Source organism: Ochotona curzoniae, unplaced genomic scaffold (assembly GCF_017591425.1).
Source record: "Ochotona curzoniae isolate NIBS_2020 unplaced genomic scaffold, NIBS_Ocur_1.0 contig_908, whole genome shotgun sequence".
Taxonomy (NCBI): domain Eukaryota; kingdom Metazoa; phylum Chordata; class Mammalia; order Lagomorpha; family Ochotonidae; genus Ochotona; species Ochotona curzoniae.
The window spans coordinates 5,804,951-6,020,502 of record NW_024466607.1 but is presented as its reverse complement, the minus strand read 5'-3'; the positions used below and the strand labels follow the sequence as shown (position 1 = coordinate 6,020,502).

Below are 215,552 nucleotides of genomic sequence, written 5' to 3'. Positions count from 1 at the left end.
TGGGACATAAGCAGCAGACAGCCCGAGTCTTTGGGTCCCTGCACCCGTGTGGGAGACCAGGATGGAGTTTCGGGCTCCTGGCTTTAGCCTGGTCCAGTGCCAGCCACTGGGTCACCTGGAGGGGGTGAGCCAGCAGATGAAAGCTCTCTGACTCTCAGAAACTCTGCCTTCCAACAGATGAACATGCAAATCTTGAAGGGAAAACAACCAACCAACCCCACAGCACACAGGAGTATGTGCCTAAGTGACCTGCAAACACCACCCCACATTACAGAGCGGCCTGAGCACCCAGCGTTCTCCACCCTGGGGCTCCCGGCAGCAGTCCCCCCAGGGGTGCACTGTAGTCCCAGCAGGTGCGAAGGGGTCCCTGCCACAAGGCATTCCCACTCGCCGTCCAGCCCAGGTTCTGCTGTCACTCATGGCCAGGTGACAGCGGGGACAAGGCTCGGGCTCCACATACACAAGGGGCCATTAGTCGGTGACACCTTCAAACTGAACCCAAGAGCGATTTGTCGGGCTGTTCCCCCATTAGCAGGGGCTGTCCCAGGACCCAGCCGTTCCTCTCCCCAGCAAAGACACCTGTTCCTAGTCAAAGTCCTACCCTGCAAGGGGCAGCATTATCCATGATGGCCGCAAACCTGGCCATGACTGGGCGACAGAACCCAGGCCGCGGGTGCGATGGGCCCTCCCTCACCACGCAAAGACACGCTGCTCTGACACTCGGCAGAGAAGACCCCGCACCCACAGGTGGGGACGAGGTGCCGGGACAGGGCATGCAAGGTGGACTGGCCAGAACGAGGCACCGCGCAGCAGTCGGGGCGTCTGGGGTCGTCTGAAGCTCATGACTCATTTATTTATTTGAAAAGCTGAGAGATGAGAGCGAGCTCCTCCATCCACCAGTTCAAGTCCCAGGGCCCAAGTCGAGGGAGCCTGCAACTCCATCCCGGTACCCCACAGGGGTCGCACGTTCCCCCAGGCACCCCGCCCACCTTCTGCTGCCTGCCCAAGGCCTTCAGCTGGAGGCTGGCCCTGGCGAGGGGAGGCCGGGACCTGTTCCGATCCTCCAGCATGCATGGAGCTCGGCCTGGTCACCGCGCCGAAGGCGCACGGACCCCGGGCAGCCCGGCTCCGGCGCCCGCGGCCTTCCCCGGCCGGCCTGTGGCGACATTCCCCCGGTTCTAGCCGCTCTGGGGCCCCGCCGACCCTCGGTCCCTCGCGCGCTCCATCCCGCCGGCCTCCGTGCTTACCTGCGGCCGCACGCGCGCGCCGTCACCTCGGCAACGAGGTCGGGACGCGAACACCGCTGCCGTGAAGCAGGGTTGTCGTAAAGCTAGCCGAGTACGCAGCCGCAGAGCTCGCCCCCGCGCCCGGTGCCGGCGGAGTGCGCCTGCGCAGGCCGGTGGGCGGAGCTGCTGTGCACCTGCCTGTCCTGTCCGCGTGGTTTGCAATCCGGACCGCGTCATTCTTTCCCTCACCGCGAGGTTGCGCCGATGGCTGCTCCCCCAAGATGCTGCGGAGGAAATGCGCAGGCGCCTGTCCAAGATCGCCCAGTAAGGGCCGGGATCCCGAGACTCGTTGCCCCTCGGAGGGGACAGACCCCTTAAGGCCACCAGACCTGTGGAAGCGGGTCGGCCGAGGCCCCAGATGTGGCCTTTGCCTTCCCAGGGTGAGGTGGGATCCAGGTGCACCTGCCTGAATAACCACGTAGGGAAACCGGTATAGGGCGCGCAGGGCGAGGACGGCAGGTCGGTGTGGGGTCCCTCCAGGCCCAGGATGGGCTCGCCCTGCGGCGGCAGAAGGCTCGGATTTTGGAGCGTTTGGGGTTATCAGTTTACAAAGGTTGCCCCCAACAAGGGTTGCCCCCAACGCCTCCCGGACACCCCACGGGCGGGTCTTGCCCCAAGGGCTTCACTCTGTGAGCCCTCCGTTTCCTGCAGGCAAGGTGGGTTTTCGGAATCCTGAGAGGAGCAACCAGAGAGGGACGGTGTGTGTGGCGCGGAGTCATGGGAACCCTCCCAGTGTGAACTGCGTGCTCAATTCGCTCAATTCCGGACCTTCCCCAGCGTCGTGTGGCCTCCTGGCTCCGCAGACGCTGCTGCCCCGACTAGGATCTCTGAACCGCGAGCTCTCAGTGGGCCCACATGCCGTGGGTGCCACTCCCTAGCCTTAGGTGCCAGCTTGGGAGCTCACAGGCTGTGCTTCTTGGTTAGTGCCACACACACACACACACACACTCAGCAAGCCCCCAGAACAGTGGGCTAACGATGGCCTGAGCAGGGAGGACCCCAGACCTCGCCGGCTGAGCCCTCCGTGTCTGGGGCTTGTTTAGGTCCCGTGCGTGTGTGTGTGTGTGTGTGTGTGTGTGTGTGTGTGTGGAGCCCGGGCATTTCCGGTACAGCAGCCCCTCCCCCGAGGTGGAGTGTGGGACTTTGGCCTTTGGTGGCGGAGCTCAGAAAGCCTGGAACCTGGAGCGCTCTGAATGTTCAGGTTGTCTTGTCTTTGGATTGAGAGGGATCTGGGGAGGGACGGGCCAGAGCATATGCAGCTGAGGACAGTGCCTGGGGAAGCAGAGTAGGGGGCGACAGAGGGCAGCCTGGGGCTCCCCGCTCCTGGGCGTTTGCACCGAGGGGCTTGGATCCCTGACTGGGGGTCTTAGGTGGCACCATCCGAAGTCCCGAGAGGTCACAGCGAGCTCCCCAGTAAGAGACCCTGTCCTCCTCAATGTAACTTCAACTTTTAAACTTTAAGGAGAAACTTAATTGGGAGGTGGAGTGATGAAGAACGTTCACCCACTGCTCGCGCGCCCAGCCCACCACGCCAGGCCTGGGCTTGAGGCCAGGGTCCGGGATTCCACCTAGGCTTCCGGCTGTGGGGCGGGACCTCAGCCACCTCCCATGAGGCAGGAAGCAGATGGATGGGCCTCCATCCCTGACACTCCGCCACATGCATCCTCAATGACGCTTCCCCATTTCTCAGGTTCCCCCAAAACAGAACTGTGATGAAAGCTTCCAAAGACCTAGCACCTGCAACTTTGTGTTTAACACCTGGTCTGCAGGCACCTGTGGCCCCTGCTGGCCTGTGTCCTATAACCTTCAGCGATGAGTCAGTCTGGACTTTATGACACATACATGAAGTCACATGTGCAAGAGCCATACACACAAGGCCGTACATGAAACAGCCATACACAGTGTCTACATGGAACAGCCACACAAAATACACATGTAATGTCACACATGGAATAGCTGTGTGCATAAAGTCGTATACACATGGAGCCATCATTGATTGTCACGCCTTGGACAGCCCCAGTCACGGCCAACAGCAAGCCAGGTGCTGAGCAGGTGCTCCGGGCAAGCTGCCAAGCCGGGTTCCTGGGCACCTGCCGTCATCCGTGCCAACTGACCGGTGCGGAACCTGGTTTTACGTGTGTTGCTGTTCAAAGGATCCTTCGTGTTACCCACAGTTGATTCCTCAGCTTTGGCCTTGTGGCCCACGGGGCTGCTCTGACTCCACCCGGATCACGCGCTTCCTCTGACGAGGCCATTCTCCCTGCAGAGCAGACCACAGCGCTGCAAGCAGACGCAGCAGCCACACGGAGCCCACGTGTGTTAGCACTGCAGCAGAAGACGGAGTGTGGCCATCAAACACTGACTGGGAAAGGGGCAGCTGTGTGTGTGTGTGTGTGTGTGTGTGTGTGTGTGTGTGTGTGTGTGTGGGCACGCATGCGCAGAACCTCAACCACTGCACTGGGAATGTGTGCTTTGGGCCATGCTGACATTGACAGCTGTGCCCCCTGGGAGGGGCTCATACGGACATCACAGCTGAACTTGAGCAGGAGGGTGACTTTGCAAAACACGGACCCTGAGATCGACTTCAACACAGTCCCACAGCAACACTGCATGGCAGCCGCCTGTGAGATCACACACACACACACACACACACACCCCATGGCAGCTGCTTGTGAAATCACACACACACACACACACCCCCCATGGCAGCTGCCTGTGAAATCACACACACACACACACACATCCCACCGCAGCCGCCTGTGAAATCACACACACACACACATCCCACTGCAGCCGCCTGTGAAATCACACACCCCCCCCATGGCAGCTGCCTGTGAAATCACACACACACACACACACACACACCCCATGGCAGCTGCTTGTGAAATCACACACACACACACACACACCCCATGGCAGCTGCCTGTGAAATCACACACACACACACACACACACACACACACACACACATCCCACCGCAGCCGCCTGTGAAATCACAAACACACACACACGTCCCTGGCTCAGGATGCTGATCTGAGCTTCAGGCTCACCTGGCTGTCTCGGTTTTTGGGCATTTGCTCTGGGTGAGTTACTCAGCATCCATGGTCCCATTTCATTCTCATGAGCCGCTGAGATTGGTCTCTGTGCCTCACCTGCTCATGGGCCGAGCTACGACAGGGTGGAGATCAGGTGAGGTCTCTGGGGACGATGGGGCTTGAATTCCGGGGAGTCCACCAGGTGTGGCACAGGAGGGCAGTGAGTAGACAGCACCTGGCACGCAACACTGAAAGACAAAATGATCCATGGCAGGTGTGCTGGTGGGAGGTCAGGAGAGACCAGGATGGATGAAGTCCCAGGAGGCTTCCTGGAAGAGGTGTCCTAGGAGAGGCAGCATGGGAGAGAGGGGAAGGGAATATGGCAGTCATTGCACAGGGCAGGCCCACGTGGGAGGCTGGAACGGGCTTTGGGGTTCTGGAGTCAGGGAGGAGCTGGGCTGTCCGGGGCGAGGCCAAAGCCGTGATAAGGCCCGATAGGTAGGGCAGGGCCTGATTGTGGAGGTGCTGGAGTTCCAGCATTGGCTTCTGGACTTTGCCCTGCAGACAATGGGGAGCCACTGACATTTCTGAGCAGGGCTGGGCAGCCAGCCCTGTCGCCCCATTGTTTTTTTTTTTTTCCCCAGTCAGGCCAAGCCCTGCAGTAGCCCAGCTGTCCACCAGATGGCACCGTCTCAGCAGGTTTGAGCCGCCTAGCTTTGCATACCTGAAAACCTCCAGGGTACAAAGTCACCCTGCCTGGAAGGGGAGGCGGAAGGTGGCATGGTGACATCGGCTCCAGGTGTCTGCAGGGAGCTGCTGCAACCCCATTTCACATGACAGGAAACAGAGGTTCTTTTTTTTTTTTCAGAGTTATTTATTTATTTGATAAGGCAGAGTTAGGGGAGAAGGAGGGAGAGAGATCAGTATCTGCTGGTTCACTCCCCTGAATAGCTTTAATGGCCATGGCTGGGCCAGCCTGAAGCCAGGAGCCTGGAGCTTCATCTGGTCTCCTATGTGGGTTCAGGGACCCAAATATTTGGCCCTCTTCCTTGGATTTCCTAGGCATCTGAGCAGGGAGCTGGACTGTAAGTGGAGTCGGAAAATGGCATTGTGGCACAGCTGATAAAGTTGCTGTCTGTAATGCCAGCATCCTATATGGGCACCTGCTCAGGGCCCCCCGGGGAGACGGGACCCCAGGTTAGCGTGTTTCTGTCTGTGCCTTCCCCCTAACAATTGCGGGAAACGTGTTTTATCTAAACACTGTGCACTGATACTAAACGTGTTTGAAGTGCCCTGGTATTCTGATTTTGGGTCAATTTCCTAAGGAGATTCAGGCATATTTACCCAAGAAACCGCAAAGGTTTTATCCAAGCCTGGTGGTTTGTAATGCAGAAGAAGGACCACAGAGCATGTGGCAAAGAGCGGCCATCCAGGGGACACTGCGGCCCAACAACATAGTATGCTAATATAGAAATTACATACACATACATGTCAACATTGCTAGACTTCAAAAGCACTTCTGGTGACAAAGGCACAACGCAGAAAGAAAAACACAAACTGAACAGTAGAATACCATGTTTGCATATTAAAGTATAATATGAAGTACGCAACACACAGAGAGGTGTGTTAAAAGGCACACGGAGATCGTGCCCCAAATTAGCTAACGGTGCAGCTAAGATAGTAAATAAATAAGGTGGCTTTAGCTTCATCTCCAGTGTTTTCTTTCTGACATTGTGGTGTGGCAAGTTAGGCTGCTGCCTGTGATGCCAGCATCCGCATGGGTGCCAGCTCAGGTCCCGGCTGCTCCACTTCTGATCCAGCTCCCTGTTTAATGCACTTCAAAGGCAGCAGAAGACAACCCAACTGTGGGTCTCAGGAACTTGACCCATCCTCTGTGCTTTCCTAGAAGCAGTATCAAGAAGCTAGAGCAGCTGGGACTCCAACGTCACCCACGTGGGATGCCCAGGCCAAAGGCAGAGGCTTAGGCCACTATGCCGTAGATCTGGCCCCTAAGTAAAATAAATAAATATTTAAAATATGTGATTAGAAGCAAATGTAGGTGGTGTGACAATAGGTGGTTTTTAAATTGTTTGGGGTACTGATCTCTATACTTTAGTCGTTTCACAAAAGGATGCTCAGACAACTAAAGGCAAACAGAGGTAGGGCACAGCCGAGTGCTCTGTCCGCCTGGGATGAACTGTGGGGCCGGTGGCCTCCGGGCGTGGCTGGGCCTCAACACACTGGGAGAAGGGGCTGGGACGCGTGGGCAGAGCGCAGCAGGGCACGCGGGGTCCCCGTGGCCACCCCATGGCCAGCATTTGTTTCTCTGTGTGTGTGCCCTGTTCGTGTGCTGTGTTTCTGTTGGTTTGTATGCATGGTTTGTGTATTTCTCTGTGTGTTTATGTCTGTGTTTTATGAACATGCTTCTCTGTGTGCACCTGAGTATGTGTTCATGTGTGTCTGTGTGTTATGCTGGTATGTGTGGGTGTTTGTGTGTGAGTGTGTGCAGGGCCGGCAAAGATGCGGCTTCCTTCAGGCGGCAGGTGGAAAGCCTGGCTTCTCTCCCTCCTTCTCTTCCTTCTGCTCACTTCTCAGCCCTCGTGTCCCACAGGCCAGTGCCTGAAGTGCCCCGATGGTCACTTCCACTGCAGAGGCGTGACAACACGGACAAGGCTTGTTGTCAGGGAGGAGTGAGGTGGGAGTGCTGGCATGCCAGCTCATGGCTCTGTCAGCCAGCATCAGGCTCATCTCTGGGTGCCCAAGGTTGCGGGCGTGCAGACCTTGCCCCGAGCCTGCCTGCTGCCTCCACTGGTTCCTCACTCCCCACGCCTCATCACACCTTCCTTACTGAACGCATGTGCTTCCGCTTTGAAAGATGGGGAGGCCTCTGGCAGAGCAGCGACGGTCACCTGGCTGAGACGTGGTGGAGGTGGCATTGCCACCTGGGCCCTCCCCAGGCGTCAAGGCCATGTCGATGCCATAGGGCTCTCTCTTCGCACATGGTTGTTACAAATTGCTTCCGTCTATGTTTGACCCGTCCAAGCTCAGCATCCGGGTCACCTCAGGAGGCTGAGGCGTGCAGAGGTCGGGTGTGGTGTGCCCTGGGGCACGTGCCCCTGTGCCCCCACAGCAGCCCGGGAACAGTGCCCCAGTCATCACATCTAAAACCTTGATTCAGCAAAGCCGTGCCTTTGCCGCCAGGGAGCAAATAGCCTTTTCTTGTTCTTTCTCGGCTTTTTTTTTTTTAACCCAAACAAAACATCCTCTTATGAAATATGTCCAATTTGCAATATTTACTTTCCCTTTATTTAATAACAGGAAGGGGTTTGCTGGACTTTTGTTGATTTTTGCATTTCTTATTTAAAAATTCTTAAGGGAGTTTTGGGGGAACTTAATCAGCAAAAAATCGGAGGCGGGAGTGATGGCTGCACATTCCACAGGGCTTCTTACGGGGGGCTGCCTGCCCGTCCAGGAGGTGTGCTGACCGCTGACCCCGGGCCAGGCTGGAGGGAAGCTCAGGTCACTGCACCATGAACGGTCCTGGGGGAGCAACTGAGGCAAGCAGGAGGGGTGGAGCCCCTTGTCCAGGGCTTTCCTGATAGCTGACAAACCTTGGGACAGAAAGAAAGGGACTCAGGGCCCCACGTCCAAGTCTCACAGTCCGGAGAGGCCCAGTGACCTCAGCAAGCTCCCCACCTGGAGGACCTCAGACCTGGGACCCGAGCTGGCCCTGTCACGGTCAGGCTGAGGTCCCTGTAGCACATAGACCCTGGGGGACAAAGGGGCGCAGGCTCCATTGCTGCCAGAAGCACTCTCAGGACCTTTTTCTTTTTCCTTTAAGAAATGCGAATCTTCTAAAAATTTATTTGTTTGTTTGTTTGTTTGTTTATTTGTGGGCCAGTGCCATGGCCTAGTAGGCTAAGCCTCCACCTGCGGTACTGGTGTCCCATATGGGCATTGATTCCTGTCCTGGCTGCTCCACTTTCTATCCTAGCTGCTCCACTTCCCAGCTAACTCCACATCCAGCTAACTCCTTGCTTGTGGGTTGGGAAAGCAGTAGAAGATGGTCCAAAGCATTGGGACCCTGCACTTGCATGGGAGACCCAGAAGAGGCTCCTGGCTTTGGATTGGCTCAGCTCTGGCTGTTGCAGCTGCTTAGGGAGTGAACCAGCTGATCTTTATGTGTGTCTCTCCTTCTCTCTGTTACTCTGCCTTTAAAATTTAAAAAATAAAATGTATTTGAGGCTCTCTACAGCACGGCGAGTGGTTCCTGCTCTGTCGTACACTTGGGTGGGCAGCAGGCCCCAGGCATTGACGCCTGGCAGCAGGAGGCTGGGACTGGCAATGGAGCCCAGGGCTTGGGAAGGGGTAGCCTGCGGGCCAGGGGAGGAGGCGGATGCTGCATTGTGCAGGGGAGAGAGCCCCAGGTCTCCAGACTCACCCATCACCACCTGGCAGCCCCCACAAATGCAGTCTCCCCAGCCCCACCCTCGGGTTCCTGGCTTTCTTCCCAGGGAGCAGCTAGGGGAGGATGGGCTCCTCCTGGCGCAGGGGAACGCAGGCACCCCCAATGCTCTGTGCCCACCCAGGGCGCCAGCCACACCTGGACCCTGGCTGAGCCCTCAGCAGTGGGTGGGCGAGCACGGCCTTGCACAGGGTGCACCATCCGGGGCCCCGTGCGGACTGTGGGACACGCGTGTCCGGCGCTCTTGGCACCTGTGAGTTTTGCTGTAAATTAGTAAATTAGGAACAGACATTTTACAGGACAGGCAGCACCCAGGCCCAAGCAGCAAGTGAGACAAGCCCATCCTTCCTGGGATTCAGAGAAATGTCAACTCAAACCAAAACCGAGAGAGTTTCGACTCACTAGATCACAAAGCATGCCTACTGTGACCTGCGGGGGGGTGTGGGGCAGGAGGTGCCCGCCTGTGTCCGCCTGTGCAGCCGGCAGGGACCTGTGACCTGTGGGGGAGTGTTGGGCAGGAGGTGCCTGCCCGTGTCTGCCTGTGCAGCCGGCAGGGACCTGCTGGGCGAAGGGCTGGGGGAGGGTGGGCCTGGGTCCTCCCGTGCAGGTTTTGGGAATTTCTACCACAGCTTTGGGAGTCCACACAAAGTTCCATCCTGAAGGCTGAGTGGTCCCGGGAGAGTTTGCAGGAAGCTCCTTCGGGGGAGAAGGCCAGGGGAGAGGAGGGGACCAGGGTCCTGCGGCTGCTTCCCCCCACCCCCGTGCCCCACCTTGAGGCTCCGGGGTTCCTTACTGGGCCTACCCACTCCCCAGTGACAGACATAACTGGCTTAGGATGGGCCTGGCCCCACATCCCAGCCTGGGCAGGAAACCGCTGAGAACATGGGAAGTGAGCTGTGCAGTGCAGGGTCCAGCTGATGGTGCCGGGGAAGCCTCTGGCCCAAGGGCTGCCTCAGCCAGTGCTCGCCTGAGTCCTGCTTGCCAAGACGCTTCTCCTAATTAAACCCGAGCATTCCCTCTCCCCACCCCCTGCAAAGGATATTTTTAAAAGCGATGCGATAGTTCTTAGCTGATGGATCATGACTGAGGGTACCAGGGGTCCAGCATCATGTTTCAGCACTTGCAACATTTCTGAAAGCTATGATGGGGCCAGCCCAGCACCTCCCATGGCCAGGGCCTCTGCAGCATCTGGCTGCAGCTCCGGAAGCCTCGCTCCAGCTGACCGTGCTGTCAGGAAGCTGTGTGAGATGCCAGCACCAGGGCAAGGGTGCAGGACAGACCGGGGCCAGGCAACATCAGAAGGTATCTACAGCTGCCGCTCCCAAGAAGACCAGAGTGGGAGCGCAGGCTCAGGGGCCCCTCAGCAGACCTGCGCTACCGGATCCCCCAACTGACCTGCTGCATGACCTCGGGCCAGTGACCTCGGCAGCTTCCTTGCTCCCTACCCCAGCTGGCCTCATTGGGGACTTGGGGGGTTGTCCTGGTGACCCTGTGTATATGGTCCGTGTGACACACAGCATGTGTGACAGCTCTGGCTGACTGCAGCCAGGGACAGGCCTTCCTACAATACAAGCCTGATTCCGCAGGCCTTTCACTGCCCGCCCCCAACTTCCCCACACACTGGGGGCTGGGGGGGTGTTGTCCAGGGCCAGAGCTGATTCTGTTTCTTAGAGGTGCGTCGGGCCACTGCCAGGGGAGTGGGCAGAACCAAGCTGACTCCTCTCCTCACACCGAGAAGCGAAGCAAGGCTCCTGGGAGTTGCTAGAGGAAGTGTCTGGTGGCACATGCTGTGGTCTACCCGCTGGCCAGGTGCTGGGCAAGGCTCCTCTCGGGGGCCTCAGCGGGGGCAGAGCGCCTGGGCTCCCTCCTTGGGCCTGTCAGACGTAGAGGGAGGCCTCCCTGGGGACTCCTGCTCACAGGTGGCCGGGGGAGGGGAGGCAGGGGGAATGAGCGGGGTGAGGCTGAGCCCTGGTGGGGTGACTCATCTGTGTCAGCAGGCTGGTGACAGAGAACCCCCAGGACAGGCATGCTGTGTGTGACAGCAGGAGCTCTTAGAGGAGGGGACGCAGGGCTCGGCTCTGATGGGAGCTGGCGTTAGCTGCGTGAGTGCGGGCAGCCCACAGCGTTCCCACCAGCTGGGACTCTTCCTCTGCAGATTTGCCAGGCTTGCTGTGTTCATTCGGTCGGTTGGATCCAGGATGTCAGACCCTGGGGGCAGAGCCGGCCCGTCCCGGTGCAGTCTCAGTCCCCTGCCACGTCTTGCTCTGGGATGACACAGCCGGCACCGACTGCATCTGCAGCGTGACGCCGGCCACAGTCACGCGTGGCAGCTGCCCGTTCCTGCTATGTCTCCAAGCCCTGTGGCCTGCTCCCCAAGACAGACACACACCCCGAGAGCCACGTGCACAGCTCTCATGAGCCGAGGCCTGGCGTCTGCAGGCAGGGCGCTTCGTCCGGGCTGGCTCTAGGGTCATCCCTGGTGGGCAGTGGCATGGGGGCTTGTCCTCCCCCTCCCCCATCAGAACAGAACACCGCTGGCAACAACTGGGTTCAGGGAGAAGTCAATTTGTAGGTGTACTTAAAAAATTTCTTTTGATTGGCACAGTTTAATGTGAAATTCTTACTGGACAGAGTTTCCTGTTTGTTTTGTTCCTCAGCCGCGATAGGGATGGAATGGATGACAGCTTTCCACGGAACCCACAGGGTGATCAAGGGCCCCAGAGTGTTTGTTCCTGAGCCAGGCCCGAGAGGCTGGCCCGGCTGCGGGGAGCCTTGTCATCAACCAGCAGCAGGCAAGTGTCGCTGAAGGCGGGAGTGGCTGTAGGTGCGCCGTGGATGGGTAGAAGCAGAGTTAAGCAGCTGGGGACTCCGGCAGGGCAGGAGTGTGGGGGGCTGCATGTCCAGCTGCTTCAGTGTCTTCACCAGGAAGACTCAGGAACTTCCAGCAGCCAACAAAACCATTGGCCAACCGTGGTGGTGTGGTGGCACAGCACACTAATCCTCTGAGTGGTGGCGCTGGCATCTAACATGGGTGCCGGTTGCAGTTCCGGCTGTTTCCCTTCCCATTCAACTCCCTGCTAATGGCCTGGGAAAGCAGAAGATGACCCGAGTCCTTGGGCCTTTGCATCTATGAGGCAAACCCTGAAGAAGCTACCGCATACTGGCTTCCAACTAGCCCAGTTCTGGTTGTTGAGATGATCTGGGGGGTGAATCAGTGGATGGAAGACCTCTCTGTCTCTCCCCTTCTCTCTCTGTAACTCCAAGATTGATTTATTGATTTGAAGGGCGGAGCTTCAGAGAGAGAATAGGTATGAGAGAGAGATAAAGAAAGAGTCTGACCTTCCATTTGCTGGTTCGCCTTCCGAATGGCTGCAATGGGGAGGGCTAGGCTGATCTGGAACCAGGGGCCCGGAGCTTCCTCTGGGTCTCCCACGTGGGTGCAAGGGCCCAAGCACTTGGACCATTATCTGCTGCTTTCCCAGGAGCAAGTAGGGAGCTGGATTAGAAGTAGAACAGCTGGGACACAAGCTGGCCCTCATATGGGGTGCCACGCATAGGCAATCGCTCTGCCAGCTGCACCAGCATGCTGGCCCCACAGTGCTTCATTTTCTTACTATAAAGGCTGTACTGACACATACTTCATGTACAATTCACCTTACGTGTGCCACTGGTGGCTTCAGAGTTTAACAAGCAGCATGCTCACTTAGCATAACGCTTCTGAGGCTCATCACAGCGTAGCAGGGATTCTAACCTCACTCCTTTTTCTGGCTGAATAATATTCCTCCACAGGGCCACACAGTACTTTGCTGGTTTGTTGCTCAGTGGTGGGACACGGGGGCCATTCCCCCTTCAGGATCCTGGGAAAGGCTGCTCTGTGGAATCTGTGTTTCCCCTTTGCTACTTCTGCTTCTTTTTTGATTTATTTATGTTTATTGGAAAGGCTGATCAGATTTGCAGAGAGGAGACAGAGAGAAAGATCTTCCATCTATCGGCCACACAGCTGGAGCCGGATCAAACCAAAGCTAGGATCCAGAAACTTCTTCTGGCTCTTTCATGTGGGTGCAGGGTCCTAAGGCTTTTGGCCATTACCCATCACTTTTCTAGGCCACAAACAGGGAGATGGATGGTAGAGCAGCTGGGACAAGAACTGGTGCCCATATGGAATGCTGGCACTTGCAGGTGGAGGCTCATCCAGTTGAGCCATTGCACCAGCCCCTTCCCTTGGCTTCTGACTGCAATATGGGAAGGGATGGTGGGGGTTCAACAGAACAAACTGTCTGAGTGTGTTGCCAAGCAGTTGTGCCATTTTGCACCCTGCGAGCGATACTCCCGGCGGCCAGCAGAGGGGAGGTCCCTGAGCTGGTGTCTTGGCAGGGGAGGCAGGCAGAGGAAGGCGTCGGTGTTGGGGCTATCTCTGCGGTGGCGGAGGGGCCTCAGGGGCGCGGAAAGCCAGCGGAGGAAGGCCTCGGTGTTGGGGGGGTCGCAGGGGTGCGGGAAGCCGGCGGAGCGCTTCCTGGGCAGTGGCTGGCGGCCTTTGTTATTTCAGGGCTGTAATCTGCCCGCTGCTACTTGATTTCCTTTCATGAGACAGGCCCACAGAAGACGAGGGGTCAAGCTCCCTAGGAAGCGTTCCAGACGGACCTCGGGCTGCCAGACAGCCATCCAAGGGGTCCCAGGGCCCGCTCCCCACGTCGGGGGCAGGGGACTCGGCCTTTGCTCTCCCCAGCATGGGGGGCTGATGGAATGGCGATGCAGTGTGGCTGCCCTGCGAGTGAGGACAGGGTCCACACGCAGCTCTGCGGCCTGGAGAATCCCTCCCAGGAGGGAGAAGCATCGGGGCGGGCAGCTCTTTTCAAACGCTGGCATGGAGTGGTGGCTGCTGGTCTTGGGGTGCTGGCTGAAGCCCCTTTCCGCTTGCACTCCGGTAGAAAGCCGAGTTCCTGGGGTCTGAGGACAGCTGGCGTCTGGACAATTGGGCACCATCAGGGAGGCCTCTGCAGCCCCCCACACTCTGCCACTATCCTGGAGGTGAGGGAGTGGTGTCGGCCTGGGTCCCACCAACCCTCAAGAGAGGACAGACAAAGGCGCTGGGATGCGAGGCCTCACCGACCCTGCAGGTGAGCCCCTCGCGCCCTGCACGGACCAGGACCCAGGGGCTCAGGCAGCCCTGGCAACGGGGGTAGCAGGAGGTACACCTGCCCGCAGCTGCTTCCCCAGCTCCCAGTACCTGACCTGGGCTTGGAAGGGAATTCTGGTCATGGACACAATGAAGTCTGATTCTAAACAAAGTTCTAGAGCAAGGACTGGGAAGCCTGGGTCCCTGCCACAGCCCGTGGGGAAGGCTGGCTCCCACCAGGTCCCTCGAACTGACACGTCCTGGGATGAGCACCAGATTTCCGACCTCTTGAGCTCGTGGCCAGGGCAGGGGACAGCCAAAATAAGACGGGGCGACTGGCAGTAAGAGAGAGGTGTGCACCAGGTGCATGTGTGTCCTTGGCTGAGTTGCGAGCATGACATGGGCAAGAAGAATATTAAGGGGAGAATGGGCCCGTGCTGCTGGACTTCAGAGAGCCTTGAGGTCTGGACCACGGACAGCTTTGGAACAGATTAGTGACACAGCCTGTCTGTCCCTAGGAGAGGCCCCAGTCTCCATTTAGTGGAATGCGCAGGGAAGGAAGACTGGACAGGATGCCATGGGGGCGCCAGCCAGTGCCAGGGGTGGCCTCTGGTGTGTGATGTGTCAGCACTGTGCCAGGTCACTGCCCTGGTGCCCTCTCTGGCTGGTACAGGATTCTGGGCCTCACTGCCTCACTCTCAGTGTAGGACAGGAGGGCGGTCATGGCCACCCAGATGCAAAGCCCTCATGTCCCAGGCTCCTAGGGCAGGTCCCCAATTACTTCCTGTGACAGAGCACGTGGGACAAGGCAAGGAGACCACACTGCTCTGGGGCTTTTCTGTGATGAACAATATGCTTCAGTTCACGGTGACAGATAATTCAGCTCCTGGGCCGGCCTTGAAACAGCTGAAGGCCCCTCCCTCGAGCACCCATTTCCGGTGCACCCTGGAGCCGGAGGGGCCTGGCTGCTGCTGGCGCCCAGGGTGGCCCCAGGTACTGGGGTCTGTTTCATGGATGGGTCTGCCGTGAGTCAATATGATAATATTTCCTGTGAGAACCTTATTTCCCTGCATTGTTTACAGTGTGTGTGGCTCAGCACGTACTCCTTGTCACTGCTGGGCCTGCAGGACACCCCTGGGGTGGGGGAGGGGCGGACAGCAGGGGCCCCCGGGCCACCAGCTGCAGGTGTCCCTGTCCCGTCTGGTGGCAGGGAGATGGACGATGGATGGGGTGACTCGCAAGCATGGTCCTGGCTTCCTCTGTCTGGTAAGCCAGTTGATTCCTCCTCGGAAGGACTCGCTGAGGACTGTGGCCACCCCACCTAGGCCTCCTGGGGCCACCGTGGCTGCTCTGTTCCACTCCTGTCAGTTCTTATGATGTGTAAATGGGTAAACCCATCACACCGGGGCAGCAGGAGGCGGGCATGAGGTGTGGTCAGAAGGCAACCCGAGTTCCAATCCTGATTCTGCCACTTGTCATGGGGCAAGTGTCTGTGTTGGCCTTCCTTTGCTGCAGCGGCCAGAGGCGTGGACAACGCCCCCTTCATGGGCCGGCCATGAGCATCTGGCACTCGTAGAGGATTCATTCTGTGTCCCCCCACCCCCGCTTCCTCTCCAATAGGAATCCAAGCCAGGGCTGGCAGGCCAAGGCTACATCCGTTAGCTCAATCAGTCCTCCATTAGCTCAAAGCCACTGGGCTCCGGAAGGTTCCAGAACAGGGAGGAAATCAGCCTGGTGCTGGAGAGATGACCGTCAGCATCTGTCATGAGATTTCCAATCACAAAAGCCCAGAGAGCCAACCCTGCTTCCTGTGCTTGGTAGTTCTGTGCTGTGGCCCTGTGCTCGGTGGCCCTGTGCTGTGGTCCTGTGCTCAGTGCCCTGTGCTGTGGCCCTGTGCTGTGGCCCTGTGCTGTGGTCCTGTGCTGTGGCCCTGTGCTGTGGCCCTGTGCTCGGTGGCCCTGTGCTGTGGCTCTGTGCTGTGGCCCTGTGCTTTGGCCCTGTGCTCGGTGGCCCTGTGCTGTGGTCCTGTGCTGTGGCCCTGTGCTGTGGTCCTGTGCTCGGTGGCCCTGTGCTCGGTGGCCCTGTGCTTTGGCCCTGTGCTCGGTGGCCCTGTGCTGTGGCCCTGTGCTCGGTGGCCCTGTGCTGTGGCTGCAGAGCCCCCTGGCTTGACTGCTGCCAGGGCACTTGGCACACTTCGGGGTCTTGGCACTTCCATCAGCACATCCCAAACCACACGGCTCATCTTGAAGGACGGATAGAGCCCTCCCACCTACTCACATTCATGCACTGTCCCAGGACTGTGCTGGAAGCCGGGAGGGGCTCAGCAGTGAGGCCACCATGCCAGCCTGATTCTCATGCACTCCTGGCTGTCACTCAGTAACTTCCCGTGAGCACCTGCTTGGCTCCAGGGACCATGCAGGGCTGTGCTGACTCTAACCCGTAATCTTCAGCGCTTGGCACGGGTCAGGTGTGCAGAATGGACTCAACATCCCAGGAGCTCACCTGGCCCACTGCTTCTTCAACAACCCTCTGGAGTCCCTGGCCTCGAATGCTGATGTTCATAACACATTATCCTAACACAATTTCATGGAGGTGTCATTTCCACACCATAAAATTCCCCCTGTCCTAAGGAAATCCACCGATGGGGACAGCCATTGCCACTCTCCAGGTTCACCACGCTAGAAGTATTCTGAAAGCTACACATGCGTCCAGCCTCTGAGGATGGGGAGGTGACAGCAGGAGCCGCTGGCCTGGGCACACGGAGGTCAGGGATAGCAGCGAGGCCCCATCGAGTGTAGAGTCCTGTACTCCTGCACCATGCATTCAAATTGTGGTTCCACTGTTTGCATACTGTGCCACCACAACAGGCTGCCTAAACTCTCTGGGCCTCTCTGGGCGTCCCTCACCGACATCGCAGGGCCCCGCAAGCTCCAGCACATGGCTGGTGTTGCTTTGCCAAGGCCACACACGACCCAGGGCGGGGTGTGAAGGGAGCTGCCTCAAAGCCCATTTCACCCTGTCGCCCGCCATCTCCTGATCCAACCTCAGATGCGTGTAAGTGGCAAAGACAGTGATTAAACCAAACCCAGCCCTAGATGGGCGTGCGCGACTTTCTAAGAACGTGGTGCAATCAGTACCCTGGGGTATCGTCACCCTGCTGGGCGGATGGAGCAACTGCCGAGCGCTTGCTCCAGGAGCCTTTGACTGTTCCCTGCCCCTGGTCCCTGTGTTGCCCAACAGGCCTGCAATAGTCTCATTTCATCAGTGTCCAGGGGACCCTGGCTCCCTGCCCGCCCCACCCAGGGGCCCCGCTGAGGAGGCTGCTGTGGGGACTCTGGACAATTGGGAGACGAAGCCCTCCCCGCTCTCCTGCAAGAGGAAGTGTGCTGTACCCAGAAGGAGGCAGGCAGGTGGTCCCCAGCCTCCTGTGCCTTGCCCCTGCCGCCCGCATGGTCTGCGAAGAGCCCTACTTGCCAATGGGGAAAGTGGCCTTTGGCACAGGCAGTTGGAGCAGGAGATCGTTGGTGGGGACAGGTATAAGGAGCAGAACTCAAGTGAAACAGAATGACTTTTCACAGTCACACACACACTCACACCCACCTGCCCAGTTACACACTTTGACACACACACACACACACACACTGTCCAGTCACATACATGATCACACATACACGTGTGTTCCCATGCATACTGCTTCTCACACACACCGCTACTCACATATGCTCACACACATACACTCAGACACACAAACACCCAACCTCACACACACTCTCTCTCTCACACACATACACCCTACATGCTTGAGACACACAGAAAAATGTTTTTCCCCTGAATCTGAGCAGACGGGACTTGGGCAAGCTCTGTGGCCTGAGACTTCCTGTGGGGAAAATGCTGTCTGGTTTGCCGGGGTGCTGGAACAACTGGAGGCCCAGCTCCTCCTGACCAAGAGCAGGGAGACCCAGACCGGGAGCAGCACAGAGGACAGAACCCTGCAGGCCAGGTCTGACGCTGACAAGGAGGGAGGCAGAGAGGGCTAGCCAGGAAGAATGAGCTTACAGCCTGGGAAAGCCCTGTGGTTCCGCAGAGCTGGAACTCAGCTGGAGAAGGGGTGGGGTCTGGCCAGGGTCTGAGTCGCTGGGGTACTGTGCACCTCCCTACAGGTTCCAGGAAGTCACTGACGGTGCCTGAGCGACTGAGTGACGTGACCAGATAGAGCCTCTTCCTTAGGTCCCACGAGCATGACAAGAGCAAGCGTGGCCTGAGTGTCCACGATGTGCTGTGCTAGGCACCTGCTGAATTCTGAGCTGATGAAATCATCCAAAGCCGCCAGGGAGCAGGTGACGATCCAGGGAGAAGATAGTATGGGAGAGCCATGCTGAAGCCCACCATGGAGAGAGGCAAAGACAGAGGCAAGGGACCCCTATGACATGCGTCAGGGATGCTGAGCAGGCAGCGGTCAGGACAGCAGGCTCTTAGAGGCCGCCATGAAAATGCTGGCAGTTGGATGCTTCATGGGCCCATGTGGGGGCGACACATCTTGTGTTCTGCTGATGTGGACACATGTGCATGAGCACAGAACAAGGGACAGGTCAGTCCCTTCCTCTGTGTGCTCCCTTTGGGGCAGCTCAAATGATGCTTCTGTGAGGTAAAAGGAGCACTGAGAAGGTCGCTCACGTGTCCTTGGGGCTGCCATGCGTGCTGGGTCTCATGCCACTGGTCACACACAGCGTGTGTCTCCCATGTTCTTGCCTCATTCCACCAGGACACCTGCACCTGCACAGGAGTGATGGTTTAGGTCCTAGCTCTCTGCCTCCGATCTGGCTTCCTGCTATTTCCCCGGGGTCCCAAGTGCTCGAGTCCCTGCACTCATATGGGAAACCTGGAATGAGTTTCAGGTTCCTGAATTCAGGCTGGCCCAGCCCTGGCCATTGCAGGCACTGGGGAATGGGGTGGGGTGGAGGGTGAACCAGCAGTTGGAAAATCTCTTCCATCTCTTTTTCTCTGCCTTTCAAATAAAAGTGAAAATAATTTTTTTTTTCTTAAGAGAGACAGGGAATGGAAAAAGCATTATTGTTGTTTATCTCAGCAGCATAATAATTTATTTTTGTACTTTAAAAGCTTATTTATTTGAGATGCAGAATCACAAAGAGAGTGGAAGACAGAAAAACAGATGTGCTATTAGATGGTTGACTGTCCAAACAATGTCAATGGCTGGGGTTGGGCCAGGCTCAAGCCTTGAATGCTGTTCAGACGTCCCATGTGGATGGTATAGGACCACCTTCCACTGTTGCCCCCGGCGCCCCAGTAGGGAGCTGGACTGGAAGCAGAGCAGCTGGGGGTGTTAAAGGCCCTGTCTCTCCTTTACATCCTGTAATTGAAATGTAAAGACAAAGAAATGAAATATTTTTACAAGGGCAAGGCAGGGAGCCACTCCCTGCTCCACCAGCTCCTCCTGGACAAACAAGAAGAAAAAGTGGGGGCTAGTAGTGGGGTGGAGTCTAGGCAGACAGCGCCCCGACAATGAACTCAGGGCAGGCTGGGTGGGTGCCCCTGCTCTGGGCCACACACATGCTCGGGTGGAGATGGCCACAGATTCCAGAGGCTATGCATGAAATCATCAACTGCCCCAGCATCATGTCCCCAACCTGTCTCATGCATCCAGCAGAGCCCTCCATCTGCCCTGCAGTGTTCACAGCCCAAGACCTCACAGCTGGACAATTGCACTGAGCCTTCATTTAACAGGCATTTCATGGGCCCCTGCCTGCTGGGCTGTGACTTACAGAGATGAGCCCAATGGGAGTCTCTTCAGACAGACACAGACCCATCTCTTTACGACTATATAGCCTTGAGCAACACATTGAACTTCTAGGCTGCCACTGCAGGTGGTAGAACTGGCAAAACTGCTTCACTTCCTATCCAGCTCCCCGCTAACGGGCCTGGGAAAGTAGTGGAGGATGGTCCAAGTGCTAGGGCCTCTGTACCCACATGGGAGACCCAGAAGAAGCTCCTGGCTGCAGACCAGCAAGATCCTCAGTGATTAGCACCTGTCAGGGTTGGGACAGAGACCCTGCCCTGGGTCCTGCCTTGGCCTTCTGCAGCTTCCCGGAGGGAAGAGGCAGACAGAGGTAAGAGATGTGACCATGGCAACACCACTGCTCAGCAGGCATTCAGGAGGGTCTCTCCCTGTGGTTCTGAGCCTGGACAGCACAGCATGGCAAGCGTGAGAGGAAGGGCCACCCCTGTCTTAAAGGATATGGAGGTCAGAGAGGCCAAGCAACCTGTCCCAGGTCACGCACAGAGAAAGCAGCACGGCATGGGACTCGGCTCTTGACCTGTCTTACCCCTGGCTGCGATGCCATGTTTTTCTGCAGGGTGCACAGAGGTCCACCCGTGTGTTGGGGGTTTGCTGAAATGGAAGCACAGTGTCAAGGGCTGGCAGGACGAAGGGCAGCTTCTCAGAGGTGCTGGTGTTCGAGTGCCAATTCCTGCAAAAAATCCTGGCAGCTCTGCTTCCCATCCAGCTCTCTGCTGATGTGCCTAGAAGGCAATGAACGATAGCTCAGATACCTGGGCCCCTGCCACCTATGTGGGAGACTTGGAAGTTCTTGGCTCCTAGCTTTGGCCTGGCCCAGTCCTAACCATTGTGGCCATTTGAGGAGCGAACCAGCAGAAGAAAGCTCTCTCTGTCTCTCTCCCTTTCTCTCTTGCTTCCTCTTGTTCCTCTCTGTTACTCAATTAAATAAAATAAATATATAATTTTTAAAAATCCCACGCATTTACTTGTTGAGCAGCTCAATTCAGCCATTCCCACAAGGTAACTTTATTTCAAACGTATCTATTTACAACGACAAAAATGCAAGAGAAATGAGTCCCATAGGCTAACAGGTATTTACCACCTGCTTCCTAGGAGCCCCAAGAGGTGTCACACAGCCAGGGCACAGCTCCCAGCTCTGGGTGACAGAGGTATGAGCAAACAGAGCCTCACGCAGCCAGGGGACTCGCCCCAAGCCACAGTCTGCAGGAGGCAGATCAGGACTTGAAGGCAGGTTTGACAGCCCCCTGGGTGCCTCACTCTTAACCTCTGCAAGCCTGGACAGTCATTGCAATAGGGACCCTGTGGCCAAAGCAGAGACATGGCCTCTTCACGCCAAGTATCTGAGCACACGCAGGTGGTTCAAGTCCCAGGAGCAGAAGGACTTGTTGTGACAGAGGATTTGGCTTCCACGCAGGCTCTGCACAGCTCTGTGACCACCGAGGGTCTCAGACCCTCCATGAGAGGGGGTGGTGAGGTGAAGAGCGGAGGCACTGGGCATCAGTACCATCCCAGACTGCCCCTTCATGCTGCCCCATACTGCTTGTTATGCCTGTCTCTAAGCACCGGGCCTTGTTTACCAGAGCCTTCGACTGGCAAACCCTTGACCCAAACCGTTTCACAACGTAGGTCTTGATCATATGAGCCTTTGCGCCAGAGCTCAGGGCCCTTGGGCCCCGGTGGCTTCACCCGATTGCCTCACATGGTGGCCCTGCATCTTGCAACGGGGTACAGAGGCAGCCAAAAGCTCGGCAGTGTCACCTCTGTGGGCTGCATCCCAGAGCAGGCCCGCTCTGTCTGGGGATTGCTAAATGTGGCATGTGTCCCTGGCACCGTGCAGGGAGCCCAGGCCAGGACTGGAGAGGCCCCCAGAGCATCTCTCCAAGTCTTTCCCAGAGAGCCCTGTGTCCACATCCAGGCCCACTGCCTCTCAGCCCTGTGACCCTGGACAGCTCGTGGGCTTTATGAGCCCCAATTTCCTTATCTGAAAAATGAGTACCATTCCCACAGTTCAAAGGGCCTAGAGGTGAGGGGTCAGCCCAAAACGGGTGCTAAAGATGTACTAGTTGCCCCATGACCTTGGGTCACTCCTTGTCTCTTCAGATTTTGGTTTCTTCACAATGAAGAAGGCCCGATGGTCTCTTGGGGCCCTTCCCCCATCAGAGCTTGCAGGCCAGTTCTCATTGGTGGGTGTTGGCCACCGGCAGCATCAGCTCAGTGTCCCTCAGGCACTCAGTTGGTGGCATCAGGCATGGCAGAGAGATGCTGGGATTTCCCATCCTAACTTCCAAGCAGCAAGAAGCTTTGCCTCACAAGGTCAGACCAGGGCCCTGCTTGCTCTCACCGCCATGACCGCATCCAGCCCCTCCTGGGACCACCTGTAGCCACTGCAACTCTTTCTTTTCTGAATTCAGCTTAATTTCTTTAAAGATCTATTTGTTTGAAAGGCAGTCACACTGAGAGAGAGAGATATTGCCCATCTACTGATTCACTCCCCAAACGGTTGTAATAAGCGGGGTTGGGCCAGCCTGAAGCCAGGTGCCTGGAACCCCATTATGGAATTAGCAGTGCCCAAGCACTTGGGGCATCTTCTGCAGCCACCCCATGTGCATTAGTAGGGAGCTAGGTTGGAAGTGAAGCATCTGGGACTTGAACTTGAATACATAAGGAATGCCTGTATTGTATGCAGCAGCTTAACTCACTGGGACACAAGACCAGCTCCTTTTTCTTTTATTAAATATGAATTTCACATTTGGACTTTCTTTTTAGAGACTTATTTACTTACTTATTTGAAAGAAAGAGTGACAAGAAGAGAGGGGGACGACCTTTTCCGTTCACTGGTCACAATAGCCATCGTTGGGCCGAGCTAAAGGCAGGGGTCAAGAACTCCACCCAGGTTTTCCACATGGGTGGTGGGAACCCAGGCGCTCAACCCTCATCTGCTGCTCTCCAGGTACAATTGCAGGGAGCTGGATGGGAAATGGATTAGCCGGGACTCAAACTAGGACTCTAATGTGGATGTAGGAATCCCAAGTGGCTGCTTAACCTGCCAATGCCTGCTCCCTGCTTCAAATGCTTGCGATGTGCAGTTTTCCTGAGCATTAGCTTGTACTGGTCGCTTTTTATCCAATATCTATCTTAACTTCCCAAAAATATGAGTCATACAAGCCCCTGGGGGTTGCGCTGGGGCGTAGTCCTCACTCACCAAGTGCTAACTGAGGAGCTGTCTTTGCCAGCCCTGTGCAGGCGCTGGGGACGGGGAGGGGCATGCCAGGCTCCAGGGTAGCACCCAAGGACTGCAGTTCCTTGGTGTTCACCCTCATGTGTGGACTCTACAGTGAAAGGGATCTGTGTGGTGGGGGGAGGAGCAGGGATGACAGGATCTGACTTCCAAGTTGTAAACATCCCCATGGATTCCACTGTGCTCACTCTGGGGTGCCACGCTGAGAGCCTGCTCCAGCAGGGTGGTCCCTGCTGCCTGGAACCAATTCTCCCAGCAACAGCCGTGGCTATTGGTCTGCTCAAGTCTGCCGCCGAGTGGCTTGGAGGATCTTAGTTGATTTTCATGGTTCCAAGGGCTGAAAGTCCAGGATCAAAGTTCGGGCTATGCTGGCTTCCCGTGCACACTTGCCCCTTGGCTTGTAGATGGCATGCTCTCTGTGTTGCTTCCCCTTTTTGACAAGGACACTGGTCCTACTGCATCATGATCATCTATATGACTTCACGCCATTTTAATGACCCATTGAGAGTTCTGTCTTCTCCTTGGAGAATTGAGGCCCTCTTCCGCCATGAGCTTGGAGGGACCCATGAAAGGCATAACACGTGCAAGTTCCCACAGCCCCAGTCGAACCTTCCCAACAGTGACAGCCGACATCTGGAGACCAAATTCCTGTCTCCCTCAAGCAGCCTACAAAGCACTGACGGGGTGAGGCATGGCTCCCCCTGCAGGAACCTTCTCAGCCCACAAGTGGACACCAGCAGCATGCCCTGGGGCAATCCTCGACTTCTTCCCTTTCCTGGCCCTAGTCTCTCTGACCCAGGCCCTCTGCTTCCAGCTCCTCCTTAGTCAGCACCGGCACCCAAGGGCCCTGGCCCAGGCGGCGCTTCCTGGGAACCAGGCTCTGTGAGTAGGACACTGTAGTAGAGACGGCAGCTGCAGGTCTCCCAGCTTGTGCTCTGGGGTCCAGCTTCCTGCTGTGGCTGGGTCATCTGACTCTCCCGGTGTCTTCCATGGCCTCTGGCCTTCTGTACTCCTTGCTACTTGGTGTCCTGGTTGGTTGACCTGTGACATGTGCATCGGTAGGCATTCTGGCCTCTGGTTACTGCCTGGCTTCACTTAGTGGGAGGCACGTAGCAGGTAAAAGGAGGGAGGGAGAGGGATGTGGGCCCTGTGCCTCTGGTTCCTCATCTGTGGGGTCCCTGTGCGCTGATGACTTCCTGGGACCAGCGGCAGGCTGCTGCCAGTGGCATTTCCCCCATGCCTGATCCCCTGCTTGGGTTCTAGCGACTCCTGGTCACGTGATGAGCCCTGAGTCTGTACCATTCGTCCCCATGACTTCCTGGCACCTGCCCACAGCCTGTAGTCAACACTGAGCATGCCTGCTGTTTCCTGGTGGAATCCCCTCATGCGTGTGTGAGTGCTGCCCACCCGAACACCAGCTGCCTAAATCCTGCAGTCCTCACAGCTGACGGCAGTAGCTGGCAAGCAGAAGCTCCTCCCCAAACCATTTCCTTTTCCTTTGGCAACGGTCCTAGGTTTTGTGTGGAGATGTCCTGACCTACCCTGTGAGGTGGAGGTGTCGCTTGAACCAGTGCCTCAGGGGTGGCCAGGTGGCAGGGTTAGCCACGGGTGTCTGCATCTCACTTCTGGTGCCTGGTTAGGTGGTGCGCTGTGTGACCTCGGCTGCTGCAATCAGATTGGCGCTCCAGCCACTGGCAGGTGCTAGCCACAGAACCTTGGGATTTCTTGGGGTCTGGAAGCTTCAGCCTGAGCTGAGGCATGCTGGGGAATATGGTCCTCTCTCTTCTCTGTCACCCTGGGTGGACCCCTAGGTGCCTCCTAGCTCCTTCTCCCAAGGGGGCGCAGCAATGTGAGGGGAACTTGCTGGAATCAGGTGGGATTTTGTGAGATAATGCACTAGCAGAGCTTGGCAAGGCTGTCATTATGGCAAGTCTTCTGGGCTTTATCCCAGAGCCTTCTCGTGTCCGGACTCAGACAGCAGCCAGAGGAGCAGGACAAGGGTTAGATGTAGTGGCACCATGGCACTGTGTTTGGAGTTATGTCCCACCTGGATTGAAGGCTTGGGCCCAGACTGAGTTTTCCCCACTTAGAGGCTTGTCTGTGGCTCACAGGGCTTGGCTTTGGCTGCTGCCTTCTACCTCAGCAGCTGTGTCCAGGCACGTGGGGGCCTCCTTCCCCCACGGCCACACAACTGGCCCTGCACACCTGACGGACCCTGATTCCCCAGAGGCCAGGGAGCTCTGAACAGGACCTGGAGTCTGCTGTCTGCTTCCTCCGCCCACGGCCTGCTGCCCACGGCCAGGCCTTGGACACGCAAGAGCCATGCCTACTCTGGCGCCTGACATACAACGGCAACAAGAGCCTTGTTTTGTTCCAAGTTAAACCTTGCTCTGGGGCTGGTGTCATGGCACAGTGAGTTAAGGTGCTGCCTGCAGCAATTCGTATCACAGTGTAGGTTCGAGTCCTGGCTTCTCCATTTCCAATCCTGCTAACAACATGCCTGGGCAAGAAGCAGAGGGTAGCTGAAGTCCTTGGGTTCCTGCCAGCCTTGAGGGAGACCCAGATGGAGCTCCAGGATTCTGGCTTCGGCCTGGCCCAGGGTCAACCACAGTGGCCATTTTTGGGGAATGATCCATACTTCTCTCTCCTTCTCTCTCTGTTACTATGCCTTTCAAATAAATACACACATAAAAAACTTCATCTTTAACACCAACCACAGTGTGCCCACATGCCAGGCCCCTGTTGCTCTGCCTGCCTCACAGTGGATGCTACCCAGGAATCTTGCTTTGGGCTTCTCGCATGCGATTTCGAGGTTTCTTGGGGGAGGCAACAAGAACACGTGGAACAAGGGAAGCGTGGAAGGCAGCGACCCAGTTCAGGTAGCACAGTCGGAGGGTGGATCTGACTCCACTGCAAGTCAGGGGAGCCTTGCATCCTGCCCAGAACGTGGGGAAGCAGTGCTGGGAGGCAGCCTGCCTCTGCGGAGCACCCAGACCCCAGGTCCCTGGCCGGCTGCGTGGGAGGACAAAGCTGACTCACTCCTGTGGCTAGAGAAAGGCCTCAGGCAAAGGCAGGTGCCAGCGAGGCCAGGAGGGAGGGTGAGGCACCCTGGCACCCTGTGGTAGTAGCTTCCTTTGGTTTCCCTCCACCCAACTTGCTGCAGCCCCCCCCTCCCCGCCCCCACATCCTCCCTGCCTGCCTAGAGAAGGGGACTGACCAGGCTGGAAGGGCGGGAGGAGAGAAGGAATGGTGACGAACGATGGAACACGCTAGCAAGCCAGTCAGTCAGCAAACTTCTTATGAGGGGTGGGGAGACCCCAGGGGACCCCGTGCGGGGAGGCTGCTCAGGCACGGCAGGCGCGGCGGAGGGCTGCCTTGCAGCATGGAGGCCGCGTGGCGGCCCAGGGAGGCTCCAGGCGGGCTGGGCCCTGGCGCTGAGGGAACAAGTTTCCGCCCTGAGTCTGTGGGGATTGCGTGACTCCCGGAACGCTGGGCGCAGGGCGTGGAAGCGAGCAAACGCCATTACCCGTATCAGCGATCGCCGGGTGCAGATATGGAAGTTTGAGGAGGCCCGGGCGGTTCTGCCCAACTGTAAAGAGACGCGATTGAGGCGGGTCACGGGGAGGTGGCGGTGATTAAGGGGGGCCGCGGCCCGCGGACTTCCTGCCCGCCGGACGCAGGAGTCGGGAGGGGAGGTTAGTCACAGGGTCAGGCTCTCCGAGCTCGTAAAACCCGGGCCAGGAACTCCGGCGGGCCAGCCACGCACGCGGCCCGGGGCCCTGGCCTTCTCCCGCAGGCCGAGCCTTGCGGGGCCGGGCGCTTCCTCCCCGGGCGCCGGGGCTCCTCCTGGGACCCCTCTCCCGCCCGGCGCCTCCAGGACCAGGCCCCGCGTCCCGGGCCTGACGGCGAAGGAAGGAAGCCCGCAGCGGGGCCTCACCTGGGGCCCGCACCACAGCCGCTCTAGGTTTGTCTCTGGCTGAGGTCCAGCGGCCCGGGTGAGGCGGGGGAGTTTCCTGGGCTGGGAGCCGGGCCGAGCCTATAGGGAGAAGCTGCCCAAGAGTGAAAGGACTCTGCCCTTTGGGGCCCCGTCATCTGTCTGGGCCGCTGCTTCCTGATAATAAAACTCTCGCTCTAAAAGGCGAGATAGGCAGCGCGCAGGGGAGTTCTCTCCTGAGCAGCCAGACGGACTAAAGTCCTCCACCAGCGTCAGAGCGGGACACGCCTCTCCAGCGCTGTGTGCCAGGAGAGCCTGCTGGGGCGAGGGGTGTCCCGTTTCCGCGGGTCTCTAGATACCCACGGATCTACTAGCTACCTGGCTGCCCCTAGCGGGGCGTGCCCCTCTCCAGGTTTCTCAGGTTGTACCACCCACTCCCTGTCCTTAAATGCAAATCACCCAAGTCAACGCTGAGTAGCCCCCTTGCTCCCTTCACAGTGAGTGTGCCAAGGACAGATGTTGTCCCCACATCTGCCTGCTCCTTTCCTCCCCACCCCATTGCCAGCCACTTGTCACAGTCCCCACTCCGGGAAGAGAGGGGTCTCCTCCACAGCCAGGGGAGATGGTCAGGAGCTGCTTCCTGCTTCCAGTTGCTCCCTGGCTCTCCACGCCCCAGGGCCTCCAGCAACCCTGCTGGGATTCCTCCCTCCCCGCCCCATTTCCTCCTCCCCTCAGCACCCCGTGGCCGCTGTGCCCAGGGGCTCATCCTCCCTTACAGGAGGGCCATGCCATCTGCCCCCACGGCCCTTTGCAGTCTTCCCAACCCTGCTCACATGCCTGGCCCGCCCCCGTAAGGCCTTCTCTCCCTTCCTGGGCAAAGGGAACCCTCTTCCTCAGGTCACTGCAATGGGTGAAGATTTTGGTTGGGAAACATGGCCGCCTTTGTTAGGGCCTGTTCATTCTCCATCCCAGCTTTGTTACGGTAAGGAGGTGACAACACTTGCTGAGGGAGTTCAAGGGTAAAAGGCCTTCCTCCTTCATCTCCTTTGTCACTCGTCATTCGAGAGGTAGGCAGGGGCAGCTGAATGTGAGGGTAACAGGAAATCCGGCGGGGTTGTGCCCACCTGCCCACCTGCCCACCTCGGGCCATTGTGCCTCCTGTCCCTGTCAGACACTGCTAGCTGCCGTGTTTATCTCTCGCACCAGAGGTGAGCTCCTTGGCACGAGGCAGGCTGGGCTTATCTGTGTGTCCCCAGAGCACAGAGAGAGCTGGGGACAGACAATGTCAGTGAGCATTTGCGGACATCAAGCGCCAATCTTTCTCCTCACCCCTGCTGGGCTGGCCACGTGTGACCTCTCCTCCCTTTGGAAGCTGTCCGTGGGGCTCTGTTTTGGCCAGCTTCTCTAACTGTGCAAGGAACAAGGTTATAAGCTTCAAAGTCACTGTCAGCTCTGTGATGTTGGGTGAGGAATTTCTCTTTCTGAGGCTGGAAGGGTCTGTGCCTCTCAAACCCGTGTGTCCGGCCCTGTCGTGGGGAGGGGGCCGGAGGGCATGCCACACCACGGGGAAAAAACACAGCAATTCTTCCCGGAGAGTCTCTTCCTGGTAGAAACAAGTAATTTCACTTCAAGTGAGATTGGGTTTATTTAAAATGTTTAAAGAAGTTTAACTTTTAGTTTGAAAGGGAGGAGAGTGGGGCTTGAGCTAGTCTCTGCGGGTCCCCTTTACAGCCAGAAGCTGGGCCAGGCCCAAGCCGGGTCTCCCTGGGCACTGCAGGGACCCAGGGCATCTTCCCCTGTGCTTCCCGGGTCTGCATTAGCGGGCAGCTGGACGGCAGGCAGAGGAGTCACGACCCGAACCAGGCACTGTGCTGTGGGTTACTGACATCCCAAGCAGTGTTGGAAGTACTGAACCAAAAGCCTGCCAAAGCGGTAGTTTAAATATGAACTTAAAGCCTGAGAAGACATACAGTAGACACTCTGTATGCTCCAGTTCCACAGCTGCAGATGTAGCCAACTCTGCCTAGAAAATACTGACGTCCGTGAGTTCTATGCAAATACGGTGTCACTTCATAGAAGGGACCCAGGCATCCAGGGCTCAGGTGTCTGAGGAGGTCCGGGCACCAGCCCTGCAGCACCAGGGACAACTGTATTTCCTGCACCTCTGCAGACCCAGCTGGGCTTCTTCTGCCAGGCTACGTGTCCAGCAGGCAGGACTGCATGCGTGGTGCTCTGGCTTGGATAGGACAGCACTGTCTGCCCCGTGTCCTGGCCCCCGGTACTTGGTGGAGAGGGCTTTGTGCAGCCCTGGCCCTGGGGTGAGCCACGCTCCTTCCCTGGTCCCCTCTGCCCTGGCTCTCTCTGGAGGTGTCCTCCCAGGATGCCCTCTGTCTTCTGCTGGGACCCGGAAACTCACTGTACCCACAGAGCACAGGTCCCGTGTGCTTGCCCTCGGTCTGAGAGGAGAATGAGTGCCGTTGGTGGGGAGAGCAGGACTAGAGACAGGCCCTGGCTTCAATTCTGCTGGCAGGAGGAGGCTCCTAAAAATGTCCTCCTTCAGCACCAGCTGCTCCCCACCCGGGAGCCCTGGGAGGCCTGGCTAGCGAGAGGCTTTTCCAGGGCATGTGTCCCACTGCTGTGGCAGAGTCATCGATAACACGCCGGGCTCCTTGGAGGCCTGCCTGGCTCTGTCCCATCTGGCCAGCACAGGCAGCCAGGGACCCCGGGCCTCCGGCTCGCTGACTCAGCACAACGCCCCTCTCAGCAGCCTGGCTCTGGGTGGGAACCCAGCGGCATCCGGTGTCCCTCCCTCCCCTCAGAGGCAGCCAGTGCTTCACTGGACCAGTCCCAGGCCTTTACGAGAGCTGCCTGTTGGCTGCTTGGGCCCAGGTCACTCTGAGCAGCCAGCATGCGCTCAGGCCTCTGGTGGGCAGCCACAGAGCATCCTGCTTCAGTGCTGGCCGCCTTGAGTCTTGGACGTCAGGCAGGAAGGACAGCACAGCCTGTGCGGCTGGGGAGACAGGCTTGGTGGAGCATTTTCCTGAGGCTCACGGCAAATCATGATGGGCCCCAGGCCAACGCTGCACAGTTCCTTGTGGGGTGGAGTCTCCTGATAGCTCTCTAACTGAGATGCTGGTCACCAATGTTCCTTGGTCACTGTGAACGAATCCAGGGGTCAGTGTTGTAGTATAGCAGGTTAAGCTGCTATATGGGATGCCTGCATCTCATTTCAGGATGCTGGTGTGAATTCCCAGGTCGTCTGTTTCAAGTCCAGCTTTCCATTAAGATGAATCAAGAGCTTTGGCCCCTGCCACTCCTGTGGGAGATCAGGACGGAGTTCCCAGCTCCTGGCTTCAGCCTGTCCTAGGTGTGCCTGTTGACGCCATTTGTTGGGACGGGGTGCGGGGTAGGGGGAGGTGGCGATGGTAAAATGCAGGCGTTATGGTGTAGAGGTAAAGCTTTCGCCTGTGACAGTAACACTCCATATGGGGGTTGAGTGGGGTCTTGTCCCACCTGCTCCTCTTCTGATTCTGCTACCTCTAATGATGTTAGGAAGGCAATGGAAGGCGGTTCGATGCTTGCCACATGGCAGCCACCCTGTTGTGGAAGTGTGGGGAGTAAACCAGTGGATGGCGTCTCTCTTTTTCCTTCTTCTCTGTCACTCTGCTTCCCACAATAAAGAAATCTTAAAAAGAAGAAGTCCTACCTGTGAAGTTGTGTGTCCTTGTTTGTAGACAGGGTTCTAGGCACTTGGCCGGTTATGGCCTCTCGTTCTCACGACACTGTAAGACAGGGATTGGGATTGCCATGAGGCCTGGGGTTGGGAGGCAGCCTGCCCGAGGTCAAAGAGCTAATGCCCGGCGGAGGCAGCGTTTGCACTCCAGTCCATTCCAACCAGCAGCTCTTTCAGACACAGCCCTGCCCCCAGTCTTTGGGGTGAGCTCTGATGGGCTGCCTCACCTCACAGCGCTTACCTTTCTCTTAACTGTGAGTAGAGCTTGCCAGGCCTATCCTGCTTCCTGCAGGTGACATTCTCCTAGCCAGGCTGGGTAGCCACTACGACCCCCATTCTACACCCGGACACTGAGGTCCATTCCCATATTTTTGATGAGTAAGTTAGATGCAGTATGCCGAGTGACTTTCACAGTCCCTGTACCACTGTTCCCTGAGAATAGTGACTTGCCCAAGGCCACACATTGAGACAATCTCAGCACTGAGTCCCCATCTTGCAGCGGGATCTCTCATTCGTGCTTCAGGGCTTCCACTGTTGGGGACCTAGTGGCCAGGGGACACTGTTTCCCAGCTTTTGCAGAAAGCCACTAGGATCCTCCTTGAGGCCAGAGCATGGCACTCCACAGACCTCAGGAAGGATGCTCTCCCGGGAGCCTTTGGCCTGGAACATATTTGCAAAACTCTGGAGGGGATGGAAATGACCCAGCCCATTCCCTACAGACTCAAATGAGCAAGTTTCTTATTTTTTAATAACCCCTCTGGAAATTCCAACTATGTAATATCAGTCTAAAATTAGGAGCATAAGTCACATGAAGAAGTTCCACTACTTTTGGAGAAAATGCTGTTGTGGCCTCATCTGAACATTTGTTCTAAATCCAAACTGGGCAATTGCCTTTCATGTTTTTTCTCTTAACACTTGTGGCTTTGGGGTAAAAATTATTTGAAAAAAACAAAACAAAACACAAAACCCTGTATTTATTGCCCAAATCTTCATTTGTTGGATACTCAGGTGAGGCTCAGAACACTTGACTGGGATACCTGCTCAAACCAAGGATATGTTAATAAAAACAGCAATAGTGTTACCTGCCACCAGCACTTATCAACTGGATAAGATTGCCAAGAAACCGTGTGAAGTGTTTTACAACCAGTATCACATTTAATCCCCAAATAACCCTATAAGATGAGTATTACTACCTCATTTTACGTATGAAGGAAATTAAGGCCTCAAGAGGCTGAGGTGGGCCAAAGTCACAAGGTTATATAACCGTTAAGCTGCGGAGTTATGATCTTAAACCAAATAAGCATGACTCTGAAGTCCATAGCAGGATGACATTCCATTAGCAGTGGCCACTGACTGAGGACACACTGCATGGCAGATGCAGCCCTGGTGTCTCATAAAATAGCCTCTTTTTTTTTTTTTTAAGAGTTATTTATTTTTATTGCAAAGTCAGATATACAGAGAGGAGGAGAGACAGGAAGATATTCCATCTGATGATTCACTCCCCAAGCGGGCCTCAACGGCTGGAGCCAGACCAATCTGAAGCCAGGAGCTTCCTCTAGGTCTCCCACGTGGGTGCAGGTTCCCAAGGCTTTGGGCTGTCCTTGACTGCTTTCTCAGGCCACAAGCGGGGAGCTGGATGGGAAGTGGAGTTGCCGGGATTAGAACCGGCGCCCATATGGGATCCTGGCGCGTCCAAGGCGAGGACTTTAACCACTACGCTATCGTGACAGGCCCTAAAATAGCCTCTTGATTGGGACCATAATCTCTCCCAGGACCTTGTTCTATTCCTCCTCACCCCCTTCCCCCACAGCAGGTACTGACTTTCAAGTTTGTTGTACTTTGAGAGTCTCTTATTAAGGTACCAGTCTCCTAGCGATGGTGCAGGTGTTGGGACCAATGTTTGCAAACAAAACACCTTGGAATGTACTAATCTAAGGAGAAAAGAAGACTTCGGGCATGTTCCCTAGGTCCCCAGGGTCCTCATCATTCAATTGAGTTTGTTGGCTCCTCTGAACATGAATTTTAGGACAAATGCAACACATTTGTAGAACAAGGCATATAGGTTACGTACATTTGGAGTTACAGGAATAGAAATGACCTTGAGATGAAGGATGAAGCCTCTGGGGAAAAGTCTCTGAGGGCCTTTGCTGGCCAGGGCTGCACGGGGCTGGGGCTTTTTGCCACAGCAGGGCCTGCATGGCGGTGAGGCCAGAAGTCTATATGTGGGTCATAGGGAATGAAGTTAGAACCCTTAAAGTACAGGAGTAAGCATGTGGTCTGTGTGACCCACAGGGCAGAGTGGGGGGTTAGGGTTGGAAACCACCAAGGGGGTTGAAGAGGAGAGAACTTTCTGCCCCTTAGACCACCCTTAGGTGCACTGGGGAAGGGGGAAAGGCTCCTAAAAGTAGGGAAGCTGAACTTTCTGAGCTGCAGATTTGGCCAGGTCCCTCTGGCTTCGACCACTTCCACCGGATCCCAGCTGCTAATACACACTATCCATCATGGAGGAGGATAAACTGGACACAATTTGCTGCTGACTTTGCCACAATCATTGCCCCCGTTCCACATCTGATTCTTCAGCTGCCCCATTTTTGGCTGCTTGCTGCACAGAGGCAGTACCTGGATGCTCCTATGCCGACCACATGCTCTGTGGAGTTTCTTTTCACAGCTCTAGGCAGCGGTCACACCTCAGCCCTAGACTGAATCCCCCTGGAGGGCAAGGCTGCACGCATTCATCTCTGTGCAGTAAAGACTGAGTGGAAGAAGTTTTTGATTGTACTGGAAAGCTGGGAGAGAGGGTACCTGAGGGGTTTTTGGGCCATAAGACCCCACACTTAGATCTCATTTCAGTAAACATTAAATGGGCAGGGGGTAACTCCAGGTAAAATCACTTGGTGAATTTGGTGATGTGCAAATAATAATGGTGACAACTCTGTAAACCCCAGACAAGCAGGAATTGAGGCCAAGAACCCAGAGGAGGTGAGGAAAGAGGATACTAGGCAGGGGTCTGTCATCTTGGTCTCTCGTCTCATTTCAGCGAATGTGTGGGAAGAGAGGAAGCATCAAGAACGGTTGTGGTGGAAAGTTTGTTTCTTTTCCCCAGGATTTTATGTTAGGAGCCCCAACTGCACCCTAACTTGCACTCCTTCTCAGCCCATGCGAGCAGCTTTGAAGCAGTGAAGCCTGCCTGTGAAAACTGTTTGCCTTTGGTGGCCTCCAGGATGCCAAGAAAAACCTCTGCACCCCCCCCATTAGTGACTAAGTAAGCCTGGACCAGAAATGAGCTCCCCGCTCTTTACTCTCAGCGACGTGGATGGAGCTGTCCCTCTGGTTTCTGCCCCCAAGCCTACGGATGGGCATCTGCTGTGACACCAGCTGGTGTGGCTGCCCCCCTTCAGTTCTTTTCACAGAGCTCCCACTCAGTGCCAGTAACTCAGGTCAGCCCAGGTTTTGACTGTAACTAGAGAACCCGCCACTGGTGCCTGTCCACTGCTCCATGCAGCAAAGTCGGGACAGGTAGCCAGGTCTTGTCCGAGGAGGCACTGGGAGTAGAGCTCTTTGTGGAGCCTGGAAATCCATTTTTGACTCTTGACCAAAGTTGCTTTTCTTCCTATTTTTATTAACACAAATCCCCGAGTGTGTTTGTGTCCAGAGAAAGTACTATGAATAACTGATGATACATTTACTGATGAGTTTGTGAATCATCTTGGGGCCTGAGCGGGGGAGACCAGGAGGAGGGGACCGGAGCTCTGGAGGCTCAAACACAATGTGTTGTAAAATATTTAGCAAATGATCGTCCAAGCCACAGGGAAAAAGCCAGGGAGATGGGAATTTGGGAGCTGCCAGGGTTTAAAAGCTATTTAACGCTAAGCATCGGTGCCAACGAGCTGCGAGTGGCTCCCTTCCTCCCTCCGCTGGCAACCACAGCCCTGATAATGTGGAAAGAGCTTGGTTGGCCTTGGAGCGCTGGTGGGAACTGAGAACAGGCAGTGAGCTGAAAGAGTTTCTGTTTGAGAACTCTCATAAACAAGGGATCTCCTTGGAGGTCCCCCCACCTCCCTGGGACTCTGTATCTGGTTGACTGCTTGTACAGTTGCACTTCCAAGATTCCTGATGATAAGCTCTCCACATGGAACATGAAGTCATCTGGGTGTTTCAAAATATCCTGCTGCAAGCATCAAGGAAGAAGAGAACTGACCACACTTGTCGCTTTCTTTCCAAATGCTTGGATGTCACACAGACAACTGCTTTGGTTCCTGGTTCCAAAGTATCTTTACCACGTTGGCCACTCTAAGGGTTTCGGCTTAGAGGACAGGGATTCTACATTTTTACAGCTGATGTCAAAACTTATTTTCATCATTTGTCCTTGGGGATTTTTTTTTTTTAATTCAAAAATCATTTACTGTAGCTGTTTGAAATGGGGAGGAGGGCAGGAAAGAAGGGAGGGAGGACGGAGAAAGAAACAGAGAGAGAGGGAGAAAGAAGAGTCTTTTTCTTCCTCCCTAAATGCCTGCAACAGGCAGGGCTGGGTCAGTGCAAAGCCAGACAATCCAAATCTCCCACCCGAGGACCCAGCTTTCCCAGACCCATCCCGGGCTGCCTTCCAGGTGTGCATTAGAAGGAAGCTGGAATTGAGAGCACAGCTGGGACTCAAACCAGGCTGGTGTGATGAGTGCACACAGCCCAAGCGGTCCCTGAGCCAAAGACTTGGCTTGTTTAAGTAAAAGAGGAAACGACACTTTCTTTTTGGTATTTTGTGTGAAAGTCTCCGACCAAAAGTTACATCCTGCGAGGTGTGAGTACCCTAAGGCATGAGATGGCTGGAAATGTCCAGGTCTGTGGGACAACTGTCCTGGGGAACAGGGACATCAGGATAGTTTCGGTTACAGGGCGTTCTTCAAAGATAGCACAATTAGGTCATGGGGCATCAAGGTCAAGGAGATGGGTAGCTTTAGTCAACTCATCTAAAAGTTGTGCTAAGTAGATCCTAGCCTTTAGGGAACTTAAACTTGATGAAATACTGGGGAGGCATGGATTATGTAAATACAGGGATAATTAGCCTAACTTCTGAGAAGTAAGAGATCTCTGGGCACGGTGGTCCCAGGAGGGGTGACTGGGAACCAGAAGCTGCTGTGTTCTTCATTCTCTTTTCTCTTTTGTTCCTGCTGCTTTGTGCTCATTTCTCTCCCACTGCTGTCTGCTCCAACACACCCACAGCCCATGGGAATCAGCCTGCAGGTTCTTTCTCCGCTGTCCCACTCCTCGCTAACCTCTTCCTCCAATGAGCTCCACTCCCTCAGCACTTAGGGTCTGAATCATTCATCTGGCACAAGACTCCTAGTGTGTATGAGAATCTGTTGTAAGAAAGGTTCATTTTCCTCAATTCAATTGCAGCTTCTGGGAGTGGCAGAGGGGCGTTCAGGTGCCAAATCTGTGTTACCCGGAGCTTCTAGCCCTGCACAGGGCTTAGTTAACCCCTGCAGTGGGCTGCGTGTGTGCTATCTGATTGGTAAGCAGTACCCTTGACCTTCCTTCTCTGTGGGTCCTTCATCTGTGGGTGCAGCCGACCATGAACACTGCTTGGTGCTGAACATGTACAGGCATTTTCCCCTCAACAACATAGGATGGGAACTATTTATACTAAAATCACAGCGTAAAGTGTGTGGGAGGATGTGCACTGGTTCTATGGAAACAAGACAACACTTTGTTGGGGGACTTGAGCATCTGTGGGCTGGGAGCCATAGTGTGCGTGATGAAGCCATTCTCCCCCACACATGGAGTGGTGAGTGTGTGGGGGAACAGGCATGAAAATCTTGGTTAGGTATGCCTAGGGGTATGAGAACCAAAATTTTGAGCCAATTTTGGTTCTGAGTTACCACTTTGAAAGCAGAATTCAGAAAAGTTGTAAATTGAGTAAAAAATTAATTTACTGAAGGTTAAAGTTTATCAACAGTTCCATTCACATTGAAATAAATGTCTACAAGAAGGAAGGAAGGGAGAGAAGCAAGAAGAAAGAAAATAAAAGGTGGGAAACCCCAAGGGGTTGAGGTGGGTAACACATCACACTCAGTCTTCCAATACTACCAGCAATTACATAATATGGTAATTTTAATATTAAAAGTAAATTGTAAATGTATATTTATAAACAATATGCATAAAATAAATCATATTCTAAAATGTTTTCTTTTTAAATGCTTTTTTTCACAGTGAATTTTATAGGTGTCAGAATTTCCCTCAACATAATAGTGCAACTGCAAGCACGCCGCCAGCGGCTCGGCCTGTGCTAGTACAGGTCCTTGTAGATCTCCTGCAGCAGCGGGTGCAGGCGCATGTCCGTCTCCGTCTTCTTTATCACTTGCAGGAGCTGCACGTGCTCCGTGACGATCTGCCTGAGGTCCGTCATCTTCTGCAGCAGCTTGGCGAACAGCTGCGAGGACTCGGGGTGGTTCAGCTTGAGCTGCAGCTCCAGCGCCTGCAGCAGGCCGTCTTGGATGTCCTCGATGGGCTTCACGTTCAGCAGGCCTGGGCGGTCTGTGGGAGCAGGGGCGGGAGACACAACAGGAGGTGCAGTCAGACCTTGCGCAGGCGGGGAGGGACCGGCCAGGCCGGGCAGGATCGGCTCCGGGGCGCAGGCCTGTCCTTGCGCTGAGGCCGCTCTGCCCGCACGCTCCTACTCTGAAATCTACACCCACTTTCCTGCCACAGCATCAAATACGCTCTCAAAAAGAAAGCTGTGTCTGCTTTCGGCTGAATATCACATGTCACATTCTCAGCGTGACCAGTCTGGGAGGGCAGACCTCCATGTTTTAACCAAGGGCTCTCCCAAGGGGTCCTTTCCGTCATTCTTCTCTCATCCCAGATGTGAGCTGAAATTAGTTTCACACCTCGGATGATGCTTTTCTTCATATTTATTTTGTTAGATTTATCCTTATTTTACAGTCTCTATTGTGGATGGTCTCTTCATTTTCTGATATATCCTTCCTTGCTGACATTTATAAACATCATCGGTTTTATTGCAATGAATTTATTCCAATTTTTTGAACTTTATCAGTTCAAGCATGTTTCAATCCTGAAGGGTCATTATTATTATTTTTATTAGACAATCACACCTATGAATGCTGGTAATTTATTTATTTCTTGACCAGTGTTTATTAGAGTTTTCATTCCCTTTTTTATGCTGTGTTGGCTAAAACCTTTGACGTGGTACTGGCAGTGATAATAAGAAATATTCTTGTTTTATTCCTGACTCTGAAGGAAACGTTTCTAAGGGTTTCCCATCAAACATGATGTTTGCTATAGATTATGGTGGGTATGTTTTACTCTGGACTTTCCAAGAATTTTGAAGTTTCTAATTTGTTTAGGCAGGAATGATGTTGAATTTTATCAACTTCTTTAAAATTTTTCTATCTAAAGATAAATACTATCTAAAGAGATATGGTTTTATCTGAATCTAGTACAGTGAATCACATTAGTAGATTTCCTTATATTCTTGCACTCATTTGCTAATATTTTATTTGGGGTCTTTATATTTGCAGGTGATATTGTCCAGAGTGTTATTTTTTCACGCCATTCTTTGCCTGTTGTGGAACTGAACGTACACTTGTACACGGAGGCGAGCCCTCCTTCTGTTCCTTGCTCATTTCTCAGAATTCGTTTGCTGAACCATCTGAGATTGCTGATAAATCTTCCACTATGCTTTGTTTCCTCTTCCATAACTTTTAGTCTATTCAGGTTTTCCAATTGGAAGAAAGTCATACATGATACACTTGCTTAGAATAAAAAAATCTGTGGTTGTGTCTATTTACGCCCTTAATTTGATGCTCATTATTTGTATACTGGCTCATTAAATGTCTGTTTCGTCAGAGTACTGTCTATTTTTTTTCCTTTAAAAAAAGCTTCCAGTTTTATCAGCCTTTTTTGAAAATCTTAGTTTCAATTTATCAGATTCCTTCTTTAAAAATTTAATTCTTTTTCTACCTTTTGGAGCTCAAGGCTCAGCCTGCGTAGTTTTGGTGTTTCTTGTTTTCTGATGGGTGCAAAGCCCTGAGTTTCCTCTAAGGGTCACGTGGGCTGTGGCCCACAGGGTTCGCATGCAGCTTTTCTAAATAGCCTGTCTTACACTTTTGATTTTCTTTTTAACCCAAGACTTACATAAAAGCAAGCTCTTCGATTTCCAAGTAGAAAGTCTGGGTTTTGCTTTCCATTTCCGAAGTCTTAATTTTGATGCATAGAGTTGGAATGTAAGGCTGTCTCCTTAAGGCTCACCCACAGGTGAGTCCGCGGCAGGCCCCTCAGGCATCACACGTGGGTGGCGGCTTGGCTAGGAGGGACACTCTCTGGGGAGTTCAGCTCTTCCTTCTTTCCCTGCGTGTGTTCCCACTTGTCCTTTAGACTTCAGGAGCTGCCCTGTTTATCCTATAGCCTCAGTTTCTCTAATCATCCCTTTGCTCTTCCGTACCAGGTTCTCAGACACTCTGGGTCCGTCAGGACCGTGTGTCTAGCAGAGGCTGTTCCTCTTGCCTGAAATCCTCCCTCCTCGTGGTTGTCTTAGTGACTCCAACCATTTCTTCAGAACACAGCCTGTGCCAGGATTCTGGCCTGGACTCCTTCCTCAGCACGAGCCTTCCACTTTCTCTCTTCTGCTGATCTCATTGTTGTGTGCTCCCAAGGTCCCCTATAAATAACCCAAGCACTGGTGTCCCCGGTGGTCACTGTTCTCTGAAGGCTGTGCTAAGGGCCGTACACACAACACATTGATTAGTTTTCACAATAACTATGAGATGGGACTCTCTGGGTGGGAAAAGAAGACTTGAGAAAGGAGTTAAACCTTTGTCAAGGTCTGCCACCTGCCAGTGATCGCAGAGCTGAAGCTTTGGGTTGAAATGCTTCTGATTCCAAGTTCTTTCCTCTCAACGCTCATTCACTTCAATTTTAAGTACATACCTGTTTTATTTTCCCTTCCAGGCCACAAGAGACCAGAGGGCGCCCACTGTCCTGATGTCTGTGAACCACCAGTAGAAACACTAGAGGCATTCACTTGGCCATCAGAGCGAGGAAGTTGTTCAGGCCTTGGATCAGCAAATACAGTTTTCCTAGTTGGTGAACAAGCCCAAAGGCAGAACTGCTCCACAACGACCTCTCCTGTAAACAGTGTTCCCTGTGTCTACCAAACATGAACAACCTTTGGCCACTGAGGTGAGGCTCAGGAGACCAATGCTAGAGTGTAGGGTGGTCTTAGTGACATTGTCGTAACTCTGAATATTCTCCTAAATTAACTTTTATCTTTTTTAATTACAGAAGGAAACTTGTTGTTGGTTTTCTCTAACATACTCCATGGGTTGGAATAATTAATATTTTAAGATTTTCAGCTTTTTATTTTGGAACCATCAGCAAAAAAATATCTGACTCTGAGAATGAAACAGATGATTTTGTCCTGAATGAGAGAATCATGCCCCTGGAACAGCTGTGCTTTTCTCCCAGTTGCTGTATAATAATGAAAACCACTGATGCCTCAAGGAAAACCGGATCATGGGCTGGGGCCTTTGGTGGGATGACTGTTGCTCCTCCCTCTTAATAAAAGTTCAAGATGTTGAAGGCCAGCAGCCTCCTGAGTGGGCAGTGATCTGGGTGGACACAGGAGTTGGGCAAGCCTCCTGTGCTGGGACCACAAGGCCTTGCATGGAAGTCTGTGCCCTGGGCCTTGAATCCTGTTATTTCTCCTTTCGAGCAGCATCAGTGGGGTCAAAACTTTTACAGAAGAGATGAAGTTAATCCAGTAGGTCTCATTTATCATGCAACCAAACCTTAAAACACCACTGGTGGGCTTGCTGGAGACATGTGGTTTGGTGCAGTGTAATGGAACTGGTGGGCTTGCTGGAGACACGTGGCTTGGTGCTGTGTGATGGATCTGTGCTCCCCCCTCTCCCAGCAGAGGAGAAGAAGATCTGGTTTGGATTTGTAAACCCCTTTCTGGCAAGATCCTCTTTATGATGTGATGGATGATGTTTGGCTGAAGGGCTGAAATGATGTGGCCACAGATTAAGTTTATTTTCTCCAAGGACAAGTCAGATCACTTATGGATTATTCCCACAGTATCCCCAACACAGCCTCCCTCAAAGCAAACGGTTTAGGGAAGAAGGGCACAGAGTGGAAAAAAAGTCCCATTTTCTGCTTCGAGGTCCTTCTGTCAGAATTGATTGAGCTCATGGTGCTCAAATTTCTCTGTACGCTAACTGGGCCTAACACTAATTCAACAGTTTTGAGATGTATTCTCATCTGTGATTCCCTCTAGAACATAATTCACGTAATTCAACTGGGAGAAAGAAAAATCAAATTGGAAAGCACATTAATAGGCTTACACCTTAAACTTAGGACATACAGCTTCTTTTGAAAAGAAACCAAAGCTTTCTTTGGTTTTCAGCAAGCCTTGAGTGATCTGCCAAAAGTGATCTGCCAGCGTTGCTCCCAGCCTGTCCTCCCCAACTCCAGGCCAGGCTGTGCTACCCTGCCGTTCTCTTCCCACCTTTCCTGCCATACACACTTCACCCTTTGCAGAGCCAAGCTTGCTGCCAGAGCTGGGCCACAGAAACCTGTCTACTGTGTCCCCGTCACCCCAGTGCCTGCTAAGATGTTGCTCCTGGAAGGCTGATCTAAGGTCCTTTAGCCCGTACTAACGAGGGAGAGTTGAATGTAGAACAGGATAAGGGTCAAGGGCTCTCTTTGCTGCCTTGGGTTGCCCAAAAGGGCCTTTAGGGAAGTCCTGTTGACTCACACACTCCAGGATTCTGGAGTCAATTACTGGTTCCTTACTCCCCAGGCTGTGAAGAAATTGGGAAAGAGACCTTTCCGGTCTCCATTCACACAGTGCTGGAACTGATTAGACACTGTTGATTATGGGCCAATCTACAAAAGCTCCCATCTGATCCAGAGCAGTTTAGTTAAGTGAAGAGATTATCTGAAACACACTCAAGTTCACTGACCCTCCTGGGATCTCCCCCTGACCCTCCTGGGATCGGCCCACCTGCACTGGGTGTTTCTCAGGTGGTTTCTGAATTAGCAGAATCACTTGAAGAAAGGGGCAGAAGACCCAAAGTGTCTAGTCAGGCATTTCTTGTCTCCCACTACCTCTTGGATGGATTCATTTGAGTCAGCTGGAAATTGATCCACAGACGACAACAACAAAAGAGCTTAGTTCAGGTGTGGGGTGAAAACGGAAGTGGGCCAGTGCTACTCAGGAACTCAACACTTGGCAATGTAACTTCTGTTTTAGTTGCCTCTCTAGTTTCCTTATCATACCGCTCCCCCAAAATGTGTTTTGAGGGGTACTGGTTGTGGAAACTGAAGATTTCCACTTAGTTTCTGTGTATCTTTAGATGACTCACCTTACCTTTCTGCTTTTTCTGGCTTAATGTTTACGACAACAATGACATCTCCTTCACAGTGAGAATGAACTTCAGAAGATACAAGTTTCAACGATAGGCAAGATTTCCACAGGGTCAGGAATGGATTGTAGGAGAGGGATGGCATATAAATAATTAGGAAATATAAAAGGAGAGTTGGGCAACCCTTTTTTTTTTCTTAAAGGACACTAAGGATTTCGGAAGTATTTTTCTGACATAACAATCAAAGTTAGGAAGAAGTGAATTCAACAACATGAACCGTGCATGGTGTGGCCTATGCCAATTCCCACTATCCTGCCTTTAGGAAAAAAAAATCACTCAACAGTTTCACATGTTTGTCTTCATACTGAAATCTGAATGGGAGCTTGATCTGATGCAAGGACTCTTTCGGCTGCACACATCCTCTGGGGAGACTAAACCCAGACGAACGCTCAGGTTCCACACCTGCAGGCTCTGGCTTGCTTGGCCACGGGGTGACCTTCAAGATGTCGGGATGCTCTTTGGTAACTGATGTGCAGCGGGAACGAGCAACTGTGGGGAAGCAGCTGACATTCCAACTTCACAACCTGCTAGGTAACCTTGGGCAAATTCCTCACCCTCCCCATTCTTGGGTTTCCCTGTTTAAAAGCTGGAACACTTAACTCATAGTGTTGTTCAGAGTTTTACCATGAGTTAATACTTGGAGTGGGGTCTGTCACAAAGTCAGTCAACTATTACTAGTTTCTGTTAGTGTTGGACAGACCTGCATTTTCCTTCCTACCTTTCTTCCCTCATCTGACTTTCCCTGGGGCCTTTTCTGTATTTTTCCTATGCTTTTTTTTTTTTTTTGAGATTTATTTTATTTTTATTGGAAAGTCAGACAGAGAGGAAGTCTTCCATTCATTGATTCACTCTCCAAGTGGCCACAACAGCTGGAGCTGAGCTGATGTGAAACCAGGAGCTAGGAGCTTCTTCCAGGTCTCCCATGTGGGTATAAGGTCCCAAGGCTTGGGCTGTCCTCAATTGCTTTCCCAGGCCACAAGCAGGGAGCTGGATGGGAGGTGGGGCCACCGGGATTAGAGCTGGCAGCCATATGGGACCAGGGCACATGCGAGGCGAGGTGAGGACTTTAGGAGCTAGGCTACTACACCAGACCCTCCTGTGCTTTTTCCTTAACTGCTCTCTTCTCAGTGATCCCCAACCTTCCAGATGATTTCCCTTGCCCTGTGGGGGACAGCACCTTGTTGGGGATTTATTAGGAAAGCCAGCAGGGTCAGCTGTAATGAATCAGGCCTGAGAAGTACAGGGTTTCGGGAGCAGTGCAGTTTACTGTCGCTATCAGGCAAAGGGACAACATAAACTAGAGATCTTGCAAATGGCTTAACATATGAAGTTCATCTGTGACCAGTAAATCCTGATATGAATGCACTTGATCCTGGTAGAGCCCTAACTCTAACATTCCCTGTTTCACATTAATAAATGCTTTCTCTGTGCCTGATAACATTAATAGAAATGATTTTGCAGGGGCACTCTGAAATCCAAACCAGCCACTACTTCTTTTATCTGCCCGTTAAACAGCAATTACACATTAACACCCCTCATCTCAAACACTCAACACCCACCTCCAAAAAGCCAGCTCCCACACTCGGAAGCAGAAGGCAGACACAGCTGGTGGCAAGGCGGGTAGCGCTCGCTGCAGTGTTCAAAGCTGTTCTCTCACTGAAGAGAAGAGCCATCTGCAGATCTCTGCCCAGCCCTTAGCAAGTCCTTGCCCCAGTGGGTCAGCCTCCCCCTGCTCTAGTTATTCAAGGTCATAAAATTTAAGCTCAGCCTCGAGGTCTGCTTCCCTTCCTCCTTTCGGTCAGAACCAGACGCACTGCCTGCAGTCTTGCCTAAGTGCAGTGGTGCTGACCACACGGAGGCTCTGATCTAGACTGCAAATCTCGCGTCAGCCCGACACACTCAGGCCGGGAATCTATCTGCTGGCTCTACCCTACCTTTCCCTGCTTGGCCAAAAACGGAGAGGCCAGAGAAGAGGGCTTGGCTACTCTGGCATCCCCAACTCCTAGAGATGGCAAATGCCCAAGCTAAAGAGAGTGAGCAAAATTAAAAAGTTGCCAAGTACTAATTCTCAGCAGCCAGGCCCCAGCCACCACTGTCTCTTTTCCAGTGTCTTTAGGAAGTTTTGAGAAGTGTGGTTTCAACATATGGGAGACCTTCCAGAGATTCATGGAGAATGCATATCATGAAAACACAGGCAAATTTCAACCTCTGTATCAAAGGCACCTTCTCTTTAATGTCATCTGTTCATAAGCTTTTTGAAGTGTCCTCCTCATAAGGCATGACCTCTAAACATGTAAAATGCTACCCAAAGTTCACTGGAACCCTGGGCCCACGCAGCCCTATCTTTGGGGCAGCCAGCTGCAGGCCTGCCCCTCACTTTTCAGGCTCCTCCCCTGCCCAGTTATCTCTTTCCCTTCAGGTTTTGTTCTCAATTCACAATTAATCCCCTTAAAGTGATAGCTGATAAACAGATTAGCTGATATCTCCTTGGGGGTATTTATATTGTAATAAGGGATTTTCAGAATGACTATTGATGGAATTTCAAGTAATTTGACTAGATGACTGAGTGGAGCTGCCTCAAATGATTTCACAGAGAGAGAAGGGGAAAATTAGCATTGACTGTGTGCTTAACATGCCCAGGCACCAGGCCAGAAGCTTCACACAACATTATTTCAATTGCTCAGGGAACTGATAAGTAAATTAAGGCTCAGGAAGGTAAATAATTGCCTGAAAGTAGGGGATGTGGGGTGCCTCCCAGGGCCTCCCCTGGCCGGCCTGTGCGCAGCTTTCGCTAGCACCCAGCACTGCTTCGACTCTGCCTGTGGCCTCTCTGGTAGGAGGGACTGGAACCGGTCCCCAGTTTCATTCTTCCTCTTTTGCAGATGATCAGTCTGAATGTCTTCGTGCCTTGTGCCAGTCTGGAAGGCTGCCTGGGGTCACCCAGAGTTTAAACACACATTGTGAGAGCCCAAAATGATAAAGTGCTCCAGAAAGCAGCCCACTGGCTGGCCAAGCCTTTTCCAAGACTGCCAGTGTGGGGATAGGCATGACTCAGCAGTCTGCCTGTCTCTCCCACCGATGTCTGTGAAGTCACGCGGCGCTGCTTGCTCACTGTGGTGATCTGGGCCTGCTGAATGGCGTGGAGGGCCGAGTTTCATTTCTAAGCAGTCATGGGAGGAGATGCTTTAGGACAAAAACCTGCCTGTACACGTCTTCAGGTCTGCAGGAGGATTTTAGGATATCTCATCTCCCCTTCGCCCCATACCACCTCCAGTTCTGTCTGTCTGGTTTTTAGTAATTGGGCACCAGTTGAAAACTCATAAATATACCTCACCCGTCTCAAACGAAGCACAGGGTTATGAAACGAGAAGATGAATGGGACATTCCAGGTAACTCAAGTGGAATCATTATTTAAAACCATTCTGTCAAATGGCTGGGGTGGCTTATGCAGATAGCCCTTCTGGGCGGGGAGCTCCACGCATCATGAAGGCACCGGTTCATACTCCTGTGTAATAAATGAGGGCAATCGTGCCTCGAAACACTCAAGCCCAGACGAACGACACGAACTACGTAATAACACTGGCTGGACACCCTGTTCCAGAGAGGCAGTGCCCTTTATTCTATCAGGAGTAGACTCAGAAAAACCACTACAAGGGCACCTGTCTCATTATGCCCTCCAAGGACAAGGCAGTCAAATATTTAGCTGGCACAGAAGGCAAAAGAAATATCACTGTTGTTTAAGTTTTAATATCTAGAAATCTTGCCAGTTCTTAAGGATGGTGCTAACAGACTAAGGAACGTGGGGGGTCACAGGCTCTGCAGAGCCAGACACTCCTGAAGCCGGGGCTTCCTCTGGAGAGGCAGTTTCCAAGAGGTCTGTATGCTGTCTACTGCCTGAGAGGGACTAGCAGAAACAAAGACCACTGGGACTTGTAGAAGCAAAGGGAAAGGTGACATTTGGCACTTTAGAGCTGGGATTAATTTCAAGATTTCAAAGGGCAATTGCAGGAGAGGGGAAGAGAGATGGGGGGCACTGTGCAGCCCAGGGCCCTGCAGACTTTGCCCGAGCGCGTCTGTCCTTGAGCTGGGAAGAGGTGCTTGGGCAGCCAGGATGAGGCGCTCGGGCAGCCAAGGATGGGTTCTCACGCTTGTTTCCGAAGGCCAGGAAGGAATGCGGGTTCTGCAGGGCACTTTAATAGTTTTACTTTTCTCTCATAAATTTTTCCGCAAACACTTAACTAGATTGGAATTTGTATGTGATGGTATCTGATTAAGCAGAAATGTGTTTACTTAGTTATTTAAAGTTTACCATCCAGTTTTTGTGGGAGTTTGGCAAATAGTATCATTATTTCCAGGGGCCCTGCTATCGGAACAGACTGAAGGACCATAGTGCTAGCCTTCAGCCTTATCACTGTCCAGGCCCTTATGCCTTCCCCAAGCAGTTTTCAAAACCAAAGGAATAATTTTGCTAGGTTAAGTGGTATCTTAAGGAGTTTTAGGATATTGATAACTGAACTACAACCTGGCAATTAAGAGTTATAAACACTGGAGGCAGTAAGGAAGCAGGTAGTTCTTGGTAACTGGAAAGGCCTCATAGACCATGGTCTATCTGAGGTGCATCCGTGTCTCGAAAGACCAAAGGAAGCAAGATCTATACTGATGACGTGCTCAAGTTACAAAGTTTGATAGACCTCAGTCTGAACTTGCGCCTAACCCACTAATGGCTCTGTGACCTTAAGCAAGTTGCCTAGTCTCTTTGAATTTCCATTTCTTCATATGTAAAATGGGGCAGTAGACCTTGGAGATGTAGGAAAGATTAAATAAGGATGAGCCATGTATGTAAAGTGCTCAGGATATATTCTGGCACACAGTGGAGTAGTCAGTAAGTGGTACCCATTATTACTACTTCAGATTAATGTAACAATTACTGAGTAACTTATTCATAGCTGTGCTGTGAGACTATTTTAATGGCAACAAATTTAAAAAGCCGTCGATCCATCCAGGCACCCATCCAGTCATGATGCCAGGTACCCTTGCTGGATGGTGTTCACCCTACAGAGAACTACACCTCTTCCTGGATTCGCAGTTGGACTTGAACATGCATTGTAAACCTGGTACATTTCCTCCCTCACATCTCGGATGTCTAGAAAGAACTGCCATGGATCCCAAACTGTTTTGAATTAACAGAAAGAGCTCTTTCCTGTTGCAGAGTTCCAGCTGGAACTCTCCTAGGCTTTTCTTCACCAAAGAGCACATGCTCAAGGGGGCAAAATGTTCAACCACGTGTCCTGGGACTTGTCAGCGATACGCTTGGCTTTGGTGGCTGGGTAGGTTTTGCGAGCTTGCTAGTGAGGCTGGCAGGAAGCTGTGTCGCCAACTGCAAACACGCTGTTACTGCAGGCGGTTTTATTACTCCTGCTGCCATCCGCCCTGTCAGGAGGGCCAGAGAGTGCAAGGGTAGCTGTTTTCATCATCATCACCAGGAAGCACTCCTGACGCCCAGGCCCATCCCTGAGGCAGTCCGGGGATGAGAGCACAGCTTGCAGTTGCCAACACAAGAGTAAGCTGGCCACGATCCACTCACCAGGTGGCAGGGTGGGACAGGGCAGTGCATTCTGATTTCACGGGTCACTATGCTGGATCTGAGATGCATTGTTGAAGTCCACTATCCTTACTTTTCACTGATAAAAATACAGGAGCACTGTCAGATCTATGAGGGAACAGACTAAACTGCTCTTCAGAAGGCACGAGGTGCAGAACTTCATCTGGTTGTGCAGTGCTGTGGCTCTTTAGTCTAATGCCTACCTCAAGCTCTCTCAGCAAGCATGGGCTGAGCCTAGCAGGGAGGTGCCTGTAACACACTCAACAAAGGCCAAAATAAAGGGGATTTGCAGTTTTTAAAGCTGAAGTTAAAGGACAGTAATTTGGCAAATATTCAGGTGGGTGGAATCAGTTCTTTTGGTCCTCAACTCCCCTGTTTCGTTCTCTTAGAGACCCTGCCTCAGTTCCCTCCCATCTCTTTCCTCCACGGTGTGTATCTCCCAGTGCTCGCTCCCTCAGTGCTGGGTTCTGAGTGCTTCTGCCCAAGCAGAGCATGCTTGTGACTCCGTGGAGAACTCAGAACAAGGCCCACTGCACTCCTGTCAGAAGCTCTTGGCTCAGAAATCACTCAAGCAACAGATAAATCTTAGAAAAAGAATCACTTGCTAAGATTGGGCAGAATGAGAAATTTGTTTACTGGATCAAAGCCTCTTGCTTACGTGAGGTTTTTGTTTATTTGTTTGTCAGGAAAATTCAGGTCAGGGAAAAAAACAAATTAGAAATAAGTCTTAGTCTAACAATTTGGGGTACTGATCTCACCAAGTACCAATAACTGAGATTCTGATCTTAGTGGAATCATCTTTGGATTGGGAAAAACTGTTGAGTAAATTGTGGCCTGATCTATACCCAACCAGCCTCTCCAGCAAAGAGGAGTCAAATTCCGGTGTGTTGGACAAACACGGGTTCACTTTATTCATTCTTGTCTGTTGCCTGTGCACAAACTCATGTGCAAAAGCCAATTTCGAATGGGGAAGGATTTGGCTTTGTGATTAGGGAAGTAGTCAATGGTAGATCCTTTTTTGTTTTTTTTGGAGGAAGTAAAAAATTATTCACATGATTTTCTTTTCATCATAACAGATACAATATTTTCACAATCCGTGGCATTGTTGTATGGGCTGACATGATCTGGAGGGTCAGTACTCAAGCTAGCAGGTAAGATGCCTACATTTCACAAAGGAAACCTGGGTTTAACACTTGGCTCTGGCTCCTGACCTCAGCTTACTGAAATGTAGACTGTGGGAGGTGACAATGATAGCTCAAGCAATTGGGTTCCTGCCACCCAAATGGGAGAACTGGATTAAATTCCTGGCTCTGACTTTGGCCCTGGCTGAGTCCTGGTTATTGCATGCATTTGAAGAGTTAGCTGTGGATGAGGGCTCTCTGTCACACAAATAAATAAATAAAATGAAATCTGGGGCTGGCACAATGGCTCACTGGCTAGTCCTCCAGGTGCAAGTGCCAGCATCCCATATGGATGCCAGTTTGTGTGCCAGCTGCTCCCCTTTCCATCCAGCTCCCTGATTATGGCCTGGGAAAGCAGCAGAGGATGGCTGAAAGCCTTGAAACCATGTACCCATGTGGGAGACCCAGGAGAAACTCTTGGCTCATGGCTTTTAACTGGCTCAGCTCCAGCCATTGTGGCCATTTGAGAGTGCATCAGCACACGGAAGACTTTCTTGTTTCTCTTTCTTTCTGTGAATCTCTCTTTCCAATTTAAAAAAATACATCTTTTTAAAAAATGAGACCTAGACATTGAATATTATATTCTGCATAAGAAGAAAAGGTTTGTGTCTATACATTTACTTTTAAATGATATCATTTTTAGTTTCCATATTCAGAAGCTGAAGCTTGCAATACCAATCAAGTCAAACTAATTGTAGCACTATTTCTTGACCAACTAACAAAATTTTTTAAAAGGACTAGTTAGTAACTGATTTATAAAAAAATCTAGCTTGTGAAGGGATTAAGTAAAGACAAATACTTGTTTTTCTAGAGGGAATCACTGTAGTTTCCTTGCCCAGGAAACACTGCTCATTTCAAACAGCCCAGAATCATCATTCTGACAGTTTCTTCTTGAGATTTTTTCCTAGTTAGAAAGCAAGCATCGCAGAATGGTTTAAACCAATGCCCCTCTAAGAGTCTATGGTGGGAACACAAACTGCTACAAACTATGCAATTTGGCAATGAGATTACAAAAGATTCAAGCCAGGACACCATGTCCCAAACTGAACTACCTGGGTTTGACTCCTGGTTCCAGCCCCTGACTTCAGCTTCCTGCTAATGTGCACGCTGGAAGCAGCTGTGAAGGTTCCAGTACCTGGCTCCCCGCCACCCACATGGGAGATTTGGATTGAGTTTCTGGCTCCCAGCTTCAGCCTGACGGCTGGGGGGATTTGGGTAATGAGCCAGGAGATGGGAGAGAGTTTTTTTTTTCTCTCTCTCTCTCTCTCTCTCTTTCATAAGTAAGTAATTTTTAAAATAAGCTGAAAATTAAGAAAGCAATGCTCATAATCTGTCTGCAATTCTATTTTTCTATGTTTGGTAATTTAGAAAGAGAAAGTTCTAAATAGAAATTTACAATAACAATGTTTGCTACGGTAAAATTTAGCACACATTTTCAATAATATTCTATATTCTTTTCTATAGTTTTTAATAATAAATTATAAGTAACCTAAAACTGAATAGGGAGACAATTTAGTCTGTAACTGTCTCCTAATAGAATGAAGTATTTTATAGTCATTAGAAATAGTGTTTCAGAAAACACATTATGCATTATATCTGTGTTAATGTCTATGTACATGTGTTATTTATACAAACATTTTTAGAGAATAGGGCTGTTAATTCCATTTTATAGTGAAGACAGAAATCTCTGCTTTTCGTATTGCCTGAATTATAAAGTAAGTATGCATCACTTGTATAACAACATAGAAAATATCAACAAAGAATTTGTCAAGAGATGGGAAAATGATTAAGTGGAGATATATATGTATATATATATAAAAGTGGAGATATAGATATATATTAATATATATTGTAGATATATATTAATACATACAAGTATATACAAATACTTATATATATATATATCTCCTATGTGGGTGGCAGGGAGCCAACTACTGGAACCATCACAGCTGCTTCCAGGGTGTGTGTGTATACATACATATATAAAAATAATATTATATATAGATATATCTTTAGAAAAACACTGAGGGCCCAGCAAGATGGCTCAGCAGCTATATCCTCGTCTTGCACACGCCAGGATCCCATGTGAACATAGGTTCATATCTCTGCTGCCACCTTCCTTTCCAGCTCCCTGCTGATGGCCTGGGAAAGCAATGGTGGAGGCCCAAGTCCTTGGGACCCTGCACCCATAGGAGTGGCCAGAAGAAGTTCCTGGCTCCTGCCTTTGGATCTACTCAGCTCTGGCTGTTGTGGCCACCTGGGGAGTGAACCAGGAGGTGGAAGATCTTTCTCTCTATCTTTCCTTCTCTTTGTAAATCTGCCTTTTCTGATAACTAACTAACTAAATATTTTCTTAAAAAGAAAAATACTGAAATGCACAAAATGTTAACACATTTATTTTTTCTTTAAAATAAAATGTGCCTTAAAATATTGGCTGGTTAAAATGTCCTTTAAGTGAGTTACAAGTTGATACTGCGTATGAGCTCTGCCTATTTTACCCCAGCAACTGAAAGAGCAGTATTTTGCAGGGTGTCTAATGATGTACAAGGAATCAGAGGTGGCTCCACGCTGGGCTCACCGTGCAATCCTAGGCAAGAGGGGGGGCATGTTGGTGTTTTGGTTTCCTCATTTCTAAAATGGTCCTCCCTTCCCTGGGCTGTTGTGAGGGTTAAATTAATGCGTGTGAAGTGCTCAGAACTCTGCCTGACATACAGGAAGTTCTTAGTGGTGTTTGTGATTATTATTTGTAGTAGTGCTAATAACAGTATGCCCCTGATATTGGAAGCTTTCAGTTCTCAATTGGACAACAAAGGACTGTAGCACGGGCTATGCTCTTTATACACCCTTACCTGAGTTTTCACAGACACAAAAAACAGCATCTGAACTTCATTTCAATGTGAAAACTTGTTTAAAAATAACTTTTACAGAGAGAGATGAAAGTAAAACTTTCTTCTACTCCACTTAAAAAACACAAGAGGCTAATCAGAGTAACATTTAGTTTAAGAGCTGGCTTTGAGGATTGGTTGGTTAGATCGTGTAATGGCAAGGCCAAAACTACACCACCACTGCTCAACAGCTCAGCTGATCTCTCTGCTCTACGTTTTTACATTCAGCCTGTATTCTTAACCCCAGACAGCTACCTCACAAAGGTACCTTTAGGGAAGCCTGCAGAGGAGCCCACAGGAGCACGCAGATGAGGACAACAGGGGTACTGGTAGAGTCCCTGATTCCTGATATCAGCAAAGTGACTCAAGAAGAGCATCTTAGTGATGCTAGGGCAAGTGCATGATGGGAGTCAACGCATGCAGAGGCACAGTGCTCACGCTCAGGACGGCAGCACCCCAGGTCAGAGTGCTTTTTCAAGTTCCAGCTGCTCTGCTAATAGGCCTGGGAAATGGCAGAAGATGCCCAAGAGCTCCTGCCCCTTTCAACCATGTCAGAAACCCAGCTGGAGTTCTTGGCTCCTGGCTTTGGCCTGGCCCTGACTTGGCTGTGCGGCTATTCGGGGAGTGACCCAGTGGATAGGAGATTTTTTTTTTTTTTTTGCTTTTTTTGCTAGTGCTCTGCTTTTTAAACAACACATCTTTAAAAAAACCCAAAACCCTTTAACCTTTAGCAGTACTTGTCTATGCCAAGTGAGCATTGTATTGGGCAAAGTTAAATAGGTCATTACTGAAATGAACTGAGCATTGGATTGGCTTTCTGGAAAGGAAAAAAGAATAAAATAGAAGCAGGCATTTGTCTTTTGTGATTGGGCTCAACCAAAGAAAACATTGTGAGGGATGAATGAAAAGAGCCTATGTTCTCCACAGCACTCACAGGGACATCCCTTGGTGCCATCTGACATGTGCAACGCCACTCCTGTGGCATTGTGCCACTGACGTACCTTCGTGCCATGTGACATGCGCAATGACACTCCTGCGGCATTGTGCCATTGATATTTTCTACATGAGAAGTGCAGATAAGTACAGAATAAAAGGAACATGGACTAACACAGAAAATTCAGAACTTTCAGCCATCCCACCACACCAGCCCACCCTATTCCATTTAAGATTAAAAGGTGAATCTTACCTCCACTGAGAATAATGACAGCTATGAATATTGCCAAGTCACTGTCATCTAATTCCAGTGCGTTGAACTTCACAGCAAATTCGAACTTGGGCTCCATAAAGTCACCAAAGGGCTTTCGCAGACTCTTGAGGAACTCCCTCGTCATGAATCCTTGTCCCTCTGATATGAGAACTCCATCTTTATTCATCAGGGAGGCCAGCATCGTGTAAATGATCTCATGAACACCGTATTTAAGGAGAGTTACTTGGTCATTCAAGTCAAGGTTTACAAATCCAGGAATACTCTTGGCATACTCTGTGATCTCCTGCACAGCTTCCACTGAGCGGAACTGGCACCCCTGGAAGATGCGGATGGCTACCTCTTTGCTCTCCTCCTGCAGGGGGGTGATGTGTTTGAACTTGATTTTATCTTCTCCCATCATTAAGGAATTCATATCATAGATAACAAATGGCTGTAAATAAAAAAGTGAAAAGGTGGCTGAGTCGGAGATGTTTAACTCACAGTGAATGGCATCCCAGTTCATAAAACTGTTTTGTAGAAATTTGCTTATTTCATTACGAGCTTTAAAGTGGGCGACACAAAACCAGTAGAAAAGAACTCTTATTATTTTTTAATATTCATCTTAATTACTTCATAAGCCCAAGAATATGTCATCAGTTTTGGTCTTCTTACCTTGTAATTTATACTGTGACTTTTATCTATGATTGGCTAAAAGTTCCAATTTGTTCTTTGCTAATTTTTCAAAATGACACAAAACCTATTGTTTATCTTGGCTTTCAATTTTAATTTTCTTTCAATAAAACCCAATTTCAGCAACTCAGGGTTGACAATACCCACTTGAACATAAAGTAATATTGCAGTTTTAGCTTAAATCTACTTGGATCACAAATGAAACACAGTGTGCATATAAAATAAAACTTAGCTACAAAAAATCAGAAAGCAAATTAGAAATATTTTGCCAAGAAAACATCTATTTCTTTTTTATTATTGCTCTGGAAGCCATCTGTTTTGGAAGGAACAGATGCAGAGGGCCCGTGGGTAAATGCTGCAAAAGTGGCAAAATAAAAAGGATTTTGAACTTTAAAAATATCTGCCCTTACATGTCAAATAATCAATAAAACATGTGCATCCATTTCTCAAGTTTGCAATAGGCTGTTTTTAAAAGCAAATTGTGTTGGTCATAAAATGCTCTTCCATTTTCCTGTATGGAATTAACAAAAGGCGTGGGACCATTACAAAACTCTCAAGGCAAGTCTGAGAAGAGACACTATTATACATACATACACTGGAAACTGAACTACACTAGGAGTTTAAACCCAATGCTATTCCTGTAATGGCATACAGAGTGGAGGATTTCTGGGTTTTACTTTTGGTTCGGTGCCTAATTTTGTGACTAAGGAATGTCATTTATGTTTCCTAGGCTTTAGAGTTCTCAACTGAGGGGACTAGATAAAACTGGAGGGTTTCATCTCTTCTCATTTCTCAGAAGCTGTGTGGCACGCATGTATGCAGGGTGTATGTGGCTTATTACTGCACAGAAACACATACAATGCAGAGTCCTAGTTATATTCAAAGTTTTTTTTTTTTTTTTGAGCACAGAAACTGAGAATTCTCTTGCTTTTGATAAAAGGGGAAGGGTGTAATGTATGCTCATAGGCCACTTCATGAATGATGATAGGAGTCGACAAGTTTTTTTGTTTCCCAGCTATTAAGTCTGTTCTGCCCTGGAGGAAATAGCACTCACACTAAGGATTCTCGGATGGTGAATGGATTTCTACAGATGCACATGGGATCAACACCATCTACTGCAGCTATTCCAAAAATTCTCACTTATCACACTAGAAAGATTCCTTTCAACTACAGCGTTTGGCAAACTGCAAAAGAAGTCTGGATGTGAGGGCCCAGGAGCAGGTCTGCCTGGTAGATCTAATTGGTTTTTCAAAATGTGTTTACTGTGCTTCTCAGTCACATCAATTTAAAATTTATTGTGTTTCCCTGGAATGTCTGATTCTAATCACAAGAAAATTTTGAATGGGTAAAGAAACCTTTGCAGAACTACAGAAATCATGCAATACTGACTTTTGACTCTGCCGTGCAAATATGACAGAAACCTGAAAAATGCAACTGCACAGGTCCGAGTACTAATAACGGGAACACAAAGTCATCACCTCTTCATGTATGGAAAGACTTGACTCAGAACTGCTCATGTCACATTTCAATAAGCTTCTGCTTAACCACTCAGTTTCTTGGCACAGCATATATGCATCAAATTCCCATCACCTCCATGTAAGCATTTTATCTGGAACTATGCCCTGATAAATCACCCTTGTGACTCTTCCCTTCACTTCCCCCGTCCCCTCATATAAAGCCCCAGGTTCCTGTTTTTGAAGTGCTGTGGTAGTTGAACACAGGGCACAAAATCCTGCTAATTTTCTCTCCCAATTTAACAACAATGTGCCTGTAACCGCTTGGCAATCAAGGCTGGTCAGGATTTCCTGGCAGTAAATACTCAAGGACGGAGAAAGGAATCGGCACCCCCACCATCATGCCAAACCATTCCGTTCCATTTTCTTTAAAACGCTTTCAGCACTTTGAGAAAGTAGTGACTGGCAGAGAATTGTAGGTATTGACATGACCAGTGCACATCAGGTGAAGCTTTTTGTTTTGCTTTGTTTTCCTTAGTCATGTCTAATTATGCTGCTTTAATTGCATTTTTAAAGCCTAGCTAGATTCTTTCAGCCTCCATGTGGATCTGTCAAATTGTGGGAGTGATCCCCAGGCATGATCTTTGCAACCAATATAACCACGCTTAGGTAGCAAAAAGCAAACAGCTCACTCGCACCTCATTTTCATGTTTCATGCAGAGCCTCCTTATTGTCCTCATACCTGTGAAAGGCCCATGAGAGCTGACTCATCCCTTGAATCATCGATTCAGTATTGTAGTACAGATGAGTACCTGGCTCAGCAGCCATACACAGTACTGGAATACCTGCATTCCAGTAACAGCTTCCTGTCGGTGCAGACCCTGGAGGCAGCAGGTGAAGCTCATGAACTAGGTTCCTGCTACCTCCTTGGGAGTTACAGACTGAGAGCTCATCTCCTGAACATCTGGGAAGTGAACCAGCAGAAAAGAAAGCTCCTCAAAACTCTCCCTCTCAAACACATAATTTTTAGAAAGAGGAAGCTTTAAAATATTATTGTACCATCATTATATTTCTGGTACAATATTGCATAAAATATGTAGTGCACTTCCACAGTCATGTTTCTGTATTTCGTACAAAGCAAAGTGGAGCCCATATACTTTCAATTAGCATATACAAGATCATCTAATGACCTACTATTATGGAAGGAGCCATATGACCTTTCAATCTGGTCTTGATGATTTTACACTACCAGTTTGGGGCTAATAATATGTTTATCTTCAGACACTATGCCAAGTGGGTGGATAAAGCTTAATTACAGGTAGGACATGATTGGGGTGGATCCAGGTTTTTCTGGATCTGAAATATACATACTGTTGAGGGTTTTTTATTTTTAATTTAGTTTTTAAAAATTTGTTTATTTTACTTGAAAGGCAAAGTTACGGAGAGAGAGAGACAAAGAGAGAGACACACGCACAGAGTTCTTCCATCTGCTGGTTCACACTTTCAAATGGTTGCAGTGACTGGAACTGGGATGAGCTGAAGCTAGGAGCCAGGAATTTCTTCCTGCTCCCCCAGGTGAGCACAGGGCCTAAGGCCTTGGACCATCAGCTGTTGCTTCCCCAGGCTCTAAGCAGGGAAGAGGATCAGAAACGCAGCACCTGGGACACAAAGTGGTGCCCATGTGGGATGCCGACACCACTGGTGGAAGACTGGCCCATTCTACCACCGCACCAGTCCTGCTGTTACCAGCAAACCTCTGTGGGTTTTGTCCTCAGTTTAACATAAAAAGCAAATGCTGGAAGTCAGTTGCAGGCACAGGAAAAGTTTTATTTGCTAACTGGGCAGGGATCCCTCAGTTGGCAGCCCACCTGGGAGAACCTTCCCCCAGAAGGTGGTCTCTAGTTAGTTAGAGAACGGCTGGGCAATTCCTGTGCTGCCCATTTGAAAGTGTGATTTTCTCCCACATGGTAAGAGACAAATGGTGGCCTTCCTGACTAATGGCAACTTTCCCTTCTGACTGAGATGTCAGGCTCTCCAGGATTTGAACTCTCTCCTGTTTGTTGGCAGTTAGTGCAAACACGGGACAGTGAGATGTTGGCCCAAGAAGAATGGCCTTCCAAGGCTTGCCCCTGGACCTGGCACAAGATTTTAACAGGTTTAGACAGTCTCATCCCTGGAGCTTTTAAAATAAAAATTCTACAAATGATGGGAACCAAATTATTTGGGTCTCCCCAGAGCATCGGAAGGGCTCTATATCGGTTAGGTCCTGGTGGCTTCTTGGTGAATATCTCTTTGGCCATTATGATATCTGTACTCTTTACATATTGTACAGACAAAATAAGGTAAGACTAAAAGCTTAGCTTAAGTACAATGTTTGCCCAGGGAAGTAAAATGGCTTTTTCAACGGGAAATTTTCTTTGGAGACATACATCATGTATAACTTATTTAAATCTATTTTAATTTTCAAATAATGGCCCAATATATCAAGGGGTAGGTTTACAAAAACTGTTCTAGGGGTTGACACTGTACTGTGGCAGATTAAGCCTCGCCTGGGGTTCTAGCATCCTGGACTGGTGCTGGTTTAAGTCCCAGCTGCACTGCTTCCAATCTAGCACCCTGCAAATGGCTAGGGAAAGCAGCAGTAGATTACCCAAGTGCTTGGGCCCCTGCATGCATGGGAAAGATGCAGAAGAAGCTTCTATCTCCTGGCTACAGGCTGCCCCATCTCTGGCCACTGCAGCCACCTGGGGAGTGAACCGGCAGATACAAGATCTGTCTCTTCATTTTTCTCTCTCCACAATTCTGCCTTTTCAAATAAAACTAAATCTTTTTAAAAATGCTATTTTATAAAGAAGATGAAGTTCATTTCTGCATCTGCAGCATGCCTCCCATGTAGAGCACGAAGAGGAAAATGTGCTCCATGAGGAAAACAAAGACTAATAAAAGTCTACCTTCTGGAGTGGAGAAACAGAACAATAGTATCTCTTTGTAATCTAATTGCAGTAATATGTTAATATACAAGTTACAGAAGGTATTATAAAAGAACATGACAAATTTGTCACTCCTTTTTGAACAATAAAATAGGAATCCAAAGAGAGATAGAAAAAAATCAACGAACAGAGCTCCTGTTACTCTAGGGTTTTCTCTTATAGGATAGATACAATTAGGATGGGAGAGAACTCTTCGCTCTTTCAATCCCTTGGTGACCTTGTCTGAGATAAAACTGACTTTAAGAAATGTAGTCCTCCTCTGCAAGAAAGGACACGTGGTTCCTGGAGCCCTTCTCCTTTGCTGGTTCCCTTCTCTCTGCGCTTCCTCACATTAGATTTACACAGCTCTCCTTGAGGAGCTTAACAGGTGAATGTTAATCCACAGCAGAAGGGAGTGGTTCCTCAATGTCTTTAGGTTGCCCCTCTTGCTGCCCGTCTTGTTCCTATTTACTTTTTTGTTGAACCCTGCAGAATTTACAGAACTAAAGAAGACTTCCTAAACAGGGGCCAGTATTGCTTCACAGCAAGTTAGGCTACCACCAGCAACCCACCTCAAAGCATGGTTCTATTTCCAACCCAGCTCCCTGCTAACACTCTTTGGAAGGCAGTGGAAGGAGGCCAGTCACGTGGGAGACCTGGCTTTGGCCTTACCCAGCCTTGGCTGTTACGGCAATGTCAGGAGCGAGCCAGTGGAAGATCGTGTTCTCTGTACTTCCCTCTCTATCACTCCACAGTTCAAATAAAAGAAATTTTTTAAAAAGAAAAAGGGTCCACACCATCATTCTGTATGTATGAATAAACTCAAGCCAAGCGTCCTTCCCAAGCTGAATCACTCTTGACAGCACACCCTGAACTAGAACCACACTCCCTTGGGTGCTGATCGCGTTTTCTGACTTTCCCATTGCTTTCTCTGTAACTTTTCAACTTCTTTTACTTTTCACTAGAAAGTCTGTCCTGGGATGAATTGGGGCTTTTAAGCAGAGGATTTTCTCTGCTGGGGTTTTGAGGTACTGTTTGCAACAAAGTTCAGTGCTCTGTTGAACAGAAGTTTGAAAACCTGTCCAATGTCACTGTGTTTTCCTATGTGTCTTAAGAGTTTAAGACAAATAAACAGAGACTTCTGGAAGAATTATCTATACTATTAAGCTAGCATATAACCACGGCTCTTAAACAAATCGTCAATTGCCAGCCAAAAGGTTACACGGTGGACAGAGAAGGGTAGGGCCAAGTGAGCACAATCATTGAGAAAATCCAAGCGCTTGTCTTATTAACTATGTAGAATATTACTTTTTAACATACTCTGAGAGAACACTATTGCTTCAGATATGTGGCTCTTTATTTCTCATGATCTTGGCAACTAAAGAATAAATTAATACTGACACATGTATTAAGAACCTTGGAGCCCAAAGTTTCCAGCAGTTGTGGAAATGCATCAGCACTGCTCTCCTGCTCTGCTTATTCTGGCTTCCTCAGTCTCTTTCCTCTGAGAGCTCACCTGATGGCAGATTTCTCTAGAGATCATGGGAAAAGAGACTATATTGTTCTAAGCATCCACTTGGCAGGGTAGATAGCTTTCTAATTGTTTGAGTCATTCGGTTTGACGGCCATATTAAATTCTAGAATGCATACATTTAAGTGGTTTTTGCAAAAGTTTCCATTTCCACATTGATTTTATTCTTCAGTACTTTCCTACTTCACACACTATTTAGAATAGCCATGCTTCTGATGGCACCAGTTTTGCTCTTGTACTCATAAAAATCTTGACTCCACATGTACTCATCATAAACAATGCAATGCTTTGGAACCCAAAGTCCAGTACAGTACAAATAAAAAGTTTTATTCCTTATTTGCAGATAGAAAATAGCCAGGGCCTCACCATCTCTTGGATACGGAGTGAAAAGTTGGCAGGTACACCAAGTGTTTTTCTATTTATTGTTTTATGACAAACCACAGCACTGAAAATGGTTTTGAAAACCACTCTCAGTTTATTTTCATCAACAAACATGGGATCGCGTGGCACTGATACACCCAGTGTGATCACTGCACCGGGGTAATAGTCAAACATGGGGAACTTCCAAAGTCCATTCAGTTATCAAACTGCCTTCACGAAACAGTCTGCCCTGCTTCTAGCATACTCAAGGTTCTCAGAGTTCAACGGGGATCTCCTACAGAAGGGAAATTAACTGGAACAAGCTACTGTCAAGGACATAGGTCATGAGAGAATCAGTAGGTGACAAAAAGGCCTACTGTTCCAAAATTTCCTCTCTGGTGATCAATATTTAGTGGTTCTATTTCCTATCTTTCTCTATCCTGGAACCCTAAAATCTCCAATCATTATTTTTCTAGATAAGACAATGAAAAGTAGAGGCATCAGATCCCAAAGATAAGAAGTTAAAGTTGATAGGAGGAGAGCAGGAACATTTATCTCTTTTGAAAGGTGCAAGTGGCCCGAGGGTATCAGAGATAGGAGCAGGAAGTTTAACTGGGCAGGGAAGAAGGCCTGGCTGGCCTGCAGGCAAATGCTGAGAGGGCAGCTGGCTCCAGAGGAGCAGTGAGATAATCTGAAGAACGGCCTCTTCAGTCCACTGACTTCCTTTCCCAAAGGCTCAGGGTAGCTGCTCATCGCTGCTGAGTAGCATCTCCCAGTTTGGCCAAACCAACACGGATGACATCAATTCCTAAGAGGCTGCACAGCACTAACTAGTTTTGCTACATAGACAGAGTTGCTTTTATATGTCCCCCCACTCTCTCAAGAGTCCAGGCTTCTGCAAGGGCTTTCCTATCAATGCTATCATGAGTCCTGGCCAAGAGATAACATAACACCCCTGAGATAGATGCTATCAAATGAATAACATGACCATGGAGATAAAGAACAAATCTCTAGTCTCATTGGAAATTGCATTTGGGATTTTTTTTCTCTCATATTCCTCTCTGAACTCTTTCTTTCCACCAGTGCTTAATTTGATTTTGCAAGATAAGGAGGAGAGGGCCAAAAAACTGTATTCCAGTTTTGTGTAATCAGCAAACGGATTATTTTAATTTGTTTCACTCTTGCTCTCTTTTTCTGGACCCCAACTAACGGCAATTCTGTTATCCAAATCATAAATTATGTCCAATTTATGAGCATAAGTAGTTTGCACATTTCCCCTTAAACTAGCTTTAGCTTCATTTAAAAAAGATTTATTAATAGACTTGGTATAATGGTTTATTGGCTAATGCTCCTCCTTCAAGATTTTTATATGGGCGTCAATTTGTGTCTGGTTGCTCCACTTCACTGTTTATGGCCTGGGAAAGCAGCAGAGGATGGCCCAAAGCCTTGAGACCCGTAGCCACACAAATGACTCAAAAGAGGCTCCTGGCTCCTGGCTGCAGATTGGTGCAGCTCCGGCCATTGTGGACAACTGGGTAGTAAAGCAATGAGATGGAACATCTTTCTCTCTTTCTTCTCTGTAGATGTGCCTTTCAGAGAAATTAAATTAATATTTTAAAAAAGAATTGTTGATTTATTTTAAAGGAAAAATTAAAGAGTGAAGGAAAGAGATCTCTCTGTTGGCTCATTTTCCAAGTGACCATAATAGCTGAGGTCAGGCTAGGCAGGAGCCAGCAACCTGAAAGGCCACCTGGATCTCTTACAGACACAGGAGCTAAGGAAATGGACCAGCTTTCATCGCTCTCCCAGGAACACTAGCAGGAAGCTGGATTGGAAGTTGAGTAGCCAGGACTTGAACTACCATTCACATGGGATGCTGGTACTGTAGGCGGCAGCTTAACTCTGTGCCACCACATGGGCCCAAAAGCCATTTGTTCTATAAACATCTTTCCATAATCTTACTTGTAACTCAAAGATTTGGAGCCAAGGAGTCTAGCGGAGTGAGGTTTTACAGTACTCTGCTGTGATTTGGGGTCTGTGTCCTGCAGTAACCCAGAATACGCAGGCCACCAGCAGTGTGAATTTAAATTCTTGACTACCGGGGATTTTTTTGCTTTTATCTTTCTCCTATTTTCCAGGTATCTTTCCAGCAGGAATTGCAGGTCTGAACTGGGGGATAAAGTTAAGGTGAGAAAGCAGTGCCTGGAAACTAAACAGCCTTGGGCAAAAATGTGAAGCCAACTGCTGGCTGTGGGGTTCATGCGTCCAGCTCTGCACCTCCAGTCTTCAGGCCTCGCTCTATATCTGCTCTCAGCAATAATACGCTTTAAAGTGTTAATGCTCTTTAGACTGGTTGCTCCATTTTCTTTGTTTCTCTTCCTGGAAATGAAGAGTTTATTTTTAAAGGAGAGCAGCTAACATAATTCAAGAATAAAACAGCAAAAAAAAAAAAAAAAATTCCCAACTGTGAATATGGTGGGATGGTAGGATGAGGTGAGGAACTACTGCTATTTTAAAACTGGTAGGAAGAATCACTACTGAGAAGGTTTGCCCAAGGTGAGGTTTCCCTGGTACACACATCTCCTTGGCTCCCTGCTGGGCAAGGGGAGAGGCTTGCTTCCAGCAACGTCCCACACTGAGGGACCATCGTGCTCAGCCAGCTCTGAATTGGGGCCAGGAAGCCTGCATCACGGTCCTCTATCTCTGCACTTGCTGTAACCTTTCTGGACTTCAGCTTCCCTCTCCTTCAGGAGGGAATTCTAGCAGCTCCAAGGGCTATGTAGCTTGAATATAATAAATGAGCTTTTTTTTTTTTTTTTTTTTCCAGTTGTAACAAACTAGATGCAGGTCTTTCATTGCTGAAGTAGCAACAACCTCTTTAAACAAGTCAGAAAGCTCACTGTCCTTACTGGCAAATGGCTCTGTTTCACAGTCTACTTAGCCTATTAGTTGATTCTACTGTTACTAAATGGGTTAGTTAAATGGGAAAAATAACATCTTGAGATAATCATCAAAATACATTAAAGGGTAATGAGATTTTTTTCCCCAAAACACATCTGAGTGGAGGTGGGGAGCGGAAGTTACACATTTCTCTTAAGTTCCTCCATAACCTTCCTGGAAATACTCCTAAGAAAATCAGTGATTGCACACAGGGGTTTCAATACTGAGTGTATTCTGCATCTCTACAGCCTTAGGAACGCCCTGCAGATCTTAGAGTCAAAGTTAGACCCCATCTCCAAATAAACTGAGGCATAGAGACACGACCCAGGTTGCCGTGCAAGTCGACAGCCAACTGGGACTCGGACTCAAGTTCAGTTTTGTCTCAACATAATTCCACACGCTCGCTCAGCTTCCTATCAGTGCAGAGTTCTGCTTCTTGGAAAGCTTGACTCAGTAACAATTATAATTCATTCTGAGCTTTCTAAACAGTGCTACTCAACAAGCCTCCAGATGTCTGAGAATCTGCTGGAGGAGCCCCGGCAGCTGCGAGCCATGCAGAAAATCCACTAATGTAATGGACGGACAAAGCTTTCAGTTCCCCAGTAACAATGAACAGAATGTGACAAGAAAGAAAGATAGCAAAATATCTGGAATGTAGTTTTATGCCCCTCGTGGTACATGAACATTAACTGATTGTTCTGGAAAGTGAATGAATAGCACTGGATACCTTAGGCCAGGTTCTGCCTAGAGAAAGCAGGGCTGTTAGGATGAAGCTGTGGTTAGTTCCTCTGACACCAAACAAACAGAGGGATCCCGAGCAGGGTGGCAGGATGAAGGTGCCTGAGCTCATTCATGGAGGCTAAAGGCACCTGCTTCTGCTTAGACTACTCTCAAAGACTTTCTCACAACTTGGAGTACTCTTTCCTCTTTTCAAAATAATGTTTACTTCTATCTGAAAACATTTCCTGTGTCTCAGACTCAGCCTGCAATATGTTAACAGTCAACAGTTGAAAGTTTTCTGCACATGCACGGGTAACATAAGTCACTTACTGCACACACACACACACACACACACACACACCCCAGCCACCTCCAGTGAAAACAGCAGAAGAAAACTAACTGATTTGTCTGTTGTCTTTCCTGTCAAGATCGCCCTCGCCTTGGCTTTGGTCAGCGGGAAGGACTTGATGTATGAGTCATACAAATGCTTTGCCAGGGCTCGGAGATCGGCAGACTCTGGGTTCAGCTGGTCGATGTCACTGGAGATCTCAGCCAACAGCTTCTCCTTCTCGGCCTGGGGCATCCGCCCAAACCTGATGGCTGCGGAGGGAGAGGAATGACAGGACGAATTAGCACTGTTCCCCCTGCACACTGTCCCCTCCCTGGCCCTGGCTCCCACTCAGTAACAAACCCTCCTCCCACTCATCTCCAATCCTTGTCCCACTGTCACTTTGCTGAGGTTTTCATTTCACAACAGAAGCAAGGGCTATCCTAAAAATCACCCTCATCACTGTAAAAATGTAATGCATGATCCTGCTAGGAAGGTCAAAGAATTCGAGAGTCGTAAAGAAAACAAAGTACTTAAACACAGAATCAGCCGGAACCAATTCCTACTCATCCCTCAAAGCCCAATTCAACTGTCACCTTCCTTATGAGGCTTTCCCTGACTTCTTCAAGCTGCATTAACTATGCTTTCCCGTGGGTACATATTTCAATGACAGCCAAATTCACACATTGTTGCAGTTGGTTATGTTACAAGCCTACTTGTACCACTATGGAACAATGTTCTAATGTCCAAAGAAAGGGTGCTATCTGGTTTCGTAACCCCAGCACTTGATATGGGGTCAGACGCTAGAAAGATCAACACATTCCACAAATTAAAGTAAGGAATCACACAGGGTTCAAAGTTGTGCAGACATAGGCTTGGTTCTCAGTGAGATTACACAATCTGTTTTGTCTCTGTTGCAGAGAAACATGATGTTCCTTTGTTCATCTTGCTACTTTGTGGAGAGAGATTATCCCCCGGCCCTCCAAAACTATCACAGAATGGTGTCAGTCTGAAAGACACTATCTTTAACTTTGGGCTTTTGTCAAATGAGTAAGTACAAAAGAAGAAGATGAAAGAAAGGCCAAAGTTAGGGAGAAACATGTTCTCATGGTAACTCTTTCAACTCAGGTATGTTCTCCTTCCTCCCTACCAATACAATCTTTAAAATCTCATTTTGAGTAATGCTACTTTAGGGTCCCCTGGACTCTAAGTTTGCCCACCCTAAGGCCTGTGGCTGTGGCCAGCAGCACGATCTTGTCCAGAGACAGACTATGACACACGTGTGTCTCAGGCAGCATCCTCTACCACACTCAGCCCCTCGAGCTGTAGACGGCAGCATGTTCTGTCCCATCAGCACTGGGGGCTGTGCAGTCAGTGCTAAAGGGAGCATTTCCACCATAACACCTAGGTATGCATGACACATTCCTTTGAATGTCTTGTGAATTTAATTTTGAATTTTCTAGAGAAAAGACAGATTTAACCCTTTAGCTGAAAAATCACAAAGCAATCTCAGGTCTGTAAACTAAATAGCAACTGAAGGATTACAGAGGTCTCCTTAGAGATCAAAGCTTAAAGGGGAAGAAAATCTTACCTTGGAACTCCTTTACATTAAGTTAGCCTACTCATTAAGTTATTAGGTCCTTTTCACAGGAGTTCTTCAAACATAAGTCTTCAAAATTTGTCCTTTTCAGGCCTGGTGTGGTAGCCTAGTGGCTAAAGTTCTCCCCTTCCACGTGGGGGTTTATATCTTGCTTGCTTCACTTCCCATCCAGCTCCTTGCTTGTGGCCTGGGAAAGCAGTCGAGGACAGTCCAAGCCTTGGAACCCAGCATCCATGTGGGAGACCCAGAAGAACCTCCTGGCTCCTGGCTTCGGATCGGCTCAGCTCTGACCATTGTGACCACTTGGGGATTGAAACAGCAGAGAGAGGATCTTCCTCTCTGTCTTTCCTTCTCGCTGTAAAAACTTGCCTTTCCAATTAAAATCAATAAATCTTTTAAAAAATTGCCACTTTCTGAACAGAAATCTTGCCTTCTTTACCCCTGTGTTTAGCTATGTGGGAGAAGGAGGGCTGTTCATGACTTGCATAAAATGAGGAATCCTAGATTCTCCCAACTCCCATTTCATTTGCGGTCCTCATATATTGTGTAAACAAAATTGTTTGATGAATTAAACTCCAAAATATCAACTTTAAAAGCAGAGAGAAAATGAGGCAGTATGTAGGTTGGGAAGTTTGGTAAATTGATCCAACAGAAAGCACCAGGTGAGAATGATAATACATTCAAAGAAGAAATTTTGGCATAAAATTTGGGGAAAATCAGGGTTATCACATAACAAAACAAAGATGGCCAGAATTAGCAATTAGCCAGTGCTCTTGGGGTTTAGTTACTCACAGGACATACGACACTACCTCTTAAAAACAAACAAAAAGCAAACAAAAAACTACCGAGTGACTATTCTGTGCCAAACACTGTTCCAAGTTCTGGTTAAATTTTTACAGGTAAGAAACTGTAAACATACACTGAATTTTACATGGTTAGAAAACTAAATTTTTTTAGTGCATAATGAAGAAGAGTAACGTGAACAAAAATTCAAAAGACAGTCATTTATTACCTTTGCTAGTCCTGGTTTTCCAAAACTTAACAAAAATAGCCCAAAGTAACTTGAAACCATTTAAGACTTAGGAGACATGAAGGCCAAATCCTTCTGCTAGAATCTAAATTAAAATTGATTTTTTTTTTTTGCCTGGCGCGGTGGCCTAGCGGCTAAAGTTCTTGCATTGAACTTGCTGGGATCCCATATGGTCGCTGGTTCTAATCCCGGTGGCCCTGCTTCCCATCCAGCTCCCTGCTTGTGGCTTGGGAAAGCAGTCGAGGACAGCCCAAACCCTTGAGACCCTGCACCCGTGTGGGAGACCCAGAAGAGCTCCTGGCTTTGGATGGGCACAGTACCAGCTCTTGCGGTCACTTGAGGAGTGAACCATCGGATGGAAGATCTTCCTCTCTGTCTCTCCTTCTCTCTGTATATCTGACTTTGTAATAAAAATAAATAAATCTTAAAAAAATTGATTTTTTAAATAATTTGAGATTTCTCCCAATGGCTATATTTTATCAACAAATTATCTGCATTGTTTAAAAGTTCATGAAACATGTTAGATCAATTAATTATCAGTTCAACTAATTATATCAATGATTTTAGCATTGTTACAGACCATAGGTACAGAAAAGGAGCAAAATCCAAGTCCTATTTGGTGGAACTAAATTTGCACTAAAACACATAGAAACTTGAAGTTATAGAGAAAATTAAAAAAAAAATTATTTCCAGGTATTTAAAAAAGATTTATTTATTTTTGAGAGGCAGATTTGCAGAGAGATAAGGAGAGACATACAGAGAGAAAGAGGGTTCTTCCATCTCTTGGCTTATTCCCCAGATGGCCACAGTGGCCAGAACTGAGCTGATCTGAAGCTGATCTGGGTCTCTCACCATGGGGACAAGTGTCCACCCAAGAACTTGGCCATCTTCTGCTGCTTTCCCAGGCCATAAGCCACTTTTGGACCAAAAGTGGAGCAGTCTGAACCTGAACCAGTGTTTATAAGGGATGCTGACACTGCAGGTGCAGGATTAACCTTTAAGCCACCATGCTCGCCCCTCTGCGGACATTTTTCAAAGGAGGAAGAAGCTAATTTTATTTTGTTGTTGTTGAATCCCAGGCACACACACCTGCTGTGAGGCAATGGGCTAAAGCCCGAGAAGTATTCAGGGAAGGGCCAGGTCAGAGTCATGCCAGACAAGCAGTTTCCACTGCTGTGGACAAACAGATCGAAGGGGAGTACGGCTTCTGTGAGCTACAGAGCCGGAGGATAGCCATGACACACCGATGCCTTCTATAAATAAAGAACAAATCCCAAGATGAAGTATATCGATCTCTTCCTCTGTATTCAAATATTTTGGGCAATGGTGTTTCAATGAAGTAGTTGTTGATTCTCAGTTTCTGCCTTTTGAGGGGAGAATCTGAGAACCAAGATAAGGACAGAGGTAGGATTGGTGTGTGTGTTTTATAATACCGAGATTAGAATTTAGACATGGAAGAGGGAGACTGACGGACACTGTGGCATAGCACGTGAAGTTGCCACCTGTGATGCCAGCATCCTTTATGTGCACTGCTCCACTTCTGATCCTGCTAACGGGCTGTGGCCTGCTTCAGCACCATCTCTTGTGGGCATTTGGAGAGAGTGAACCAGCGGATGGAGGATCTCTAACTCTGCCTTTCATATAAATAAAAATAAATCTAAGAAAACAAAACAGAACCCAGAAAATGAATATGAGCGTTGTAGGTAGGAGACCAGAAGTACAAAGTCTGAGTATGCCCATACACAAATATGGCTTTCCAAATTTCCTACCACTGCTGATTAATCTTAAAAACAGAAGGAAAATGCTCCATGTAAAATCCTGAGTTACTGAGCCAATCTGTGAAAGGCAGTGAAATAAACACTGCACTGACTTGGGAAACAGACTTTCTAGCTTGGACTCAGTGACGAGCTACTGAGAATTACTTGAGAAAATTACTTAACTTTTTTGTCCTCAACTGTTGTAACAATGGAATAACAAACATGGAAAGAAGATACCTAATTCTTCCCTTTAATTCCACAGCCCTGCAACTATCTAGCAGGGAACATTTTCTGTTCTCTTTGTTAAGGCGACATTTATCTAGCCTTTGAGACTCTAATAAAAACAAAAAAAGCCACATTCTGTCTGTTCTACAGATCTCACACCAATCACATTGAGGAACTTCTGTCTGACTCTGGACACAGGCATTTAGGTTCCCGTTTAAGGTAATTAGTAATCCATGGGGAATTCAGGTGTCATGGCAGGAAAAAAAGGCAGCAGAATAGGAAGGCAGTGAAATCCAGGTTTGACATTCTTTTTTGAGGGTAAATGATCCTACCTTTATACAATATATTTTTACTGAAATTTAGGCAGCCTACTACTACTAGCATATGACAGATTCGGCATCATACATTTAGTGTAGACGTTATCGAACACATTAACTGCAAACAATGAATAGGTAATTTGATGCTTCTTGGATGTGGGAATAAAAACAATTAAATGACATACTTTAAAAACATCGATCCAACAGTAGGTACATTACAGATAAATATCACTAATTGCCACAGCAGATTCTTACAATAAAGCATCACAGAGTAGAAGGCTTTTTAAAAAGATTTGCCTTTCAAGATCTTAGGGATGAACTCGCAATCGTGTCAAGCTTTTGACTTGTAAGGCTGTGTGGCTCGTGAAGAGCGGTGCGTGTGTGCACGGCATGCAGACGTGAAACACTGCTGTTTTGCATATGGCTATTGCTGGTAAATCTTTATGTTTTTCCAACTTTCTGGAGGGGAAAATAACTGGATTTCAAGGTTTGGCAAGCTAGGAACTACCATTTTCCAATTCCTCTGAAGTAAAACAAGAAGCAGCCTGAGCACCAACACTAAGTCACACTTATTATGTGGAGCCAACATTTTTCAAACTATCTGTATAGGATGCTTCAGTATCTTCCCACAGTAGAGAAGGATGAAATAACACTGCTTCATTTTCTAGCTTGATCTCCAACAACTGGGAAGTCTAACTCGAAGCACTTAACGATCTCACTGACCTGCTGCGTGCCAGACCCTGGGCTGTGGGCACAAACGTGAACAGGACACACGTGGGAGGCCAGATCAGAAACGGACAGTTTACTTCCTCAGCTGCCTCTCTTTCCCAGCTCTCTCCTTTCCTTATGAGTAGATGCCTAAGGTTCTGACCCCAGTGCGGCTTCCTTTTCAAGGGGCCCTTCCCCCACCACTGACCTCACTGACAGAGTCGTCAGTGTCAGCCATCTTCTGTCTGGGTCACCCCTATGTACTTCCTGCCCTTCTGCAATAGAGCTTCTGCTTCATTGGAACTCAGCAAAGTTTCACACATCAACCGCTTTTCCTATGTTCGGATCAGGAGCCTTTTCAACATTCTCACTCCACTGGTGCTTTCCAGCATTCTTCCAGCCTTTCAACCTATGAACCGTTCCTCACCCTGACTTCTGCTTTTGTGATTCTGTCTGCTGTTCCCCAAATCTCTTCCACAGCCCTTCTTTCTTGGCTTACAGGCCATTGTCCTCAGTTTAGTATCTCTAACTAACAACAGTGCTAGCGATTTCTGTTCTGTGTTTCTTGAGATGTGGATTCGTACTTTTCACTTTTATCCCCATAATCTTTTATATGTGCAGGCTGGATACACCCCCGCCTCCCATAAACATATCAAACACAAAATAGCACTGAGTTTCAGAGTTTCTCCTCCAAACTGGCTCTTCCTGTGTTCCTTTCTTGGCTCATTCAATAATTCAACTACATATCCTGAATAATATTTTCATTATTGTTATTAATTTATTCATTTGGAAAAGAATGAGATTTTCCATCCATTGGTTCACTCCCCAAAGGCCTTCAATAGCCCATGCTGGAAGACTGAAAACCAATCCAGCCTCCCATACTGGTGACAGGGACCCAATTGCTTAAGCCATCACCTGCTGCCCCATCAGGTGTGCATTAGCAGGAATCTGGAAGCAGAAGTGGAGTCAGGATGCAAACCCCAGCACCTGATCTGGAATTAGGCATTCCAAGCAGCTTCTTGGCCATGGTGCCAAACGCCTGCTTCCTGAAAAACCCTTGACCACCTGCATTCTCCTAGGTACATTTATTCACTGGGCACAACTCTGATACTTCCATGTCCTTCTTTTTCATCCTAATACTGCTCTGGTCACATGACAGATTTCTCTGGTTCCAGCCTCTTCCTTCAATCTCTCTACCTATCTACCTACCTATTTTTAAACTGCTGCTTGTGGTCTGGTTTTTGGTGATACAGATCTGATCACTCCCTTGCTTTTTAAGGAAGACTGGTGTCACAGTGAATAAATTTCATGGAAAAGAAACATTTGAGCTGAGGCCTTGAATGTCAGGTGGAACTTGCAACAGGGAACAGAAAGCCGTACCCAAAAGGAGCCGTATATATTTAAGCAGAGGGCATTTTCCAGAGACAGCAAAGCACAGCTTTCCTGAAGTGTAAGTGGAAAGAGGACCAGAGTAAAAGGGACGGGGCTGTGCTGTGGATGATCACGAATGCCATGTGGGTCTAAAGATCAGAGCAGCTCTGCGTATTAGGACTTTGCGACCTCTCTTCAAAGTTAGCACTTAGATTATTCCTCTTTATACCACACAGAAGATTGAAGTAAAAAACAAGCAAGACAAAACGAAAACCAAAACTAGCTTAAAAAGTTTAGATCCAGTTGCCTTGCAAATTTTCTTTTCTTTTCCAAATATATACTAGAGCTACTGTTTGCAAAGCACTGAGAAACTATCGTAAAAATGTGGAGTGCCACAAAAATGTGCGAAACTTTTTTTCTGGATTTTTATGAAGCTATTGAGAAATTATTTTTAAAGTAGTCAGCCTAAGAAAAATCCCATAATTGTAAATGGGTTATCCTAATCAGCAAACATTTCACTGCTTTCCCTATTTCTGAAAGATAATTTTTTTATTAGATCTCAATTTTAAAGGGAAAACCTAACTGAATGACTCATAAGTAATAGACAGTTCTGTGCAACTTTAGTTTATTTAAAAATGCATTTGGACTAAACCTATTTTTATTTAGTTTATATGAAGAACAGTTTTAACTATGAAATATTCACCAACCAAAATTCTTAATGACCAAATTGTTTAGCCAAAAAATAAGAGGTACCTTAAAAAAATCTGACTTATGTCAAGGCTAGTAATCATATCCAGGACCCGACAGCAGGATTTTTAAACCAAAACTACTATTTAAAACAACAAAAATGTAAGTCTCCATATGAGTGAAAAAGCAAAGCGACAGTGTTCTCATAGATTCTCCAGATGCAGTTGCACTGGCCAACAGCTGCTGACGCAGTGACCAGTCCCTGGTAGCCTCCTCTGGGTGTCCCAGGAAGTGGGTCTCTATTTCTGTTTTACTTTCATTTTGAGCCCTGCTCTATTGGTGTTTCTAGACGGGGTACTGTCTGTTCTGGGGAGGACTCAGGGAGCCTTCTTAGTAATCAGCAGATAGACCACAGTCTAGAGATGCGGCATCACATTAAACAACCCAAAGAACTGGAATGAGATTTTTCTTGATTTCTTACAGAAAAACAGAAAATTTGCTTTCAAAGCATAACAATCAACTCAATACTGGAGTGCTATTTATTCGATGCCGAAAACAGATATTTCAGAATTAGTTTGCAACTGGAAGAATTCTGAAATCACATTCCAGGATGTTCAGCACAATCAAGACCCAAGATATATCAGAATAGCTTTCCCCCAAACAAAGTCTGATACAGCACTCAACGCCTTCTCCAGCCCAGTATGCTTTGGGTTTGCAGTTTGGTTTTCCATCACAGCTACCAAACTAACAGCCTTAAATTATGCTCAATATTAATACATCATATTAATATTAACAATATTTATTATTCTAAATTATTATAAATACTTGTTAATATTAATAAATGTGCTTGTTATATTAATAACAGCCGAGGAATTGATCAGAATACGGAGACCTGATTTGACTGATGCCTATCAACTTGGGAAAACTGTAAGACATACAGAATAATTGGTTAGAAAGTGAAAACTTCAGGGGCTGGTACTGCGGTGCAGCTGTGAGGATTCCCCCTGTGGTGTCAGAATCCCACAGGGTGCTGGTTCAAGCCCCAGTGGTTCCACTTTTGATCCAGTTCCCTGCTGATGGACTGGGAACACAACATAGGATGGCCCACATGAAGACCTGGGAGACACTACTGGTTTTGGATGGGTCATTTGGAGAGTGAACCAGCAGGTAGAAAATTTCTCTGTCTCTCTCTGTAACTCTTTCAAATAAAAATAATTAAAAAAGAAAAAAGAAAGAAAAGTGAAAAATTCAACCTGTTAGATTGTTTCATTATGTAAAATCACAGAATTTCCAAAGCTGAAAGGAATAATGGCACAACACAACTCCCTGAAGTTTACTTCAGCAACCTGCTTCAAATCTGTGAGTGCTTGGCTAAGGGATATGCTAAATACATTGAAAGGACTAAACAGTAACACATTAAAGCAACCCAGAGCAGTTAGTTTACTCTGGTGATGCTCATTTCTTCTTGTTCATACTGAAAACATCTGGCCGGAGATGGGCTCCTGGTGCAGTGGTTAAGATGTACTCGGGACACCTGCGTCCCCTCTTAGAATGTCTAGTTCAAGTTCCAGCTTTATGCTTCTGATTTCCTATTAATGTGCCATAAAGGCAGCAGATCATGATGGCTCAAGTAGTGGTATCCTTGTCCCATGGGAGACATGGATTAGGTTCCTGGTTTTAACTTCAGCCTAGTCCACCTGGCACTGTTGTAGGCATTTGGGAATAAACTTGTAGATGGAAGTTCTCTTCTCTTCTTCTTCTTCTTTTTTTTTTTTTTTAAAGGATGTACTTATTTGAAAGAGTTAGAAAGAGATAAAGGGAAAGAAGAGGAGAGGAGACAGGGTGAATTAGATTGTTGGTTTATTCCTCAAAAGTCTACAATGGCTAGGCAGAAGCCAGCAGCTTCATCTGCTTCTTCCACATAGGTAGCAGGGAGCCTGGCATTTAGGCCATCTTCTGTTAGTTTTCCAGGTTCGTCAGCAAGGAGTTAGATTGGAAGTAAAGCAACAAGTGCCTGCATGAGATGCTAGTATCACTGGGAGTGGCTTGACTTATTAGACCACGACGCTGGCCCCTGAAGACATCTCCTTGCCTACCCAACTCTAAGCTTTTCAAAAAAAGAAAAAAAGAAAAAAAGAGAGAGAGAGAGGAGGAGCTGGGTGACTGTGTATAACAATATAAGCTTTTTGATAACTTTTTAAAAAAAGGCATTGTGTATGAAGGGAAATCTTATTACCGTTGAGTTAACATTGGCCAAAGCAATGAATTTTAAATACTGACTAGAGCTGTCAAGAAAGTTTTTCACCAAGAAATGTTTTCCTCATCAAGATAACAGGCAAAACTAATCAAAACCTATTTGCGGAGTTTCCTGTCTTGTGTATAGATCATATGGACATGTTCTGTGCTGCAAACGCATTTCTACAAAAAACTCGGAGGAAGGATTTTCTCAGTCAGCTCTGCTTTAAGTGTTGAGCTGCATAAATCATGATATCATGCCTTTGCAAGAGTTAGTGGAACACTCCTTGTCAGGACTGGCCTCTTCTCTAAAGATAATAAGTTGTTGTCATATGAAGTCAAAAGACCAGATCATCAAGTTTATGATAGCTTGCTTTGACTTTCCTGGGAGGAGAAAATTGTACCATTCATACTACATATGTTGGGATGTACATATTTAAGCAATATTTGCCTGTGAACAATACACACATTTATTTCATGTGAATGTGCACAGCACCTCTAAGTAACAAGAATTATATTTTGCATGAATGTGTGAACTGAAAATTTTTCTAGCAGGCAAAAAATACTAGTGTTTAAAAGCAGAACTGGCAAGTTTCCTAGGCTGTCTTGGCGATAATGACCTCAAAGTCAATGATTCCTTCATGAAATGAAATAAGTTTATTGCAACTTGATTGCATCACCTAAAATACAACCCTTGACTCGAAAATTTTTCCTTATGCTTTATGAAGTCTAAAATAAAAAGAAAACTGGTGGGATTAAATCAGCAGATTATTTTGCAAGCCAGGACTGCAGCTGTACATGGCTGCGCAACAGACGGAGGCAGTTGCTGGGGAAAAGCTGGGCCAAACCCCCTTCAAGTCCACGATTGTTGACAGCCCCATGCAAAGTACTTTTTCTTCCCTTTAAAAGATCTGACCCATGCTAGTGATGCAATGTTGCAAACCACTTTTAAAGAGTTAGGCAGAGAAAAAAAGAGTTAAGTATCAATCAGCTCCTATTTGCTAAATATCTTGATGATTTCTGCTGTGAAACCACACATTTGCATGATGAAAAAAATTGATTTTCTCAGATGTTTTAGAATCTATATAAATTGACTTAAAAAGATCATCTTCTAAAATGCTGAGTTTCAAATGAAATGAAGTTCAGTGTTTAGTTTGATCATCTTGGTAACTTTTATTTCTTGGTCTCATAATGATTTTTGAAAGAACTGATAATACTCGACAAATATAATACTACTCACTTATAGCTGAATTTTTTTTGTGGTTCAGTGAATTGTCATAATCAAATGGTGACAAAGAATCAGTTCTTTAAACAACAGGCCTATTTTCCATGATTTTACTGTGTTGATGGTTCTATGGTTCATGAAAACATGGGTGTGTTCAGGCAGGTTTTCTACTTTATTTCTCTGAATCATAAACTTGGTTTTAGACAGAACATAAAAAAAAATAACGTCTTATTTAGTTGCATAAATACTACAATTTTTCCATCAAATCCCTCAGATTTTTCTTAATAAAGATTCATTTATTTTTATTGGAAAGTCAGATAAACAGAGAGGAAGAGAGACAGAGAGGAAGATCTTCCGTTCAATGATTCTCTCCCCAAGCGGCCACAATGGCTGAACCTGAGCTAATCTGAAGCCAGGAGCCAGAGCCTCTTCTGAGTCTCCCACAAGGGTACAAGGTCCCAAAGCTTTGGGTCATCCTTGACTGCTTTCCCAGGCCACAAGCAGGGAGCTGGATGGGAAGTGGGGCTACCAGGATTAGAAACGGTGCACATATGGGATCCCAACGCATTCAAGCTGAGGACTTTTAGCTGCTAGGTCACAGCGCCGGGCCTCATCCCTTAGATTTTTAACTCTCTTCTCCCACACTGGTAACATCCAGTGGCAGAGAGAAGAATTTCATGCTACAATCTTAAAAACACTGACGTATGTGAGAAATGTTTTATTATTAAATTCGGCATTCTGCAAAGACTGTATTTTCAACAACGGCTCTAGCACTCATTGCTTCAGCTGCTGTAACTAGGCTAAGAAGGCACGTGGTGCAAGTGGTCACTCACCATTATGAGACATCCCCACAGCAAGGCATTTCTGAAATCGACAGTACTGACATTTATTTCTACTTTTTTTGTGGATTCGACAGTTCAGATCACACCTATCATAAATCAGCTTCAATCTGATGGTCCTCCGGAAGAAACCCTGCAAAGGGATAAAGAAAGGAGTAAATTTTAGTCTTTGTGATACACGGAAGTTTAACCTGCAGCTAAAGGCACACTGGCCTCAGCACCAGAAGAGATGAATTCTTTTTTTTTTTTTTTCCTTTAAGATTGAGCTACTTATTTGAAAAGCAGACTGACAGAGTAAGAAGTATGAACAGAGAGAAATTCCATCTACTGGCTCACTCCCCAGATGTCCTCAATGCCACAGCTGAGCCAGGCTGAAGCCAGGAGCCAAGTCCCTCATGTGGATATTAGGAACCCAAGGACTTGGGGCATCACGGGCTGCCTTCCCAGGTGCTTTAGTAGGAAGCAGAGAAGTGAGGATTCAAGCCAGCACTCAGGTATAGGACATGGACACCAAAGCAGAGCATCAATCCTCGACCTGAACATCTGCCCAGGTGGGTTCTTTACACGGCTCTGTCATTGGTGAATTCAGACAAGTCACTTAACATTTCCAGAACCTAGCTTTCTTTGCTGCAAAATAAATAACCAGAGGATCTCCTATGCTGATTTTTGGATGTCAGACACTGACCACAACCAAGTGATGTCATCCAGTGTATCTTGGCTCTGCATTTGGTTTTCAGCATGCTCTGGATTCAATGTGATGCAAATAAAACACCATGTAATCAGTTCAGTCTCTCTGCAAATCATTCCAACTTAGTCTCTACAATTGTGCTAAGCAGTTTGGCAAACTTACAATCATTTCATTCTGAAACATGATCAGAGCCAATAAAAATCCACATGTGTATAATTTTTTGGAATTCTCTATGTTGCATAATTTCCTGCAGAATTTGTTTCATTTATTTACAGAGTTGAAAGAGTGCCCCATAACCACTGCAGCCTACAGATAGAAAGATAATAGGAAACAACACGAGAAGTAAATAAATCAATCCCCAGAAAATCCCTACTTTCTTAAAATGGTGAATAGGTCACTTTGAGGATAACTGAATAGACTGTTTTACTTTGGAAAGCACTGAAAACAGCTTTATAATACCATTTCTACGTTCATATTCATGTAACTCAATTCTTAATTCTTTCAAATATACCTGGCCCTACTTGACACAAAAGGCACTGAATTAGTGTTGGTTCTGTCACTGACATGTATTTTGGCTTTTTCCAGATTTTTATGTTAAATTCTCTATTTTAAAAAGAGATCTCTAATAGCTAGCTTTGGTGGAGAATCCCAAATGCAGAACTATCAGTGAAAACTGTGATGAGAAATCTTGATTTTTGCCACTGTGATCATATATATTATGTTAGTCCACGATTTGCTTTCTGATCTTCAGTTTCTCAATCTGGTAAGATTGGCAGAAATGGTGTTGGTTAACTGACAACGGAATAAGCCCCAGAGTACTCAATTATTTGGCATGGCTAGATAGGAAGGTTTTTTTTTGTTTTAAATAAGAGACTTATGGTATTTAAATTAAATCCTTATTATGAAAATTTTTGGCATGAGTCATATGATGGCTTTCAAAAGTGAATCATATTCTTCCTGTGATTGTCAAGGGCTTCTGATGTTAAAGAAATAAAATCATGAATACTATATACCATAAGCAGTACATACATCCTTCAATATATATATATATCTCAATGTATTCTCTCTCTCTCTCTATATATATATATTCTTCAATATATATTTATCACAGAAGCTTGGAACTTACTTTTGCTTTTTTTTAACACTAAGTTTGTTTTGTTTTTACACTAACTGGTTGCCTTCTTGCCATTTGACTCAAGAAATCTAATGATGATCTAGCAAAAAGATGTAAGGGTTTTACTGGGTGTTTTTCTGTGAAATCTGTTGATTTGTAGAACAAAGTCTCCTTTTCTAAAGTTTCTTTTTGCTGCTGATTAAGATACACACTTCAACCACACCCTTCATCACTTCTGAGTCCACTAAGCAGTGTGCATCGCCAACAACTTGTTCTCCTGAATCCCCTGGAGCCTGACGTGGTGTGGAGCCTCATTATTCGCCGGTTCATTAGCAGTTTTGTACATGTATGTATTCTAAAGTTAGTGCTTGTCTGTGAGAAGTTACTGATTCTTTCATTTCTGTCTCATTTAAACATTTTCTCCAACTGCTCTTTTAATGCTTTAACTAGACTGCAGCTGCAGTGAGCCGCAGAATGGCAGCGTGTCTGGCCTGCACTCAGCTTTCCTGTCAGGTGGTACAGCCTTGAGAATAACCAGGTATAACCAGGTGTATGCACGCTTCCCGGGCAGGGGCCTCTGCACAGGCAGACTACATGTGTCCTTTGGCAGATTGCATTTACTTTTATCTCTAGAAAAATCTATGGTTCTCAACAATCCCTCACTGACGACACAAAGAATATGATCGACATATCATAATTAGCAATAAATGAAAGCTCTGAAAACTCTTAAACTTTTCTTAGCTAAAGATTTCATTTTACATTAGTCAAGAATTTGTTACCATTTCCACTTTAATCCAAACTCAGTATGCTCATTCCTGTCTGAATTCTAGAAAGAATGACTAATATAAACTCTTTCCATTGGCACTGCATAAGTGTTTCAGACTTACCAATGCAATCCACCAATTATTCTATAGTTTCGTGAGCCACTATATTTTAATTATGAGCATATCCATATTCTCCTACATATGACCCAAGACAGCATAGGCAGAGTCAAGCACATGCACTCATGTCAGCTTCTGGCTTTCCACTGAGTCCTGCTGCAAGGCATCTTTTGCTACCGACAACCACTAACCTCCTGGAATTGTGCTGAGAATGAGACAGCAATCTTGTTCAGTTGCTAACTAGCAAACTCCCAAATAAAAGACACTCGATCAGACAGTTAAATAAATAAATAAATAAAACCCTGTATTTCTTCAGCCTCAATGTCTTGTAATCAATCAGTGGTTCTCTTTTTGGTCACAGAACCCCTCTAATATGTTAAAAATTATTAAAGACCCCAAAGTGCTTTGGTTTATGTAGGCTCCATCTTTTGGTATTTACCACACTAGAAATTAAATGGAGAAGTTGTGTAGAACAACGTATGAGCAATCCCTCATTAGTCACCAGAACTGTACCAATGTCCACATCATGGAGCCTTTACGACAGTCCACTCACACTGCTGAGAGAACAAGCAAGAAAGGCAGTTTCTTCCCCGTGGATGCCCAGTGATCATTAGGGCACACTCTGAGAACTGTTGACTCGAGAAGCCACACCATGCATTCATTCAGAGTTCTGGTACTATCTTTACATCTGTAAACACTTTTTCTTCCTAGGCAAGCAAAACTTGCTCTGCATTTCAGTCAAGGAATTCTGTTTCTTTCTTTCTCTCTCTCTTTAAAACAACAGTAGATGGCTAAGGATTTACTTGTATTCTTCAGCTCCTGGCTTTGGGTCAGCTCAGCTCCAGCCATTGCGGCCACTTGGTGAGTGAATCATCAGATGAAAGATCTTCCTTTCTGTCTCTCCTCCTCTCTGTTTATCTGACTTTCCAATAAAAATAAAATAAATCTTAAAAAAAAAAAGATAATCGACTATCTGTAATAATTTCATAAAAGATCACAGCTCATTTGGTTTGGTTTCCATCACAAACTGAATAGGGTTTAGCGTTTTAAATGAAAACACTCCCTGCTGGGGCATTTCAGGGAGGTCTGTTATGTTCAGACTTCAGAGATGGACATGACCTTGGACAGTCAATCTGCACGCACTAACTCATTTTACACACAAGGAGACTGAAGGTCAAGTGTGTAAGCTTCCGGCCAATGACTTTGACCAAGTGGGGAATCTGAATACTACTTAGTGTCAGGTTGTCTCTAGACCAAGAAACTGCCAATTTTTCAGAGCTCATCCAATTAAAATCTTTCATTTTGTTTATTTTAAATATTTAGTTTATTTATTTTAAAAATAGATTTACAGAGAGGGAGTGGGGGAGTGATAGAGAGAGATCTTACATCTGTTCATTTCCCAGGTGGCTGCAATGGTTGTGGCTGGGCCAAGCCACAGCCAGAAGTCAGGAACTTCTTTTGGGTCTCCTTTGTGGATGCAGAGGCCCAGCACTTGGGCCATCTTCTGCTTCTTTCCCAGGCACATTAGCAGTAAGTTGGATTAGGAATACAGTGGCTGGGACTCGAAATGGCATTCATATGGGATGCCTGTGCTCAAACAGCAGTTTAACTTGCTACGGCCATAATGCCAGCCCCAAGTCTACCATTATATAACAGAAAACTGGAGTAGAACGTGGCTAAACAATAGTGCATGAGAATATAATCCAAATCAGTTTGCTGTTCTGGCTCGTTATCCATTTAGGAAGCCTGATGTTCTAACTGTTGACTCTGGGCAGGAATAAAGCTCAGCTGAGGTAGTTTTTACAAGATAAGCATTTGTGAATATATTCTTATGTTCTAGAGTATATAATAAATCAAATACCACTTTTCACTGAGTACATCAAAATTGTTCCATAAGAGCACATATCAAGTTATGAATGAATTAATGTATTTTCTTAATAATTGTGTGGCATGTGACTAGATGTCTAGATTTCCCAAATACTCTGTTTCACAAAGAAAGGAGGCAAGGAGAAACAGTATCTTCCTGCCCATGATAAAAGGATCACATGGACGCCGGAAGGAGGAAAGACAGAGCACTGGCTAGGTAGAAGCACAACACAGAGCTGGGTTCCAGACCTTACCAATCAGTGACCTTGGGCAGGTCTTGCCAATTGATAATTTCTACATCTGAGTGGGGTCATTAACATGCTCCACTTCCTAGCACTGTTCTACAGATCAAGTGACACATGTATATTCAATAACCTGTCAAACATTACAAATAAAAAACCGCTTCTGGTATGGTGAGGAAAGCACGAGAGAATTGTGGCACAACACTGCTTCACTGTAACACCTCAGGCCGCTTACTGTTAAACAAATCTCCAAGGTGCAAGGCTTGAATGAGATCAATGCCTTAAAGGACCAGTTCAGATGAAGAGATGTGTGGCCAAAGCAGCCCTGCTTTTTATAGTTTCCTTGGATTTTCAAATATTTTTTATCATTTAATGAATGGATCCTGTTTAAAAAACAGTTTCACAATTTTATCTAAATTTTTTGAAAATATGGCTTCAACAGAAGTTGAAAGAACACAGGGGTTTTCAGTCAATTCTTTCAGATTTGTTTCCATTTTTACCTTGCATCCTTCACAAGCATGAACTCCATAATGGAAGCCGGAAGCTTTGTCTCCGCAGACACGGCATTCGATCGCCATGAGGGAGCTGCAAGTCTCTTCATGAGCCTTGCTGTAAAGCTGAGTCTTTTCCGAGTAATAGGGTGGGGAGGCAGGCTCCACTTTGATTGCACCTGTGAAGTGACAAATGTAAGAATATAATTATTGCACGAAAAGCAATCCCCCAAAAGGCAACAGGGAAAGTTCCCATATGGTACTCTTCATGCCACACTTTTATTATTGCAGTATAGAGGCACTACAGGACATGGAAAACACTGACATTAAAGGCAGGGAGAAAAAGCAGGCTTTGAAATTACAGGCAGGTGAAAACATCCCTGAAGCTCACCTGCAAAAACGAAACGGGGAAGGGGATGAAGTCCGTGCTTCTCTAACTAATCGGCATCCCGCGATACTACAGTTCTGAAAGACTGTAAAGTTTACTTTCCTGGGTAATGTGCTGTACTGTCATTCATCAAACATTAAGTTACATGCTTTACTTAAATGTGGCATTTCAGAAGTCTTTGCAAGCTACTGTAACAAGCAGAGAAGGAACACTATTGGCCAATTCGATGCCAGCTTTAAGAGCCCAGGTCACCATCGGTGTGGACACCAAAGGAGTAGTTTGGTTTTTTTCTTGGTAGTATTTATTTGTTGTTATTATTATTATTAGGTTAGAAACACAAAGAAAAAGAGACAGAGACAGATAGATTCCCTGCCCGCTGAATCACTCCCCAAGCGGCCACAACGGCAGGAGCTGAGTCGATCCGAAGCCAGCAGCTAGGAGCCTCCTCCAGGTCTCCCATACAGGCACAGGGCCCCAGGGCTCTGGGCCGTCCTCCACTGCCTTTCCAGGCCATACAGGGGAGCTGGGTCAGAAGCAGAGCAGCCAGGACATGAACTGGGGCCCTCATGGGATCCTGGAGCATGGAAGGCAAGGACTTTTGCTACTAGGCCATCATGCCAGGCCCTGATAGCATTTATTTATTTATCTACTTAAAAGGCAGAACAAGAGAGAGAGAGATTGAGAGAGAGAATTAAATAGAAATGCTTCATCTATTGGCTTACTCCCCAAAGGCCCATGACAGCAGCCTGGTACTCCATCTGCATCTGTACCTCCTGTGCAGGTAGCAGGGACCTAAGCACTCAGCCATCACCCACTGCCTCCCAGGATGCATTAGTAGAAAGGTGGATCAGAAGCAGGGTAGCACAAGACGGGGTAGCATTCCAACACGGGATTACATGTGTTCCAAGAAGTGAGTTACCCCACTGTACCACAAAGTCTGCCCAAAAAGAGGTGGCTTGTAAAATGATCTTTGCTAGAGAGTGGAAAAACTAATAGGAAGTAAGATTCTATCTTTTTATTGTTAGATTCAAGACTATTAAATCTCCACGGTTAGAAGGCACACACTGAGCACCACACAGATAAATACAACCAAGGAGAGTATTTATATGCACACGCACACGCACACACACACCAAACAACCAGAAACACAGGCGATTCTTGCTTATTGTCAAATTATGGTTGCCAATTACTTAGTGGTGGTTTTTGAAAATCAGCTTATCAGTCCAAAGGAGATAAAAATCAAGGAAATGGTAACACAGAGACATTTTATCTGAAAAAGTTCAGTTATAGCTTTTCTTGAGATCAATGGCTTGATATTAATTTAGTTAATGGCATGAAGGTTTATTAATAGACTATCATATTGAAATACAAATTTGTGCTGAAAAATAGGTTGCAGTGTGAACTTCTCAAACTGTAATCTAGAGAAAAATGAACTACAGTAATTTAGCAATGTTAAGTTATATAAAGTAACTTGTAACTGTTACTCATTAACTCATGAGGGGCCAAAGGAATTCAAAGTTTGGCTGATGGACTCTTAGTCTGAGATACATGAGGCAATATAATCAAGCTAGGATTGTGCTAGGAAATACTCCCAACAAGAAAGAAAGCAAGGGAGAAAGGAAAGAAAGAAGAGATGGGGAGGCAGGAATGACTGAGGTGTAGTATTTACACACTGCCTTCCTGTCTGGCATCTGCTGCACACCACTTACCCTTCATGGGTAAATGAGTTAGTACACTTGATCTTAACCAAGAGGCCGAGAACCAATGGCACATGAGTGAATACATGGATATGAAACGTGCTCACTAGAGTTCTAGTCTGCAGCCAAACGATTCGAGGGTTACTGAGACGTGAGCTCAACACTACTCTGAAAAGAGAAAAGAAACATCATACTTTGATACTCTTGGAGCTTCAGATCATACTTATAATCAGGAACCATCGGGTCAGTTCTTGTGAACGGAATGTCTTCATAGTGTGGAGCAGAAATGCTGGAGAAGTCAACGGTGGTGAAGGGCTTAATGTCAAAGGAGTGTGAGTGGTCATCCACTACAGAAAGATCCACAGAGCTGATCCCAAAGTTGGTGGGCCAGAATGGCATCTCTGTGTCGACCATGGTAATTCCTGAAATAGAAAAAGAATAGTTAAGAGGTTAAGCTTTAGAGAATACAGTAATTTTCCAAAGATAAACAGAAAGGGTCTGTGATGAAGTGATCCTGTTCGTTGCCAGCTTTTTACTGTCATCCAGGCCGTTGGAAAATAGGAAGTCTCCCTGTACCTGGACATCACAGCAAGGAAATCTATAGCATTGCAATTAGTGTATTCCTGTAAATTTTCTACCAAGAGCCTGCTCTCACTATAGATGACCATTAATCAAGTCTTTTAACAATTACTGTTACTTAAATATTCTCAAGTTTGTCGAGGTATAATTGATAAAAAAATTTATATACAGTTATTTTTTAAAAAAAGATTTATGCATTTATATTGGAAAGGCAGGTTTAGAGAGAAAAAGAGACAGATAAAGAAATATCTTCCAACTGCTGGTTCACTCCCTAAGTGGCCACAATGGCCAGAGCTGAGTTGTTCTGAAGCCAGGAGCCAGGAGTTTTTCCAGATCTCCCACATGGGTGCAGGGTCCCAAGGACTTGTGCCTCCACCATTGCTTTCCTGGGCCGTAAGCAGGGAGTTGGATGGGAAGTGGAGCAGCTGGAACATGAGCTGAGGCCTAAATGGGATGTGGGCACCTGCAGGCAGCCATGGCACCGACACTCAGCAAAACCATCTTAACTGGTTTTAGCTGTCACGTTCTGTGTGGTCCTGATTTGAGTCTCCTTACGATAGTGATGTTGAGTATCTCTCACATACCTATTGGTCATTTCTAAGTATTCTTTTGACAAACGGTTATTCAAGTCCTTTGCTTATTTTTAATATTTGTTTTCTATTATTGAGATTAAGGGTTTTTTTTATATATGTACTTTGGTAATGAACCCCTTTATCAGATATTCGACTTGCAAATATTTGCTCTCATTCTGTTGATGGTCTCTTAACAGTGTGAATTATTTCCTCTGCTGTGCAGCTTTTCAGTTTGATGTAATCTGCTAATGAGTATTTCTAAAGTAAGTAGAGTTCTAGAACAATTTTATTCTCTCAAAATAAGAAACCCTGAATATTTTTCTCTTTAGAATGTAACAAAGGTAGTAAATTAAATTTTGGCAAATTACTTTATATATATTTTTAAAAGGTTTATTTATTTCTATTTGAAGGAGATTTAGAGAAAGAAGGAGAGACAGAAAGAGCCTTGATTTGCTGGTTGAAACAGGTTCACTCCCCAAATGGTTACAACAGCTGAAGCCAGGAGACAGGAGCTTCTTCCAGGTCTTCCACACGGGTGCAGGGTCCCAAGGCCTTGGGCCGTCCTCTGCTCCCAGGCCACAATCAGGGAGCTGGATCAGAAAAGGAGCTGCTGGGACACAAACTGGCACCCATATGGGACGTTGGCACTTAAAGGTCGAGGATTAGCCATTTGAGTCAGGATGCTGACTCCTAAATTATTTTATTCTTAACCTGCGTTCTAAAACTAGCTTTGTTCTTGCGCTTGCTTTGGCAGCACATATACTTAAAATAACTTTGTTCTTAAAGTAATACTAAAAAGAATCTTTTGCCTAGCACAGGAGCCTAGTGGCTAAAGTCCTTACCTTGTATGCGCTGGGATCCCATATTGGTGCTGATTGGTATCCCAGCTGCTCCACTTTCCTTCTAGCTCCCTGCTTGTGGCCTGGGAAAGCAGCAGAAGATGGCTCAAAACTTTGGGACCCTGCAGCTGCATGGGAGACCTGGCTTTTGATTGGCTCAGCTCCAGCCACTGTGGCCACTTAGAGAGTGAACCAGCAGATGGAAGATCTTCCTCTTTTTCCTTCTCTCTGTATGTATATCTGACTTCCCAGTAAAAATAAATAAAACTTCAAAATGAATCTTTTTTAGTATGAAGATTCATTCTAATATTTATTTTTTGCATGGATATAGCCTTTCTTAAAAGAGAAGGTCTTCATTGAGAACAGAAATGTTAGAGAGACATGGGGACCTGTGATGCAGAGGTAGCCCAGAATTAATTTCAAATCAACCCCAAAGAAAACCAAAATTACACAGGTAGGGAAACAAGAAAAAACATGAAAGGGATAGGGAAAAGTACATGGATTACTAAGGCCACAGAATAAGTAGTTTCATGGCTTAAGTAAATTGACACATGCCACATGTTTTTTTCAAGTGTGATTTGTTGTCGCAGTGGATAAAACAGAGTCCTGACTAGTTTGCGTCTCCGTAGGTATATTCTACCTTTCTTTCCAATTAATCTGAGATATTAACCCTATTGTGTAGATAAGTAAGCTACAGGGCCAACATTGTGGCGTAGAGGGTAAAAGCACCATGTGTGAAGCCAGCATCCCACAGAGGCACTGGTTCTTGTCCTGGCTGCTCCACTTCCAACCTGGGTCCATGCTCATGGCCTGGGAAAAGCAGTGAAAGACGACCCACGTGTTTGGGTCTCTGCTACCCAGACAGGAGACCTGGATGAAGGTCCTTACTTCGTCCTGGAGCCCTGGCTGTGGTCTCCATCTGGGGAGGGAGCAGTGGATGAAAAATGTGTCTCTCCCACTCTGTAACTGAGTTTCAAATAAAACAAATCTTTAAGGAGTCGGATATTTGAACTCAATATTTATTCTATTTTATTATATCTATTTTCTTTATTTTCTCATTTAGGAGGAAGGCTCACTCTTCTCGTGGTATCTGGGAATGAGACTCTTGCTAATTCCCAAGCAAGCAGAGAGCAAAGGAATTTGCTTTCAAAGGCTAATTCTTGCACAAGATTGATGGTTTCAGTTTTGGTCTTCATAACAAAAACAAAATGCCTTGAAATCACATATAAGCAATTCACATCTTGCGAATGTGTTTTAGTGCTCCACAGGGGTGCGTTAGGCACCGTTTGGGTTTGTATGTCTGAATATCTACATCACTAAGTACCCAAACAACCTTAAGTTATCTGGGTTACAGTGTAAACACTACACACCAAAGAGAGGAATGTGTATTAGCGATAGCTTAAAGGTCATACTGGGTCTCAATGACATCTCAAAAAAGGATTGTGTTCTTAATGACAGGGGCACCCATCAAACCATTCCTTTATTTAAAAATGCATCTAAACTTGCCTAATCTAGACCACTCCATTTAATACACCCATCTTCTCAGCATGCTTACTTTCCATTCATCTTAGCACAAACTACTTTCATCTCAAAGGAATCTCTCTTATCCAGACTAAAGTATCCAGAGGAACGGATTTGCCAACTGTTTTTCATCATTCTCATTTCAAAAGTTTCTATATACAAAATAAATGTCAACTAAACAGTGGAAAGTAGTGTATGAATATTGGGAAATAAAAATAAGGAAGCAAATATATCTAGACTGCAGGACAAATGGTCATTCATCAGTTTATTCCTTTCATTTTGTTTATTTATTTTAGATACACAGCTTTAATGATCCACTACCAGTCTTGCTTCTTGATATAGAATTGACATCTCTTGGGGTCACCTGTTTTATTGAGAAGTTTTGGGAAAAATTTTTAATGCTAAAATAGCCGTTTGTGTGTTAAGGAATAGAAAAAGAAACTCCTGTGGTTTCTAAGATGTGATAAGAGCCTTAAAAAAGTCTACTTACAGCCCATTTTATGGCCAAAGGATGCTTGTTTCTTTCTCTTTTAAAACAGTAGCCCCCATTTTTTTTTACAACAGAAAGTACTGCTTCCATGTACCTTCCACCCCTTTCACTGACCTCTCCGCACAATGTACACAGTCCCTCATTATCAACATCTTGTACTAACGTAGCACACTTGTTCCAGCTAATGAATGAATACTAAGACATAATTAACTCAAGTCCACAGTTAAAGGTTTACTCTGTGCTTTCAGTTCTGCAGGTTCTGGCAAATGCACAATGTCATGTGTCCACATCACAGTGGAGTGTCACTGCGCCCCCGAAACACAGTGATACACAGAAGAGTCACTGCGCCCCCGAATCACAGTGATACACAGAAGAGTCACTGCACCCCCGAATCACAGTGATACACAGAAGAGAGTCACTGCGCCCCCGAATCACAGTGATACACAAGAGTGTCACTGCACCCCCGAATCACAGTGATACACAAGAGAGTCACTGCGCCCCCGAATCACAGTGATACACAGAGGTCACTGCACCCCCGAATCACAGTGATACACAAGAGTGTCACTGCACCCCCGAATCACAGTGATACACAAGAGTGTCACTGCACCCCCGAATCACAGTGATACACAAGAGTGTCACTGCGCCCCCGAATCACAGTGATACACAAGAGTGTCACTGCACCCCCGAAACACAGTGATACACAGAGTCACTGCCCCCCGAATCACAGTGATACACAGAGAGTCACTGGCCCCCGAATCACAGTGATACACAGAAGAGAGTCACTGTGCCCCCGAATCACAGTGATACACAAGAGTGTCACTGCACCCCCGAATCACAGTGATACACAAGAGTGTCACTGCGCCCCCGAATCACAGTGATACACAAGAGTGTCACTGCACCCCCGAATCACAGTGATACACAGAGTCACTGCACCCCCGAATCACAGTGATACACAGAAGAGAGTCACTGCACCCCCGAATCACAGTGATACACAAGAGTGTCACTGCACCCCCGAATCACAGTGATACACAGAAGAGAGTCACTGCACCCCCTGAATCACAGTGATACACAAGAGTGTCACTGCGCCCCCGAATCACAGTGATACACAGAAGAGAGTCACTGCGCCCCCCGAATCACAGTGATACACAAGAGTGTCACTGCGCCCCCGAATCACAGTGATACACAGAAGAGAGTCACTGCACCCCCAAATTACAGTGATACACAAGAGTGTCACTGCGCCCCTTGAGCTCCGCCTATTTGTCCCTCCCTCCCTTCTTCCCTCAGGTATGTTGTTTGAACTGTCCTCCAGATTTACTTAGTTAAAATATTTTAGTTTGGTGCTCAAGCTCCTCCTGCCACGGTCTGAGTGTGTCCCCTGGAAGTTCGTGTGCTGGGACTTCACTATTTGGTGCAGCAGCGCTAAGAGTGGGCTTTGAAGAAGTGTTGTGGTTCTTAGGGTCGAGAGGATGAATGCATTGGAAGCTTTCTTGCTGGATGGGCTGGCTATCACAGAAGGGGTTCAGCATCTCAGGCAGGTGAGCTGTCACAGAAGAGTCAGTTATTGCGGGACTGCTTAGCTATCATGACAGCCTCTCTCCTTATCTCCCTTGCACGTGCCTTCTGCCCTCTGCTTTCCACAATAAGCTGAAGTAGTCTGGGGTCCTCACCCGCAGCCAATCAGATGCTGGGGTCATGCTCCTGTCCTGTCCAGTCTCTGGAATTATGAGCCAAAAAAACCCTTGATTTTCTGTAACATACACTATCTCAGGTACTCAGTTACAGCAGCATAAAGTAAATGAGTTATAACTTTAACTTACTTTTTCAGTTTATTTTCCACTGGTTCCTTATCCCTGTCTTTTGCACAGCCTCTGCTAGGGAAGACCAGACTCTGTGTCCTGGTCAAACAGGCTTCCTTTGCCCAGTGTGCTTGTTCACGCGGCTTCCCCTGCTGCGTGTCTCCACGTTCCCCTTCCCACTGTCCTAACTGCAGGCCCCAGAGGTCACGTTCTCAACAAAGCCACATGTGATTCCTCCACCTTAAACACACCTTCATGCCCCACATCATCTTAGCACCTCATACCTCTCCTTTATTTCTGATACAATTATTTTGATAAATATTTTTGCCGTTAGATTCTAGCCTGGCACTAAGGGTGGCATCACTTTGTTTTTGGTCCTTGTGTATGGTTGTTTACTAACTGCATGTTTTATAAAGAGCGGAGTAAGTTTTTACCTCGCTGTGAAAGGGGCAAAAAAGGCAGACTTTCTCCATGAGCTAGCTTTGCTACAACTTAAGCACCCTGCAGATTTTAATACAGTATTATAAATAAAATATATAATATAATATATAAAATATATTATATAAAACATAATATAACATATAAAAAAAGCTTAAAGCTTCCTCTCAACCATATTTACTTAGGTTTTTCTTTCTCTTGCATTGATTACAGGAAGATTAGGGCGCTGTAAGATTTTCTTATGTTGTTAAGAAAAAAAGACAAAGAAAGAAAACCATACTTTTCATATCTACACACACACCGCTCCAGCATACATCCCTCTCCTGTCCCTTTCCCTTTTTCAACCTAAGCAGTATTATTCCAGGGATCCTGGTTTAACGGGAGGCACAGCGGTTCCTACAGCTTTCATTTCGCTTTAACTTACAAATCAATCCAGGAAGCCTGCTTCTCATTTTGTCTCTAGAAAACATAAGCTCTGTTTCTGCCAAGCTGTAAGTCGAGTAGGTGTTTTTTGTTACTCCGTGCAATTACCCATGAAGGAATAAATGAACAAAATATTTGCATGAACAACAGCCCTTCTCAGGAATATGCAAGTGTCTCCGCTTCCAGCTGGGTGACAGACTTGCCTTGCCTTGGGATATAGCCATCAATTTCACAACCTTTAGTGTGTTTCAGACAGACTCGAGTCTTTAGGCAGACCTTGTGGCAGGACATGCATTAGTGCCATTTCGCTTTGACCTTCAAACTTGGCTTGACTATCAAGGTGAATGAGTAGATCTTCACAATATTAAAAGTAATGCATTTCAAACCAAAATACAACCAACTTCCTGCAAAAAAGGAAGTGAGTTTTCTCTGATCTGATAGGCATCAATTATTTGGGCACATTGACAGGGCTCAGGAAAGTTGCTAAATTGTAAAGTTGAACAGTAAAACAACGTGGTTTTCACTCTAGGTCACCCTAACCCAGTGAGAACAGAAAATTCCCTTATGAAGAGAAAGCAACTATCAGGGCTGAGTTTAATCTCCTTCATTAGCTAAATTACTAGAACCTAAATCTGTCTCATTTAATTCTCACCACAGTCCTGTGAAGTAGGTACATTTATAATTCTCCTCAAAGATGAAGAAATGGAGGCAAAGATAATGGAGAAAAGGAACTTGCCAAGAACACACAGTTAACAACACCTGGGTGCTGAAGATCCACAGTCTAACACAAAGGAAAATACATCTCTTGTTGATCCTACAATTTTCCATTACAAACAACTAATTTTACTACATCTCCACTCCAAACCTATGCTGTGCCAGAGCAGGCTGAAGATGTACTACAAAGATGAACTCTACAATAAAAACTTTCTTAGTTGGGCCTGGCGCGATAGAGTAGCGGTTAAAGTCCTCGCCTTGAAAGCGTCGGGATCCCATATGGGTGCCAGCTCTAATCCTAGCAGCTCCATTTCTGATCCAGCTCCCTGCTTGTGGCCTGGGAAAGCAGTCGAGGACGGCCCAAGGCCTTGGTACCCTGCACCCGTGTGGGAGACCCGGAAGAAGTTCCTGGCTCCTGGCTTCGGCTTGGCTCAGCTCCAGCCGTTGTGGCCATTTGAGGAGTGAACCATCGGATGAAAGATCTTCCTCTCTGTATATCTGCCTTTCCAATAAAAATAAATAAATAAATATTTAAAAACAAACAAACAAAACTTTCTTTAAAAAATGTATTAGGCTGGGCAACAGGAGTATGTGCCAGGAAGAAGCATTTGATGAATCCTCAGCATTTAGTAGCTGGACTTTAGGTCATCTTTCAACCTCTTCTCAGCTACTTCAGTTTAATGTCATGATTATATATAAATGTGGTTCCAGCTTTTGTACCCAGCCACTCCACTGATTCATGCAAATCACGTCACAGTGTAAACCGATCCAGGGATTTTCAAATTTCTCTCCCGCCACGACAGCTGACATTCAGAGCTAAAACTCATTCTGAGGTGTTAGAGAGGTACAGGCTTTTTTGAAATCTCAACTCCTCCTCCTCAGATGAAGAAGACAATGCAAAATGGTTTGTCCAGAGCTCAGAGGCTGACTGCAAGAGACCCGGCTTTCCTGTTCCCTCGCCTCGCACTCTGCGTTACATTGTGAAGTGTGTAATACGTGAAATAGGCCCAAATAGGGACTTTTAAACTATGCCAATGCTCATAGCTCCAGATTTTTGGGGTGTTAAATAACACACAGGAATGACATCAACTTTTTTAAAGGAAAAATATCTCAAGCAAGGAACCACTTACTAGGTGGTAATTACAAACAGAAAAAAAAAATGAAGAAATAAATCCGTAACAGAACTTGTTTCTAACAAAAGTAGTAAGTTCTAAATTAACTTAAAGGCTTAGGAACAGACTTGAACAGTCCAATATGAGTAAACTAAGTACTGCATTGATGCTTTACACAACGAATGCAGAAATACATGTGTTTGTTTCTGCTGTTCCGAACATTAACAGCGAGCAAGCAGAGGGCCAGTATCATGGCAGACGCCCTGGATTCAAATCCTGCTCTGTTGGTTGCTAGCTTTGTGATCTCTTTATTCTTAATCATTCCCATCTATAAAATAATATTGTCCCTCTTGTAAAGCTATTTATAAGAACTAAATTAGGCGATACAGGTAAAACGCCTAGCACAGAGCTGTATACAGAATAAGGTTTCATTGAGTATTACCAGTCAGTTTAGTGGTAATGGCAGTTTCTGTACATTGGAGGAAGCAGAGTACTGTAGACACATAAAAGGTGGGCTCGGAGCCTCCACCACCACTAGGGGACAGGAAGAGGAAGAAACACCAGCAAAGCCCTATTGTTCCAACAGGACTACGCCTAAACCAGATGTCCTGTTTTAGGATCTCTGGAAAAGGAGAGTCCAACAGCTCTTCTGCTCTTTGCGGCCAGGAAAGTTTATGTCTTAGCTGGCATCCTCCCAACTGTGTTATACATATGTTCATGATGTTTCTTGAAAAATAGTTACACAGAAAAATATCTAGTAGTCAAATATATTTAGGAAATGCCAAGTTAAGCAAGGTTAAGTAAGTTTACCGAAAGAATTCTCAGACTAACACTAGGATATTTCAAAAAGTTGGTGGAAAAATGAAATTAAAAGGTCAAGTTTATTTTGATGTAAAGACTTTGGAATCCATGTTTTTTTTTTCTGAATATATATCTTCCACAGACTCTTTGAACAGACCTCATATGTATGAGTTTCACAATTTTTTTTGCACCAAGATAAATTATCTTTTAATTCCATTTGTGAACTTTCTGAAAAACCTTTATAAGCTAATAATTCACAAGAATATATAAAACTGAGGGGAAAGAATATGATACAATACTTGAGGAGTCTCATATTTGATGGCAGAGTATATGATAGAATATGTAACTATTTCCCCCCATTTTCCAAACATAGGTTCTCAGCCTCTGATATCTGCCTTTTCACACGTGCCATGAAAAGTGCTATGCTGGCCTGCAGCCTTCCCTGAGTCAAAAATCAGGAAGGTCAAGAACTCAGGATGGACAAAACAACAGCCAAATACCCAAGACAAAGGGTTTTTTACATCTCACCGAAAAGGATCACTGTGAAGATGAAAAGTCCTTTCTGTACAGATTATCCTAAAAACTTCTAGACAGAAAAAAATAGTCGTCTCAGAAAAAAGGATCATTAATCAGAAAATTGAATGTCTCACTAGTGACACCAGAAGTCAGAAAAATCAATAGAACAACGTTTTCAAAACTCAGAGAACTATTTCTAACTTAGAATTTTAGACTCAAATCATCACTCAAATATGAGAATCGAATAAACAGGGCCAGCAATCCTCCCAGTGGTTCCACTTCCCATCCAGCTCGCTGCTTGTGGCTTGGGAAGGCAGTGGAGGATGGACCCAAAGAGGCTCCTGGCTCCTGGCTTCTGATTGGTTCAGCTCAAGCAGAAGGGTCATTTGGGGAGTGAACCAGGAGATAGAAGGTTTTTCTCTCTTGTCTCTCCTTCTCTCTGCCTTTTCAATAAAAATAAAATAAATCTTTAAAAAAGAAATTTTTCAGAAATATACAATCTCCAGAAACTTATCTCCCATAAACTATTTCCCAGAATTCTGCATCAGAATTAAAGAAAAGGAAAATAAGGTTTCCAGTCAACAAAAAGTCCAAATGCCAGAGAGAGGTAATGTGAAAAATTTCAGGAAAACACGTATAGAATGCTCCAGACTGGACTGAGTGGGGCGGTGGAGAGAATGCGCCTGGACTACGCCATCTATTAAAATACCTGGTAGATCTGACTGCTCTGAAAAATCTTGGACCAGGTCAAATTCAGGAGCCTGGAATTCAATCCAGGTCTCTTTCTCGTGAGTGACAGGAACCCAAAGACTTGAGCCAATATCTGCTGCCTCTTGGGGTGCGCATAAGCAGGAAATTGGATCCTTTCCAATAAAAACAAATACATCTTTAAAAAAAAAACTATGTACAAGTATTCCTTTCATAAAAGTGAAAATTAAGTTAAAAGTTAAGTATCTTTTAATAGTAACATTAAGCCTTTGGGTGTACACTAAAATTGCTGTTTCAAAAAATAATGAATATTGAGTTGAACAAAAAAATATAATATTACACACAACCCTATCAATAACCTAGATAAAAAGAACGCCTTCCTTTAAAGTCATGATTTGCCACTCACATGAAACAGATGATCTGAATAGGCCTATAATATATTAAATAAATTCAATTAACAATAATCTTGTGGGGCTGGCGTTGTGCTATAGTGGACTAAGCTGCAATACTGACATCCCATACAGGCTCCAGTTTGTGTTCCAACTGCTCTACTTAGGATCTTGTTCCCTAAAGGCCTGGGAAAGCAGCAGCAGACGGCCCACGTGTGTGGGAACCTCTACTGGTTCCTACCTGCGGCCTATTAGTCCTGGTCATTACAGCCACGTGTGGGGTGAATCAGGGATCTCTCTCTCTTTGCATTTTCTCTTTCTGTCTCTAATTCTGACTTGCAAAATAAATGCACAAATTAAAAAAAAAATTAACAACCTTACCAGATAGAAAGCATCTGGCTAAAATTAGTTGACTGGTGAAATCTACCAAATGTTTTAGAAAGACATTAAATTAATTCTTTACAATCTCTTTCAGAAAATAATTAGAGGTTTCAAAAAGCTCATGGAAAATATGTATTATGAAAAAACTACATGTGGATTTCAAAGTTACTGTACTAAAATAAATCCATTTTAATTTAATTTTTCCATAAGCTTTATGAAATGCTTTCATTAAAGCAGAAGGCATATTTTTTAATTCATCTATGAAGCAAGCAAGACTCTAACACCAAAACAAGACATAGATATTACAAGGAAAAAAATGAGCACACATCAACATCTCCTAAGAACATAGACACAAAAGCTAACGATTACTAGCAAGTTGTATCAAAAAATGTACACATTAATTATATACCACGACCAAGTGAGATTTATCCTAAGTATGTCATACTGGTTCAACATTTCAAAGTCACTGAGTGTCATCCATCACAATAACACGCTAAAGAGGAAAGTCACCTGATTACAGCAATAGATACAGAAAAGATCAGATGAAAACCAACATTTAGTCATGACAAAAATGCTCAGCAAATTAGCAACAAGAGGGAACATCTTCAGCTTGGTAAATAACATACGTAAGATCTCTAGGCTAATATGCTTAATGGAGAGAAACTCAAGCTTTCCTAGGACAAGGAGGAAAGCAAGAATTTTCCTCTCATCACTAGTTTCTAACAGCCTCCTGCATATCCTAGCTAATGCAATAAGATAAGAACGGCCATATAGTTTGTAAAGGAAGAAACGAAGCAACTGGAGGTAACGGGTAATTCTAGAACAACTGAAGGATATAGTTAATACATGAAAGCCAATTGCTTTCCTACACCCCAACAATGAACAAGCAGAATTTGAAAGTAAAAACCTATTATCATTTACATTAGCATGTCTAAAGTAAAATACTTGGGTACAGAGTTAAAATGTACACACACACACACACACACACACACACAATTTATGTGAGGAAAACTACATAACTGTCATGAAATGTATTTAAATAAATGGAATGACATTCCATATTCATGTATTGCAAGACTTAATATTGTCAAGATGCCAGTTCTTCCAAATGAATCTATTGATTCAGTGCAATATCAATAAAAACCATGGCAAGTTATCTTGTGGATATCAACAAAATTATTTATAAATTCATATACCACGACTAAGTGGTATACCACTAAGAGAAGCAAAAGATCTAGGATAGCTACCTCAACGTAGAAGAACAAAGTTGGAGGACTGACAATTCCTTACTTCAAGGGTTAAAAAATACTGCACTAATCAAGAAATTGTGACATAAGGAAAAGAACGCACTCAGAGATCAAAGGAACAGAGAGCCCAGGAACACATCCACAGGAATGCAGTCAGCTGATCTTTGACAAACAAGCAGAGACAATGGATAAGCGTTTTTCAGTAAAAATTATGGAAGCTACTGCGTCTCCTCCACAAGCAACAAATGAGACATATATCTTGGTTCCTATATAGAAACTAACTTAAAATAGATCACTAATCTAAATGAAAAATGCAAAACTAAAGAAAAAACTCTTCAAAGATATCATAGGAGAAAGTCTACGTGACCTTGGGAATAGCAATGACTGTTTAGACACTGTACCAAAGGCATGGCCCATGAAAGAAATAGCTGGTTTACATGAAAATTTAAAACATCTGCTTTGCACAACACAATCTCAAGAGAATGAGAAGTAAGACACATCCTAGGAGAAAATATTTGCAAAAAATAATGCTTGATACAGAACGATTATGCAAGACAACACACACAAAGAACTCTTAAAATTGAACATTGAGAAAATGAATGATTTTAAGATGGGGAAAACCTTAATAGATATCTCACCAAAGGAGATTTACAGGTGCCAAGGAAGCACTTGAAAAGGTCGTCAACATCAAATGTTATTTGTGGATCACACATTAAAACAATAATGAGATACCACTGCACACCTATTCTAATGGACAAAGTTCAAAACACTGAAAACATCAAATCCTCGTAGGATGTGGAACAACAGGAATTCTCATTCGCAGCTGGGGAAAACACAAAATGGGACTGTCACTATGATAGTTTGATACTTATAAAGTTAAGCATGTTCTTAACACACAACCAAGCAATTGTATCCCTTGTCACTAAAATCATTTGAAAACTTACATCGACACAAACACCTACACACAGATATTTATAGCAGTTTCATTCATAATAGCCAAACGCTGGACACAATCAAGATAATTTTCAATAGCATATAAACAAACTGCATTTATCCACATCTACTAATAAAGAAGTATATTTTTCCCAGTGTTGGAAAGAAATGAGCTATTAAACCATGAGAAGTCACGGAAGAAATTTATACACATATGACTAAGTGAAAAAAGCCAATCAAAGAGGTTGGCATAAACATAGAGACAGTAAAAAGATCAGTGGTTCACAGAGGTTGCAGGTAGGGAGGGATGAATGGGCAGGACACAGTGGACTTTGAGGACAAAGACTCGATGATACTGTAGTTAGGTCGAGAGATGTCATTCCACATTTGTACAAACCAATAGAATGTACAATTTTAAGAGTGAACCCAAAAATAAACTACGGACTCTGCGTGATGCTGTACCCCTGTGGATTCATCCACTGTAATAAATGCACCACCTTCACGGGGGTGTTGATAATGGGGAAGGTTATGCACATGTAGAAGGGTGTCTATGAGAACTCTCTGTACATTTGGTTCCATTTTGTTGCGATTCTAAAGTGCACTAAAAAATAAAGTTTATAATAAAGTTTATTTTAAAAAGAAGAATGGTGCTCAGGTCTGAAAACAGAAACTAAAATATTTCCTGCCTGGCTAGCTCCCCCTCCACATTTTGGTTTTAACTTTGCAGTGATAGGGGAATGAAAATGAGGAAAGAAAAAAAAGGAAAAACATGAAAGGAATGTTCCAGAACAGTTTAGAAAGGGGGAAGCCATCTCTGATATGCCAAGATACAGTTTCTCTTTGCCTTTTCATCTCCACCATTGTAAAGAATCTCTTCCTGCAACTAGGAATGGATGAAGCAGATGGGTGGTTTAAATAATAATTCACCACTGAAGCTTTTCTAGTAGCTAGGAATTATCCTACAACAGTAAGCATTTTTTTTTTTCTACTTGGAGTTGTTTTGTCTGGCAAAATGATAGGATAGACTATGTTCCCTTGTTTTCGGTGTACCGTGCCAAGCATTCTTAAGGAAAAAGACAATGGTCTCAAGCTAAGCAAACACTGAGGACAAAAGTGTGAAAACAGATGGAGTCAGATCACTAGCGGTATGAGCTGACCTACAGGCTTTCAGTAGATGTATCACATATTATCTCAAATTTTAATGCAATATTATGATAACAGCAATGCTTTGTCCATTTTTAATCTTCCTCCTGACATTAAAGCACTACCCAGTCAACATTTATTCCTGATTTTAAAAAGATTTCTTGAGGCAAGTGTTGTGGTACAGTGAGTTCAACTGCCACATGTGACATCAGCATCCCATATGGGAACTGGTTCACTTCAGACCCAGCTCCCTGATAATGTACCTGGAAAAAAGCAGCAGGAGATGGTTCCCACCACCCATGTGGAAGACTGGGAAGGAGCTCCTGGCTCCTGGTCTTGGCCTGATTGCCCCTGTCCACTGAGGCCACCTAAAGAGTGGACCACAGATGGGAGACTTTATCACTCTAACAAATCAAAACATCATTTTCCCCCATAAAATGGCTTTTTTTTTTCATGGAAAAAAGCTTCTATATCAGGAAGGAAATGGAATGTCATTAGTTTGACACAGGATATCTGTAAAGAAGACAAAGTTGAGTAGTCATCATCTTGATGGTAAAATGTTAAATTTTATTTATTTGTTAGGTGAGAGACACAGTGAGTCTTTCGTCTGCTCATTTATTCCCCAAAAGCCCTGGACTAGAATGAAGTCAGAATCCAGGGACTCTAATCAGGTCTCCCACATGGGTGGCAAAACCTGCCTCCCAAGGTGTGCATCAGCAGGCATCTGGGATTGGAAACAGAGTTAAGATTCCAACGCAGGCAATCTGATATGGGTCTAGGCATCCCAAGCTATTTTAACTGCAATTTGCCAAATGCCTGCCCCAGTACTGAAATACTTAAAGTTCCCTTCTGAGATCAGCTATGAGATTAAGGATACTTGCTGCCACTATTTCTATTCAGCAGTGTGCCTGAGATCCTAACCAAGGCAACGACAACATATGTACACACACACACACACACACACACACACACACACACACACACACACACACATACACACACGGCTGGCTTGGAAAAGAAGTAATGAAGCTGACAGTAATCCTGGATGACATGAAAGTGTCTTAAAAGTATACTGAAACCATTATACTTAACGAAAAAATTTAACAAAGTGTCAAGGATACAAAGTCAGTACTAGAAAAACAATTTTTTTTATGAGCCAGTAATAATTTAAAAATAGAAAAAAAAATTTAATAGCATCAAAATCACCCAATACCTAAGGGAAACAACTGAACAAAATGCACATGATACCTCTACAGTGAAAAGCCCAAAATATTATTTTACAAAAGCTAATAAAGAAAACCTAAAAATTGAAAGGATATTCCATGTTCATGGATTGGGACACTGGATGCAGGGCTGTCAACATTCTCCCAATTGACCTACAGATTCATAATAATTTCAGTCAAAATTTCAGAACTTTTGTGAAAATTTACATGCTGAGTCTACAATTTAGGTAGCAGTTCAAGGGCCCAGAAGAGCCCAGGCAATCTCGAGGGGAACAACACCACTTGGGACTTACTCTATCAAATACTAAAACTCATCAGGAATCAATAGCAATTAAGACATGTGAAGTGGGGCAAAGGCAGAAAAAATTGATGAATACAACAGAAAAATAAAGTCCAGAATCAATCTCACATGAATATGGCCACCTAGTTATGGCCAAAAAAAAAAAAAAAAAAAAAGCCACTCCTGGATAGTGGAGAAAGGATGATATTTTCAACAGATAGAGTAGGTCAACTGAATATGCATATGAGACAAAGGGAGACTTCTTTCTTACATCAGCCATGAGCCCCAGCCATGCTGGTTACACATCTGTAACACCTTACCAGCCTGGGAGAAAGGGCAACTTCATTCAAGCACGAACTATAGAACATTAACCGCACCACATGCGAGGGTGAAAAGTTCTGTTAAGTGAATACACAAGCAGCAGAGTACAGAAAGAGATTTGGAACACACAGATCTGATGAAGTGTGCTTTATAGAACTCACACGTACACAGTTAAAAGCAGGAAAAGTCTTAAACAGGTTCTTCACACACACAAAAAAGAAGAAAGCCAGCCAGATAGACAACACATAGTTTAAAGGATGCTTAACTTTCTTTTCTTTTTTTTAAAGATTTATTTTTATTATTTTTTTATTGGAAAGGCGGATATACAGAGGAGAGACAGAGAGGAAGATCTTCCGTCCGATGATTCACTCCCCAAGTGAGCGCAACAGGCCGATACTATGCTGATCCGAAGCCAGGAGCCTCTTCCGGGTCTCCCACGCGGGTGCAGGGTCCCAAAGCTTTGGGCTGTCCTCTACTGCTTTCCCAGGCCACAGGCAGGGAGCTGGAAGGGAAGCGGGGCTGCCGGGATTAGAACCGGCGCCCATATGGGATCCCGGGCGTGCAAGGCGAGGACCTTTAACCACTTGCGCCACCGCGCCGGGGCCCAAGGATGCTTAACTTTCTTATCATCAGATGAAGTTCTAATTGAGATGATACTGTGATTCTATCGCACACCTGGAGGACAGCCACATTCAAAAGACAAAAACGCCAAGCAGGGGGAGATACAGTAATATAAATCAGTACAACAACTTTAAAAAGTGTCTTTGAGATAATCCATTTAAATGAAATAAAGTTCTTGGGCTAAATCCATTCAAGCCACATGTTTTATGTTAGTTATTTAATATTTCTTTGTAGCAGCCAGTCTATTTTATAAACTTTGCTTTTTACAAGAGCTTTGATTTGGGCCTGGAGCAGTAGCCTAGTGGCTGAAGTCCTCACCTTGCGCACACTGGCATCCCACATGGGCACCAGCTTGGTTCCTGTCCCAGCTGCTCCATTTCCCATCCAGCTCCCTGCTTGTGGCCTGGAAAAGCAGCAGAGGATGGTCCAAAGCCTTGGGACCCTGCATCCACATGGGAGAGTCAGAAGAAGCTCTTGGCTCCCGGCTTCGGACTGGCATAGCTCCGGTCTTTATGGTCACTTGAGGAGTGAACCAGCAGATGACAAATCTTTCTTTCTGTCTCTCCTCCTCTCTGTAATCTCACTTTCCAATAAACATATATAAATCTCTAAAAAAAGTTACAATTTATATTTTACTACAATGTTTCTCTTCCCCAAACCTTTCCTTTTAAAATTTTCTTTGGCATTTTTGTCAACATTTAAGCGTAATAAAAGTCTAACCAATAACATAATATTTTTATTTGAAAGGCAGATTCTTTACAGTGAAAGTAGGAGAGACAGAGTTAGGCCTACAAGCAGGGCGTTGGATGGGAAGTGGAGCAGCGGGACACCAACTGGAGCCCATAGGAGGCGTCGGTGCTTGAAGGCCGGGGATTCGGCAGGGGATTCGCCTGTTGAGGCACAGGGCGGGCCTGTAACTCAGCATTCTTAACCACCCGTTTGACAAAGACGCAGGATAAAGTCACATTGGCAACAATATTGATAGAGCCATTTCTTTTTTTCTTCTTTTTTAACTTTAGCATTCACACATATGGGAGAGCGTGCAGCCTTTGTCTTTCTGTGTCTGCTTATTTCATCCGATATGATGTTTTCCACTTGCATCCATTTTGATGCAAACTGCAGAACTTTAAAAAAAGATTTATTTAAAATTTTTTTATTGGAAAGGCAGATGTACACAGAGGAGAGACAGGAAGGTCTCCATCTGCTGGCTTGCTCCTGTTGGTTCATTCTGTGATTTGGTTACTGTGAACAGTGCTGCTATTACACATGGTGGGACAGGCTTCTCTTTGACGTGTTTTTTTATTCGTGTTTTTTGGGTATGCACCCAACAGTGGAATTCATGGAGCATATGGAAAATCTATTCCTACCTGTAAATCTTTTAAAAAAATGTATTGGTGCCTGGTTTACAGTATATACTCTGTTGCTGGTTTGTTACTGTTTGTTTTAAAATGTTTGTTACGTACTGAGGTTTTTGTTCCTACTTACTGAACACACCCCTTACCCTAGCACATTATTACAGAGTCAGCAAGCCTTCAGTGAGTACGTGCGATGTGTTAGCCACTTGCAGAGGGAGCCAAACACGGACCTCTTCCTTGCTGACTACATAGCTGGCTTAAGGAACGTATAAACAGAAAACACCCGACACTCTACAATGAAGGGCTAAATGGCACAAAAAAGACAGAAATACTGGAGTTTATGGTTTCAGTGGAATTATTACTGAGTATTAGTATCTGCCACGCACTTTTCTAGGCATCTGGAACATCTCAGTGAGTGAGCAAGCTGGGCAAAGATCTCTACCTCTATGGGATTAACATTCCGTATCCTGAAGCTGACAATAAAAAAAAAGCACAAATATAATTAATCAAGCAATTACATGATAGAGATGATCATTAACATTCTAGAAACGGGAACAGGAAACTGTCAAGCAGGGGAGAGGACAGGTAATTCCTCAGAATGGTCAAGGTGTCCTTGAGATGGCAATGACTGTGCAAAGATGCTGAGCTGAGGCAATCAGCCAGGGGGATATCAGAAGAGGGTTCACCCAGCAGGCAGGAAGGCAGGAGCCTGTCTGGAATGTCGGAGGACGAGCACGGAGGCCTGTAAGCCTGGAGCAGAGAGGAGGAGGCACCAGAGAGGTCATTAGGGTGATCAGGGGCGCAGCACACAACTGGGGTTTTATTACAAGTGAAATGTGAAGGGGCCTGGTGTGATAGCCTAGTGGCTAAATCCTCACCTTGTATCCATCGGGATCTCATGTGTGTGCCAGTTTATATCCTGGCTACTCCACCTGGATCCTGGTTTCAGATGGGCTCAGTTCTGGCCATTGTGGCCATTTGGGGAGTGAACCAACAGATGGAAGATCTTTCTCTCTGTAAATCTGACTTTGCAATAAAAAAAAAATCTTTAAAAAAATCCCCATAAGTGAACTGTTGTACAGTTCTGAGTGCAATGTCTGACCATCTTTGACAGGATCCCGCTGGAGGGTAGGCTGAGGTTAGGATGCGGGGCATCGGGAGGCTGGCATCCCGGCGATGGATGGTGGCCTAGCGTAGGCTGGAGGCAAGAGAGTAGGCAGGACACATTTTGAATTTACAGAGCAGAGCAAAGGAATGAATTTAGAAGATGTTCTTTGGAGTGAGGATTTGTGACAGTGGAAGAATCAGGAAGCTAAGACGTTTGAAGCCAACAGTGATTCCACAGTTTGGGATACCGAGACGAGCGAGTGCAGGGGGGCAAGGCCGAGTCCTGGGATGTGGGAAGAAATGAGGTGAAAATGTACACAGCGGAACTCAACTAAAAAGAACTTTGAAACCCAGGCCAGCGTGCCCACGCCTGCTTTGCTCATCACAGGACACTTGGCTACTTGATAAACTTTACAAGATTGACAAGAAAAGAGGCTTTTTAGGGCTGTTCACTTGGTAATTTGGATTCATAGACGTGAATTTCTCTTTCGGAAGTTCAGTTTAAAAGGCCGTATGGTAACCTGGCATGAGGTGGAGGGGAAAGCCACACGCAGGTAACTGACAGTTGACTGTTTTAAATCTGCTTTACAATGGGAACCACAAGAGCCATTCACCACTTGTGGGAACCTCAATCTTGCACTGGCAATCTCCTGCTCAAATAGAAATTACATGGATCTGAAATCCTGTGTACTCAAATAGCCACGTGATCTTAATTCTGAGGTTGTAAGAGCTGGATTGCAGTTGCTATCAGTTACATGTGCAATTTCTGTGTCTCTAGATTAGTTACAGGTGCAACGCTGCATTTGAAAAAAAAAAAAGGTATTCTGGTAGAAGTTTACAGAAACCTGGTTCCATTCAAATGAGATTAATCATTATCAAACACTTCCACAAATACTCAACACTGGGCGGATAGGAGACACTGAACAACCTTTGGTACCCACTGGCAGTCCTCAGAGAGGAAGTGAAAAGAGCAGAAACTCTTCACCAGTTCTGTCCCTCTAAGGCAATGTAGAAAATCACTTTGCTTAGGTTTGCTCAGAAGAAATATTCTCAGGTACCCAGCACGGATCCGGGGTGACCTCAGAGTTTCCCCAGGCAATAGCTATGAGAGTGCCACAAAAACAGAAGCCACAATCATGCTCTCAGACGCAGAAGGAAATGATTCTTGCTGAACGATCCATGCTCCACACTGAGGTTAGAACTCTGAGAGCATGACCACTGTCGTGTAATTGTCAAGACTTGAGGGTGTGGGGCACCGTCCACGCTCAGTTCGGGAAGGCCCTCAACAATGGGATGACAGCCTACCGACTGTTCGTGGACTACCCACTGTAATACTCAGGGGGAGTCAGCAGTGCGGGGACAAGACTTGGGAGGGAAGCCCTAGAGCCCATGGAGCTATATTGTAAAAAGCAAAAAGACCTCAGGACGCTTGGCAATAACAGGATTTCAAAGTAAAACAAAACAAAAAAACAAATAAAACGAAAACCGAAACAACAACAAAAAATCCCCTGGGTTTTCTGGTGAGCATCTAATAGAATAGCATTTATTTCAGGTGCTTCTCCTTCTGTGATTTATAGTTTTGGGGGAAACTATGAGAGATGTGGCTGCTTTTGGAATGCCAACGATGAGACTCTCAGAGTCTACAAATCTGTTACATCCCAAAGTACTAGCTGATCAAGAAAAAGATTCAAATGGTGAAATAATAAAACTAGGGCTGAACTGAGGGGAAATTTTAATATGAACCATAGAGAAGTTTTAGAAAAAATGCTCTTAGTTATTAATTTTTATTTTTTAAAAAAGATTTCTTTATGGAACCCAGCGTGGTAGCCTAGTGGCTAAACCCCTCACCTTGCAAGCGCTGGGTTCCCATGTGGGCACCGGTTTGTGTCCCAGAGGCCAGCTCCCCCACTGCTTGTGGCCTGGGAAAGCAATTTAAGACAGCCCAAGAACTTGGGACCCTGCACCCACATGGGAGACCCGGAAGAGGCTCCTGGCTCCTAGCTTTGGATTGGCTCAGCTCCAGCCATTGCAGCCACTTGGGGAGTGACTCAGTGGATGGAAGATATTTTTCTCTGTCTCTCATCTCTTTATATCTGACTTAATAAAAAGAATAAAATAAAAGATTTATTTATTGTGATATTAATAAATGTCCCGCATGGGATCTGGGTGCATGCAGGCACTGGGTCCCTTTAATTATTCTTCTATGTGAGGTTAAGCAATTCCCAGTTGCATTGGTCATTACGTATCTTCCAAACCTCCACTTCATAAATACTGGTACATAAGGTCTTCAAAAAGATCATGGAAAAATGTATATTATGGAAAAAAAAAACACAAGTGTAGGTTTCAAAATTATTCAGCACAATGATACGCTTATTTTTAAATCCCACATCCAGAACTTTCTGAAGTGTCTCTGTCCACACAGAGGAGAAACACCAACAAAAGGCCTTGACGCAGTGCACCCGGCAAGGCTGCACCCATCGCGGGAAGGGCCTTCCGCTCTCTCCCGGCCACGCGGACGGCTTTAAGCCTCTGGAAAGGTGAAAATTGTGGTGGATTATCTGAATGTTTGTGAGCACGCAGCTGCCTGGAGCCATGCAGGTGGCGTGCAACTACCGCCTCGGTCACTGCTGTCTCAGGAAGGCCTCCCCGCAAGGCCACGCACTGGGCACTTAGCATGTCCCCAAGGCACGCTTCCATTGCTCAACCAGCTCCGCAGGGCCAGTGTGCCACCATCTCCCACTGCTCTGGTGCAACAACTTCAAATGATAGAATTGACACAGGACTAAGTCTGGCACCAAAAGCAGCAGGCATGTTCAGATTGAGTTTGTAGAAGTTTCCCTTTGCCCTTGCCAACTTTTATGAGCAGAAATGGTGCAGAGCCAGCAGGGTTACTTGGGGTTGCCTGAGAAGCTCTTGATGAGAAAAGGAAAGGGGATCACAGAAAGGGGTCCCGGTAATGATGGGGGCCAGGAAACTGTGGAAGTCTTCACACGAGCTTCACCTCAGTGGAGATTTCCATCTCCTCAACATGACAAACAGGGCGGGTCATCCGGGTCATTGGACCCGCACATGCTGCTTCAACAGCACGGCCCGGCGATTCCCAGCACCCTCCATTCCACGCCGCCTGCCACGCCGAGGAAGAGGGAACCGGGAGGCCACCGGCCTGCGTCCTGCCGACCCCGGACAGCCGGACAGTTATCACACACTCGCTTTATTTTTCTTCGTTTGTTCATTTCAGCAGGAATGAAATAAATATTCAGTGGTCATCTACAAAACACACAGCAGTCACACACACACAGCCTTTAGGATCCTGTTTTTAACAGATAGACAATACTTCAGAACAAGAAACAGCCAGAGGCCATAAGAGATGAGGGTTAAATTACTGGTACAAAATAAAATGTTTTAACTGCTAATAATTTCAATCTGCAGCATATTAATAAAGAACAGTAGTGAGTCATCTTGTTGGAGGGATTTCAGACCTGAAAAACTACACTCACAGAAAGTTGAAAGAGTAAAAACAGAAATCAGAATGAAACCAACTCGGTTCCCATAACCTCCCTCAGCGGGAACAGGAGTCACCCAGAGTCTAAGATGCTTCTTGCGCTCCATTCTAGACAAGCTCTTCTCAAACACACAAGGCTGACTAACTCGTAGTGTAACCAAGACATTCTGCGCAGAAGCGGGCTAAAGTTCGCAATTAAGAAACACAACTATACTTTTTAAAGCTTGTACAAAAACAAACAGCATTTTACAAAAGATAATGAAATTATACTCCTATTTAATAAGTTCAGATAACAGAAGTACACATTAGCAAATGACAAATATATGATATTGCAGGAAATTTTTAATTTTTTTTAAAGGTTATTGTTTTAATTTGTGAGCAAATTTGCAAATCCCAGGCTTCTGGGAAAAATAGATGGTTAAAATTGAAAGTCATCAACTTTAAGAATTAAGTGAATTAGCTTTGATTTTTTAAAAAAAGATCTATTTTATTTTTTATTGGAAAGTCAGATATACAGAGCGGAAGAAGACAGAGAGAAGAAGATGTTCCATTCATTGATTCACTCCCCAAGTGGGCGCAAAGGTGGGAGCTGAGCTGATCCGAAGCTGGGAGCCAGGAGCTTCTTCTGGGTCTCCCATGAGGGTGCAGGGTCCCTAGGCTTTGGGCCAGTGCCCATATGGGATCCCAGTGTGTGCAAAGTCAGAGTTTTAGCTGCCAGGCTGCCGCGCTGGGCCCAATTTTGATATTTTAAAATTTATATTGTAAAAATTGAATCATACTAGCTAATGCAATCTATTTTGGCAAGGAATGTATGAGAACAGAAAAATAAAACAAATAGAAACAGAAATAAACAGGAAACACCACAAAACAGCTGTGTTAAGAAACTTCAGTAGAAGGAGCTATAGAAATTAAGAACCCACATTTTTCAGTGGCTAAGAAAAATGTTAATATATAAAATATCAGTTTAAATCTGACATATCTCAACAGAGAGCAATAGTTAATCATTTATTTAGTATGTGGTTAGCATTTAATCTTTTAGGAATCTCATTTTCTTTACGCATAAAATAAGATGCTTAGAATTGAAACTCTTCAGGGCCCTCAAAATGTATTTTCCTGTAATGTTCATAATATTATGCTAGGAAATATAAAACCCGATGTGACTTGATCCTGTCCCCTTCGCCTGTACAGTGCTTGCAGGCCTCTCTGGCTCAGCAGGAGCATCTCCCAGAGTTTTACCCACAACAGCACAGAACAGAAATCTGCTATAATTCACACTGATATTTTATCTATTTTTTTTGCAACAGAGTGATACATGAAAAGAAAAAGACTGCAATTATGAAACTGATGAGCGCAGTAATGAGTTACCATTAATTTCCAAGCATTCGGGAGCAGCAGGAATGAACACAGAACGGGGTCTGAACTGGCTGGCACTGCACTGTGAGAGAGCCAGCTGTGACAAAATGTTGTGTCATAATGTTGTTCACTGCTTTGGCAAGACTTGGTATATCACAAGCAAAACATTGCTACACTGTCTCGCCAGCGACCCACATGTCCAGTGTCTTATGAGGGGTGTGTACTGCATTTCAAATGATCACAGGGACCCGGCATGATAGCCTAGTGGCTAAAGTCCTTGCTTTGCCCACTCCGGGATCCCATGTTGCCACCGGTTTGTGTCCTGGCAGTCCCATTTCCCATCCAGTTCCTTGCTTGTGGCCTGGGAAAGCAGCGAAGGACAGCCCAAAGCCTTGGGATCCCGCACTCGCCCTGGGAGACCCAGAGGAGGATCCTTGCTCTTAGCTTCAGATTGGCTCAGCTCTGGCCGTTGTGGTCACTTGGGCAGTGAATCATCGGACGCAAGATCTTCCTCTCTGTCTCTCTTCCTCTTTTTATATCTGACTTTCCAATAAAAATAAATAAATCTTTAAAACAATGATCACAGTAGAAGAGTTCAATTTTTTAATAGCGGTAAAATGCACATCAACTGCTTCGTAAATGAAAAACTGTCTCTGTGGATTATGCCATAATAAACGAGCTTGTTTGAGCAGCGTTTTCCTTTCTACAATATTATTATTTGAGAGGCAGACAGAGAGGAAGAAATACTGTCAGGTTGTTGGGGGTGGTAAGGCAGGAATGAGACACAACAAGAGGATGCCCACCTGCTGGCTAATTTCTCAAATGTCAGACGAGATCGGGCGCGTTCAGGGTGGTATGGCCATAGACCTGCAATGATAAAGCTAGACCAGGGCTGAGCCCAGGAACTAGACAGAACCCAGGTCTCCCACGTGAGGTGTCAACTGCTGCCTCCCAGGGCTAAATTAGAATAAAGCTGAAATCAAGAGCTGTACCAGCAACAATGGAACACAGCTCCACAGGGCCCTGCACCCATGTGGGAGACTAGGACGGAGTCCTCTCTCTCTCTCTCTCTCTCCACTCTCCCCCCTTTCTCTGCAATCTGGAGTTTTAAATAAATAATAGAAAAACAGCTGAAACTAGGGTTTGCCTCCAGGAGCTCCAGTTTAGGACACAGGCATTCCCAGAAGCTATCCCAACCACTAGGCTAGATGGCAGCCCCAGGCAAAGCTTTCCATGGTGTCCGCTTCTGGTTGAACCTGCACATTACATTACATTACCTCACATCGCCTGTAAAATATACTTCAGAAGTTTAACACATATTTGTATTTTAAATTCGGTATCAACATGCCACTGCAATGCTGTATTTCTAAGGCATTTATTCTAATACTTTACAAAGCTCAAAATGATCATTATTATCTGTTTTATAAAATAAACAGTTGAAAGAATGAAGATGGGTCTGATAGAGTTTTGATTTTCCACATCAGGGACTACTTTTCAAGCAACTGCAGCCAAGTTGCTTCAGGTGATGTCCAAACATCAGTTGCTGTTTCAGTGATAAATGTAATAAAGAAAAAGTAGAGTTCTAAGAAGAAAAATGCATTATCAGAAAAACCTAAATCTAAACTCTGTTAGGTTGGAGAGGAATTGTGGTCAGTTTTGTAATCAGGAAAAGGCTGGCTTCTTGCTCAAGGCCTTTGCCCTTTTTGGCAACAAGAAACACAAGCTGTGCCAGACTGCTAACGTGGGAGCAGCTCTTGTCACATAAGTAGCCTACAGAATTGCAGCAATGTCTGGATTTTAAAAGATGCCCCCACCCAGGGCAGTGTATCAGATGGCAATGATTTTATGAATTACATTTATCTCTATATTCCTCATGTGGAATCAATATGTATATCTGGTTAATCTGTGTTGAGTAACTATTGGTTCTTTAAGGACACTAGTAAAGGTTCCCTGTCAATCATGGAGCAATAACTTGATGAAAAATGATTACTGGATCTGACTAGCACAGAATAGAGAATTGGGCAATTCCATTGTTATGATATGTTAAACCCCCCAGCCTTTATTAATGTAATTCAAGCTAAAGCTAGTTTCCTGACAGGCCACATGATTATCAAAATTAGTTACAGCTCTGCAAAATTGCTTTATTTATATTTAATTTGAATCTTCAATAAAGGAATTTCTACTTCTCTCTCAGAGCTTGGAAATTTACTTATTTAGAAAATAAGTAAAAATAATTTAGACCCTATTGCACAACATTTAAGGTTATAATTAAATTCAAGATTTTTATGCGAAGTTATGATAGTTCTAATTCATTTATGAAAGTAAAAAATGCTTCCCTTATTTTTGACAAAACACCACGAACTAAGGTCCCTCTATTACCTACTCCTGTTCAGTGTCCCAAGATGCATTCGAGCACAGAAAGCAAACCTCAGCGTTCCCGCCTGCCGAGTGCCATTCTCACCCAGCTCCCCATCATCTCGTGCCCAGATCTCAAAGTCAGCACATTTTTACAAACAAGACATATACTCAATGTTCTTAAGATTCTTCTGGATAGAAGATTGGAGAATGAAACCTGGGGATGCATCCCAGAATGCACCTGGAAAGGCAGTGAAAGATGACCAGGTCATGCCCAGCCCTTGCCAGTGAGGACATCTGGGGAGCTAACCAATAAATGAAATTCTCTCTCTCTCTCTGTAAAAAAGAGCGAATGTCTCTCTACTGTTTGTATGGACAGACACAGGGCTCCATGCAACGTAGAAGGTAAGTGGTTCACCTCTCCTTGTACCTTTGAAAAATGGAGCATGGCTATGGCTGTGTGCATAATACCACAACCTAAGCATGAGAACAAATGGTGACAATGAGGAATCATGATGTAATGAAAAGGATGGAGAGATGAACTCTACTGAAGAGTTTAACACTTAAAAAAAAAATTGACAGTTCCATATTTGTAAAGGCTAAGTTTCAATATTTAGTCTTCAATATCACTCAATAGAACCTCTGACCAAAAGAATATGAATATTAACTGGCTTAACAATTCTCCAGATCTGACGGCTGTTTTAGCCCAGTGGTAAGGCACCGGTTAGGACGCCTCAGTTCCACAGCCCAGTGCCTGGGTTCGAGCCCTGACTCTGGCTCCTGCTGATGAGGACTCTCGGAGGCTGTGGGGACACTCAGTGGGTCCCTGTCCCTCACGTGGGAGACGTGGATTCTTTCTCACCCTTTGGCTTCAGCACTAGCTTTCTCTTGGCTAGCACAGGGGAGGGAACCTGCAGTTGGGAATTCTCTAGCTCTGCCTCTGAAAAAGATAAAAAAACAAAAACCTGAAACAACTTTCAAAATTATACTACATTGAGAAGGTAATCAGGTCAATCAAACTTGTAATTCAACAGTAAAAGATAAGGCCAAACAATCTATAGTTAATGAGGTCATATTAGTATGTGTCACTAACGTTTTTTAAAGCATGACTCATCGTTAGTGATATACATAAAATTCTCACATGATACAGAATATAAGGATTGTGCTTTATTATTATAAAAGCTAATAAAAGCATTCGTTTTTGGGCTACAGATTTAGAATTTTTCCTCTATACTAAATTCGGATTTTTTAAAAATTGATTTTATTTTATGTAAAAAAAAATATGTTAGTATTAGCATACAAGGATAGGTATAGTATTTTTACTAATAATCTTGTTTTAAACATTGCTTCAGGACTGTGTTGTGGCATAGCAGCTAAGGCAACCACCTGCAAAGGCAGCCTCCCATATGGGAACAAGGTTGTGACTCTGCTCACTTCAGCTCCAGCTCCCTACTAAGGGCCTGGGAAAAGATGCTCCGAATGCTTGAGACACAGCCCAGCTCCTGGCTTGGGCCTGCCCCAGCCTTAGCCGTTGTGGCCATCTTGGGAGTGAACCAGCAGGCAGAAGATCTCTCTGTCTCTTCTCTGCGTAACTCTTCTAAACAAACAAATACATCTTTTTTTTTTTTAAAGTTGTCTGATTTAATTCTTTCAGTGTATGTGCTACTAACACTAAGCCTAGTTCCCAAAAGGTTAGGAGCTTCTTGGGAGTTCATACACTTTTGTATCTTTATTGCTTAGTACAGTGTCCCTAGTTGGCATTAAAACACATGTTTATTGTTTTTGTTGATGAGAATGATGAAAGAACAGCTGCTTCCCACATTTGGGTCGCATGTGTCATTGAAGGAGGAGCTAGAGACCTAACGAACTGATAACAACATCAATTTCTTTTCTTGTCCCAACAAGACTTCAGTTTCCCGATGATGCTCCAAAGGAAGCCACACAATTGCTAACAATCAGCATGAGTTTCTAAGCTCCCTTCTCCCCTTACCCAAAACAACGGCTGCCTTTTCTTAGTACAGTTCAAGTTGGCTTGGAACCTTATCTTGAAGCAGTGGTTGCATCAGTCCAGGGTTTCTTCATAATCACAGGGGATACATGGGAGGAGTGATGTGCCAATGGGACACATGCCTTTGAGAAGAACAAATGATCCTGTGTCCTCAGTGTGAGTGCGCTACAGCCGTCAGTGAAAGCCAGATATTCCCAGAGAAAGAGACAAAGCAAGGTCACCACTGAATGCATGAGTGTCACTTTTTGAAAGAAAAATCAAGGTCTTATTTAATCAGAATCTATAATCTTATTCAGAATTTCAAAAGCGGTATTTTCTAGACAAGATTAATGTGTTAAACAATCTAAAGAAAAATAACATGATGAAATAAGGTTAACATGAAGATAATAGCTCCCAGAACCGTGTTTTAAAAAGGCTTTCACTGTGGAGCAGCAGAGCTGGGCTGTAAGCTGTTCCTTGGGCTCGGCCGCACATGCTAAATCAGCTCTCTAGCTCTAACTTTGCCCTTTCTAGTGCAAGAGAAATCTTTAAAAGGTCTTGATGGGTTTTAATGTTGAGGTATTAAAGAGTATGCCTTTAAAGAAGGGTTAATTTATTAAGAGTTAATTTAAGATTTAGTGATAATTCTGTACATTGTATTTTCATTTATGTTATAACCCTTAACAACTACTTCTTTTTCATACCCGATTGTTAAGTTACAATATAAATGACATTTTTCTCTGGAAAAATAATGACCAATAAGAAAAGTCTCAAAAGGAAAATAACAACTGAAACTGAAAACTTCCTTTTCTTTTTCCTTTAAAAGTTAACTTGCCTGGGCCCGGCGGCGTGGCCTAGCAGCTAAAGCCCTCGCCTTGAACACACCAGGATCCCATATGGGCGCCGGTCCTAATCCCGGCAGCTCCACTTCCCATCCAGCTCCCTGCTTGTGGCCTGGGAAAGCAGCTGAGGACAGCCCAGAACTTTGGGACCCTGCACCTGGGTGGGAGACCTGTAAAGAAGTTCCTGGATCCTGGCTTTGGATTGGCGCAGCAATGGCCATTGCGCTCACTTGTGGAGTGAATCATCAGACGGAGGATCTTCCTCTCTGTCTCTCCTTCTCTCTGTATATCTGACTTTCCAATAAATAAATAAATCTTAAAAAAAATTAAGTTAACTTGCCTGTAGTACTTGAGACAGAGTCTAACTTGTCTAACCGCTTTCTAGGGACCATGAGATACTTTTCAAATTACTGTATTTTTGAACTAAAGACACCTCATCTGAACTATACAAACTCGCCCTTGCGTGCAGAATCTGAAATTCTCCAGTAATTTGGTTTTTGCTGCAGTAAAATATCATGAACTGTGTTATCAACTGATGTATATTCACATTGTGGGAAATTCTAAACCTTTAACATGTATCTTGGTCAGTTTTCAGATGTTACCAAGTTCTGCTGAGCTCAGTATTCTGGAGAGTTCTTAGGTGATGTAAGCCATCCCTGGTGAACACAGTAGGAATGCACAGAGATGCTAGAGCAAGCCTAGGGTCAGGAAGCTACACGCAAGCTTTATTTAAGTAAAATTAGCAACTTAACAGTTTTGCCATTGTATTAAAAAATACCACCAATTAAAATAAAAGCCTCACAAAGCTTAATAACAGGGAAGATTCACGCATTCACACTCTTAATTTTTCACATAAGAAAAATAGGTTCCAGAGGAGTAAATGATCCTAAGGCCCAGCAACGAGAGGCGGACTTTGAACTAGGAAGTATGGTTTTTTTTCCATTTCCAGTTCAAAGCTACAACCCATGATCCATCTCACTGAAATGACGTAGCAAAATGTTCAAATAACACACAGATCGATCGTGATTAATACCAACAATCAGATTTAGAAGTCCACAAACATGAAAGCATTCTCTGATATGATTACTTAATGAATTAAGGAAATGTCACAGTTCATCTCAGAGTTCAGATACAGCACTCCCTATGAAAGCAAGCACTCAGCAGTGACTTCATAATTATAATTTGATAATATTTGAACATCAGGAATCCATTTTGCTGACGAACATCCTCTTGCCTCACTCATGGATTACTTCACAGGTCACCTTACTATTCTGGGGCTTGGGTATTAATAATAGTTTTGTTCTTAATGAAACACCTACTTGGTTCTTACGAAAATAATAAAATCACTACATGAAAATTTCGTTTTAAAGCAAAATCCTCTAACAAAAATGACATCTAAAGTTGCACACAGTTTTTATTTCCTTTGAAGCCCTCAACAATTCTGAGATGTTATTCAAAGCAAAATAAGATAATAATAGCAACCATTGGAGAGAAATTCACTGTGGAACCTGATAACAGCTTTAGGCTATAAAACTGTGCCTGTGGGGCCAGTGTTGTAACACAGTGCACTAAGCCACTGTCTGCAATGCTAGCATCCCATATGAGTGCTATTTTGGATCCCAATTTAGTCTTGGTTGGAGTTCTGCCTGTTCCATTTCTGATCCAGCTCCCTGCTAACCTGCGAAGGTAGCAGAAGATAGCCCAAGTGCTTAGCCCTCTGCCACCCACATGGAAGACCCAAATGGACTTCCATGCTCCTGGTTTTGGCCTGGTCCAATCTCAGCCATTGTAGCCATCTGAGAAGTAAGCCAGCAGATGAAGGGTTTCTGCACCCCCACCCTACCCAGCCATAACTTTGCTTTTCAAATAAATAAATAAACCTTGGGGGAGGAAAAAAAAAAGCGTTGCATAATTATGCTTGGTCAGCGTACTACAAAAGGCAAATAGACCTGCTCTACATTGCCACTTTACATTCTGTTTATGATCATCTGAAAGAAGAGTTTCAAAAATGATTTAAATAAATCACAGCAGGTTCTCAAAATTATAATATCATGAATTTTATAATACAAAATTTAAATCTTATACATGACAATTGATTACTTAAATAAAAGCAGTCATCAAGTAACATTCATCTTACACTTACATTAAAAAGAGCTAGTTAAATACACTTCAGGAAAAAATCGTACACAAGGCAGTGTGTGTGTGTGTGTATGTGTGTGTGTGTGTGTTGTTCATTTGAAAGGGAGAGAGAGAGCAAAGAAGAGAAATTTAGTTCACTCCTCCATTAGCTGGTTCATACTACAAATGCTGAAATAGCCAGGGCTAGGCCAGGCTCTAGAGACAAACTCCACCCAGGAACCCACAGTGTTTTGGGCCATCATTTGATGCATTTCTAGGGGAATTATTAACAGGAAGCTGCATCAGAATCAGAGCAGCCAGAACTGAAACCAACACTCCAATATGCAAGGGACAGCTTAACCCACTGTACCATAACCTACAGGATAGATGCCCTAGTGAATTTAAGCAGACTAAGGAAAAAGAAAAAAAAAAAACTAGCTTTGAAGTTTAGATTCTCTAGTACTAAATGCTTGTCTATTCTGTCCAGTGCTGTGCATAAAGTTCTGTTTTTTCTTGATAACAAATCTGTGAGCTTCATAAGCAACTCTATTTCACAAGAAAGGACACCTACTTGGCGGAGAATGAAGTTGCTGATGCTGTGGATCTTTAGCCATCTAATCCTTTCCTTTTCATTACACATACAAAAGCATTTACTAACCATCAATAATAGATAATGCTTTGCTTTTGAGCAACCACTTCTATAAAGGAATGCTTTCAGTTTTTAGCAAATGGTTATTCCTAAATCATGGGTGACAGGTAAAATATAAACTGAACTAGTTCTTCCAAAGTTAGGCTGTGTGCCAGCCTGGTTCTAAGTAGGAACCTGAGATTCTCACGGGGTTGTGGACACGTTCAACACTCGGCTTGTTCTTCACACTCCAAGAATGCTTTTTGCAGATACATTACACTTTAGGAAGTACATTTGAAATATTCAGAAACTTTTTATTAGAGGATAAGGGAGAAGAGGGCAAGCCTAAAGAAGGAAAGAAATAATTTTTTCAATTTTAAAATAAGTGCCCCCCCAGGTGAAAACTAAAAATTAAATTGTCTTAACTCAGTCCTCCTTCTAATTATGTTTTTATTTGTTATCTATTGTACAGAGTCAGATGAATAGTTTAAAATGCCTACAGTTGCTCTGGGCAAGTTGACAGATAGCCTACACATTGAAATGAGAAGTGGGAAAGAGGCCAGATTGCTTAATTGTTACTTGGGAATCTGAGGAGGTGGACAAGCCAAAATCTTTGTGGGGATCCAAATAGCACAACTTCTTCTTAGGCAGCAGGAGAAAACAATGGAGCAGATTCTCACTCAGTGTAATCTTATAGGATGATTCCATTGTATAGTCCATTGTTTCTCGCATGTACTGCCTGAAGGGGAAGTGTATTGTTATCTACGGGAGTGCTTCCATAAGAGCGGTACATTGAAAGAGAATATAGCCTCCGGGAGACAGTGAATGACTCGTCATTTAGTATAAAATTTACAGATAAACATTTTGAGAACTGTGTACTTAAAACACTTACACACAAAAGTCAGAAAGTTTAGTGATCAAGAGTCAGTCAGAAAAGGGGTGTGCCAAGTTGAATAAAGCAGCTTTGATTTAGAATTAACTCCAGTTCCTATTCTGAATGGGGATGACTGGGGGGACTTGGGTTCATAGATAATATGATTGTAATGGGAATATTTACTCTTACTTTCCCTTCACTTACAGAACACACACACACACACACAGGACCCATCCACAGGCTCATTTCCCAAACAACAAGGATCAGGGGACCAAAGCTAGCGCTTGGAAACTCCATCTTGGTCTCTCCACATGAGAGGCAGGAACCAGACTACTTCCCAAGGGAATGCATTAGGAGGAAGCTGGAATCAGGAGTTGGGAATCAAATCCAGGCAGTCCAATTTGGGACATGGGTGTCCTGACTGGTGGGCATTTGGCCACTGAACGAAATGCCCACCTCAAAGAATTTCTTCAACCAAGGTGATAGGGGTATGGAGATATCTAATAGCTATATATTCTTAGGCAGCCCTAGAGTTCTTTATAAAAAGCTTATTAAAGGTAACTTTATTGAGGTATATTTTACATATGGTTTACCACTTCAAGCACATAACTCACTAAATTTTAGTAAATTTACCAAGTTTTGCAATCATTTTAGATCCAGTGATGATTTAGAATCACCACAGCAACCTTCAATCCAATGCAATCACTAAACTATCCTGTGTCTAGACATTGGCTGCCCATACTAGACATTTCACATAAAAGGAATAATATAATACATTGTCTCATGTGTTTGGCTTGTTTTCACTGAGCATGTTTCTGACGTCCATTCATGCTGTCATATATGTGTGTGTATGTGTGTGTGTGTGTACATATATATATATATATAGAGAGAGAGAGAGAGAGAGAGAGAGAGAGAGTTCATTCCTGTTTATTGCTGAATGGTTTGACAAGGTTGAAACAGACATGGCACAATTTTTCCTGTCTATTCAGTTGATGCACATTTTGATTGAATTATTTTTGAAAACTTTCAGAGACTTTCATTCACCGGATTCATTCTCCAAATGGGCCAAGCCAAAGCTAAAAGCCTGAAACTCAGCTTGGGTCTCCTGTGTTGGTGGCAGAGGCCCAAAAGGCAGGCCACCACCCTGCTGCCTCCCAAGATGAGTATTAGCAGGAAGCTGAACTGGAAGCGAAGGAACTGGGACTCAAACCAGCTACTCTTGATATGGGATGCAGGATCTCAAGCAATGCCTTTAATCATTGTGCTAAACACTCTCCCATCTTTAATTCTTGATAAAGAGTTTAAATGTTTATGTTTCAATCTACCTTTCAACTTGACTTTATAAAAATCACAAAAATCATATTTTAGATTATCTGAATGATTTTATAACTGAATACTAATAAGAAGTTTCAGTGTTACAGCTTGTATTTATTTATTCATTGGTCACCAACACTACTTCAGTTGTCCAGGATTAGTGAGAGGAGAAAAAAATTTTAAATTGTAGATTATTAATTTGTGTTAAATGAAAGTCAAATGATATCAAATAATACTGCACAAAGGAATGCCTCACAAGAGTTCAAAAACAGAAAATTTAGAAAAAATTAAATATATGAGATTAAGTATCAAAGGAGGCTTAGTAACAAAAATCAGCTGCAGTGATTCACATATTCGTACTTCTGATTGTAATACTGTGAATTTTTTAGTTTATTATTCAGTTTGTTTCGGTTGTTTAGCCATGGAAGAACTATCATCACAAATAGTTTATAGTTACTTTTGCATGTTCAAATTATGATAAAATCAGGGGAGGGAGCACTAAAAATCGTAACAATCTGTACCTTACTTAGATAACAGTGAAATACAGGAGTGTAACATTATTGACTTCGAAAATCTTCTCCTTTTGCTTTTAATTGATTGGGATGATACTTTGCTGGCTTTACCTTCAGACCAGAGATGGTCTCACCAAGAAATCATTGAACCCACTCAGATAATAAGATGCTGGACTTTATGCTTGGTAAGTACTTCCAATGAAAGAACCTCAACTGAATTTGAACTGTGGTAACGCAGCAAGGTGGAGAAATCCACCATGGGGAAAGGGTTCGGGAGGGATGGGGGGAATCCCAGTGTCCATAACACTGTGTCACATAATGCAATGTAATTAATAATAATAATAAAATATATATATAAAGGCAAATGCAATTAAAAAATCTCCTTTTATAAATAAAGATGTAACAGTTGACGTAACCGTTTAGAATCACAATTGGGCTAGGAAATAAGTCTAAGGCACGGCTCAGTGTATTGCTATACAACATTTACCTAAACTGTATGTTATTATGTCATTAATTTCACTGATGCTTTAGTCATTCTATAAGTAATACAGTCACCAAAATTCAGACATGAAACAGATCTATTTTGAAATCATATGTTTTCTGCCAGTGACTGATGATGACCGCCTAGATTTCAGTTTTGGGTTTATGATCTGTTACTCACGGAGTCAGAACAGAGAAGGAAGGCAAGCTGTTTTAGCTGAACGTCAACACTCAGGAGAGGCGGCATGACATAACAAAGAAGGAGAGAAGAGCTGAGGTCTGCCCTCCTTATTGTCACTAATTTGGTGTACAAACCCAGGCAAGTCTCAGCAGCTCTGCTCTCAATTCCTTATCCTTCAAGTACAGAAAATGAAAGGAGAGTAGATTAGAAGACTTTTTAAGATTTTTCTTTGAACTTTCCACCCAATGTTACAGATTCATTTATTGTAAACTCTTGTTTATCAGCTGAATTCTGCATAGGTTAATGATACTACTGCCATAATCAGCCCACAGAACCACCTACCCCACCTCTCACCTAATTCTTCACTATTTCTTAACACATAACTGAAGTTATTTTCAACAGGAACACTAACTCCTATGTGTCTGCGGTATACAGCAGACAATAAATGCGGAGCAGGAACACATATAACACTGCTTCGTGCCATCTGTTAGGACTCCTATCTGGATCCCTAACATTATTTATGCAATAACGATCAAACATTTTTCTTGATTAGCACAAAGCAAATACTAATTCAATCTTAATTCAATAGCTCTTACCCCAATCTCACTGCTACAGAATCAGATATCAGATCTAATCTGTTCCGTGTCTGTTTGCTTTGTCCCAAGTTATACTGTCCTTGAAAACATGAAAGCGTTTATTTTTATTCATTTGTGATGCTGGGATATCATCAGGTGTTTAACACTTAATTGACTAATCACTAAATTCCAGATGAAGATTTGATTTTTGAAGAGATAAAGAGAGACCTTCTTCTGTTTCACTTCCCCAGTGGCCACCATGGCCAGGGCTGGGCCAGGCTGAACCAGACGCCAGGAGCATCTCCCTGCACTCCCACAAGGGTGCAGGTTCCAAATATTTTGGACCATCTTCTGTTTTCCCAGGTGCATTAGGAGGGAGATGGATTGGAAGTGGAATGGCCAGGTCTCAAATGGGCACCCATGTGGAATGCCAGTGCTGTGGATGGTGGCTTAACCTGTTGTACCACAGCACTGGCTCTAAAACATGCATTTTTGAAGGTTTTCAGGGAGCTACCTCACCCCAAGCTTCAGTGTCCATAGAAGTTCAGTCTCTTTGTTTTACTTTTAGAAGTTCTAAGAAAGATGGTTATCATTCTTTGAATAACGCTTGTATGAACCTAAAGATGGTTATTTATAATGTTCTTTTTCCCTGCTTCTTTTTCAAGTTAACTCTCCAGCTGCTCATAATTATTTCGACCTGATTCGGTTTTTGGTGTGTCAAGTTTCTAGCACAGGGAAGTCCGAGTAAGACACCGAACCTTGGGCTGTGAAGAAACTCTGGGTTCCAGCCTAGGTGCTATAGCTGATGGCACCTTCACCAGATCAAGCCAAGCAACTCTTCCGGCCTTGTATTTTCCCATAAGTAAAATGGAAAGCATCATTGTTCCTCCTTTATAGGTGTATTAGTAGGTTGAAAAAATTTTATGTGAAAGAACTTCATACATTTTAAAGCTATATGTAAATGTAAGATGTTATATTTATTTTCTCTTATTATTACCAGAATACTAAAACACTTTTATTGAAAAAACATTTAAATACATAACCTATGTATGCAAGGAAGTTTAAAGGAACCATACTTATAATGTTAACATTAGTTATTTTACTTTATATTTTCTGTATATTTTGAAATGCTAGCTATTACTTTATAATTGCAAAAGTTATTTAAAATAAATAATAATAACACTGTAACAATTGGGTACTAAAAAACAACAGCCTGAAGAAAATATTGCAGGAAACCTTCTCTAGTTGATCAAATAAACTTCTGAGCAGGTTATTAAGGTGAAAGGAAGGGTGTTTAAGCTTTTTCAAAGAATAAAGTTATCAAGAATAATGTCTTTCCATTTTTCTAAAGAACCACTATCTTCCATCTTTTTTTTCTCTGAAATGTTCTTATTAGATATCAATATCACTCATCCTCAAAGAGTATTAAGAAGTGACAGACTCGCAATATGGAAAACCTCAGACAGGAAGCTAAACGTTAGTATTGCATAAAATTACCACAAACTCCTGACCTGGTTATAATCCTCTGCCTCTGCCCAGCTCACTAAGAGCAACTAGCATTAGTGGGGCGTAATTTGTGTTGTTGAGAACGTGTTCATACTTCAATTTCCAGCTCAAATTTCATCTTATGACTTGGAATTCTGACCGGTAATTTTTTGGGCCCAGCGCTTTTTCAAACCGAGTTTCAGTCTCCTTTCAATATAGTCTCATCATCTCCACTCTCTACCTTTGCTAAACTTAAAAGCTCTCAAGAAAAAAGGGATTAAATTAAGATGACCACATTCTTTGTTATACAAACTAGGACACTGTTTAAGAGTCAAAGAGAACGCCATCAAAAATGAGGCTCGAACAACAGGCGCACACTGGAGTATCACAGCAAAAGTAGGTCATCACCGTTTGAAGAGTAAGCAAGGTGAACAGATTTAGAGAGCACAGCCGTGTCATGATGTCTTTGGCCCTTGCCACCAGAAACTAGGTCAATGCTGCCATAGCTGTTGTTTTCCAATCACATGGCTTTCCACTTTAAATGGTTAGCTTATTAAGCTAGGACTCATAGTAACACTTTTATTGGAAATATAATTAGAACTACAGATTCTAATTATCTATAATAATAAGTCATAATTCCTACCTACTATCATTTTCTTCTTCTCTTTTTATTTAATGCTGAAGGTTCACGGACTACAATTGTTTTGCAAAGGAGGGTGGGAATTGCACAGTTTTTGCCCTAGGCACTCTTGCATTAAGATTTGTTGTATCTGGCCCTTTTTCAAGGGACCAGATGTGAGGTAAGTAATGCCCATTTGGATTACAAATCTCATTTTAATATCTTTCAACATAAATAACAATAACAAGAGTCAATTGATGTATTTCAAGGCTTCCAAGGTGGAGAGACAGGAATCATGTTCTCAAAAAAGCTAGACAAAATAATTATCCTATTAAAACATTTTAAATGGTCAAAACAACTTATTTCAATGAGGGCAATAAAATAAAGATTGATTTGATGATTAAAATTAATCAAAGTACCAAAAACAACAAAAACCAGAATAATTTAATTCAGTAAACTCTTAACTTTTGGGAAGTTCTAAGCATAAACCTGAGCAATTGAAATGATTGTATGTTGGGTTAATACTAACTTCGGCCAAGGGCTCAGAAACACAGTGGAAGGCAATATGTGCTGTGAGGATAGCAGTCCTACCGTAGTCTTTGGAATATTCTGTAGGGCTCTAATGTGCATTAAAACAAAACAAAACAAAAACAAAAAACACTGTCTTCCTCTCAACAGTGAACCACTTCTATCAATTTGAAACGTAAGTCAATGGATTAAATAGATGATAAATTATCCTTCTGTCTACATGACATTAGAAAGAAAGTTTTATTTTCCTGAAAAAGTCCATTTTGGTATTACTACCATTGGGAAAGCTCCTCCGTAGAGCAGGCTCAAGACTTAAATTTCTTACCCCTAATTTAGAGCTTACTTTTCAGATGGCTCTTTCCTGTAGACATGGGTATACCTGCAGGGCTAGAAGATCATTTTTGAAATAACGTTCTTACTCCATGGAGCAAGTAATCAAAATCTACACATTTTGGTGAAATTAAAAACGCTGGGGAATGACTGAGATACCCAATTCTTCTGCTTGGAATTACATGAAACCCACATGTTAAGCGAAAACAAATGTAGGAATACTTTGAGTAACTATTAAAAGATTCCCAGTGGGTAGCAAGCGTTTAGCCTATGGGCTCAGTTGCCCACATCCTACAGCAGTGTATGAATTTGATTCCTGGCTCCAGCCCCTGATTGCAGTTTCTTGTGAATGTGAGCTCTGAGAAATAGTATTGACAACCTGATAAGACCAGGGTTGATTTCCAAGCTCCCAACTTCAGCCGCCATGCTACTGTGGGAGTGTCAGAGATGAACCAGTCTTTCTCTGTCTCCTCCTCAAATAAAAACATTTTAAAAAATACTGGACACTCATCAGCATAAATGACTCAGCATGTAATGTATCACAAGTTTCTGTCTGTTCCAGCCCTCGTTCGTGGGCCGCAGTCTTACTTACAATCACCTATTCGACAATTCTATTGATCTCCCTCATATGAAACTCAAAGTCAGTGGGCCTACAATGCATTCATTACCTATTTCCCCAAATGCACCCTTCTTCCCTGAGTTCCTCTGAGTTCAGAGTTCCCTGAGTCTCTCTGAATGGCTCCACCAATCTGTCCAAACCAGAGTCATAAATGACTGCCCTAATGGCTTCACTGACTCACCAGGTCTTTCTGATTCTATGTGTTAAATGTTTACATTCAGCCACCTCTCTCAATCTCCTTATCAAATGTTATCCAAGTCACTCTCATGTGAGCTCCTTTCCAACAGCTTCCTACCAGGTGTCCTATCTGCTCTTATCAGCTCTCCAATCAGTTCTGTGGGTAGCCAGGATGATCTTCAAAAGAGGCAAATGAATTTATATCACTCCTGTTTACACTACAGCTCTTCTTAGACTTGAACTGCCTGAGGAATACAGTCCCTGCTTACATCCAAAGCCCAACTGGACTCCTTTCTCCGTGTCAATCAGTGAGCCAACTGCTCTTTCCCTCAGAACATTCACATGTTTTCCTCTGTCTGTCACACTGTTTCTACAATCCCTTTTAGACATCCTGCTCTTTTTTTCTTAATCTGTCTGCATAAAACCACTCCCCCAAATTGTCACTAGGTTAAATTGACTGCTCTTATATGCAACTCCTATTACCCTTCTGTCTCCCTCATAGTATTCATTGTGTGAGCTGCATTTCTTTATAAACTCAGTGTAGACAGACTTTTTGCAGTATCCCCCTTTTAGCTCAAAGAATACTGGATAGCTTTAGAAGACATGAGATAAAATGTTAGTTGATTGTACAAACTTGCTGTGTTAGCCTAGGCAAGCTCACTTAGCTTCTCTATGTCTTGTTTACAAAAGGAGAAAACTAGATTTGATCAGCATTTCTTTTTTTTTTCTATTTTTTGTGATTTATTTATTTATTTATTTTAATAATCTTACTTAGTTGACTAGGGTACAAAGGGTCAAGGGTTACAGGATGAAAGTACGTTATACCATTGTTTCCACACTAATAGTATCATTTTTTCCCCTGTATCTGGAGTCAGGGGAGAAACAAAGGGAAAAGCCCCACCCAGCCTCCCACCTATCCCAGATCTCCAATGTGAGGCGCGCTCTGAGGGTCCTGCTCAAGCAGTTTTGATAGTTCAACAGTTCTGGATTGCTGCCAATGTTGCTGAATCTTGCATGAGTTTGCCAGTACCGGGTCCTATACCGTCCATTGCCCCAATCAGCTTATGCACATGCTGGTCGTTGCTATTGCCAGGTCAATTCTATTTCCAGCCCTGTCTTCCACATGAACCAATGGGTGTTGTAGTCCAGCTCGATCCTTCCCACTTCATACTCGGTCCTCACACAAACCAGTGGGAGCTGCAGCCTGGTTGGGGCGACTCACAATAACCCCCATCAGACCTGTCCCCTACCCTGGTTCCCATGCCTGTCAGTATGTACCACAGGCTTGTTCAGTCTGTCCCACATCCCATTTAGCTCTCATACATGTCAATGGGCATTGAACCCTAGTTCAACCCAACCAACCCTACTATCCAGCTCACACACATACTGGCAGGTGCCTTTCTGTTTAGCTACCCCTGCCCTGGACCTGGTTTTTGTGCTCTCCAGTGAGAGTGGTAACCCAAGAGGGAGTTGCCCACTATCTCCCTACTAGGCCACTCCCACTCCCAGATTATGCACTCTCCAGGTGGTTCTGGCATTTGACTTGACAGAATTAGCTCCCAGTACCAGCTGATGCTGCGGCTAAACCCAACCATGCCTCACCCACTCTAATTTTTGCTTGCACCAGTTGGAACAGTCAGCCCACCCTGGCCCTTCCCTTATCTAGCTCACATGAGGCCCCCAGGTGTTGTAGCCCTGCCTGGTCTGGTCTGCCCCCATCCCGACTCATGCTTTCCAATGGGAGTGGTTGTCCAGCAGGGGAGCCCACATTTCCCTGTTGGTTTTGCCTCCTCCCCACAAATTTTCACATATGCTGTTTGGGTGCTGCAGCCACATCTGGTAAGGTTCATCTCACCTGATGAGCATTTCTTAAACTTCACTAATACATAAGTTCCTTCAAAACTACAAAAACAGCCCTACAGATCTGCCAAAGTTGTGTCTTCGAACTCCTCTGAGGTATAAGAAATCCACACAGGAAATCAAAGTCTTATTTCATGAAAGTATCCTTGGATTGTGAAATGTGGACTTGAGAATGGCTTTTTGTATTAATACTGATATAAAAATACAGTATTTAAAAATTCTAAAACTCTCAGGGACCAAAAATACATTTGTGGATCTCTAGGAATCTCTGGATCCCAGTTTGAGAAAAGATGGTCTAAAATTTCTTCATTCTGAGGAAATGGATGTTTATTTTCTGGAATGCTTCTCAGTGAGTCATTCCCTACTTGTGGGCTCATTAAACTGAAATTTGGGAAAGAATACAAGAGATCCCACAGCATTAAAATATCCAGAAGATGTTTTTATTTGAAGAAAGATAGTTTCTTGGGTACTGATTTTGGCAACAGCATGAAAAGTATTTGACCTTAATCTTGTGTGTGTGGCAATGGAAGGCTGAGAGTAAACATTTACCTGCTCAAGTATGTTTGACTACATGAAGAAGTAGTTGAGAAAATGAATGGAGAAGTGAGAACAGAAAGGCAAAAGGCAAACATCCCAATTAAAACTTTGGTGAGGGACTTGGATGTATACTTATCTAAGAAGATGTACCAAGGTTCAGTAAAGCACCCAAAAAGATGATTAACATTATCAGTCATTAAGCAAACAAGTTAAAAGCATAACAACACACCACTTCAAATCTAACAGGGTAGCTATTACAAAGTAATAATAATAATAAAAATTATGTGAACTGGTTAAGAGGCTCACTTCCCAAATCAGAGAATCTGGGCTTATTACCTATATCTACCTCCTCATTCCTACTTCCTATGAATGTGTTCTCTGTGGCAGATTGCCCCTGGATCTCTGCCTGCTACCTGGTGGGAGTGACTCACAGCCAATGTGACCTGTGACATGATTGGAGGGTCCAAAAGGATAGACATGCCTTCTAGTCAATTACAGTACCATTGCTGGGTTGGGGGGATTGTCAGGAGATGCCCTTTTGCCTTCCCCTTTCCTAGTCCATATAAGTTTGTGCTCACTTTACAATAAATAGACATGCCCCACCAGATTGTTCCAGGTGGTTCTTGTGGCCAAAAAACACCATCGCCTCATCCCTTTGGGAGTCTCTGGCCCTGCTGGCAAGAAATACCCCAAGGAAACTCTGAGCAGAGGTAATGATGGTCTAAGTAGTTAGGTGGCTGCCCCTCACATGGGAGACTACACCTGGTTTAATCTCAGATGTTATGAACATTTGGGGAATGAACCAGTGGGTGGTATCTCTCCTGCCTCTCAAATTCTTAAAAACATAGTAAATATTTTTAGAAAGTGTTGCTGAGGATGTGGAGATATTAGAACACACTCATATTGCTCATGTGGATGTAAAATGGTACAGCAGTTATGGAAAACAGCTCTGCAGTTCCTTAAAAAGCAAAACACAGAGTAACTATATGACTCATTGATACCATTTCTAGGAATATACCCAAAAGAACTGAAATCAGGGACTCAAACAAGTGCTTGCACAGCAATGTTCATTTTAGTGTCATTTGCAGCAGCAAAAAGTGAAAATGAACTAAATATATATGTATATATATATCAACAAACAGATAAACAAAGCTTTGGATATTTATTAGTGGTAGAATATTAGTCATAAAAAAGAATGGCATTTTGACATATAGCTGTATTTTGAAGACACGGTGTTTAGTGAAATAAGTCACATGATCTCAATTATATTGAATAACTGGAATGGGAAAGTTCACAGAGAAGAAAGGAAGAATAGAAATCACAGGATAAGGTAAGTGTTGGGAAATTAATATGTAATGGACACAGAGTTTCAGTCTGGGGTGATTAAAAAAAAGCTTTAAAACTAGATGCAAGGCCCTGCGCGATAGTGCAATGGTTGGGGTCCTCACCCTGAATGTGCCAGGATCCCATATGAGCACCAGTTCTGATCCCGGCAACTCCACTTCCCATCCAGCTCCCTGCTTGTGGCCTGGAAGAGCAGTCGAGGACAGCCTGGGGCCTTGGGACCCTGCACCTGCGTGGGAGACCTAGAAAGAACTTCCTGGCTCTTGGCTTTGGATTGGCATAGCACCGGCCGTTGTGGCCACTTGGGGAGCGAATCACTGGATGGAGGATCTTCCGCTCTGTCTCTCCTCCTCTCTATACATCTGCCTTTCCAACAGAATAAATAAATCTTAAAACAAAACAAAACAAAAAAACAAAAACAAAACTAGATGCAGTAGCCTAGCGGCTTTAAAGTCCTCACATTGAATGTGCCAGGATCCCATATGGGCAACCTGTTCGTGTCTTAGCAGTCCCGCTTTCCATCCAACTCCCTGCTTGTGGTCTGGGAAAGCAGTTGAGGACACCCCAAGGCCTTGAGATCCTGCACTCATGTGGGAGACCTGGAAAAAGCACCTGGCTCCTGGCTTCAGATCACTCCGGTCACTGCCACTTGGGGAGTGAATCCTTGTATGGCAGATCTTTCTGTCTTTCCTCCTCTCTGTATACATGACTTTCCAATAAAAATAAATAAATCTTTTTTAAAAAAACTAGATACAGGTGACGGTTGTTCAATGCTGTACATAATCAATGCCCTTTTCTGTTAAAATGATAACTGTTACGTTAGAAGAAAAAGTCTACCATGATTTTGAAATGAAATGACAATATACAGGCAGCTTATTAATTGGTGGAACATTACTCTGCTAACCAGCTAATGATCTAAGACGCAACACTATGTTCACAAGGAAATTTCTACAGTCAACAAGTTCAAGCCATACATGCACAGCTGTATGACAAATTGTCTTGTCCACCTGCTCGTTTTGGAGTTACGGGGGCTTTCATAACTGGTTTATGCCCATCAAGCAGTAAAAGCTTATTTTTAATCACCCTTAGTGATGAATGCTAAAGGTGTCAAGGCTAATTTAAACATCTACACAGTCTGATTTCCTTCATTCCTTTCTAATTTCTGTTGGATTTTATGATGTGTGGGTAAATGAAACGGGAGACAAAGTGAGAACACAGCTCCTCCGCCGAACGTTGTACTAGGTATTCCGATTTCACCTTCACAGAACCAGTAGTCAGCAAGGAAGACAACGCCGTTAGCACGTGACTCAGATACCAGAGCCTGGTTCTTCATTATGCAGTGTGTTTGCTCCATTTATGACAAAGCGCAGTCATAAATTTCAACTTGACAAGTGATTCTGACAGAAGGAAAAAAAAAAAAAAACCCTTCTTGAAAAAAAAATCCTGGGATTTGTAATGCTAGCATGTGTTTTGGAAGGCCTTCCCAAATCCAACTCGACTGTCCTGCAGTTTCCATCCTCATGCTTTGCTGTTGGAAGAGATTTTTCTGCCTTTTTCAGACTCTTGAATCTGAAACCCTTTTCAACCGTGCTGGGAAAGCAGGGAGGCCAGCCACCTCCATGCAGTTTGCTGTGGTCTTTTTAAAAATTTTGCCTACTAAGTTGCAAGAGATAATCTTTTTAGCTTTTTCCAAGTATTTGGAATTAAACTCCTGAGTGGGAAAAAGGTGAAGGTGACTAGACACAATAAATATTCTGTTCTTTGGGTTTCTCTTTAACTGCATTTCTTACCAAATATCCCGAGGCCATGTGCTCAAAAATTATCTAAATGTAAACAAAACACTTGTTTCCTGAGCCCTCATCTGCCAAGATTCTACTCAGACTGTTGATTTATTAGTGGTTCAAACTCTCTAAATACAGAAAACTCAAACAGAAATGGGGACACTACATGTGGTGAAGTGAATGAAGCAGCTAAAATAAAATCAGCAGCAATCCACAGAAGGAACACGTTGAGCTAAAACAACCAGTTCCCTTCTCTCTTCCTTGACTTCTGGCTCTAACCTTCGTATTTTAAGGATCATCTCTTCCAAGGTAAATTGTTCGTATATTGCAGTAAACTGGTCATTCTTTAAATACTGCGAGTATGTATTTAGGGGAAAAGAAACAGTTAAATATTTAAAACTGAATGAATCTTTAAGGGAGAAAAACCCAACCCGAACCAAATCAGCTCCTTGCTTGTTTTCCTAAGACATCAGACTGGAAGCTGTGCTACCGCCCTGACTCAAAATCCAAGCTATCTTCATTTCTGCTGCTGGGTGCTCAGTTTTTAGATGCTTGGTTGTCCTGCCTAATATTTCAGGTTCTACCCAAGAATCAGACATTTACTAAAATACATATGTTTTTTTTTTTCCTGTATCCTATGCAAACAAATATTCTAAATCTCTACCTCAGAGAAAAGGAAATTAAGGAAGATAATCTGCAAACTCTGGAGGATAAACAAAAAGACAAAGGTGTCTTCCAATAACCAGATCACTGGAAACAAATTGGAGAAATGTCCAATTCTGGCCCTAATTCTTCACCAGAAAGATGGAAAGACACAACAGCCTCTGAGGCAGCACAAAGTGACACAATCCTAGAAAAACCATTAGGCACATAAACACATGAACTTGGACAAATACTTCTGCAATCAGTTTCCCACCATGAAAGAACATTCACCGACATGTCTGTCTGGACTTTGTTGCAGCTGCAACTTTTCCACTGTGGGAAGTGTGAAAGCTACAAACTGGCCTGCTGAGCTGAGAAAAGTATAATCTGTGTCACTGAGCTGCTGTAAATTGAAGTACAGCTCATCTTGGCAGAGTACTTCTAACCTAAAAGTGCAAGAATCTAAATTGTCATACTTCTGGTTTTTGCAACTCTATCCACCACATTTGAGGGTGGGGGTGGAGTAGCCAGCACCCACAAGGAAGTAAAAGGTAATATGCTGACATTTTGCAACCTTTTAGTTAGTCTGAGGACAACTTCAATCATGTGTTTAAGATGGGAAGCATTACTAAATCTGGGATGACTTCTTGTGGTTTCTTACACAGCATCACTAAATTGGCTCAGAAACAGATTTCTGTTTTCCAAACCATTTTCTACCACAAACACAAATTGGTAAATTTAAATTAATCTAAGTTGAAAAATTAAGCACTAATTTTTAAAAAGATTTATTTATTTTTATTGTAAAGTCAGATATATACATAGAGAGAGAGAGAGGAGGAGAGACAGAGAGGAAGATCCTCCATTCGCTGACTCACTCCCCAAGCAGCTGCAACAGCCAGAGCTGAGCCAATCCGAAACCAGGAGCCAGGAACCTCCTCCGGGTCTCCCACAGGTGCAGGGTCCCAAGGCTTTGGCCTGTCCTTTGCTGCTTTCCCAGGCCACAAGCAGTGGGCGAGCTGCTGGGATTAGAACTAGCGTCCACATGGTATCCTGGCATGTTCACCAGGCTACTGCACCAGATCCTAACACACTCATTTTTAAGTTACTACAAAGATACTTTGAAAATCTTAAAAAAAATTTTTTTTTCATTAAATTTCAGTCAAATCCTAAGTTTAATTTCATTATTATAGAGTTAAACACAGCGATCAAATGAAAAACCAATGAAAAATGGCGTCAAAAGCATGTGAAAACTAATCATCTTAATTAACACAATGAATCTGTCCTTGTATGTCATGGTCATGGAAGGGACAGAAAAGGAGGAAAAGAAGGGGAATGGCACTACTGGAGGCCTGTTAGCTGGTGACATTTTAATACATAGTTTAACTTTTATCCATTTAATAAACATTTATCAAAGAGTTAAATATCAGGCATTCTGCCTGGTGCTGGAGGTTGGCAAGAGAGAGCAGGGTATGGTCCTTCTTTCAAGACAACTTACAGTAGGTGGCATGGTTAAACTTTTCAGAAATATTTATTTCTTTTTACGGAGAGAGGGAGAGAGATCTTCCATCTGCCCGTTCATCCTCAAATGGCCTCAACGGCCAGAGCTGTGCGGATCTGAAGACGGGATCCAGGAGCTTCCTCTTGGTCTCCCATGTGGGGGAGTAGGGTGAAAGGTTCAAACCTTGGGCCATCCTTTGCTGCTTTCCCAGGCCATTGGCAGAGAGCTGGATTGGAAGTGGAGCAGCTGGGATGCAAACTGGCATCCATATGGAATATCAGTACCACAGACCGAGGATTAGACTGTTATGCCACAGTGTGGGCACAGCTGCACATTTTAATAAAAAAGCAGAGAGGCCAGTGAGCATTGTGGAGCATCATATTAAACTGCTGAGTGCAGCGCAGGGTGCTGGTTCAAGACCCTGGTGCTCCACTTACAATCAAGCTTCTTACTTTCATGTGTAGGAAAGCAGTGGAAGACAGACTAAATGCTTAGGCCCTTGCATCCTTTTGAGAGACCCAGAAGAAGCTCCTGGCTCCTGGCTTTTAGCTGGCATAGTCCCAGCTGTTGTGGCCATTTGGAGAGTGAGCCAGTGGATGAAACCTCTTTCCCCTTCCACTTATCTCTGTAACTCTGACTTTGAAATAAACAAATAAAAAATCTTTGGGCCAGTGTAATGGCTCAACTGGCTAATGCACCTTCAAGCACTGGCATCCCATATGGGCACTAGTTCGTGTCCTGGCTGCTGCAATTCCCTCCCAGCTCCCAGCTTATAACTCGGGAAAGAGCAGAGGGTGGTGCAAAGTTTTTGCACCCTGCACCTACATATGAGACCCAGAAGAAGCTCCTGGTTCCTGGCTTCAGATTGGCTCTGCTCTGGCCATCGCAGCCATTTGGGGAGAATGGGCTGAAACTAGAGGATGGAAAATCTTTGTCTCTCCTTTCTGTAAGACTGCTAATAATGCTACATTCAAAGAGTAGAATAAAAGTACAACTGAAAATTGTATTTCAATTATACAAACTATTATATGAATCATATTTGCTAGGATTTTGCTAAGCACTAGAATATCCTGAAGATGGTCTTTGTTCACAAGTGTACTACACAAAAGTCTCTCTCGGGTCAGCAGTCTCCTGGTGTCACTGACCCACTGTGTCCACGCTGTGAGGGCACTGGACGGTACACGTGTCTAAACCACGACAGGGGGTAACACGAGGGAGCAGGGCGAGATCCCGATGCCCCCGAAAGAGGCAAGATGCCAGCATGCGCTTTAGAAAAGAAACAGTGGGCTGTTGAGTCAGTGACGGGCTGCCATCCTTCAGGGGATGAATAAGGAAAACCTGAGCTAAGGTAACACCCATAGGAATAAAGGACAGAAAACCAAATTTAGAGTTGCACCAATCAGTAGGTTCATATATGGGAAGAGCTTAGTTCCTAGCAGAACTCATACCTGGGAAGAAAAGTAAACAAAATACATTCTTCTAAGCCTCTTACTCACTGTTACTATCACTTTAATTCTAAAATCTGGTTGATAAAAAATAATTATCCCATGTATTAAGCATATGAGTTGATAAGATCTTTTTTTCCCTTTAACTTTAGTGTTTCGCTTTGGAGGAAATTTAAGCCAATCCAAGCCATGCCAGTCATGACGCAGCCCTGGTCAGTTGTCAAAACACAAGATCTGCGTTCTGTTCAACTTTTAATGTTTTGTTTTGTTTCTGAGAGAGCGATGCCCAAATGCTGCAGTGGTCAGGGTGCCAAAGCTAGTAATTAATTCAAGTCTCCCGCATGAGTGGCAAGAACCCAACTACCTGTGCCAAAACCTGCTCTGTCTCAGGGTGTGTATCAGCAGGAGGCTGGAATTGGGAGTTAGAGCTTGTGAACCAAAGCCTGGTACTTCATTATAGGACCCAGGGTGTCCTAACCGGCATCTCAACCTCTGGGCCAACCACCTGCTCCTCCATGTGACTTTAATTTGCAGTAAGAAGAGTCTAACAAATGATAATGCAGATTTCTCTAAAGCAAAATAAATAAATAAATATGCATCCAAGTCACATTTCTAACAGTACATTCTCAAAAAAAGTTATTAGATGTTAAAATAATCAAGTGTCATGGCACAATAGAGACTTCTGGATGCAGCATCGTGAAGCAGCGTTCATTGAGCCTTATCCTTCCATGTGGCCAGTGTGGATACTTTATAGCAGGAGCACTGGCTGTCACTAGGAGTGGGATGTAATATCACTTGATGTCCACTTTATTTTGAAAATGTTTATATATTTGGTCTGAATTCTTACAATAAATATCTTCCCACTTAGCAGATAAGAAAACTGAGGCCCATATTATTAAGGGATGGCCTGTTAACAGAAAATACTACAGCCCATTTGCTGACTCCCAGAGCAGTAACTTTCTCTGGAAAACCATTAGAGTTCTTTTAAAGACTAAAGTATGTGTCACTGTTAGGAGAAAGATGAGATTTAAACATTTCTGTCATAATAGGAAAAAAAAATTTTACCTGTTTTTTCTCCTACTATATCTCCTGTTTCCAAAGAAAGCAATAAAAAAGATTTTGTGGTTTATTATTTATGCTAGATTCCTTTGGAAATTCATAACAGATTACTAAGAAAAAAATAGGTCTTGTCAATTGTATCTGTACTTCAGCGGCTACTCGCGTACACAGAAGCGCTTCAGTTTTACAACACTCTCTGGAAGAAACTCAGTGACCCATTGTTAACACGTTACTCCTACAAAATAATTCTAAGGCTCCATGGGAATTCATATTTACACAAGTTATTAGGATGTGACCTCTCCCTCAGATTTCTTATTTTAGGATCTACTTAACATGGTATTTCCCCACGGGAGCTGCTGTACTTCCTTCGCAGATAAGGAAAATAGCAATCACAAATTATAGTGAGTAAACTTGGGAAACATACATTTTTGTGATGTAGGCAAAACTGAAATCTTAAAAGGAGACCACACTATGCATTTTTTGAGATTGAGAGGAAAGTCATGTGGTTTGCTAACTAAAGAAAACAACAGTCATGCCATTATGGTATTTCCCTGAAATTTATACCTAATTGTTTCTTGTCCCAGTTACCAAGTCTTATGACTTTTAGACATTATTAAAGATGTTGACGTCATTAAATTTCCTATGTTCTGTCTACTGGGAGTATAAAAGGTTAAAAATATCAAACTTAATAACTTAAATTATTTCAGATCACAGGACCTGGAGAACAAGAAGTTCATGAGTTTAAGAAAAAAAAACCTTGCTTAGGCTGAAACTGGTACAGCTGCTTCTGTTCCACCCATGGAATGAGAAGAGCTGCAGGCAGTGGTCTCTTATTCCATGATGCTGCGACAGAGTTTATAGATGTTACTTATAAGTTACTGTGGGAGGTGGGCATTTGGTGCAGAGGGTAAGACACTGGTTGGGACAACCCCATATGCGAGTCCCTGCTGAAGCCACCCCGGAGGCAGCAGGTGATGCCTCAGGCAGAGGGGTTCCTGCCATCCACACAGGGGTCAGGATTCCGTTCCAGGCCTCTAGCCTCACTCATACCCATTTCTGGCTGTTGTGGGCATTTGGGGGTAAACTGGTGCTTAAATAAATAAACAAAAATAAAAAGTAAAGAAATAAGAAAGTAAATAATAAATTTTTAAAAATCTAAAAAGTTATCCAAAGTAATCAAAGAATCAAGCATGTCAAAGCTACGCCAATAAAAAGTCTTATTTTGTTAAATCTGTATTTTAAAAGTAGTTATTTCTGACAATTAACTAGACATACATGGGCTCAAAGGCCATAAGGGATCCATACCATATACAATCCTCACATTGCATTTAAATTTGTATTATTCTCTTGAAATAATGTGCAATTTCTTTGCAATTCAGTAGGCATTTTTCACAACAAAAGCAAAAATTGAAGACTTACACCTGTTATCTAATCCCTAAACAACCATGGGAGTTCTTTACTCTCCCTCCACTCTCATACATACAAAGCCATGATAATAATTCAGTAAATTTAACAGGAAGCACTTAAACACATTTCTAGAGCACACGGAAGTTTTGTATGTTGCAGTCATTTGTTAATCCTATATCCTCAGAGTGAGTTGAAATGTCCTAAAAACAAATAACATAAGAATGGAGTAATTGCTTACTTTAACACACAAATTACTTTATGCTTACTGTAACATACAAAATCCTCTCCAGGCAATTTATCTGAAGAAAATATTTTTTTAATTAATTGGTATATATATACCTGAAGATATTCATGGTCAGTATTGGTATGAAAATAAATAGTAATTGTCTAATAATAATAAAAGTAGAAACTCCCCCCCCAAAACTGGTTTTGTAAATAATGCAATAACACTAAGATGACTAATATGCTGCCATTGTAAGAAATCTGAAAGCCAGCTAGAAGGAAATAAAAGTATGCACTCACAGCCAAAGCAGAAACAGTTTATGGCGATTATGTATGCTTGTATCTTTAAAAAGTATTTCCATAGCTTTTTAATAATAAACACATTTTGAAAGAAATCGGTGTAAAATAAACAAACCCAAAGACAAAAATTCAAAGCCAAAGTGATCAGTCCTAACGTGAATTGTGGCTGCAGCGCCCTCCCGCTTTTAAGGGTTAACAGCAAACATGAACCCTGCTGACACCGCGTCCGCTCACAGCACCACAGCCAGGACAGGGCGTATTTGCAGAGCACAGGAATGAACTTTGCATGTGAGCACATACAGAAAATGATAAAGATCGTTGCCCTATTAGTGATTTACAGAATCGTGATTTGCTCCACCCAGTACACCTATAATTGAATTCCTCAGTCATAAAATCATTGGGACCAAACAAGTTCAGATATCTTTTATCTAAACCCTTTCTCTCCCTTACCATCAGTTAACATATTTCTTATGGCGCTTTTCTTCTTTTTATAGATTCATTTGTCTTAGTTATAAATTAACCCTGCAAGCAGCTCTCCCAGCCCTCTAGCTCTGCCAGTTTCTGTGAACCAGGTTTTTGGTGCTTTGGGTCTTTTCTAAAAATTTGCAACTTATGGGATATAGGGAATCATCTCCAAATATAGGGGTGAGAGGGAGGCTCCAACGGCAAATGTCCCTAAGCAGAAATTCTCTTCTCAGCTGGGCATCCTCGCAAGAAAAAAAAATAATAATGATGTAATTGCTTATGCTTCTACAATTTCTTAGTTGCATTTGTTTACTGTAGTGAAACACACATGACAACTTGGAGCATTTTAGGCATTTTTGTGCGTGTGTGTTCAGAGGCCTCTTCACAATGCTGAACAACTAACTGCTCTTCAGGATTTTTTCATTTTACACAAGTGAAACTACACACTCATTGAACAGTAGTAAGTTCCCACTCTTCTCCTCCCCCTGCCCTGCCATCATTCTATTTTTTTTTCTCTGAACTTGACTGCTGAAGATACAGCTTTTGTTATTTCTTGTTTCAGCCAAGAAAGTTGAACTAGCAAAGCCAGTTACCAGCAAAGGTATTCAGGGTTGAATTCTAGATACTCAGCATTTCATTATTTTTGGCTCAAACACTTGAACTTAAGTCACTTCATTTCAGATGGGAATGCACTAACTTGCCTTTTACTTTTTGGTCTGCAGTTTTTTCAACGGCTTTAGGCTTTTCTAAAGTGAAACTGACTTCCTAAGCAAATGTAATACTGTCATTTTCTTTAAGGAACAATATTCTTTTAATATTATATGCATTTATTGAATTACTGGACATTTTGCCTAAAAAAAATGCTTTCCTTTTCCATTTTCCTCATTTAAATATGAGACTACTAATTCTAAGTTATTATTCAAATCTCGTCTTGGCTGATAAAGATGGGCCAAGGCTTTATCAAAAGATGTAAAAACACTTTCACAGTTCTGGCTCGAACACTCAAATCCGAGTGTCACCAACTGCAAACTCTGTTAAGACCTCACTCCTGAAGAGGCAGGACTTGGTGGGATTTGTGCAGAACAAATATTTCAAAACCCGCACACAGTTTTTCTATAGCAAGTCTTCCCATGAGCTTTGCAAACGCCCCTCTTACGGGCTCATTCTGTCGTATCAGCATTGATATTGACTGCCGTCATTTGATTGAGGTGTTTTATATCAAGATTCTCCCTTAAAAAGTTATGGTTTCTCCTTGTAACTAACACATATTTAGGAGAAGATACTTCGAGATTATGTCAATACCCTGTTTGTCTTTAAACTTTACCCACGCCTTTTACTGTTCAGCAGGTCCTGCCTACAGCCAATTGTCACTGAGCGCTCCAATAACCCTCCTCTATTTCCCTCTTTGCTTTTCCATTGATTAAATTCGTCCATAAAGATGAGCTCTTCTCCCATCTATTGTTACTTATATTAATCTGGACTCAAGTACCCATATTTTATTTCAAAGGGTAATTTAAAACTAGTTATTTTATTGCTCAAACAGTTGAGACTGCTTTCATACACACACACGTATTTAAGATCTATTTATTTATTTGAAAAGCAGACTGATAGAGAAAGAGAAATCTTCCAACTATTGGTTCATTCTCTGGATGTTAACATCCCTGGCTAGGCCAGGCCAAAGTTGAAGCCGGAACTCCGTCCAAGTTTCCCGTAGTGGGACTGAACACAAGCTTGGACCATTGTTTACGACCTACAAATGCACTATCAGGAAGCTGGATCGAAACTGCAGGGTAGTAAGGACTTGAACACTCCAATATGGGATGTGAGAATCCCAAGAAATGGCTTGACATGCTGTGCCACAGGGTACACTCCCTTTTGAGCACACCCTTACTTTCTGAAGCCACAGGCTCCTCTAGGCCCTCACCTGAGCTTGGATTCAAATACTGACATTGGAAGCCACAGTATGGCTTGCAACTGGGGAGTCATTGCTTCTAGGCTCTCTCTGTGGACAGACATGTGTTATGTATCCTAACCTGACACATGCACATATATTTCTATAAACAGTGATAATTCCTGTTATCTATTTGATAATTTTTTCAGTGATATGAACTTCATGCATCTGCAAACACTAGGAAAATGAGCCACCCTATGACTTTCATGATAGCTGGAAATCTACAGTCCTAATGCTGCACAAAACCTTAAAGCAACCTAAAGTTTCTTTCTCTCCCCAAACAATCTGGGGACTAAGAACTGTGCCAGAATCCTGGGATCAGACCTGAGCAGAAGACTTCTCAAAACTGCCTGGAGCCCCTGGACTCACCCCCACACGTTCAGCTCCAGGGACAATGAATGCTGACTCTGCATGTTTTCCTCCTACGAGCGGGCATACCTGGTATGTACAAAGCTACCTTCTCATTTGCAACCAGAGAGTATAGCCATGTGGCCTTCCTGGAACTCAGCAAGATGCTAACTTTTACTTAATTATAAGTATCATAAGTATCAGAATAATGTACTGTGGAGTAGACAACCACGCGCAGGGCGGAAGACCTGGGCTCCTTCCCTGCCTCCAGCTGCTGACTGCAGCGTCCTGCCAGGGCTGACCTCTGGAGGCAGTGGTGACCCTGCTAGAGCGACCTTGGGAGACAGGGGTGACTCCTGCCACCCCACGTGGGACATCTAGATTGAGCTTTCCATTCCTGACTTCAGCTGGAGCTGAGTATTTGGGGAATGAATTTATACATGGAAAGCTCTTCCTTTGTCTTTCAAATAAGTAAATAAAAAGTGAAATAATACACTTCTAATTATTACCTAGATAGAAGAACCATAAAAGACTTGTCATATGCTTATTTTCAACAATTTGAGTTATTTTTCAACTTCTAGGTCATTTTTCTATCTGTTTTATCTTAGACAAACATGTTTTGGGATATGCCAACTGACTCATAAATTATACAGCAGAAAGTATCATAAAAGTTAGAAATAAAAGCTAAGAAATTTTACAATAAAGTACTGTGAAGAATTTGCATGTTCTTCAAAAAGGATAAAGTACAAATGCAGCATAATAAATCGGCATTTCTCCTACCGTTGAAGGATAACTCTCGCTTGAGAAAGCGCTCTTTTTGTCGTGGATCTGTGGTTTGGACTTGTCTTCTTTCAGATCTGAACAATTCAAAAGAAATATGATTTTCAGTATACACACATTTTAAAAATTCTTAGATAATCTAAGTCGCCAAAACATACATATACAAATAAATTATCTTTTTTATCTTTGGATTCCATTCTCAATATTTGATTCCCCTGAGTTTGCAAAGCTTCTTTTTCTTTTGTAGTAACCAACAGGCCACAAAGTGACTCACCCTAACCCACATAGGGATGCAGAATCTTCTTAAAATTATTTTATGAGACATGTATTAGACATGCTTATTTTCCCAGTTAAGTGACTAACATTAGTCCAAGTCCTTTATCTCCTCCATCTTTTATGCCAAATTAACAATGATACACGTAACATTATGCAGACAAGAAAAACTAGATCTTAAAAGGATTAGTAATCTGGGAAGATAGATATTAATGGAAGTTATACAATTTATACAACACATTTGCTGAAATATAAATTCATTCTAAATGGCACATGGTTACTAACCCAGTCCAAGAGCCACAATCGTTGAGACACGGCGCATGTGACGCTCCCAGCGGAGGTTTAAAGGGAATATGCAAGCGCAGACTGCAAAGGTGCACAGCTCCGACTGAGCAAGGGACGAGGGGTCCAAGGAGAGGACCTTAAGTCAGCAGCCAGGTCTGAGCAGCACCAGCATGCAGAGCTAACATTTTGCATATTCCAACACACACACTCACACACACACACACCACACACACACACACACCACACACACACACACCACACTCACACACACACACCACACACACTCACACACCACACACACACCACACACTCACACACACACTCACACTCATACACACACTCACACACCACACACACACTCATACACACACTCACACCACACACACTCACACTCATACACACACTCACACTCATACACACACACTCACACACACACACACCACACACACACTCACACTCATACACACACTCACACACCACACACACTCACACTCATACACACACTCACACCACACTCATATACACACACACTCACACTCATACACACTCATATACACACACTCACATACATACAATCTATTTTTTTATTGCCTTTCAATTTCGAACTCACAAAAACTATTTTTCTACTTAATGCACAGGAAAGGCAGATCGCGAAGACAAACGGCTTTCTCTTCTGCCATTTTTAGTGTGAAGGAATACAAATGGCTGCCAAGCATTCTTGTTTGCTGCTCTAGAATTCTTCAGGCCTTGTGTTTGGGAATTTAAAAAGTCAATATCAACAATAAAGCCACTGCTTGTTTTCCGAATGGGACGTGTTCTAAACAGCCTGAGCTCATCTGTCAGTGCTGTATGCCTGTGTGTTTTGTATTTTTCTGGCTGGGACTTGCTGATCTGTATCCCAGCAATTTACATAAACTCTAGCCTGTTAGCTGAAAATGAAAGGAGTATTCACACTAAAACTGAAGTTCATCTGTAATGTTTTTAACACACAAGAAGCAGATTGCTATGTTAACATTTTTTCCTTACATTTAAGACAGTAATAAAATGGCTCAACTCTGGAAAAAAGAAAGAATGTTAATATAGGAAAATTATCTGAAAAGTTAAAGGATGTTGAGTCTAGGTTAAAATCAGACTGTACTAGCTTTCCCTGATAACTGTTGCAACTTCTCTTTGAAATACACACAGATTATGAAGTAGGTAAGCAGAGTCTCCAGAGTTCTGAAAACTGCTGCCTGCCCCCAGCGTGGCGCCCTAAGCACCAGCTTTAGCACGGCCTTCAGAATGGCACTGCATCTTAGCAGGTCTGGCTCCAGACAAGAACCATCACAGGAGCAGAATATATCCACGACCACATTCCCTTACATTCCGTGTCTGGTCAATTAAGTAAGCTCAACTTGTAATCACTAAATGACAGATTTCCCTGTCTGTCCTTTTAAGCCAGAAAACTGGCTGTGAACTGAGCAATCCCCTCACACGTCAACAAAACCCCATATTGGTTCACTCAGCTGTTTTTAAAAAAATAAATCTAAGTAGAAATAATCTAAGCCAGAGGTAATTTCTTCTGAGTAATTTGCCTGAAACAGAACAAATGATTAAAATCTTAAGAAATAGAAAAGGAATTAACAATGGAAATAGCCAAAAACTTATTAAAGAAATTATTTCTCAGCCAAAGCTCTGGGCCTAGATCTTTTTAAAAAAAGATTTATCTATTTTTATTGGAAAGGAAGATATACACAGAGGAGGAGAGACAGAGGAAGATCTTCTGTTTGCTGATTCACTCCCCAAGTGGCTGCAATGGCTGGAGCTGAGCCAATCCAAAGCCAAGAACCAGGAGCTTCTTCCGGGTCTCCCATGTGGGTGTAGGGTCCCAAGGCTTTGGGCCGTCCTCCACTGCTTTCCCAGGCCACAAACAGAGACATAAATGGGAAGTAGGGTTGCTAGGACTAGAACCAGCACCCGTATGGGATCCCAGCGTGTGCAAAGCGAGGCCTTTAGCCACTAGGTTACCATGTCGGGCCTACCTAGATAATTTTATAAGTGAATCTCTTTAAAGGTAGGGAAAAGAATTTTCTAGCAATACAAACTATTTCTGAGCAGAAAAAAGTAGCTAATTTAATTTTTTAAAATAGCACAATATTAAGACTTATAAAGAACACAGAAAAAAAATATCAGGCCTGCTTAATAATTTATAATTACAAAGAAAGTACTAACTACAGAATCCAATAAAATACTGATTTCAAACCATCATAATCAAATAGGACTTACACTAGAAAGAAAAAGGATATCTAACACATGTATCAGAAATCTATTAAAACAAGTGTCACAATAGGTCAAATTTTAAAAGAAACCATATTATTGTTTCAGAAAAGCAAAATAGACTCAACAAAATTCAACATCATCCTCAACATTTCTTTTAAAAATGAAAAGACTTTAATAATAAACTACTATATTTATTGTGAAATAAATACCAGAGTATCATTCCCAAGAGTGTTCCACAGATTACCACTTCCTTAAAATTTTTTCAACAGAAACGTTTCTATCATAAAGTAAACTATGTGATTTATTCTGCAAGATTAGCAATTCACACTAGTACTGTATGTATTTGGTAAGCATCGCAACTACAGGGGAAAAAACACCACCAACAGTGGCAATCAGCTTAACTCAACTCTGGCTCCTCATTCTCCATGACCTCACCCCTCAGCGCACTGCCCTGTGGTTGCTATTACCCGCTCCTCCACTAGAGTCGAGCCTAAGTCATGAGTTACTTTCTGTTTTATTTTTCCAATGGTGCACTGGCATGTGTGGCTCACCTTGCAAAGAACACAATGTTTGTCAGTTTCTATGATTTCAGACGTTGCCAGCCACTGACTTTAAACTACCAAAGTGATGTCACTGAGTGGACAGGAAGTAACCATGCAGGAGCGCCCAACGTTATATAGCATCTCCATCAGACAGAGATGGTGGAGAGGAAGAACTTCAACACCATTAGAACGTGAGGAAGGAAGCTGGAGAATTTACTGTTGGCTTTAAAGTAATTTATAAGTGCATATGATTCCATTTTTAATAACTCCACATGACTGCTAGCTCACTAAAACTCACCAGAATTTCACAGACGACTCTCCCCAGCTGGCTCCTGCTCCAGCGCCCCTCCTCAGCAGTGCTCACCACGTCGCCTTTCCCCACTGGTCTGAGTGTCTCCTCCCTTAGCTGCCCTGTTTCCCCTCAGTCTTACTCTACTCTCGACTACTGTTTCAACCCTGTTCTCTCACACCTCTTCTGTCTGATGTTTTCCATCGTATGCGTTCTGGAAGTTCTTACCCTTGACACTGTTAGTTTAAGCTCATCACCTACTCACGGCTCCCAACTCTTGTCTCTAACCGTAACTCTTCCTTCAAGAGCTCTGCTTTTCTGACTTTTCTTTGCACAGCCCTACCTAAATTTCTTCAGGAGCCTCAAACTCAACATCACCAGAACTAAAGACCCATTTTCTCCCTCTGCAGAAATAAAGCAGAAAGATGCGATGCACTCAACACATTTGCACCACTCTTGGTTCTCTCATAAGATTAAAAGAAATTCCAGGCCTAACTAGTGTCTTTCAAAACTACTTTAAGAGATTTAATTCATACTGACAAGTAACCCATCTGATACCTCTTTCGCCCTCCTTCCCATCTTCTTTCACGCACAACACTCTCAATGTCTCCTTCACCCAAGCTCTCCATCTTCCCAGCTCACTAAACCTCAAACTTCTTCTTTCTCTCCTTCTTAGCACTTAACATACGTAGCAACTTAACTCTTTATCAATCAGTTCCCGTCTCCTCATTCACTAAAACTTTATCACAAAAATCTAGGAACTCACCTTGTATTATAAAATTTTAAGGGCTAGGAGGGGGTACTGTGCCATATTAAATTTTTTTTCTAATGTGTTGCAGTAAGATGCAAGTACAGGAGTGCTAGTTTCTAGCCTACCAAGTTACAGATTGTCAGCCCTCTGTAACTATGAGTTCTGCTTTGCAGACTGAAAGGAAGATAAAAAATTTTCCAAAAAAAAAGAATTGCGTTTGTAGTGAAAATACACAATCTTTACCTATATTCCCTAATAGAATATAAGAACTATTTACATGGCCAAATGTTGTGTTAGTAATTAGAAAGTAATTTAGAAAGGTCTTGAAGTACTCCAGAGGACATGCATAGGCTATGTATAAACACTGCGCCACTTTATACAACACACCTGAGTGCACTTTCTGTGAGAGCTTTCCGCCCCAAGCCACTGCGGGCACCCAGGCCTGCCTGCTCCACCTTCTGCTACAGCAGCTTGATGCTGGTAGAATCCAGACTCAGCAAAGGCCAATTATATTCTTCCCCAGGTTTTTACAACAGCCATACAAAATTCTCCAAGTGAATTCTATATCCCAAGATGAAAAAAGGAAATAATTTTATTTGGATTAAGAGGAACATAAAACAGAGAAAAGGGAAAGAATTTCCTAACACTGATTGGTTTTAAGTGATGTTGGAGCTATTAAGCTTAACTTAGAAAGGCTTGGTGACCTAATTTATCTTGTCAAAGGTAAAAAGAATAAGGTGTTACACCCTCGAGCTACTTGCAACTTAGAAGACATCTAAACTGGTTTGCAACAAACTAGAACTAAAAATACGAATATAATTTACATGGCCCCCTGAATATGGTCGCACTTGAGTAAATCTAAAATGTAGAAACATGGTGGCGGTGGATATCTCCTCCTCTACAAAGCTAAAAACTGAAAAATCCCTTTCTCGTGTGAGACAGGTGGCTGGGTTCAGGGTCTGCGCTCAAACCCTAGGTGTGTCACCTGTCACGTCATTTCACCTGTTTCTTTTCCTCATGTGATTCTAACAATAAACACCTTGCATGGTTGTTGGAAGGAAATGAGATAATGGGTGCTACATGCTTAAAATAAAACCTGACACAGAATTCATGCTCAAAAACATTATACTCAATAGTGAGATGACATTTTGGCACTTGCATAAATTAAGAAGCAGTTCTAAAGGATAGCTACACACCGTGCTGGCTGAGAACTTAAACTATGGAGTGGACTAAAGAGTACACAGAATGAAAAGAAAGCAGTCTTTCCACCCAAGACCATTCATTCCTACTTATAAATCAATTGTAAATTTAAGTATCTTTACGAGCGATATCACTCCAAAAAGTTAGAACTACTTAGGCTCAGGAAGCAGAACAAAGACTGTGGATTTGAACTCTTAAGGCAATCACTCTTAGTTGGCACCTGCTGTGCGTCCGCAGTGTTCCGGACAAGGAGGCTAGAGAATGAACAAGACAAACACGCAGCACTCGTGGGGCTGCACAGGTGAGGCTGTAAAAGAGCAGATCCCGAAGGACTGCCTGCTGTATCTGCTGTGTGGAAAAGAGGACAGAACACTAAGGCTGCCAAAGACGAACAGAGGTGTCAAGTTCAGAGGCCTGATGAGGGTTCAGGGGTCATGGCTTACCCAGCTCCTCTGTCATTTTGAGGATTAGTGATTCAGTATTTTTTAAAACAATCAATTAAAATATATTTAAACATGATATCCAATTTTATTTGTCTCAAGAAAGATCAGCATAAAGACTTTGTTCATGTTAAATTTGGAATAAAAACTTGCCATTTCATCACTTACTTCTATATTATAGTTACAGATGTAACCTAAGAAAAGATGTTAGGAATTAAGAAGCAGATAGGAAAATGAAAAATGATCAGAGGCAGAGGAACAGAGATGGAGAAAGGAGAAGTTTATAGAAAACACAGCGAATGAATAAGGAGGAGTATTAGGAACCAAAGAAAGAGCAAGACTTGAAAGCAACATGGGATGGAAGCGGAGAAAAAGAAAGAAGATACAAAGGACTGGCTCAGAAATCCTGACTAGTCAGAGATAACACCCTCCTCGGGTTTAAGTGTCACTGTTACTTAAAGATCTATTTATATTAAAGAGCTGCAGAGAGGGAAAGATAGCCATCTTCCAACCCTGGGTTCGCTCCCCACATGGGCACGGGCGGCAGAGGCCAAGCAGCGGGGCCATCTTCCTCTGCGTTCCCAGGCTACTAGCTCAATAAGAAGCTGAGCAGCTGGCCCTTGAACTGTGGTTCAGATCACATGGCAATACCACCAGCTCACAATGCTGTTCCCCCTCCGATCCAGAGTGAGAGCCAGAATAACCATTAGTGATCATTTAAGTATTAAGAAATTAAGAGGACACCAAAATTATTCAGCCAAAAAATACTCAGACTAGTACTCATCTGTAAATGCTATGTGAGGGAGCAGTCTGCCTTCCCAGAGCTCACACGTCCCCACTCCTGCACCACGTCCATTCCATTCTCTGTTGGAAAAGCTTTCTCAATAAGCCCCCATGCGTACCGAAGACTTTAATAAATATTTACTGTGTACCTATTATATAATAGAAACTGTTCTAAACTTACATCAAAATGCTACGTTTTAATAAAAATCATAAATTGTTTAAAAATGCACAATGAACAGGTGCAGTTTTGACCAAATAGTCTACTTGACATGAAATTTTTCTTCTGCAGCTGGCATTTTTCCTACCTTACTCATAAGCACTCAAATAGGCCATACAAGGTACTGTTCCTTATTGGAGCTGAAACAATTCCAAGGGCAGGGGTTCGCCGAGCCACTGGGACTCAGATTGTGGTGTCTGGGTAACTTAGTGTCAGAGTAACTGAGTTCAGTTCCTAGCCGCGACTCCAACTTCCTGGAGGCCATGGGAGGCAATGGTGCTGTTCGTACAGTTCCTGCCCACCACATAAGACCCCTGGATTGCGCTCCCCGCTCTTAAACGTTGCTTCTCCATTGTGGCCACGTGGGGAGTAGGTGAGAGTACAGGAGAGCCCCTGCTCTGTCTCTCTTCTTCTCAAGTCAACTCTTTTCCTTTTGAATTTTTCTTCTTCTTCTTTCTCATTTTAAATTTGTTTTTTAATTTTAATAATATAAAGAAAGTACATTTCAGGTATCTAAAAGCTTTTTAGATATTGAGATTTCCCCCCAAAACATAGTCAGGATACATATTACTCTTACAGGTATCTAAGTCCCCCAGATTCAAATGCAATTAATCTATGATCATTCTAGTGGCAAAATGTGGACAGCAAGGTAACTATGTCAAATAAATTTAACATTAATTTAAACTTTCAAATAAATTTAACATGTATTTATTTAAACTTGCACTCACATCAATATGGCATCCAAAGAAACATCCCACAAAGAGCAGTCATGCCAGGCCTTAATCAACCATGACATCACATCACAGAACAAAAATGATTTAAAGGTCAGCAGCTCTTCCCTTACTATCTAACTCACTTTTGAAGAAATTTGCATTACTTGCGAAAAATACCCCGTGAAAGAGGAACTTACTATAAATATTAAAGCTGGAAATATAAGAATGGCTGAAAGGCCATTAGGGATTAGTGCGTTCTTTAAAAACAAAAGAACTGTGGAGCTATAAGATACATTGAGAGTTGAATTTACACGCAAATTTGGGTCAACATAATTGCAAGTACTGATGAAAGAGGTCAGAAAGTTACTATCCACTGGTGTTGTAACAGTTACAAAGATGATGGTCTAGGAGGTTAATGAGACAGAACAGGGAATCACCTTATCTTAAGAGCTGGAGATTCAAAAATCACCTACTTCTTGTCTCCAACCAAAGCAAGACTTGCTGACAGTCACGTGAACTCCGCATGCATCTGATGACATGGTACGCACTTTCCCACTGCTGCACAGCTACGCTTGCTAGAATCCTTTCCTTATGCCATGCTGAAGTGTGCTTCCCTTTCATTTCTAGAAATTTTTTGAGAACACACTGTCTATGCGATACAGGGGGAGGGATTAGCCTGTCCTGCCCTTTGCTACAGCCATAGCATCTGGTGCAATGCATGCCACACGATGAGGGCACCATACAAGGGATGAACGCCCTTGGGCTCAGTCACCAGGTCGTCTCAGCTCGTCCCTGATGGCCTGGCCTCTATAGCCACGACTGCTGCCTCTGGGGGTCTGCATCAGCAGGAACCCCAAGGCAGGAGCGTGAGCCACTGTTCAGGCCCAGGTACTATGAGGTGGGACACTGTCTCTTAAACTGGTGGTTTAGGCACTAGGTCAAATGCTTGACTCTAACAAAAATTTTAAAGCATTTACCCTTAAGTCTATTCTCACCCCATGCCAGGTCTGCAATGAACAGCCTCAACACCCACAGCACCACTCTGCCCTGCTCGTCCTCTTCATCTGTACAGGCCCCACTCATTTTATGTTCAGATTTTGCAATGGCTTCCTGACCACTCTCCTTGCACAGACTGCCAAGTTAATCTTCTGATTAAATCACCCCACCCCTCTTCTTAAGACCTGGAATCTCTCCATTCCTCAAAAGATAAAACCCCACACTCCTTTACCTGCATTCCAGAGCCCTTCTCATCTGACCTGAAGCCTACATTTCAAACCAAATTTTCCCCATCACAGCTACACTCTCTGCTTTAACGTGGTTCACCTCTGAAAAACCTCTTCCAACTCTGTGCTTAGTCATTAGTCCGGGTTTTTTTTTTTTTTTGCCTGTTTTTAATCCTGGAGATTCTCCCCCTTCATTTTGAACATATCAGGATGAAAATTTGCATTGTTTTAAAACTTGGGGTAGGATTCACGAGACAAAAAACAAAAACAAAAACAGCTGTGTTAGTGTGTACAATCTCGTGGGATTCAGTACGTCCTTATAACCCTGCAGTCATCCCTGGTGGTTCCAAAAGCCTCACCATCTCCAGAGGCAATCCTGTGCCCATTAAGCGGTCACTGCCCTTCCCTTTGGCACCAGCCCCCACTGACCCGCCTCCCGTCTCCGCGGATCCATCCACTCTGGATATTTCATACAAATGGTATCACACTTTGATTTCCCTTTTTTCCTTTTTTTTTTTTTTTTAAAGATTTATTTTTATTATTTTCTCATTGGAAAGGCGGATATACAGAGAGGAGAGACAGAGAGGAAGATCTTCCATCCGATGATTCACTCCCCAAGTGAGCGCAACGGGCCGATACTATGCCGATCCGAAGCCAGGAGCCTCTTCCGGGTCTCCCACGCGGGTGCAGGTTCCCAAAGCTTTGGGCCGTCCTCGACTGCTTTCCCGGGCCACAGGCAGGGAGCTGGAAGGGAAGCGGGGCTGCCGGGATTAGAACCGGCGCCCATATGGGATCCCGGGCGTGCTAGGCGAGGACCTTAACCACTTGCGCCACCGCGCCGGGCCCCCCTTTTTTCCTTTTTTTAACCGAGTGTTTTCTTAGGGCTCTCCTGTCAATCCCTGAACTTGTGAAGTCTGCTTCAGTGCGCCCCTTCTGTACGAGGCCTTTCTTGCCACCCCCTCCACTGCACACCAGTCTTTCTTGGAATGCTGGCAGTACTCACTTCCTGCCTCACCTCTTTCAGCCCTAATCATGTGCTACAGAGAATTTTTGGTTTACCATTTTGACATCCCTTCTAGTCTTAAGCTGATTATAAGCTCCTAGCTTCGGGGGCTTTGGTGCCCACTTTTGTGCTACAGGGTGCATAACGTGTGTGCAATTCCGTGTGTCTGCCAGAACATGAAGGAAAAATAAACTAAGAAAACTAAAGTCTGGGTGATCAATGAGAGACAGCCTCCAGCCTGTGCCAGCTCTTTATCCTTCCTTCCATCACCTTCTCTCTGAAGTGTCTAGCAGGACACTTGTTTGCCCTAGTAGCTGAACAGGTGTGGAAGATGGCAGGTTGCCCAAGGTGGAGAGGGTGCAAGTTCCCTGCATTGGTCTTCAGCTAACAGACTCCTCCCTGTGTGCTCCATCCACAGATGAAGGCCTACCAAGAAGAGTGGGTGTCTAGAGATGTCCCAAGACCAAAGGCACACCCATCTGCTTTTGTTTTTCTAGGTAAGTCAATTTCTTTGGTATTTAGATTTAAAGTATCTCATCAACACTTGTCTATCCTGCAGATGGAGATTCACTGTGAAATAATTATAATTATGATTCTGCTTGTGATTCACATACAAAATAGCTGAACAGTTCTTTCATATGGTCTAAGAGACTGAACAGGACAGTGTTTTATCTACACGTAATAGTTTAAAAAGAAAGTTTTACTTTATGTAGAATTAGAAGTATGAATACATTTTCTATTAGATAACATTATAAACTTTCCTCCAACTGTACTAAACAGAACTGTTATAGTAACCACTGGAACCCTCAAACAAAAATGTGAAACAGTGCTGTGCCCCTTAGGCTATTTACAAAAACCTGTTCTTCTGACCAGAACAACTAAGACCCAACACCAAACGCTGAAGTCTGTAATTAACATTGTTTTCCTTTCATATCCCACTTTGCCTGCTTCAGAAAAATAAAATGTAAATTTCTTCTGGCATTAATTTCACATGATTATGTGTCATAAAAATGTTACATAAAATAGAAATTTACATTTTAAAGAGCAATTTAGGAAATTCCCTGAGAATAGAGAGGAGAGCCACACTGAGAATTACATGTAAGTGATGCTAAATAAAAAGCACATTTTCCCTGAAAGTAAAATCAACTTGAAAAGTACAATGGTACCTTGGAAAATTTATGTTAAAGCTGAATTAAAAGTTTCTTTTGGTGCAAGACCAAATTTGAAATTCAAGCTTTTTCATTAAAGTATTTTTCATGAATTTTAGATGATCCTTCAAAGGTATAGATGCCAAAGATTTTCTCTATCAAAATAAGCTTTTCAAATCCATTTCCCACAAACTTTCTGCAGCACATGTGTACTTAGGGTGCAGCTCCTCCCCGCTCTGCAGGCTGGGGGAGGGAAGCTGTGCATGCATGCGGAGGGAAGAACGAGAACTAGAGCACACATCCCCAACCCCCAGGAATGAACAATTTTGCTGGGCATGCAGAACTTTGTACATAAAAATTTTGAGACAGCAGAAAAAATAGTGGGTGATATAGAACTTGGAATACATCAAATAACTACGTACCTGCTCAGATTAAAATTAGTTTGCATTTTCTGAAATCAAATGCTGGTGGCCAAGATATTTTTTATACACATGTCATAGGATAAAAGAAATCAGCCTGCCATTTAAAGTTTTAAAGTTTACAATGAATATTAATTGTGAGATTTGGTATTTTGTGGGGATCAAAGCCAGACAAAGTCAGACACACAGAATGTGTGAAAGGCCACTGAGGCTGTCTACAGTCACCCAGTCTCTCTCTGCTTTTACTGAGTTGAGACTCTGCCCACTCACTCACTGCCAGATGCTGGCACAGCGTAGTCTCCAAACTAAGGAGCTTCCTGTAAAGATACCTAATACTGAAAAGCAGCGTTCATTTAGCAAATGTTTTTAGAGCTTGTAGAATAAACAAATCTTAGTGAAATTCATAAACTCTGAACGTTTTGGTTATACGTATACTGAGTGACATCCAATATTACACGGCACTGTGTACACAAGGATACCTCTAAAAGTTCATTGGAAAATGGAAGTAAAGTTTACTTAGATGCAAAAGCATAGTGAAATCTAGTTATAGTTTTTTCATAATATGCATTTTCCATAAACTTGTAAAAGACCTCCCTATGGAAGAATTCATTCTATTAGCCTTAATATTAATAATTTCCTTCATATAAATTCCATTAAGACCTATTTGCCTTGTCATTTCCCTCTCCTACTCCTATTTTGTTGTTGAAAATTTATTTCTATGTGGTCAGTATTTCTCATAAATTTAAACACTAAACTTAAATGATAGACTGTGAATAGAATTTTTAGTTTTCTAAAGTATGTCGTTAAATGCATAACACGCTACCTACTGATTGCACCATAATCTACTTATCCATTCTCATGTATCGAATACTCAAGTTACTGCTCACTATTGATTCTTATAACAACGTACTTATGAAAGTTTTTAAAGCTACGCCTGTACCTGGGTTTCACGTTGTTTCTGTAGGTCTTAGAAATCAAGTACAGAGTCCAGCATGATGGTTCAGTGGCTAAATTCTCGCCTTGCACCTCTGCTTGTGGCCTTGGGAATACAGTAGAGGATAGTCCAAAGCCTTGGAACCCTGGATCCATGTGGGACACACGGAAGCAGCTCCTGGCTCCGGATCAGCTCAGCTACAGCCATTGCAGCCACTTGGGAAGTGAACCAGTGGATGGAAGATTTTTCTCCCTGTCTCTCCTTTTCTCTGTAAATTTGCCTTTCCAATAAAAATTTTAAATCTTAAAAAAAAAGAAATAAAGTACAAAGTGAAACATGAAAAAGAAAAAGTTGAGAGGCAATGCTGCAGTATACGCCCAACGAAGCTTATATTTTAAGTTCCATTCTACTCATCCTACCCAATAAAAGTCTTTGTGTAGAATTCTCTGCCTGTGTCTTTGGACAAGGTCCGAGGAGCAGGAGTACAGCTTCAGAGTGCACCACACACAGTCCAGCTGCTTCCTCAGAAGCCCAAACGCACAATCAGACACCAGAGAGGTGAGAATAAAAATTTCTTTAATGTCGGTATTACAGAATTTCAGAATTCACCAATATAAACAATCAGTAGAAAAGGTCTGCTTTCTATTATCAAACTGGATTTGAGGCTCAGCAATCACCGTGCTGTAAATCTGCTTACCATGAACCAGAGCTCGGGGCTCTGGTTTCTAGGGAATTCTGAGATTCTAGGGAATCCCATAAAATCCTGTCCGACTTCTCCTTGACTCAGGATTCCTAGCAAACACTACATGGCAGAGAGAGCCAGATCCCGGGTCTAAGAAGCAAACCAGTGAGCCTCTCTTGACCGCACAGAGACTTGTAGGTACTGAGACAATAAGCCAAAAGGGGTGACTTCACAGGATGGTCCTGAGAGATTCTGTGATTGGGAAGAAAGGCAGAGATGAACTGCAGCACAGAGCAAGGCCTACTACAACTAAACACACAAAACGCCTTGATGAATTAGGGGCTCCAATCATCAGCAGGGATGCCAGAATCCCCTCGGAACAGGGCATCCAAACAACGCTCTACGTCAGACTCTGAAGCACCAGCCAGATGGGTTCCACCCCTAGAATTTCTGATTCATTTGGGTTGGGTACAGCCCAATATTTCATATTTCATAACAAGTTCTAGATGCTACTGCTGGTCCCAAGATCACACTGTGAGAACTACTGCCTTAGATATATTTATTTATTTTTAAAAAGCATTTGTTAAAAGCCTACTAAGCTGGCAAATGTATAACATTCTGTCAATACTTGCCTTGAAGGTAGCAATATCTCTGTTTTCGCAGATAATGAACTGATCTAGTAAGAAACAAGAACAAATCTGAACCCTGCTGAATACAGAGTTTTAAAATATATTATACTGTTTTTAAATAAAATCAGTGTGTTTTTAATGAGTTCCAAATGCTTTAGGAAAACATTTAGTAATCCTACATTCTCAAAGACTTGGATATTTTCTTTGCTCTTCTGGATTATATTGACACATGCAAATAATTTTTAAAGCTTCATTTGTATTTATATTATTCATATTTTTGCTCTTTTTATAAACCCTATCTACCATATAAAATAGGAACAAGAATTTATATGAGTACTTTTGCATATTGTAATCAAAATCTCATCAACACAGGTAATTAATCAACTGACAGAAAAGTATAACATTTATTAAGGTAAGACTCTGAGCCTATTTTAGTTCATACATTTTAACATGACTGAAAAAAAGCAGGTGACATGTGAACCGTGTATCTGTGGACCAAGAGGGCGCCCACACAGCGCTGAGACGCTGCTGATCAGCTGCTTCGGAAAGGCAGTGAGCTTGCTTCTGGGGCACTGCTATGTCTCTGCTGCTAACAGGCATGGGTCGACTCACCCCTACTAACTTCGATGTTTTTAAAAATTAAGAATAAAGAAAGAAAACCTGACATTTTATGATTTTTGGCTTTGCCAAAAATTAAGCATTGTTTGTACTTTTCTGGCACAGATTTTTCTAAGATGATAAAAAAAAAATCTGATTTCAATCTGTCGAGAAGCTATTCTAAGCACCTGCAGGAACGAACTCCTGAAGAGATCTGACAGTGTAGAGTAAGAACAGAGAAAAGGACAACACACAGTGAAGAGGTGAGACTCACTTATTTGATCACGTTAACCAACTACTACCTCTTAACTCTAATTTTTGAAATATTTCTAAAGTTAATTGACGATTCAGCATGATCGCTTGCTTTGAGGTGACAAATGGTTTCAGGGAGATTTGCAACTTGCGGTTTTTTTTTTTAAGAGAGGAAAACAAAGACATGTTGAGTGAATATATCTTTTTCTCACTGCTATTACAAATGGCCATTTTTTAAAAAGAATTGTTTAGTTTTATAGGAAAGGTAGAAACACGATAGAAGGAGACACTGTTGGTTCACTCTCCAAGTGTCCACAATGGCTGGAGCTGAGCTGATTCAAAGCCAGGAGCCAGGAGCTTTTTCCTGGTCTCCCATGTGGGTGCAGGGTCCCAAGGCTTTGGACCGTCTGCGACTGCTTTCCCGGGCCACAGGCAGGGAGCTGGAAGGGAAGTGGAGCATCTAGGATGCAAATGGCGCCTGTATGGGATCCTAGTGCATGCAAGGCGAGGACTTTATCCACTAGGCCACTGTGCTGGGCCTACACATGGTCATTTTCATATCTGGTTTCATGGGACTGGCTTACAGGGAAATGGAGACATACATGGCTGTTTTTGTCTTCTGTTCACCTATTCTTTCAAATTGCAAATGTTTTTCATTGCTTAAAAGTCTTATTTTCATGTAATAAGGAAACAAACAGCAACAACACATCTTTCAAATTTTTGCTGATGGTTAGTGACTTAACATTGCCAGAAATATTGCCATTCTAAACATGAATGGGCCTTCAAATGACAGACTTTTGTAGAGGCGGGCGGCATGCAGCGGAGGAGGTGGGGTGGGGGTGAGGGAGTCCTTTCTAGGACTTCATCAGCACACCTGGGCAGGCCCACAGCTCTATTTCCCTGTTGCTCTCGCTGTAAAGGGAAATTTATTGCTTAAAGCACTCAGGATGAAAGAGTCACCTTTTCCCACTCCCTGTGCGAGATTATTCCGTCCTGAAACAACTCAGAGCACCAGAGAAAGTGACAACGCCAAGTGGCAGCTCAGAATGTAGAGTTATTGTAACATCCTCCAGTGGCAGGGAAAAGCCAGGCCCGTTCTTAGAAGCCAGCCCGGTTTTTAGGGCTGTGAGTGGCAGCCCCTCAACAGGAGCCAGTGGGCGGGGAGCACACAGCTGTGTCCCGCCCACGGAGGTACTTCCCCTCCGTGCGTCTCCCTCCCTGCTACCCTCTCCTTATCTGTGGCACACTGCGAAGGACTTCTCACCCCAGGTTTATGCTAATCTGAATACTTCCCACAAAGATAATCTACCTCAATGTTTTATGCACATACTATATTTCTAGATCAGTCCACTAAGACTAAAAAAAAAGTTTGGAGCAATTAAAACTGGCAGTGAATTTCTTTTTTAAAATAAATGAAGTAGAATAAAAATGTTTCCTAAACATATACTGATTCAAATTGAACTATCATACTATCTAGTTTAAATCCTGATGTGAAACTCAAAATCTCTACTGTACTGGATTCAAGTTGCACTGTCTAAGGACTCCTTTCCTTTATGCAAATGTGTAAGGAAAACACAGCAGGGACAGAAAAACCCCTGCACTCTGTATCTACAAAGCTTTTCCAACTGAAATGGCCTGACCACTGCAAGGGGCAAAGGCGTGGGGCACCGACGCCCTGCTGCACATCTCCAGAGGGAAATCCAGACAGCGCGGGACACTCAGCGCACCTCCCGCCCAGCTGGAGCCTTCCCTTAGCCCCCAGCTCAGGCGCTGCAGCAGCCAGCACACTGGCTCACCAGTATGCTGCGGTCCCAGCGCAGAGACAGTAGGAGAGGTCCTCCCTGACCACTCAACACCGGGCATATGGCATCTTTTCAACCTAAGCTGCAGCTCTTTCTGATCGCCCAAGTGTCGCTTAAGACAGGCCTGCTGCGCGACACATTCCATCCAAGACCCTTACGTTCTCATATGGGACAAATTTCACAATACAAGGTTATTTCAAAAAGTTTGTGAGAAGTGGAATTAAAGGATATTTCAATCCAAAAGAAAATTTGAAATTCATGCATATGTAGAGTCTAAAAATGTTCATTAAAATGTGCACATTATGAAAAAAAAACATGGACTTATAAATTTTTTTCACTCAAATTTCTCCTTTAATTCCACGGTCCATGAACTTTTTTCAGTACCCTGGTGATATTGCCATTAATAATTCATAAAGAGAATTCAAAATTATTTGGATAGTAGATGGTTAACTGTATATTTTCCTATTTGCTACTACTAGATGGGTGGGAAATTAGGAGGTACATTATCTCATCAAGCCACTAAAAGATTATTATTGTTTTGGTTACTCCCTATTGAAAGAGGCCCAATTTTGCTGACTTGCACAAGTCGTTGTCCAGTCTTCTGGATTATGCCACTAAACTATCTTTTTATCCAAACTACTAGAGGCCTTACTACAACACAAGCTCAGATAAATTTATGTCAAGGACTCACAGGGTAATCCGTAAAAACATGGAAGGAACAGAACTTTATAAAGGAAAAGCAAAATTTGCACCTCCCAGACATATTACATGTACAGTATCAACCCAAGAAGGTCAGAGATCGATAAGATCAATTATTACACTGATTTTTGTCCAAAGTCGTCGGGGACTACATAATTCTGCATCACAGAATGGGGAAATATTCTCAGAAACATTTTATGAATTGATCACCTTATGACAAGCATTATCTTCATTCCTAATAATCCCAAAGTTAGTAGTAAGGGTGACCTGGTAACATTTGACATAACTAACCACAAATGTTCTCTTTGGACAGTTCAACTAAATTCAAGGTCAGGGCCACATCATGTAAGATACACATCATTTAAGAGACATTTTCCATGAACTTTCTGAAGACCCCCTGATTAGTATTATCACTGCTAGATGTTCATTGTTACATTCTCAAGTGTTTTCCCTAAACTACGGCCCACTGTATTTCCTTCTAAGTACTTACTTAAGCATCTTATGAAAAATAAAAATTACCATTGCTTATTACCATTGCTTTAATTACCATTGTTATTAAAGAATAGTTTAAAAATTTGCCATTATACCCCACCAAATCAATGTTTGTATTGTGAGAAAATACAAATAGCAAATAAGAAACTCTAGATCTCACACAGTCTTCAATCTCGCACACTGTCAGAGCTAATCCATAAGTGCTAAGCGGGGTCCTCCAGGCTTGCAAGCTGGTCACCAGCACAACTTACTGTGCTTTCATGCTTCTAAATTAGATCAGTTTCAAAACACCTTTGGACATAATTAAAATCGCTGCCCTTTACACTGTTTTTAGGGTTAAGACTCAAAGTAAGGAACAGCTACCAGGAAAACATAGAAACCTGGTTAGAAGCTGTCTGCCGGTCTGGCTGGGGGCACGCACTTACATCAGAGCCTGGTGCCTCACACCAAGTGTTCTGGATTAGTGACTTTTTACAAGTTTTCTACTAGTATTTACTTAATGGAATCCTATGAAGCCAAAAACTTTATCCAGCACACTCGCCACACCTTATGACACATATTTTCAAGTTCAAGTAACAATGAATTCAGAAAGACACCCACAAACTATAGTGATCAACATTTTTGCCCTATGTTTGGGATATACTCAGCTTCATGAAACAAGAGAAAGTAGGAGTCAAATATATGAAACATTCTAAAAATACTATTTAACACATTTTCCCCACTGCATACAAGCCTTTTGTTACCAACAATTATTTCGTAAATTAAATTATTTGAAAATTAAAGGCAACATATTTTTAATACTTGTATATGTTTTCACAACAGTACCACAGTTTTCATGCACAAAATGTCCTGGTCATTAAAAGGTTGCTGACAAACATTTCTATTTCCAGAGAGGTTTAAAAAAGAGAGAAAATAAGTATTTCTTTATGCTTATATAATTTACTGATTCAAAACCAATGGCCGTGGTCAGTAATCCATTAACTGATAGTCTTAAAGTCATCCTTTTTTCCCCTGAATAAATTGCAAATGTTATAGGGATTTTAAAATCAACAGTGATTTTTAAAAGGTACTCTACTTTTTAAAAGAAATTATTTTTGAAACATAAGGAAATAAACATCCAGGAAACTAATCCCTTCAAATAAAATATTGCACTTAATTACTAAAAGCAGCAGTTGCAAAACTATTTTCAAAACATTCGTATTTAAAGAAGAATATAACAAATTTACATTTTAGTTGCTGTATATTTCAGTTTTAACAAGAAACATTTAGAATTCCACAAAATGTTATACTTCACTCATGCCGGGGATTTACAGAAATTATCCTAAGATCTAGACTCAGAGTTTTAAACAGTAAGAAGTTTTTGACTTAAAAAGAAAAACCTCATCCATTTTTTTCCTCTTAAAAAAATGTGGCAAAAGACTGCAATGCCGCCAGTGGACTCTTAAGATCTTTTAGTTGAAGACAGAAATATCAGCAAGTTATATATCAAAAAAGCATGCAATTTAAATAAAGGAGAAAAATGCCAAGTAAAATGGTAACACACTCCACTTTGCGACTGATGCAACCTTAAACATTAACATAAATACATTAACATAAATAGCAATTCTGAAATGACTGGTAACTACCTCCAGAGTGGATCTGATGGGATTTACCCAATAAGGGACATTATTTTACAGCTCAGGCGACTCCTGTGAAATCTCACGCCCAAGGCTCACGGTCAGCATCTCTGGGCGTTCCAGTGCAACTCCGAGAAGAGCGACCCAGCAAGCCACAGCGCACGAGTGTCAGTCCCACGCCACTGGCTTTCCGTGGGCCTCCACGCCCAGCCGCAGGTGGCAGGCCGCAGGAAGCACCTGCGAGGCGAGGGGCTCGGCGCTGGTCCTCCCCGAGCGAAAGGAGCCCACCACGCTCAGCGACCCCCTGACAACCCAGAATGCTACAAGCAGCTGAGGGAAAAATCAAGCACCTCAGAGCCAAGACCACACAACTTCATCATCCCGTCCAGCTTTGTCTTCAAAGCAGAATTTGCCCAAAATTAACCTTACATTTTGACCCAAGAAAAAACCCGAGTTCCTTCAGACTACTACACGTCCAGTTTTTTTTTAAATGGCTTATTATCTCCCAAGATAACTGACACTAATATTCCCACCTTCAGCCTGAGACACCAACGAATTAGGTTCTTAGGGTCAAACCACAGCACATGGGGAAGGGGGAAGCGTGGTCATAAAGGGGGTGACAGTCCTGCGAACCTGGGACGCCATCACCCACTCCTCCACCAAGGGGCCAAGCAGGCGAGGCGACTCACCTCGGCAGAGGGAGGCGACAGGAAGACCTGAGCAGCTCAGCCTTCGGATCCCCGGCGGAGGCCCTCTCCTTACCTACAGCTGACCTTATATAAAAGCGGCAGCCGGGTTACTCCCAGTTTCTGCCTCCTCACCTTAGGCTCCTCCCCAAATACCGAGGCATAAAGGACCACAGCTCCACGCCCGCCGGCCGCCCCCACGCCGGAGCACGGGGCTCCACGCGGTCCCCCGCGCCGTCCCCAGGCGCCCCGTTAGTAGCCCAGGCTGACGAGGACGGCCCGCCCGGCGCGCGCCGCAGCCCGCCACGCGGGGCTTTACCTCAGCTACACCTGGGGGGAACCGGCCCACGCCGGCGCCCCCCGGCTGGCACGCGGCCGGCGCGGAGCCTCCAGGGCACTCAGGCTCGCGGAGCCTCGGGGTGTCGCGGTGCGCGTCCCCACGACCGCACCCCGCCGACCTGTCACCGCCATCCGCACGCAGTCTCCTCAGTTCCGGGGACCGAACGCGAGCTCCCCGGACTGGCCCCCACGCGGAACCCGCGCGCCTCCTCACTGGCCCCCCGGTTCCCCTTCACCTCCGGCGGGGACGCGAAGCTCGCGCTCCCCCGGGGCTTCCCGGCACCCCTACATCCACACCAGGGATCAGGACCCTCGGGACCGTCCGCGAGCGGTCCCCGTTCCTCACGTGGGACCCTCCATCCAAGTTCTGCCCCACGTAGGACGCGACCCTGAGTCCAAGTCCCCTCCAGCCCGAGCCTCCATCCCCCTGTCACGGGCGACCGGGTCAACTACAATCCTCTCCCGCCATGACCCCCCTCGTCAGCCGGGGTTCCCTCAGCCAACCCCCCTTCCGCCCCTTCCGTCGGTCCGCTGCCCCCTCACGCCCAGATCCCACCTTCGCCCGTGACGGCTTCGCGCGCCCCGTCCCCTCGCGTCCTCCTGCCCCGCGCGGCCCGAGTGGCCCGGGTCGCCGCCGCCGGCCACCCGACTCTGACCTGAGGCGGCGGCGTGGCGCCCGCGCCGGTGTCCCCGCGGCTGCCCCGAGCGCCCCAGGCGGCGGCCGCGGCGCGGACTCGGGCTGGGAGCGCGGGGTGGGCCGCGCCTGCCCGGCGGCGGAGCGGGCCGGTGGCCCGGAGCGGGGGCGGGCACGGGGCGGGGGCGCGCTCGGCCGAGGGAGCGGCCGGGGCCGGGAGGGCGTGAGGCGGCGGCCGGCACCCAGTACCTGCGCCGCTCCGCTCCCCGCAGCGGCCGCTGGGAGGCGGCCCCGGAGACGGTCCCGTCGCGCGGAAGGACCCGGAGCCCGAGGGATGCGGGCGGTCCGCGAAGAGCTGGGCTTAGGGCGTGGGTTCCTGACGCTGCGCTGCTCGGCGTCGGGGAGACGGGGTGCCCCGAGATGTTGTTCGCAATTAATTAAAAGATATTTAGGACTACCTGGTTGTTTTCTTAGGAACCGACCGAGTCGCACGCGGTCGGCACCGTCCCTTGCGTTTTGTAACTTTACAAAGTGGCCCGAGTTGTCATCATTAGAAGGAGATTCTTGGACTCGGCAAACAGAATCTCTTTCAGGATTCTTGAGCGGTGTCTTACACGGCAGGGCCCGGGCACGTGGGGTGGGCGTGGGTCTGAGAAGCCGTTCGGCGGCGGCCCGGGGAGTGCGAGGCGGCGGGGCCTGGCAGCCGCTCCTCGCGCCCTCGCTCCGGAACCACCCGCGGGACGGACGCCGGGGAGCGGGGAGCCGCGGCCCTCTCTCGGGGACGTGCTCAGCAGCTCCCCCAGCCCCAAGCACCTTAATTCGCCGGGGATGCCGAGGTGTTTCCCCTGAGGCACAGGAAGTCTTCATTCGCAGCTTGACGCGAGTGTTTGGGTGACTATTGCTAGAGAGAAGGTTTCCAGCTAGAAGCAACAGCCCTGTCCTTCCTCCGGAGGCCCTGGCACAAGGGAAGAACTGGCGTAGGTGGTCAGTTTGAGGGGTGCAGACATGCCTGCCATTGCTCAGTCTGGAGTCACCATCTGCTGCTTTGTTAGGGCAACAATGTTGAGGGGCAATCTGCAAAGCTAAAGTTTAAGTACTCTATATTTGAGATACACACTTTTATCGGAAAAGTTGTGTCGTCATCACTATAATCTGATTTTAGAACATTTTCGTCACTCCGAAAAGAAATGTCTTCGGCATTAAAAGCCATCCGTCTGTTCTCCCACCACTAGAGAGCTTCTCACTCTAGATCCTTCCTAGCTGCACGGAGTCATCCAGGACGAGGTCTTCTGAGAGTGGCTTCTTAGATTTGGCATGATGCTTTGGAGGTTCAAGTGTGTTGTATTTTGTATCGGTATTTCAATCATCTTTTTTTATGGCCCAAAATATCCCATTGTATGGAATCGAGTGCATGTTGTTTATGCAGCTGGCAATGGTTGGCTGTTCTAAGTTGTGTCTATTTTGTGGCTATTACCAACAATGCTTTTACTTGTGGGCACAGCTTATATTTTCGTTTCTCTTGGGTATACACCTAGGGGCAGAGTTGCTGGCTCACATGCAAACCGTTTTTGAGGAACTGTCGATCTGTTTTCCAAGATAGCTGCAGAATTTTCTATGACTATCAACAGTAGATGAAAGTTTCACTTTCTTCACATCTTTGTCAGCACTTGTTGCTGTCTTATTTATTTTAGCCAGCCTAATGAGTGTGAAGTGATATTTTCTGTTTTCTTTGCATCTCCCTAGTGACTAATTATACTTGGTATATCTTCTTTGAAGACAATCCTGTGACCATTTTAAAATTGGATCGTTTGTCTTCTTACTGCTGGGCTGTCACTTACATGTTTACATCAGATGTATGATCTGCCATTATGTTCTCCCCGCCTGCAAGTTGTCCTTGTACCTTCTTGATGGTGACACTTGAAGCCCTAAGTCCGGGCTCCGATGAAGTCCAGTTACGCTCTTTTCCCCTTTGGTGTCATATTGATAACTAATCCAAAGGCATGGAATTCTCTCTTAACTAGTCTTCTAAGAGGTCTATGAGCTTAGCTCTTGTGTTTACGTCTGCAACCCAGTTTGAGTTTATTTTTATATTAAAGGCATTAAGTGGGGAATTCCCATAATTCAGCAATGGTGAATAAGGGGAATCCCTCCACACTGAACTCATAAATGGTGCAAAACATTACAGTTGATCCAAATAGCTCCCGAATTTCAGTGTGGATTCACAGTTGCATGATTTTGAAGTAATCTGTGGTTAGTGAAGCTTATGATTGTAATAGGTTAACTGTAAATTCATTTTTTAAACTACTGGCTTTGACCCATTAGTGGATTATAAATTCAGTTTAACAGATCATAGCATACATTTTTTAAAGTCAAGTAAAAAGAACAAAAGAGGGCCCGGCACGATGGCCTAGCAGCCAAAGTCCTCGCTTTGAACATACCGGGATCTCATGTGGGTGCCATTCTAATCCTGGTAGCTCCACTTCCCATCCAGCTCCCTGCTGTGGCCTGGGAAAGCAGTCGAGGACGGCCCAAAGCTTTGGGACCCTGCACCCGTGTGGGAGACCCGGAAGAGGTTCCTGGCTCCTGGCTTCGGATTGGCTCAGCTCCAGCTGTTGCGCTCACTTGGGGAGTGAATCATCGGATGGAAGATCTTCCTCTGTCTCTCTTCCTCTCTGTATATCTGACTTTCCAATAAATAAATAAATACATCTTTTAAAAAATGTCTTGATTACTAGGGGCTGCATTTGTAAAAGTGGGAAGAGCATTGTATAAAGTGCAGTTGTAGAATTCTTTCATTCCACAAACATTTATTGAGTGTGTATTTTGTGCCAGGCCCTCTGCTAACTGCTGGAGATAAACTGATAAACAGCACATGTCTCCGCCCTACACCACTGCACACAGGCAAGATGATCCACATGGAGTTTTTAGAGACCAAAGTTTGTGGCTGTTTGGGTTTTCCTAACCACAAGGATTCTTTCTAAGTGTTGGTGTTGGATCCCTTAGCACATTTTTTTTTTCTTTTCCATGGTTAGTGTTCAGTTGTTTACCTCACTTGAGATCAACAGTTACATTTTGCTTTTCTCCAAGGTGGGGAACTTTGTCCCCAGGTTCATAATGGCATGCTGTGTTTGTTCTGTTGAAAGGAAAGTACTCACAGCTCTAGTAAATAGAGTTGACTACCTCTAAAGTGATTTCCATTTTTCTTCCACTTACGTTTTAAATAGCCCCACTGAATAGAACTCAGGTTGTAAAGAACTATATCCTATTACTTTTAAAGGAGAAAATGTTAAAACATTACAAAAATGTGTTTATTTTCCAAGGACTTGACAAAGCTGGGCAAGGTCATGACCAATGAAGTTTAACTATTTGCTGACTAATCTTAGGCAAAGGGATGAGCTGTCGCTCTAGTCACTAGTCATACGCTCAGGCTGCTGGTGCACAGCAAGTGTGTACTACAGTGGCTCTCACACAAGCTCTCACTCTTCATCTGAGAAATCATTTACCAACCACAAGACTTGCAAATTCCCAGGAAACTAAAAAGATCTAATTTAGGGTCCAGTGCAATGGCTCAATGGTTAAAGTCCTCACCGTGCACACACAAGGATCCCATATGGGTGCTTGTTCCTGTCCCAGCTGCTCCATTTCCCATCCAGCTCCCTGCTTGTGCCCTGGGAATGCAGCAGAGCACGGCCCAAGGCCTTGGAACCCTGCACCTGTGTGGGAGACCTGAAAGAAACTCCTGGCTCCTGGCTTTGGTTTGGCTCAGCTCCAGCTGTTGTGGCCTCTTGGGGAGTAAGCCAGCGGACAGATTTTTCTCTGTCTCTCCCTTTCTCTGTAAATCTGCCTTTTCAATAAAAATAAATACATCTTTTAAAAAACAGAATTAAAAAATTTAAAGATTATCATCAGTTCAACAGGCTGGATAGGACAAACACACCTATGCACGTATGTGTGTGCCCATTCACACACACACACACGCACTGCACTTGCACAAATGCATCTACCTTTTGAAAGACTCTAACATGTCTCCACTTGTGACTTTTAAGCCTAGTTACAAAATCCCACCTGCAAATTCCCACCAGTTTTACTTTGGATGTTATTAAAATCCTTTTCTCCTTTTTTCTGTTCTGTCCCCTCAACTCTTGCCCTTCACCAAATTACTTGCTCATTTACCAAAAACCAAGCTTGTGATGCTTTCTGCAAACTTCGAATTGCTTAATCTTGTCTCTGTACCTCTCTTCACTCAGCACTTGACTTCTGTTCTGAGTGGTTGCTCATAAACTTGAAAAGTTCTGGAGCACTTTAGTAAAGGGGTTCATTTTGATGACTTTCAAATGATTTAGAATATAATACAGCTATACAGCAGTCTTTAAAAACCTGGAGGATATAACTGAATTACTCCCCACCCTACCCCCTCATCCTGCCCAGGCTGGTATTGTGGTTCACTGGCTCACTGCTTGTGACTGTGGCACCCCACATCAGAATGCCAGATCAAGTTCTGGCTACAACATTTTTGATCCAGCTCCCTGCTGATCTGCCTGGGAAGGCAGTGAAAGATGGCTGAAGTACTTGGGTCCCTTTCATCCACTTGGGAGACTAAGATGGGGTTCCTGGTTTCTGCCTTTGCCTGACCAGGTCTGGTTTTGCGGTCATTTGGAGAATTAACCCATGAATAAAAGATTGATCTAGCCCTCTTCTTCTCTTTCTCTTCAACCCTGCCTTTCGAATAAACATCAAATCTTTTTTAAAAGTAATTTTGTTTTTTCTCAATTTAGAGCTTGCTTTTAAGGTAATTTGAAAAAATTTAAAATAGTAATATTAAGTCCATTTCTTCTAAGAAATTCTTTCTGATAACACTGACTGAGATAACTCCCTCTTATCTCCTTGCTCATCTTTATGAGAACATTTTGTTTCACTTTTGTTAATTTGTCAAAACCTGTAATATTTGATGATATTTAATTCCAAGGAAACTTCATGTAATGACTTCCACAGTTTTGAGCTAAACTCTTTGACTTTCAGGGAATGACAAAGAGAAACAGTCTCCCTGATTGTCCAGTCTTTCTCCATGTTTTCCCCTTTTCTGTGTGACCCACGAATCTGTAAGAAGGAGAGCTGGCAAACAGAGAGCCACACAGGAGCAGAGTGGCCCTGCTTTGATTTTTCTGTCAGACTTTGGTTTTAATTTAGTTCTGGGGTGTTGGAAAGAACCCTAACCTTTTTTGTTCCTTGTGACCTTAGGAGTCTAACATCTTCGCTTACACAGTGCAAATATAACGTAGTCTCAATCTCACTGAGGGATAACATGAGACAGAGTCCCAGCAGGCTCTTTGTTGACACGCAATAACAGCGCCTTACCAGCTGGGTGAAAGCATGAAGGATGCTTTTTCTGCTATTCACTTAGTATTTTACCATGATTAAAATTCTAAATGGAAAGGTTTTTCTCCTCAGGTTCCCTCTGTAATTATTTGTCTGCAACATGAGCATTCTGTTATGCTTTTCTTGCACGTAAACTACCATGGATCTCAGGAAGGCATTTGGTCCAGCAGTTGAGACAGCCATCTCCCACATCAACTAGCCTGTTTTCATACTGGTTGTGCTCTAGGTCTCATTGTCCTGCTAATATTGCTCTGAATGGCAGCAAGGACAACTCCGGAAGCTGGGTCCTTTCCACCTGTCAGGGAGAATGGATTGTGTTCCCAGCTGCCAGCTCCAGCCTGGTCCTGCCCGGAACCCAGCCCCTGAAGGCATTCAGGAGTGAACTAGAGAATGAGCTCTGTCTCTCTGTGTCCATTTGTCTTTTGGCCTCTTAAATAAATAAATAAATAAATTTTAAGTCATTCATCTAATTGAGTATATATGATCCCAGATTTCTGGATGAGAATGGTTTTCTTAGGACACCTATACGAATTATCTTATACAATCGTAGGTTTTGCCCTACAATACTAAAACATTAAATCAAAACCACTTCATTATAGAAAATATTAGACATGTGTCAAAATGGAAAGAATAGTGTAGCGACCCTCACTGTGAACCCTTAATCCAATTTCAGCTGACGCTCAGTCTTGTTTGAGTATCTAAACAAGATCCTTCCTGTATGATTCTAAAGTCAATTCCCAGACAATGCATTTAATTACAAAACTTAGAAATAGTTTTTATTGCTCACGTTGAAGAGTTGGTGAGAATGAGATTCAGTGGGAGATTACGGATTGCTCAGGAAAGTTTTCCTACTGAAATTTTTTCAAATCTTAATACCTCTCCCTGGCGAGTTAATAAAATGCATTCAGTGCTGAGAGGACCACTGTGTACACAATGCACCCTACAGTGTTCCAGGGGATCTGGGGACATAAACATGCCCAAATGGGCAGGGAATCTGGATTTAGGAAAAGTTGTTAGGGTAGTTTTTGTTGCTAGGAAAAAGAAAAAGAGAAAGAAACCCAAAACAAATAAACAAAAAGCCAAATACCTGTGCCAAGAGCAGATTACAGTAGATGCTGGTCTCGTAAGCTTTGGGGTAGCCGGCTGAGGCGTGGGTTGGCAGAAGTGGAGGGCAGTCACCTTCTTTCACCCTCCTTCACCCTTGAAATGTGCTGTACTAATAAATCTCGTGTGCTAACAACCAAAAAAGATTTGGAAGTATAGTATGAAATTCTGTGGTATTTCCATCTCCAGAGTACCTTCTGGAAGAACTCACGGGGAGGCAACCCTTTGTCTCTGTGCTTCTGCCCTGGCTGCAGTCCCTGGACCCAATGTTTCAGTAGATTGTTTCTGGAGTGCCCACTTTCCTTACTAAGCTGTTAGTACCCTAACCACAGAACACTTGGTTTATTCATCTTTTTCCACCCAGGACTTACTGCATTACAATGTCTTAAACCAAATAGTGGATAATTGGTTTGCTGTAACTGTTGAGTGCTTAACCTCAACAGACTACAATAAAGGAAAAGATTCAAATTTGATCCCATCAGTAAACCACCTTCACCATCATTCTTTATTCTATGGCTTATCCTCATCGAATTGATGATCATTACCTGAAATTATATATAAATTTTAATTTTTTCTTTAATTTTCTTTCATTTCATTTCATTGAAAGAGTGGCAGGGAGAGATCTTCCTTTCGCTAGTTCGCTCCTCACATGCTAGCAGCAATGGCTCGGCCAGCTGGAGCCTGGACTTCCAGCCAGGTCTCCAACAAGAGACATGGACCCAAGGACTGGCACCATCCCCTGCTTGTCTTCCAGGTCATACGTTGCAACAAACTGGACCGGAAGTGGAGGAACCAGAACTTGAATCAAACATTCCGCAATATGGGTGTCCCATATGGGTGGAAAGTTAACTGCTGCACTAAACATTTGCACCTGTGCGAAGTTTTATTTAATTAGCTTTAAAAATTTTTTTAAAGAAATTATTTACAAGTCAGAGTTACATAGAGAGAAACAGAGTTACATAGGACAGAGAGAGAGAGAGAGAGAGAGAGAGAAAGTTCTTTCATCCCCTGCTTCATTCCCCAATTAGCCACAAAGGCCAGGACTGGGCCAGGCCAAAGTCAGAAGCCAGTATCTTTCTCTAGATCCCTCCTGTGGGTGCAGGTGCCCAATCACTTGGCCATCCTCCGTGCTTTCCCAAGCACATTAGCAGGGAGCCATATCGGAACTGGGTTTGGAACCAGTACCCATAATGAATGCTGACGTTGCTAGTGGCAGCTTAACTCAAGATGCCAGGAGAATGGACTGACAAAACTTAAATTTTAACCTGCATATGTCTATCATTTGTCTCCCAAAATCAGATTGTAAACTTCATGAAAGCAGGGGCTTCATTTTACTCACTGTTTTAATTCTAGTATTGCAGACATGGAAGTGGCTAGCATCCAGAACAAGATTCTTTAAACAGCTTTACTGTGGAAAGAATACAATGTCATCAATTCAATTACCTTTACAAGTTGTATTTTCATATTTTATGTCTACAAAATTGATTAATATTTATGTAAACCCTCAGACTCAGTTTCTGATCTTCTAATTTGGGAGGGAGGAAGATAGAGAGTGAGCGAGGGAGCAAGTGTGCTCTCATCTGCTGGTTTATCTTCCAAATATCCACAATGGCTGGGGCTGGGCTGAGAATTCAACCCAGGTCTGTCACCACAGTGCCAGTGACCCAGTGCCCATCAGAAGGAAGCTGCAGTCAGGAGCCGCTGGACTGAAGCCAGGCTTTCAGATACGATTTGGGGGCACCTCCACTGCCGTGTTCAAGGGCCAGTTGTGTCAGTTGCTCACCTGAGCCTTTCTTAGGCAGCCACATGTCTTGGTGGTTTTAGAAACATAAGATTGTTCTGAACTTTTGGTCACATGTGCCAACCTTGCTCTGGCTTCAGAAAACAGCCCTCATTGATACATAATTTCTGTTTTGAACACTTTGAGGCCTGGAAAGTTTGAGACTAAAGTTTAAGACCTGAGCTTCCTCAGAGAGAGATTTCAAGATGTGCTGTTGCCATGGTTTCTTCAATAATACAATTTCCCTTTGCCCTTTTGTAGAAGAGATTTTCAGGCTATGTTTCTGTGTCTACATTTTTACATGCCTAAAAACAAGGGATGGAGCCAAGCTGCCAACATATTTCCTGCTGCTGTGGCCATCAGAACAGCTTTAGTTCAAGTCTTCAGGACACCAGCTTGGCACTGCCACTTGTGGAGGTGTTCTTGAAATATCCAGACCATGACACCTGAAGTCCTTTTCTGGAATCCAGGTGGAAAATGATGCTTTGGCATGGAGCTGACTTCAGTTTTGCATTTGCATTGGATTTAAATATTCTAAATGTTTGGATAACTGAGAGATTGATCACAAGTGACACCTCTGTATCTAAAAACTTCTGTGCAATAGTGGATGAGGTGGGGGAGGAGTTATTGAGGAGTAATGCTTTGTTTATTAGAAAATGTTTGGCAGTGTCTCTTCCAACCACTGTTACATAATATTTTTCCCTTCAAAGATTTTTCTGATTTTAAAGTTCTGTAAATTTTTTTATTCTCTCAGTAAAATTACAATAGGTCTGGGGCCAGCATGGTACACACTAAACCTCTGCTTGCTGGCAACAGCATCCCATAGGGACACTGGTTCATGTCTATTCTGACTAATCCACTTCCCTGGCCTGGAAAAGCAGGGAAGGATGGACCAAGTCCTTGGGCCCCTGCACGCATGTGGGAGACCTGGAAGAGGCTCCTGGCTCCTGGCTTCAGATCAGCTCAGCTCTGCTATTGCTGCCATGCGGGCAGTGAATCAGCAAATGGAAAATCTCTTTGTCTGTAATTCTGACTTTCCAAGTAAAAGAAATACATTTTGGGCCCGGCCGCGTGGCCTCACTGCTAAAGTCCTCGCCTTGAACGCGCCAGGATCCCATATGGGTGCTGGTTCTAATCCTAGCAGCTCCACTTCCCATCCAGCTCCCTGCTTGTGGCCTGGGAAAGCAGTTGAGGACGGCCCAAAGCTTTGGGACCCTGCACCTGTGTGGGAGACCTGGAGGAGGTTCCTGACTCCTGGCTCCAGATTGGCACAGCACCAGCTGTTGCGCTCACTTGGGGAGTGAATCATCAAACAGAAGATCTTCCTCTCTATCTCTCCTCCTCTCTGTATATCTGACTTTGTAATAAAAATCAATAAATCTTAAAAAAAAAAAAAGAAATACATTTAAAAAAAATTTGCAGTTGGTCAATTTTCAGATAAATTTTGGAGCACCTTCTATCATGTGAAATTTCTAAAAAAATGATTCTTGCAGTAGTGAGAATTTGACTCAAGTAGAGGGCTTTAGAAAGGCAAGATTCATCACATGCCAATAAATTCTTAAAAATAAAATGATTAATGCAAGAAGATAAATTAGTCTACTTCTTTTGCTGTTCTTCCACCAAATAAGATTATCATGGTTTAGATAATTTGCATAATTTATTTTTGTGTGTGATTTATTAATTATAAAAAGTCATTAGCATTTCTGGCATTCTTTTTTTAGTCAAACCATACAAAACATAATTATCACCATTATTTTTTCAATAATAGAATCTTAAAATACCTCCAGATGCTTACAAACTTCTGAAAAAAAAATCTACCTATCATGTTGCATGCTGAAAATCTACTTTTGTATGAAACAAACATTTATGAACCACATGATCAATAACAATATACGGGCAATTTAACTCAGTACCACCAAAGAATACAACTATAGCTGAATCTAAGAGGAAAAACAAAACAAATCATGAAAGAAAAAGAAATGACAGGCTTAACCATGTGTGCAAGCAAGGATTTTCTTTTTGAAATATTTTTTAAAATGACAGAAATAATGTTAGCTTCTTAGAAAAGATCAAACACTTGTATTCAATGTTAGTAGCATCATTATTTATAATAAAAAAGGGGAAACAACCAAATGCCCATCCCCTGGTCTACAGCAGAATATTAACCTTGCACAAAAGGAAGGAAGTGCCGGTACATGCTACAACATGGCCAAGCTTCAAAAACATGATGCTAAATGAAAGATGCCAGAAATCAAAGATCGCACAGTACAGGGTTCCATTTATATGCAATGTTCAGAGTAGGAAAAGTCATAGAGACAAAATAGATCAGTGATGGCTAGGGACTGGAGAAATAGAAAATAGAGAATAGCTAACCATGGGGCCAGAGCTTCTTAGTGGGGTATGAAATATTCTGGAATTAGACTGTGGCGATTGTTGCACAACTTTGTTACATGTTCTAAAATCCACTGAATTATTCATTTTATTTTTGTTTTTATTTGACAGAAAGAGACAAAAGGAAATAGAACTCCTATCTGGGCTGAGGTCAGAGCTGGGCGCCTGTGTTCCAGGCTGGGCTGAGTCAGAGCTGGGCGCCTGCGTTCCAGGCTGGGCTGAGTCAGAGCTGGGAGCCTGGAACTCAACCCAGGCCTCACTCGGGGGTGGCAGGAAGCTGAGTGCTGAGCCTGCCTCGCTGCCTCCTAGGAGCTGCATGAGCAGGAAGCCAGAGTCAGGAGCTAGAGCCAGACACTTAAGTCAGATACGCTAGTGTGGACTGTAGGAATCTTAACTGGTGTCTTAACAGTGAAGCAAATTGCCTGACCCTGAATTGTACATTTAACAGGGTGATTTGAATGGTATGTGAATCATCTGTCATTAAAAAGGAGGGAAAATGATGCTATCCACCCTCCCTGTACCAAATGAAGACCGATAAGTTTTTCGTTCCTACCCACCTGCTGTAGTTAGCCATGCTGTTATTCCAGGGCAGTAGCAGGTGGCTGTGCAGACGACACTTCTACACCACAGCAGTCAGGACCAAGAAAGGTGAGGCGCTGGTGACCTGCTCCTTCCATATGAGAAAAGGGACTCGCCTTTCTAATTTGCAGAAAAGTGTCTGTGGATGAGCAGTTTTTAAGTTTGGTTAATACATTTGCCTCTTCAAGTCTACTACTTCATTTTTACTCTTACATAATGGTTATTTTCCAGAGTGGAACACCCTTTGGCTTTCTCTTAGCAGGTTATGTTGAAAATCACATGATCCATCTTATAAAGGCCAGAAAGCGTCTGGCTCCTAAGGTAAGCTTGTGTTTAATGGTAATGCCAACTGTTTTAAAAGGACATAGCGTGTTACCTTTATATTATGGTTCTTTAACATTGCGTTCATATTTGACATCATGAAAGTAGCACCACTAGCAAAGGGATTTACTGATACTAGCTTATTCTAACAGTTCAACTTTCCTCAGGGCATCCCTACCCACATTTCATTTCAAAACAGCTCAGGGACCTCCTCGGTTGCTGGAAGCCTGGGCAGTGGGCAGCATGCCCAGATGCACATGAGGTCATGACAGATCATTGAGGCCTACACCTCAGATATTCAGTATTTGTTCAATACCATGGAAGGCAGAACAAATTGGACAACCCGCCAATTTGTTCGGCCAAGTTTCGACAGCAAGCATCTGGACAAGAAGAGACTCCAAGGTGGACTACATCAGCCAATGGACCTTGGAAGGATTTCCTCAACCTTGGAACAATGAAATCAATAGCATCGCAGAACCATCAAAACCACTTAAGCAGTACCCTTGGAACATGCTCCATGTGGGGGGCCCTAGGATGACATTAAGTGGGCATTCCACATCCCCAGGTATTGATATGGTTAGGCTGCTGCGAGCAGCCTTCTCTCCTTCCTTCCTCCAGATACAGAAAGAAAAAAAATGGAAACAATTGTCTCATCCAATATCCCCCATTTCTTGACCCTTCCCATGCTCATCAGTGGTCCACTGGGCATCTGTTCTTCTCAACTGTGAAACATCACCAAAAATAAAATAAAATCAAAATATTTTAAAAATTTTTAAAAAGAAAAAAAAACCACACACACAAACAAAAATTCTGAAAGAGCTTGGATAATGTTTTCTACACTGAATTTAATTAGTGGCTCAACACACATTTATTGAATTACTATTTTGTCCAAAATAGCAGTCTATTCCAACAGGAAGAACTCCTCAAATTGTAATAGTGCTCAAAGTGTTTGTGCACCTGGTCCACCTGGTCCGTGATAGGTGCGTCAAGGTTTGTAAATGAGTGAAAGGTGAGTAGTCATCTTTCCTGTGATGCCTGATGGGTTAGCTGATGGGCAATATCCAACAGGCGTTCAGGACAGGAAAACAATCCAGTGGGAAAATGTGATACAATTTGGACTAAGATAAATTTAGGAACTCTGGGAAACTAATGAATGCATTAGTGTTAGCTACTTAGATTGTTTTAAAGTGATTTTTTTTTTCTACTTTGCTTGTTTGTTTATGAAAAAAGTACTTACTCTGGAAGTGTTCATTTTCAGGATCACTCAGAAGCGTCACCATTGAGAAATTCACACTCAGTTGTTCTCAAATCTGACCGCACACTGAACACTTAGTGTTTTATTTTCATTTTTCTGCTTGTTTACTTGTTTGTTTCTAATCCCAAAAACATGGGATCCAGGATTCTTGCACTAATGAGAACCACTTGGCTGAGCCCAGGAATCTGAAATTTAAAATGTCTTAGGTGACACTTTCAATTTTAATTTGAACTGCACAAATATTCATAAACATGCTTTCTTACAAAAATGGTAAGATTTCAAGCAATGTCCAGTTCTTATTCCTGATTCTCATTCCTTCTCTTCTTCCCCTACTCCAGTGTTTTCTTTTTTTTTTTTAATGCAACTTGAAATTTAGGAATCATTACTATAATACAGCTCAAAATAGAAGGCTAGATCCTTAACGTTCTCAATCGTCTGAATTACAGAGTTGAAGTCCCACTTGCCACAGAGAACGGCCTCTTCCCGTATTTTAGAGCTATCGTTTAAGATGCTATCTTACCGAAAGAATCTTTTCCTTCTCACGAAAAACAGAATGTTTAATTCCAATTATGCTCACTAAGAAATGTGAGCAATGAAAATAGCAAACAGATTCAGTATGTGGGGAAAACAGTCAGTATTCAGTAAACAGCAAGTAATTTATGGACTTGGCAGGTCTCCCCAGAACACTAGTATACAGTTAACTCTTAATTATCTAGGGAGAGGCTTAGTATTTTGTAAACTGTTTCTAATAGCACAGAGCCTCCTCTCTGCCAGCTTACTGTTTGTGGGCCCACGGCAAGGGGGCTGAATCAAGGCAAAGGGCGGACACAGTGGAGGTCAGCCTGCCCAATCTCCACTAAGCACATCCTCTCGGCAGGCCAGCTTGTCACTGTCCCCACCAAAGACAATCTGCCCCTAGGAGACAGACGGGTTGTGTTAGCGGACTCCGAGGCCTGTGACAGTGGCACTAGGGGCGAAGCGGTAAGAGCATCAGTCTCATTCAGGTGGGTGAGTAGAATGCAGCTGTCCAAAAACATCTGGGCAGTAAAGTCCAACGTGTGTGTGCGCGCGCGCGCGTGTGTGTGTGTGTGTGTGTGTGTGTGTGTGTGTGTATTTCACAAAACCTTTCTCACCAAAGAACATGAGTGTCGCCTGACCTCAGTTTTCTGGCTTGAGTTCCTGCCTGGCTCAGCCTGAGGTTTGTTGAGTTGTACGAGCTGCTGGCGGGGTACTCAGGACTACTCACTCCTTGAGCTTTGGAAAGGGGTCAGCATGACAAGCGCGGCATGGATTTGTCGTTCTGTCCCGAGAAGCCAGGAAGAACGGGAGAGTGAGCAGGCGGATCCTCGCAGGGAAGCACGAGCTCTTGCTGAGAAGAGTTACAGAGGCAGTACAGAGAGAAATAAGAACAGCCTAGAAGCAAGTTCAAGGGAAGACAGCAAACAATGCTGCCAATGGCACAGTTTGCATGATGCGCTGACGGGTGAGAGACAAGAAGGAAGTGGCGGTTACACCAATCAGAAGCACTCTCTGAGCACCTACTCCGTATGCGCGGGGCATTGGGAGGTGTCTCGCACATAAACTTCACCACAGTCCTCTGCGCTGAGGCATTCCTACTCTAAATATTCACATCTTCAGACTGCAGGTGAGTACATTAAGATACAGGAAAAACTTCGTCCAAAATCGTACAGATAACACGCAACAATTACACGGTTACAGTTCAGGTCTGCTTGACTCTGCAGTCATCGCCAATTCCTTGCAGCGGTGAAAAGTGCAGATAATTGAGTGGCGCTCACCCTTCAGAGTCCTTTTTCAGTGGAGCAACGAGGGTAGACTTTACAAAGCATATGCTAACTCTAAATAGAAAACAGGTAAACAGTTTTTGTCTATAAGTTGAGAAAAGTTTGCCCATGATCCTAAAGTGCAGGAAAAAGAACCAGCAAGGAGCAAAAAGATGTCTCCGGATTTGAGGAACTGGTGAACTTGTAGCCATATCTCTTCTGGGGCTGGATAGAAATGGTTCTGAAATACATGGATGGAGCACTAAAGCAACTTGGTAGAGCGTGGGTGTGCCTGATGAAGGCAATTCCACTTTGGGAATTCACGTATACGTTTCCACCCTGAATTCCCATAAGATGATCCAATATCTTTTTTCCCCATCAATGTTATCCTCAGTGGAGTACCCAGTGTAGCCAAATAAATAAATAAATAAATAAATAAATAAATGAAAAAGAAAAAAAGATGCTTGCTGCAGAGGTCTCCTCCATTCAACTGCGGTTCTAGAACCCATGAGGGTCAGTCCTTCCAGACCTGCAATTCTTAAGCTTTATTTAAACTGAGCTTGTCATGATTACACTAGAAAAAGAGAATTGCTTCCAATATTAAAAAGCACGTATTTTAAAGACAGTTTTGAATCCATGTATTCACTTGAGAAGAATTACTTGAGAGAGAGAATTTACCCATTATCCCATTCCCCAAAGGCTCACAGTGGCCACAGCTGAGCTGTGACTGAAGGCAAGTACAAAAGCGCCTGGTACTCAACCTCCATCTTCCAGCTGCGTTGCAGGAACCCCGTTATTTCACGTCTACCTCCCGGGTCAGAGTTGTCAGGAAGCTGGAGTCAGGATCCAGATCTGGGAACGAAACCAAGGCACTCAGATATGAAATGTGGGAGTCTGGTCTCTTAAGCAGTACAAAGCTAAACACCATTCTCTAATCTTTTTTTTAAAAAACATATATAATTTCATCATAAGAGCTTATAATGAAATTTATACCCATAATTCTTTGGAGATTTTTTTTCCCAAAAGATAATGGTTTTCCTGTTCTGGTGGCTTCTAAATTATACACTAGATTATTATTTTATATGTTTAAGAAATACATACTTGGGACAATACTGTGCCAAGATACTAATGCTAGGGCCATGGGACAGTGCCAAGTACAATGCATATATCTTTTCTGGGAGCTTCCTGTGTTCTTAGAGGAGATTAGATGGTTACAGAAATGATGAAATTCAGAGTACTCAAGAGCCAAATGATAACATGGTGTTGGGTCACCTTAATGTCTTCCAATTACAATAATTGCACCAGTAATACATGAATATGTCTTTGCTGAAAGGAGTACTTTGCTGAAAGAAATCTCCAGAATAAATTATTAAAATTTTCCTCTCATAACATCCTCACCACTGCTTCCCTTCTCGGATTGAGGCTTTTCTTGGGAGTTTCTTTTCTTTGCATTTTTCATACACACGGAAGCAAGAATATGTGCTGCTACAGACACTTGCACTGGCACAGGAGCCTCTATCACTGCTTACCACAGATTCCTTAAGAGACATTGTTCTGTCAACTTTTCGCTTAAGAAGTCTTTTTTCATTTTAGAACATACAGACCTATTTCTTTTAAAGTCATAGTGGTGTTATTCTAGAACACATTTTAGAATGTGTTCCACATAAGAGAATAACACAAAACAACCAAGTTCTTAAACTTTTGATTGGCAAGCACCAGTGATTATTCTACATTATTTCCATATTTGAGAAGATTAAACCTCACATATTTTGTTTTGATATGTAAAAAGTCTAACATCAATGCTTCGTGAATTTGAGACACATGAAATCTTTTATCCACAGACTCAGCTCCCCATCTGGCTATAGCACTAGGGCTATGCCAAGCCAAGGCCAGAGCTTTTTCTGGGTCACCCAGGTGCATTCAAGTCCCAAGTACTCTGGCCATCTCCTGTTGCTTTCCTAGGATTTTTAGCAGGGAGCTGGAGCAACTTGAGCTGGCAGTCACATACAATGCTGACATTGCAGGTAACGGCTGACCCCAAAACTATGTGTAGAAAATACTGGAATGCTATCCAGTGAGTGCATATAATAGATACTGTGGGTTCCAGAAGGCAGTAACAGAATGAAATAAAAGAAAATAAGTCTTAATGTCTCAAGGTACATAAAGACAATGGGTTTTTCCAAAACTTCAATTCTTTGTTCACCCCTGACAAATTAATAACTAAAATTGTTTTGGAAACCAAATATTGTAGTGGCTGGCACTGTGGTGTAGTGGGCATCCCACATGTGTGCCAGGTGGAAACCCGGTTTGCCCTACTTCCAATCAAGCTCCCTGCTAATGTGCCTGGAAAAACATCAGGAGATGGACCAAATGCCCAGGCCCCTGTACCCATGTGGGAGATCCAGAAAAAAATCCCTGGCTCCTAGTTTTGCCAGGCCCAACACTATATGGAAACTCTCTCTGTCTCCACTTCCTGCTGTGCAACCGTGCCTTTCAAATAAACTTTTAAAAGAATATTTTTTAAGTAAGAACAAACACTGAATACTTCTTGTTTAGATATGTATGTGTGGATGAAGAATGGCTGGTAAAAATAATTTAATGTTTTCATGGTGTGTGCTTGTATATGTTCAGGTAATTCCTAGCTTAGATGTTGAAAGCAACCAATGCATTTCTGTTTTCTTAAACAGAAAAAATTAAAGCAATGAAATAAATGAATGAGTGAATGGGGTGTCCGTGTCTCTTGCCGACGGAAAACATGCTTGCTTTATATCGCTACGTCACTTTATTGAAGTCGTTGTCAGTACAAATTTAAAACATTTTAAGAACAAGAATTGCACTGGACTATTAAGTGTAAAACACAAAATGACCACCTCAGGTCAGTAAAGCTCATAAAGAGAGTTGTAATGCATAAATAAACCCAACACCCAGAGCAATTCACCATAGTACTTTTAGGCCAGCACATGAAACACAATTTTACTTACTAATAAGTTCAATCTTTTTGGTTAAACAGCTTACTATCTTTAAAATTTATAATTTAGTAAAATTCAATTTTTAAAAAGTTTATTCTTGTCGTTTCTAAAAAAAGAGAGGGGAAAGGAGAGAGGAAACTGTGCCTAGTGGGAAAGTTGCAACATTGAGTTCTTAAGTCATTTTTGCTTTAGATATTTTTTTTCAACAGCTTCTCTTACATAAGAACCCTGTAATAACTCCATAGGGAGAAATAACACTGGGCCACATTATGTCTTTTTAATTTTTCCTCCAGATAGTGTTTACAAATCAACATGAGGAGGTGACTCCATATTTAGTTATTAGCCAACTTTGGTGTCCATTTGCCATTAAGGACAATCGGTAATTTTAACAATCAATGAGAGTTTATTTTAGGAGAAAACTTACTGAAATTTGCAGGAAATAACCTTTTTGTTTCAAAACAGCTGTCATTGAGCGCCATTATATCTACAACAATTAAAATTATCTCTGGTGACTTTTAGCATCTGGCATAGCTCCATTATTGTTCAGTTAAATATTTTTCAAGTTTGCTAGGACTTTTGCCCACTGTGTGCTTATGGCTCTGTATTGTCAGTATGTGTCTTACAATTCACCTTTGTGACATTACTTTTTTTGTATTGTGGGAGAATGTCATTTCTGTAGTGAATGGTCTGGAAAAAAAATCAAGTAATATTCATCAGGAAGTCTCAGTATATGTCTACAAATTATTTACAAAAGTATGATTAAAATTTATCACATTATATTTAGCAACAATTTTTCCCTTCTCTCTTTTTCTGGATCCTTGCAAAAAAAAAAAATCAAATTTAAAGTTTTAGTGACTATGTAGTAAGCAAAAGCAGAGCAACAGGCAGTATGGACTGTTATTTTGATAAATTTAACTGAAAACAATGAAGGGAATCGCTAAGTTGAAGTAACTCACAAAACCAGTGAAGGGGACCTGACTGGCAAAAATAAAACAAAATGAAAACATACAATTTTGCGTCCCAGTGGAAGTTGTGAATACATTAATTCAACACTCATTCAAAATGAGCCTGCATCTTAGGAAAAAAAATAATAAAATCACCTGAGATTCTGTCATACCTCACCTAATTTAATCCTTTAATAACCCTTTCTGTTTGTTTAATTTTGAGAGGAAGCAAGTGTTTGTCTTCAGGGTTGATGAATGAAGCATTGAAAACACTAGCTTTCGGGAGCCCAGGAGCACCATGTGACAAAAGCCCAATACTTGTACAATACTAAATACGTGTCTAATATTAAACCCTTGCATAACACTTTCAGTCTTGACCACTATTATTTAGGGGAAATAGTGCATTTGCTATAATTTTATTCAAACTAAAAAGGCATTTGGGAAATATTTCACGGTCACTCATTGCTTAAGCCTAGAATGCTAAGTCCTTGCAGCTTTAATTTCTCCAGAAGCCTTAAAGTCGGGGGCTTCAGCCGCACTGACCCTTGCAGTTACGTTAACAGATGCCCAATGAATATGTCTGGAATTTCTTGCAAGGCAAAACTTATTTAAAAACTAGAATATACAAGTAAAAGGAGAAGAACGGTGATATTCATTTAAATAACTTCAAAAACCTGCAGAAACTGCCTTCCGATTAAATCTGTTTAGATGCTCTTTTTTCCCCTTGATCATAATGTAGATTTTTATTCCTGGAATGTCCTCTACCTGCCAATTTCACATAATCAAGTTCTGGGGGTTTTAAGAGACAGAGTAGTTAACAAAGTTGTCTCCCACTTTGGGCAGTGAAAAATGAAGACCCTGCAAAATATTATGTTAAAGTAACTTAGAGCAGATTCATAAAATTTGAAATTGACTAAAATTTTGAAGATAATATTCCAAATTGTTAAAAGTGTTTCTCTCAAGGGAAGAGAGAACACTGATGGTTTCTCTCTCTCTCTCTCTCTCTCTCAGCACTTCCTGAAAAAAAAAATTTTTTTTAATTCATGTTTAACCTGAAGAGTCAGCAAAACAGTCAACGTCGAACAAATAAATACCACTGACCTTAAAGACAATAAACATGCAAAACACTGACTTAAAGAACAACAGCAAAAATTCACTTTTGTAAAATAACTCAGGCCTTTCAATTCTTCCTCTCATTTGTGGAACATAGAACATACTTTGGATCAAAACATGGAACATTGCAGACAATGTGAAATCTAGAGAGGAACTGCACCTGTATCCCGAAACAGCGCCAAAAAAATGTAGCTACTGAGTAAATATTCCTCCTAAATTGGGAAAAAGGATTAAAGTAAACTTTTCCCTTACAATTAGGCTCCCAAAGTGAAAGTTTTGTTTTTTGGGGCAAATAAGACAGGATTCTTTGGATAGCGATTATTTTTAACAAGACTTTTTCCCCCCACACATTTTTATTCTTATGTTGAGCTGTTTTAAGGCACTGCAAAGTACAAGTCAGTGTTACCACCAAAAACTTGATGATTATGAATTAAACTACAGCTATTGACTTTGAGTTTTGAGAATTTCTGAATTATTTTTCTCACAGTTATTATTAGTACCGGAGAAGCCTGTGGAGTTGAGGATTTACTGACCTCCACTGATGCTTCTTGGTAGAATAAATGTAATGTCAGCAGAATTTTCTGTAAGAGGAACGACATTGGCATAACGGCAATTCTAAAAAAAAAAAAGGTCATCTTTTTTTCATAGGAAAATGTGAAGCAATGTGTGTAGAAAGCTGCAAAACCTTGAATTGCAGGAAGATTAAGCAAGATATTTGGTCTAAAAAATACAGCATTAAATCACGGCTCAAGAGCCTTCCAGAACAAGTAGTTAGTTTGTGGAAGAAACTATTAATAGGACTTTGAAAAAAAATACTCAGAAGCTGTTGAATACTTCTGATAGGGGATATAAAGAGACATGAGGCACGAGACAAACAGGGAAGTCAGGGGAGAAGAATCCATGTGTGACCAAACATGTGACTTTGCCATTATTTTAATGTCTTTGCAAAAAAAAATAAAACCTCAGAGTAATAACAAGAGAGGGCTAAAGAAACGACACGCATGGATTTGGCTCTCTGGGTGGGATCTTTGGCTCACAGGATTTTGTGCGTGTGGTGTTTTTTCCTCTTTTTCTTCTGTTCACTGTATTTGTTTTTTGGGTGTATTTTATGGCAGGCACATTCCCCAAATGTTGTACAATTTACAAAAAATTTGAAAAGCAAATGAAGTATGTAAAACTTATCTCACACAGGAATAGAAGAAAAACCAAAACTAAATCTTCACTTTTGCATCTTCAAATTTCAGTGGAGACTCCCTGTTGGGGTCTTTAAAAGCCGATTCTTATGCGACACTCATTTTTTGTAGTCATCTTAGCAAATGCTCCTCCTATCTGGAAAAACGGCCTGTTCCCTCCGCGCTGGGCTTTCTTTCCAAATGTGCAGTTTCTGCATTGATCATCATTTGAAATTCACCTTGCCTTTGTTCCCACCTATTTAAACATTTGATCATACAATCCACATTTCTACTATAAAACATAACAAATATAATTTGGCATATTCCAAGCATTGTGCTTGGGCGCAGAGGTAAAACATTGCAGAATCCAAAGTTCCCCATTCTCAGTGTACACCATGTTCTTAAAAAAAAAAAAAGTTTGCAAAGGTTCTGTGAAAAAAAATCTCTCCAGGGGTCTCAAAAATATTTTTTCCTTTTCTAGTTTGGAAAACAACCATGGTAGCCATTATTTGTTTCTTTCTGATTTTCCACATGTCACTCATGTCATCTTGGCTTGCCCCCTGGTCTCCAAGCAAACCTTTCCGCTGGTGGCTGCCTTTTTCCCATGTGACTCTTGAAATAAATGCGAAGATTTTTTCCCATAATTAATTAATCTCAGAAATCAAAATGAAACATGTCACCAGGGTCTTATTTAAAGTCAAGAAACTTATTGGCTATTATCCAGCCTTCTTTCTAAATTAAACAGCTCCCCGAATGAGTCTCACCAGCCTTGCTTCATCATGTAAGGACTTTTCTCCCCAGCAGACTGGTTCTCATGGAAGCAGTCTTGATGTGTACCCACCTGGCCAGGACCATGCCATAGGTCCATGATGGAGAAGGAAATGTCTGCTAAGCTTGCTGTACGCGTGAGTTTTAAAAAGGATACACACAATAGAAAAGGACTCCCCCACCCCTTTGGGAAAAAGAATCAGGAGTTTTCATTGTTTCTGAGACACGGAATAAAGCAGCTCAGAAGTGACTCCTTAGGTATGGTAACAATTTAACGTACAACTAAATCTTTATTATTTGCAGATGGATTACTGGAATTACACTTTATCTTTGGTGACTCAACTCTTCCTTACCTTTGCTACTTAGCCAGGTTCAAGGAGTCTGGGAAGGGAGCTGAACTGAGGCAGGGTCAAACAGTTATGGACTAATCATGGTAGGTGAGCGAGTGAGGGAGAGAAGTAGCCTGATTCCCAAGCCAGAGGCTGTCCATTAGCAAGAGTATGGCTTGATAAATATTCTCCACATAGCACTGAAGAGAGAGCTGGGCACCTTCGCATCCTCCAGCTCTCCCTTCCAGAAAGAATTCCTCCTCCCTCCCTCCGCTCCTCCCTGCTTCCCTTCATTGCTTACCCCTTCTGACCTCCCTGACTTACTCCCCCTTTTCATTTCCCATATATCTCCTTAACCCAAAGCAAAAGGTTCTTTGGGAAGGTGAGGAGGGCGCTCACGTCCAGGCCGCAGTGCAGTTTCAGCTAGCACTCAGCATGGCGTTGATGTGATTGTCAGCCACAGGCACCCCAATACCCAACGTCCAGTGAGACCCCGCCTCTGGGCGGCAGCTAACCTCGAGCCCTCTCCCCTCTGCCCTTCCTTTTCACGCACGTCTTCCTGCTTCTCTCACTCCTTTCTTTGTCCTTCTTTCCTATTTTCTCCTTTATTCTCACTGAAATCCCCAAATTATCATTTAAAACATTTCATTCTGTACTCCAAATGGAAAAAGCCAGTGGCTTCATAAAGCTTTATTTTTCTCAAGATGGAATGGTTGCAACTTGCAGGGCTGTTTCACAATGCATTGGTGATCTGTTCCTGGAAAAGAGCATTTTCATTATGGCAGGCTTAGCAAATGTATGAGATGTTCAGAGGGGCTTCTTTTTTATTGCTTATTTTACAAAATACCATAAGTGTGAAATACGTAATTATCCTTCAGTAAGGTTGCCAGAATGAGTATATAAAAATATGCATGTCCAGTTAAGTGTAAATGTCAGATAAATAATAAATAATTGCTTAGCATAAACATGACCTATATAATATTTGAGACATACTTACCTTACAAAAATACTGGTGGGCCTGGCGCAGTGGCCTAGTGGCTGAAGTCTTCGCCTTGCATGCACCTGGATCCCATACAGGCACTATTTCTAATCCTGGCAGCCCTGCTTCCCTTCCAGCTTCCTGCTTGTGGCCTGGGGAAGCAGTTGAGGATGGCCCAAGGCCTTGAGACCCTGCACCTGCGTGGGAGACCCGGAAGACGCTCCTGGCTCCTGGCTTTGGATCGGCTCAGCTCTGGCCATTGCAGCTGCTTGGGGAGTGAATCATTGGATGGAAGATCTTCCTTTCTGTCTCTCCTCCTCTCTGTATATCTGACTTTCTAATAAAAATAAAATAAATCTTTAAAAACGTATTGGTGCGTCATCTGAAATTCAGATTTAATAGCATTCTGTATTTATCATTGACTGTACATATAACAGTGTGTGCACATGTGCGCTGTTTATGAACTGGAACGGGTTGGGGGGACTAACAGTATTTATAGGCTTCCTTGCTACTTTTATTTGTTAAACTTTTTTGGTATATTTTACAATTTATTGCTTTGTGGATGGTTATGAAAGTGAAAAAAAACCTGACTAACTCTGGTGTGAGATTCTACGGAAGGAATAGCAAATTTCTTTCTATTTATCCCCTTCTAGCTCTGAGTTCAACAGAAATTATTCAACTTATATTCATGTGCTTCTCCTTTGGTATATACTTCATCCCACTTCCTTCTAATAATCTTTTTAATAAAGATTTATTTTATTTTTATTGGAAAGCCAGATATACAGAGAAGAGGAGAGACAGAGAGGAGGATCATCTCTCTGCTGATTCATTCCCCAAGTGGCTGCAACAGCTAGAGCTGCTCTGATCTGAAGCCAGGAGCCAGGAGCTTCTTCCAGGTCTCCCACACAGGTGCAGGGTCCCAAGGCTTTGGGCCGTCCTCTGCTGCTTTCCCAGGCCACAGGCAGGGAGCTGGATAGGAAGTGGGACTGCTGGGATTAGAGCCTGCGGCCATATGGGATCCTGGCACATGCAAGGAAAGAACTTTAGCCACTAGGCTACTGCATGGAGCCCTAATCACCTTAATTATCTTAAGTGGTTTGAGCAGACAAACATCTCTGCCTATTCAATCCCTCTCTCTGTCCTCTGAAATGGGCATTTATTTGCCTAATAAACAATGTGCAACAGCAGCCTTTATGAACCTCTTAGGAAACAGTGAGCCTTACAGATGCTTAGAGCAGATTTTTTTAAAAATTTTCTCATTATGAAGTAAAATATCTCAAAGTAGGAGTAACTATAATAACAGCTGACACTGAGCACTGAGGATTAGGTGCTGTTTGAACCATCTGTAACAGCTTCAATAACTCAAACCCACCCAGACCAAGGAAGGTGGTCCTATTATTATCTTTATTTTAGAGATGAGCAAACTGAAGAACAGAGAGTTCCAGTTAATTTGGTTGAAAGTTAAAATTTTAGTAGCACCCAGTTTCCCCTTTTGTCAACATGTTTCATTGGTAAGACACATTTGGTACAACTAAAGGCTCAATATTATTGTTATTACAATCTATATTTTATTCAGGTTTCTTTAGTTTTCTCTTCACATCCTTTTTTCCTGTGCCAGGATGCTGACTTATACTATACTCTGAGAAAGGAAATAGCTACACCCTGTCCCCACTTAGGGAGTGGGGAATCATGATCTAGTTATTTTAAATAGCTTTATTGAGATATAACTCACATCGCACACAATCCATCTATTTAAATGTGCATGATTCAGTTGTTTTCAGTGTATTCAGAGTGATATAAGTACTACCATGATCAGTTTCAAAACAGTTTTGTCAACCCTTAAAAAAAATTCACTTTAACAGCACTCCCCACCCCCTCCAATTCCACACCTCCCTCTAATCTACTGTCTATGTCTAGGTTTGCCTGTTTTGCAAACTTCATATATTTAGAATCCTAAAGCATGGGGTATTTGGGGACTCTCAGCATAATATCCTTAAAGCTCATCCCCACTGTAGTGTACACTAACACTTCATTCCTTTTTATTGCTGAGTAATACCCTAGTGTATGGACTTCGCACAAGTTGTTTACTCATCCGTCAGTTGTTAGACATCGGGGCTATTTTCATTTCTTCACTACCGTGAATAGTGCTGGGATGAACATTTGCATACAAAATTTTACTTGTCCATGTGTTTTCATTTGTCTAGTCCAAACACTTAGGAGTAAGATTCTTGGGTATAACTGAAGTCGTCTGGAAATAAGATCATGGCCGACCAGTCTGCGGGCTATGCTCCCTTTCAGTTATCCACATTGGGTGGGAAAAACTGGCCAATTGTCCTATAAAGCCATAACACAGGCCCCACCTCGATCCGCTGGCAGGTATCCAAATTGCAGGCATTTTGTCAAAGATGAAATTAGTAGAAGCCTGCGTACATATCCCATCCTACAAACCTAGGAAAACAACAAGGTTGATTAACGCTGAAGGGATTACAGACCCATATATCACCAGTTTCTACTAAAAAGTTGTAAAAAGAAAGTTCTGTTCTAGGTCTAGATGTTCTTTACGGTGCTTAGAGAAAGTTGTTCACACATGTTATCCACCCATTCAATCCTTGAACGACACCGAGATTGATTCATATCTTGGCTTTTATGAAGAAATCTACTTACATGGGAGAGTAGACATCTGCCTGCCACACTGACCCCGCTCCTTCGGATGTCTACCCAAAGCAGGATGACAAGACTCATCTTGTTTTCCATAATGGCTGTATAATTACGGAAACTCCACTATGTTTGCACAAAGAAGTAACAAAGTTTCCCTTTTCTCCAAAAACTTGCCCAACATGTTATCTCTTATTTTTCTGATAATAGCCATGTTAACAGGATTGGGCAGCTACGTACAATGGAATATTATCTATCCACAACAAGAATGGGGTCCTGCCATTTGGGACTCATTGGAAGGACTTGAGGACCAGTCTGTGCTGTAAGAAGACAAATTCTGTATTAACTCACTTAATATGTGATATCTCCAAAAAAGTCAAACTCATAGAAGCAGAGAGTAGAATAGCGTTTGCAGGAGCTGGGAGTAGGGGGAATGGGGAGGTGCTGGTCCAAGGGTACAAACTCCCAGTCACACAACAAAGAAGTTTTGAGGATCTAATGTATAGATAGTACAAGTGGTACAGCAAATGCTAATTCATTAATTGTGACCATTATGCAACAATGTCTATCTATATCAAAATCACCAAGGGCACTTTAAAAAGCTCCTAGCAAAAATATTTGAAAATTGTACATAATACACATTTTTCATGACTTCAAGATATTGTCAAATGTATTTGAAATGCAGAGAGAGATTCTGTCCAGTTCTATACTTTTTCCCTGCTATTCGCATCCCCTAAACATTTTTGCTTTTTGCTTATCCTCCCAGTACATAGTTTTGAAAATATAAATGCATAAATATGTATTCATGCTTCTTACATTTCCTTTTGAAAATACATTCTATTTATTTATTTCAGAGACAGAGAGGCAGGCAGGCAGTGCTCCTGTCTGCTGGTTCATTCCCCAAATGCCAGCAATGGCCAAGGCTGGGCTGGTCCAGATCTGGAAGCCAGAACACGACCCAGGATTCTTACCTGCGTGGCAGAAGCCTTGCCATGCACACCACCACTGTTGTCTCCCAGGAAGCACATTGGAAGGGAGCTGGAGACTGAAGCCAGAGTTGGGAGTTCGAGTATTTTCGTTTGTGCACTCTTGAACTTTTGAAGGCTGCTTATTTTCAGTCTTTAATTATTAAATTTTTGAAAATGAAAGAGTCAAGGGCTTGTCTAAAATCTTTCTAGGGCTGCTTCTAACACTATTATGACCAAGTACTGCTTATCCACAAAAAAATTAATGAATAAATAAAACCAAGAGCAAGAAGAAATGGCAGTAGTTATGACACTAATGCAGGGTGTGCAAGTCCCACTTTGGTAAGAAAATACATGTAATCCAGATTTTGGTACTAACATTTCTACACTCGAGAAGGTGGGGAGGCACTGAAACAACAACAACAACAAGAAATCTAAACTCTAGAAAACCACACCTTCCTAGTAAGGATAAGAACAGGTTCAGATAATCAGCAAGTTAAAAAAGTAAAAACAAATGTTTAATTATGGCAGGTGTTTTTAAAGACACTATTAAGATGCCCATGCCCGTACTAGACAGCCTGGATTGATCACAAACTTTTTCTGACTATGGCTTCGTCAAGTGATTGGGTCCCTGCCATCCACGTGGGACACCTCAACTAGGTTTCCAGCTCCTGGCTTCAGTCCCAAGTCAGATCTGGCTTTTGCAGGTATTTGGATGACAGGGCATCTTTCTCTGTCCCTCAGATAACAATAATAATAATAATTTTCATATCTTTCACAGAAAGAAATCAAACCTAAAATATATTGTAAGAGATATTTTTTAAATTGTTCCCTTAAAAGTGAGCAGTCAATGGGCCCAGCACAATGTGTCAATGGCTAAATCCTCACCTTGCAAGCGTTGGGATACCATGCGGATGCCAGCTTGTGCCCAGCTGCTTCACTTCCATTCCAGCTTCCTGCTTGTACCTTCAGAAAGCAGTAGAGAAAGGCCCAAAGCCTTGGAACACTGCATTCACGTGGGTGATCCAGAAGAAGCTCCTGGTTCTTGGCTTCAGATCAGCTCAGCTCCAGCCATTGCACCCATTTGGGGAGAGAACAGCAGAATGAAGATCTTTGTGTCTGTTTCTCATTCTCACCATAAACCTGATCTGCCCTTTCAATAAAAAATAAATCTTTAAAAGTAAGCATCAATAATATTCATTGTGCCTCTGTCTCTTCTTTTGCTCTTGGTCACTGCTAACACCTGCTGGTGTGGATATGGGGAGAAAGCTACCACACTTCACTGTTGGTGGGAGTGTAGGCTACTACAACCACTATGGAAGACAGTACGGAGAGTGCTAAGATAACTGAAAATTGACCTACCATACGACCCAGCTGTCCCACTTCTGGGAATAGATCCAAAGGAAATGAAATCTGTATATGAGAAAGTAACCTGTAATCCTATGTTTACAGCAGCAAAATCTACAATAGCAAACACATGGAAACAACCCAGATGCCCATCAAAAGAAGAGTGGATAACGATACTATAGTACACCTACTCTACAGAACACTATGCAGCCATTAAAAAGAATGAGATTCTACCATTTGCAACCAAATGGTCCCAACTAGAGACCATTATGCTCAGTGAAAAAAGCCAATCCCAAAAGGACAGATATCATATGTTCCCTCTGATATAAGGTAACCTTCAAGCAAAATACAAGATCAATAGATATGCGGGTAAACATGAATGTGCATCCAGTCATCTAGAGGAACTGAACAATAGAGACTACCGTATCGAGATGTGAAGACACAATGCAGTATACACCTGTGCTTCCACATCAAAGATGGACTCCCAAGAAAACCATTAACTATATCCTGACAATAGGATGCTGGACTGCATGACATAGTCCATACCTGCAATCGCAGCATACACTTAAATAGCAAATTGATGGAGTATGACTGTTGTTTGAGGACTACACTATCGTAATAATACAGGGGAAACCAGTGGGGAAAGGGGCTTACGGTAGGGAAAGCGGAAATCCCAAGACCTATTGAACTGCATCACAAAATAAATAACTATTTTAAAAAGCAAGCAGTCAATTGTATTTCTATAAAATGAATTTTTGTACACCTATTATTCCTTTAATATGAAAATTAAAATTAAGACAGTCTAGGGTTAGTCATTTAGCAGAGAATAAGAAAGGCAGAAAATATTTTTTTCTTAATGGATAATAAAACAAGGAAATTTTCAAAAAAAAACTCCTTGCTTCTTCTCTTATTTTTCTTCCTTTTTCCCCTGAAGCGTCTTCTACATGGTCCTTACCCAGTCCAGTAAAATCACTGTTGACTGATTGCTAACTGATTTACATCTGCATCGACTTCTAGAATTCTACTGACTCCCGATGGAACAGATGCTTATCAAGCAGTCTATTCTAACACAAGTCACAGTCCCATCTCTGTGGGGGAGCCATGGAAGAAAATGTGCCACGAAGCTGTGTCTTTAAAGAGAGGAGTCGTGAAATAAAATAAAGGCCCTAAAGATGATAGTGGCAGCCCTTGAAATGGAGAATATCTGGCCACCTGGGGAAAAGAGGCAAGATCGCATTCCCTGGGGACATTTCCAGGCAGACTGGACTCAGGGCTTCCTGGATTACAGCTGGTGTGTGGGGAATGTGTCTCAGGTGGGTGGAGTTAGTGATTGCTTCTGCCTTGAGGGAAGGTGACCACAACCAGGGCTGACCGAGTCCCAAGGCTGGCCTTTGGGTTCTAGGGGCCTCTTGAGCTCGCTCCATATGCCATCAAAAACTCATTTTTTGGTGTGCTCCATCACGTGGTGAAGGTGAGGAGTTCATGTTTCAGTGAAGCTTGATGGAGGGTGACAGGTGGCATATTCAGTAAGAATTAAGGATGCAGCAATGTCTCCATCATTGCTTCTCATGAAGACAAATTATTTGATTATATAATCATTGCACTTTGCATTTCATTTAGTTTCAGAATTTGATTTTATTTTTACATGAAAATGTGGGCATCTCTAACAGCTTCAGCATATAAGAATCAAAGGGTTTTAGGTCCAGGCTAGAGTACTAACTAGATCAAGTAACTCCTGACTTAATGTGTTTCTTGGTATTTTGCAATTCCACTTGTCTCCCCTCTCCGCATGTTTTGCCTCCTACCCCAGGTCCCATAGCACTTATGCCCCATTTTGTTCTTAGGAATCTTTCTTCCGAAGACCTGGACTTCTCTGCTCCCATCCCTCCCCACACTCAAGCACAGGGAATTCCAGGGGAAAAAAAGCATCTGCTGCGACAAGACTAACTATGGCATGTTCAAAGAAATGGCAAGGAGTTCAGCATGACTGAAACAAAATGGAAAGAGCGGAGAAGAGTAAAGCAATAAAGCTAAAAGGAGAGCATAGAAGATACCATGAAAGACTTTCAGCATCACCTTCAGGTCAAGGATGCCCTGTGGAGATGTCACACGCTATTACACGAGAGTGCACCCAACCGTTTGTGGAAAATGTACCTCACGAAAAAACTATGCTTGGATTTCAAAAAAGTTTACACAAAAATAAGTTGCTTTTAATTAACTAAAACAAGTATATACATATAGGTACATATATATATATATACACACATGTAGATATTATTTAGCATACACACTTTAAGCTTTAATATGAAGTAGTGCATGAAAATGACAGACTCATTGGGAAATATGAAGAAAACAAATTTCGAGTGTTTTCTTTTCTCTTTATTTTGGGGCTGTGGAGTATTGGCCTAAAACCCAATAGAATCGTTCTGTGTATTTCTGAATAGAGTTGTTTACTGGTCAGCTTTGGAGTCCTTCTCCTCTATATCTTTTTTTTTTTTTTAAAGATTTATTTTTTTTTTTAAATTTTTTTATTGGAAAGGCAGATATACAGAGAGGAGAGACAGAGAGGAAGATCTTCCGTCCGATGATTCACTCCCCAAGTGAGCGCAATGGCCGATGCTATGCCGATCCAAAGCCAGGAGCCTCTTCCGGGTCTCCCACGCGGGTGCAGGTTCCCAAAGCTTTGGGCCGTCCTCGACTGCTTTCCCGGGCCACAGGCAGGGAGCTGGAAGGGAAGCGGGGCTGCCGGGATAGAACTGGCGCCCATATGGGATCCCGGGCATGCAAGGCGAGGACCTTAACCACTGCGCCACTGCGCCGGGCCCCTCTATATCTTTTAAAATATAAGTTGTTTAATTCTTTTAAAATGTATGTGTTCCTTCATTTTGGAGGCAGAACAAAAGATATACACACTCCTACGTGCATCACATGGAGGCACACAATGGTTCTCTTTTGAAATGCCCACAATAGCCAGGGCTGGGACAGGCTGAACGTGAGTGGAGAACTTACTCCAGCTCTCCCACGTGGGTGACAGGAAACCACCAACTTGAGCCATAGCTGCTCCTTCTGCATGATCAGGGCTGAACTGGGAGTCAGAGCTGGGATTGTAACCTAGGCATTCGGAAACGGGCCAGGAGAGCTCACAAGCATCTCAACCACTATGCCAAACACCCATCCTGCATTTTTTTGGTATCATTTTTTGTTTTTCACATTTTACCGATTCAATTTGTTTTGAAAGACTAGGGGAGAGACCGAGAGGTCTCCCATCGACTGTTGGTTCACTCAAATTCCTGCAACACCCAGGGCAGGGCCAGGCTGAAGCCCAGAGCCTGGAGCTCCATCTGCAGCAGCCCAAGCACTTAAGCTGTCACTTGTTGCTTTCCAGCGTCCATTAGCAGAAAACTAGGATGTAGAGCAGTGTCAGAATTTGAATTTAGTTACTCCAACATGAGATGTGGCATGTGTAAGCTGCAGTTTAACTGCTGAGCTGAACACTTAGTCCTTTTATGTCTTTTAAAATTGTTTCTGTTATTTAATTAATGATTCTTTTAGTCGGCAGAAGCGGGTTTCATTTTGAAAAGATGTTAACTGTGTTAACTGAAGAAAAGCTAGTCAGTGAATCTTACTTTCCTGTGTTCTTGGATGTGCTTACATAGATTGGCTCAATTACGCGTTTTGGTTCGAGTAGATATTACCGAGGCTCTCGACACGGCTTGATGGGCTAAGTAGAGGAATAGCCTTGCTAAGTGAGTGGAGCACTCCAGGGGCTGTGCAGCTGACTTCCAGTCGTTCCCGCCTGCTCATCTTGCCAACTGCTCCTCTCTGCAAGCACAGCTCTAGCCTCGTTTACATTGGAAGCTGATGCTGGCACACACACTAAATCAACTTCCCTTCTTTCTTCATTCTAAATCATTAGAGAGTGTCAGACATCGGAGCACAATTTTGTAAACTTTCGCTGGTGATGCCCGCATTCCGTATTCAGAGTGCAGGGGGTCAAACTTTGCCTCTTCTTCCAACTCGGCTTCCTGCCCAATGCGCCTGGGAGGCAGCAGGTGACGGCTCAAGTACTTGGGTTTCTGCTACTCACATGTGAGATCTGGGTGGAGTTCCAGTGTTCTGGGTTCAGCCAGGACTAGTCCTGGCTGTTTTGGGGGGGACATTTGGAGAGTGAATTGGCTTTCAGAAAGATTCTCCCTCTTTGCCACCCCCATCACTCTGCCTCACAAAGAAGCAAGCAAAACTCAAAAAAAAAAAATTTTTTTTTTTGAGAAGTTGACACAGAGAGTCTCAATCGTCAGTTTTGCTATTGATGAACTGGAGGGAAGACCTCCCATTGCCTTGTGGTCAGCATTAGGGTTTTAGTTCCTCCTCTCCTGGAGTCTGTACCCTAACACCATCAGCAGTTGCTGCAATAGGGGCTGCGGTCAGGAATACTCCATTCCTTTCCCATGTGTGCTAGTCAGGTTTGTTACCAATAGAGAAGGTGTGCTTGAAGAAGGGCAGGGAAACATCGCCAATATTAATCCCTCCTTGGGAGTGTTAACGTGCTTTTCCTCATGAAAACATGAGGACACAGCAATGGGATTTCCGCCGACAGCTTATTTATTTCCGCCTGCTTGGAAACTTCTCCTTTTGCCTCCAGGACAAAACCCAGGCTCCTTCTTTTGTCCTCCAAACCCTTTGGGGTCTGATCACTGCCTGCCTTTATGTCTCTGCCTTTATGTCACCGGCTAAGGTGAGCTCATTAGCCCTTGAAGGCACCTGACTCATTTCTCCTTCAGTTGGTCTTTCTTCCAGGCAGTATGCCCTTAGTCCTCGATGTCCAAAATCACTTCCAGTCCTTGTGTCTGAGTACAAGTCCTACTTCCTCCACAGAGCTTCCCAAACCATTGCACTTGCGTGTCCCTTCTGACGTTCCATGGTGCCTGCAGCCTCATTTACAGTCCAAATCCCAGGCTTGAAACTGGGAAAGCTAACTGAGACCTCGTGCAATGATGTCATGCTGCGGCCAGACCGACAAACGCCCCGTCTACAGCCATTCCTGGAAGCTTGTTACAAACTCAGGCCTCCTGACACCCAGCCTTGGGCACTTGACTTTGCCACAGGTCACCTCTCAGTCATTGTTGTGGTTTTCACACACACATGAGTCAGTGTTATCATGCCTCAAGTTGTTTATGTCATTGGGACCAATGACCAGAGAGATTCACCAGATTCATGGTATACATGTATGCGTGTATCTTTATTTATAGTCTAATTAAAAAAAAAGTTTATTTTTAAGGCCGGCATGGCAGCCTAGTGGCTAAAGTCCTTACCTTGCATGCACCTGAATCCCATATGGGCACCAGTTTGTGTTCTGGTGGCTCTACTTCCCATCCAGCTCCCTGCTTGTGGCCTGGGAAAGCAATCGAGGATGACCCAAAGCCTTGGGACCCTGTACCCTGCATGGGAGACACAGAAAAAGCTCCTGGCTCCTGGATTCTGATTGGCTGTGCTCTGGCCTTTGCAGCCACTTGGGGAGTAAATCATCGGATGGAAGATCTTCCTCTCTGACTCTCCTCCTCTCTGTATATCTGCCTTTCAATAAAGATAAATAAATCTTAAAAATTATTTTTAGCATATTTAAAATGTAACATGTGGTAATTATACATGTTTATGGGGATACAATGCAACAATTCAATATCTGTTTCTAATGACCGTATGTATCATAGATATGCCAGCACTGTTCTGAAATACTGAATTACTATACAGGTCATTAGAAGTTACTCCTCCTATTTAATTGCACCTCTATATCTGCTAGCCATCTTCTCTGCCCTAGTTAGCTTCCCAACTGCCCACAGCAGCCAGAATGAGCTAGGACTAAAGCTGGGGGCTGGGAAAGCCATCCACGTTGGTGTCGTGAAGTCAAGCCCTTGCGTCATCACCTCTGCCTCCCAGGCCTGCGTTCCTACAAAGCACAAATGGGGAGCTAGTGTGCTGAGCTCCAGTCCTCTGCCGGGGTATGCAGGCATCTTAATCACGAGGCCGATGCTCATCCCTGGTGACCACTGCTGTATTTTGTAGTTGAGATCAACTTTAATATTTGTCTTTCTATGAACAACTCATTTTACTTGGCATTATGTCTCCATGCATTCCATGAAAACACTTAGGTTAATTTTTCTATCTCAGCTATTGTGATTCATGGTCTTTTCTTTATCCATTCATCCACTGATGGATACTCAGGCAGATCCTATGTTTGACTGTGTTGAATCTTGGTGCAGTGAACATGAGAGTGCGGCCATCTCATCCACACACTGATATCAGTCTCTTGGACTACATACTCAGAAGTGTAATTGCTGGATCCTTGACAGTCTGATGGTCACCATTTTCAGGAAATGTCATACTGTTTTCCATAATGGCTGTCCTAATTTATATTCATGTCAACATTCTGTTAGCGTCTGTTTCTCTGTGTTCTTGTGGCCAACGCTTTTAAACAGGTGTGAAGTGCTTTGTCACTATGCGTTTGTCTTTTCCCTGATAATTAGTCACATTGAGTGTTTTTTTTTAAAGATTTATTTTTATTATTTTTTCATTGGAAAGGCAGATATACAGAGAGGAGAGACAGAGAGGAAGATCTTCCGTCTGATGATTCACTCCCCAAGTGAGCGCAACGGGCTGATACTATGCCCATCCGAAGCCAGGAGCCTCTTCTGGGTCTCCCACACGGGGGCAGGGTCCCAAAGCTTTGGGCCGTCCTCGACTGCTTTCCCGGGCCACAGGCAGGGAGCTGGAAGGGAAGCGGGGCTGCCGGGATTAGAACCGGCGCCCATATGGGATCCCGGGCGGCAAGGTGAGGACCTTTAACCACTTGCGCCACCGCGCCGGGCCCGACATTGAGTGTTTTTTTCACAAGCATTTTATCACTTACATACTCATTTTGGGTAATGTCTCTTTGAATTCTTTGCTCATTTTAAATTGGGTTCATTGTTTTCTTGTTATTCAGTTGTTTGAGTTCTTTATGTATTCTGTTCATTAACCTCTTATTTCTCATATTCCATGGGCTTTCTTTTTAAAAAGATGTATTTATTTGAAAGACAGAGTTACAGAAGCAGAGGGAGACGCACACATACACAGAGAGAAATGTTTCAGCCAATAGTTAACTTCTCAAATGGCCACAATGTCCAGGGCTGGGCCAAGCCAAAACTCACATGGGTCTCCTATGTGAGTGGCAGGGGGCTAAGCGCTTGGGTCATCTTCTGCTGTTTTCTCAGGTATATTAATAGGGAGCTGGATCTGAAGTGGAGCAGCTGGTACTTGAACTAGGGCCCATCAGGAGATGCCAGCGTTGAAGTGGCTGTTTCACCTAACACGCCACAATGCCAGTTCCTGTGGGATTGATTACCTTTGCAGTGAAGAAACTTTGTAGTCTGATTCAATCTGATTTTGAGGGTTCACTTCCGCTGCCTGTGCTCTGAGATCTGACTCAGGAAATCACTGTGTAGAACAACGGCACAGAGATTTTGGCCATGTTTTCTTCTAGAAGTTTCCCAGTTTCAGGTATTACATGTAAGCCTTTTACCCATGTAGACTCTCCTGCTTTCGTAAGCCTGTGTTATGTAGGTGTATTTTCATTCTTCTGCATGTGATGATTGTTTCCGCAACAGCATCCATGCTTATCTGTTGTATGTTCTCAGTACTTTTGTCAAAAGATCTACTATAAATGCATGGACTTTCCTCTGAGCTTTCCATCCTGTTACAGAAGTGCATCTATTTGTTTTTGTGCCTTTTAAATTTATATCTTCAAAATGTATATGGTATCTTCATTTTCAGTCTTATTGCTCAAGACCATTTTGTCTATTTGGGATCTTTAATGGTTCTGTAGGAATTTTAAGATTGTTTTTCTAACTCTGCTGGAAAAATGATACTGAAATTTTGAAGCTGGTGCTATAATTAAGGCACTGTGCCAACACTCCATGTGGGCACCAGTTCCAGTCCCAGCTGCTCCACTTCTGGGCCAGCTCCCTGGTGGTGTGCCTGGGAAGGCAGTGGAGGATGGCCCAGATCCTTCAGGCCCTTCACACATGTTGGAGACCTGGAGGAATTCCTGTCTCCTGGTTTGGCCTAGCTCAGCAATGTCTGTTGAGGTAAACAAAACAAAAACAAAAAAGCAAAACTGACAACTGACACATCAAAGAATTTCAAAGAAATAAATGGAACCTATTGAATCACATCACAATAAAACCCACCAATCAACAAACACTTCCTCCTCTAATTCTTACATAGACATTGACAAAGATCACCAATGATGAAGGACCACCTTCTACATGGAAAATGTGTGTGTGTGTATATAATTACAAAGAAAATCAAATAACCTGGGGGAAATTTTGTTGAGGAGGCAAACGACAATGCAAGGAAGAAACAGGCTCAGTGGTAATCTGAGAGACAAGAGGATGCAGTGCAGCCATGAAGTAAGAACCAAGGACAGCCAGGCACTGGGCATCTCTCGGGTGTGTGCTCTATTTCGGCCTCAACATCTAGCTGCGTTGTTCTGACCAGGAAATGCATCACCTGACTCTACAGTGAGGAGCACTTTTTTTTTTTTTTTTTTAATAAAAGCAGTTAGGACTCTATTTTTTTTAATGTCATAAAAGACAAAAAGTGGACTGTGTAAATGTCTCAAAGAAGGCAAAGAGCAACGACAACTAACTGCAAGGCAGGAATAGACTAAGTCCTGTGCTGGCAATGTTTACAACACTTCTTGATCAACTGAGAAATTAGAATGCAGATGCAGGATCTGTCTCTCTGTCTCTGCTTCTCCCTGTAACTCTGCCTTTCCAATAAAAATAAATACATCTTTTTTTTTTAAGTGAATGATAGAAGAATCATATCAATATTAAATTTATCAAGATTTGAAATGGATTTTTATGCAATATGAGAGGTGTTTAAAGAGCTAATGTAAAGTGTAAATTATATTTTTAAAAAAGTACAGAGCGGTGCAGTGGCAGAACAGACTAAATGTCCACTTGTGGTGTTGACATCATCATATGAGTCTGGCTCAAGCCTACACAGCTCCAATTCTGATCCAGCTCCTTGCTAACGGCCTGGAAAAGCAGTAAAGGGTGGTCTAAGTCCTTGGGCCCTGTACCCATGTGAGAGACCAGAAAGCTACTCCTGGCTCCTGGCTTCAGATGGGCTCAGCTTTGGCCATAGCAGCCATTTAGGGAGTGAACCAGCAAATGGAAGACCTCTCTCTTCTGTCTCTCCTGTCTATAAAAATCTGCCTTTCAAATAAAAATAAATAAAATCTTTTTTTTTTAAAAAAAAGCATGAGTTTTAAAATTTTTGCACCAGAATAAACTTGTTTTTAATTTCATTAGCTTTTAAAGTACTCTCATATATATTGAAATATTTTGGAATAAAAGACCATGATTTATAAAACTCAATTTCAAATGGTTCAGAAACCTATTTTTAGTAGAAACATTCTTCCTTGGGTGTGTATGCCTAAAAGCAAATGGTATTGAGAATGAGGCAAAAATCTTAAGAATAGAAACACTGGGTAAAAATTATGAGCATTTCATATAATATTCTTGGGCTCAGTACGGTAGCCTAGTAGCTAAAGTCCTTGCCTTGCATACATTGGGATCCCATATGGGCACGGGTTCGTATCCTGTCTGCTCCACTTCCCATGCAGCTCCCTGCTTGTGGCCTGGGCAAGTCCAAAGCCTTGGGACCCTGCCCCTTTATGGGAAACCCAGAAGAGGCTCCTGGCTCCTGGCTTTGGATAGGCTCAGCTCCAGCTGTTGCAGCCACTTTGGGAGTGAACCAGTGGACAGAGATCTTTGTCTCTCTTTGTCTTTGTAAATCTGGCTTTCTAATAAAAATAAATAAATCTTTAAAAGTATACATACACACCTACACACATACTATTCTTAATCTGAATGTTCTAAGTAACTTTGAAATTATTTAAAAAGTTAAAAATAAATTTAATTGCCTCCCATTCATTTTTTTCCTCAGGAACCTGCTGGAGGATGTGCTCCAACAAAAGGGTGGAATATACTCATTACAAAGAAGTCAAAAATCCAGAAAACAGGGAACTAAGACTGGGGAACAGGAGGATCCTGAGGATGATGGTGAAGGCATTGTTGACAAGGGACAGCTAATCCTGCCGAGTTCGAGAGATTTCCCAAAGGGATGTCTCCCCATCCTCCCCAAAATTAGACCTACAGATAATGTGATAGACTGTTGTTGAGAGCTGGTTTAGAGTTCTTTTTGGAGTGTTTTAGAAGAACCGATAATAGCAAAAACAAAGCAAAAAAGAGGAAATTATTAAGTCTAGGGGAAAATGAATTCATAAATTAAAAAGTAGGTACTCGCTCAGAAACATTATTTACATGCTAACAACAGTGTAAACACAGATCGTTAATTTACCTGAATTGTAGATTCTTGAGGTTTTTCTGCGATTTGTTTGTAATGAGTCATGTGGTGCTGTCTGACTTTGGTTCTGAGTAAACATTTTAAGACTCACAAGTTTTGCTGCTATGATTATTAGCAACACATTTGCTTTGTATTTTTGATGTGACTAAAATACAGGTAGGATGAAGACGATTGCCTTGTCAAAACTTATCACTTTATATTCAGGATAACATTTAACATTTTTGTAAACTTGCAAGTGTGTGTGCGTTTGGAGAGTGGCATGTAACTGCAATACATACGTGGTACGTGCGTGGTTTGCGTGGCTCTGTGTATGTGACTGTGGCTGTGTACCTGCAGTACACACATGTGTGTTTTGGTTTTGAGAGGGAAAGAAAAGGGAAGGGTTTGGGGTTTGAAGAATTCGGATGTTTGCAGAACTAAGGGGTGAAGTGTTTGTGAGGAGTCTTGCAAGAACATCACGAAGGCCTCAGCAGAGTGTGCTGCCCGAAAGTAAGAAAGGCAAGTGTGAAGAACCGCGCCCCCCACCGAGGAACAGGCTGTGGTCTGCAATTCTGGATGCAGGACAGAACGGGAAGTGGGAAACATCAGAAAGATGTTTGTTTTGTGCGAACGGCTTAGGTGCATGACCTCGGGATGTGGTAAACTGGGGGAATGATTTCACCTGCAGGACAGGTGCAGCAGAGCTCCGAGCCGAGCAGTTGATACACGTCCCACGAGCTTCGAGCTGAGAGTTCCCTAGGGACGCAGAGACGCCAGAGAGAAGTGTGGGTGGCACACAATCCCTCTTGTCTGGTTGGTGGAAGTTGCAATGCTAAGGAGAAATGTGCTGAATTTTCTTTGGCAAAAAATACACGTGTAAGAATAGCAGTGATTTCTTAATCCAGTTTTGCAAGTACAAACAATGACTGGGTGTTATAAGGGCTGTTCAGGTTTAGATTTCTTCATAGTTCCAATAAGGCAAAGATCAAATTTTAATGCAGAGAGAGAGAAGAAAGGAAGAAAGGAAGGAAGGAAGAAAGAAAGAAAGAAAGAGAGAAAGAAAGAGAGAAAGAAAGAGAGAAAGAAGAAAGAGAAAGAAAGAAAGAAAGAAAGAAAGAAAGAAAGAAAGAAAGAAAGAAAGAAAGAAAGAAAGAAAGAAAGAAAGAAAGAAAGAGAAAGAAAGAGAGAGAAGATAAAGATAAAAGCAAAGAAAAGAAGGAAGGACATAGCAGGCAAGCACTCAAGGACTGAAAGTGTTCTAACAATTTGAGGGACATTTTAATTATTTTTTACTTTGTGGTATTTCAAACAAATTCTCCCAAGTGGAAACTCAGTAGGCAAAGCTGAGTAAAAAACATTACAGGGTTTTTCACTATTATGTCCATTAATCACATTTCCTTTTTAGAAAGACTGATGAAGTCTAGATACGCTTCTTGGTTACAATGCCAAATATCCCATCCAAGCAACAATTTGAAAGCCCATCATCTGGATGTTTCCAAACATCTAGATGTACAATGCTGTGTAGACAAAACATCCAAACGGCATAACCCAAAACACAGATATTTCATAGACACTTGCAGGTTGTGTCCAAATATTTGGGATGGTATGGCTAGATGCTCACTGCCCTCACATCAGGCCTCAGGAAACGGCTTTGTTTAAATCTGCCTTAAGCTAGCTTGACTTTTTGCTGATTGGAATTATGATTACAACTTTTTGTTTTCAAGATCCTATCCATAGGCTGGAACGTTTTACCGAGCCAAATCAAGGAAATAAACAAAAGATTTGTGCTGTGGTATTTCAAACCCGATCCAAAATTTGTTAAATTCAGCGGTGGACTTTGTATTAGGGGACACCTGGCAGCTGTATTATTTTGAATAATATATTTATTTGTTTGAAAGGCAGAAATACAGAGACAGAAAGAGGGAAGGAGAGAGAGGGAGAGCATCTTCCCTCGGCTGGTTCGGCTCACGATTGCCAGTGAAGACTGCAACCGGGCCAGGCACGGCCGGAAGCAGCCGCTCCAGCTGGCCTCCCACCAGTGTGGGGGCTCCAGCACTCAGGCCATCTTCTGCTGCTTTCCCAGGCACATCAGCCTGGACAGTGGAACAGCCAGGACACAAAACAGTGACCATAGAGGACGCTGGGGTTGCAGGTGGTGGTCTAACTGACGATATTTTTACAAAAGGCAGCCAACCTGTGTGACTTGGCTGTCATGTTTGCTTGTTTTTAAAGTGAGGGCAATACAAGAATGAGAATGGAGTCTCCTCTCTGACTAAAGCATTCTCCAGGAGGGAGCCCAAACAAACACTAAAGAAATTAGAAAAACCAAACAAGCAGACAAAAAGGAAAAAAACAAAACCAAAAAACCGCTTTCCTTACCAACAGCTCCTAAAACTGCTAATAATAGAGAGGAAGGGAAGGCTTCATTGTATTCTGGGAGGAAGTAAGACAGAGCTCAGCAATGGCAGCCCAGGGGAGGCAGAGCCCAGGCCCACAGGAACAGTGCAGGGTGTCTTCCTCACGTGGCATCTGACTGCTAACTCACAGCTCCTCTCTCACTCCAACACTTTTCTGTCTTCAGACATGTTCTGCTTTTGCTTTTCTCTTTTCCTCCTCCTCAAATAGTCCTGCACTTTCCAACCTTAAAATGTGTGTGTGTTGGCTGAGATGGTGTTTACTCGCAACCTACAAGCATTTCCCACAAAACAGAGAGGCAAAGAAGAGCAGTGGGAAGAGTGGACTTAGGAAGCCTAGTTTGTCATCCTGCATGTGCTATTACTTTTCTATTACTTTAAGCCACTGTGCCCCTCTGTAGCAGTTTCCTGATCTATAAAATAAGTGGGTTGTTCTGAATTCTCCTTCTGATCTCCTTCACGTGTATGGCGATAGCACTGAGTTGGAAAGAGTTAAAGTGTGAAAACAAAGAAAACCCTTGTAGTTTTCTTCATTTTCATGATTTCTACTCACTGGAACCAATCTAGAGTCTTCATGCTGTGCCCCAGGCATCGCTTCCTTTCCCACCCATCAAAATGGGAATTATCTCTGTGCAGTTCTCTTTCTACACTGCTTAGCACAGCACCTTGCAGGCTTACTGGCTTCATAAGTAGTTTTCCGTGTGATGATGACAACAGTTAGAACATTGTGCCAATGTAGAAATTTTCATGCCTGACATTTATAAACCTTTATAGAAAATTTATTTTTTCCTGTTGGATTCTTTTCTTTTTTTCAAAGAGCAAGATGAAAACTCTGGGTTTGGTAGAATATGATTAATAAAATATTTTTAGAGTCAACCCCCAGCTGACGTGTTAGTTAACAAAGCTTAGGGGAATCCCAGGAGAAGCATATTTCTTTTTTGGCCCCTAATAGCTGGGGTTTTCTTGGACCAAGACTGAAGTTCAAAGAGATAAGTTGCTGAAAGTAGGCTATTCTTAGCCATGGAAGATCTTATTACTTCATTTTTTAAAAGACTATTTTAAAAAAATATTATTTCTGTTTGAAAGGCAGATTTACAGAGAAGAGACAGAGAGGGATCTTCCATCCCCTGAATCACTCCCAAAATGACCACAATGGCCAGAATTGAGCTGATCCGAAGCCAGGAGCCAGGAGGTTCCTCCAGGTCTCCCACACAGGTGCAGGAGCCTAAGGCCTGGAGATGTCCTCTGCTACTTTGCCAGGTCATCTGCAGGGAGCTGAACTGGAAGTGGAGCAGGCAGAAAGGCCAACATTGCAGGCATAGGACTAGCCTCCAACACCACCAAGCCTGCCTGTATTACTTCATTTTTCACGTGCATTTAAAAGAAATTTTTTAGGAGATGAAAAAAGATACTTCTTTACAAATAAGGTTTACTTAAATTTCTCCATTATTTGTCATATATATTCACTACAAAAAGAATTCCATATTATTCAAAAGGATGGAGTATGCTGTATGCCAAAAAGTTGAGTAGCCACATGTAACTGTCCCAAAGCAAAAATGAGTCACCAATCCTAGCGATAAGCAAAGGAAAAAAATAATAACTGAGGGTAGAGAAAAAGCAGAATTACTGAAAGCTTCATGGGAAATGCAGGAGCACCAGGCCCACCCCTCTATCTCAGCACTGGATAGGCCTTTGGAAACAATTCCAGCTGCCCATGAGCCTAGTGTCTAGCATGGCTGTGTAGTACCATTGATTTGTTGGAGATTTGCATGTGTTTTGTTTGCTTACTTGCAATATGAATGTGTTAGCTTATTGGTACTGCTCCTCCTCAAGAAAGAATTTCCTATTTTTTCTTTTTTTTTTTTTAATTAATTTATATGAGAGGCAGAGAAAGCACTTCCCATCTACTGGCTCACCCCTAAAATGCCTATCATGACCCCAACTATTGCTAAAACCTCAGCCCAGATCTGGGAACTCATTCCAGGTCTCTCTCCCATGTGGGTAGCAAGAACTCAGTTGAGGGTTACAGCTGCCTGCCAGTGTCATCATTAGCAGGTGGCTGGGGTCAGGAAGAGCTGGGTGTTGAATCTAAGTACCCAGATACGGGATGAAAGCTTTAACTGCTAGACCAAACACCTGCTCCCAAATTCGCATTTTAAACTTTCTCCTACTTTATTCTTGCGCTACAAAAATTGAGGTGGCTTTAGATATGCTACAGGAGAGATTCTTGCTTCATTTGGCAGGCTACTTCAAGGAAAGAGCAATAAAAGCAAAGACGGAGGTGGGCAATCCCTTAGGCTAATTGTAATTAAAAATGATTAACATATTGACATTATCTGATCTTTTATTCTCACATCTCAGGTGAGAACAGAAAGTCCATTCATTAGGACGAAGACTGACACTCAGTTATTCCGGTGTTTTGCTTGAGAACAAAAGATGAGTTATCTTTACAAAGGCATACAGGGAGCTGCACAGCTTTGTTCCCAATGTACCTGCTCCTCACTGGTAAAGCCAGCCAGGAATTAGCTTCAAGTTTGTCGATTTAGGTGGGTAGATGAAGGTATTTCCAAAAGTTCATGGGAAACTGAAGTAAAAGATGAGTTTATGTCGGTGCAATTTTTTTCTTTTTAAATCTACACATACAGGGGGTTTTTCAAAATCTATGGAAAGTGCATATTGAGGAAAAGGTATGTATGGATCCCAAACTTTTTATATCAAAATGTGTCTTTCATTCACATTGTTCATGAGCTTTTTATAGTTTCCCTCCCGTGTGGCATTTGTGGAAGGATTCATTCTCAAAGGCTCAGTTCTGCAGTGGAGGTGGGCCCAGGCATATCAGAAAGACTTGTTGGGGCCAGCATTGTGGTGCAGTAGGGAAGGCTGTTGCCCATGATGTTAGCATGCCTTCGGGGCACTGTTTCATGTCCCATTTGCTCCACTTCCGATCCAGCTCCCTGCTAATGGTCTGGGAAAAACAGGAGAAGATGCTTCAAGTGTTTGGGCCCATACCACCTACATGGGAGACCCAGATGAAGGTCCTGGTTTTGGCTTGACCCAGCTCTGGACATATAGATCACCTGGGGAGTGAACCAGTCATGGAAGATTTCTTTCTCACTATAATTCAAAACAAATAGGTCTTAAAGAAAAAGAAACAATTGTTTTAATCACTTTCACCAGATCAGCCCCCAGGTACATAAGGAGCAGATAATTCAGTGTTACTCATACTGCTAGTCTGTTCCACCTACCCTGGCAATTCTTAACCATTTCATGGTTCGTTAACTTTTCCAACAAAACAGAAATTTTAAAGAGGAAGCTCAAACAGGAATTTTTTCCTACATAAAAGCAGCAGGCTTGCAAAAACTTCCATGAGTATGAGACTGAGCCCTCATCCACCAGGAATTTAGGAATGCCAGTTCTTTCCCAGTCTCCCTGTGAGAGCTTTTCAGAACGAAACACATGAAGAGACAGCAAATTTTGAGTCTTGAGAACTCAGTAATGTAGATTATAAATGACTCCAAAGCAGAGACACTGTTTTCTGAATCTCTGATCACCAGCCCAGGAACCAAAAACATTTCAAGTGTTTCTGCCAAGGTGACATCGCAGGGTGACGGGATTACCATGTCACTGAAGCGTGGCAGGCTCAGGGTGAAGGAAAGAAGGAAGAAGCAGCAGCACTGGACACCTGTTACGTGGCGGCCTCCAAAGCCTCGCTGCCCAGACCCCGCTCACCCAAACGTCCACCCTGCTGCCTGATACTTCCGCAGGCGAGAGACGGCCATCAGAGATTCATCTACTACGAGCAGCTATCCCCTGAGAGGAGCACACACCAATACACTCTTTCATATTGCTTCAGTGTGATTTCTGGAGTCTGGTTAAATATGAAAGAGTGTATTGGTGTGTGCTCCTCTCAGGGCATAGCTGCTAGTAGTAGATGAATCTCTGATGGCCGTCTCTCGCCTGAGAAGATGGAGAGAGAGAGAGCGCGCGCGAGCGCACACTAGCGTGGGGGTGGGGGGAATGAGGGGGCGAGGAAGGAAGGAAGTATAAGACCTGTGTGGCTCCTCCCAGCTGTGGTACCCCCAGTATTGTGTATGCCCCCAGAACCCTAACTTCCAATCTCAAGTTCACTTTCCAGACAAATCCGTGTGTTCACTAAAAATCACTCTTTTGTTCATACCAAAAAAAAATCTGAAATATATATGTATGTGTGTGTGTGTGTGTGTGTGTGTATATATAATTTATAAATTTCAGATTGATATTATGAAGTCTTGGAAAACCATAAGAAATGCTTTGTTGATGTGTGTATTCCTTCGGAAAACACATGTCTCCTCCTGTGTGTATTTAAAAAAAATTTTTTTTAATGTACATTAAAAAAAAAAAGAAATTTCATATCTTTTTAAGGCAGGGTAACATCCCAGAATATGGAATGACCACATGTTAAGAAAAGATTTATTTATTTGGAATTCACAGTTTGAGAGAGAGAAATCTGCCACCTGTTGACTCAACTCCCCAAATGTCCACAATAGTTAGTGCTGGGCCAGCCTCAAGCCAGCCGCTTCATCCAGGTCTCCCACATGGGTGATGTGGGCCCCGGCATTTAAGTCACCACGAGCCACATTATCAGGAAACAGAATGAGCACCCAAGCAGTCAGGGCTGTAACCAGCCTGGGGGGACAGGATGTTGACCTCACACACAGCTGCCTAACCTGTTGTGCCACAGCACCAGCCCCTGGCTCTTGGTTTGCTTATCCACACATCTGTCGCTAGACCCTTGGGTTGTATCTATCTTTGGCTTCTGTGCATACTTTTCTTTCTAGCTGCTCCTGTCCTTCTTCCTGAATTGGATACATAAGAAGACAGAAAAAATATTTAAAATGACTTTACTCCCAAATAGGAGAAAGGGAGCAAGATCTGTATGGAGGAGTCAGCTTAGTGTCTCCGGGATCCAATTAAATGTAGGATTTTAGACAAGCTCATTCATTTCTTTGCTGAGTGATCTGGTTCGAATAAATCAGGTGAATGTCCTATGGTCTATGATTTCTTATTCTCTCCATTTATATTGAAAGTAAGAGGGTTAAAGTTTTGCATGCTTCTCACTTAAAGAAAAAAATTGAATTTTTCCCTTTTAATAAATGATGTTATTGGGGAAAACCTGCTACTTTGGAGTTCCTTTTATGAGTTTGTTTATATTTTCAGTTTTTATCATCTTTTATAGGTTAATGAATGTCCTACGTTTTCTATAAATGAATTGTAAGAGTAACTTTTAAAACTTTAGTCCCAATCAAATGTTTTTAATGTACTAAAATTCATTTAGTGTTTATATATGTTCAAGGTTATATCAGTCATAGTGAAGGATCAAAAATTACAGCAATGTAACAAAAACATTATTTTTATGAGGATGAAATCTAGCTTATAAGTGAATCTACAGGTTTTGAGGGTTTACTGATCTTTTAAAATTTCCTTTTAGTTCACCCTAACTTACACTTGGATTTTATCTTTATTACTTATTATTTGTAAAACTGGCTGACCCTGCAATATTTCTTCGGGTTTTCTTCGTGTCACAGGTTGAAGCAGGTTTGCGTGTCTCCCAAAGGTTCCCCTGCCGTGGTGGTGTTCAGGAGGTGGAAGCAGCAAGGCTTCCTTTGGAAGGTGACTAGTCACCGGGTGCCCTGGCACTGGACGAGTTTAATGGAGCTCTCGAGGGACCTCGGCAGAACACCAACAGCTTAAGAAGAAGCCTGACCCCAAATACCTCCTTGCTTCCTGTCTCACCACGTGACATGTTCCCGCCACCATGCTTCCCAGCATGCTGTGACAGGGCCAGAAAGCCCTCGCTGGGGCATGCATATGTGGTCACTCTGGACTGTCACCCTTCGAAACACTGAACTTACAAGACAAAACAACGCCTCTTTTTATTTTTTCATAAATCACCCACCCTCTGGTTTGTCTCAGCAACAGAGAACAGACTAAGTTCATTCCTCACTCAGCATATTGACATCTATCCAGCCTCTCGTAAGCCGAGGCCCTTGCATGTGTGCCATAAGAGAGAATTCAGTTTTGGCCACCCACAAAAGCAAGTCACGAATAATTAGAAATAAAACTTTACAATCATTTTTTAAAAGGTTAAGACAATGTTCAACCAGTCATCCAAGTTCAAAATGAGGATGAATGAGCAACACAGTGGAAGTCTGATACGACGGATAGATTCTTATGGCTGGGCAGATCCAACAGAACTGGAAAGACTCCAATTAAATGGATCCATACTCAGGAAATGTGCTCATGGAGTCTCTGGGAGAGGATCAGAGGGCTCTTTTTAAAAAGTGTGTTTATTTTATATAAAATGCCCACAAGCACTGGGGCATTGCTAACCCCAGACTGAGAGAGCCAAGATCTCCATTCGATCTTTATGGCAGGGAACCACATACTTAAGCCTTCATCTGGGGCCTCTCTGGTGTGCACTAGCAGGAACTGGGTCAGGGAAAGTCCTAATCCAATACACTGACATCCTTTTATAAAGAGGACATATCAGGACAAGAGGGCACAAACACTAACAGAGGGAAGACCCCTCGAGCAGCCGCAAGACCGTCTCCACCTGCAAGGGGGAGGATGGTCACAGAAGGAGCCAATCTGCCTACACCTGCTTCTCGGGCTCCCACTCCGCAAGGCCCAGGCAGTCAATTGGTCCTAAAGCCCAGCTCTGTTACAGCGGCCCTTGCGAACTGGCACAATTGTAATGCACTACTTTCTTTTATCGAATAAGCACACAGAGCTTATGGGAGGGGGTTCAAAAGGTCCATGGAAAAATGAAAAGTTGTCATAAACTTTTTGAAAATGCCAGGCACGTTTCCAAGTACTTTACAAGTATAATGCAATCCTATCACAGCTTGACCAGGGCAGGGACTATCATTGTTCCCATTCTACAGATAAGGTAACCAAGGCCCAGAGATCAAGCTGCTTCACCCATTGCCTCATCCTTAGTAAAGGAGCCAGGATTTGAACCTGGGCAGTCCACTGAAACCACACTCGGGGATGCTCAGTCTTGTTCTTTGTCTCACAGGATTTAACCAGAGGTTCCAACATACAGGCTAAAACTTGTCTGCCTAGAGTCGTATGCATGTGTGTTTGTAAAATTTAATATCACGCTGTCCCTTACCGCCAGGCAAACAGTAAGCACATTTCACAACTGCTTCCTGGGTGTTGAAGCCTCACGCGAAGAAAAACAATCTGGGATTCCAACAAGATGCCTGCTGGTCCCTTCGCGACAGGCAGAACCTTGGGCTCTGCAGGCTGCGGATGAACAGTGCTCCTTTCTCACCTGGCCACATTCCACAGAGGCATGAGGGAAGTGATACCGTCTCCTCTGTTGGCAACACAGATAACCACTGCGAGTTATGCAGAGCTCGAGGGGACTGCACAGAAGGCCACCTGCCACGGCTTGGAGTCAAAGGCCTTCTCTGCTAGTCCCTGACTATGCCGAGACTCGGCCAAGCCGTGTGCACATGCCTGAGCTCAGAGGGCGAATCAAAAAAACCTTCCTACACAATCAACCCCAAGCCAAACTTCATTAATCAACACTGCAGCGTGGAGTAACTAGGGGTGTGTGTGTGTGTGTGTGTGTGTGTGTGTGTGTGTGTGTGTGTGTTGGTAGAGCAGAGAGCTCACTGTGGCAAAAGAGCGAGATCCGTCCCCAGCCAGGACATGTAAGGGGTTTGAAGCTTGTGTTGTCTTAGTGGTATTTTCCATGAGGAACACCAGAAGCTGGACCGCAGTTCAGCAGGGAGAGTTAATTCCTTTCTAATTATTAAATGAAAGGAAAGTACACATGTCCAACCTGCTGAACATGCTGCTGCCACCCCACTTGCCCCGTGCCGCCCGCCTTCCCACACCCTACCCTTTCGAGTTTCAGGTTTAAGGTTTTGTTTGCTGTAGTTCCTTGCTCACAGTCATGTGTATGGGAGCCAGAAACACACCTCTTTCCTTTTTCTTATTTCAGCTGACTCACCTGAAGCTTTTATGGAGGTGACCATAAGAGGCCAAGGAGGGCAGGAGAGGCCAAGATGGTGCCAGCGAAAGTTTCGATTTTAATGAATCAACATCTTGGCGATGGACGAGATAGGGAAGGACTCCTACCCCTGTCTGGCGGCCTTTTCACTTCCCTCAGTTGTTAACCCAGACTCCATCCTGAGAGAAGGTTAGACCTAGAGCCCGCTCCTTCTGTGACCATGGAAACAAAGGCAGGGTACACTCAACGAGAAGGGAGCAGAGACCTGCAGCCTCGCCTAGGCTGTTTCCCTTACAGCTGCTCAGAAGCTTGGCTTCTTTAAGATGAACCATGCGGTTTTCTGTCTTGTCCTAATAAGAAGGGTTGGCGCTTTTCTCCCACGTTATCTCTGGTATTTCTAAACAGGCCCCAGTCCCAAGAATTCCAGGGCAGAAATGTCCTAAGCAAGCTCGTTGGCAGGGCTCTCTCGCTGTTCTGGGAGCCAGCCCTGCCCCAGGTGCTTTACCATGGACATGGGCTGCAGGGAGCTGACTTAGAACACCAGAGAACAAAAGGAGAAAAAAAATTATGAAACGTGATTTCTACCTGGGATATGGCAGGTAGGAAGGAAACACTTTGTGAGCAAGCAGGTCTCAGCCTGAATTTCAGCGCCCTAGGAAAGAATGCCAGGTTCGTGCTTGTGGGGGTGCTGGTGGCAGTGGAGGGGTAAGGGGGTGCAGTGCAGGAGGATCAAGAATTGCCCAAGGAGGCTGCCTGGCTATAGAGAAGCAGCAGGAAGCTGGAAAAGTCTCAGTGCTGTAGCGATCAGCACCTCCCAAAGCCATGGCAGGCATGATGGACCTTCTGGCATAGTCTATGCAGCTCAGGCAAAGAGCCATGTAACGTAAGGACAAATTCATGCACACCACACATCTACGTGAGGACAATTCCTAAGAAACCAGTTGAAGAAATTTCACAAGAAGCCAGGGAAATGCTTCTACAACCTGAAGCTTAATAGATTGGCGATGTCTTGAGAGCTGCTGTTAGAGACAGGAGTTACAGGGAAGGTCAAGGCTGAGTTTGGTTTTTTCTCCAGAGAATTTTACCCAGATGGAAAGCTCTGGAGAATTCTAGTTCTTCATGACATGCTGATGGCTGAAAGAGACATTGCCTCCCATCTCCCTCACTCAACCCCTCTATTAAACTGAAGTTCTTTATCACGCTCTTAAGGCGAAATCATGACTACAGAGCAGGAGCCTGATGTTCCTTCAGGACCTTCTAACTTGAATAACAGCATTGTTAGTTTATCATTTCCAGCGAAGTCAGGCAATACCTGCTATGCAGGATTTCCAGGCAAAATAATTTACTGTAGAGAACTGTCAATTGCTTGTCTGCCTGGGTGACTGCAAAGAGACTGACAAAGACCAGAGATATGAAAGGAAAATATTTGTGAAACAGAATCAGAGTCCCTGCTCCATCCTCTTGGCACCGCTCTTATCTTTTTTGAGTAATTCTAAGGCTCTTATTTGAGTTGAAAGCTCTCCCTGATGCCTTTCCATGACAAACACAAGCATACTTCAAAAATGTGTGCGAGATGGAAACAAAAGGTAATTTTATTTTGGTGCAAAACAATTTTTTAAAGATTTACTTATTTTTATTGGAAAGGCAGATATACAGAGAAGAGAAGAAAGAGAGAGGAAGATCTCCTATCCAATGGTTCACTCCTCAAGCGGCCGCAATGGCTGGAGCTGAGCCAATCCAAAGCCAGGAGCCAGGAGTCTCTTTCAGGTCTCCTACGTGGGTGCAGGGTCCCAATGCTCTGGGTTGTCCTCAACTGCTTTCCCTGGCCACAGGCAGGATTAGAACCAGCACCATACGAAATCCTGGTGCGTTCAAAGCTAGGACTTCTACCACTATGCTATCATGCCGGCCCAATGCAAAACAATTTCAAATCCATATATTTACAAGGTCTTTTAGTTCATGGAAAATGCAAATTGTGCAAAAGTTATTGCACAGGTTTAAAAATTATTACCACTAGAATGAACTTATCTTTTGTTCCAATGTCTGTGAACTTTTTGAGGTATCCTCATATGTGTAGGATTGCGTATTTGTTTCTTACTCATTTGTGTTAATTTGTTTAGTTTAGATGGAGCATATATGGAAAAGAACCAATCAGCATATTTTTTTTTTTCATTAAAAAACATTTCTTTTTGGGCCTAGCGCGATAGCGTAGTGGTTAAAGTCCTCGCCTTGCACGCACCAGGATCCCATATGGGCACTAGTTCTATTCCCAACAGCCCCGCTTCCCATCCAGCTCCCTGCTGTGGCCTGGGAAAGCAGTCAAGGACAACCCAAAGCCTTGGGACCCTGCACCTGCATGGGAGACCCAGAAGAATTCCTGGCTTTCAATTGGCTCAGCTCCAGCCATTGTGGCCGCTTGGGGAGTGAACCATCAGACAGAAGACCTTCCTCTCTGTTTCTCCTCCTCTCTGTATATCCACCTTTCCAATAAAAATATCTTTTTAAAAAAGCATTTCTTTATATCAGAAGCAAGGCTCAGTTTGCACAAAGAAACATTATATAAAGCACACATTTTCTGATGATTATTTCAGTACATTTATCCCATCAAAGTTCTTAAAAATGTCTGAAGTCATTTTCTTATATTAAAATCTCTAATGTTGATGAAAATGCCCAATATTTTCTTACCCATGCTAACTTGTGTTGGCCAAATTATACCAATAGATTGCATAACTGAATTAGGAACTGCGAATGCCAGAAACCCACTTGAGGTTGCAAGAATAATGAAGTTAAAATAATTGTGGTCACCAAAGTATTGAGTCAAGAAAATTCTCTGGGTTCATGGAGTGATTTAGACAGAAAGTAAGAGGAATTCAGCGGTTATGTGGGGGAGTAGAAAGATTTCTGGCTCCCTAGTGGAGCGCTCTAGCTTCAGGCTGCAGTTTTTGCCACGATTCCACCTGGTGGTGTGACTGGGGGGGACGCCCTGCTCACTGCCAAGATCCTTCCCTTGGCCGATGCAACTGGCTACAGTAACTTAGGGTTTGCTAGTTTTGATCAATGGTACTTTACAAATGATTTAACTGAATTACAATCGATGCTATAACAGAATGTTTGAGATTTTTTTCAATGGTTTTTATAATGGATTCAACTTGGTTACCCAGTCTATTTTAGGATAGTGTCATTAAGGTAGTAGGGAGATTATCAAAGCCAACTGTCAAAAGTGTAGGAGGAAGATCTTGTCAAAGGAAAAAAACAAGTGTATGTAATACTTGTCTAAGTTTTAGCAGCAACAATACCAGAGCTAGAGAATTTGAGAAAGATTAAGATAAGAAAGATCTATATATTCATAAGCATTCTTTTGGAGCACAAAGAGAAATATCAAGGATAGTAAAAATAGACATTTCTAAACGTGAGGAAATAATGAAGTTTCGATACTTCATCAACGTCTCTCTGGATGCGTGTCGGGCTCGTGTTAGTCCCTCCTTATCTGTTGCTTTCCTTGCCGCAGTTTCACTTATTCACTGAACCATGGCCGGTAAATATTAAATGGAAAATTCCAGAAATAATCAATTCAGAGGTTTGAAATGTCACACAGTTCTGAAATGTAACATTATCTCCCTCCGTCTTTGTTAGGACTCGAGTCAGCCCTTCGTCCAGCACATCCGCCTGCTAGATGCTGCTCCCCTGTTGATGACTCAGTGATCACTTCCGTCACCAGATCAACCATTGAACTATCACAGTCCTTTTGGTCAAGGAAGTCTTATTGTACTCTACTTTTTTCAATCTGAAAAGCAGGACAGACACATCCAGACATAGATTTCACGCCTCAGATAACAATCCGAAGGACCAAGACTCAACCTTGGTCTCCCACAGGAGCGGCAGGAACCCAGCCATGTGAGCCATCATGCGCCTCCCAGAACCCGCATTAGCAGGGATCTGGAGTCAGGCCCTGCGGCCTACGGCTGAACCCAGCATTCCAGTGTGCAATGTGAGCCTGACCACCATCTTACCAGCCCAGCCAAGTGCTCACCCCAAGTAACACCAACTGCCTTTTCCTAATAATGACCCTAAAGGATAAGAAAAATGATGTGGTAGTTTGGCTCTACCAAAAAGAAGCCATACATAGAAGACTTTCTTCAAGTGAAAACAAATGAAACCACAATAAATTATTTTGGAGATAGGGAGAGAAAAAAAAAAACAGAGGTGAGGGAACACATTCACAAAACTTTTATAACAGAATATTGTTATAGGGTCCAGCACGATAGCCTAGTGGCTAAAGTCCTCTCCTTGTACATGCTTGGATCCCATATAGGCACTGGTTCTAATCCCGGCAGCCCCGCTTCCCTTCCAGCTCCCTGCTTTTGGCCTGGGAAAGCACTCAAGGATGGCCCAAAGCCTTGGGGACCCTACACCTATGTGGGAGACCTGGAAGAGCTCCTGGCTCCTGGCTTCGGATTGGCTCAGCTCCAGCCAGTGCAGCCACTTGGGGAGTGAATCATTGGACGGAGGATCTTCCACTCTGTCTTTCTTCCTCTCTGTATATCTGCCTTTCCAATAAAAATAAATAAATCTTAAAAAAAAAGGATATGTGTTGTTCCTCTCTTACCATTCATTATTTATTTATTTATTTATTGTTGTTTTAAAAGGAGTTACCACTTTTTTTTAAAGATTGATTTTATTTTATTGGAAAGCTAGAAGACCTCTATGTGTGGGTTTTTCCCTCTCTCTAACTCTGACTTTCAAATAAATAGATCCTAAAAATAAAGATGGTAAAGACATTGGAACAGAAGCAAGTCAAGACAGACATACTGTCATCAGGTCAGGAAACTGCTACTTTCTATGACACAAACTTGACAAGAGCTTGTCAAGGACTATGTTGGCCACAGAACTTGCTCCTATCTCTTTTAGGGCGTGGGGTCCCCAAGAAACACTTTGCAATTGCAGAAGAGTCATGGGGGCTGTTTCCAGAAGCAACACTTAAAGGACTGAGGCCAGTCATACAGTTGCAACAGAGGCTCAGTCCCAGATAGGCTTTGCAGCTAAAATGTCTTGCAAAGTTACCTGGAGTCCAGATAGGAAGGCTATGCCTTTATACACCCACATCAACTGGTCACTAGAAGCAAGATGTCCCCTGTGGAGGACACACAACCTTGATGGAAGCAGCTCCCTGAGCCCAAGGGCAAATCCTACAGGAAAACACAGTTGTGACTCTAGCAGCCAGTACTGTCAGACCACAGCATCTACCACTCTGCTTGACAGTATGGGAGTTCCTACTTCAAGGTGCACACAGCCTTCAAGTGTAGTTACAGAACGTCAGCAAGTTAAAGCTCAGCTCCTAGGCAAGCCCATTTATTTGGACCACGGCCTCTAAGTCTGTGCATCAAGGTTAATGAACTTTGAGGAAAGTCCCTATACAGGATAATTTCTATGTTCACGTTCAATGAAAAATAACAATCGAAGACCGGTACCAAAGACCGTCTACTAACGGGAAGATGTAATCACCAGCAATGTGTCTATGAGGGAGGAGCCAAAGAGAATAATGTGAAGTAGAAACTCAAATTTAGGGCACAGGAATCTGCAGTGATTTCAGTGTAGGGAACACATGCCTGGCATCTCAGCATGTCTAAGGAATCCCCTCATCACAGCTTGTAATTCTCATCGCTAGTTGGAGTGACCATGCCTTCAGGAAAAATTACCCTCTACCTATCCATCTACAAGGGAAAAGTAAATTTCACAATGATTTCCTTCCACAATGATTTTTTAAAGGCTTGATTCTGTTTTCACAGCAATCCAGAAAACCTGGCTATTCTCAAAGTTCCATAGAACTAAATTCCTACACATACACATCGAAGTCAGAGGTAAACAGGGCATGGCTTGAAACAAAGGCTTTGTTGGGTAGACGTTCACCAGGCCAAATTGTGGCTGTGCTTGTATATCCGATTTCTTTCCTTCCTTATTCAGGTCCCCTGGAGGGCACCTTTGATAAGCAAGGACCAGGTACCGATTCTTTCAGTTTGATTGAAAGGAGTTCAGCCATCTCACCCCCTGCTAACCTGGCTTAGCAAAAGGTTTTGATCACAAGTGAAGGTCGGCTTTGGTTAAGTCAACCATGCAGCCGAAAGCAAATATTCAGGGACAGTAGTACGAAGAAAACATAGTTAAAAAACAAGTCTCCCACCAGCATTCAGAAGCTGCTACTGTTGTGGGAGTGAGCACTTGCTTTTCAACTGACTCACCTAAGAACAAGAAGCAAGTATTCCTCAAAATTCACCTAACTGGAAAGCCCATGGAAGTAGGCTTTTTTTTTTTTTTTTTTTATGAAACGCTGAATCATCCTGATGCACGCAGCCAGAAGTTTATGCAATTCTCCTTTTATCACTGGAAGATCTTTAGTAATTGTGGGCACTCCTCTTATTTCAATAGCTTCAGAGAGGGACTGCTGACACCTTAGATTAAGCCAGTGGATACATGCCACATTTTTCCATTCATAAAGTTGAAGAATTAGGATGTGCTGAAAACTTGGAAATCATTAAAGAATTGAACTTTTTTTTTTTACTTTGAAATATTTTTAATATTCCAACAAGGTCCTCGTACCATGGAAACAATGGGAATGTTCTAATCTTAAATGTGTAAAGATCTGTCTCTCTCCTACCCTCACCGAACATTCTTTGTGCTCATCAAGCCTCCTGGCTTCTGTGGCACTTCTTATTTACACATAGGTAGCTGGGTTTTTATAGTGTGAGAATCCTAACACACTTGAGCTGGCCCTGCTAACTGAGCCTAGCCCAGTTTTTCCAGACAACAGTTATTGCTCACACTGTATCTTTAATGCAGAGTGCCAAGGGACACTGAACAAGCATGAAAATAGCTGTCCCTCCTTTCCTTGCCCTTTTGCATTCAGTTGATCGCAATCTTGTAGTTAGTGCTCACCAAACATAATAGGAGCTAATTCATATCATAGATATTTATATCTAAAAAAGAGGTTCAAATTCATGTTTACCCTAATGATTAACTCTTTTTACTCAGATTAAACATTTAGTGTGTTGTAAGCCTTGAAAGGTAGCTTGTCTGTCAGGAAATACACACCCAGAGCTACAAGAGACACTCGACAATTT

General features: G+C 44.1%; 1 protein-coding gene across 2 annotated transcripts; it reads right to left on the bottom strand.

The window, feature by feature from the left end:
- Positions 1 to 36,715: 36,715 nt before the first annotated feature.
- Positions 36,716 to 175,309, bottom strand: PPARG (peroxisome proliferator activated receptor gamma). 2 transcript variants are annotated; one of them, XM_040995217.1, is made up of 10 exons: positions 175,153 to 175,309; positions 171,013 to 171,173; positions 167,624 to 167,692; positions 138,898 to 138,974; positions 83,465 to 83,692; positions 81,195 to 81,364; positions 75,898 to 76,036; positions 63,982 to 64,181; positions 52,918 to 53,368; positions 36,716 to 37,153 (listed from the first exon to the last, which is right to left on the bottom strand). In XM_040995217.1, exons 3-10 carry the CDS (start codon positions 167,662 to 167,664, stop codon positions 36,906 to 36,908), a joined length of 1,554 nt encoding a protein of 517 aa, XP_040851151.1. In that variant the 5' UTR covers positions 167,665 to 167,692; positions 171,013 to 171,173; positions 175,153 to 175,309; the 3' UTR covers positions 36,716 to 36,905. The 2 variants fall into 2 exon arrangements, with proteins under 2 accessions (XP_040851151.1, XP_040851152.1); XM_040995218.1 differs by lacking the exons at positions 167,624 to 167,692; positions 171,013 to 171,173; positions 175,153 to 175,309 and adding an exon at positions 160,263 to 160,295.
- Positions 175,310 to 215,552: the final 40,243 nt, after the last annotated feature.

What these genes read in the sequence shown, in the direction of transcription:
- PPARG (XM_040995217.1), bottom strand. Translation starts at nt 167,664, where the DNA reads ATGCTAGCCACTTCCATGTCTGCAATACTAGAATTAAAACA. An exon ending in GCGAGAGTTATCCTTCAACG is followed by an intron (nt 83,693 to 138,897) that starts GTAGGAGAAATG and finishes TTTCTATTTCAG; the next exon opens with GAATTACCATGGTCGACACA. An exon ending in GAAGCTCCAAGAGTATCAAA is followed by an intron (nt 81,365 to 83,464) that starts GTATGATGTTTC and finishes GTCACTTCACAG; the next exon opens with GTGCAATCAAAGTGGAGCCT.